Raw genomic sequence first — 288,358 nt, forward strand, 5'->3', positions numbered from 1 at the left:
TAAAGCGCTTGAACCTATGAAAAATCAGTTGATTGTGAAAGACTTTTGCGGCATGTGAGGGCAATGTGCGGGTAAAAACATTCGAACATGGTCAACGGTATAAAAATGCCTAGTATATAATATTATAATATGGATAATATGGAGGAACCATACGGAATGGTTTATTCTACATGCTTTTTGATGCGTTATACTTCATTGAGGCCTTAAGTGTCCGTAATATGAATCAAAACGGTAATTGAAAAAGAGTTTTTTTTTAATGGTTACACTTCCAAAAAGGCGTTACCCCATTTATTTTGATCTCCTCATTCAAAACTCCTCCCAGAAGTTACAAATAACTATTTAAAGCAACTTAAATTCAAATTTCAATATTATATTTATTCTGATAATCACGGCTAATGAAAACTCGTTGAAATATCTTAGATTGCCAAATACAAAAGGGCGTAACTTCAAAACGGGCCCGACGATTTTTTTGACGTTGGATAACGTCTTACGGCAACATACTGGGGTACAATTTCGAAAAACGAAAAATCGCTCGCGTCACGAAAAGTGGTTAGATTTTGACTGTTAATAACTTACTAACGACTGCATAGATTTTCAAGATTCTTGCACCAATCGATTGAAAATCTTTCTACGAATCTACTCCAATAATGAAAACTATTGATTTTCATGACTAAACTATTGAAAAATTGGTAAATATCGAGGCATGTCTTATTTTTCAGAGAAAAGCACATTTTAATGCTGTTACAAGGTTTTGAAGTTTTCATGTACCGTAATTTCGGGTCAAATTGATCATTTTTCATGGTTTTCCTTCTCTGCTTTCAATAATGTTGAAAATGCCAAACAACTGAATGCAGGAACACAAGTATGACGGTCAGCCTCTTTGACTCATATGTCAAAATTTTCTAACAAATGTGTTTTTAGTGCTAAAAATCATCAGGTGATTATAGAACGAAGCCACACCTCAAATTTTCAAGAGCACAAGACTTGAGAACCAAACAGCGCTCCGCGTTTGAAATTTATCCCATTGGTCACCACCAGCAAGCAAGTTATTTGATTGATTTTCAACGCGAACTGTTGTCAGATTCTCCAGTCTTGTGAACTTGAAAATTCAAAGTTTGGCTTCGTTTTATAATTATAATTTTATAAATCTGGGAATCCCATTCGGGGTGAAATTGATCACTTGCCAATGCGTTTATTGTTATTTTTTTAAACGACTCTACATAATGAATATGAGCTCCCTGAATTCGAATATGCTTTCTAAATTATTAATGCTATATTTAAAGAAATAATGAATAGTGAATTTCAAGAATTGCGATGAAAACGTCTAAATGTAGGTAATTTCCTAATGAAATCCTTGATAACTAACAGAAACTTAATTATTTTAAACGAACGAGCTAATTGGCACGAGTTTAGAAGATAAAATCGGGCTCGAGGATATATTTTAAGCATCCTTACAAACTTTACTTACTTTGAACAATGCCGTTGTCGTCATCGCTACCTACATGTAAATGCATGCTACACGGAAAAAAATCCGTTGCCGGATTCATGAACAAAAATTCATGATATCATAAAATTTTATGTTTCATGATATCATGACTAAAAGTCATGAAATCGTGACTGTTATGCGAGAATTCGTATGCTCATGGCGTTACACAAATCTAACTATCACATTCTTCACCTTAGTTAACGTGTCTCATGGCAATCGGTGATCTTTTCTTGTGAAATTATAAAAAAAAGTTTTGTTTTTGAAAAAGTTTCAATTCTTCGGAACCTTGTCATCATATCGATGACATTCTTGGTGAAATTATCGTGATTTCCCACATTGTTTCACGACACAATCAATGTACTTACTTAATCCTGACTTTGCAGAACCGGGCAATGTTTGACTTTGAGCGAAGATTTTACTTGACAATCTCATCGACGATTTTAACTGTTCGGAAGCGATGCATTCCCGACGTCCTGTAACAGAGCAGGTCACAAAAAGCCTTCGGCAGCCGGATGTTCCAGTTCCACTTTCCACATCCGCAGAGTTGTTTAGGAGTGTTCCATGACTCATGCAATCCACCAGCCCAGGGATCATTTACCAATTCAATTGATGCTCGAAACAACATTTTGCGTACAAACCTAGCCACCGAATGTTCGCGTTTATTACGAAACTATCGCGGTTTATTACGAAACTATCAGCACAAAAGCAGTAACAATTTTAATCTTTATTTGATTTGTTTACCAATGGCAAATATAAACTGGGATATTAATTGACGTATAATGTTTCGTTTTCTTGAACTGAGTTCATGATTTCATGACTCAACTTGCCACTTTTCAGCACCAAAATTGGAATCATAAATGACAGGCATCTGAAAACATGAAAAGTGCTTATGTTTTCATGACCTGTGTTCATGATATCAGATTCTGCTCATGATTTCATGACCGAAATTGCCACTTTTCGTATCAAAAATAGGAATCATAAATGACAGATGACTAAATCCATGAATAGTGCTTATGCTTCCATGAATTTTATTCATGGTTCCAGCATACATGCTTCATGATTTGAGGATTTTAATTGCCATTTTTCTTCGCTAAAAATTGAAAACGCAACGTACATCCGGCGTTACGGTAAAATGCTTCATGATTTCATGACTTTTGGTCATGGTGTATTTTCATAACATGAAAACACACTTTCCTCCCGAAATCATAACTCTTTCTGCTGTTTTAGAAAGCCGCATTTTTACCCGTGTAGAGCGATCAGAGTATCAACTTGTCAAACAAAGAGCTAAAACTAATCAGCAACAGCTTTGTTGATGTTTTGATTTGGTAAGAAATTGTAATACGCACTCAGAGAAGACTGCAAAAATGCTACCGTCGCCCGACCCGAGCGACGGGAACCTAGGTAAAACTTTATGGCATTTATCTCCGTTGAAAACTAATCAACCATAATTATAATTGATAAATAAATAAATTAATTAATCAATTAATAGTAATAGATGAAATGTCTCTGGTTGTAAAGTGTAACTGTAAAGTGGCCCCTTGCTTGAAATTGTGCTGTAATTCAATTTAAGTTAAGCGCGTTCTCCACGGATACGACGAGTCAGTTGGATGTTCTTCGGCATGATGCCGACACGCTTGGCGTGGATCGCGCACAGGTTGCACACTAAACACACTACGGTGAATTTCACCGTAATCTCAACAGCTGAACAGTTCGGTGAAATAAAACATTGTATTTTGTCGGAATTTAACGGATTACGGTGATTTTTTACCGAAAACTGTAAAAAATTACCGTACTCCGTTAATTTATTTCACCGAACTGTTCAGCTGTTGAGATTTCACAGGAATCCGTAAAATAATTTAAGTGTGTGGTATCCTCAAACAAACCGATCGCTTCCTGCAGGACCATGACGGCCGATCTCTGGAATCGCAGATTTGCCTCTACATTTCCCCGGATACCACGACGAAGCAGAAGAAGTTCTTCATGGCTCGGAACTTCTTCGAGTATCAAAAAGAGATCATGCCAATCATCGTGACTGGCAACTTTAACATCGATTTGAGCAAAACGGAGAACATGGAGCTCGCAGACTTTATGGAGCAGTACCTCAACCTCAAAATGGCGTCGAAACCCACTAAAGCAACTCATTTAGTGGATCATGCGTGGACCTAACGTTCGACCGAAATTTTTGATTGGGGAGCAAGAGTTACCGCTCATGCTTCTTCTTCCATCGACCGATTCTATCCGCGTTGAAGTGTTAACCGAACCAACCAAATAATAACACACAATGTCCATAATAGGTCAGAATGGACATGCAACAAATAGTATAAAAATTGATTGGATTTTTATCAGTAGAAATCTTTTCGTTAAGGTCACAAGCCAGGGAATAGATGAAGCTAACGTTATCCAACGTCAACTTGGCGGTTGAATCTCGGAAACAACCTCTTACTTTTTTTTAATTTTACCCAGACATGCAGCTTAGTTATAAAAAACGACTAGTGAGCACATATTTGATGGAGACTTTTTTCTGATAAAAACTGTCAGGGGAGCGCCATGCTATATTTATTAGGATAACGTGGTATTAACCTTCGGGCTGTCGCGCTGTTGTAGGGGGACTGGGGGTAGTTTGCCCACGTTAAGGAAAACAGCGATTTTATATATAAAAACATTATATTATGATCTTTTTTCAATGATGGTCGGATAAACTAACATTTTTCTATCAAATAGTAGAAACAGCTATCCATTTTAGCTTTTCTGGGTTTAATAAATAAATAAAAAAAAAATGCTTTCTTTACTAACTGCATATGTATTGTTTTGCGGGGCAAAACAATAGAAATATAAGTAGTAGAACGCTAGTGGCGCTGTTATCAAAATATAGAATTTTTTTTATTGTTACTTACTGTTGAAGTTTTTGATTGCTTGTTAGGTGCCATGTTGTAGAGAATGTTTTATTTTGGCCGAAAAAAATGATTTGACACTTATAGACCCGGTACTCAAGCTGTCAGAGCGTGCAAATTAGATGTTGGTCACACGAACAGTCGCGACATTAGCGTTCTACGGCTAATGCTTCTACTGGTAAAACGCCCCGCTTCAGTTCGGCGTTAGCCATGCTGTAAACGTACGCACACTAACATACTTGTTTATAGGTTGCATACATCCGGGCGTTTGTTCAGATGTTATTGTTCAATAATGCTGATGCGAATAATGTACATTTTTAAGGTTCCAAATTGCCCGTAACTTCAATATGGCATTACGCTTGGTTGAATTTGAATTCAAATGGCTGTTTTGGTGTTATGAAATAGGGGTGGGCGTTTGTAACGACCATAGAGTTAATTTATGTTTAGTTCAATGTTTTTCATATGCTTCAAAACATTTGTCTATTTAAATAGTTAAATATATTGAACCAGTCTAAGGTTAACCAATTCACTCTCTGCATGAACATTCTTTCGAGTTCACGAGTAGCATCCTCCAAACCACATGGTAAATGAGTTCCGTCTGAAGCCAATTCGCACATATTATGTGCCGCCCAAAAGGCAACAGTGATAGCACTCTAGCCAGATTTACGCGCGTGCTTCTGAGCATTGACCCCCTAAGAAATGCATTCAAGGGATATTGAACTTACCCGAATGGTTCGCCTCTCTTTAGATCGGAGATAAAGACGAGCCGTTTTGACGAAAGCCTTTCGGTGAAGAACAACCCCCTCCCCCTGACCTTGAATATTTCGCGAACATGGGAACGAATAAATCTCGGGTATTTCTTTCGGGAAATATTTCAGATTTGATAGCGAAGAGGATATGCATCTCGCGACCTATCTGAGGATAACCTGACCTTGATCGATCACTTCGTTCTGGCTAGTGGAAGAGGCAGGAGTGATTAGAATTAACATTTCGCGCCGTGATGTGTTTATTGAGGTATAGTTAATTAACATGTGGTGTCTTTATGTAAAATTTATCAAGTCTTTCCCAAGTAGATCAGTTTAGTAGCTAGGATTGCAACTTTGATTTGTGTGCATTTATTGGAGCCGAAATTACGTGCGAGTTTCTAGGATATCAGGTAACAGTGTGCTTAATTTATGTGCGAATTATGTTGTGTGTTAATCGTGTCGTTGAACGACACCACGTGCTCCTAATTAGGTTTGTGGCTTCCTGCGGAACCGGACACATCACACCTTTCTCAAGATCGCTTCTGACCCCACCGTCAGCTACGAGGTTTATCCCGGGGGTACGGAAACCGGAAGGGGGCTTGCATACGTTATTCGCACCCCAGGCGAAGGTAGCAGGCACCCAGCATTCACCGACGAATAGCGCCAAGTGGAGAAGAGTTCACCGCCGGCGTCGCGTCGGCCGTCCCCGCCGCATAAGCCCACAACCAGCACCCATCGACGCTAGTTTCGCCCAGCGGCGCGTTCACTGACGAATGAACGGCCGTCTGCGGTACCCGTAAGACCCTCCAAGAGTTTGATCAAACCGTGAGTAGAAATCATGCATGATTAGAAGTAAGTCCATGCGCATGGCTCAATTTTGACCCGCTACCGTAGCCTATGAGTCGGTAGTGTGGCTGTACGATTAATTCACCCTTAGCTCCCGCGCTTGCGCTGGTAGTCACTACGAGCACGCACACACGCACACCCCTGAATGAACAACTGCACATGAACGCACCATCCATGACGACAAGAGAAAAGTAGATAGAAGGGAAAGCAAAGGTTAGGCCTAGGATAGAGTAAAATGAAGATGTGAAGAGAGAGAATAAATTGAGAAGATGAATGTTAATGTTATGTTGTGTATATGTTGATGAGTAAAGAGGGGAGAATAAATGCAGGCGGAATTTAAAGAAAGTTTATATTGTTGAGAGTCGAATAGTGAAGAGTCCCCAATAAATGTCTACGTAAAGATTTTGCATGTTCATTCGGTCGTAGTTTTTTTTATTTAATTTATTTTACTTTACTGGGGCGGTTCCCCGAAACAACCATTGATCACATAACATAAGTGGAACTCGAGCTCAAGAAGTGATACCCACTTCAATATTTGCATGCTGGTATAAAGACATCGAAATGTCAAAGAGTTATACTAGCAATACATCAATCGACATTCACGCTAAGCCAGCTCTGTTCGCATGTGTTCAAACTACACAGAATGAGGCAACCAATGCAGAACTAGCTGACTGAGTGAAAATTCTGTGTAGGTCGCACTCATTCTGTTAGTAGCTTTCCTATACAAAATTAAATGAGAAAGCATCTGCTGATCAACTGTGGACATGAGCAAAGCAGGTAATCCGTTGGCCGTTGGTAACATGGGGAGTTTTTTTTTAGCGAAAAGCCGGAAGATGATCGCAAATGCGAAAGTTTTTCCCCATTTGCTTCAGCTTCAGCTATTCAAATGAAAAATCCCTGAAAAACTTTAAAATTTGTTTTTATGTTTTCAGAAGCAAAACAAAAATGGAAGCGAATTCTGCAAGCGTTCCTCTTCTGTGCGTAATTCACTAATTCAGTTTTGTCACCACCGTTTGCACAAAACTGTGTCAGCCCCCTTCGCACTGAATATGTGCTGCAGGCCGATTTTGTGCGCTCGGTATTTATTTTTGAGCGAAACAAGTTAAGAGTGTTGTATTGAAATTAATCAAAGATAACATATATTCAGAGTGGCTACAAAGAGAATGGAAATAATTATTTTTGGTACAGCTTTAGAATTAGATTTCGGCCTCTCATATCCGAGATAATTGAGTCAATGTAAAAGCTATATAGCTTATAGATATCTATGTTGTTTCTAACATAAAGCATTTTAAGATGAATGAACGGAAGGATTTTGAAAAACAAAAGCTTTTTCACGTTAGTAAACAGGAATTATTTTGACAGGAAATAATATTTTCGATGAGATCACATTCTGTGGTTATGAAACCTGAATATTGAATATTTTGAAAGAAAACGTTAACAAATTATGAAAAAAAAAAGTTTTATCGTCAGACATTGCTTTTCACCGTTCCCCGATCATAATGCCTGCAATCTTTGCAGCAACTGGTCTATTGCTCGAATCATATGGTTTTTGTTTACCGTTGGCAATGACAGTTCGATGTCTTCTATACTAGATATACCACTTGCCAGCAGCTGAAAGTGGGTACAACTTTTCAACTTGCTGTGGCTTCCGAGTTCCACATATGTTATGTGCATTGATGCTCCCTATTTTTCCTCGTGCTAGTTCGATGATTGGTCCGGTCGGCCAGTGATGAGAATTTAGCGAGTTTAGTTTGCGGTATCGAATCGTTTGTATGTTTCACGAAACCCCAAATCCCTTCCTTCCTTTAATTGTTTTTCCCAAAGTTGGACGTCAGCCGACTCGTAGCTATCTTTGATCGGGAGTAATTAGACCCATTCCCTGGGGGTCTCTACGGCCGGGCAAGCCCTAAACTGGTAGGTGGTCTCCGAAAGGAGTGGCGCGTAAGCCACCTTACTTTAAACCCCGAAACGCGCAGGCTGGCGTGTTACACGTTTTGCCCCCAGAGTTGATTAAAGTTTAGGTCCTTCAATAAGCTTTTTAAGGACAAATTCAACATATTTTTTGCATGGTATACAAACTATGACAGTGCACAAGTTGGCTCTCGGCGATAGTTTCATAAATTTGGTTATTTATCGACCTAAAATTTGACCTTGAAGATCGCACAAAATTGCAACGAAAATAGCAAAAAACGTATTTATACGTTTTTTTACGATTTTCTTGAGAAAAACACATAAAAATATATTAAGAGAAGCATTTTTATCCATTTTCTATAACCTAGGATGAAAAAAAATATTCTAAACCACACCGTTCGTCCAAATCGAGGGTGGCGCGTTTTGCCCCCTATGGGCATATTACCCCCAGTTCCCCTACCTTGTAGAACAGTTGTGATTTATATGCTATCATTTTGCAACAAAGATATCTATCGACACCAAACCAAAATGTATTCCTCAAAAATCTTCTTAAGAACAATACTCGACAGTTTCTATTTACAGTATGGCCCTTTATAATACGGTAAAATCAACAAAAATACATGGAAGTCGCATAATAATGAACGCACTATGTACGGTTCGAGGAAACCACAGTTTGAAATAGTCGTATCTTAAAATGCAGATAATATAGAAACTTGGAGTCTTTTCTAAAGTTGTTCTGGAGGTGAAGCGCTATCTGATGGTACCTCATTTAATTCGGAAATTGGGGATTTGGGATGGAAGTTTTACTTTTGTTCTGCAGATATTTCAGGATCCTGACTATTTAGAAGGATATCGTCTTCGGCAAAGTTGCTTAGTAAGTTAAGGACTATCATTTTTCGGGCTAGTTGATTCAAAATTTTGCCACAAAGCGACGCTAGTTAGCATTATATCTCAGGAGCCTGACCACTTAGAAAGATAGTGTCTTCGGCAAAGTAGTTCAGTAGCTCAAGGGCTATCATTATTTGAGCCAAGAAATAGGGTATTTTGCCACCAAGCGGCGCTAGCGAGCATGAAATTTTTGTTTTGCGGATACTGCAGAATCTCGACTTTTTAGACAGGCACTTTCGGCAAAGTTGTTCAGAAGCTCAGGGACTATCATTATTTTGCATAATCTCGAACTTCAAAGATTAAACAAAGAAAGTCATCTTTCTAAGTGGTCAGGATCATGAGATCTGAGAAACAAAAGTTTCATGCTCACTAGCGCCGCCTAGTGGCAAAATCCCGAATTTCTTGGATATAATAATAATAGCCCTTAAGCTACTGAACAATTTTACCAAAGACGTCATCTTTCTAAGTGGTCTGACTCCTGGGCTATTCGCAAAACCAAGGATGTTGTACAAAGTACAACGCGCGACTGCTCGCGTTACAAAAATTCGCGCGACGACCGAATGGTTAAACTTATTCTTCTTTCATTTCGTCTAACTTTCGTGTAACCGAGCCTGCTTATCAGCTTAGCGCATGGACGTACCCAGAGGAAAGGGACAGGGAAGCGAATTTTAATAGATGGTCTTAGCATTTCCGTTCTTGAAAAATTGTGCCATAATAAATATTTTTAATTATTCTTTTGGAGTCCCACCAAAAATCAGACGGTTATAGAACATTTCCCAGAAACTCAACATCCAGAACGACATTCCCCAGAATAGGACATTCTCCAGAATAGTTTTTATTGATTTTCATGGTACGAAAAATTAGAATGAATTCGGTTTTATTCAGTTTTTCTTTTTATTAGTTCGTCAATTCATTAACATGGAACCCAAGCAAAAAAAATGTACCGAACACTTAAGTCCAACAGTGACTTCAAATGCATCTAGCAGGTATAAAGTAGCTGACATTTAAAAAAAAAATATTTTTTCCAAAAAGTCTAACTGTAAGCTGTTGAGTGGGTGGCTAAAAATGTTAATTTGAACTTGTTTATTATTGTTTTTACATGGAGGTACGGAACAACATTTTGATTCAAATGCCGAACACTGTGTTCATTCTTTTTCATATTCCAAACACTTTGATTCAAATTCAGAACAGCGCAAATAAATCGTATTCAAATGAATAATTTCGCAAACAAATGTACCGTAATCCGGGGTAACATTGATCAGCGGGGTAACATTGATCGGGATGACTCATCTTGTTAAACGTTCAAATAAAGATTTGTTGATGAAACATTTTCGAACCATGAACGGTGCCTCTCTTTCGTATATTCATAAGCTAATGATAATTAAGGTTTTTGCCAAAATTGCGTTTAGTTCATGCGCAAATTTGTCAACTTTTTGAAACAATGATTTCTATCATTTTCACTGACACTACCGAAAATTCATGTCTCACATGAGTTCTGCAGACGATGTGATCAAGGAAAATGCGGGTGTTACTAAAAATGGCATCGCCGAAAACGATTCCGTTGTCAAATCTTTCATAAGTTTATTCAATTAGGCAACATTAACTAATTACTATTACGAATGTAGAATTTCCTGAGGAAATTGCCTACTTTTAGGCGAATTACGCGGTTCAAGGTGTAATTTTAATTTTGAAATAACTCAAAAAGTAAATGACTTGTAAGAGTTTGGTCTTCATATTCGGCTTCAGGGGCCCTGATTTTAGTAAGTAACGACATTTCCGAAATTAGCGAACGTTGTTTACTTGGGTGATCAATGTTACCCCATATCAGCTGAATCAAAAAATCACTTAAAACATTTATTTAAAAATAATTAAATCTTTCGAAAAACAAAATAAAGTACATAGCTAGAAGCGGTGGGTGCCAGTACTTGTTTTAAAAATATGAAACTTGTAACATTTGTATTGTGAAATGAAAAATTTAAGAAAAACTAAAAAATATGATCAATGTTACCCCGGATTACGGTATCTGAGCTAGTTTAACTGACATCAAACTGACAGAATCAACACAACTCCCGAGGTTTTCTGATAATTTAATGACATGTTTCAACGAACATTTCAGCCAAATCGCCATACAAAAATCAAGTGTTCGGAATTTGAGACAAAACAGTAGTTGAGTCCAAAACTACCTTTTAAAAGTTGAGTGTTTGCATCCTTTGTCATTTTTAGTCCAGGTTTATGCGATTCCGTGAATGTTTTCTAGTAATCCTTTGTCAACTTTGCGTTAAATGTTAGATAGTTCGTTTCAGTTTTATTTTGAATACTTGTGATACACTGGGTACTATGATACAATTATCTTGAAATGAGTTTCATACTTATGATTGTCTTCCAACCAAGTCAACCTTGGAACAATTTTCTTGACAACTTGTACCATGGTATATGTACTAGATATCTTTCCAATGTATTACGCAACATTTAGCTCACAAATATCTTATAAGGCTGTTTCTCTTTTTGAAATGCTTTGAGAATCGCATTTATATTATATCTGTCTATGAAGAACAAGTAGAATTTATTGTGGAACCTTATATGGCATTTATAGAACGAGATAAATCATCTAAGAGGTTGTCCGTAAGCCACTTGGTCATCTATGGAGGGACGCAGGGAGGTCTAGCCAAAGACCACGGCTCATTCAAATTTCAAGATACTTGTATGGACAAAAAAATTCACATCGACAGTCCTGAATGTACTCTGACGCACTAACCATAATCTTAGGCGGAAAAAGCTATTCTTACATAGGTTTTTATAGATTATTCTGCCTCTGCCTTCTTTTAAAAAAATGGAAATTCTTTCTGATTGTATTTTCAAAAAAAGTTATTTGTTCTAGTCCTAGGTATATTTTCAATATTCACAAAATAAATTGATATAATTGGTTTTGTTACTTTCATATCATATTCTCCCTTCTTTTGAACATTAACTGTTCTCCCTAGGTTCATTGTCTTCATCTTATAAATATGTAATGATTAAACCGAATTTCACAAGAGAAGTCCACTGGAGGGAACTACGAGAGGCTGAACGAGTTTGAGTTGACGGATTCCCCTTTTATTTTCTGGAGTAGCTTCTGGAGATCTAAATGAACCATTTTGGGGTGTAATATGATTCAAAAAAATGTTCCAGTGATCGTTACTATGAGTAACTTAATTTTCTAAACGCAGTCCTCAGCGGTATCTGAAGATATTGTTTCTGTCCCTCATTTTTCCCAGAAAGTTACACGTGATTTTCGACACCCTGAATTGGAAAATTTTGACACCCTCTCCCCTCCGTAACGCTTTTTGTATGAAAAATTTCAAATTTTTGTATGAACCGTAACGCTTGAGCCTACTTCCCCGTCCCCCTAGAGCGTTACGTAATTTGTGGATGCCACGTAACGAGCCACCAACGAAAAAATAAACAGACACACACCACCCACTGTTTGGCGCCGATCTCTGTGTGGGCCACTTGTATCATTCGCTGACCCACTCTCATTGAGAATAGAGTAACATGTTTCTCAGGAGCACATAAATGTACTGACGAGCCTCCAACCAAACCGTCTCTCAGCGCATAGGAATCCTAGTGTGCTGCGCTAGACGGAGGCTCACGAAAATTCTAAAAGCGCGCGCTAGGTAATATGCTCTCGGGGAGACTCGTCTCATGCGCTGCTCGGCGCTATGGCTCGCTAACGGTATCCAAGGTATGAAACAACTACCGTCAAACGGGATATCTTGCAACAGGGGTGAAACTTGCAACACTTCGACATGTAACCGAATAGTCGTTTCGTTCAGCATTGAGTTGAATTATTATGATTTATTCCGCCGTTTATTGACCTTAGGTATACAACAGAAGGTTTTGACAAGGGTTTGGGTATCGTTTCTTTTTTGGTGAGTTTGCTGGAGGTGAAAATCATATTAAAATTTGGATTGAATAAACTAATATTGAAAAACGTTCTTCGTGCCACACAAACGGTAGAAATATGTCATTCATGGCATTTGCTATCAGTTACAGTACTTAGTAGTGTACAAATTGACAACATAAAAGTTTTGACAATTTTTCGCTTAACCTTAGTTAGATACTGGGGTCATAATGACCCAAAATCGAATTTCAACCTGCAATATCTCTGTTGTTATCAAACGGATCTTCCTGAAATTCCCTGACTTTTAATATTTTGTGGAAACGAAGCGCAAGACCAAAAAATTTTTTTCTTAAGGTGATTCTAAGATGGCGCCACAAAAAAACAACTTAATAAGATACTGGGGTCATTATGACCCAGAAATGTATACCCCTATAAATCAGCGAAATATCAACCGAATAATGAAATTTATGCCGCATTCGAAAGATATACTCCTCAAGATTCTGATCACTACCTGGAATACCGGTTCCGGATCCAGTGGCCACCGGGAATCGGCTACGAAGGGGACCATGTTGGCCACGTGGAATTTCAGTACACTCAGTCCAGAAATCTGCAGTCATCACCAAATTGTATAAGATGCAGGCCATATAGGAATGTACTGTCTTCAGCAAACTTGCTTCGGGGACCAAGAACTTCCACATGGGATACAATTTAGTTCAGAACTTGACCACCGCGTGGCGCTAGCGTCGATATAAACTTCCGGAAGGGGCTAATTATGCGATAACTCGAGATTGCTAGCACATAGAAGGATGCAGTCTTCGGCAAAGTTGCTCAGGAGGATAAAGACTTCCACATAAGATACAATTTAGTTCAGAACTCGACCACCGCGTGGCGCTAGCGTCGATACGAACTTCCGGTAGAGGCTTATTATGCGATAACTCGAGATTGCGAACACATAGAAGGATGCTGTCTTCGGCAAAGCTGCTCAGGAGGATAAGAACTTCTACATGAAATACAATTTAGTTCAGAACTCGACCGCTGCGTGGCGCTAGCGTCGATATGAACTTCCGGTAGGGGCTAATTATGCGATAACTCGAGATTGCTAGCACATAAAAGGATGCTGTCTTCGGCAAAGTTGCTCAGAAGGATAAGCACTTCCTCATGAAGTACAATTTAGTTTAGAACTCGACCACCGCGTGGCGCTAGCGTCGATAAGAGCTTCCGGTAGGAGCTAATTATGCGATAACTCGAGATTGCGAGCACATAGAAGAATGCTGTCTTCGGCAAAGTTGCTCAGGAGGATAAGGACTTCCACATGGTATACAATTTAGTTCAGAACTCGACCGCTGCGTGGCGCTAGCGTCGGTATGAACTTCCGGTAGGGGCTAATTATGCGATAACTCGAGATTGCTAGCACATAAAAGGATGCTGTCTTCGGCAAAGTTGCTCAGAAGGATAAGCACTTCCTCATGAAGTACAATTTAGTTTAGAACTCGACCACCGCGTGGCGCTAGCGTCGATAAGAGCTTCCGGTAGAGGCTTATTATGCGATAACTCGAGATTGCGAGCACATAGAAGGATGCTGTCTTCGGCAAAGTTGCTCAGGAGGATAAGGACTTCCACATAAGATACAATTTAGTTCAGAACTCGACCACCGCGTGGCGCTAGCGTCGATACGAACTTCCGGTAGAGGCTAATTATGCGATAGCTCGAGATTGCGAACACATAGAAGGATGCTGTCTTCGGCAAAGCTGCTCAGGAGGATAAGAACTTCTACATGAAATACAATTTAGTTCAGAACTCGACCGCTGCGTGGAGCTAGCGTCGATATGAACTTCCGGTAGAGGCTAATTATGCGATAATACAAGAATGCGAACAATAGAAAGATGCAGTCTTCGGCAAAGTTGCTCAGGAGGATAAGGACTTCCACATGAGATACAATTTAGTTCAGAACTCGACCACCGCGTGGCGCTAGCGTCGATACGAACTTCCGGTAGCGGCTAATTATGCGATAACTCGAGATTGCGAGCACATAGAAGGATGCTGTCTTCAGCAAAGTTGCTCAGGAGGATAAGAACTTCCACATGAAATACAATTTAGTTCAGAACTCGACCACTGCGTGACGCTAACGTTGATGTGGCCTTCCGGTAGGGGCTAATTGTGCGATAATACAAGAATGCGAACACATAGAAAGATGCAGTCTTCGGCAAAGTTACTCAGGAGGATAAGGACTTCCACATAAGATACAATTTAGTTCAGAACTCGACCACTGCGTGGCGCTAGCGTCGATATGGACTTTCGGTAAGGGCTAATTATGCGATAACATGAGATTGCGAGCACATAGAAGGATGCTGTCGTCGGCAAAGTTGCTCAGAAGGATGAGGACTTCCACATAAGAAACAATTTGGTTTAGAACTCGACCACCACGTGGCTTATTTTAAATGAAAACAAATAAACAAATTGTTTAAAGAAATTCGTTGGAAATTCCAAAAAGACCTGAACAGTAATTATAGGAGAAATTTTTAAAATCATTGGATAAATAAATAAATTGATAAACTTACGCCTTGAGGTGTACTAGGGGTGCCTCTCCTAGGAGATAATTTATAAGGATGTCCCTGAAAAAAATTCTGGGCGTATCCCTAGAAGAAATAAGAAATAGAATTCCGAAAGAAACTCTTGAGCACATTTCATAAGAAACTTCCTACATTTTTTTACCCCTACATTTTTCTACCCCTAAAAAGTGCACGTCATAAACTTTAATTTGAACGTAATCCTCTGCTTGAGTTGTGATTATCACCTACACTATTCTTCGCAAGTTAGAGTAAGTAGATTTGCGAGTATGACTTGAAGTATAAAGATGTGAATGTGTTCGGATAGTGATAATTATCAATATTATTATTGAGATAAATAAAAGTTTATAGTACAGTGAAACCTCCATGAGTTGATATTGAAGGAACCATCGACTCATGGAAATATCGAGTTATGGAACAGCATTCCTTTGGATAGCTGCTTCTAGGGACCATCATAGTAACCATGCAAGTTTGTTTTTACCCTGTAAGTCATGGAACATCGACTCATGAAGGTATCACTGTAAAATCAATAGAGTGTGTGAATTTGATTTAACGTAAAATTTAGTGCTGAAGTAGTTGATTTGATTCAGAATCAATTAGTTTTGCGTAAGTAAAAATAATTAACAGTATAGTAACGACAACATAAAACATTCTTATCCGTTAACTTCTGGACATTTCTTTAGAATCAGCTTCTGCAGAAATTTCAACAAATCTTGCGTACAAGAATTTGCATAAAGGTTTTGTATTAAAACAATATTGCCAGGAAGAACTCAGAAAAACTTCGTCAGATTATCTTGAAAGAAGATTTGTAAAAAAAAAAGCGATTTCGCAAACACCAATGAAAAAATCCCAAAAATCCAAATTTCTCGTAGAATTCCATAATAAAGTATTAGAAGAATCAAATTAGACTCATGTAGAACTTCGAGGAGACCTTCAGTAGATTTCTGGAACAATTGAATAAATGACCGTGGAGGAATGCATACATTAACTCGAACGAATGTTGGAAATATCTTATGGACTAAAACTAGAAAGAACAGCTGGAGGAATTCCAGAAAAAGCTTCATTGGGACGCATTATCAAAAAGTACTCTGAAGTGTTTTAAAAAAATCCTCTTGAGAAAATTCAAAATCATCCTTTAGAAAAAAAAAATCAGACTATTATTCCGTCAAATCCAGAAATAATAACTTGAGAAATACCGAAAACAATTTTTAAATCAGATCGTAGAAGAATTCAATAAAAAAAGACCTGTGAGGGAATTGCAAAAACTCTGAAGAATTCACTCCTGATAGATTTCTCCGGGAATTAACCCATCCTCAGGGAACTTTTCCAGGAATTATTGCATAGATTACTTCAAGCACTTCTCCAGCGATTCTTCCAAAGATTCTTCAAGCGATTTCTCCTGACATTCCTCTAATAAAAAATAAGAGATTCCCCTAAGGATTCCTCCAAGAAGATCTCTACAGAGATTTTTGCAGAATGTCAGAGGTTTCTCTAAGGATTACTTAAAATATTTCCACAGTGAATTCTCCAGACATTCCGCTGGTAGTCCTCTCAAGATTCCTCTAGGATTTATTCCTAAGATTTCCTCCAGGGATCGCTCCAGGAATTCTTTAACGAATTATTCCAGAGGTTCTACCATTCAATTGGGGACTTTACAAAAAATTATTTAATGAGTTCTTATAGGGATCGCTGGAGAAATTTTTGCAAGAGCCCATGAAGAGATTCTCGAGAAAAGCTCTGGAGGAATTCCTTACAAAAATCCCCGAAAAATCATATATGCTTTTCAGTTACGCAGTCTTTATTTTTTTCAACGTTCTATTTATAATGAAGACTGCGTAGACGAAACTCACATTTCATTTATATATACAGTCAAATCTCTACCAGTTCATTCCTGAAACGATATCTACAGCAAACCATGTAGAGATTTTTCTTGGATCCTTGGAGAAATTCCTGAAGAAAAAGCTGGAGAAATCTCTGCTGAAGAAAAGCTGGAGAAAAATTCCATGTCAACTCCCTGGAGGAAGATATTCCATGCATGGCGAACAAAAGTTCTTCTTGAAAGAATCTCTGGCAAAAGTCCTAGGGAACCCCAGAGGAAATCATTGTAGACCTTAAGGTAAAGAATAGCTTGGATTATTTTCTGGTAAAATCCTTGGAGGAATCTTCCAAAGATTTCCTGGAAAAATCTCTGAGGGAGTCTCTGGAGATATTTCGAGAGGATGAGGACAGAAGGGCATGGGTTTGTATTCCATCGGATGAGCTCTCGGTAAATAACTGTTGAATCCATCATACAAATCATTTAAGGTTACTAGACTTTATCCTTTGAATACCTCCGATGTGAACTACGACTTGAGATCCAGATAACTTTTTGGAGGAAATCCAGAAGGAAATACTGGTATAAAGTCATAAGATTTCTCCGGATCCAATTAAAAACTAAAGTGCACATATACTGCAACAACTTCTAAAAAAAAACTAGAAGTATTTTTTTTTTTTTGCAACTTCATGACGTTATCTGTATCTGAACTCTTGTTGGAATTTTAGAAGTGACTACAATATAGTTCATATCATATCATAGAGCTCATTTTATATTATATACAATCGACTCTCCACAACTCGATATTCTATAACCCGATATACTCTATAACTAGACGGATTTTCCAGTTCCTTCAAATTTCCATACATTGTGCTCTCCATAAGTCGATACTTCTGTAACTCGATATCTCCACAAGTTGATGTTACGTGAGATGTGAATTTCTCTCCATAACTCGATATCTATTTTATTTTTTTATTTTTTGGGGAAACGTGATCTAAGTTTTGTTTGAAGGTGAATAAATACTTACAAATTGTAATGACATGAAAATGATAAAAACTACTGTCAGTAAAAATAACGTGATTTTTCGAGCACTTCGAAAAATGTTTTCAAATAATAGTTTGTAAAGAAATATCAACAAAATAATATTGCTTTCTTACAAAAATGATAATAAAAATATTGGAAATACAGAAATTTGTTCCTTCGATTTTGTGTCGGTATATTCTATTATTCGATAATTCTATAAGTCGATGGTCCCTTGAATATCGAGTTATGGAGAGTCAACTGTAGTTTATATCGTAACATATATTTCATGTCGGATCGTGTAGTTCATATCATATAAGAGCAATATAAAGACGCGCAGAATTTAAAAAAAACTGAACAACTTTGCCGAAGATAAAACCTTCAAAAAAGAGTTCCTTCTGGAAATACAAAGAGACGCCAGCACCAAATGCTGGTTAAATTTTGAACGTATGTTCTTGACTAATTCCTTATTCTCTCGAACAATTTTACCGCAGACAGCATCCTTCTATAAGTCGGGTCTCGGGTTTCCAAACCCAAACTCGAATGGTTCGGGTCGGATTTGAAGGCTAGAAATTTTTTTTCGAGTACGTCGGAATCGGGCTTGTAAAAATTCGGATTAAGGTGGACTTTGGTAAGAGTTATGATAAGAGTAACAATCGGAAAGCTTCCTTATGTATCAGAAACGATGATTTTATCTATTTTTAAAACTCGGTCTTTTCTTACAAAAAATGTTTAGGTTTCGAGTCAGATTCGGATTTGAACAGTGGATTTTTTTTTCAGGTTCGGATCAGGTCTGAGAACGGGTCGGGTCCGGGTTTAAAAAAATTAAGTAAGTTGGGTACGGGTCGTGTTTGAGCTCAAAAAATGTGGAACCGCCCTTCAATAATTAACCTCTATCGGAAATACAAATCGACGTCAAATCCACCGGGTGGTCGAATTCTAAACTGAAATACCTTATTCTTTTGTGAGACGGACCCTAATATTGTGGTTGGTTCACAAACCTCTCACGTTGAAGACCAGGGATCACATACCCTTGATGGTCACTTTTGATCTCAAATCCGTTGGTCTTGAGATAAACTTGCAATGGGTTAAAAATCTCATTATAAGAGACAAAAAAATAACCTCTTGGGCAACTTTGCCAAAGACAGCATCCTTCTATATGCACGCAATCTCCAGTAATCGCATAACTAGCCCTTACCGGAAGTTCATACTGACGCCAGCGCTACGCGGTAGTCAAGTTCTTAACTAAATTATAACCAATGTGGAAGCCTTATCCTCCTGAGCAACTTTGTGGAAGACAGCATCCTTCTAAATGACCCATAACGCGGGTACGTCACATTTTCGTGGTGCGTTATGGAGAAAAGATATACACTGAGAGGCAAAATAAAGTGCCCACCTCACCAGTTTTCGAATTTCTCTCATTGATTTGGTTCACATTAAAGTTAACACACTCAAATCTTTTTTTATATTTTATTTTTGATATTCTTTTAAAGTTGCATTTACGAAATTTTGATAAAAAAAAAAAGAATTTTACTCAAAGAAAAAGAAAATCGATTTGTATTGAAAAAAAATAGTCACAAAATAAAGTGCCCACTTCCTTCTTGGCCCCAGAAAAGATGATTTAAGTAAAATAAAAAGCAATTTAATAGTTAATGTGTCCTCCTTTGGCCTTAAGGACTTGCTGGAGGCGCTTCGGCATGCTTTTCACCAGGTTTTGTAGGTGTTGTGGTTCTAGTTCTTCCCAGGCGCGCTCCAAGGCTTCAAAATAATTATTTTTGTTGTTAACACCAGTTTTGTCAACCCTGGCATCGAGAATCGCCCACAAATTCTCGATGGGGTTGAGGTCTGGGCTTTGTGGAGGCCATTCCAGCGGTTTAATCCGACAAGATCGTAAGAAAGACTTGGTCTTCTTGGCAGTATGCTTCAGGTCGTTGTTCTAAAGAAATATGAATTTCTCTTCAAGGCCCGTCTGGATCAACGAAATCTCCAGATTTTCCCGCAAGATGTTGATGTCGGAATCTGCCGTCATTATTCCGTCGATTTTCACGAGGCTTCCTACTCCACTCCACGGAAAACACTCCCAGACCATCACATTTCATCTCATCACACCTCCATGCGTCACCGTTCCTTGGATGTAGCGCTCCTGAAGCTCGAGCTGTTTAACCGAAAGCGGCGGGCTCGTGTGTGGTGCAGAGCGCCACATCCAAGGAACGGTGAAGCATGGAGGAGGAAATGTAATGATCTGGGGGTGTTTTTCATGGAGTGGAGTAGGAAGCCTCGTGAAAATCGACGTAATAATGACGGCAGATTCCGACATCAACATCTTACGGGAAAATCTGGAGATTTCGTTGATCCAGACGGGCCTTGAAGAGAAATTCATATTTCTTTAGAACAACGAACTGAAGCATACTGCCAAGAAGACCAAGTCTTTCTTACGATCTTGTCGGATTAAACCGCTGGAATGGCCTCCACAAAGCCCAGACCTCAACCCCATCGAGAATTTGTGGGCGATTCTCGATGCCAGGGTTGACAAAACTGGTGTTAACAACAAAAATAATTATTTTGAAGCCTTGGAACGCGCCTGGGAAGAACTAGAACCACAACACCTACAAAACCTGGTGAAAAGCATGCCGAAACGCCTCCAGCAAGTCCTTAAGGCCAAAGGAGGACACATTAACTATTAAATTGCTTTTTATTTTACTTAAATCATCTTTTCTGGGGCCAAGAAGGAAGTGGGCACTTTATTTTGTGACTATTTTTTTTTTCAATACAAATTGATTTTCTTTTTCTTTGAGTAAAATTCTTTTTTTCTATCAAAATTTCGTAAGTGCAACTTTAAAAGAATATCAAAAATAAAATATCAAAAAATATTTAAGTGTGTTAACTTTAATGTGAACCAAATCAATGAGAGAAATTCGAAAACTGGTGAGGTGGGCACTTTATTTTGCCTCTCAGTGTACCAGTGAACCCTAGTCCTGACTGCTTCAACCGAAGAGAACAGGATGTTCGAGTAATGAAAGGAACACTTATTAGTCCTAATTACTTTTTAAACCTTGTTGAAAGTGACAAGTCTCGGTTTTCCCAGTTGCCGACAATGATCTGACAATGATCGAGACAAGGAAAAAAATGGAGTCGAGTTGAAAAATTTGTTTCATAATCCTTCATTCATTTGATTCTCTACTTTGAAGAAGTAGGGACTATAATTCTGATGCACGGACAATATCTGTGTAATTTCTACCGGAAGTTCATATCGACGCTAGCGCCACGCGGTGGTCGAGTTCTGAACTAAATTGTATCTCATGTGGAAGTGCTTATCCTCCAGAGCAACTTTGCTGAAGACTGCATCCTTCTATGTGCTCTCAATCTCAAGTTATCGCATAATTGGCTCCTACTGGAAGTTCATATCGACGCTAGCGCCACGCGGTGGTCGAGTTCTGAACTAAATTGTATCTCATGTGGAAGTCCTTATCCTCCTGAGCAACTTTGCTGAAGACTGCATCCTTCTATGTGCTCGCAATCTCGAGTTATAGCATAATTAGCTCCTACCGGAAGTTCATATCGACGCTAGCGCCACGCAGCGGTCGAGTTCTGAACTAAATTGTATCTCATGTGGAAGTCCTTATCCTCCTGAGCAACCTTGCCGAAGACAGCATCCTTCTATGTGTTCGCAATATCGAGTTATCGCATAATTAGCCCCTACCGGAAGTTCATATCGACGCTAGCGCCACGCAGCGGTCGAGTTCTGAACTAAATTGTATCTCATGTGGAAGTTCTTATCCTCCTGAGCAACTTTGCTGAAGACTGCATCCTTCTATGTGCTCGCAATCTCGAGTTATCGCATAATTAGCTCCAACCGGAAGCTCATATCGACGCTAGCGCCACGCAGCGGTCGAGTTCTGAACTAAATTGTATCTCATGTGGAAGTTCTTATCCTCCTGAGCAACCTTGCCGAAGACAGCATCCTTCTATGTGTTCGCAATATCGAGTTATCGCATAATTAGTCCCTACCGGAAGTTCATATCGACGCTAGCGCCACGCAGCGGTCGAGTTCTGAACTAAATTGTATCTCATGTGGAAGTTCTTATCCTCCTGAACAACTTTGCTGAAGACTGCATCCTTCTATGTGCTCGCAATCTCGAGTTATCGCATAATTAGCTCCTACCGGAAGCTCATATCGACGCTAGCGCCACGCAGCGGTCGAGTTCTGAACTAAATTGTATCTCATGAGGAAGTCCTTATCCTCCTGAGCAACCTTGCCGAAGACAGCATCCTTCTATGTGTTCGCAATATCGAGTTATCGCATAATTAGTCCCTACCGGAAGTTCATATCGACGCTAGCGCCGCGCAGCGGTCGAGTTCTGAACTAAATTGTATCTCATGTGGAAGTTCTTATCCTCCTGAACAACTTTGCTGAAGACTGCATCCTTCTATGTGCTCGCAATCTCGAGTTATCGCATAATTAGCTCCTACCGGAAGCTCATATCGACGCTAGCGCCACGCAGCGGTCGAGTTCTGAACTAAATTGTATCTCATGAGGAAGTCCTTATCCTCCTGAGCAACCTTGCCGAAGACAGCATCCTTCTATGTGTTCGCAATCTCGAGTTATCGCATAATTAGCCTCTACCGAAAGTCCATATCGACGCTAGCGCCACGCGGTGGTCGAGTTCTGAACTAAATTGTATCTCATGTGGAAGTGTTTATCCTCCAGAGCAACTTTGCTGAAGACTGCATCCTTCTATGTGCTCTCAATCTCGAGTTATCGCATAATTAGCCCCTACCGGAAGTTTATATCGACGCTAGCGCCACGCGGTGGTCAAGTTCTGAACTAAATTGTATCCCATGTGGAAGTTCTTGGTCCCCGAAGCAAGTTTGCTGAAGACAGTACATTCCTATATGGCCTGCATCTTATACAATTTGGTGATGACTGCAGATTTCTGGACTGAGTGTACTGAAATTCCACGTGGCCAACATGGTCCCCTTCGTAGCCGATTCCCGGTGGCCACTGGATCCGGAACCGGTATTCCAGGTAGTGATCAGAATCTTGAGGAGTATATCTTTCGAATGCGGCATAAATTTCATTATTCGGTTGATATTTCGCTGATTTATAGGGGTATACATTTCTGGGTCATAATGACCCCAGTATCTTATTAAGTTGTTTTTCTTAACATCCGCGGAAGGTTAAACACTATAAAAATTCAAAAACGTTTTTGATTACCCTTGTGGGGTAACTTGCAACAGCAATTTTGATCTCAATTGTTTGATATTTCCTGCCGTTTGTCATCGAAAACACATGAAAAGGCAAAATTGAACATATATTTGTACAGTAACATTAAAATGTTTGTACCTCAATCAATTCAATACACTGTTTGTATTAATTTTTGAAAAATTTAAATAAATCGTATTATTAGATTTAGTCTTATTTTTTTCATGAAAATAAAGAATAATTTAGAAAATCTGCAAAAAAAATAACACAGATCAGTCATTGGGAACTTTCTGCATGAAATATGATGAAAGTTATGTCAAACCAATTTTACATATCAATATGTTATACGTTGCTTTGATTTAAATATGTCTAAAAAATAAGTTATGTGAAGTAAAGCCTAAAATACAATTGTATTTGTAAAAAAGTTGCATTAAAACGTTTTGATGGCTTTCCAATAACTGTCAAGACTTATAATATGCTAGAATTTTCCAGTGTGCACACCCTATGCAATGCCAATGAAGCTTTCAATCAAATTGATTCAATACTCATAATACAATCGATAATGATTAGTTTTCTAAGAGAAAAGCAGCCTGTTTCTGATAATTGTCATGCTTTTACTGTAGACAATTATTAAATGACCATAATAACACAATATAGGATAAATTTTTAATAGTGTACTTCAGGTACCATTGTGTGTTGCATGTTACCCCACATCAGGGGTAGCATTAAAAATGCATATTTTTTGTCTCTCCTGATTCCAGAAAACTAAATACTGATAAAATTAATACCGCGTGGTATTCTTTACGTAGCGATTAGGGCACCAGATGGTTTTTGTCTCATCTGAATCCTCAATTTTTTCGTCCATATAGCTTTGAAGTTGAAAATTGTTGCAAGTTACCCCGTTTGACGGTACTTAGTAACGAAGAGCCTCTAGGGCACGGTGTACTAAATTAAGAAGGTTATTTTTATTCTGAAAACTGACAGCTACTTGACGACGTCATTCCTATCCACCTCGAACAAATTTTCGAAAAAAAAAATGATCTAGTGGTCCGGATGGTATATGGTACGATAGGAGTGACGTCATATGTTTACAACCAAACTTGATGTTTATATCAGTGAAGAGCCTGCCTTGTTATTTTTTTATGCCGTGCTCTAGGGGAAGATGGGGTAAGACTGCTTGCCTAAGCAATTTAATTCATATGTCAAAATCAAGAATCAATAAATCATTTTTCGACGCAGCATGTCGTTTTTTGAAGCCTTAGGTATGATCAAAAAATATCACAGGTGTTGTATTTGTAAAAAATATTGTTTTTCTTCACCAGTGCGCATCGTACCTTCGTGCTGTGCGTACACGAATTCTCTCTGCTCTTGGAAGTTTTCTTAAAAACTACCTAAAGCAATAAAACAGTACTTTTCAGTGCTACAAAAACAGTACTTTTCAGTGCTAAAATTAAAAACGGTACTTTTCAGTGCTACTAAAACAGTACTTTTCAGTACTATTTTTCTACTATTGATCCCTTTACGATCCTTGTTTGGACCCGTGCCTTCGATTTTTCGTTGGACCCGTTGGCGAAAGCTAGCGGTGGTAATCCTTCTTGGACACCGTCTTGGGAAAAAACCTTTCGAAGGTCACGTCTTCTTTCGTTTATTAATTAAACATGGTATCAACAACAAACAAAAGGAAGGGTGAATCTCTGAATTCACTACTTCCTTCCAAAAAAGTGGGTTTTAAAACTGTCACTACACGTGGCAAGAATGGAAGAAAGGACGTTTCTCCGGAATGCGAACTTTCTTCCAAGGGTGAAATGAATAATTGTATCGAAATGAGCAATCAGTTCGATGCTCTAGACAAATTTTCCGAACACCAAATCGAAGCAGCCTCTAGCCCAGGCTCTTTGATTCAAATGAGGAAGCAAAGAGTGCCGCCTATCGTGGTCAGTTGTTCCGAATTTGGGGGATTTAGGCAGGAGATCTTGAACTCCATTAGGGGAATCAAGGTTTCCTTCCAAATCGCAAAGAAAGGAGACTGTCGCGTTTTGCCGGAAACTCTTAAAGATCGTGAGCTTCTTCTCAAACATCTTGAAGAGAAGAAGCACAAATTTTTTACTTATGACGACAAAACTGAACGTTTGTTCAAAGTTGTCTTGAAATGTCTCTCAAGTGACTATAAATCACCTGAAGAGATCAAAAATGGAATAAATGATTTACTTGGATTTTCCCCAGTCCAAGTAATCATTATGAAAAAGAGAACCCAATCTGGCATTGTTCGGAAAGGGCTTTCTCAAGAATTTTATTTAGTTCACTTTAACAAAAAAGAACTAAATAATATTAAAGCTTTAGAAAAAGCAAAACTTTTGTTTGATGTCCGTGTGACATGGGAACATTTCCAGAAACCTGGAGGAAATTACCAGAACCCCACTCAGTGCCGTCGGTGCCAAAAGTGGGGTCATGGTACAAAAAATTGTCGCATGGATGCTAAATGCATGATTTGCGGAGGTTCTTCTCACGCCAAAGACGTCTGTCCAGTGAAGGAAGATACCACCAAATTCATATGTTGTAATTGCGGGGCTAACCATAAGTCCAATTTTTGGAATTGTCCTTCACGTAAAAAGGCCATTGAGGCTCGTGCCAGGCAGATGAAAGATAATATCCGTTACGATAACGGTCGTTTCCGGAATTTGCCTGGTAGAGTATCGAACAATGCTCATTTTCAGTTAACGATCGCTTGATCATGAATCATACCCATCAGGAAGATCATAATCATGCTCATTCACAAACTAATTTTAATCCGTCGGGTAGCCGTTCGAATCTTTCAATTTCGAATGTATCTACCCACGGAAAATCCTTTGCCGATATCGTAGCAGGAAATTTGAACTCCTCCCCTGTTCGATCCATGGGTACCCATTCTACTTGTTTCGAATCAAATGGAAAAAACCCTACCGCCACAGGTAACTCCGCTTCTTCGTCTACCGGAAATTCCAATGGGAAATCACATGACATGTCTGCCTCTGATTTTAATTTTCTAACTGAACAATTGAATCTAATGATTGATGCAATGTTCAAAGCCACCACTATGACTGAATCGGTTCAAGTAGGTGTAAAATTTACAAATCAAATTGTTATTGGATTACGTTTTTCTAATGGATCCAAATAATAATTTAAATATTTTAAATTGGAATGCTCGTTCTCTGAATGGTAAAGAGGACGAGCTGTTTAATTTTCTTACGGTTAATAACGTGCATATAGCAGTTATTACCGAAACGTATTTAAAACCTGGATCTAAACTCAAAAGAGATCCTAACTTTTTTGTTTATCGTAATGATCGACTTGATGGGGCATGTGGGGGAGTTGCAATCATCATTCATAGGCGTATAAAACATCAACTGTTTTCATCATTTGAAACTAAAGTTTTTGAAACTTTAGGTGTTTCTGTTGAAACACAGTTTGGTAAATATACTTTCATAGCTGCCTATTTGCCTTTTCAATGCTCTGGGCAGCAAGTTAATTTGCTCCAAACTGACTTGCGTAAATTGACTCGCAATAAGTCAAAATTTTTTGTCATTGGTGACTTTAATGCCAAACATCGGTCATGGAATAATTCTCAAAGTAATTCCAACGGCAGAATTTTATTTGATGAGTGCTCTTCAGGATATTTCTCAATTCAATACCCTGATAGCCCCACATGTTTTTCCTCTTCTAGAAATCCATCTACGATTGATTTGGTCTTAACCGACTCTAGTCATCTTTGTAGCCAACTGATTACTCATGCTGATTTTGATTCTGATCATGTCCCTGTTACATTTCAAATATCCCAAGAAGCGATTCTCAATCCTATCAGCTCCACTTTCAATTATTTACGAGCCGACTGGAATATATATAAAACGTATGTTGACTCCAATCTTGATGTTAACATTTCTTTAGAAACTAAACTTGATATTGACAATGCTCTTGAAACTTTAACAAATTCCATTGTTGAAGCCCGGAGCATTGCAATTCCAAAATGTGAAGTAAAATTTGAATCCGTGATTATAGACGATGATCTTAAACTCTTGATCCGTCTTAAAAACGTGAGGAGAAGGCAATTTCAACGCACTCGCGATCCTGCTATGAAAATTATATGGCAGGATTTGCAGAAAGAAATCAAGAAACGTTTTGCTCAATTAAAAAACAAAAATTTTGAAAATAAAATTTCTCAATTGGACCCTGGCTCTAAGCCCTTTTGGAAATTATCTAAAATCTTGAAAAAACCTCAGAAGCCAATACCGGCATTGAAAGAGGAAAACAAATTATTACTAACTAATTGCGAAAAAGCTCAAAAACTTGCTATGCAGTTTGAAAGTGCGCACTATTTTAATTTAGGACTTACTAGTCCAATTGAAAATCAAGTTACTCAGGAGTTCGAAAATATTCTCAATCAAGAGAACGTTTTCGAAAATGCCTGGGAGACTAATTTGGAAGAAGTGAGAACTATTATTAAAAAATTCAAAAACATGAAAGCTCCTGGCGATGATGGAATTTTCTACATCCTCATCAAGAAACTTCCAGAAAGTAGCTTATCATTTTTAGTTGATATATTTAACAAATGTTTTCAATTAGCATATTTCCCTGACAAATGGAAAAATGCTAAGGTTGTTCCAATTTTAAAACCAGACAAAAATCCTGCAGAAGCTTCTAGCTATCGTCCAATCAGTTTGCTTTCCTCCATCAGTAAACTTTTTGAAAAGGTTATTTTGAACAGAATGATGGCCCACATCAACGAAAATTCAATTTTTGCCAATGAACAGTTCGGATTCCGCCATGGACATTCGACCACTCATCAACTTTTACGTGTAACAAATTTGATCCGTTCCAACAAATCTGAAGGCTATTCTACTGGTCTTGCTCTTCTAGACATAGAAAAAGCATTCGACAGTGTTTGGCATGAAGGTTTGATTGTAAAATTAAAAAACTTTAATTTTCCAACATACATTGTTAGAATAATTCAAAGTTATCTGTCAAATCGTACACTTCAGGTTAATTATCATAACTCCAGATCTGAAAGACTTCCTGTAAGAGCTGGTGTTCCTCAAGGCAGCATTTTGGGACCAATATTATACAATATTTTCACATCTGACTTACCTGAGTTACCTCAGGGATGTCAAAAATCTTTGTTTGCGGATGACACAGGCCTCTCCGCCAAAGGACGAAGCCTGCGTGTCATCTGTAGTCGATTGCAAAAAAGTTTGGATATTTTTTCTTCATACTTGCAAAAATGGAAGATTTCTCCTAATGCTTCCAAAACTCAACTAATAATATTCCCACATAAACCAAAAGCTCTTTATTTGAAACCTTCAAGTAGACATGTTGTCACGATGAGAGGGGTTCCAATAAATTGGTCAGATGAAGTTAAGTATCTAGGGCTCATGCTAGATAAGAATTTAACTTTCAAAAATCACATTGAGGGCATTCAAGCCAAATGTAATAAATATGTAAAATGTCTCTATCCCCTTATTAATAGAAAATCAAAACTTTGTCTTAAGAACAAGCTTTTGATATTCAAACAAATTTTCAGGCCAGCCATGTTGTATGCTGTACCAATATGGACTAGCTGTTGTAATACCAGGAAGAAAGCTCTGCAGAGAATTCAAAATAAAATTTTGAAAATGATTCTGAGGCTTCCTCCCTGGTATAGTACCAATGAGTTACATAGAATATCCAATGTTGAAACATTGGAACAAATGTCAAATACAATCATTAATAATTTCAGGCAAAAATCGTTACAATCTTCTATTGCCACGATTAATGCGTTATATGTTTAGGTTAAGTTAGGTTAAGTATATTAAAAACATTTTTTTTTCTCTTATAAGCAGGTGAAATCAACTCACCTGTAAAAAAACTGAACTGCTACGGCAAATGAAATGTAATATGTTGTTAACAAAATGTTAATTAAATCTTAAATTTGTTTTACCAAATTAGGATGATAGTGTTGTCAAATAACACAGAACACCTAGATATAAGAAATGAATGTAATGTTTGGAATGATACTAATAAAGAAATTAAAAAAAAAAAAAAAATTGTTTTTCTTGGTGCTTGAAAAAGTGATTATCACGATTATTTTTGACAAAAATCCAATTTCAAGTTATTTTATTCGGCGATAATAAGTGTTTAAACGTGTATATATGAGATTTATAAAGCACTAAAACGACTACAACAAGCGTCGAAAGTGACAGTTGTCGGAGTAGCAGAAAAACTTAATTTTGTTGCATGTTTTCAACATTACTTTCAACTAGTACGGAGGGTGTTGAAACCAATCCATTCAAACAAAATTTGAAAGAGAACCTGTTTGAAGGTTGGTAAAGTAAATTTGATGGGATAAGCACCCCAATTTTAACTATGAATATGATAAACCGGCACGATGAGTTGGTTATGAAATCCAACTTATGAAATACTAACATGTAACTATTAGAGTGGTTCAAAAAATCGTTTTTGCTCCACACCGCTCATTTGATTCTAGATCAAATTCTGAGTGTCCTCTCAAAATTTGAGCTCATTTGGATGAAAACTGAGACTGCACAAGCCCTTTAAAGTTTATATGGGAATTACTATGAGAAATGCAAGCAATTCATTCAATCGGTCATAGTGTTTGCCCATGTGCTCTTGGGGATTAGAGCTACGTTGATACTGTTAGATGCATTCATCAGCTACAACTTTGCCGAAGATCGTTTTCAAATCAGACGCCTCAGTAATTAGTTATTTGGTATAAATTAAGGGTGACGGTCTTACCCCATCGACAGTGGTCGGTTTTACCCCGCTTACGCAATCTCCACAACTATGGGCTTATTTCAAAGCTAAATATTTACATTTCATATTTCACTTTACTGAAGCATATTTCACATTTCTGTTAAAGCATGGACGGATAGTTTGTTATGTTTTTACAACAAAATCCCTTCCGAAATCCTTAAGTGAGCATCTGTTAAATTTAGATCCAATTCAATATCGACGAGCAGAAACTTTTTTTTTTATATTTGTTACAAATTTGTACAAATTCCTCGTTTTTCTATCAGAAACAAGATGATATCCTTAAGGTGTTCATTTTACCACCCCTTCCCCTACATTTATGTGCTCCTGAGAAATATGTAACACTACATGTGTCGGAGCAAAAGGAGCGCAGTGAGACACAAGAAAAATGGGGCGCACCAAAAAGGTCTCAAAATGTACAGAGCGTATGTGCGCTAACAAGCAATGAGGCTCTTGCACCTAAGGCTACAGCACGTGAACAGTACCAGTAATTTGTGATCAAGAAACAGAGGGGAATATATTTTATTTTCTGTGCTATGTTTGCAACCAAAAGGGGGTTTTCTATGGTCCAATATATTATAATAAGGTTGTTAAGAGCTGCATTACCAGAAAATATGGAAGTTATTACCAATTTTATGCAAAACATAAATTACCCGAATGGCTCGATACTGCTGCAATCTGTGAAGGTTGCTGCTGTTGTACGCACTCGTGGCACGTACAAAACGAGTCAGTGAATGTTTACATTCATAGAGCTCTCCGAATGCGATGTGCCACGAACTGTTACGGTTCGCGAACTGTTACACTATTCGAATATGGTTCGATCGGCTTATTCGGATCAAAATCCAAACACTGAGTTAATATGAACTTCATACACAAAAATCACAACGATATTCTCTTAAGACGCCTCCAAAAATTAAGGTATGGAAACCAAACAAACTTTTTTTAATACAATGAATTGCATTACGAATTGTTTCAGTTATTCTAGGAAGTTTGTAGGGTTTCCTCCGAGTATTAGTTTAAGATGCCACCTTCGCTAATTCTTCCACATATTTTTTGTAGAAAAATTTCTTCATGGTGCCCTCCTTGAACCTAATAATAAATTTCACCGCTTTAGGAGTTCTTTCGCCTTAAGAATGTTTTGCTTGTGTTCCTCGAAAAATTCGTCTAGATTTTTTTCTTCTTTTATTATTTAATTATTATTTTAAGAAACTGTTCCTGATAACTCTTTTGAGATTTTGATGACCCTATAAGGGCATTCAAAGAACAATTTACTTAAAATATTCCTCGGAAATCCTTGATTAAACGCAACCTGTGTTCAGTGACTTAGCTAGAGTTTTGGAGGCCCAGTGCGGAGGTAGATTTCGGGGCCCCTCATATAGAGGTTCGCAAAATATGCCTCAAACGAGCCTTTAAAAAAATTCGAAACTGTTCAACATTCAAAAGAAAGATGCGTGATTGAAAGGTAAAAAAATATTTATTCTGCTGATAAAAATTCACCCATACGAGGGCGTAGGCAGGATTTCCGCCAGGAAGTAGTTTTGATGGTATGTCATATGAAATCAAAAAATATATACGAAGCAATTGCTTCACAAGTTTCTATCTGTTTCTGTTTAGAAAGATCTTTAAAGGTATTCTTGGATAACTTTCGTTATGTTGTACGGTATTTAGCAGTATGCTATCTAGTGTAATCGCTGAAGAAATTCCAGAAACTCTAGTATTGCGCTAATTCGGATTTTGTTGTGGTTTTTGATGTAGATCTAGCAGGCAATCAAGGTAAAATTATTTTAGTACAGTTTTTAACAAATGAAAAATTCCCATCGAAACTCATTGAGGTCCCAGACAACCAGAAAATCGCATTAAAATTAACGCAATAACCCGTATATTCATACAAATGACATCAAACCATCACTACACGATGAATAAAATCATTTGATTGATGAATTTCCTCGCACAAAACGCTCATTTGTACTTTTCATTTCTTCCCGTATACTCGCTCAAAGTAAGTCGAATCGATCAGTAGCAGCTGTCAAATCAACCTTTGTTATCACAAATTAAGTCGCATAAGATTACCGACTAGTTCACAATAAAATCTATACCCTCGCATTGTATGCCAATTGTTATCATGTCAAATATGCACGTATATCGCCTACACTTTTGCACGCATAAGTCTTTTTGACGACATCTTATAAGTGAAACTTTACACATAAAAGCAAAAGGTAATTTCGTCATGCGTACATTTTGGTTGTCTGGGGTAGCCTTAGCGAAAATTTAGGAACATACCTTCAATGACAAAAAACTTGCAGAGATTCTTCTGAAGTAAAAATACTTTCTTGGAACTCTGTCAAAATTCCTTAATTTCTTGGACAAACTTCTTATTAGAGAAGTCTCAAAGAAATCTTGCAAGAATATTTAAAATAATTCTGGATAAAATAGTAGAATCGCTAAGCAGATTCTGTTGAAATCACTGCTTTTATCATTTGATAAACTCTATGCAGTAATTGACGAATCTAAGAAGGGCTCCCTGGAAAATATGAAGAACGAATCGAAAAGTATTTCCTTTTATCTGACGAATTGAAACTTTTAAGACGAATGCCCAAAAATCCACAGATAAATCTCAAGGGTTATATTAGAAATAAAATAATTCGTGGAAGAATGCCTAAAGTTATTGGTAAAAGAATACTTTAGAAAACCACGATATTTTGACCAAGGGTAATTTGAAAAGTCCCGTCAGTGGTTTTCAGAGGACAATGCTCATTGGTCTTTTCAGTGGAATTCTTGGTCGGAACCTTGATAAATTCCTAGAATGATTCCTATAGAAATTCTTGAAGAATCCTTGAAAACAGCCCCTCAATACATTGACGTCTATAGAGGAACATCAGATAGATTATTACTAGCAATATTAAAGTGGTCTTACGCAGAAAGCATGTTTTTTTATTACAAGAAAAATCCCTGGTATTATTGCTTAGAATATTCTGAAAAGTTTCTACAAAAAAGCGAATTTCTGCAAAAAATCATGAAACACTTCCAAAACAAATTCTTGAAAACATTTTCTTGTTTTTTCAACGAAATCTTATTTTATTGGTAAAATTCATGGCACAATTTCATATATATTACCAGGAGAAATTTTTTAAAGAAATATCCTGATGAATTATTTAAGATAACCCGAGAATGAATGAGTATGATTTAGGTATTTTTGGATGATTAAAAAATAATACCTAAAGAAAGAAACTTGGATTCACAGTCATTTAAAAATATATATTAAAATGGTAAAATTAACTTTTTTTGTTTTTTTTTTTTGTTTGTGCCCAAGTTCGTATCCTAAATATTTTCATAAAATAATATTTGCATCAACCTTAAAGGGAAATAAAAATCGAAATATTTTGCTTACTTTTTCTATAAAATTTATGATTTTGAAAATATGTACCTCAAACGTCGAAATTTTAAAAAAATGTCATTTTTAGCCTTTAACTCAAATTTACTATTGAGAAGATCTCTGAATCATTTCTAAAATAAATCACAATGAGATGGTTCAGATAGGATGGAAATATGTTCAAGTTAAAAGCTCACCAATACTCCAGATTTTTTGAGCCCTACAAAACTGGGTTAGATTAGAAATCAGAATTCATGAAGTATTATATAGATGTAAATATTTATGAATTCAAATCCGTAATTAGACTAAGTAGGTTCAGATACCAAATCTGTATCTATAATAGGGCCGCGTTTAGATATTAGAAGACTCAGTTCTCTCATGCGTTGATTGATCGATTGAACAACAAGGAAAATAACTTACAAAACAAGACCCCTGAAATATGGGGCCCAGAGCCACGGTCTCCCCGGGCCCTTGGCTCGCTTTAAACCTAGCTTCAAAATATTAAAAATAAGGGATAATCAAGGGGCCCCTGTACATCGTTGATCCAAATTTCCCCCAATCCTTACTCATTTTGGATCTTACAAATTGTCAGTTTCCTACGATCTATGTCGAAGTTCTAATGGATTGGTTATGGAAATCTTCACTGCGATTTTGGGGCCCCTAGAAGTTGGGGGCCCGGTGCAGACCGCACCCACCGCACCCCTCTAGCTACGCTACTGCCTGTGACAAAGAAATCTCTGAAAACTCTTCCACGAATTCTATTAAAGAATCTTCCAGAAATTCCATTTCCCTTCTGGAATTACATAATACCGCATTGACACCAAACCAGAAAATTCACTGAGGACTAAGGCAAGGATTCTGGAATTACTCCAATGATTTTTCCAGTGATTTGCCCCAAGTAGGTTTACGATATTATCCTGGCAAAAATGCTTATTTGGCTTCTTCAAGGAAGTTTGCTGAATTTTTCAGATAATTGGATTTCTTAGGTAATTTTCCATGCACACTACTTTTCAAAACATTTCTTCTCAGATTGTTCTAGAAATTGCTCCAAGTATCACATAAAATAGAACTTATAACTATTCCTGCAAGATCTCCAGGTATTTCTCGGATATGTCACAAGTAATATTTTGAAGTATTTTTATCTAGAAATTCTTTCTGTTATTACGTCAAAAAATTCTCAAGAAGCTCCGCAAAAATTCATGTAGGGATGTTCTAAATTTGTAAATTTAAAACAATTCCAAGAATTTAATCAGAAGTACCTGATATTTTCCGTTTTGATTTCCTCCAGCTGTTATAACATCCCGCACTGATTTTTCAAATAACTTATCCATATTAAAATTGACGCTTATATTAAGCTGTTCGGTAATACAATCCGCATGGTTATTAAATTAACTAACTTATTACGAGTGGTAAAGATGGACAAATTATGGGTGAAATTATGAAAAAATCCACGTGCTCGGCTGGGATTTGAACCCAGGACTCTTGTATGCTAGAGTCCTGGGTTCAAATCCCAGCCGAGCACGTGGATTTTTTTTCATAATTTCACCCATAATTTGTCCATCTTTACTACGCGTAATGAGTTAATTAATTTATCCATATTCTTTAGGATTTTTTTTTCTTGAATTGATTTTGGGAATTTTTGGGAAAATATATTTGTAATTCTTGCGTTCACGCATTTCAACATTTGAAAGGTGTAACGTGTTCGCTATTTGAAATGAAAGCCCTTTGTAAGTCATGGTTCATTTCAACTGAGTGAATTGAGTGCAATATTGAGATCTCGAGTAATAAAATCGGATCAGATTGATCTGTGACTCCAAAGTGAAATGCTAAGTTTTAGAAGTTATTGAAGATTCCGAAACAGTGAATTTGAAATTTATAGTTTAGTAATAACAACTGAATTTAACAGTAATCTCTGGTCTAAATTCTGAAGGAATCTTTTAAATTATAATTCCTAACTATATACTGTGGGTTTATACAGATCCACAGGGAATTTCTTATATGAGTCTCTGAAGTAATGTTGGTGATCAGAAAGTGATACTTGGTTCTTAGAGTAGTTGTTGCTGTTTGGGGTAAGTGATCCATTAGTCGTGGGTCTTCCTATAGTTGCGTTAGTGCCATTTTCACTTATTTTTTTACATTAGCCACAGAACCGACACTGCTAATCGACGTATTGGCTTGTTGATACACGGAATAGTTGAAAAGAGCGTACAAATTGATTTAAAACTGTTGACACATCACTAAAATTGCGGAATTTACGGCTAAGCAGTTTTGGAATGATTAAAACGAGTTTTGTTTCAACCCAACGTTTCGACACGGGGATTGTGTCTTCCTCAGGGGAGATTAATTTATCGTTTTTTGTCTAGTGTTTGGTCTAACTTTAACTGTCCTATGTTTAAATCGTCGTTGGTACATGACTGTTCGGAACCACTTTCAATTTACGTTTCTTGTTTGGCAAATGGCGCAATTTTTCCCTTTTGCTCAACCCTCCTCATGTGGCTCGTTTCATTTGCTTGATGAAGTGCCCTATCGGATAATCTAACTCTAAAGTTAGACCAAACACTAGACAAAAAACGACAAATTAATCTCCCCTGAGGAAGACACAATCCCCGTGTCTAAACGTGGAGGATCCCATAAGGAAACCACAGTGGCCAAAAGAACTCGGAAATATTCCTGTGGCTAGAATTATTCCGGTGGGACAACGGGTCAAGTCGGGAAAAAAGGACATTGTCACCTTAATTGGGTTATGGAATTAAAAAAAAAAGCGTAATTTGAGGTGGAAACTAATGGCGTTTATTGAAAATCAATTGCAAATGGGGTGTGGGTTGAATTTATTGCAAAGGTTGGTGTAGAGTGGGTGATTTATTAGGGTTTTGGGACACGTACCGGTGCTGGTGGTGATGCTGATGTCTCGATGCCGATGGACGAGCGCTCGCCGACGATGTCTCTGCCGGCCAGCTGGATGGGCCTCCGGCGGATTTCCCAGCAGGATAATGGTGGTCGGAAAATTGACTTGGTGGATCGGTGAGTAGATCGACTTTACGAAATGGTGCTATCTACTTGGCTCCCTGACGTCTTCTCTCTTTGTCAAGCATTGACAGAGCCCAGGACAAGGTCGGATTGGCTCTGCCAAGAGAGGTGCTCCTTTGCGATTAGAGCACCTTAGGGCCCGAGGAATCTCTCCTTGATGGTTATGGCCTCGCAAGACCAGAGCACTGTTGATCTTTTACGGTTAGGCGTAATGGCCAACTAAGGACCACTATGCCGAATCGTGTGCTTCGCCAACTTGCGTTGGAGTTCAAAATGGCGGAGTACCTTAAGGTACCACAAAAGGTCCTGTGAGGGCAACGGGGATGGGTTTTAGAAAAATGCTTTACTAGTCGTATTTTAATCATTAGCGTAAGTTGTGTTAGTAAAGTTTATACAGGCATTAAGAAGCACAGTCCCACCTGATTGAACACTTATTATCACCCGTATTTCTTCACCTCTCACTTGACTTGTAACGTAAGGACACTTAAATTTCACGATCCAAAGCACACAAACGCCAGAACTTAAATGAGAGATGGCGAATTATTTTTGCATTTTAATCCTTACAATCGCTACTATTATGAGACGTGCATTGTTACCACCCTTTTTGTATGTTGTTGTACTCACTCAGTTATGCAATATGTCTCCCACTTGTACTCACTCTACTTTGTAATGTTTTAACAATTTTTGAATTTGAACCGACTAACTACTAATCAACATGCAATTTTTTTCAATTTATATTTAATTAATCCTACTAACCCAACACCTACTAATTTGAAAAAAAAACTTAACAGTATCAAAACATTTAAAAACACACATTAAAAATCTAAAAATCCTGTAACCTTGGTCACACTCTGAAGAACCGGCTGTAGGTTTGTTGGATACTAAACCGTCTCAATTCTCGAAAAATAAAGATCAAACATAATAGTTCTCTGAAATGCGTTCCCTTAAGCTTGACACATATGTTTTGAAACAAATTGGCCACCTTATCGTAAATTGGAGGCGTCCCGGGATAATTGAAGGGTCAATCAAATGCAGGACACATGGTTATCGAATTCAATCGATTATCAAAAGGTTTACGCTGCTGTATTTTTCTTTAAATTCAATTATATAATGGCCACATTATAGCCGATTCCGGAAATTATCTGTGACTTGAAATGTGCCTACCTACAGGGGCACAAAAGCACGGTACCCTCTCCTCCCGATCTGACCCAGTGACCCACCGGAATAACTCCGACCACATGAACATACCTGAGTTCCTTTAACCACTTTTAGAAACTAGATATGTGTACGAGTATACTGACAAAGAATAGTTGAAATCCGTTAAATATTCGTTGAGCGGTGAGATTTTAATTATTTTTTTCTTTCACTCTACGGTTAAAAACATACAAAAGTGTTTTGCCCATATCTCTGTTATTACACGTCCAAGTGAAATCTTCGAAAGGGAATGAGTTTTTATCGACGCAATTATCGATGGCAATAAGAATATCGACGAAAATTATTAAAAAAGCTACTAAAATTGGACTTTTTTGCCAAATTCAGGGGTGCCAAAAATGGAGCATACCAAAAACGGAACACCACTTTTGCTTTCTACTTTCATGGGGATATTTTTCTGCTCACAGTTTTAATTTTTTGACCGTTTAAATGATCAATATGACAACAAACTGGAAAACAAAATCTGTAACGTAACAGCACCAAAATAAGTTTTCAATAGGATTCCAAGCCGATTTTCTACTCCAATATGATTTATTATTAATCAATGAAGAAGTCATAAGGCAAACTCCTACAAACAATTTCAGTTACAATATGCATTTCACACACGCGCCACAACATAAAGCTTCGTCATCACTCTTACGTATACATTCATCCTTATCGTTCGTGTTCACCAGCCGTGGATATAATAAATGACTCCAAAGATAGCGTAGGATCGACTTTATCGTAGATCGAAGAAAGTACAAAAAAAACTAACATCAGCAGGACAGCAACCACGCAAGAGTGAGTGAGCTGTATGGTAGGTATGATGAAAATAAAATAAGAGCAAGCCATACACTGAGGCAAAACACATAACGATTTCTTAAGAATAAATTTTAATTTGGCAACACAAATATTATTGTTGATATTTGTTACTTTTCCTTATGATTACAGCTACTACTAGCTGGGCCCCTTCGATAACTTCACGCATGATTAATGAAAAAAAAAGTACTTTTGGCTCAGTGTAAGTTGCATCGTGTGTTGTTGTTTTTGTCTCAGTAAGGATAACAGCGCAGACAATGAATAAAAAAGGCGAAAACATTCATCAGTTCAACCGGTCGACACACTCCAGAACACCCAAAGGAGCACGAGTCGCGTCGAGTCGACCGGCTGGCTGCCTTGGAACGTGTCTTCAATGAATTCCACTGAACATCTGTCCACGCTTAAGGCCACGGTGTAAGTTATTTCACGCCACGTATTTCTTCCTTCCCACACACAAACATACACCTATATCTACTTATGGTGAAAAGGGCAAAAAGGGAGCTTCAACACGGCACGCGTCCCTCGCGAGCAGTGACTTTCCCCGATGTATTTCAACCTGAAAGGAAGAAGACACACGACTGAGACATGCGACTTTATGTGCTGTAAGCTACCGCCTTCATTATGCTTCGTTCAATGCCAGCTGGTGGTCAGAATTATCCTGAGAATTGTGACCTGGGGATAAACGATGAATATAAGTTGGCGGGATTTTCCCGGAAAGACATTTTAGGTTTCCCAGGTTGGTGACTTATGACATGTGTTATTGGAACATAATTATGAAAGCAATTAGTCTATGATAAATATATCAATATAAATGCTAATAATACTTAAGAAATAAATCTTTGAGGGAAGTGATAAAAGGTCAAAATTTTCATATGGACAAGTATGGAATAAAAATAAACGATTTACCTGAAAACATGAAAGCCCTACACAAAACTGTTCTCAGTAAACTTACTCACTTGGGTCTTTCAAATAACAAAAAGTTTTATAATTCCATCTCTCATATCTTCCTTATAATCTTTTTCCAATGGCTTCATAAATTGTGTCAGAATTTTAGCCTCTCTGTTCAAAGCCCTTGTCATGTTCGAACACTTAGATTTTGTGTGCCAAATCCACCGTTACGTAGAGCTTGTTCAATAGAAAGAATCGCATTCCAACATAAATGCGTAGACATACCGAACAGTTTATGAATAGGGGCTAGCAGTCAAGCTTCAGATTAGGCAATTGGTGACAACACAGTTGTACAATTATGTAAAAACTGTATTCATGTTAGTTTTGTAAATAAAAGCAAAGTAGGGCTAGTTAGAAAGCACCGTCCTAAACATTCTCAAATTACTTAAGAAACACTACATTAGTTAGAAATAATGTCTAATTGATTATAACTGAATTCTCAATTGACTAAGCACATTTATAGGCTAACGAGCATTAGAAAAATGGACTCGTTTGTAGGAAGGCTGTCAATTATTTACCGCCATCCCCTATTACTCGTTCGTGGAAATCCAATCACTGTGACCCAAAATTGGAAAGCAATCAAACTTGCTAGTTTATTTCAAGGAATGCAGCATGTGGTATGCAATAAGGACTGTTCGGAGGAATTCAGTCTGACATTATTTGCCGATGTCATGGGTGTTGGATGTGTTGGTGCTGAATTTCATGTACAAGGTGTCCGCATATTATCCGTACAAACTTTGTAGGCAAGCTTCCTAATAATCAAGATAAACGAATAAAGCATTTATACAATATTTAATATATTGACCTATTTTATTTATAAGAGGGTCCCAGATAGCCGTAGCGGTCAACGCGCAGCTATTCAGCATAACCAAGCTAAGGGTAGTGGGTTCGAATCCTACCGGTCGAGGATCTTTTCGGGTTGGAAATTTTCTCGATTTCTCTGGGAATAGAGTATCTTCGTACTAATACTATCGTATTATGAAGGAAGAAAATGTCATTTGAGCTCTCTAGATTTGAATCGACAAATTTTCAACATCCAGCATATCTCGAAGCCAAGATCCTGTAGATATATATATAGAAAATCAAAAAGGCATCAAGAAAAGATCTCAAAAATGGCTAGCGGCCCTCGAGAACAACATTTCCTGTAAATTTAATTTTGATTACCTCAGTAGTATTCATTTTGAAATTATAAAAATTATACATTTTGTTAACATATAGATTCACTCAAAAAGGTACAGTGACATTGATTGTTTTTTTTATTTGAATGAGAGATAATCTCTCCCATAAAATTTGTTGTTCGGATAATTTGCGAACAACCAGCATGGTTCTAATCAGCTCAATTCAATGTGCATTTCGTTAGAGAACTAGGTTTAATTTAGCATATATGACATATTTTTGTAACTATGGACCTGTGCACGAGTTCACTAATTTGACATTACAACGGTGCCGTATTCACTCGTTGCCATGGTCACATAAATAACACGGCACCGCTCAAAAGTCAACTGGTGAACTCATGCACTGGTCCATTGCTAACTAAACAGAACAAACCTTAACTGCTCGTGTTTGCAACGTTGACGTTAGTGCCGTTAAACTTTTCGGCAAACAACAAATAACGAACACCCTAATATTTTTTCCACGCAGGTATCTAGATTAGATTAGAACAAGCGCCTCAAAGATATCAAATCATATTATCTGCAATCATATTGCTGCTCGCATTTGAGATGCAAATTTTGACTAAACGTCCTTCAAATGCGGAAACACAAGTCAATCAAAGGACACCTAGCAACAATTGTATAAATCAAGGCCGACCTAGCATGAAAAATCTATCTTTGACATCGCATTTCTTGAGAGAAATCTTACCGCATTTGGTGTTCCCGCATTTGATACCGTGGTGAATCAAAATCCGGACGGTGCCAATATCCGGACACTCTCGTAATTTTCATCGATTGATGGTAAAATTTAATGAATATACGTTCAGTTTAGTTTATATTCTCTTCTATGAACATAACTGATCATTGTACATTCATTTGTAATCTAGTTATCATTGCAAAATAGGGAATAATAACGAAAACAAAAAATTGCTTCAGTCAAATGTCTTTTCTTTGCTGTGCAAGTGATTTTGAAGGTAGCGTCGACGAACGAACCACAACATGTAGTGAACGATAATATTCGAGAATTTTATTGAAAATGTTAAGTTTTCTAACATGTTTTGTTCACGAAGTGATAGTTATCATATGTGGTATCATATTCCTGAAATATGCAGTAAATAACTGCTAAAATTGGAGAAAAGTGTCTGTCCGGTTTTGGAGCCAAGTGGATTTAAATCCGGACATTGAATATAAACCGTATATTTTAATGGTGTAATAACATTATCTACAATAAAAACGAAAAGAAAACATAAAACACTATCAATATTTATGGAATGAGTGTTCAGACCATTGCGATGCACTGTTTTGTGTAGAAAAGTTGTAGAAATCAGTGATGGTTGCAACTCGAATCACAGGCGTTTCAGTTCAGGTAACCAAATCATATATTAATGCTACATTTCAATAGCTTCAACTAGTACAGGATAAATGCATTTCATAAATTTAATGCACAATTAATCTTCAAGAAAATCACGTGATCAATTTTAATAATTTCATGTTAATATGCAGCTGTCCGGATTCTGATTCAAAAGTGTCCGGATTTATAGACATGATTTGCTACGGGTGTCCGGATTTAAGGACAAGACAACCCTAATTGTTTTAACTATTTTCAAGATATAATCTCAACTTTTATAGGAAATGTTATCAATTATACTTAGATCTGGCATAAAACTGTTCGCTAGATGCGAAGATTTTAATTTAAAATGAAAAACACTTAGCAAAAATGAAGATTTGTGCCTTCTTAAGCGTCCGGATATTGATGCACCACGGTATTTGCATTTCAAACGCACACACTTTTTTTCTATTTATAGTAGGGTACGAAAAAGCTTCAAAAGCCTGGCCTGTTGTGTGTTGGCACGGTGCGTGCTTAACCACTAAAAAACTTTCCCTACTGCTCCTGTGCCTCGATCACCCCCCGCCCCCCCGGAACTACATCAGGCAACTTCATCGAGGGAAGACACATCAATACTTAGCTTGGCTTATACTGACTACACATATCAATGGTTGCTGTTCCGTGATTGACCGAAGTCAGTGAAGATGCACAAAGAATTAGCTAGAAGTTGGCCTGAAATTGGCCATAATCTTCTTCAGTGTGCATAATTCAGTACCTCTATACCTGTACACTGTCTACAGGGCCAATAACGGCGCCGGCCACGACCTTGCAGTCAGGTGGGATTGAGGGCAGGAATGTTAGTGTGTAACTTTTGCTATATGGAGACCGTGTTGACCCAGTGACTTCTGCATCTCCACAAAGGTTACTGGGAGGAATGGGTCACAGGATTCACTTTGATAAGCGATAAGGCCATGATAAACAATTATTTGTGAGATATAAGCATGCTTATAAATATAATATTTTTGATTGATATGAACAATTTCCAAGTAGAAGATCATTATGTCGACACTTGAAGTGTAGAACCATTCAAAGTTTGATTAACAAATAGCTAAACGCAATATTTCTACAGCTGTCAGGACGAAAGCATGTGCGTCTAACACTCATATGCCGACACTTGTAGCGGCGAACCATTCAAAGTTTGTTGAATAAAATGAACCTTTTGCTAATCTACACTTATAGTGTCGAACCATTCAAAGTTTTTTCAAATTACAAAACTAAAGGTAAAAGGAAAGGGGAGTTTTGCAAAAAGTGGTATGTTAAAACATAAATAATTATTGAATAAGAGTTTATGCCGACACTCACAGTAACGAACCATTCATAGTTTGTTGAAGAATCTTATTTACGTCCCACCGTTGTAACGATTAAATGTGCAGTCATACATATTTTACAGATTTGAAATAATAGCATGAAACGTGCTCTACAATTAATCCTTCATCCTTGACTGAGCAGCCACAACTACAATCCACTTTCAGCTTCACTTAACGCATACAGACTAACTGAGAAATAGATCATTCTGGAAACGGGAGAAAAATAACACTTTTGCTTTTCATGCAAAAAAAAAACGCTCTGATGACACAAAACAAAAACACGAATGTTTGGGCTTCCAGCACTGCCAAGTAAAACGAACGCCAAGTAGTTGTACACTAAAAATACACAGCTAATTCAGATTACCGACCCCAGTAAAATTTTACTGGGTTTTGGAACTACGGTTTTTTCGGTAATTTTTACGATTACCGAAAAAACCCAGTAAACCAAAATATGTTTTGATTGATAGAAATTACTGACTTAGTCAGTAAAATTGTAGAGCGTTTTTACTGGCTTTCCAGTTTTCCATGCTTCATGCTTTGCTTCTCCGGATATTTTTTGTCAGAAATCAATACAAATTAAACCCCAATCGACATGAACATGGACATCGACATGTATTTTTCGTGCGAATAAACATCTACGGTATGCTCATATCTCAGTGGAAGTAATCGAAAAATGTGTGACAAAATCATTATTTGGTTGGTTGGCATACAAGAGCCAAACTCAATAATGCAGATTAATTTATCTCTTGTATGGAAACCAACCGAAATTACCAACGTAAGCAGTTAAATCGTCCTGAGCCTTTTTGGTTGCTTAAAATGATTAAGTTTCTCACTAAATTTCGACTACTTACCACGAGAAAACGCAAAATAGGTGCAGGAAAAGTTTGGTTGCCATAGCCGTGTCTCCCGGCGCCGGACGATTTTACAGCATCAGGAGTTTCTCACTTGACACTTTCCCGCATGCACATCAGTTTGTTTTGATTTGATTTTAACGACAAGTCAGTAAAAAACATCAACTAATTAATAGTCGGTAATTGTTTTTACTGACTTTTCGGGCTGTTCGGTAATGTTGCAAAATTGGGTCTGACAGCTACCGTAGTTCAATAATAAGTAAAAATTATTACTGGACATCAGAAGTTTTCAATCAAAAAGCTGAAAGTTCGGTATTTTTTATGATTTCACATATTGGCTGGTAATGGTGAAAATATTAAAAATAAGACATCGTTGGCAGCTGGAAGGGAGAAACCAATTTATGTACGTCAAGGTGAGCCGAGATTCTGCTGTCACGAACTGTCGCTGTGAGCCCAGATCTAAAACAATGGACAAACAAGATAAAAGCGCGTAATTGATCAAACATATTATTGCATTTTATCAAATGTAACAAAAAATCGATTGAAAAGCTATTCATGCTTATTCAAAAGTAATGTCACAATAGCACCTTTATCCTGATTGAATATAAAGTATTCAAATACGCATCATTTTACTTTTTCCAATAAAAACGAAAATTAAATGCATAGAAAACTTTGGCCCTTTTTCCATATTTGTCCAGAATGATCGAAGGAACATAACAAAAGAAAACTAATGATTTTCATCAAGTCTGCCTTGATTGTCGTTGACCAGCTGGAGTTTTCTTGCAATTCGAAATAACTTTGTGTCATATTTCGTGTGCAATATCGGTGCCTCCCTCCCAGGTTTGCAGCTGAGAGAGACTCGCGAAGAGAAAAAATTTCAACGTCATTTGCAGCCCAGATTCTGCTGTCTCGAAACGTCAAATGCAGCCCGTCGTTTTTATGGATGAATAGGTGAAAAGTATTGTATTCAAAATAAACATTTAATAAAACCTCAGTAAGTGGAGCAGTTTTTCCAAGGATGCTGATAAATCCATACACAAGATTAGTTACTCATAATGTCTGCTACGTTTGCTGGCATGAATTTTCACTCAAAAGGTTATTTATGCTTCGGTGTGACGCAAACGCAATATTTTTTTGCTGGGATGTTCATGTGAGAGTTTGAACGGCTTGAGCATAAATGATATAAACATAGAGTGGAATAGGAAAAAAAAAATCAGCACCGCCTCCGCGAGTCTCGTCGCAGGTTGGCAGTATTCGTAGCATCAATTTGAGTCTTCCTTGCACCAGTTGAAATTTAATTGGTTGATATCATACGCACGGCATAAAAATTAACAAGGGAGGCTCTTTACTGATGTAAATATAAAGTTTGATTGTAAACATGTAACGTCACTCCTATCGTACCATATATCTTCCGGACCACTAGATCATTTTTTTCGCAAATTTGTTCGAGGTAGATAGGAATGACGTCGTCAAGTAGCTGTCAGTTTTCGGAATATATCACCTTCTTAATTTTGTCCACCGTGGTCAAACGTAACCTTCAACATTCCTCACAGCACTACAAACAAGCAGCTGTCCCGAAATTAAAAAAAAAAGAAAAACGCAAACTGGTGATCGGGTGATTGTTTTAAGCACGGTTTTGTCAAGCTTTAAGTTGTTACCAGCAGAAATCAACTAGAATATGTTTTTCAATGAACAAGTAGTGAAAGTAAACTGTGTTGAATGTTCTACACACCAAATTTTTATTGCTGGTAACCAGCAAAATGTTGCTGATTTTTTTTGTGCTGTAAATTCAGCAATCCATTCAGCAAAATAAAATTTGCTGATCGTTCAGCAATCTGGATTGCCAGAAAAATGACAGCTCTTATGCTGAACGTTCAGCAATGCGTAAACGCATTTGCTGATCAACCAGTAATTAAAATATTTTCAGTCATTCGTGAATTCGATTAAATAAATCAAATGTTTTATGATTCCACGCTAAGGTAATACTTTATAGTGTCACATGTTTTAATTGTACAATAAATGTAATTTTATCACTCTATTTGCCACCAAGCGTTGCTCTATGAAAGACTTCGTGATCATTTGTTTCCAATAGGTTCTACGAGTTGGCGAAGACTCCAGCATATTTCGGTGTTATTCTGTAGCAATCTGATTCTTCCTCCGGTTTAACGAATGGATTTTATAACAATATCTGAAAACAGAAACAAACGTAAAATGATTCTATATTTTGAAAAGATTTTTAATACTTACAAACGCCTGTTATAGAATAGAAGAACCATCTTTTTGGTGACAAGAAAAAACTACAAGTTTTTGACAGATGTCTTGCTGATTGTTTCAGTAAACTCCAAGTTTACTGGATATGCAGCAATCAAAGTTTACTTTACTGAATTATCAGCAAAATATGCATTGCTGAATCCATTCCAGCATTTCATTTTGCTGAAAGGCAAACTTAAAATTTGGTGTGTACGTGTAGCGAAAATGATGTACTTGGACGAAAAGTGTCCTTCGTTCGTGAGTGAATACGTGTAAACAACTATACGCATGTTTGTCGTTCATTTTGAAAATTAGCACGATTTGTGAAATTTCGACTAGCTACTAGTTACCAAACTATGAAAATGTTAAGTTAACAGTGTTCTGATGTCCTGTTAGCAATTTGGGAGTGATTACTTGTACGTAAGGTTAAAAAGCAACGAAGCCGCTGGGGTGGACCAACTACCGAACGAGTTGCTAAAATACGGTGGTGATGCACTGGCAAGAGCGCTGCACTGGGTTATTCCCAAGATTTGGGAGGAGGAAGTATTGCCGGAAGAGATGATGGATGGTGTCGTGTGTCCCATCTACAAAAAGGGCGACAAGTTGGATTGCGCCAATTATCGTGCGATCACTTTGAGACGATGGCGCATACGTACATCCGACTAAGGGCTGAAGCTAGGCGAATAGGACTGAACATCAATGTGTCGAAGACGAAGTACATGATAATGAGGGGCTCAAGAGAAGATACGGCACGCCCCGCACCTCAAGTTCTTATTGACGGTGATGAAATGCATAAATCTCAAAATAAAAAAAAAATAAGTCATGTTGTATTAGAAAAAATCGCCCTTCTTATTGGTGGGATAATGAATGTTCCATTGCTTTGAAAGCTAAATCTGATGCTTTTAAATTATTTCGTCGATCAGGCTCCAGAAATCATTTTTTCTATATCGTAAAACTGAGGCAGGCTAACTAAATCCAAAAAGAGAAATTATTGGAAAAAATTTGTTCAAAATTTAGATAGAGAATTGAAACAAATTCCAAACCATCTATACTCTCATTTTGCCAATATTCTATTTATGCGTAAATTTGATGGAATCACTTCTACACAATTTTTTTTCACAGATGGATCCTTAGTTCAAGGCATCGCGGGATTTGGAGTATACAATGAATTTGTGGCTCATTTTTGCAAATTAAAATCTCCATGTTCCATATTCATTGCAGAATTAATTGCTTTATATTTTGCTTGTAACTTTATAAAGGGGACTGCCCACCAAATATTTATATACTAGTGGTCCCGGCAAACTTCGTTTTGCCATCAAGTAGGCTGTTGGAAAACGTCAAGAAATCCCCCATACAAATTACACCTTAGTCTTCTCCCGTTGGACTGTTCTCAAGCCATTTCGTGACATACAAATACCACTCCATTTTTATTTAGATAGATATTGCCTTCGTGCTTTGAGTATATATCTTTAAATTTAAAAACTCATCAAGTTTTATTCATGTTGAAAAAGTTATTATTTGATTTACATTGTCAAGGATTTATTATTGAATTTTTGTGGATCCCTGCTCATTGTAGAATATATGGTAATGAGCAGGCTGATTCATTGGCTATATTTGGTGTTGTTCGGGGTATAATTTACGATCGTGATATTTTTCCTTCTGAATATTATCCTAAATTGAAAACACATTCCCTTGATAATTAGCAAACTTGTTCGAATTCCAGTAATAAAGGAAGATGGTGTTATTCAATTTGTCCAAAAGTCAGTCATTTTCCTTGGTTTAGGAATATACCAGCTACTAGAAATTTTATTTGTTCATTTTCACGATTCATTTCAAATCAGTCATTTATATCGTATCAAAATTGTGGATTCGAATTTATGTGAATGTGGTGAGTCTTATGAAGACATTGATCATATTGTCCTTAAATGTTCAAGGTTTATTTTGCCAAGGAATACATTATTTAACACTTTAATTAATTACGAACATTCAATACCAGTATCTATTTGGGATATATTGGGTACGAAATGTTATCAAATACTTAAACTTTTATATAGTGTTTTGAATGAGTTTTCATATATTTTTTTATATATCTGCTTGTGTGTGTGTTTTTTTCTTGTTTTTATTTGCAGATATGAAGATGGACTCTTTTCTGCTAGACCCCCTCCCTCATCCCGTATTGAAAGCCACCCCATACCCCATTACTTCACTTGGATCCATGTTGCAGTTTATGGCTCTGCTATGATTAATTTTTACCGTGAGCCTTTAGATTTAATTTTTCTGTTATAACGTTATATGAAAAGATAAAGAGGTTTTGTGCCTCTTTGAGAAAGATTTCGAAAGGAAATCACTCAAAGGGGTTTTTCTCTCTTTCAAAATTTTGGTTAACTAAGTAAATAAATAAATAATAAATATATCTTAAATTTGAAATGCATTACATACTCCAAACCAATAAACTACAATCACAGTTTGAAATTTAGTACGGAGAAAACAGTGAGGACAAATATAACCTAAAATTAGTGAAGAACACCAAACGTAAATAAAAGTTTATCAACTATGAATTTGTCTTAAACTAAAATGCAAAATAAAAATTCTAGCTTGAAGCTGTTTCTAACGGATTCGCCATCAGGATTGTTTATTCCCGACCGAACAGAAAGTTTTCCCAACAGTATCGAGTTAGAGAACCCTAATAAAAGTTGGTTTTCGTGGCTAACTTGGATCGCAGTTGTACTGGTTTTGTGTTCTGTAAGTCTATTTCTCCCTAACTCGATGATCTCTTAAATATCAATTTATGGAGAGTTGACTGTATATATTATTAAGTTTTATGATAATAACTTTTGGCTTTTAGCTGTATGATTCACATTTTAAGTTCACCCAAAACTGTGTACGCTAAGATATGCTCAAGTTTATACTTCCTCCAATTTCCCTTCATCCCCTCATTCAACCGAAGCCACTCGTTTGCCACACTTTCAACGCATGGCTGCGCATTTGCTCTGCCTAACGGGGGGGGTTAGTTTTTACACATCACGCCTGTGGAACGCCACGCGACACTGACCACTGGAGCATCCAACAAGTCAAACAAGAATGTGACGAGGGATGGGAAGTCCCCTTTGCATTTGCTGCTCGGTTGGAAGGAGATGTCATACATGACCAGCCACATATAAGATATATGGTTTTTGGAATGAGCACCAGGATATGGTTGGATGTGCTGTGGTCTTTACCGAAAATAGCCGAATGTTTGTCGTGTAATTCGATACGGCTGATTTATGACAATGTTGACTGGTTTGATCAGACAAAGTAGTCAAACGTCATTGGATTTACTTTGTGTGATAACGGAATTCTTGTCCTAATGTATATTCAACTAAGATAATTATGTGGGTTGTGAACTATTTAAAACATGTTTCTAGATTGAAAATACAGTCGAATCTCACTATAGCGACAACTTTTATTGCAACAAATCTCTTTTTAACGACGTTTTCAACGGTCCCTTCGAATTTTCATACTAATTTCAGTTTTTTATTGCGAAATTTCCCTGTTTTCACCTTTCTATATTACGACATTTCATCTGTTCTTCGTTTCACTCTTTACAACTACATTTTTAATAACAGACAGTGTGTAAGACACGCTCGCCTACAAAACGACTTGATAATAAATCTGAGCTGTTCGGTGAAATACCCATAAATAAAAGAAAAAAAAACAAATTTAGAACTAAACCATTTAAATCCACTAGAGTTTGTATTCATTGACAGATACGCGTATTTAAACCTCAACTATAAGAAAGGGCGATTCAAAATTTAAAATGTTTGAAAATCCAATATTCCATATCTTTCTTACCATCCTCATTTTTAAAACAGTGTTCTGTGAAATTTTCAGCTTTTTCGATGATTATTTAAAGGTGGCCCAAGACAATGTAGGTTTATATGGAAATTACGATGGAGAAATTTTGAAAAATATTAGTACTGTAATGTTATCTCCATATAACTAATGTTCCATGCAATATCGCTATAATGAACTGTCACTATAATTGTTTGAATATTAAAATTCGCAAAGCTATCCTCCCTTGAAGTAGTAAAAAAGCCATGCCGATTCAAAGTAACAAAAACGTAATTCTATTTCAAGGGGCTTTCCGTATGTTTTATTGATATCGAAATGACCTGTTTTCCATACGTCATCGATAATTTATGAAGACTGTAAGCCGCACTCAACATATTAGTTTGGATCCGATCAACACGTGGACGATGAAGCCTATTTTTGGTCTTTCCAAACATGTAACACTAATCGACACTAACGCTGATAAATGAAAGCTAATAAACTGATAACGCTCGGCTTTGCTTTTCTGTTCAGTTGGATCTGCCGGAAGCGTTTGAGAAAACGTGCAGAAATTCCCACACGACTCCGGTTATTACCCTAAGCCGTTGCGCATTTTGGTCTGGATGAAATTGACATGGACAAAAATAGACTCAGTCGTAATGAAAATAGCATTGATCGAGGGCAGATAGTTGAATTGGATTTATGCTACGGGAAATGGCGAAGATGGCCGTAGCAGTAACACAGTATCTATGTGCATATCAGAAAGGTTTCGAAACAGATCTCGCAGTAAAAGCGAGAAGGCAACCAGTATCATCAACCATTCATAAGTTTGGCATTGATTTTTTCAACTTTTCAATGCCATGAGCTATTTTAAGGTTCCTCCATTACCTTCACTATTTTAACACCTTATCATGCCTATTTTCGTTTTAGAGAAAGGTAAGGCAAAAGTAGCTTGTTGAGATTGTTCACATCATAATAAATGTCCCCAATTTCATGGTAATTCAAGTGATATAACATTGCTTGATTTACTTTAGTCGGTGTCTTGGAGACGAACCAGCCTCCGGCTGAAAGTCTCGATAATAAAGATAATAATAATAGTCGGTGTCTAAAACGTTAATGCTTCCAATGGACTATTTGCACTTTGAAGGAAGTACCACACTAGACAACGAACTAGCAAAAGTTTTCTGAACATAAGCGGGAATCATTTTTTTTCGTCTATGAATATTGTTATGAAATTGAGAAGCACGCAATGCGGCTCAGAAAACATCGGGGGGATGTAGAGTAGTGGTCTACGCTTCTGACTGAGGATCAGAAGGTCTTGGGTTCAATTCCCACTCCCTCCAGGGGTGGAGGGGTAGAATACAGTCTACTGACTATAAAAGAAATGAATAAGTCTACGGACGTTAAAATGATTGTAAAGTCTACGGACTGAAAAACAAACACACCGCAGTGTCGATAAAGAAGAACACGAATTGTAAACTCTACGGAGTATAAAAATAGATCAGGTTGAACATATGGCCTAAGATGCCGGTCCATCAGGAGGTAGCACACAAAAGAAAGTGCTACCGAACAGAAAGAAGAAGAAGAAGAAGAAGAAAACATCAAGCCACCGTATACAGGTAATGCAATAAAAGATTAAAACCCAATATCGTTTTCACAAATTCTTGTGGATGATGTCACGAATACCTGCGCAAATGTGCCGTTGGAAAATCTGTCCCTCAGTTACAACTCAGAATGTATTTATAGATATTATGACCACATGAGCTAGATTCATGTTGAAATGCTCATAATTGAAAATTAACGTTATCAATCTAAACGACAACCAACATCAAATCTCATCCACTTGATGCAAAAATCAATACATAATCCTGTCAATCAATCTCCTTCAGGATGATTGACACTTGTTTATGGATTACGTCGTTACAATGTGGGTATCTTCCGTGGTTGGCCATATTAATTCGAGAGTGTGTGGCGACTGACCGACTGTCGTGGCGACTGACCGACTGTCGTCATCGCGCTGCAGCCCAATGGAAGGCAAGCTGAAAGTGAACTGTTTCGTCAAAACATTCCCCTTTTGTTGTGGGATATGGTGATCCGAACATCGCCGCCAATCCACGGGACAAATTCTATTCATATGCCAAAAAAATGGTCAACAAAAAAGGTCAGGGATCAATGCGGAAAATTTACGCACATAGCCTGTCGATAAGGCGACTGATGAAAGAGCACAGCCACACGACATGAAAACATCGTCTTCATGACCAACTTGTGAGCTTAAAGATATTCATTGGATGTTTATTAGGAAGGAGACGAAGCGACTAGGTACACCGAAACCTCCATTTACGTGAGGGGTCGGGAATACGTAAAAATGAGGCGAGAAATAATGTTTGACTTTAAAAAACAGTTTTCCCAGGATTTTTTGGAAAAATCATTCAGTTCTTCAATCAAAAGCATTTTATTAGTTCTTAAATTTACAAAGCATCGTAGAATAGTAGTTTGATGATGTACAGAAAATCGATTACGATTTCATTAGTTTTAAAATATGTAGCACAACCAAGGTGTCCACTTTAAAAAATGAACAGTCCTCAATATCGCTAAAACGGAATTAACATAAATGCAAGCTTTAGTGTAACAACTAATCACACGTCACGCTAGGAATTTCTTACCGACAAGAGAAGACGGTCAATCCGTCCACATCACCATCCCACTACAGGAGTTGGCACTATTCATCTTCATTAGGCCGATAATCGGCGAGACTATCAGCCGAAAATAAGCCGGACGCCATCTCTTTGATCCTCTGCCGCCTTCGCCACCACCAGCAGCGCCGCGGTGAACTATTTGATCGGGATGGCGGCACCGGACAGAGTCTGTCGATTCGTATCATCATCGCACGTCATATCTCACGACGATATTTCCCACCGAAAAACCGGACGCTGATTGGAGCACAGTGCGACATGAGCATCAAAATTCAGTGTTGTAAAGCATTGGGTAATACATTTGAAACTTTTTAGATTTTCTATACATACAATATTCTGCCATAATCTGACAAACAGACGTAAGCGCCATTCCAGTTTTTAGAACTTTTTTAACTATCAAACAAAAACTATTCCTCCGTATCCTCAAGAACGATTGAAGAGCATTAGTTCTTGTACACCCAAGTTATTCATATAAGGTATGACGGGGGAATAGAAACAGAAAAATCAAGATATACCTTAATTTTGCTGTTTAGCTCAAATGAATGATGTAAATTGAACTTTTTTCTATGTGTGACAAATAAGGTACTTGTAATCGTAAAAATAACACGAATCTTTTGACGAAGTCTCATCCATTTTACACATAAGCTTAACCAAAGAATACCTATAAGTAAATGAAACCCAAATTTACTTCTATACCATTTAATTCCACCAGTATCATTTGACAGATACGCGTATTTCAACGTCAACTGTAAGGCCATCTTCAATGTCGTGTACTAAACACGACTTGAAGTAATCCATTGTATTCACACATTATATACTTAAACTTTAAAGCCATAATTCCCTTCCCTCTTTGGTAGAAACTTGAAATTTAAGAGCTGTTAGTTGATCATTTTGTATGGTAAATCGTAAACGTTTGAAATGAGTTGTAAAAAGGTGTTTGTGCGCCTATCTTCAAAGACAGACATATATGGAGCTCGTTTATCCCACTGTGCGTAGTGATTTATGAAATATGTTCAATCAAGAATTGCTTATCTTCCAATCGCAGAAGCAGTTTATCGTGATCTGAAGGTGTGAGTAATGCAAACAATAGAGTGTTATAATAGGTGATATTCAAATTTGAACGATTGAGCTGTATCCGAAGACAGACAGTGAGTCGAACCGGTACGAGGAAGTTGCCCTTTGAACATTATGATTTCTTCGTACAGTATGAATCGACGTTTATTCCCACACCTACCGCGAAAGGCGAGCGGGTGGTCGCTGTGGGTGGTTGTAGGAGCGAAGGAGAAAGTCGGAATTCTGTAGCTCTGTTTCCAACAAAAACAAATCTCTTGCTTGAACAACGAAACCCATCCAGATAGGAATCTGTTCTTCTGTGGAAATGCGATAGAAATGCCAATGATGGTGGTGGCGGTGTCGGCATTGTACTGTTCTAGCAAAGGAACCGTTCGTACCCATGACGAACGCCGGCACGCTTGAATGATGAAGAGTCATCTTTCACGGGCCATCCAGAGCACACGAACACTGCTGGTTGTAGGTATTGTGTTTTTTTTTTTTGTTCGAAGAAGAAACTGGGAAACATTTTTCAAAAGTTTAGTACCATCGAAATTTGAAAGAATAACTGCAGTAAGCAACACTTTGACTATTTGAAATGGGTTCAACAGACTTTGGTCCACTGAGTTGAAATCTATTTTTAGAATAATCATACCATGTGCAATTTCGAGAAGAATGAGTGACACGTTGCAGTTGACTGTCTGACAATGTAGAAACATTGACATCGGTTGATCCTCAAATCAATATCTCTTCAAAATATAATTTTATATTTTTTAAATTCCTTATTAGTGTCATTCCAAACATTACATTCATTTGTTAAATCTAGATGTTCTGTATTAGTAAACACTATCATCCTGATTTGGCAAATCAAAATTAAGCATTTTTTTAACAACATAATAAATTTTATTTGCCGTAGCAGTTCTGAATTTTTACAGGTGATTTCACCTGCTTATCTATCTATCTATATATAAATAAAAATGGATTGGTGTTTGTATGTCACGAAATGGCTTACGAACGGGTCAACGCATTTGAATGATTCTTTCTCCGCTTTGTTCATCAAGGGTTCCGACGTGTTTGTGTGTCTAAAAATCTCAGGATATTCACCGGGAAAGTTGGAAAAACGAGAGTGCACGGAACTGTTATTTTGTATGAGGCAATTCATAGCGTTTTTCAGCAGCCTACTTGATGGCAAGACGAAATTTGCCGGGACCACTAGTTAAAGAATAAAAACACTTTCAATATATTTTTTTTTTTTAATTTATTAAATCTACATAAACAGGGGACTGTCAAAATGATTGAGATAGGCAAAATGTTGCCTAAACTTAAATGTTTATAACTTTATGATTTTTTTTTTCTATCTTTATTAACGAGATTTTTAGCCGTGGCCTAGTTCATCTCGGGACCAACGGCTTTACTTCCCTTCCGAAGGAAGTCGTCACTAAATTTTTAGTGACTATCTCGGGGATGGGATTCGATCCCAGGTCCTCGGCGTGAGAGGCGTGTGTTCTAACCACTACACCAGGTCCGTCCCATTTATGAAAAATTGATTGAATTGGATGCAACCGGAAGCAGTCGATGGCAAATTTGGTCTAGATACCCAGACAATCAGAAATCGCATAAAAGTTCACGTAATAACTCGTGTATTCATACAAATTACATCAAACCCGCTAAACACTGTGGCTGAAATCGTCAGCTTGATGAGTTTTCTCGCATGAAACGCATTTGTTCTGAGTTCATTAGTACATTTCGTTTCGTCCCGTACACTCGTACAAAGTAAATCGAGTCAATCCGTAGCAACTGTCAAATCAACATTTGTTATCATAAGTTTAGTCGCATAATACTGTAGGTTAGTTCGGTATAATATTTACACACTCTCATTGTATGCTATTATTCATCACATAATACAGTGCCTAACCGATTTTGGCAACAAGGCGTGATTTTTATGTTGCCAAATTGGGGATGTTGCCAAAATCGGGAATTTTGAAATGCTTATGTTTTTTATCATTTCAATCTCAGAAAATGCATGAAAACAATTACAAATGATGTGAACAATGTCTGGGAGCCTTTTTCAGTTCAGTTTTTGACCTAAAACCATAGACATCATGCACTGATTATATGTACCATCATAAAATTTACTTGAGGGGTCCCACGTGTTTCGCAGACGAAGTTCTACACGTTCTGCTTTAAACCAACTAAATTTTTCACTTTTAGAAGGTTTAAAATCTGGATTTACAAAACGGCGTAAGTGAGATTTTAATATTTCGCAACCTAACCTAACCTAACCTGCTACTTTCAGTGCTCCGTTATATGGAGGGACAAAGTGACTTAACCACGAATCAAAACAAAACATTACTTGAGTCGATTTTATACTGGTACAAAAACATCGTAAGTAACTAAATAAAACGGCGTATCATTTTGTCATTTTTTTGTGGGAAATAACAGAAACTACAGTCTACTCTCACTAACTCGATATTGAAGGAACCATCGAGTTAGCGAGGTATCGAGTTACAGAACACAAAACCAGTGCAACTGCGATCCAAGGGACCATCGATGAAAATCAACTATTACTAGGGTTCTCTAACTCGATATCGAGATAACAAATATTGAGTAAGGGAGAGTTATCTGTACATAGTTTTTTTTTTAACGCGAGCTGATGGTATGCAAAATATAAACGATGTACACGGCGAAATAATGTTAAAAAGTTGATTAATTTTAAAACAGTTTTAGAAGACAGGGTTTGATTCTTCTTAATTATTTTCTCCAGACCGTATGAGAGTTACTGACAGTGCATGCGTAGTATTACTTTCAGTGGTCATTTTCGATTGTTCTAGAGTAAAAATCTGTATCTTTCAAGCAATACTATATTAAAAGTAGCAGAATTTGAATGCAGGGTCTTTTCGAGTGGGTTCAGTTCTGGGATTTCCTGAACAAAGAGTGCAATTTTGGTTACCACACGTCTTATGTAATAAACAAGGTTCTAAATTGTAAAAAAATGAAGTTCTTATGAATTACTTTGCTGAAATCAATGATATCACAGTTAAAATGTAATATCAAGAATTAATAGAAAAAGAGAAGATGAAAGATATCCATCAAATATTTACAGTAAGGCCCATAAAAAAACTACTTACCATGGCACTTTTTCAATGTATTTGTTGAGACCGCCATGCACCCAGAAATCGAGTTGATGACGAATTGTCATTCTCATCAAGCATTGTGTTTGTTTGCTGAGATTCGGGAAATATTTTGCTGAGAGTAGCAGAATGAATGATCAGAGGGTTGCAAGGAAGTTCTTGAAGGAAAAAAAATCATGGAAAGGAAGATATTTGGACTGGAATTGTTGAAGCAACTTGAATCGTAATTTTCGAATTAATGATACATCGAAGCCGAACTTCGAATTTTCAAGAGCATACATCAAAAATAATCAGACAACCGTTAAGCTGATAATTTGACTCACTGGTTACACGCGGGTGGTGATGTCCAGATTTGTGCTCTTGAAAATTTGAATTTTGGTTTCTTTGCATCTTCACCTAGAATATTAGTGAAAATTTTTTGTTTCACAAGAATACCGATAGATTTTTAAACAACATTTTTAAGAAATTGCTTGCAAAATCTCTTCGGCAACTGTGAAATTTCTCATGGATTCCATAAATTGATACTTTTGATGAAAATACAATCCATAAACAGAGATACAATTTCAGATTTTATTTCTGCGGGATATTCTGTACTATCCGTAAGAATGAATGCGGATAATAGAAAAAAATTAGCATAGATTTTGCGGAACCAGTGGGAAAAATTGTAATAATCATTACTTCTTGCTTCTTCTTGCAGAAAAATATGTGAAATTCAACATTTTCTTTCGATAAAAGTCAAAGTTTTTGATGATTTTTTTTTAAATTTCACAGTCGCTTGCAAATATATATACAGTAATGACACGATTTTGTCAGCCCCCGATTTAGCACCCTTTTTGACCCGATTTTGTCAGCCTAAAATTTATATATATTTCAATTAGACTAAACACATCTATACTGGCAATATTGGATGCATAAAGTCAATTATGACCTTGGTCACGTCTATACAATCATCTAAAAATAAAATTTTTGAAATTTGAAATTCCTCATAATTATCCAAGAAACTTATCATTGTTACCTTGCATTACGGTACCGTCAAACGGGGCTTCTTTTGACATTATTTCCACATTCTTCAACTTTGAGGATTTGTTACTCTTAAAATTATGAATAGATATTGATAATTCTTGCGTATATTTAAGTTGTATATGTACGTAACAAATGTGCAAAATATGAGGCAAATCCATCAAGAAATAACAAAAATGCTTGAATAGCGAAAAAAGTGTGCCATTCTAGACAAAAAAAGGGGCTACTTATGACATTTTTACAATTTGATAATGAAATTATTTTTCCTTATAACTTTCAAACTGATTCTATAGATTATCGTCCTCTGTGATGTTATTGAACGTTTTTCATTGATAAACATAATTTAGAAAATTGCAAAGCTAGAAACAATCACACATATATAACAAATTTCAACGAAACATGCCATTCGCTATTCTCAGTTTGCAGTATGAAACTTAAACTTCCAACTTCCTCTTAAATGGAACTATTTGTTACGAATGATTGATTTTTAAGTTGACATACACGAACGATGTAACTACAAGGCACTGCGATGATTAATAAGTTATGTACATGTAAGTTTTTTTTTTCTATTCTTACTGTTATATGAACGATATGTAGAAGGATCACATTAATACCAGTAACTAATTTAATACCAGTAAGTAATTTTCATTAAAAACGCAACCTACGAAGTAAAGTTTTGCAAGATCGTAAAGAAATAAGTTTGCTTTTGTAATATGCTTTTAGCTTCTTAGCAGTTTAGAGCTGGCTTAAGAGTAGTTTATTTTAAGCATTTGAAGGATTCAATTGTTTTGTACCACAAATTAATGTAAAATATGACGGAAAATGGGGCCCAGATAGCCGTAGCGGTAAACGCGCAGCTATTCAGCATGATCATGCTGAGGGTCGTGGGTTCGAATCCCGCTGGTCGAGGATCTTTTCGTAATGGAAATTTTCTCGATTCCCAGGACATAGAGTATCTTCGTACCTGCCACACGATATACACATGCAAAAACGGTCATTGGCAAAGTAAACTCTCAGTTAATAACTATGGAAGTGCTCATAAGAACACTAATCTGAGAAGCAGGCTTTGTCCCAGTTGGGACGTAACTCCAGAAAGAAGAAGAATGACGGATTTTTTTTTTGCAGATTGTGTTGTGAACTCGTCATTGGTACGTATGAGAGTGTCCATTTCCCGGCCATTTTGCTCGTCCCGGGATTCAGGACAAAAATCTATGCTTGTCCCGGGAAATCCCGGGATCCCGGGATTTATCAAATCTTCAATAAAACTAGCATTTCGGTTGAAATGAAATGGAAGTACAAATTGACCAAAACTTTTTTTTTTCAATTAAATAAACAGATAATGTAACTTTTCAAAATAATGTTAATTAAAGCAAATCACATTTCAGATAAGACTTTCTTATTCTGATGAAGTAGCCTAACAAAACTCAAAATTTAGCTGGACTAATTATGGGGCCCAGATAGCCGTAGCGGTAAACGCGCAGCTATTCAGCAAGACCAAGCTGAGGGTCGTGGGTTCGAATCCCACCGGTCGAGGATCTTTTCGGGTTGGAAACTTTCTCGACTTCCCTGGGCATAGAGTATCTTCGTACCTGCCACACAATATACACATGCAAAAATGGTCATTGGCATAGTAAGCTCTCAGTTAATAACTGTGGAAGTGCTCATTAGAACACTAAGCTGAAAAACAGGCTTTGTTCCAGTGGGGACGTAACGCCAGAAAGAAGAAGAATTACGGGTTTGCTATGGATTTTTTCAAATTCTCTATAACACTTATGAACGAAAGTATGCGAAAAACTTAAGTAATAATTTTAAAAAAATTTGCTTCAAACATTTGAAAAGCCATAAAAACTTAAGACCAAAGAAACGATTAAAGATCATTGAAGGTATTGTAAATCATGTAGATCAAAAACCAATTCTCGATTACTTTTTCAAATCGATGTAAGTAACTTCTAAACGGTTTTGAGAAAATAAATTCAGAAGAATCACAACCTGTCTTCTAAAACTGTTTTAAAAAGAATTACCTTTTTAGCATTATTTCGACGTGTACATTGCTTAAATTTTGCATACAATGAGCTCGCATAGCATAGCATAGACTGACTGTACATGTCAATGGTTGCTACTCCGTGATTGATCTGAACTGGTAAGAATTGCACTAGGATCCAAATGAATAAGGGATGGGAGTTTCCGCTTACTCTCGAAGTGCAATTTTAGCAGATCTAATATTATTGATCAATAACGGCGCCGACCAAGTCCTTACAGTCAGTTGGGATGGGGAAGGAATGTTAGGATGTAATGATTGTTGCTTCTAGAGACCGAGAATACATCTCCACAATCACCACGGGAAGGATGTTTATTAGTGAGGGAGGAAAAGATCTGGGAGTCACCTCTGGTCGATGATGCGATCCATGGACAAGGGGGAAATATACGACTTATATTTAAAGCTAGTTTTGTATTTTTGTCTCGAGAAGTTTTTGGTAGAAGCTTTAAAAAATACGTCAACATCTATAATGTCGAACAATTTAAAAGATGTTATTAATGATTAAATTATATGAAACAGGAATAATGCCGACACTTGTAGTGACGAACTATATACATAGTTTGTTTGAAAATTACATATGAGTATTACTGTACATTTTGTCTCGATATGGTAGAAGTTTTAAAAAAATACGTCAACATTCACAATGTCGAACAATTCAAAAGATAATTTTTAATGATGTCAAAAAGAGAAAAATATATGTATATTGAAATTGTATAAGAAAAAAGCATAATACCGACACTTATAGTGACGAACCATACAAAGTTTGTTTTAATATTACTAAAAAGTTACGCTTTCAAGAAAAAATGTGATATCACAAGCATGAAACGAACTCACCAGTTGGTAATCCATCCTAGACTGAACACAAAACTGACACTGACAGCAAAACTTTTTGGCGTCCCGAAAACAAACCGTCTTGCTTGTGCCTTCCCAAATACCTACCCAGCAAGACGCTCCAAAACAGAAAAAAAAATTCTTCAGCGACGAAACCACGCGCGAAATCGTGAGCAAAATCTATCCGACGACGCAAAACCGAACCGTCCTGCTTGGGCTTCACGAAGCACTAGGGTAACGTATATAACTTGGACATGCATATAATTTGGACAGGCTGGTCGTTCTATGCTCATTTCCAATGAGATGGTGAGAGATATATGTACGGGAAATCATGTATTTCACTATTAATACACTATGCTACTTATTAATGGTGACCATTTTCAAAACAATTACAAATTGGCTTCAGAAATATCAAAATTGTAAATTGTATCAATAGAATATGTGTGAAACCTACGAATGCAAGAGGATGTACATTTCCAGAAGATACATTAAATGCAATTATGACGCTCAAAATTGGCATTCCTGAAAAGTTTAAAAGTGGCAATATGATAAAATATGTTTAAAATTGATGCTAAGTTGATCTAAAATTTAAACATGAGTGTATAAGGCATAAATCAGATGATGTCCAAAATAGATTATGGTTTTTGTTCAGTTGATATAATTTGGCCATCTGAAGAAACACACTGGATTGTCGCATGTATGCATACTTGCAGGCGTATTCCGTAGATCTGATGATATTTGCTTGCATTAAATTAAATTATTGATTATCACTAAAATACACATCCAATAGGCGAAAAAATGAAGAAGTCACATGTGAACTCTTAAAATTATATGATATGACAGTCTTTTTAAGAAACCATTGTATGGATAACGCCCCTGTCCAAATTATATTCACATGAGGGTGTCCAAAAGTATATTTGGTGTCCGAAATGTATAACAGACAGGCCGCCAAAAAACGCTGTTTTGGAAGCTAATGCTGCAGTTTGTAAGCTTTTGCTCCCCAGAAACTCAAAGTACAATGAGACATTATGCATATAAGTAACATTACGTAATAAAATATTAGTATTTAATGCAGTTAATCGATCGCCGTTTCCAGACATATACTTAGCCTGTCCAAAATACATAATTTACCCTACTCAGCAAGACGCTCCGAAACAGGAAAAAAAATCTCCGGCGACGAAAACACGCGCGAAACCGTGAGCAAAATCTATCGGACGACGCAAAACCGAACTGTCCTGCTTAGGCTTCACGAAGCACTATCCAGCAAGACGCTCCGAAACAGGAAAAAAAAGTTCCGGCGACGAAAACACGCGCGAAACCGTCTAAATTTTGCATACAATGAGCTCGCGTTCAAAAACTATGGAGTTCCTATTATTTCACACAAGAATTTTATGACAAAATGATAAGCCGTTTTATTCAGTTACTTGTGACGTTTTTCTACCAGTGTAAAATCGACTCAAGTAGTGTTTTGTTTTGATTCGTGGTAAGGTCACTTTATCTCTCCATACAGCGGGGCGGCGAAAGTAGTGGTTAGGTTGCGAAAGTTGAAAATCTTACTTTCGTCGTTTTAAAAATCCGAAAATTAAACGTTCTAAAAGTGAAAAATCGAGTTGGTTCATAGCGAAACGTGTAGAATTTCGTCTGCGAGACAGGATCGATAAAGTAAGTTTGTATACTTTTTTGACTTGAGTCTACATGAATAAGTTTTCGAGAATTACTGAAAATTATTAACTGAAGTATCGTGAATCGCAAGTCAGTCCCATCTGCATTTTGGTCAAAATTGAGTTGATATTATTTCTTATTATATCTCCCAAAGATCTTTCAGCTGTACTAACGAGAAATCACTTTTTGTTCAATGAAATTAGGGAAAACACCAAGTCGAATTGTCCCATAATGGAAAGTAAACGCATGTCAGTCCCACTGTAGATTTTCGCATCGTTTAACACAAAAATGAATTGTTATTTAGTATTTTTTTTTTTCTTGGAGAGATAACGGAGTGAAAAGCAAATTATGAAAATTTCATTGAAATCGAAATATGTTCCAAACTTCTGGAATTTTTTGAAAATTTGTATGGAAAACGAGATTGAAAACTTCTCAGTCAATTTTCTAAATGCCTACTTTTTACAGATGGTACTGACTTGCGATTTGCTGCAGTATACTTTTAAATTTGTTATCTCAGCATAGGCTTATAAAACGGCTAATGTTGAAGAGAAAAGCATTAAAACTTTGCAACTAGACAAAAAAAATGCATATCTTACTTGATAAATTGATCTTTTGATGAAAATAATTACTCGTTTATTCTCTTTTTCATTATGCTTCTCTACTTTATCAAATAAGGTTGATAGTGAGGAAAAATGTAATTGTTTTTCATTGAAATTTAGTGGATTTCATCAAATTCTACGTACATTTCGGAAATCCCGGGATTCCCGGGATGTCAGAAATGAAATCCCGGTAAACGGGAAATCCCGAAATTTGTCGAATCCCGGGATTTTTTGTCCCGGGATGTCCTGGGATGGACACTCTAGTACGTATTGAAATATGTGTGTTTTATATCTATTCACTTTTACAAACATTTATTTTATTTTTTTATGTTGTACAATATACAAACCAAAACATTATAATAAAATAAAAGTGATAAAAATGACACCTTTGATCAATTACTTTAATAAAACAACAATTTTAAGCAAAACAAATTACAAGATTTGCATGGAACATGACGATTTGATAGTTTTGGGATGCTCCCAATAAGTTTCCACGACATGGGTAAAATTCTAACAATGTTTGCATAGTCAATGTTTCATACCTTGTAAATATTTATTCGGACGTTTTTGAAATGTTTTCTTGTTCATCCTGTTATTGTTGATGTTGTTCCAAAAAAAAATCATGCCTAGTGGTAGAGCATACATTGGTTAATAAAAGTGCTGAAGACATGAAATTGCTCAGATTAATATTAGCACTGCTAATATATAGAAAATGTGAGTGTCCACAGTAGCCCCTGGAATCAAAAGTAGCTCCGTCCGACGGTACATAGAAAATGGAAATAAAAAAAATAATGTCTAAGTATATTAATAATATCATAAAAGTAAGTCCTTAAGATAAAATAACACATAAAACCAGTCGAAAAAATTTGTCCCGATTTAAGCTCTTTCGCGATTTTGTCAACCCTAAATGCAGCATGCGGCTGACAAAATCGGGAAATTACTGTATCTAGAAGAAGCAAGAGCAGTAGAATAGCCTTCAGATTTGTTATAACGAATTAAATTTGTTACACGTAAAAATTGATGAGTGGTCGAATGTCCATGGCGGAGTCCGAACAATTCAATGGCAAAAATTGAACGGCTACCTGACGGATTAAAATTAGTTTGTGAATGAGCATGGTTGTGATCTTCCTGATGGGTATGATTCTTGATCAAGCGATCATTACCTGAAAAATGAGCATTGTTAGGTACTCTACCAGGCAAAATCTGGAAACGACCGTTATCGTAACGGATATTATCTTTCATCTGCCTGGCACGAGCCTCGACGACTCTCCTACGCGAAGGGCAAGCTCAAAAATTGGACTTTTGATTGTCCCCGTAAAGGGCGCATATGAACTTATCGGTATATTCCTTCACTGCACAGACGTCCTTAGCGCGAGAAGAACCTCCGCAAATCATATATTTAGCATCCATGAGGCAATTTTTTGTACCATGACCCCACTTTTGGCACCGAGTGGGGTTCTGGTAATTTCTGGTAATTGATCTCTTTAGGTGACATATAGTCACTTGAGAGACCTTTCAAGACGACTTTGAACAAACGTTCAGTTTTGTCGTCATCAGTAAAAAAAGTGCTTTTACTCTTCAAGATGTTTGAGAAGAAGTTCGCGATCTTTAAGAGTTTCCGGCAAAACGCGACAGTCTCCTCTTTTTGCGATTTGGAAGGAAACCTTGATTCCCCTAATGGAGTTCAAGATCTCCTGCCTAAATCCCCCAAATTCGGAACAACTGATCACGATAGGCGGCACTCTTTGCTTCCTCATTTGAATCAAAGAGCCTGGGCTCGAGGCTGCTTCGATTTGGTGTTCGGGAAATATGTCTAAAGCATTGAACTGATTGCTCATTGTGATACAATTATCAACATTATTCATTTCACCCTTGGAAGAAAGTTCGCATTCCGGAGAAACGTCCTTTCTTCCATTCTTGCCACGTTTAGTGACAGTTTTAAATCCCACTTTTTTGGAAGAAAGTTGTGAATTCAGAGATTCACCCTTCCTTTTGTTTGTAGTTGCAACCATGTTAAGTGAATAAACGAAAGAAGACGAGACCTTCGAGAGGTTTTTTTTTCAAGACGGCGTCCAAGAAGGCCCAACTAACAATTTTAACGCTATGAGCCAAGATTATTTGATTTGGGCTGTATAACAGTTGAATTGAATCAGCGAATGCAGCAAAAAATGAAAGCTGTCAAAAATAGAACGATTAGCGTTAATACAGCTGTAACGCAAACGTTTTGCAGCTACCAATCTTATCTGATTAAATTTCGTCAGTTATCGCTTTTGCTGCTTTCAATTAGCTGTAACTCAACACCGTAAAAGATAGCAACCTAATGATGTGGAATAAAACTCGCCATCATCAATCCGGCTGCTTCTATACAATATGATTTGTTATGCTGCTCAATATATATTTAAGAAGCGCTTTGTCGTCAGTTATACAGCGAACATACAGCAGTAAGCTGTAGAACAACAACTTGTGGCGCATCTACTCAGCTTGTTGGATGTAAACATTGCGCTTGACGTTTCGCACCCTTTTACAGCCCGATGAAGTGGTGTAAGCGTGGATATGACATCTTTTACGATCATTATAAAATATTGTATGAACCGTTTGCGATGTAGAACAAAACGGTGTGTTTTCTTTGCCTTTCGATATAGACTGTGCTGGCAACAAGGACAGCGTCGAGACTTGTGGATGCAGAGATCGTGAGTTCAATTCCAAGCGGTGACAGGTAACGTTGGGAACATTAAATTCAGATATTTATTATATGAATTCTGGAAGCTGTGAAACAGCTTGAAAATATTATTTAATCGATAGTACATGCGAAGCTGTATAATAATTATTCAACAGTTGCGAAATGGTTGAGAAAGCGCCTTCCGAAGATGTGACACAGCTACTTGTCGTATAACTGTGGAGATAGAGCAATGATCGGTATGAATAAGAGCTGCCAACACAGCTTAAACGTAGCTGAGAAGATTCGCCAGATTTGTTGGTAAAAGGATCGCATAGAAGCTTTCGTTCGTATGTACAGCGCCTTTACTCAGCATAGAGCCGTATAAAGAGAGTCTAGAGAATGTTAACATTTGCACTAAATGTTTGTTGGGGGGATTACCACCGCTAGCTTTCGCCAACGGGTCCAACGAAAAATCGAAGGCACCGGTCCAAACAAGGATCGTAAAGGGATTAATAGTAGAAAAAATAGCACTGAAAAGTACTGTTTTAGTAGCACTGGAAAGAACCGTTTTTAATTTTAGCACTGAAAGTACTGTTTTATTGCTTTAGGTAGTTAAAACAATCCCCAAGTGCAGAGAGAATTCGTTACGCACAGCACGCGCACTGTTCTGTTGCTATAATTGGTAAATAACAAGGAGTATCGATCAATTTTAAAGATACAAGCTAGAAAATCTGGTGAGCATTGTTGCATTGCTGAGCATTTTTGTGATTTACTGAAGCCAGCGTTCTCTGCTTTGCAAATAGTTGTGCTCAGTATGAGCTAGTTGCCAAAACTATGGGTGATACTAGCGCATCTTAGATTCGATGGAATCGGTCAAATATATTAAATTTCTTCATAAAATCTAAGAGCAGCATAATTAAGTCAAGTTTATTGAACATTTAATGTTTTAGCTCTAAATAATACAGTACCGAGGTATGTAGATTAGGGGACCAGATAGTCGTAATGGCAAACGCACAGCTATTCAGCAAAACCAAGTTGATGGTCATGGGTTCGAATCCGAACCAATAATTATAATCAATGTAACTTTTAATAGACTAACGTGCTCAGGTATGATTTGAACCAACGACTTTTGTATGCAAATCGAGTGCTTGACAAACTAGGCTATTTTACAAATTAGCGATTTAATAGCTCAAAATGTAATTTGTGATTAGTTACACATTTTTATAGAATGTTTCGCATTTCACTCTCTTCTGCAAAATATTAGGGCACATTGTAAACTACGCAAGTTACCACGGAGTATTAATTCATCGCCTATGGAATGCGGCAACCTACCAATAAACTAGTTTTAAAGTGGAAAAGGGCCCTTGCCTGTGGTAACTTTGGTATAATGTCGCGTTATTATAACAAGAGTACAAATAACCTTATAATATTTTTATCATGTGGAATATAATCAAATGTCTCCTTCAATGATAAACTCTTGATGGAATCCATTGCGGTTTTTTTAGTACTATGATTTAGTTGAATTCATTAGAATTCACAATTTTCCTCCTGAAATAAACAGAATTTCTATACCTTGTCTAAAAGTGTTTCATGCACGAGTATAAAAAAGCCTCATCATTATGTGGGCTACTTTCGGTCCTGCAGTATGTGGACAAACGACGTTCCGGTTGACGTACGCTCTATTCTCCAACCGACCCCTGGATGTTGCCGACTGACTCGAATAATGCACCGCGCCAACACCGCACACGTTCCTAATTATTTTACATTAAATTCAGATCCTACTTAAAATTCACAACAGTTGTTCAGTATGTGAAATGAGAGTCAGGCTTTTTTTTTGACATATTCCAGTAGGGGTTGTTGTGTCGGTTGGCGGTGGCATCCATTGCGAGTGAGTGGCTATAATTAAGGATGAATCCAGATCGCAGTAAGGCACAAACATTCCAAAACAGTGTGCGAGGGTGAATCGAATCGAACGTTACAGAGCGTCCGTGGCTCGTGCAGACACGTTCTACGGACAACATCAGATGTGGCTAATTTTCGAACTGTTTAGGTTATGATTCCACGGATGCATCTTAGGGTGGATCAAATTTCGAAAAACTTTTAAATGTTCAACCTATAGGAGGTCTATATTTATAAACGATATCCAAATGAGACCTCTGTAAAATGTACAGGTTCGGGGGTTATTTAAAGATGGCGGCTTATAGACATTGTAGGATTTTATGCAAATTATTATGGAAAAAAATATGAAATTTTTTAACCATTGCATTGAAGTAAACACAAACTAATCAACTCTAAGTGAAAGCTAATCATTCAAACCACAATAACAAATGCGGCTAAAAAAAAGTACCGTAAACAGGAAATTGATTTTTTTTTTAGTTTGTCTTAAAAATTTTACTTGAAAATGCAAATGCAATATTTTCAAAACACGTACTTGTACCCATCGCTCATGACTATGAACTATATTTTGTTTTTTGAAAGTTTTGAGCATGAAAAAATATTTCGGGCGACTTTTGGATGATTTTGACTATAAATCATAACAAAAATTATTTATAATCAAACATTGATGGACAGCTGGAAACAAACTAGGGAGTATCAATATTTTTAAAAGTACATACATCAAGAACTTCAAAATTTCTAATTTGAATCCAAAAAATTTAAAAATATTTTAGGTGATTCGACACTAGAGCATAAATTTACACAAAACAAGCTAAAAGCAAATAGATTTTAAACAAAAATTTTCAGGAATTTAAGGACTTATTCATACGGGATTATAGTCCAGCAAACCTCTGCAAAAATGCCAAAAAAATAGCTCAAACGATTCAACGATCTACAATAGTTTCATCAAGGACATGTTACTTCTAACGATGTTAATAATATTATACAAAATTCTTCATACATATTTTCATAATAACCTTCAATAGATTTGGAAAACTTTTAAGTTCTCATCAAATTGGCGATAAATTAGACAGAATTCTATTTTTATTGCAAAGATTGTACAACAGGTTGAACGTTCAGCTTTCTAACTCTTTTGCAATTTGAACTGCCCTAATGTACCTACCTATCCATCCAAAAGTTCCATACAAATGAACTTGATTGCAACGTTCAGCAGCAGCAGTTGGGGAAGCATGCTTTTTAACATGATTGATGTTGTCAATTGTTGAGCACGAAGGGTCGCAAATGAAACGTAGGTTTCGAAAAACAGTTTGCTACATCATGGACCTGAGGCGAAACGATTGGTTTTGTTTATTCATATATCAAATTGATTCGATTCCGGATATATGCTGGTAATGACGATATCGTTTCACAGAAGCCAGACTAATGAATGTCAACAGATCAGAGTGGTTGAAATATTGATGAGCCACTTAAGTTTTTACAATGTACGCCAACACAATGTACGAAATTCAGTTGAACCTGGAATAATGAGGAATTTGGGGTTCTGATTGCATACATACATACAGTTGTACTTTTAAGTAATAATTTCGAAGTAAACTGTATGCGTACAAGAGTCTTATCAAAAATTCTTCACGAAATCTAATCAAAGAGCTATTATAAGTTTATCTTCTCCTTTCTGCCGTAATGGCAATTAATTGTCGCACAAATTAACGCACTTCCACAAACACCAATCTAAATTCAATCCAATCCTAATCCCACAGACTCTCAGACGATTTGACCAGCATTGACTCCACCCCCAAGTTAGTCAAACTGATTTATGTTGCTGCAACCGTTTGACCGACGGTCAAAGTTCGTTGCAGCAACACTATATTTCTTCACATGTTTAGAATGATCTCGGTAAGTCTATGGAATATGTAATTGTTATTTTTATTAGAATTGTGTGGATGTGGTTGAGCATATCTCTACGATTTTTGAGCAATAATCGTAGTGAGGAAGAGCAAAAATTTTCAAAATTTAAGGAGAAATGGATTTTAATGATTATGTTAGATATTAGAATTCCAATTTCTATGAAATTTGAAAATTATGACGGGTTCTGCCGGGGGTTATTCTTAACAATTAACGATATGAAAATGGCTAAGTTGATTTCTTCAAATATTCTATCCAGAATCTTCAGTGTTTTTCTCTATTTATTCTACTTTGAAGTTTTTCCAGGAATCCATGGTTTATACTACGGATTTCAACAGACATTCTTCCTTAGATTCTACCAGGATTTTTACCAATAATTCCTGTATAAATTTATCCACAGTTTCAAGCAGAAATTTCTCTGGGGAAATTTTTTCAGGCATACCTTCAGGTGGCATTCTTCCGAAGATTCTTTCAAATGTTCCTCTACTAATTATTCAGGACTTCCTTCACTGGTTTCTTCGAAGATCAATTCAAAAAATACCTTAAGTGATTTCAGCTGTAATTCTTCAGAGGTTACTCCAAGCCTGCCTCGAAGAATTCCTCCAGAGATTGTTAAAACAATTTCTTCAAAGATTCCTTCAGGAATTCTTCTAGAAGTTAGTTTCGAGCATTCCATCGTGCGTTATTCAAGAATCACATCACGAACTCTTTCAGATACCTCTAAAGAAATTCATTACCAGAATATCTCCCAAGGATTTCACCAGCACTTTTTTTCAGGGCTAGTGGGACTCCTCCTTCTATTCCACTATAAGTTGCTTCAGAAATTCCAAAAGAAATTTCTTCAGCAATTAATTATTGCATTTTTTCTACAAAGTCCTCCAGGGATTTATCCAAAAACTTCCCATTTTGTAATGCTTTCATATAATCCACCGAAAAATCATCCAAATATTTATTTGAAAAACCCTCCAGAGAAACTTCGGGAATTCCCAAACTGATTCAATAAGGATTCAATGAATGCCCAATGAAATCCCTCCCAAGAAATAAATACAGGAATTCCAACAAAAATTACACCAATAATTGCTCGAATCAAATCTTCCAGTGATTCTTCTAGTGATTTTCCTTAGGAATACCCAAAAAAAAATCTTCAGTGGTCAATCCAAACATTTTCGCAGAGATTCCTTCAAAGAGTCCTACATGATTTTGCTAGAAATTCCTTCAATAATATCTACAGAAATACACGCCGAGAATTTCTCCAAGGATTCATCACGGAGTTACACCAGGGATCCCACCAAAAAATACAGGGATTCCACAAGAAATACTGCAAAGAATACAAAAAACTCCTATACGAGGATCCCAGAGGAGTTCCTTTAGATATTACGCTTGCAATTTTTGAGAGGTTTCCCCAGGTTATTCTCAGAGGATGCTTCTAGGGAATCTTTAATAAATTATTTGATAAATTCTTTCAGTGTTTCCAATTCCATGAAAAACCGATCTAGTGGGTCTCCGAATTCCCGTGAAAAATTTGCTATTTTGTTCCTTATCCAAAATAAGGATACACGAATTTTTGGATATTTTGATTGGGGTGACCATTTCCAAAATAGGGTGACCAGAAAAATCGCGATTTTGCAAAATTTTTATTTTTAAATAATTATAACTTTTGAACCGTTTGACCGATTTTCAATCTTTTTGGACGAAATGAAGGCTAGAGATTTTGACTTTTCAGGAAAAATATAAAATTTCACAAAAATTGTGTTTTTTACATGAAAAAACTCAATAGTTTCCGTTTTTTCGTGTTTTAAAAGGCTCGGGACCAAAGGGGCTATTGCTGTTCTCATTTTTCTTGAAAGTTTTAGAAAATTTTAACGTTTACTGTCAAATTTTCAGCGATGTATGTTTTTAGTTTTTGAGATATATTTTTTTTGAAAATAAAAAATCACTCATTTTTCATCGGCACACACTGTAGATCTCAGCGCATTAAATTTTAACTGTTTAAAAAAAATCATAACTTTTGAACAGCTCAACGGATTCCCAATCTTTTTTATAGAATGAAAGCTTAAGATTTCAACTTTTCAGAAAAAATAGAAAAATAGAAAACATTGAAAAGTTATTTTTTTCCATTAAAATACAGGTTGGACTCGATTATCCGGAGTATCGATTTTTTTTCACTCCGGATAATCGAATCCTCCGGATAATCGAATCACTCAGAAATTAATAGAAATATTCGATAAAGAACTTAAATGTTATCTTTTTTATTGTTTTATTTATATAATGCGGTGGTGTAGCCAAAAATTATTTCTAGGAACAGTAGGGGTCTTTACAAGAAAAATAAAATTTTGACCAGCATACACAAAAAATTACTTTTTCAAACCCCCTTATCTTAAATACGTTCAAAACTGCAAAACCATCCATATTGTATATTGCAATACCAAATTATATCAGATTTATGCATAAAATTGAAAAACAAGAACATCAAAAAACAAATTCCGGATAATCGAGTCTAAAATTTCCGGATAATCGAATCCCGGATAATCGAGTCCCCGGATAATCGAGTCTCCGGATAATCGAGTCCGACCTGTATATGAAATTTTCATATTTTTCACGTGAAATTTTTATATTTTTTCACGTTTAAACATATTTTTATCAGATTTTTCAATTTTGTCTGAAAAGTTGAAATTTTAAGCTCTCATTCCATAAAAAAAGATTGTAAATCGGTTAAGCTGTTCAAAAGTTATGATTTTTTTTAAAATAAAAAATCTAATACGCTGAGACCTACAGTGTGTGCCGATGAAAATGACTGATTTTTATTTTCAAAAAAATATATCTCAAAAACTAAAAAACATACATCGCTGAAATTTGACAGTAGACGTAAATTTTCTGAACGTTCTGAAAACTGAAAAAAATGAGAACAGCAATAACCCCTTTGGTCCCGAGGCCTTCAAAACACAAAAAAGCGGAAACTATTGAGTTTTTTTTATGTAAAAAACACACTTTTTGTGAAATTTTATAATTTACCTGAAAAGTCAAATCTTAAGCCTTCATTTCGTCCAAAAAGATTGAAAATCGGTCAAACGGTTCAAAGTTATAATTATTTTAAAAATAAAAATTTTGCATAATCGCGATTTTTCTGGTCACCCTTTTTCGGAAATGGTCACCCTAATCAAAAAATCCAAAAATACGTGTATCCTTATTTCGGATAAGGAACAAAATAGCAAATTTTCACGGATTTCGGTGACCCACTAGATCGGTTTTTCATGGAATGGCTGTACTTTTATCCATCAATTTCTTCCAGTATTTCTCGCAGGAATTACTTTAAAAGTTCTTCCAGAGATATATTAATGAATTTCTCTAGGGAATTCTCTGAGAATTACTCCTGTAATTTCTTTGGTGATTCCTCCAAGGATTTCAGAATAAACTGTTCCATGAATGTTTTAAGAAATTTTCCAAAAATCCTTCTAGGGATTCAACATGAAGACATTCATAGAAACGCTTTGTTTAATCCTCTTCGTAATGGGATCCTTGGGAATCATCTTGGCGGAATCATTGGAGGATTTTTCCAGAATGTTCTAGAAGAACCTCCAGAAGATTTTTTTGAATGCACAGTAAAGTTAATAAAGTTTCTGAAAGAATTTCTAATGGAATTACTATGAGAATTTCAGGTGAAATTCTTGAAGGTTTTCCTGATGTAAATCCTGGATAATTATCTGGGTGAATTTCAAATGCAATCCCTAGAGGAACCTCTGCTGGAATCCTTAGAGAAATTCCTGGATGATTTTTAGTTGGAATTTTGAGGGGATCTTTACTTGGAACCCTTTGAGGAAATCCTAGCGGTATTTTCGAAGGAATTCCTGGTGGAACTACTGAAGGAATTCTCAGAGAATTCATTTTTTTGAATCCCAAGAGGAACTCGTCATAGAGTCACTGGGGGATATACTGGTGGATTTCCAAATTACTTGTGATTCCTTATAAGAAATATTAGGTAAAATTGCTGGAAAAAATCCTGAAAACCCTATAAAATCCCTGGTCTGTGAGAAATTCCTGAAGAAATCTCTTGAGTAATTCCACTAATCAATTTCTTTCGCGAAATTTCTGTTAAAACCTAGGAGGAATCCCTGATAACCCTTGGAGATATTAATTTCTTAACGAATTTCTGGAGGCATCCCTGATCAATTCCGAGAGGAATCCTTTGAAGAATTTCTGAAGAAATCAATTTAAGAATTTCCTAAAAACAACCCCTTGAAGAAAATTTTGGTAGAATCCCTTAATAAATACCGAGAGGAATCCGTAGTCCAATAGCCTGATGGAACCACGAAAACCCCTAGAGGAATTCCTGAGGAACCATTAGAAGAATCCCTGATAAAACTTCTGATGGAACCTCAGAAGGTGTTCATGATGGAGCCCCATAAGGATTTTATAATTAAATCTTAGAAGTAATTCAAAAAGAATCCACGGAAGAACTTCTGATGAAATTCCTGTAAAAACTCCTAATGAAATCTATTGAAAGACTCCTAATGAAATCCCTAGAGAAACTTCTGATGGAAGCCTTGGAAGAACCTCTGATGTAATCTCTGGAAGAGTTCCTGATGGAATTCCTAGGGAATCTTTTGATAGAATTCCTGTGGGAATTCCTGGTAGAGTATCTGAAGGAACTCTTAAAGAAATTCTTACAGAAACTTCTGATGTTCTTAAAGGAACTCCTGATGAAATCCTTAGAAGGACTCCTAATGGAAACCCTAGATGAACTCCTGCGGTATGCCCTAGAAGATGTAAGCCTGGAGGAACTTCTAATGGAATCTCTGAAGACACTCCTGACGGGATTCTTCTGATGAAATCCCTAAAGGGATTCCTGATTGTATGCCTGGCGAAGCTCCTTATAAAATCCCAAGAAGAATTCCTGATTGAATTTCCTTGAGGAATCCCTGTTACAATCTCTAAATAAATTTCAGGTGCGTTCTCCGAAGGAACTCCTGATAAAATCCCTAGCGAAACTTCTAAAACAAAAAACTGTAAGAATTCCAGGTGAAATTTTTGAAGGAACTTCTGATTAAATCCCTTAAAGAATTCCTGATGTAATCTCTAGAGGAATTTGTGATGTAATCCCTGGAGGAGCTCCAGGTGGAATATCTAAAGAAACTTCTGATGGAACTCTTTATGCAATCCCTAAAAGAAGTTCTGATGTATTTCATGAGGAAATCCTGATATAATCTCTAGAAGAGTTTCAGGTGGTATCTCTGAAGAAACTTCTGATGAAATCTCTAGAAAAACTGATGGAATCTCTATAGGACCTCCTACTGAAATCTCTGGAGGAATTCCTGATAGAACTCCTGAATAGAATCCCTAGAAGAACTCCTTATGATATCCTTGGAAGAGATCCTGATGAAATTTCTAGAGGAACTCCTGATATAAATCTCTGGACAAACTCCTCATAGAATCTCTGGAAGAATTCCAGGTGAAATCTATGAAGGAACTATTGAAAGAATCCTTGGAGGAACTCCTGATGAAATCCACCGATGAAACCCAGAAATCCTCAGGAGAACTCTGATGTAAGCTCTAAGGGTACTCTTGATAGAAATCATTATGGGATCTCCTGATGGAATCCCCGGAGGAGCTCCTGATGGGATACTGTTGAAGGAATTCTCAAATATATTTTAGAAGGAACTCCTGATGAAATCATTGGGAACTTTCTGAAGAATTCCCTAGAAGAGTTCATGATGAAATCCCTTGAGAAATTCCTGATAAAATTCCTGATAGAATCGCTAGAGCTCCGAAGCTGAAAATTCAAGAGCCTGATGGAATCCCTAGAAGAACATCAGATGAAATGCCCATGATGGAATCCCGGAACTTCCGATGCAATCCCTAGAGAAACTCCATTGGAACCCTGATGTTAATCCTTCGTCGAACTCATGATTGAAACTTTAGCAGTACTCTTGGTGAGGGGACGAATGACCTTCGCGTTAAGCGTCCCTTCTCAAACAACAACAACAACTCTTGGTGAAATTCCTGGTGGAATATACAGTATTGGACAAAACATTTGCAACTTTTTTCGATTTTCCATACAAAATGGTCAACAGGCTAGATCTCCGTCTTTTGTAGACCGATTTGAATTAAATTTTCACAGCACGTTATATATAACTTGAGTTTTAACATTTATTTTCGAGCGATTTTTTCAATCACCAGTTCAAAAGCAATAATGGTTTGACTAAAGTGAATTTTTTGATGGAAATTTATAATCAAATTATCTGAATACAGAGAAGCCTCACACAAAAACTATCTTCGGCAAACTTGTTCATATTATCTAAATAAACAGCTTAGCTATAGATACCATAAAGCTATTCCTTCAAATTTTTGAATTACGTAAATTATTAAAATTAAAAAAAAATCACTTCAATCAAACCGATAGAGTAAGGTGGGGCAAAATTTCGACCTTAGTGGTATAATCAAAGTTTCCAGGAAAACAATAGCAGTTGGAACAAAAACAAATACCATACAGTGAACCTTCAACATATCGGCTATAAATTTTGCTGAACAAACTTGTGTCAAAATATTTACCCATTTTTAGTTATAACAGTTTCAAAATTGATTGTCTTTAACGAACTTTTGCCCCCACCGGTGGGGCAAGAGTTCGAATCTAGTCTGGGGGCAAAAGTTCGCTGGCTAAAACACAAAATATTGATACTTTTATGACAGGCATACTTTATACCAGTCGTAAACTTAAGTATGCCGAAAAAATACACACTAAATTTTCATCAAAAAATTGCCCAAAACAGGATTAATTGTAATGTACTCAGAAATAGCAGTTTTTTCTCAAAATTAAGTGGAAATGTAAAATTTTAGTGGCTTTTTCCGCACGATCAGGAAAAATTAGCTAAATTTGTAGATAATGTGTGGGTTTTAGGCAATTTGCATTTTTTTTCCGTGAGTTTATACGTAGGTCGAACTTTTTCCCCACTATGGGCCAAAAATTGTTTCCAAGCATTCATGCAAAAACTAATACACCTCAAAGCATCCTTATGATAGGACTAGAAACGCCCTTACATAAAATATTGAAAAAGATTTTATCTTTATTTGATTCCATGCAACGAAAGTTTGATCAAAAATTACAATATTCACGTCAAAAAACAACAAATAGCCATAACATTTCCAAATCTCAATCGATTTTTATGATATTTGGAGTGAAAGTCTCTTACTTGAAAAGCATTTGAGCCAAAATAACATTTATAAGTTTTGTTTTTAATTGAGCCTAGAAATCTCAAAAAGAAACTCTTGCCCCACTCGAACTTTTACCCCACTTTACTCTACTGCTGTTGAACTCGTGATTGGAAAAATCGCTCAAAAATATATTGTTAAAATTCAAGTTATATCTGACGTGCTGTGAAAATTAAATTCAAATCGGTCTACCGTACACCCCCGTTAATTTGAACGATACCTCATGCAAACCATCGGGGTTCATTTTTAATTTGAACATCTAGTCAGCCTAGAATCGTGTTTCTGGTCACCTCTTTCACTGTTTTGTTTTGATTTTGCGTTCCGTTTTACAGCGTTCCATTTCACTTTACTCCGTTCCAGAAGGTAAATGACGTTTGAACCATTTTTAATCTGAACGATGTGCAAATTAGCGGGGTACAAATTAAAAAGTGTTCAGTTTAAATGTGGTCAAACCAACGGGGGTACTCGGTATAAACAACTGAGATCTAGCCTACCATAGTTGACCATTTTGTATGGAAAATCGAAAAAGTTTCAAATTTGTTCTACAATACTGTATAGATTCAACTCAAGAGCGCACATTTACTAGATCACTATGTTGTCGACGCTTTGTAAAATCATTCATTTTGACTTGCCACTCATCTGCATCAGCAGTTCATGAGACCAACCGTTCGCCAACCGTCAAATCGGTTTCACAAACTGGTTCGTCAAGCAGCATCACACACTGCTATTCATAGCACCAACATGAGCATCAACCTGGGAGCGGAGTCAATGTTGGTCAAACCGTCTGAGCGTTTGTGGGATGCATAACCAAATCCAAAAAAAAATGTAGAAGGATGCTTCTAAACATCACACGCTTGGTTTTTCTTTAAAGTCCTATCAACTGTTAGCATTTCTACTATCACCATACACGAGCTGTTATATTCATTTTACCCCAGAACACATCAAATACCCAATCAAAAGTTTGCATGGCGTGTAAAATTGGTTATCAATCGTGACGAGTAGCTTATTATTATTCTCATCAGTTGATTTCACGGCTCCCTTTCCGAGGATACCCTACAGGAATGGGTCTACGTTCTTTTGAACTCCTTCCTATCGTTGCGTTGTCTGACTGCACGCATCATTGACTGACAACTCGCATAGCGCCGCACAGAGGTCCAGTTGTGTAGACAAAAAGGGCAAAACTCAATTTCTAAATGTGTTCCAAATTGAAAAACAAAGTCAATTGTTCATCTACAACATCGAATGGTAAAATGGAATGGAAATAAAAAATGTTTTTCTTCGTCTTTTGACCCGATGCACATGACCAAAAAACCTTAATTTTAGCTTATCTTGAACTTAATATTTTGTATGGAATATAGTTTTATGCGAATTGCACGAATTTTGAAAAATAGAGTTCTGTTTGATCCTTCGACCTTGATGCTTGCTCCTGCGGAGCCAACGAGGGCAGAATCAAAAATGTCGCGCGTCAGTCCAGTAGTGAAATGAAAATGCGCCGCGGATCTTTAGTAGTGTTTGATGTATTGGTAGCGTCACTTGCTCGTGTGTGGGCGAGTGATGAACACTTGTTCGGCGTACAATGCGATTATCGAATTATATCGTGAATCCGATTAGGCGTGATTATATCATGGATCGCATCACCAACCATTGGTAACTTCCAGATCTTTACCTTATCCCACTAACCCAATATCCATTCCATTACAACTGTGGAGATGCAAAGGTATACTCGGTCTCTAGTAACAACGGTTGTCTAACTAACATTCCTTCCCTTCCCCGATGACCGTAAAGACGTAGCCAGCGCCTTGTAGTGTCCGGAGGGAGGAACCGGCATATACAAAGTTAGTGGCTCAATCAGCCGAATTGCAACAGGAGCAATTCTAGCGCAACTTCATCGCTCGAAACACTTTACAAGACTGACGTGTCATTCGTCTCTTCACGTTTGCTTAGGTTTTCCTTGTTACTCAAACTATATGCCCTTCTGCTTAGTTTTTATCTTCTCTAGTACCCCTCTCAATCCCTACATTACTTACTTCCTTCCTCATTCGTTATTACTTACTCCTCACTCCTCACTCCTCATTCCTCATTCCTTATAACATACTCCTTACTCCTCATCTCTCACTCGTCATTTTTCACTCCCCATTCCTAACTCCTCAATCTACAGACTCATTCTATTCCTCATTCCTTATGCTTCACTCGTCATTCCTCACCTCTCACTCTTCTCACTCCTCGTTCTTCACTCTTCATTCATCATTCTTCTTCAATCATTCCTTATTTCTTACTCCTCTTTCCTCGTTCTTCACTCCTCACTACTCGTTATTCACTCCTCACTCTTCGTTGCTCATTTATCACTCCTCATTGCTAACTCTTCACTCCTCATTCCTCACTTTTCATTCATCATTTCTCATTTCTCATTCCTCATTCTTCACTCCTCTTCCCTCAATTCTTACTCCTCACTTCCCATTTCTTCTTTCTCACTTCTCACTCCTCATTTTTCATTCGTCATTCCTTACTCTTCATTCCTCATTCCTCACTTATCACTCTTCATATCTCACTCCTCATTCCTCATTCTTCATTCTTCATTCCTCACTTCTCACTCCTCATTTCTCACCTCTCACTCTTCATACCTCATTCCTCTTTCTTCACTTCCTTCCTCATTCGTTATTACTTACTCCTCACTCCTCATTCCTTATAACATACTCCTTACTGCTCATACCTCACTCCTCATTTTTCACTCCCCATTCCTAACTCCTCAATCTACAGAGTCATTCTATTCCTCATTCCTCATGCATTACTCCTCATTCCTCACATCTCACTGTTCATCCCTCACTCCTCGTTCTTCACTCTTCACTCCTCATTCTTCTTTAATCATTCCTTATTTCTTACTCCTCTTTCCTCGTTCTACACTTCTCACTCCTCGTTGCTCATTTCTTACTCCTCATTGCTAACTCTTCACTACTCATTCCTTAGTTTTCATTCATCATCTCTCATTTCTCATTCCTCATTCTTCAATCCTCTTTCCTCATTCTTACTCCTCACATCCCATTTCTCCTTCCTCACTTCTCACTCCTCATTTCTCATTCGTTATTCCTTACTCATCATTCCTCACTTATCACTCTTCATACCTCACTCCTCATTCCCCATTAGTAGTAAGTAATGAGAGAATGAAAAATGTTTCATTCCTCATTTCCCATTCATTCCTACTTCTTCACTACTCTTTCCACATACCTTACTTCTCAATTCTCACTCCCCACTTCTCACTCCTCATTTCTCATTCTTTATTCCTTACTCATCAATCCTCATTCTTCACTTTTCATTCCTCATTCCTCCCTTCTCACTCTTCAATTCTCACTTCTCACTTATCACTCCTCATGTCTCATTCCTCACTCATCATTCCGCATTCCTTATTCCTCCCTTCTCACTCTTCAATCCTCACTCCTCATTCCTCATACCTAACTCCTCATTTCTCATTACTTACACCTCAGTCCTCACTCCTCATTCCTCACTCTTCATTCCTTATTCCTCACTCCTAATTCCTTATTTCTCATTTCTCAGTCCTCATTCTTCACTAGTTTTTACTCACTTCTCACATCTTATTCCTCTCTTATCATTCCTCACTCTTCATTTCTCATTTCTTGCTCCTCATTCCATATTCGTCACTCTTAATAGATTTACCCTCTCGGGGGAATTACTTTACCCTCTCGGGGGTGTTACTTTACCCTCTCGGGGGAATTACTTTACCCTCTCGGGGGAATTGCTTTACCCTCTCGGGGGAATTACTTTACCCTCTCGGGGGAATTACTTTACCCTCTCGGGGAAATTACTTTACCCTCTCGGGGGAATTACTTTACCCTCTCGGGGGAATTGCTTTACCCTCTCGGGGGAATTACTTTACCCTCTCGGGGGTGTTACTTTACCCTCTCGGGGGAATTGATTTACCCTCTCAGGAGAATTCATGCATTGCCTTGACGTATTTCACTGTCGCTGTCACAATACTGTTTTATGATTATGTTCCAAGTTAGTTATTTACATTACGCTGTATCGTTCATAAACATAAAATGAAGTAAAATCTTATCGAACATTTAAATTCACTCAAGCAACAAAACATATTTTAAGATACTTTTATCGTAACTCCATCACAGGAATCTAGCATAAAATCAACAATTAACACATGTCTTCCGTTTAGTGCCGAAAATATGACGACTCACCCTGAACGAAAATAAACAGCAATCAGCATCGACTCAAGTCGTTCTGTCTTCCGTTCCAGGCCGAGGCTTCAAATGTTTGGGAGCGCACAATACACTTACCAACTGTGCCATTGTAGTGTCCGGAGGGAGGAACCGGCATATACAAAGTTAGTGGCTCAATCAGCCGAATTGCAACAGGAGCAATTCTAGCGCAACTTCATCGCTCGAAACACTTTACAAGACTGACGTGTCATTCGTCTCTTCACGTTTGCTTAGGTTTTCCTTGTTACTCAAACTATATGCCCTTCTGCTTAGTTTTTATCTTCTCTAGTACCCCTCTCAATCCCTACACGCCTATATTGACTATTAAATTTTGAGCTCTCGATTTTAGCACATTGTAGAATGGTAAGCTAATCCCAAGCCCCATTCATCAAATCTATGTGTAACTTCGATTGTTCTGGTCAATCACGGAGTAGCAACTACGAATTGTACGGTTATCTATGGTCATGCTCAATTGCACGAATTTTGAAATATACTTGCATCCAACTATACAATCCAATACAAAATTCATCGCTTCTTTTATATTTCCAGATACAATACTTTTCATGAAAAAACTTGTCAAATATTGTAAATGCGTTATTTTCACCATGTTTTTAAGGGGACACGGGAGACCGTGTTATTTTCCCTATCTTTCGTCTCACTCTAACAATAATCATCCAAACTTTGTGGAAGCAAATCTCGAGTTTTAATGAACCGATGAAGCTGAAAATTTATCGGGTTGTGCACTACATATACAGAATCATAGTGATACATTTTCGCATCGATATATGGAGTGGTTCTTGGGATTTGCTTCTTGAAATGGATAGGGTGATTATGATGACGTCCCGTGCGGCCTTAAATCGGCACCCCTATTGAAGGGCGATCCTCTCATCCCCGGTGATCACATCGTCATCCCCGTCGATGATGTGGGTGCAAAATTGAATAAACACGAGCTCTAAATTAGCTTATTATTGATGCTTGAGTGGTTCCGTTTGGTTCGATGCTAGGCCAGCCAACTGACGGATGGAGCTTGTCGGAGGAAACGTTGCGCTCACGGGGGTTAAAAATAAACACAGTCGTGCCGTATCGATGGACTTTGACTGGAATGGCGAAAGACTCTTAGTTAACAAGGCATGGCAATGAGGAATACCTTTGCCGAAGGGAACAAGGATCATAAACTTTCAATTAGCCAATACGAATTCAATTAGATTGCATACAGGAAACCAGTATCGGTATTTACAACATTACAAAATAAAGGTGTAGGTTGAGGTGAAACAAATACGATGAAATATCAATCAGCACGTGCGATTGCATGAATTAACCGGCTGACTCAATTAAAAACACGAATTACCGATATTCGAAAAGTTCTTACATTAGATTAGCTCTACTGGCTTTAACAACAATTTTTTAATTTAAAATTCCTTGATTTTTAACAACAAGTCTCGTGTGTAAAAACAAGCATTGAAAGCTTGTTATTGAACATATTGACATTGATTCAACATAGATGTGAGTTGGTGTCGAGGTAAGATGCAAGACTTGCACTCCGATGATGAAGGTCAAAATCTATGTCGGACGGAAAAGTTTATGTCGAGGTTTTTAATCGCAAACCATACCATGCAACGATAAATTCAGGAACTGTTCCTTTGATATTGGCATGATTAAACAGTAGTGCAAATCCAAAAGCAAAACTATTGATACCAATATGTTTTTTTTTTTCAACCGTGAAGACAGTGTTGCGATGGATCTTCTTCGTGAACGATAACCTACGCATCTTCGCGATCCAATATTCGCCAAAATTCATTTTTCATTTTTGCGCCTCGAAGAGCATCGCAAAAAGCGAACAGATGCAACGCCGAAGAAGCAAAATGAACACACCGACGAGTTGGTCGCGAAGCCCTTCCACTCGTAGGATTCATTTATCCACGCGCTGTTCATTCCTGCGATTCATAGGCCAGGGGAAGTGGTTCTCCTAGAGTGAATTTATGTCAGAGAAAAAGTAGATTTTGTATAGGCCAGGGGAAGTGGTTCACCTAGAGTGAATTTATGTCAGAGAAAAAGTAGATTTTGTTTGAGAATTGACAGAAAAATGAATGACAAGTTCATCCACTTCTCCTGGCCTATTGCAAGGTTGCTTCTTCTCGCAAAGTCAAGCAAACACTCTGCTGGTCGCATCGTGTACAGAGTCCACGCAGCCCAACAAAAGCACACTTGAAGTACACAGCACTAGCGTGGCTAGGTGCCGCTGGTTATGGCTTGGAGCGCGACGGCTCTTGAGCTAATTGTGCAACATTTTTTTGGAAATGCTTAAGAACAATCAGGGATGGGAAAAGTACTGTAGCAAACATTTACCACCTCTTCATTTACATGTTTCTACACGACCATCTAAATCCAAAGCAAACCATGACCGTTCAAAACAAAAAAAATGTCACGGCTCTTCAAAACTGTAAACTTCTTCTTCCCAACGTTTTTTCAAACCCGAATGCGAAATGACTCCAACACAGTGGTGAGACGATTTTTCCGGTTTTCGGAGTTTTGCCTTTTTGCTCGATAAGGCAGCATGAAATTAAACCTGTTTATATGTATCGCATCGGAATGATTGTGCTCTTGCTATTAGCGCTAATAGATTTCAATTAGTTGAAAACACAAGCAAAATATTAGCGAATTATTTAACATTTTTTTCAATCATATAGCTCGAGATGGCTGCTCGAAGTCGATCACAGTGGCGGGACAAAAACAGTCAAGCAGTGTCTGAACCGTTGGCAACGCAACGCATGATGGTATTGATACTGCTGCTGCTTTGTGTTTTGGTTGACTGGCAGAATCTATGAACTGTAGTAAATAGTGGTCACAGTTCCCAAGCCTGGGTACAATTGCAACATAATATCGACGGCATGTATACGAATCGCAAAATGTACCGATTTCAGCACTCATTGTTAAAAAAGATCAGAGAGATTTGAAAGTATAGCATGGCACACAAAAATGGCTTTTGTTGTAATGTTGTTGAATTAAATTGAATTTACCTAAACGTTGTTAGAAAACATGAGAAGTCTGGGAGATTACAGGTTTTCTACCATTTAAATAAACTACAGTAGGTACATGCAAATAAATTATCTTTTTCAGATTAATAAATCAATCAATAACCCGCATAACAATCCCGTCTTCGATGGCGCACCTGTGTGTTGCGAGCCCGCATGAAGATGATCGAAGTGAATATTTTCCTGCTCTTCACGAAGAGCCAGGCAGCGTGGATCGTACCCAGTGTTGCCACATTTATATCTGTACCGTAGGCTCAAAAATCTTTATTATCTGTACCACAGATTATGAAAATCTGTACCACACACAACATTAATTGTTGAAAGAAACTCTAATCCTAAATAATTTGGAAATTTAACAACTTTTTTTTTATATAATTTTACTTATGAATAATAAATATTAATTTCTGTGGAAGAGGTATCTGTCGATAATAGTTTCGTGACAATTGGTTCCGAATTTCAAGCATCTTTTGGATTTTGTGTTACAAAAATCGCCAATGAATTACATGCATGGCCTGATTCGCTACTCGCTACATTTTAACGCACATGCGCTATTGTCTATGCACGAAAAATCGCTAAAAGGTAACGCGAATAATATTTGTATAACAATGAGCACCTAACGTATTATTTCTCAAAATTAGGAACTATTTTCAAAAAAATATTTGGTAACGGCTGTACGTGACGATAATGACTATCACTCCTACCAAATATTAATGCTTTCATTTACGATAAATTTGAAGCTAAAAGTCTTCCTCCATAAAAATGAAACGAGAAAACTTCTGCTGATCAACTGTAAACAAGAGCAAAGCAGGTGATCCATTCCAAAAATCTGTACCATTCTGTACTTTTCGGTGAAAATCTGTAATCTGTACCGTACAGAATCTGTACCAAAAACTATTCGAAAATCTGTACCCTTCCAGATAAATCTGTACTAGTGGCAACACTGATCGTACCGCTCACATTACCAAGCGATGAAAAATCACCCGCGTCGGGAGGAATAGGCCAGGAGAAGTGGATGAACTTGTCATTCATTTTTCTGTCAATTCTCATACAAAATCTACTTTTTCTCTGACAGAAATTCACTCTAGGTGAACCACTTCCCCTGGCCTATAGCGATCCGAAAATAAAACACGAACGAATGAAGCACCCGAATGGTTGTTCGAGTTCATTCGCAGATTCTGTGTCAATGGCTAGGAAAATTCATCGTGCTTCGTGTTTTCGATCGCTGCTCAGGGGATTTTTTTTTATTTCCGTACGGGTTTGGGCCGAAAGGTCTAAGATTTTCATGAAACTTTTTTCCACAGGCAGGGCTCATCAATATATGAATAAAAAAAATGAGAAAAATTCAGGGTCGCCTATTTTCCCGGAAAACTGTTTCCAGTTAATATTTTTTTTTATCCTGAGAAAATTTGCTTTAATTTTCATAAAAAACTTTGTTTCTACGATGCTTCTTTCTTGAGTTATGATTTTTCAAAGAAAATGCTCAAAATGGCACATTTGCACATTTTTTACAAAATTGACCATAACTCAAAAACGAAAAAAAAGTACATTTCAAAAATTAAGGCGATTGAAGCTTATGAAATTATCTTCTCAAAAATATTTTTTTGAGAATTTTCCACGAGTTGGAGCATAGTTTTCTCAATGGTGGAAAATGTTGTAGAAAACTTTTTCCAGTTAATATTTTTTTTATTCCTGAGAAAATTTGCTTTCATTTTCATAACAAAACTTTGTTTCTATGTTGCTTCGTTCTTGAGTTATGATTTTTCAAATTAAGTAGTGTCAGGGGAAAACAAAAAAATTCCATCTGAGTTTTCCGGGAAAATAGGCGACCCTGAATTTTTCTCAATTTTTTTTATTCATATATTGATGAGCCCTGGCTGTGGAAAAAATTTCATGAAAATTTTAGACCTTTCGGCCCAAACCAGTACGGAAATAAAAAAAATCCACCAATGTGTTTTTTTTTTCAATCGTGAAGGCATGAAGTTTTCGCGAGCAGGATTCCATTGGCGTAGCTAGGATTTTTTAGTGGGGGGGGGGGGGGTGCTAGTAAATACTTGTTTTACAGAAGTAATGTCGGTCTTAATAATCACGATTTTCACAAATCTCTTAGTTTTAACAGATTTGTATTGATTTTATTTTGTCTCATTTTGCGGCACACCAGTAATATTTGTAAATTTTAATTTTCTGCTACGGAAAAATCATTCTTTTTATAATACAGTCAAAAATCCTTCAAGAATTCTAGCAGAAAAAACTCACAAATTTTGCAGGCATTCAATCATATGCTTTGAAGAGATTGCGCTGAAAATTCCTATGGGAATTTCTTCATGAACTATTTACGTACAGTGCTTTCCGCAAGAACTACCAGTTTTCACTGAGTCTTGGGATTTCCTTGGAAAATCATCCCCAGACTTTCCGATATCACCAAAATATATTTCGAAAAATCTCCATCCAATTGAATTCCACCAAAAAATGCATAAGATTTTTTTATTCATTTCTCCTGGAAAGTCATTAACGTAATTATTAAATACAAATTCCAATTGTTTGCTTAAAGTATTTTTTCAGTCGTGTATTAATAATTTGTTTAGGATTTTCAGCAAATATTGAAGATTTCTCCAAATAATATGTACAAAAAAATATAGGAGTTTTCAAGATCACCTAGCAAGGATTCATTTCACAATTTTTTCAGAGAGTTTGCCAATTGTTGTTCCAACTTTTTTATTGAAGTTTTCCCTGAAGTTTCTCTATAGGATTGTTTTTTTTTAATCGCAGCAAAAATTATCCAGACTTCCTTAAAAAAGGAACGATTTTTCCGTATTATTCCACAAGAATTTCATGAGCAATTATAAAAAAAAAAACAATTGGCAAAATGTCATTCATAATTTTTCATTAAAGTTCTTCACAGATATATCTGCATTTTTTTTTTTCAGAGATAATTATTCTTTTGATTTCTCCAAAATCAAGGAACAACATTCCGCATTCCTTCAAAACTCTCACAAAAATATTTCTTTAATATTTTTTAATACCTTACTATGAAATGTTTAAATAATTCTAACATTCCCATGAAGTTCGGCGCGAAAATCGTTCTTCCATAAACTCTCCCTCAAAAATACTCAAAGATTTCCCGAGTAATTTGTTCATGGATTTCTTAGATAATTCTCTATGGGTCCCTTATGGTTCTACCAAGAAAAAAGTATATAATCAGATGTTCATTCAAGTATCTTAAGTAAGAGATTTTTTTCTTCGACCACACGATTCTTTTGTGATTTTTTTGAAGAAAATTTTCAAAGATTTAAAATGATAATCTCAGAATTCTTCCATATATAACATTTAAAAATTTCACGCTTCATTTTTGGATTCAAAAACTGCTCCAAGAATATCTCAATATTTGTTTAGCAATTTCTTTGTAAATTCCTCTACGAATCACTCCATACCAGATTTCTAGAAAAACACAAACAAGAAAGTTTTTAAAGAAATTTGTTGGTATTTTTTGAATAACTGCAGCTTAAATATAATTCTGAAAAATTTCTGTCGTAAAATTCAAGAATTATACCGTAGAATTTCTGAAACTTGTTGTCAACGTACCTCAAACAAAAACCTTAAGTGGCCGTTGTTGGATTTATTACAAAAGTTATTGTTATTTTTTCATAGTCTTTAATAAAAGAAAATGATTGGTGGTAAAACGGATGGAATTTTCACTAAAAGTATTTTAAACTAAAATATAAGATAATATTTTATATGTACTCCAAAGTTTCATATACTATGGTTAACAAATTGATGTGGAATATTTTTTTTCCTACCTTGATAAATTTCTAACAAACTTTTTTGAAGGGTCTTTTATCGATTATTTTGTAGTAATATAAGAGTTTAACGCCAGAATATTGCCAATATTTTTTGAGAACATTACCGAAGATGTATTATGATAAAATTTGACATGTAAAATTTTCATCAATTTATATCTTAGTTTGAGTCTTAGTTAGAATTTGTTGAAGAATTCCTGATGGACTTTCAGTAATCAAGAGTCATACGTATAAAAATTCTGAAATTTCCCAAAACTTCTATAATTTAACTATTATATTAGATTCTTTAAAATGTTGCTCTTTGGAGTACGGAAGGATTGTTGTACGAAGTTCCTCGAACCATCATGCGAAGAAAGGACAAACAACAAAATGTTGAAGAAGGTAGAACAATAGATGGGCAATGGTACAATATAAGCTAACAAGGGAAGGTCACGATGGTGTTACACGGGGTTTTCAACCAGACTATTTTTGTTAGATTCTACATGTCGAAATATGAAAAACCCCACAGCCTTTCGGGTGATAGACCAGTGATGTAGCCAGGAGGGGCTCTAAAAGGGGCAATTTTGTACGTATATTATATAATTAGTCTAATTGGAAATTTGACAAAAATATTTTTTAGTATTTATTGTGATGGTAGAGAACAGAATTGGCATTGATGTATGTTTAAAATGTATTTTTTTCCATACCAAAGGCGCAATCGGGATGGGTTTCTTGTTGGTATACTATTTCAATTAAACCAAATTTGTTTTGCTGTCCTTATTCCGTGTTAGTTACGCCAATGGCATAAAAATACATTACAAACATACATTAATATCAATTCTGTTCATTACTATCGTGATTAATACTGAGAAAAATATTTTTGGTAAATTTTCAATTGACTCAATAAAATTATATTCGTACAAAATCGACCCTTTCTGAGCCCCTCCTGGCTACACCACTGGTCCATCACCCGAAAGGCTTTGGGGTTTTTCATATTTCGACATGTAGAATCTAACAAAAATAGTCCGGTTGAAAACCCCGTGTAACACCATCGTGACCTTCCCTTGTAAGTGATTATTTATAATCTTCTTTTAGGGGTAAATTACAGGATAGTTAAAACCTCTCTAAGGAATTTACAAATAAAACAAATTTCTCAGTAAGATCCATCAGAATTTCCGTTAGATACTATCCTTCCTCGACTAATGGTTTTTTAGAATTTTGCCACAAAGCCTCTAGAAATTTCGTCATTTTATCGCACAAAAATTGAAGCAAAATTTCTAGAAAAAGAAATCATACAAGTATTTTTGTGATGTATTTTGGAAATATTTCTTAAGGACTTTTGATTAACTTCGCAGAAGAATTTGTTATATTTTTTGTGAAATCTATTTAAAAGAATTAACCCTCTAATACCCAAATTTTTATTTTCGATCTAAATATCATTTTTAGTTATCTAAAATCGTTCTAAACACGTTTTAGGCAATGATTTATTTTTATTAGCAAATCTATGGATTTCGGTTTTTGATTTTTATAATTTTTATTTTTGAACATCCCTACCTTTTTTATTTTTTCTTGAAGCCTCTTCTAGTAACAGATTTTTGGCAATAATAAGAATTCAAATTTTTACCGTATTTTAAAAATATTAAATTTTTAATATTTTTCTGGAAATATTTTTATTTTCCGTGTATTTAACGGAACAACAGGTTTAAAATTACTTGAATACCAACAAGCTCTTCTTTTGTGATAGGTCGATCGTAGAAAAATATAAAAGGTACGAATTTTTATATTACACGTTAAATGAACCCCGGGTATTTGTAGGTTATATAAGAATACAATTTTACAAACAATTTTCAAAAATACACAAAAGTTTCAAAAGTCATGAAAAACTTTTCTTATATGCGTGTTATGAGTCAAGGTTTTAGCCAAAAACAAAATCATTTTGATTTCATCATTTTGAATTCCAAAGTGTACCCCGTCTAAAGGCGGGGTTGGGTATTAGAGGGTTATCAGAACAATTTCTAGTAGAACTTTCAGCGAAATATCTCAGCATCAGATTAGACAGAATCATTGATTTTTCTGATTTCACGAGGTAAAACTGCATTTTTGAAATATGAAATAATATTTTTTAGGTAAGTCCGAGCACATATTCCGGAATTAATTTGCTAGAAGGAATAGATGTCCACCAAAAGGAATTCATTTTGATAGTATGAACAAGTCCCACAATATTATTTAACTAATTTCCAAGAGATTTGCAATAGCTCTGTAGCCACCTTCAATATTCCTTAAGGAATTTGATTTTATTAAAATTCTATAAAAATATCGAAAAGTATTTCAAAAAATTTTTTGTTAGAAATTAAAAAAATAATTTATGAAACAATAAGTTCAAAGTTTGAGCAATACACAGCTACTTGGGCATGAATCATCTGAAATTTTAAAATAAGAAGCTCTTCAATTCAACGTATATTGTGGCCAAATATGAGCTTTGAGCTCAGTAGTTTTCAAAAAACCCCACTGCCGAAGTGAATCAAAAGTGCAAAGAAGTAATTTTGTCTATTTTTCACAATTTTTTTTCGGACATTATACGAGTTTGAACTAATATATGGATTTCTTAAGCGAATTCTTATAAGGAAAACCATTATTACCGGACACGTCGTGCAGGGTATACCCCAAAAACATGAGAAATCAGAATGCAGTGAATATGCAGCTTCATGCTGAAACAGCAGTATTTGGATTATTCAGAACAAAACTAATTTTGGCAATCAAATTTCCCGGATATTGACGCTGTATCACTGTATGTTTTGCAACGGAGACGTAAAAAAAATCTAACAGTAACTTTTGCTGATAATAACATTTCGTCTGAATGTTGCATTGAGGAATTCCCGATAGTTCACGAGACAGGGAGCAGGTTGTTGTGCAATTATGCCAAAATTGTCTTTGACCAAATGAACATTACGGTGAGAAATACAAACTACAGTTTCGAATCACCTTTATCAGTGATTTTTCCTTATCGTAAACAAAAGCTGTACTTTCTTGTCGCATTTCATAGCGAATATGGTGGGCTTTAACCCAACCCCGCCTTTAGACGGGGTACACTTTGGAATTTTGTGTATTTTTTCGTAGCTCGGAAATCAAAATGATTTTATTTTTGGCTTAAACCTTGACTCATAACACGCATATAAGAAAAGTTTTTTATGACTTTTGAAACTTTTTTGTATTTTTGAAAATTGTTTGTAAAATTGTATTCTTATATAACCTTCAAATGGCTGGGGTTTATTTAACGTGTAATATAAAAAATCGGGCCTTTTATATTTTTCTACTATCAACCTATAGCAGAAGAAGAGTTTGATGGTATTAAAATAATTCCAAACCTGTTTTTCCGTTAATTACACGGAAAACAAAAATATTTCCAGAAAAATATTTAAAATTTATTATTTTTAAAAATACCGTAAAAACTTTAATTTTTATTATTGCCAAAAATTAGTAACTAGAAGAGGCTTCAAGAAAAAATGAAAAAGAATAGGGATGTTCAAAAATAAAAATTATAAAAAATTAAAAACCAAAACTCATAGATATGCGAAGCAAAATAAAGCATTGCCCAAAACGTGTTTAGAACGATTTAAGATAACGAAAAATGATATTTAGATCGAAAATAAAAATTTGGGTATTAGAGGGTTAAGGTAATGTAGATTTCCTTGCCCTAACACCTAACAAACCTTTCGGCCTTACGATTCATTAGAACTTTTTCAGCCTAATAGCCCGGCTTAGTGACCATATCGGCCCAACAACCTTTTCGGCCTAATGATTTTCGGTCGAACAGGATAGAACAACAAAAGATGCGCCTTTTGGTATGAAGAACATTTAGTCGAAAAGTTGCATTAAGAAATTCCTAATAGTTCATGAGATATGGCTGTACTTAGGAAAAATCAACCTGGAAAATTGGGAAGGTCGTAACTTCAAATTTTGAACCAACCACTTCCACGATTCACTTTGGCATGGGGTTTTTTTCTCGGCAGAATTGTCTGAAACTTTGCTATAAGAAACGTTTCAGTACGGCGCATATTGTGGCCATATATGAGCTCTGTCCCTTTCAAAAAAAAACCCCACTGCCGAAGTGAATCAAAAGTGCCAAGAATAGGATCCGGCTCCCTACTTGCAAGAATTGCGGTCAGAGTTTTGTTCAAATTTTGACAGGTTTGTTTTCAAAAAGTTTGTTTGATTTGTTAACTAATTGTTTCTGTAGTTTAATTTCTCGTTATTATAAAATTTCACTATGAAACCTTACTACTTCAACTTACCCCAGCTGTTCGAAATTGCACCGGCGTACCTTAGTTATAAACTCTCAATTTTACATTTTCACTAGCGCCACTAAGCGGACACAATTTAATCCAATCTGTTTCTCTTTCGGATGTCCTTGACCTTGCGAACAACTTTGCTCAAGATTGCATATTTTCACATTTTCAGGATCTCGAAACCATGATTATTCCTGTATTTAAGTCAGTCGATTGTGGTGGAAATATACAAGGGAAATGTCTCGAGAGTTATTTGAAAAAGGATGTCATCATAAATTGCATAAGCGTTGCGAAAAATTTTAAACTGTGAGACCACACCAAGCATCGTTCCGGAAAATGAAAACCAGACGCGAACCACTTGCTGCTAGTTTTGGTTTTTACTTATTTAACTTTATTAATTATTCCATTTACGCTCCATGCGGCTCCTCACCGATCTTAACCTTGTCACATCCTTCTGCCTCGCTTTCATTCATTCGTTCGTTATGTTCACTTTGTTTTCTCCTTCCTTTTGTGTGTGTGTTCTGTTGCAGGATGTTTTAGTTGTTGGTTTCTTTTTTTAAAAGTAATTACTTGTTCTTTACACTTTATACACATTTACAAAAGGGCAGCCGTTATTCAGGAATGATAAAACTAAAAGCGCAGATTGTTGGAAAAAATCACACAAATTTCCACCGGAAGTCTGACAAAGCGTTGGCTGGTGGTGGCGGATTTACGCAAAGCATTAGCTTGCCACGAGAAATAAAATTGCCGACGACACAATCGTGGGAAGGCTGACTGAATGGAAAATGGGTGAATTGCCGTTGGCGACGAAACAACTCCGACAGATTACTACCACTAGATTTATCCACTCGACGAAATGTGATGAAGACCGATGCGAGGGTGTTCGATTTGCGATCCCTGCGGGAATTTCTGTCCGTCTATGATTTAGGTATGATGACGCGAAAAGTAAAGCAAAAAACATGATTTATGACTGTGATATTATGCTGCGCTGTGGAAAACCAACCAACGTCACACTAGTGGAATTTGCTTTTTCGCCTTTCCGGACTTTGTCGCGCCGAGAGATTACGCTTATGAACTTGCACTTTTGGGACTGATAAGGAACGGATTCCATGTTTCCATCTGGACACATATATTGTTCATTTTTCGAGATTTAACTTTGATCCGTTTTGTCACTTCGCAGCATAGGCGAAATTATCGTATTCTATTGAAGAATTTTCCGAAATTTGAAGGTATATAAGGAATTTAAATATTTGGAGCTACTAATTGTGATTCAAATGGACGTCAAATTTGTAGCCAAATCTTTAGGTTCTAGTTTAGTTTAGTTTAGAAATAACATAAAAATTCTTACAATATTTAGTAGCATAAAAAGAATATTATCGAGAAATCTGTCGTTGATTACTTGTGGGTTGTCTGATCAAGTTTCGTTTCTCCAAAAAAAAAACTTCAAGAAAGACACTCAAAGGATTTATCAGAGCATTTTCTGTAAAACTGGAGGAATTTCAAAAAAAAAACTAACTCAAAACTCTTCCAGAAATCCTTCAGAAATTTTTCTAGAGGCATTTCTAAAAATTCTTCATTATTGTCTCATTTGATGAAAAATATCAGAAGAATAATATTTAATAAAATCCTCTAGGAAACAAAACTAGTAACGTAATGACAGTTTTTTACGAGGAATGTAGAGTAATTTTACATTTTGAGCTTTTGGAGACAATATACAACGAAATATTCGAGCAATTGTAAAAATAATACTGTTTGTCGAAAATGATAATACAAAATTTTGACACATTAGCAAGGAGTCTAAGAAAAGTTTGTCATAAAGTTCAAAGTTTAACGAATGGTACCCTCGCAAGAGAAATGTGAATGATTCAATGTAACTATCATGACAAAAGTTTATTTAGATAGAAAATTACGCATAAAACATCAAGATTACCCGTCATTTAAAACCAAACCTTTTTAAACATTAAGTTTACTTGTTGAGGCATAGTTTGGTGAATTTACCTCCACAACTGCAAAATAAGTGGTGGTAAGTCTGAATGTTTGTCATCGGAGATTTTAATGTCACACATTGCTCGTGGTGCGAGTACCAAAACAATTCGAATGGCAGAATTGTATTTGACTAATGCTGTTCGATGACTACCGATTTTGCACTAATGTGCGCACCCGCGAATACACCTGTTCGGCCGTATTTAGCATTCGAAACCCGGTGATACGATCACTAAAAAACTTTGTTTAATTGAAACTAAACCCTCGAAGTGGACTGTATATTATAAACCGATACCGGCGGCGAATGGTAAGCAACTGAGCTTTCTCCTATCTCTGCCTTATCAGGGATGCTGCGAGAGCCTATCTCTTCGCACACGGTCACTCATTGAGAGTTTATCCACCACATAAATTCCATATTCTGTTCTACAGTAAAGGCCAAAAATATAGTTAATTTAAAATAATCTCCCTAACATACCGGCCGCCTTGAGTTCACTCAAAACAATTAATTCAAATATTCTAAAGGTAAAGAAACAATTCAAAATGTGGTACTAGATAATTCACGGTTCCTTCAATTCTCGTCGAACTCTACCCGAGCTGATGCATCCACTCGCTTTGCGATTGGGCCATTCAGCCGGTCTGAAAGTCAGCGATAACTTCGACCTGATCTGTTGATTTCCTGATGATGACCTTTGGTGGCTTCACTACCCACAAACTTCCGCTGCCTGGAACAATCTTGAGGACCTTGACCACTAGAGTTGATCCCCGTATCCTTGTTTCCTGTTGGAGAATAAGATGTGACGCTAATGTTGAAAGATGAGGGACGTAACTTAGGAGTCGCCCCCTGGCGATACCAGATGAAACTATCTGATTTGCCGAAGTGTGCCCCAAATGGGGGCGTGAAACGATTGAGCGGAAGTTGTAGTGGTAGAACGAGCTTGAAGGCATCTCCGATTATCGTTGACTGCCAGAGATTGATGATGATCCGTGGAAGAGTACTTGTCCGGCGAGTTTGCGTACCGTGGGTTGATGCTGATGGAAGGAAATTCGATTGGCTTCCGAAATAATACTTAACGCTAATAAACATAACTTGTGCTGCGGCCCCTGGCATATACGACGTTAACCGTCGTGAATCGCCAATTGTTGCCCCAAATGGGGCCATACTTAGCTGTGTTGATCTCCAGTGATCTCAGCGATGACCGCAAACGAATTGGTAGAGTTGATCCGTATCTGCCAAAGAATAACAGCGATTGGGATCCGGAATTCAAGATTGGATGAATGAAACATAACTTAGGTGTCGCCCCCTCGGCGGATGTGGCTAGGATGCCACGGATTGCCAATGGATGCCCCTAATGGGGGCGTACTTAGCTTCGATGAGATTTACAGGATAGAGCGACGATATAAGCCAGAACAGATGATGGCTCCACGCAGGATTCGTAATGTAGATGAACACTGTCGAGGGAGAACGCATCAGAATGGACCCGGACACACAAATGATAGACTACATAACTGTAGGGTTGCCCCCAGGCAGTAGCGATATTCTATACCGCAGGATGCCTAAAGATGCCCCATAAGGGGGCGTAAATACTTAGTCCTGGTCTTCCTCGGTCTGGTTGTCGCGTATCGGGAGAATACAGATTTTCGATATTGCCCGTTGAAAGCGACCGTCCTGTGTGCGAACGGCGACAACCCTCACGTTCCCGTCTTGGCCAGGGTAGATCTCCATCACTCGTCCCAGCTTCCACTTGAGCGGTGGAATGTTGTCCTCTTTCAAAAGAACCATAGTCCCGACGTTAAGGTTGTTTCGCTGCCTTGTCCATTTGTTGCGTTGTTGGAGGTTTGACAAATAGTCAGTAGACCAGTGTTTCCAGATCATCTGACTGTAGCGCTGCACTTTCTGCCATCTGGAGAGTCTACCTTCTGATAGGTCCAGAAGATTTGGCTCGGGTATCGCAGTAAGTGGACGTTGGATCAGGAAGTGTCCTGGGGTTAGCACCTGCAAGTCGGCTGGATCGTTGCTCAGCGGAGTCAGAGGCCTCGAATTGAGGCATGCCTCTATCTGTATCACAACTGTCTGCATCTCGTCTTGACTTAGCCTTCTAGTGCCGATGACCTTCCGCATATGTCCCTTTAGCGACTTGACTGCGGCTTCCCATAAGCCACCGAAATTGGGTGACTTGGCCGGAATGAAGTTGAAGGTGATGGAGTTTCGCGCTGCTTCTGTAGACAGTCGTTCTTGGAACTGCTGCTGTCTAAACATGCGATTGAGTTCACTTAGCTGCCTACGCGCTCCCACGAAGTTTGTCGCATTGTCGCAGAATATTTGTTCCGGCCTTCCACGTCTGGCAACAAACCTCCGTAGAGCAGCAAGAAATGCATCAGCTGTAAGGTCCATAACCACTTCAATGTGGACGGCCTTGCTGACCATACAGACGAACAGGCAGATATAGCATTTTAACGGAGCGCCCTTTCGTCTCGCATTCTGCAGCTCGAACGGTCCGCAGTAATCAATTCCCACACGTTGAAATGCAGGGGCTGGCGATACTCTCTCGAACGGTAAATCACCCATCAACTGCTCGTGAGCTCGTGGTTTTGCTCTGAAACACTTTATGCACTCGTGAGTCACCTGCCTAGCCAGGTTTCGAACGTTCAGTGGCCAAAATCTTTCGCGAACACAAGATATCATCAACTGCGGTCCTCCGTGCAGCAGTCGATGGTGATAATCGATCATTATCAACTTCGTCAGTGGATGCCGGTTCTCCAGTATGATCGGGTGTCTACGCCCGCGGGAGACTGGAGCATTACCGAGCCGGCCGCCGACGCAAAGTACTCCATCGATCATCTTCGGGTTCAGGGTACGAAGTTTCGATGCTGGCCTAACAGCACTCGTTGCTGCAAGATCCGATAACTCCAATGGGAAGCATTCCGACTGAGCTAGTTTTACTAGAACTAGTAAGGCTTCTTCGTGTTCCGCGACTGTGATGATTCCCGATCTCCGTTGCTGCCTGTTCTGGGGTTTACAGTTGAAGGAAAACCGGCGTAACCAAGCAGTCAGACGAACGAGGTTCGAAAGGCTCGAACGTAACTTGAATATCTCACTTGGAGGCAGAATCTGCAGAACTGCTGACACTAGCGGTCTCTCCTCCAGAGTAACTGAATCGAACTGCTGTTCATGAACCTGTGCGTTTTTCGGCCAATGGTGAGTTTCCTTTCTCAGCCATTCCGGACCATTCCACCATAGCGAATTATTCGCTATCTCAGCCGGAGTGGTGCCTCGCGAAATTATATCCGCGGGATTCTCGATTCCTGGAACGTGGTTCCATATTCCCTCCGTCGTGGCATGCTGTATCTCCGATACACGATTGGCAACAAATGGCTGCCATCTAGACGGATGCGAAGATATCCAGCATTTTACAATTGTCGAGTCCGTCCAAAAGAAAGACTTCGCAGCTATCATCATGCTGGAAGAGACAGATTCAAAGAGATGCGCCAACAATAGCGCTGCTGATAGCTCCAGCCGTGGGATATTCTGCTTCTTCTTTCTTTTGCTGAGGTCTTCCAACGGCGCAATCCTTGACTTGGCCATTAGAAGATTGATTGTGACTTGACCGTCTTGATTCACGCAACGCAAATATATCGCAGCTCCGTACGCCTTGTCACTTGCATCGCTGAATCCATGGAACTCACACGAGACTACGTCTTTTCTGAAGTTGATCCATCGAGGAACAGATATGGCATCCAACTCACGCAGATTCGTTCGGAACTCCAGCCATTTCAGCTGGAGCTCACCGCTTAGTGGTTCATCCCAGGAGTATTTTCCTCTCCAAAGATCTTGAAGAAAAAGTTTTCCGAGGACTATCACTGGACCAACTAGGCCGTAGGGATCGAAAAGGCGTGCTATCTCCGACAGCACAATACGATGCGTAATTGGCCCACCTGGCCTCCAATCTGGAACCTTCATCCACAGCGTATCCGTAGCTGGCTCCCACGTGAGCCCTAGTGTCTTCACAGTTGCCTTCTCATCCAAATCCAGCTTCACTCGATCGTCTCGAAGACGCAAAGGGATTTCCTTCAGAACATCCGGATTGTTAGAGTTCCATTTCCGCAGATTGAACCCAGAACCCTTCAGAAGTTCCAGAACTTCCTTACAGAGCTGTTGACTTTCCTCAACTGTGTCCGCACCTGCAAGCATGTCGTCAACATAGAAGCTCTTCTTGACCACCACTGATCCCAATGGATATCGCTCTGCTCCATCTTCAGCACACTTGTTCAAGCACCGCGTGGCGAGGTAAGGCGCTGATGCTGTTCCGTATGTTACGGTGGTGAGCTTGTACGCTCGCAATGGTTCATCGATCGAGTCTCTCCAAAATATTTTGTGTAACTGCTGATCGGATTTGTGCTGCCATACCATCCGGTACATTTTTTCCGCGTCTCCTACTACTGCATACTTGAACAACCGGAACCGCAACAATATGCTTCGGAGGTCGTCCTGAACAACAGGTCCCACCATCAGAACGTCGTTCAGAGACACACCTGTGTCCGTTGAACAGGATGCGTCGAAAACTACTCTTAATTTTGTAGTAGTGCTGTCTGGTTTGATCACTGCGTGGTGTGGAACATAGTATTCTGGACCCGGCTCTTCATCATCGCTGGCTACCTCTTCCATATGACCCATGGAAAGGTACTCGTGCATGAATGCCGTATACAACGCCTTCATTTCCGGGTTTCCATTTAACCGCCTTTCCATAGCTAGGAAACGTTTCTTCGCAATTGCCTTCGACTCTCCAAGTTTTTCCAGCATGTTCTTCTTCTTCGGTAGCGTTACTCTGAACTTTCCATCTGAATCCCTGGTAGTCGTCTTCTGGAAGATCGCTTCGCATGTGGATTCCTCAATCGACAGGCAACTTTTCGTGCGACATGATTCCAACTCCCAGAATTTGGCTAGCTCCTCGTATAGCTCTTCAGTAGTCACTGGCGAGGAAGCAACAGTACTGTAACTGACCACAGACGTTTCAGGAAGACCGCCGGCGACAATCCATCCCAGCCTTGTATTACGTAGAATCAATCCTGAATCAGAAATCCTCCGCTGTGCGTTCAGCAGAAGGTCGTAGAAGATGATGTTTCCAAGAATGACATCGACGGCTCCGGATTTGTTGAAGGATGGATCCGCTAGGGTGATTCTTTCTGGCATATTCCAGGAAGACACATCAATGTTTTGCTGTGGCAAATTTGACGTCACCTTCGGAAGCACGTAGAATTTCAGCTCACACGACATGTACGATGAGCTGCACGATGAAACTGATGCTAACACTGCTTGTTTGCTGACAGATGAACAACCACCCACTCCGTCGACCGGCAAATTTTCTCGTAAACGTTGAAAATTCAACCTTTGTGACAGCGATTCAGACATAACACAGATCTGAGATCCGTTATCCAACAAAGCGCGTGCAAGAACGGTGTTTCCGTAACGATCACCGAGCTTCACGATAGCGGTAGATAGAAGCGCAATGTTTGACTGACGGAGTGTTTCGAATGGTGTAGCAGTGGTGTGTACAGTTGGAGTATTGGTGGGAGGTGCATTTTGCGAAGATGTACTTTGTGTTTGTGTAGACTGTGGAGTGTTATGAGACGTGTTCCGGTTTTGGGCCTGATTCGGATGCTGGGGTGGTGGATTCGCGCTTTGAGGTCTTTTCGGTGGGCCTTGGGAGGAGGGCTGACTCGAAGTTTGCTCTTGTTGAACTGAAGCCACGAACGGATGAAGCAAGTGATGATGGTTTTGACCACACTTGCCACACGAAGATCTCGAACAATCCATGACGTAGTGCCCTGGCCGTAGACAGTTCAAGCACAATCCAAGCCGTCGAACGGTTGCCTTCCTATCGATGACCTTCATTTTCCCGAAACGCCTACACTGTTCGATCGAATGTGCTCCACCGTTACAGATTTGACAGTTTCCACTGGGCGATACAGCAGCGTGAACCACTGGAGGCTTGACCGGGCGCTTGAAGTCACTGCTTTTTCGTGCAGACGTGGACTGCAGTATGGAACAGTGATTCTCCAGAAATTCCACCATGCGCTGATAAGTAGGAATGTCCTTTGAACTATGGTGAGTTTCCCAGTGACGAATCGTATCGTCATCCAGCCTTTGGGAAAGCATGAACGCTAACAGAGTACTCCAATCGTTAGGCCTCTCTCCTAACTTCTCCAATTGTTGAAGGTTCACCCTGAACGTCGTCAGAAGATGATTGAGTCCCTGAAAGCTTTCAGTCTTCATTGGCGCGACAGCGAAGAGAGCTCTCAAATGCTCCTGAGCAATCAGTTTATGATTCTCGTACTTCGCTTCTAGAGTCTCCCACGCAAGTGTGTAGTTCGCAGCAGTGACTTGGATCTGATTGATTTGTAGCAGCGCTTCGTCCTTCAATGAACTTCGTAGGTAGTTGAACTTATCAATCATATTTAGTTGGTTGTTGGTGTGTATCAACGACCTGAAGTTGTCCCGGAAATTGATCCAATCCGAGTGTTTTCCAGTAAAGGTTGGGAGTCTTAATTCCGGATACTTCATCCTCGACGGCTGACAAACCTCGGCTCCTGCTTGTCGTTCAACTATCACCCCTTGGTTTCCGATCATATTTGTATGGAGTTGCTGCTTCAAGCGAAAATACTTGTTCTCGAATTCCTTGAAGATCTCTTCGTTCTCCCTCTGTCGAGCCTCGGCCATGGCTGCTTGATCGACTGGAGCATCATCTACACCTTCAGCACCAACAGCACCTTCCACTTCAACAGTATCCAAGTCATCAGTAATAACTTCGATTTTCACTCGCACTTCACAATATTTATTGTACACTTCGTCTAATCTCTGCATTCGAAACTGTAGTTCATTCTTGTCGCGTTGGTCATCGTACGTTCTCAAAAACTCCTGTATGTTGTCCAACGTAACCCAGGCATGACGTTCCTGCTTCACAAGTGCTCTAAGATCCGCAGCAGGCATGATGACTGGAAGCACTACACAATCACTGTTAGCAAAACTCACTCCCGAGACCTCAAACGATCGCGCGAATTGACAGAAGACAGGCCAAAATTATCAAAGTGAATTAATCACTTTCCAGCAATCTCAAATTGTGCCTTCAAAGGCAATAAATCGGAAAACCAGAGAATCTCAAACACGATCTCCACAATATCTACTTAAATTGTACAATCTTGCATGCGATTTATATGCTCATCAGGAGCGTTTTGTATTTGTCTACCCTAGGTAGAGCAAGCACACCACTGGCAGGCGCACAATGCAATCCAAGCCAGGTACCTCAACCACTCAACCTCTAGCACACACTGTACTTATCTGACGTCCTTTGGCGATCTCCAGATGTCCACTTTGGGCCTTGGGCACAGCAATGATGGTCAGCAGGAACAGCGAGCGATGTCTCCGATCCTCTAAATCGTCTCCAGCAACCACACGTGCAAATCCAACGGCCACAGAAGCGACGGCAAAGAATCCTCAGCAAAGGCGACGTTTTGAATTTTCTTCTATTATCACCACACTGCCCGGGCAATCACATTCACTTTTCAAGCGACGTCCCCACACCGGCACCACAAAGCGAATAAACACAATGCACTTGTCTATTGTCCGGCAGTTCGATGACCGGTATCGAACCCAAGCGACGCGAAAGGCTATTAACGGGTTTGGCGTAAATCCGGGTCGTCAGGACCAAATGTTCGATGACTACCGATTTTGCACTAATGTGCGCACCCGCGAATACACCTGTTCGGCCGTATTTAGCATTCGAAACCCGGTGATACGATCACTAAAAAACTTTGTTTAATTGAAACTAAACCCTCGAAGTGGACTGTATATTATAAACCGATACCGGCGGCGAATGGTAAGCAACTGAGCTTTCTCCTATCTCTGCCTTATCAGGGATGCTGCGAGAGCCTATCTCTTCGCACACGGTCACTCATTGAGAGTCAGTGATGGAAAGTGGCGAACGCTTCATCTGAACTGGAACAAAAACAAAACCAAACGCTCCCGAGCGTCAGAGCGCTGGCTTACTCGCATCTGTCGACTCCCGAGTAACTGAAGCTAAAAGTGATTCGCGAACGTGTTCGGAGCTGCTCAGAGTCATATTGTGCTTTTGGGAAAAAAAGGTTCCTAACCCTCCGAGATTTATGGTTTTCAAGGGCTTTTGACTACAAACTAGTAGTTTACTATCGATACGATGGTTATACAATTAATTTGTCTGTCAAAACCATAATAAATCACACCTTGCTCGGTTACTCGCGAGTAAACGCTCGCGAGCTTGTTGCTACTTCTTTTGACATATTCTCCCGAGCAGACGGGTGCGGGCTTACTCACACCTAGCCAGATCCCGAGTCTGTGATGTTTGTTATGCGTTGGTATACACTCGTGAGCTGCTTCGTGATGCGAACATTTCCAGCACTGTTGAGAGTTTATCCACCACATAAATTCCATATTCTGTTCTACAGTAAAGGCCAAAAATATAGTTAATTTAAAATAATCTCCCTAACAAATGCTTTTTAGAATATTTTTCAATTATTTTTCCTCCTCTAGAAATCAACGACTTGGTTCTAACAGACTTTTTAACCAACTGATAAAACAACTGACTTTGATGTTGTTAATTTCCACGTGACATTTCATATTTGTCATAAAGCGATTCTCAACCACTTTTCAATTATCAAAGAGCTGATTGGAATTCATATCAATCATACCTTGAAAACATCCTTGAAGTTTCTTCATAAACAAAATTTGATACTGAAAATGCTCTCCAAAAATTAACAAATTTCTGAATGCATTCCAATATAATTTCTGATACCCTCAAGTGGTATTTTACGAAACTGCAAAACATGTTGTACGTAACTCGTTTCAGAACTTGATTTTTACAGCACTTTTCGTAATCTTTTGTCGAGTTACGTACAACATTTCTTGCAATTTCGTAGAACACCACTTGATGGTATCAGAAATCACATCTGGATATATGCACCATCATTTTGTAATTTCTGAAAATTGTTAGGTAAGGATTCATTACGCAACGCAATTCATAATGAAAAAGCGTTGCGTAATAGTAATGACTATTACGATGCTGCAAAATTCAGTGCAGGAAAGTAGGCTGTTTCATGAAAGATTAGCGTAATGAAAAACAGCCTATAACGATGAGAAATTGCAAAACCGTATTTCACGAGAACTCAAATGGATGGACATTCATGTGTAGTAACAACTCATTCTATTTCAATCAAGTAGGCTGTGATACAGTTGAATGGCTGTCACAAATTTTCACACTTTCATAGTTCCATAGCTGATTCAGTATTCGAAGACAGATCAGGTAAGACACCGCGTAAAATTTTCCACACACATTATGTAGGGAAAGTGTACCAGTTATCGCCATAGTGGTTCCCTATTTGGCCATTTGCAAAATTTGGATAACTTTTACATTTTTAATCTTTTTGAATGTTTTAACATCAAGATTTATCCTTTGGTTTTACTGCTAAAACACAAAAGATTTTTCAAAATGTGAAGGCATTCAAGATATCACGTATGGCGAAATAGGGAACCACTATGGGCATAACTGGTACACCTACCCTAGTCATATTGCATATGTTGAACTGCTTACATTAACCGCGCGAAGATCCTGTCTTTTAATGGAAATTAAATAATGAACTACTACTGACTCTACTTCCCCTAATAGCTACTGACTACTGCTTCCCCTAATAGGTTCGCATGACGAGCCGGATTCAGATAGTCCAACAAATTTGTGAATCAGAAGTCATCTGAGCAGTTCATTTAATGGCCTATTGAGTGGAGGCCCTCAGATATAAATTTGACAATATCCAAAACAGAACTGGAAACTGCTTCTTTCCAGCACTGATTATTTCGGTAGAAAAAGTAGGCGTTTAATTCACTATACACCGACGCACACAGGCTGTGATCGAGGTTATGCAAGATCCAGTTCATGGTTGAATCGCTGGCATCTTGCGTCATGGCGCTCCATGTGGTTGGATTAGCTGTCAGAGATGATATACCGCATAAAGTAGTTCAACTGGATACCGACTTGGAAGCCTGCGCGGATACCATTCAATTTCCGACCGAACTTACCATGGTTAGCATTTACATGGCACCAAGGAATAAGGCTGGCAATGAAAGCCACGTCATCGTCAAACTGAAAGACCTAGTCGCGCAGTTGCCTGCTCCTTATGTGATACTGGGCGACATGAACGCTCATCGCTCCTCCTAGGGATCGCATAAGGTCGACGTTTGAGGAGAGCGCTTGTATCAGTTACTCGACACGCTAGGGGGTTCGGTACTGAATGATGGAAGACCGACTAGGATCGAACCTACCACTAAGGTTGAATCAGTGGTCGACCACTCCATAGCCTCGTGGAATGCCGCCAACCAGTTTATCTGGAAGGTAGATGATGATCGTAGACCCCGTGACTACTGTGACGAGGCTTAGTTGGAGTATTGTGAAGGCAGACTGGGACGGGTTCTGCAAAGATATCTGTCGCCAACTTCCTGACAGTCACAAGTTGCTAACCCCCACCTAATAGTGTACACTGATACGTGAGGCCGCACATCGTAACATCCCAAAGGCAGGCGGTAGAGGCGGTCGCAAGACAGTTCTATGGAGGAGTTCCGATGTCTACAATGCTATCAAAAGCCGACACAATTCATGGCATTGGACGATCCCTCGATTTGTAGTAAGCTGACAAATTTTCAGCGTGCTCGTGCCAAGTCCAGAGAGGTGATCAACGATACCAAAAAGGACACATGGACCGAATTTACGGGTGATATATCGAAATCAAAATACTTGCTCTAGCGACCTTTGGAGGAAGCTGAAAGCCGTCATTCGTAAGAGTAGGCATGTGCAAAAAGTGATCAGGGTAGAGGGAAGCTTCACTAACGATGCGAGTAAGGTTGCTGAGTCCTTTGCTGATTAATTCTTCAAGATGTCGGTGAACAGCGATTTCAGTGATACCTTCATGGGTCAAATCGATAACCGAAGCGGAGTTAGACGAAAGTCGCAGTAGTCTTGAATAAGACTATAAAAGATATCTCGACTTGAACGAGATCAAATGGGACCTCAGTCGCGGCACTGGAAAGGCTGCGGGTCCTGACGGTATATGTTATCCTATCCTATGGAAGCTGAACATAACCTCAGCAGACAGAATCGCAAATCGACCATGTTTTGATCGATGGACGGCACTTCTCCGATATAATCGACGTCAGAACCTATCGTGGCGATAACATTGACTCCGACAACTACCTGGTGATAATGAAACTGCGCCCAAAACTATCCATTATCAACGATGTACGGTACCGACGCCCGCCTCGGTACAATCTAGCGCGACTGAAACAACCGGATGTCGTAAATGCGTACGCGCAGCATCTTGAGGCAGCGTTGCCGGATGAGAGTTATCTCGATACAGCCCCTCTTGAGGACTGCTGGAGGACAGTCAATGCAGCTATTAACGACGCTGCCGAAAGCATTGTGGAATGTGGAACGGAGATCAAGAAACGATTGGTTCGACAGGGAGTGCCCGGAGGTTTTGGAGGCGGTAATGCAGCGCGGGCTTTAATGCTACAGCATGGTATGCGGCAAAACGTGGAACGATATATACTGAAGCGAAAACAGCAGACACGTCCATTCCGGAACAAAAAGCGCCGCTTGGAAGAGGTGGAATGCCAAGACATGGAGTTGCTGTACCGCTCTCAAGAAACGTGGAAGTTCTAACAGAAGCTCAACACCCGCAAAGGCTTCGTGCCGCGAGCTTAAACGTGCTGGGTTAAGGATAGGAGCATCTGGTTATTGAAAGATAGAAGCAGCGCTACGATGAACACCTGAATGGCGCATAGAATACAGGCACATAAGGTCAGGACAGCCAAGGTGATGGCTACGTCAGCACAGCGGAAAGTGAAAAACAACCAGCTCCCACGCTGGAGGGATGCCATACAACAGCTCAAAAACAACAAAGCCGCTGACAAGGATGGTATCGGAGCCGAACTCATCAAGATCAACTCCAGTATGTTCAAGTCTCGGCGGGGACTACGACAAGGTGATGGACTTTCGTGCCTGTTGCTTAAGGTGTGATGCACAGAGCCAGACTTAACAGTCGAGGCATGATTTTCATGAGATCCGGACACTTTGTTTGCTTCGCGGATGCAGATTTTTTTTGGGAGAAAATTTGAAATGGTGGCAGATTTGTTAACGCTGACAGAGGGATATATACCGATCACGTTGCTTAGTTGCATTGGTAAGGCACTCGAACGTATGGTTAATCAACGCTTGTCAACTGAATTAGAGAGGCAAACCCGGATCTCCTCGCAGCTACACCCATTTTGGTGCGGCTACGAGTCAGAGACATTCTTCTCAGAACTCGATTGTTTATAGGACAAGGCCTCGTCGGACGATTTGCATGTAGATGTAGTCTCCCTCGAAATCACCCTACGGTATGACTTGGAGGCTTCCGATCTTAGATACACTTAAGAAATGGATCTTCCAGGGGCGCATGTTTAACTACGTGGAAAACTTTCGTGCAGGTGCGACTTCATCCAAGAAAACGCTAGAGAATAGTATCCCGCAAGGGTCTGTCATCTAAGTGACTCTGTTTCTCATTGCGATGAATAGCGTTTTTGAACGCAAGCCGAAACGAGTGCACATTATTGTGTACACCGATGATTTTACCCTGGTCGTGTTTGGTAAATACGCTAAGTGAGTTAGGTATAAAATGAAAGAATCGGTGGCCCGATGGGCAGATAGAGTATGCTTCACGATTCTCCCAGAGAAGTTTAAGCTTATTCACGTTCACTACAATCATCACCACCGACCGAGTCTTCCCATCATTAGCATCGGCGAGCAGGCAGTCAAGGCAGTGCGCGAGATGAAACTGCTGTGCGTGACTATGGATAACAAACTCACGTTTGTTAAGCACGCTAAGGCAGATAAGGTGTCTGTCAACGCCTAGTTGAACATTCTCCGGATCCTTAGTGGTCGTTCATCCGAGACCTCCCGTTGCACTCTGACTAAGGTTGCCAGGGCATTGATAGTCCCAAGCATACTATATGGTTCGGAACTCTGGAGCAGAGGGGATTTGTCAGTCTTCAAAATGCGTGCGGAGTGCGGAAAGTTCCCATTGCTCCACGTGGCGATAAAGGCCTTACGGGCCCTCGAGAAGGGTAACCCTTCTGGTTTAAAGGGTCACTTCCTGGTGGCACATGCTAACGAATACCGACTTATCCACTTTGTGCACAAGTCCTAGATTGTGACAAAGGGCCTGGAAAGAGTCAGCTCCAAAGGTCGACTGGAGCGTAAAGAAGCGGTGCGGTGCCAAAGCCAATCCTAATGTAGCCATGGCTGCGTATGGAGAAGTTGCGGCCAGTATAGCGGAAGACCCTTCCGCTTCACTGATGGCTCGTTGGTTCTTGACGAGGTCGGTTATTGAGTGTCTGGAAATGCCGTTAACCATTGCGGCTGGCTACCCAGTCAAAGTGGTACCTTCTCAGCTGAGGCCTACGCCCTGTTGCAGACTTGTAAGCTCGCTAACGGGGTCAACGGTTCAAGAACACAATCTTCGTCTGGGTACCAGGCCATACGGATATCCCAGGCAATGAGACTGCTGATAAACTAGCACACCAGGCTCGTCGTGCTCAACAGGAGGTACCTACCGTCCCATACTGTGACACTACCCGCTGGGTGAAGCAAATGTCTCGAAGCGCATGGAACGCCGAGTGGTTTAACAACCTAGAGGCCTTGCTGCGCAGAATCAAGAACACAACAGAAGAGTGGCGAGACTCACTTATGGGCCAAGGTTCAGGGGCGATACTGCGTATTGCCAGTCGTACGATCAGATTATATGTTAATCTTCTATTGGTGGAGTGCCCGGGCCGGGCTCAATAAATGGCGGAGTGCAGTGTGTTTCGATCAGTACGGGCAGTGCTTTTCAATTATTGCAGCAGAGAAGCGTCGGTGCTCAAGCACATCGGAGCTTCGGTTTACTACGACGCTATTTGAGGGCGGTTCGTTATAGAGGGTCAAGGCTACGGCACGCGAGATGCTATACTTGGAGGTGGTGCTCCAAGTTAGGGGTACGTAGAGTGATCGATGGCACAGCTAGTCGAGCTGCTGTGCACGATGGCAATGCCTAGCTAGGAGATTGACTCTCCTAGAACTTGAAAGAAAATGACAATTGGGTTGTGTCATAAGTTCAGAGCTCGACGGGACATTGTACTGATAGAAGACCACTGACTTGCTTGTCCTGTCGGTCCTTCAGAAATGGAAACCTAGCTTATCAGTCCAGCATTGGCGTAAATAGGGAGGGGCCAGGGGGGGGCTGGCCCCCCCGAATCATGGGCTTGGCCCCCCCCGAAAAAAATAGAGAAGAAATGACAATATAGTTAAAACTAGTTTTTAGCATCAAACATTATGATGCGTTAAATGCATTTCGAATATAAATTTCTGGATGATCATTGGTCGATAGGCAATAGCAATATGTAATTTTAAACCGTCACATACTGTCATACTGTTACCTTTTTGACTTTTCTCGATATTGAAGTTTATTGAAGCATGTTTTAGAATTAGTAGAACTGGTTTGATCCATTTTTAGTGGTATTGTTAATTAGAAAACCATCATATTTTGAATCAAGCTGCGATATTTTGTGATCAATTATCTAGAACGAATCGTTGTTACTGGGAAATGTTTGTGTATGAGAGTTATGGTAAAGATCTACAAAAAAAAATCTCAAAAATAAACAATGGTGCGGCAAGTATACTTTAGTGTGTAGGTATACATTTTCGCGAACTTTTAAATGTTTCATATTCAAATTTGTGAGTCATTAGATAAATTTGTCTCCGAGACGTCGAAAATAGATCTTAACTGCTGGTAAGTAGACGACAGTGAAGCAGTTTTATTCAAATGTGGCAGCAAAACTGTGAACATTGAAATCCCTTTACGTATAGTAAGATAGTGGTGGATTCGTACAAAACAACAACATTGAACCGTGTAAAGTCGTAGATGTCGCAACATTTTTTTTTTCAATGTTATATTGACACCAATTTTCTGAAGTTTTTAGATTGAAAAGATAATAAAACCATGTTACTATTTGTTTCTGTAGAACAAACGTTAAACTTTGTTCATACTAAAGATTATTTTTAGACACGCTTTTAATTCTGCTATAAGTGTTTATAATATGACGTTTTATTATTTATTTTTATTTATTTTTCCTACGCAACATTTTTTGGCGTCTTACGTAGGTTATATGGACATTACAGCAATTATTTTTTTGTCTTTGTTAACGAGATTTTTAGCCCTGGGCTAGTTCATCTCGAGACCAACAGATTTGCTACCAAGTCCAATGAAACAGCCGTTTGTTAGGTGACCTTTACTTACATCTTTGTCAATCTACTGTATAAAAACTTATTGTTTTCAAGCATGAGCTCATCTATTTTTCAGTAAATATGTATTTCGCAGTCAAACATTTATGTTTTAAGGCCGAACGGATTTATTTTTTGATTTTTAGTAGCTCGAAATTGAACATTACTGAAGAGAGTGGAGCAAAAGTTCGAGTGGACCAGATTTTCTTTTTAAGATTTCTAGCTCAATTCAAATCAATGCTTATAAATGCCACAGTGGTCAAGTAAGAGACTTTCATTACAAATATCATAAGAATCGATTGAGATTTGAAAAAAAAAATATGTTTTTGATCAAACTTTCATTGCATGGAAATTAATAATGATCAAATCTACTTTGATTTTTTATTAAAGGGCGTTTTTAGGCATCATAAGGATACTGTGAGGTGTATTAGTTACTACATAATTGCTTGGAATCATTTATTGGCCCATAGTGTGGCAAAAGTTCTAATCAGCGGGGCAAAAGTTCGACCCATGTAAGCACGCAAAGAAATTTACAAATTACCCCAAATTTATATAGGGGGAGATCCCCCAGTGCCGGACAGCACCCAATACCGGACAAAGTCGAAACATTGAGAAATCATGGTCCAATCAAGATGGTGTATTAGTAGAAAAGAAAGCTATTATGTAGACTAATGTTTGCGTAGAATAACACATCCTTGAAATATGCATACTTTTTAAAACAGTAGAAAAGTTTGAAAATCTTTAAAAAAATGACGTATCCTCTTAATTTTGAGCCTATTCAGTAATTATTTTGAATATGAAAAAATACTTTGAATCCCGCAAGCATGATCGAACATTATCCTAATTTGATAGTATGAATGTATTTTATACCATAATTGAACTAAATAGGGCCAAATTACAATTTTGGTTAAGCACCTCCTGTCCCTCAGTTTCGGACAGCTTGATTTGTTATATAATATCTATGTAATTATTGCATCAGTGTCTCAAAATACTTTCATTTTTCATGGGTTCCGTCGATCATGGTATCAAATATGCAATAAAATTAAGAAGAATGAACATTCAGAACAACATCGTAAAATGTGCTATTTTTCATCATATATGAAAGAGGTTTTTGATAGGCATCTAAGAAAAACTCAAATTATTCTTGTAAATGTTGCAAATGCATTTAATTGATAATTATAAATTATTCCTATAGTGTACACATTGAATGATGTTCAAATTTATATAATTCGAGGCATTTCCAGATCGTGTCCGGTATTGGGTGCTACCTATCAAGATCGATCAATTTACTACTAAAATACATCATCAAAAAGCAATGTCAAAATTTATATTTATATTTTCAAATTAATTTTTGTACACTATGAAAATGATAATATTTATCATAAATAGGTAACACGAGCCAATAAAATCAATATTTTTCGAGTTATGAATTTAGTGGCTTAAGTGTCCGGTACTGGGGGATCTCCCCCTATTATCTTCAAAATTAGCGAAATTGGTCCGATCGTGCGATAAAAGTCACCAACATTTCACATTTTCACTTAGTTTTGTAAAAAACTCATATTTTTGAGCTTTGGTCAATTTTATGATGAAAAATTAGTAAGTTAACTGTAAACATAAGTTTATGGCTGGTATAAAGTATGTCTGTCGAAAAGTGTCGGTATTTTGTGTTTCGGCCAGCGAACTTTAGCTCCACAGGTGAAGCAAAAGTTCATTCAAGACAATCAGCGAAATTATAGCAAATATTTTGAAGGCTTACTGTATAGTAATTTCTTTTCAACTGCTATTGTTTTTATGAAAATTTTGATTATACCACTAATGTCGAACTATTGCCCTACCTTTGTCTGATTGGATATTCATAGATTCATCAGAAGTTCCTTCAAGACTATCAAAAATTTTATGTAGGAATTCCTTTAGAAATTCCTTCAGAGATTCTACCTAGAATTCCTACAGGAATTCTATTGAGAGCTTCTCTAGGGATTCCATCCGGAATTCCTCTAGGGATTACATCAGAAGTTCTTCCAAGGATTCCATTAGAAGTTTCTCTAGAGATTTAATCAGGGATCCTCCCGGAACTTCATCATGAACACATTCTGAGATTTCATCAGAAGTTCTGTCAGGGATTCTATCAGGAATTCTACTAAATGTTTCCTTCTGGATTTCCTCTAGGGTTATTCTGGGTTCCATCAGGCTTTTTTACGGATTAATTTCGGAATTTATTAAGGATTCTACTAGAATTTTCTTCCAGAGGTTTTTCCAAGGAATTCTTCAAGGGTTTCCTTCAGGAATTCTTCAAGGGAGTCCTCCCGGCATTAATCAAGGGAATCCTCCCGAAATTTTTCAAGCAATTGTAATATCTTCAAGGACCTACAAGGATTATCAGGAATTCCTCCTGGGATTTTATCATAAATTCCCTAAAAGGATTTTATCACCGGAATTACTCAAGAGATTTCTTCCGTAATTTCTCAAGGAATTTCTTGCGGAATATTTCCAGGAAATCTTGGGACTTTCAGGAATTCCTCCAACAATTTAACCAAAAATTTCTCATAAGGATTTAACAAGTAATTTGGGAATTCACCAGTATATCCTACTGGGATTCAAAAAAAGAATTCCTTCAGGGATTCCTCTGAGAATTCCTTCAGTATTTCCACCAGGAACTAATTCGAATATTCCACTAGAATTTCCACTAAGGATTCCAACCAAAAATACCCCTAAAAATAAACCAAGGATTCCTACTAAAAACCCACCAAGGATTCCTCTAAGGATTCCACCAGAGGTTCCACTGTGGGTTGCATCTGAAATTCACCCAGGTAATTCTCTAGGATTTCCATCAGGAAAACCTTCAACACATATAAAAATATTTAAATTCCAACGTAGTGTAAACTGGTGCATAGAGTAAAAATAAACCAAATTCATCTATTTTTACGGCATTTCGTTTAGTTTTCAACCAAAGATGCTTGAACGTTACAAGATCGTGTAAATTTAAAGTGCATTTGATGGAAAAATAAGCGATTTTTCGTTGACATTTCAGTTTATTTTGATGCTCCAAAATATGTGCATGAAAATAAACTTAAATTTACAACATATTTTTAGCTGTGAAGGATTTCAACTGAAATTCTCATTGGTATTTCACTAGAAATTCTTTCGGAAACTCCACAAATATTTATCCGCTGTTTTCAGCGGGAATTCAAAATATCCTCTAGCGGTTCTTCCAAAATATTCTGAAAAAATCCTCCAAGAGTTCCGATGATCCCCAAGGATTCCATAACCAATTTATTATGGGATTTGACCATAATTTCCTGTAAATATTCCACCAGTAATTCCTTCAAAGATTTCACCACTATTTTCTCTAATTATTTCACCAGTTATTTTTCAAGAGAGGAGTTTTTGAGGAATTTCAGGGTTAAAACTGTGAATATCACCAGAGTGCGATTCGAGAAGAAATATTTCGTGGAATTTCTCTAGAATTCCCCATAGAAGAATACTTCAAGGTGTTCTCTAAAATAAATAAATTCCAGTGCAGTTCGAACCCAATTTTGTCAGCCTGTTTTCAATCATATTTTTAGCCTTACTTCATAGTTTGAAAAGTGTATCAAACCTTGGCCATGTCTTCAAAATAGACGAGGGATATTAGCTTCAAGTTTGGTTTAAAATCATCGTAAAAAGGGACTGAAATGATCAGATTTATTCTGTAGCAACACCTGAAGGAATCTTATTAATCCTAATGTACTTCAAAAAGAGTTCTTAGTTCCTTGAAGAAATACTGAAACAATACTAAAAAGATGCACTTTCCTTTAGCTGCAAAAATTGAATGCAACAAATTTTGAACAATCCCAATTATAGCTTTCGAATAAAAACAAAACTTAATACTCGAAACAATACTTGGAGAGAAATTTTTGATTAAGATTTAGTTGGAGAGCTCTTGTTATTCAGGGGTCTATAAGATAACTTCAGTAGGATGATATGCTAGTATCTATCGTAATAAGCTTTGATCAGTGAGAACCTGCAATTTTCCCAGTATTGCAGTGAATGATGCTGATACAATCCGATGCCAAACAATTCTTCAAACGGTTTCTGCATTGTACAATAAGATTTTGATGAATCTTGATCGTTGATTAGAAATAATACAATGAAATTATCAATTGCCATTTTCTCTATTCGCCGTATCGTTTCCATTTCTGCCGCAATCAGTTTTCAGATTCGTCTCACAACTTACGGCTCACTGTGATTTAGTGAGTGGTCAAAATACAACACATTAACGCTATTATAAATGTTTTAGTAGAATAAATAGATCTACGAGCATCTCCCTTCATTCCTTCAGCATGATGAAATATAATTATTTCCTTGAAAACTCGTTGATCGCCGGCAAAATTCAGCCCAAACACACATCCTTTTGACCGAACAATCATGACAGCTGCTCACAGTGCAGCGAACACAACACAATCAAAGGAATCTTGATGCGCACAACCTTTTTTTCAGTACGACGGATTGCATTTTGTTTACAGTCATAATTAGGACGCGGTCGTTGAGGAAATTTCATAAAATTTCGTGAATTGTAGAAGTTTTACGGCGTGTGATTGGAATGAAATCCTTCAGTGAAGAAGTATGAAGGTTTTACATAGTGAAAATAAGTTCCCGGCGAAGTAAGTTACACAGGAGGGCGGGAAGATACTTGTATCGTAAAGTGCTGTGGCTCAGTCGATCGCTAAGCATTTTGCTCGGATCATGTTCGTCTATGAGATGTCGGTGGAAAAGCGCAAAGTTGATAATTGAACTGATGTTATTTATCGAAATACAATAATTTTATGGCATTTTGGTGTACAAATGTACGCACCTTAACAGCTTTTACAAAATTACACCTGGAAAATGAATCTATGTTGCAGGTAAGTTTGAATTATCGCCGTAGAGGAACAATTTAAGTTTGATACGACGAATAATAGCGCTTAGACAAAGTAGAACGAAACCCTAAGTATCCAGTCATATTTTTTATGATTTTTGGTAAAAACTCTCAAAATTTCTAAGAGACTTCCGAAGTATTCCTTGTTTTGCAGTTAATGTAAATCACGTGTAATAATCGAGTGAACATGCGAGGAATGGAAATGATGATCTATGTATTATAAGAAGCATCTACGCTGCCGTAAAGTCTTTGAATAAAAATTATCGAAGATAAAACAAGGTGTTTGCTTTGGAAATTTATATTGTATCAGAAAAAATTTTGCTCATGGCAATTCACGCGATTCTTCGTAAATATATCTAGGAAAAAAGACAACAACACTGTTTTCACTGTTTTTACTGTAACTTAACACTGTACAATCGGCAAGCATGCCACAGTGGCACAGCGGAGAGAAAAGTCCTGTTGAAAAGTTTCAATGGCTGAAACGAAATTCAAACTCACATCCCATGACACGATGCGTTTCACTTGCTAACGACACTAATCGTGTGACCACGAAGTAAGCTCTGGAGGAATGCCTGAAAAAGTTTCAGGATGTATCCCTCCAGACATTCCTTCATGAGTTCTACGAAGAACTCTTGGATGAATTTACTAAAAAAAATATATTTTCTATTAGCAAGAACCTTCAAATGATTTCTAGTATGATTTTTGGCAGAAGCCTGATTTCCAGGTCTTTAAGAAACTTATCATGACGCTGTTATTTTATTAGTGTGAATTCCGTCGACAATGTTTGAAAAATTCAATCATTAGAAGAAATTGTAGGTAGTTTATTTTGTTTTATTTTTCCTTAAAACCATAAGAGTTATTAAACATCCCTGTCTACTTTAACTTCTCTCATGCTTAGCATAGCTCTAGAAAGCTACTAGGAAGCTTCAGTTATTTTTAGCTCTAGCGCATTTTGTGATATGTTCGAGGTCAACCACTCTTCTCAAGATGAACGAAAAAAGTGGCTACGAACATTCCCGCACATATAAACGTCAATCAAGCTTATAGTCTTGCGCTTATCAACCCAAAGGTCAAACAACAGTCCCCAGTAAACATATTCGAAAAAGTCAAAGTTTCTGCCGGCTTCCATAATGTGTTCAATAAACATCGGTCACAGTTGAAGCATGAAACATGCAGCTTCGGCGTTGGATTGTGGAAAACTCTAGTGTGAAAACTCTGTCGGAGTCGAAGCAGAAACGAATCAACAGACCGCAATCGATGTCGGTTAGAGGCTAATCTGCCGGAATGGCAATATATCGATTCTGCTCATGGCTGGATGCTGCAGGTGGAGGATTTGAAAGCTCTTCGGGTGAATTTGTGCATTTTGCGGTTTATGGATTTTTCTAAAAGCATGGGTGGCATGGAGTTGAGGGGTAACAGTGAATTATTGGATCGAAGAATAGGAGATAAATCGTCACTACACATGTACGGTTGGTATATAAAGAACATCGGAGAGGAAGTCTGATAAATGTGCTCAAAGCTTATCGCACGTTTCCGTTAGTATTACTTTTTATTCAAATAGTTATGCGTACAACAAGTGGGAAAATGCATGCGGAATACTTTCCTCCATTGGTGCTCTGCAATACTCGTTCGTTTTAAAAGGCTGGGAAACGTTTGAGCTGCCGGACGATGGTCTGCCCCGAAGACCAAGGAGAACTGTGCTCCGGACACTTTCCAGCTTGCAATGATTACTCCTAATTAATTAGTTTCTCTTACAGCTTCCTTCTGAGATGTTTCATCATCTTCTACGCTGCTGCTGCTACTATCGTCATATTTCTTCTTTGTATATATTAGTGGTTGATTATCCATCTGTCTCCATTACACAAACAGCGAATAAATTAGTCGTATCAAAATCCACTGGACATCAGAGAATACATTCAACACGATTTCACAAAGTCGAAGTCATCCTGGGCTTCAAATGTGTATCTGTGTATGTTTGTGGAAAACAACTTTAAAGCGTCGAATAATTGATAATAAGTTGCCTCGTTATAATTCTTTGTTGTTTCTTTAGCTGCTCTAGATGAATTTTAAGGTAATCTATGTCGCATCGACTTTCACTCAACTTATGGCCCTAAAACATTAAAGAATGATCTGAATAACCTAGACAATATTCTCTCTCTGTTTTATGTAATAATAGTTATTATCATTTATCATTATCATTATTATCATTATCATTAAATAGTGTATTCCTTGTCATTCAGGTGTAAAACATACCTCATTTCTCAGTTTCAACTAAAGCTTTGACCGTCAGACTAGAATTTCACCACAAACATAACCGTAAAATCACTCATCCCTAAAAACCTAAAAAGTCAGAATATTTCTACAAATGTCTCCTCCGTCGTTGAGCTCAGCTTTAACCCGCTCAGAAAATAGCGCATGAACCAGATTTCTCCATAAAATACAGTATTTTACCAAACTCGGTTTTTTTTTGTAGCATTTGTGTCCGGGTTTGCCATAAGTGTCCTGTTGCCGTAGGTCCTCGAAGTTATTTGCTCGCAGAAGAAAATTCAATCCGTGTTCCGTGAATCAGCAGCCAGAAGACGAGTGCGTTGTCAGTCCGATAACCAAGAACAGTAGTGACCCGAATACGGGACCCAAGGGTGATGGATGCTTTCCGTGTTTATGTTCCGCCCTCAACGCCAAAAGCCACCATCCCCAGCGGGGGTCCAAGTCCGAGAAGTCACAACCGGTGCAGCTGTACGAAAGTCGACGGTAGGTCATTCATCCCCACTTCTGGAATAGACCCATCCGTTGACACCGACAGTTGGAGCCCCAGAGATTACACCGGCAGGAACTGTTGTAGCAGCAGTCGTTCGTTCGGTGTTCACAGGTTCCACCTCGCCGGATGCAGGACCTCCGGTAGACGTGGATCAGTGAGCCGGCGCGTCTGAGGAAAAAAAGCAGAAGAAAAGAAATGTGGAATTGAGGAATAATGCTTGAACAATTCTAATATTGCAGAGAATTTAAAATAAAATTTTGAAAATGATTCTGAAGCTTCCTCTCTGGTATAGTACCAATGAGTTACATAAAATATCCAATGTTGAAACATTGGAACAAATGTCAAATAAAATAATTAAAAATTTCAGACAAAAATCGTTACAATCTTCTATTGCCACGATTAATGCGTTATATATTTAGATTAAGTAAATTGAAAACGTGTTTTTTTTTTCTCTTATAAGCAGGTGAAATGAACTCACCTGTAAAAAATCTGAACTGCTACGGCAAATGAAATGTAATATTTTGTTAACAAAATGTCAATAAAATCTTAAATTTGTTTTTGCCAAATTAGGATGATAGTGTTGTCTAATAACACAGAACACCTAGATATAGGAAATAAATGTAATGTTTAGAATGATACTAGGGTGCCGGTGCCATTAGTGGACTACCTAAGCTATAAAAAATCATAACAAAATAACGAAAAGCCTTAACAGAGATCTTTTGGCGTCAACAGAAAGATTTCAACCTCTACTATATGGGAAAAATATAAATAGAGTGATAAAACTAATATTTTTACATAAAATCGCTTGAGCCACTATTGGTACACGTGTTCCAGTAGTTGCGCTAGTGCTCCAGTAGTAGACGTTCGGAAATGATACACGGAATTTTAAACAAAATGGTAAATTTTTACATAGGTTTAACATTTTTCCCTCGGAACAGCAATTAATATCTTTCGAATGAAGCATAAAGATCATCTCTAGCGCTTTTCTTCATTTTTATACATCTATTTTAAAAACTGCTTCCATCCGTTGATCCACTACTGGAACACGACGGCTACTACTGGTGCAAGGGAGCAAATTTTTTGCATAAACTTAATTATTTATAGGACATTTTGATAAAATAAAAAGCTGAAAATTGGCAAATCGACTAAACTAGAGACGATCTATCCACCAAAATTAGCACATATCGTTTTTATCGAAAAATGTTCGTTTTATTCCATAGTCCAATCTACTGGTACATTACAACCATTGGTACCGGCACCCTAATGCAAAAATGAAAAAAATATTTTTTATTACAATTGATAGAGATAGTCAGAAACAATCAACTGCTGAAGAAACGTTTTAATTGGTCTTATCGATGCGTAATATTTTCAGTAGTTTTATGGTCAGAAATAGTAGTCTACGCAACAAGTTGCAGAATTACGATTTTTACAGCATAAGTTGTACATTCATGGATAATTACGACGAGTGCAGTAAAAATCAAATTCGACGAGTGCAGTAAAAATCAAATCTGGATGCATGCACCATCATTTTGCAATTTCAGAAAATAGTTGGGTAATGATTCATAACGCAACTCAAATCAGTTGCGAAATGAACAAGCGTTGCGTAATAGTCATAACGCAACTGGTTTTAGTTAGGTAATGATTTTTCCATTAATATCTAAGAAATCAAAACAAAACCTGTACGCAAATTGATACTTCGTTACCTATCAACATTGGAAATGGAGTAATGCGTCATGCACTATACACTAAGAGTACAGGTATTGCTACAATTGATAAAAATAATTGTCGCAGTGGCTCATACAAATAGAAAAAGAAAGAATATATCTAATATGGTTTGTAAATTGTCGGTTCAATCTCTAGGACAATGAGATAGCAAACATTGTAAGGACACTATCATTGATTTGATTTGTGGAAAATTCCCGTTTCTGTCTCTTCCATCCCAGCCGTTGCGACACCGATCCTGATGTAAATCCTCCCCTTATGGTTCAGATGACATTCAGGCAAACAATTGAAATTATTCGTTGGAATCCAACACCACGTGGCCTGCTCGTTGACGCACCCACGCTTAAATTGCTAAGTAGTATTGAAAATTTCCTCGTAAAAGTCGAATCAAAGTGCAAACGAACCAAATCCTACGTATAGCCTAAAATCCTGTCGAGCACGGAGCGTGGCGCCAAACAAAACTCAATAAATCCAATCTTGTAACTACGCAGGGGGGGGGGCAATGAGAGTAGGGGGGATGGAAACATCCAGCCATCAGCGCCAAATCATTCGCTTCAACGAAGACACATTGACATCATCGGTGTCGTTGTGCTGAATCGGTATGTAACGCATCACCGCGTTCGAAAGCGGGAACGACGACGATTCTGCTGATATCACTGTAAGCTTCTTAGAATGTGGTTCCATAAGTAGATTTATGCGGATTGAATTTTCGAATCGCCTGTGTTATGAAAACTGTTTATCTCCGGATAAATGTGTTTTCTTGCTGTTTGATTACGATTTGGAGTAGCAATCATGCGGTTTGAAATGTATCGTTCCTACGCTCACCAACCGTCTTGTGAACACTGGGAGATTTTTCTGGCATGCAATATGGGGAATCCAGCTGCCAATCCTATTACTATCTCACCGGACGTTGTCGGATCTGAAAACTATTTCTGACGGGGATTTTACTGTGCATCCTCTCGTCACATGGTGGTACTAACAGGCAAAATGGTTGATGCCGTATGGGTTGTACCGCCCGTTTTACTTTTGCATTCGAAATTTGTCAAAGCGGTCGTTGAATTATTTGATTATCTCGGGAAATTGAATAGCCGTCCATTTTCCATGATGGGTGGTGCAATGGTAGTAACAGAACTTCCTGTCTGCAAATAGTGCCATTATCAACGCATGTGTTCAGTTTTTTTACGTACCAGTAATGGATTTTGGCAGTCCAATTGGTGAAAATGCGTTTCAATTAGATTAATGGAGTCGCACAGCTAATTTTAAGCTTCAGAGCAGTGATTCCCAAGTGGGCGAACTCTAGAAAGGGGGCGAAAGTGATAATATGCAGTGCCTTATTGTGCAATTGTCCACGTTGTCCCCCGCCAATAATAGTACCAGACTTCAAGGGGCGCCAATATAAGTGACAGACTTCGCAGATGTCTCCCACTCATATTACTCCCTTAGGGGAAGGGGTGGTAAAATGAACACTTTAAGGAAATCATCTTATTTCTGGTAGAAAAACAAGGAATTTGTATAGTTCTATCCCACAACATGAAAAAAGGGATGTTATCTATAGCAGCAACACGAATTCAGACTAAAATAGATGATTTTTCACAGATTTGTGTCGCTAGCAAAAAACTATGTAAATGTTCATTTTACCTGCACTATGTGGGTAAAATGAACAACTATTGGTGGTAAAATGAACATCATGCAAAAACGTGAGCAATACAAATATTTCTGAAAATTTGGATTACCTTACCGAAAATATATCCATTAAAACATTCGAAAAAAATTCTAAAGTTATCAGATTTGACATTATATCATAACGATTTTCAACACACTGGAAAACCTCAGAATCTCCGAGCTAAAAGTTACGTCATCATTTCAGTTTTCGTTGATATTTCAATTGACCTCCGTATCTACTCGAACACTCCGATTTTTGCTATAAATCGTACGTGTATGATGAAAATTTACTTTACCATCATTTTACCGCCACTTCCCCTACTCGATATTTTATAACTGGATACCGAGCTAGAGAACCAATAGTAAAATATGAATACCAATAGTAAAATATAAAATTTTGAAAAAAAAAATAATTGAATATTTTCTAGCGTGTGTCTACCTTAGTGGTAGGATAATAAGTTTCAGGCATCTGTGGTACACTTTAAACCCCTCTGAACGCAATAAAAAACACTGCAAAAAAATAACTTCAATGGCGTTCCAGGCAGATCAAAGATGTTTTTTTTCATTAGCGCTTCATTGAATGTACTACTTACAACAAATATGAAAAAAAAATATTATTTCCATTCTTATATCAGTTTTGTTTGATCAAATCATTTTAGAAACAATTTTGTGCAGCCGTCTTTGAGTAATGGGTATTTGTGTTTGTGATTCCACGCTGTCCAAATAAAGATCTGAAAAAACTAAAAAAATATTATATCGTAATGTTCAGATATCTCTTAAATACTTAACCGATTTGTATGATTTTTCCAGAGTAGCTCCTTATTACATAAGTTTGTATAGTCCACATTTTATTTTTTTGATAAACTGACGTAAAAAAAAATGGTCGCCAAATACATTTTGTATGGAGAATGTCGGTCCCCCACGGAACATCGGAAAATTTTTAGAATTAGATCATCAATGGCAGATATCGACATGGATTCGCAAACGAGAAGAGTTTTTTGTATGGATGGAAATCTAGCGATCATGACAAAATCTATGATGCCTCGCGTTGTTCTTTATCCTGCGATCATAACAACAACGATTAACTTTTTGTCGTCAAGTTATCACAACAAACTACGCTCCGCGAATAATACATCGTGTTGCACGAGTGCTATTCGCGAAAACAAGTTTGATTATTTTGAAGATTTTTCCACTTTTACTTAATGATCTACCTGAATATATGCTGTTTGTGATTCTCAAACCATTCGGACATTGGTTGAGCGATAAATAATACCGCGAATGCGGCATGATTCAAGTTGATCGCTACTTGTAACAACATCCAATAAACTCTTGGTCCCACGACAAACAGTGCATCGGATGCTTCATTTATCCGCTCTACGCGCGCGTCATGAGGTGTTGAAATCAAGCTGTTGCGAGAGTAACGGCCCTCTTAGATAATTCCAATACCGTGATGCATCAATACCCGGACACTTAAGGTAATACAAAACATCAAACTCTGGTTTGAATGTGTTTCATTAACATTTAATCAAAGTTTTGTCACGGAACACGTCATTTCATACAATAGCTTCATTGTAGTCTTGAACATTACTGGAAAAAGTTACGTTTAAACTTGAAATTCGTTAAATTTAAGTAGCATATCTTGTCTTTAAATCCGGACACTTTAAGCAGATGTTGTCTTCAAATCCGGACACTCTTGGTTCAAAATCCGGACAACTGTATTTCTTGGTCAATACATATTAAAAATGAATACGAATTGCATTAAAACTTAATTATATGCCACTTTGAAATCAATTCGAAACATGTTTGTGCCATACAGTGTTCTCAAGAGTATCACGTACGTAATAATTGTCACTTATTTACCTGAACTGGAGCGCCTTTTGCTCGAACAGCATATTAGACAGTTTTCAGGCATTTATCAATATTCTGATCATTTATAATGTTCCTGATACCAATGATTAGAGTTCTTTGTATACACATTTACACGACTTGTAGGTTTAACTTTCCAAATATTAACACAAATACGTAAAACATAGGGCTTTTCTGTTATGTCCAGATTTGAAATCACTTGTCTTGTCTGTAAATCCGGACAGTCACTTTAAACACAATTAAAGCCTGTCCACGTTAAATTTCGGACACCCAAATAATGGCAGCAAAAAAAGTTACTCATAATTCAACAAAAACAATTGTTTATTTCAGAATAAAAGAGTTATATCTACAAAATAAACAGTTGACAAGGATGTTAATCCTTCTTTCGGTAAAATTCTCGAACTTTCTGTGGTACACCCGCCATCCGTGTCCGAAATTTATCGTGGACAGGCTTTAAGTATATATTCTCTGCATACTACATTGCAACTGTATCGTCAAACTGATTAAATATTATGCCGTTCACAATGTTGTTCCAAACACATCATGAAATATATATTTCAAGCACATTATCGTAAATCAAACTTTGTTCGTGTGTGCGTTGGCTTTTTGACTGAAATCACTTGTACAACAAAGACGTGACATCTAACTGAAACATCGTACTTGTCTCTATTTTTAATATTTTTTTGGCAATGGTAACTAGATTACAAATGATACTTATTTGATGAGCAATGTTGAAGTTAAACTTAAAGAATAAAAACAAAAGTTATAAGCTATAATTATAATCTTTAAATAATGGATTTCATTGAAGTGTCCGGATATTGGTACTGTCCGGATTTTGATTCACCATGGTACTGTGTTGTTGATCGCTAGAGACGATTTTTTGCCATCCTTGGTTTTTTGAGAACTTGTGATTAAAGCTAAGTATGCTGTTTCGCGCAAGAAAAGTAAAGAAATTCCTTGATTGAAAGGGTCAAGAAATTTCCTACAGAGAGCCCCCTTTGAAGTGACATATCTTCTCAACTGCGTAATGCGATCAGAAAAATGTGATTTTCTTGACAATTTCTTGGGAGAAATTTTCCAAGCATCGAGATAGGCGATTCCTTTTCTTGTCAGTAGCAAACCGGCCTTAAAGGTGCAAAAATATCTATAAACAAAAAAGTTATCAAGGTTTGAATATGTTTATTGCGGTAAAAAATGAAGCTACCGGTAAATTTGTTAATATTGATACTGCTTACCAATAACATGGTGTAACTGTAATGTCAGAAGAATTAAGGGCATGATGGACACTAGAGTGATGCAAATTTTGAAATGTTTGCTCCTGTATGCTTAAACGATTTTTATTATGGTAATTAGCATTTGAAGTGATTCGGAAGAAATTTGACTGCGCACACGCCGTTTGAAGTTTATATGGAGATTACTATGGAAAACGCCAATCTTTTGTGTTCAGCCCTCTATCTTTTCATCAAAATAATTTATGGAAAAGTGAACAAATTCTTCTAATGTGAAGCCTTCCCAGCTACAACTTTTCCGAAGACCACTTTTTGATTGGATCTCAGGATAAATTGTTATTCATCATAATAAAGTTGGTTTACATGTAGCATGCTTCACCAACTGTTCGGCAGGCAACAGTGGTGCTTCTGGCAGGAAGAACAGATCAAAGTAATCCAAGCTACTATGTTCTACAGCAAAAAAGCAATGTTGCTCTGAAAGTACAGTGATACCTCCATGAGTCGATGTTCCATGACTCGATATCGATTCATGGAACCATACTAAAAACCAAATTTCATGGTTACTATGATGGTCCCTAGAAGCAGCTTTCCAAAGGATTGCTGTTCCATGACTCGATATTTCCATGAGTCGATGGTCCCTTTAATATCGACTCATGGAGGTTTCACTGTAATTGAATGATCATCTCAGCATGATTTAGACTTTGTTATCAAAAATAATAAATTATCCTTACGGAGTTCTGTTTGATCTTTCGACCTTGACGCTTGCTTTTGCCGGAGCGAGCGACGAGGGCAGGATCAAACATGTAAGGGTATGCGAAATACCGAATGATTCCGTCAAATACGCTTCGAAACGAAATTCCGCGGAATTCCACGGAACTCGCACAGGCGAAATTTGTATTTTGCTATTTCGTTTCGTTTCGCCAAATTGTTAAAATATTTCCACGGAAAATTGAAAACAAACGGAATAAAACGGAATTTCACGAAATTCGAGTTCAATTTCGAACAAAAAAAGCAAAGCGTTCGCTTCTACTCCTAGCAACTACAGTCAAAAATGGGTCCGTATCATGGATCAAATCGACTATCATAGATCAGAACACTATAACAGCAAATTATCTGCGAGGCAAACGAATGGTGTGCTAGTGAAAGCATACGTTTTGGCGTTTCTTTAGGAATCGTCTTATCATAGGTAGATTCATAACTGTGGTATGGGTTTTAATCGTTTTAATGCCCCACAAATATGAATCAACGCTTCTAGGCATATGTATGACATTTTATTTCCTACGAATGGAACAAATGTGTTTAAGCATGTTATTGTTGATTGCAATGCTGTATAGATTTATGGTTCGCGTAGGTAAAATGGGTTCTGCGCAGTGAATCAATTGTCACCCAACACGCGGCAACAAATACATTGCCATCTCCTATTCCTGTTGCAAAATTCCGCAACATCAGTTTATCATCACTTGAACAGAATATGACAAAGATCGATCACCACGTGCGCAGCGATTTTGTGGGCTTCGCATTGCAATTTCGAGCACTTTCTTCATGTTGGTAAACATTGACACACTATGGAACAGCATCCATAAAAGAAATTTGTTTTTGTGTTTAAAATAACTGATTAATCGCGAGTTGAAAAGGTTGCAACAATGTTGCGCCCTGTGATTGTCATGACAATTTTGCTTTGGATTGTGTCCTTATCCGCAACAGTTGCAACAAACGGTTGTGAGCGAGCTTGCTTTGTTGTTTATTTTTCGTCTATTTTGATGACAATTAGATTCACTGGTTCTGCGTGATTCCTACTCTATTTGATGAGATATTCTCCATTTAATCCAACTTCGATCCATATCTGTGTGCTACCCATAACTGTGGGATGACTGTAGTCATGGGCGTAAATAGCCATCAAACTTGAGGGGGGCCACGGCCCCTTCTCATGAGAGATAAAAGTCGTAAAGGAGTTAGATAGCTTAACAATGCTTGTTTCGATAATATTTGTGAACCGATTATAGTGGCGCACTTTCATACAGAGGTAGATCAAAACCTAAAAATCGTCTAAAACCGACTGATCAACTTTCTTATATACCAAATGTCACTTTTATGGAAAAATAGTAAACATTTATTTAAAAATCTATGTTTTCGTTTTATATTGCTAAAATGACGTATTCAACCCAATCTTATAGATCTCGAATAGAATACAAGGATTTATAAGCAGATTATTATCAGGATTTACCTTTCCAATTCGATTTGAACTAGATGTTTGCAAAGTTATAAAACAAGATAAAGATTTAAATGTCTTACCCAAGCCTTTGAAGAAAAAAATGCTTGCTGGTTTGAAAATATGGATTATTGTTGCTCAGCATTTCTGTAGCGAACGATTCATTTCTCTTAACATCTCGAAACCAAAATTTGTACATAGGAATGAATAATACCTTTTTTGTTAGAAACTTTAAATCCTTAAGCTGTTTCGCTACCATCATATTGAAGGATTGAAGTTTTTTTTTATTCAAATAAAGCTGTCGTCAGCAAATTCGTACGATAACAGTTGTTTGAGATGGAAGGTATTTTACTCATGGATTTATTTATATCCAATCATAGTAAGGCAGAGCAAAAGTTCGACCTTAGTGGTATAATCAAAAATTTTATAAAAACAATAGCAGTTGAAAATAAATACCATACAGTGAACCTTCAACATATTTGCTATAATTTCGCTGATTATCTTAAACTTTTGCCCCATCGGTGGGGCTCGACACTTTTACGACAGACATACTTTATATAAACTTATGTTCACAGATAAATACACTCTAATTTTTCATCAAAAAGTTGCCCAAAGAACGTTTTTCGCAAAACTAGGTGAAAATGTAAAATGTTGGTGACTTTTTTCGCACGTTCAGGCAAATTTCGCTAAACTTGAAGATAATATGTGAATTTGGGGTAATTTGTAAATTTCTCTGCTAGATTATATGGGTCGAACTTTTGGGCCGCTGATTTGAACTTTTGCCACACTATGGGCCAAAAACTTATTCCAAGCAATTATGTAGTAACTAATACACCTCAAAGCATCCTTATGATGCTTAAAAACACTCTTAGATAAAAAAAAATTAAAGAAGATTTTATCCTTATTTATTTCCATGTAATGAAAGTTTGATCAAAAACTATAATGTTTACGTCAAAAAACAACAAATAACCATTATTTTTCCAAATCTCAATCGATTCTTATGATATTTGAAGTGAAAGCAGGCATTACAATCTCATCTGATCGTAGAGATCATCTTCATATGGTGGAAAGATAGCATCTTCAATCCAAGAGCGCATTGGAAGGATTCCATCTTTCAATCTTATACATCCAGAGATTATCTTGACAACTCTTTGCTATGCAAATCAATTTGCTGACGAAAATTATCCAATAAAGTAATTTGTTGGGGATTTTTTTTTATTATCGGACAATTTGGGCCGGAGGTTCTCCGATTTGCATGAAATTTTCACCAGAGGTAGAGCTCGTGGATACATGACCAAAAGTGAAATTCAAAAAAAATGTAGTGGCCTATTTTCCCGGAAAAAAATAGGCGGAAATTCATATCTCCTGAATTATACATCGTAGAACAAAAAGTTTTTAGTGAAATCGTAAGGAAATTTTCTCAGCAATCTATTAAAATATAAAAAGAAAAACATTTCTCGGAAAATTTTCCACCATGGAGAAAATTGTCGGAAAAATAGCGAAAAAATTATCGTCTATATCATGAAAAAATTTCAAAAAAATATTTTTTGTTCCATCAATTCGTACTCTAACTTTCGTCCATAGACGGCAAAGTGGTATCTTTTACCGTTTAGGCGACAGAACTGAAAAACCGATGACCACCCGCACGCTTTCCATAGAAAAATGTGTTCTATTGTGGGCCTCATAACCATGCGCCAACGGCGGCAGTAATTTACACACATTGTAAGTGTAACGCAGTAAACCATCCTTTCCTTTCCAGTTTCGTCAATCGGAGCACTCTCTTTTGGTCTGTTCGGTGAATAGAAATATTAGTAATAGAACGCTAATGGCGCTGTTCTCACAAAACTGAATTAGTTTATTTTCACCTTTAACTGTATCTTTTTATTGTTTGTTCGGTGCCATGTTGTAGTGGAAGATTTTAAAATTTATTTGACACTTTGAGGACCGGTACTCAAGCTGTTAGCGCGTGGCAAACTAGATGTTGGAAACACGAACAACAGCGACATTAGCATTCTTAGGTTAATGCTTCTACTGTTCGGTGTTTTGTATGTCCTTTATTCGTAACCTTTACTATTGAGACCAACAGTCTTTAATTGAAAACGATCCTAACATTTAATAATATAGCTAACAGGAACTGACCCTCAGCAAGCATGGGAAAATTCACGAACTCACCCGAACGCCACCGATGAAAAATAGCAAAAATATCTGCTGCTATCGAACATTCAGTGATAGCTGAACCGTCCTAGGTGGAGTGTAGCATGAAAGCGTCGAAACCTATTGTGTAAAAGCGACAATCGGAGTAACGCGAAAAAAAGTGAATACCAATACACTTATATCTGCGAGGCACGAGTTAATGCACTTAGCATCCATTCGCCGAATGCATTGAACTGACTGAGAGGATTCCTACTCACTGAATCATTCCGTGGTGTGGACTGCCAGTCAGTGAACGCTCATTAGGGATCGTTCAAATATTACGTAACGCAACAGGGGAGGGAGGGTCTTATATAGTTTTACGGTCCATACAAAATTTTAAAATTTACCATACAAAAGCTGTTACGTGGGGGAGGTAGGGGGTCAAAAACTGACAAATTTTGCGTTACGTAATATTTGAATGAACCCTTTGCACTCAAACTCGAATGCCATTCGAACGGAATCAGAATGTAAACAATCATTCCTGGACAAACATTTCAAAAGGGCACATCGACATTGGTAAACATTGGCTTTGCAAGCCGCTGTTGAACCCAATTAAACTCGATCACACTACCAATAACACTATAAGGAAGAGCTAACACCAATCTTTCTGATAGTGGGGTTAGTTTGCGTGGGCGGGCTAAAAAGGGCTCAACAGCAACGTTTCTCAAAAAAAAAGACTCAAGACCTCTTGGGCCCTTTTCAAATGTTTGTCGTTTATCCGAATTTGTAAGGCGCACCCATTGAATTTGTAAGAATGTAGCTTCTTTCGTTTCTCCACCGAGTAGGCATGCTGCCTCTCAGTGGTAATAAATCTGTTAAAGTGAAGCCGTTCGCTTGATTTGCCGTCCGTTGTATCGTAAAAGACATAACGTAGGAAAGATGTCCTGGCCGAAACACCATATTAACAATATATTCATAAGTTTTCAAAGAAAGTGGATCTTGAGATTTGATCCTTGAAACGTTACTATAATGATTGATTGTAACAAGAACTTCCCGTGCGGCTTTCATAGAGACTGTTAGCTTTAATACTAAATAACGTTGCTGATGAAGGGCACACAAAACACCCAACTGACCAATGGAGAGTGGTCCGATTGACGAAAAGCTTCTTCTGACTGCAAAGGAAAGGATGGTTCACTGTGTTACACTTACAATGCGTGTAAATAACTGCCGCCGTTAGCGCACGGTTATGAGGCCCACAATAGAACACATTTTCCTATGGGAAGCGTGCGGGTGGTCATCGGTTTTTCAGTTCTGTTGCCTAAACGGTAAAAGATACCACTTTGGCGTCTATGGACGAAAGTTAGAGTATGGATTGATGAAACAAAAAATATTTTTTTGAAAATTTTTCATGATACAGACGATAGATTTTTCGCTATTTTTCCGACAATTTTCTCCATGGTGAAAAATTTTCCGAGAAATGTTTTTCTTTTCATATTTTTAATAGATTGCTGAGAAAATTTCCTTTCGATTTCACTAAAACCTTTTGTTCTACGATGCATAGTTCAGGAAACATGAATTTTCAAAGTTTGAGGTATATAGAGAAATCGTGAAAATTCATCTATAGTTTTCCGGGAAAATAGGCCACTATAATTTTTTTGAATTTCACTTTTGGTCATGTATCCACGAGCCCTACCTCTGGTAAAAATTTCATGCAAATCGGAGAACCTCCGGCCCAAACCTGTCCGATAATAAAAAAAAATGCCCATCAGTAAAAATTTACTGGAATCTGTGAAACAAACTTAGAGAGTTCATTTGCCAAACAATGCTTAAAATATTCCTTCATTCCGTTGCTGTCAATTCCAAAGCATTTCAAGTTTATTGGCATGTATGCAGGAGATATAAGCAAATATGTCATTGCAGCATTGGTTTTTGAAGGATATTTTATTAGAATTTAGCTTCAATCCATCTCAACTGAACGAATCACAAAGGAACAAATTTTTAAAATACATATATTTAAAATGTCCAGCTGAGGGGCCCTAGGACTGGCTTCCATTTTTTCCAGCATTTATATTCAATTTCAAGTAGAACGCGCAACTTTGGATGGGACTTTGGATCATGTGTTCACTGCTGTCTCATGCTGGAAAACCTATAAGAATATTAAATGAAAAAACTGCTTTTTTTTAAAATGTATTTCTTTCACTAACCTTCGTTTGCCGTTTGCCTTCCAAACCCATTGTCATACGGTGTCATTGTCAAAACTGTTTTCCATAACCGCATTGATTACTGTGTTTTGAAGATTTCATCGAGCATCAAATGAGTCAAAGATATTGATCAAAGATCGATCAAAGAGCTCCAAGATTATATTGGGTTATTCGATCCATATCTTTCTCAGATGATCAAATGATGAGATGAAATGCAATGCCTGAGTGAAAGTCTCTTACTTGAACACTATGTCATTTATAAGCTTTGATTTGATTTGAGAAGAAATCCTAAACATTTAATATCTTATCATTAATCTAGAAACAAGTTTTATCTATTTTTCTTACAAATAACGCAACGTCTTCTAATTACAGAAATTTTACATGAATGGATATATGTTTATAACGAAAAAAAAAAAACATCTCTGAACGGACCTGGTGTAGGACACACGTCGAGAACCTGGGATCGCATCCCATTCTGGAGGTAGTCACTTATGACTCAAAAAGTAATAGTGGCGACTTCATTTGGAAGGGAAGTGAAGCTGTTGGTCTCGTTAACAAAGACAAACAAAAAGAATTGATGTAATGCCCATTTAAACTATGTAAGACGCCTAAAATTGGCACAAGAAAAAAATTTAAAAAATAAAAAAAAAGGTCATATTTCAAACACTTATAGAAGAATTGAATGCGTGTCTTAAAACAATCTTCAGTATGAATAAGGTTTTACGTTTATTCTACAGAAACAAATAGTAACATGGTCTTATTATCTTTTCAATCTAAAACTTCAGAAAATTGGTGTCAACATAACACTGAAAAAAATTGTTGCGACATCTACGATTTTACACGGTTTGGTGTGGTTTTTTGTACGAATCCGCCACTATCTTACTATATGTAAAGGAATTTGAATATTCACAGCTGTCACATTTGAATGCAACTGCTTCACTGTCGTCTACTTTCTAGCAGTTTATATCTGTTCCCGACGTCGCGGAGTCAAATTTATCGAATAGCTCATAAATTTGAATATGAAACATTTAAAAGTTCGCGAAAAATGTATACAAACAAACGTTCGTTTAGTGCACCATTGTTTATTTACGAGATATATTTTTTTTTGTAAAACTTTACCATAACTCTCATACACAAACATTTCCCAGTAACAACGACTCGTTCTAGATAACTGATAACAAAATATCGCAGCTTGTTTTAAAATATGAATAGACTTTGATTTATAATTAATAATACCACTACAAATGGATCAAGCCAGTTCTTCTAATTCTAAAACATGCTTCAATGAATTTCAATATCGGGAAAGGCAGAAAAGAAACAGTAGGTGACGTTTTAAAATTACATATTGCTATTGTTTGTCAAACAATAATCATCCATAAATTTATATTCAAAATGCATTTAATGCGTCTAGTATCATAAGTGTTTGGTACTAAAAACTAGTTTTAAGGTTCTGTATTGTCATTTCTTCTCAATTTTTTGGGGGGGTCCAAGCCCATGGTTCGGGGGGGCCAGGCCCCCCCTGGCCCCTCCCTATTTACGCCAATGACTGTAGTATTGACTGGTCCGCAGGATATGATAAACTGCACTGCCGTTGTAAAGTTTCCAAAAACGCCCATTTGCCCTAAATTCCTCGCGGCGAATAGCCCAGGAAAGGAACAACTGCGTTTGATGAACTACCGCAATGTTATCTTCCATAAGAATGAGGAGAGCAAAACCACGGTTTCCTCCGGGGAACATCGCGTGTCCTTTTGAGCAAATCCGTTAATATATCGCAAAAATTGTTTGTACACAAATGTCCAAAAAGCTGTGGAGCGTGAGTCCCTGATGTTCTGAATTTGCTCAGGGGGGCAGATTATTGATGCGCGCATTAGTTTCTCTCTTGCTTTCCCGCTATGACGTCACTTTCAACTCTGCATAAGAACAGCAGGAGAATAGAAGATAAAACTAATTGACTGTTTAACGATAAACTTGCGACGACCGACGCGCCACCGTATTTCATATAACGGAGGTTATTAGAACTAACTTGGAGGTGATGATTTGGAGGTTATTTGGCAATTTAGAGGTTAAAATCACCTCCAAACACTAGCGATTTAGCGGTGGGATGTTGACGTTTGATCACGAATAGCACGCATCAATGAGTAAAGGCTCTCCGCGATTTCGTTGTTGTGTTATAAAACTCTACATGTAGCAGTAAAATCGCAGCGATTGTTTGTTGATATCGCCGTAAAAATCGCGTTGATTTGGGTGATCCAAATCCACACCTCAAATCTTCAAGAGCACACATCTAAAGAACCAGACTCCATTTAAGCTGAAAACTCTATCGATTGGTTACTCGATGGCCAGCTTGAACCGCTGTCGGGTTTGCTAGATTTGTGCTCTTGAAATTCTGAGGTATGCCTTCGATTTATATCCACCTTAAACAAGGAAGATGCATACATTATTTAATATCAAAAAATGAATCTAGGTTTATTCACGCTGTATACCACACCACCAACTCCTCTCTACTCTTATAACGAGACATAATTTCCTCACGACCCCCAATTAAAAAAAAAGGGAATATTGATAATATATTATTACAAGTATTGGAATTTGGCCGCAAGGCAAAGATCTTAACCTTTTCAATACCGACATCAAGTTTCAAAATTCTCTAGTTTCGCCATCGTTCAATCGATTTTGATGATTTGTTTAAGTAAAAGTCACAAATCAGTTATAAATTTGATTCATGCATTGCATGCACCATCAAAATTGGTTCCGGATTTAGATTCAAGTTTGGTGGGGGTACCTAGGGTATTTCACAATAGAAAAGCGCAAAAAAAAATTTTTTTTTGATTGTCGCACATCTTAATCTAAAGAGAAAATAAAATAAGCCAAAAATTAAATTTAGCTCATTGAAAGACGGATTGTCTGAACGAACATTGGTGAACTTTTCAATCTTATTTGCGGTTCTCTATGCTATGGCGCGGTAAATGGCTGGGCATGGCGTACCATTGGTACCTCGCGTACCTGCAGGAATAAAATAGACCCCTTTGTGCGGTCCTTAGCCTCTTGCCCAGCAACTCCTATCCCTACCTCCTCGTGGTACTGGCCGGGGTACGAGTAACCTTGGGGAAGATCGGGTAACCAACCCCCGGTGGGAACTTTGGTCGTATGCTGACAGGGAAGGGGGGGTTTGCTTTTGCAAACCTGGAGCGTCTGTACTCCACGTTAGGAGCGGCTCACAACAGCGTCTGTTCCCCATGTCAGGGGCGGCTGATCATCGTCCGAGTGCCAGAGAAGGACTCTAAGCTAAACTGCGCACTATGGCCCTCCGAACATTTAGGGGGAATGGTCCTCCGGAAATCCGGGGTTGGTGTTAGGCCCTGCGAGCCAGCCGTAAAAACACATCAGCACAGGAACGTCAACGAGAGAATACGGACCGGAACAATCGGCAAAGACCACAGCGACGAAAATGGACTAGCGATTGGAAACTCGGTACGTGGAACTGCAAATCTCTCAACTTCATTGGAAGTACTCGCATACTCTCCGATGTACTGAAGACCCGCGGTTTCGACATCGTAGCGCTGCAGGAGGTGTGCTGGACAGGAGCATTGGTGCGAACGTTTAGAGGTAATCATACCATCTACCAGAGCTGCGGCAACACACGCGAGCTGGGAACAGCTTTTATAGTGATGGGTGATATGCAAAGGCGCGTGATCGGGTGGTGGCCGATCAATGAACGAATGTGCAAGTTAAGAATCAAAGGCCGATTCTTTAACTTCAGCATAATCAACGTACATAGCCCACACTCCGGAAGCACTGATGATGACAAGGACGCATTTACGACCGCGAGTACGACCGCTGCCCAAGCCACGACGTCAAGATCATCATAGGAGATTTTAATGCTCAGGTTGGCCAGGAGGAGGAGTTCAGACCGACGATTGGAAAGTTCAGCGCCCACCGGCTGACGAACGAGAACGGCCTACGACTGATAGATTTTGCCGCCTCCAAGAACATGGCCATTCGTAGCACCTATTTCCAGCACAGCCTCCCGTATCGGTACACCTGGAGATCACCTCAGCAGACAGAATCGCAAATCGACCACGTTTTGATCGATGGACGGCACTTCTCCGACATAACCGACGTCAGAACCTATCGTGGCGCCAACATTGACTCCGACCACTACCTGGTGATGGTGAAACTGCGCCCAAAACTATCCGTCATCAACAATGTACGGTACCGACGCCCGCCCCGGTACAATCTCGAGCGGCTGAAACAACCGGATGTCGCCAATGCGTACGCGCAGCATCTCGAGGCAGCGTTGCCGGACGAGGGCGAGCTCGATAGGGCCCCTCTTGAGGACTGCTGGAGGACAGTCAAAGCAGCCATTAACGACGCTGCCGAAAGCGTTGTCGGATATGTGGAACGGAGCTCAAGAAACGATTGGTTCGACGAGGAGTGCCAGGAGGTTTTAGAGGAGAAGAATGCAGCGCGGGCTGCAATGCTGCAGCATGGTACGCGGCAAAACGTGGAACGATACAGACTGAAGCGGAAACAGCAAACCCGCCTATTCCGGGACAAAAAGCGCCGCCTGGAAGAGGTGGAATGCCAAGAGATGGAGTTGCTGTACCGTTCTCAAGAAACGCGGAAGTTCTATCAGAAGCTCAACACATCCCGCAAAGGCTTCGTGCCGCGAGCTGAGATGTGCCGGGATAAGGATGGGAGCATCTTGACGGACGGACGCGAGGTGATCGAAAGGTGGAAGCAGCACTACGATGAACACCTGAATGGCGCAGAGAACACAGGCACAGAAGGTCAGGACAGCGAAGGCGATGGCTACGTCAGCACAGCGGATAGCGGAAATCAACCAGCTCCCACGATGGGGGAAGTTAAGGATGCCATTCAACAGCTCAAGAACAACAAAGCCGCTGGCAAGGATGGTATCGGAGCCGAACTCATCAAGATGGGCCCGGACAGGTTGGCCGCTTGTCTGCATCGGCTGATAGTCAGAATCTGGGAAACGGAACAGCTACCGGAGGAGTGGAAGCAAGGCGTTATATGCCCTATCTACAAAAAGGGCGACAAACTGGAGTGTGAAAATTATCGTGCAATCACCATCCTAAACGCCGCCTATAAAGTGCTATCCCAGATTCTCTTCCGTCGTCTATCACCTATAGCAAACGAGTTCGTGGGAAGTTATCAAGCAGGTTTCATCGACGGCCGCTCGACAACGGACCAGATCTTTTCCGTGCGGCAAATCCTCCAGAAATGCCGTGAGTACCAGGTCCCTACGCACCATTTGTTCATCGATTTCAAGGCGGCATACGATAGTATCGACCGCATAGAGCTATGGAAAATCATGGACGAGAACAGCTTTCCCGGGAAGCTCACAAGATTGATCAGAGCAACGATGGACGGTGTGCAAAACTGCGTGAAGATCTCGGGCGAACACTCCAGTTCGTTCGAGTCTCGGCGGGGACTACGACAGGGCGATGGACTTTCGTGCCTGTTGTTCAATATTGCGCTTGAAGGTGTCATGCGGAGAGCCGGACTTAACAGTCGAGGCACGATTTTCACGAGATCCGGACAATTTGTTTGCTTCGCGGACGACATGGATATTATTGGGAGAAAATTTGAAACGGTGGCAGATTTGTTCACCCGCCTGAAACGCGAAGCAACAAGAGTCGGGCTAATGGTGAATGCGTCGAAAACAAAGTACATGCTGGTTGGCGGAACTGAGCGCGACAGGACCCGCCTAGGAAGCAGTGTTACGATAGACGGGGATACCTTCGAGGTGGTGGACGAGTTCGTCTACCTCGGATCCTTGTTGACGGCTGACAACAATGTTAGTCGGGAAATACGAAGGCGCATCATCAGCGGAAGTCGTGCCTACTATGGGCTCCAGAAGAAACTGCGGTCAAGAAAGATTCACCCCCGCACCAAATGCACGATGTACAAAACGCTCATAAGACCGGTAGTCCTCTATGGGCATGAGGCGTGGACTATGCTCGAGGAGGACTTGCAAGCTCTTGGGGTTTTAGAACGCCGAGTGCTAAGGACGATCTTCGGCGGCGTGCAGGAGAACGGCGTGTGGCGGCGAAGGATGAACCACGAGCTCGCTCAACTCTACGGCGAACCCAGTATCGTGAAGGTAGCTAAAGCTGGAAGGATACGCTGGGCAGGGCATGTTGCAAGAATGCCGGACAACAACCCTGTAAAGATGGTGTTCGCCACGAATCCGGTCGCAACAAGAAGGCGTGGGGCGCAGCGAGCTAGGTGGATTGATCAGGTACACCAGGACCTGGAGAGCGTGGGTCACAGTCGAGGATGGAGAGAAGCGGCCATGAACCGAGGGAATTGGCGAAATATTGTTGGCGAGGCTTTATCAAGATAATTGATGTAAAGCCATATAAGTAAGTAAGTATGCTATGTAGTCCAGGTTCAAAACTTTTTTTTTTCGAAATTTTCAAATATTTTTAATGATACTCTCGAGGCTCAAAATTTAGTGAAAATGTGTCAGTTTTAAACAAAGAATCTGAAAATGAGATAATATCAACAATCCTTAATTCTTCCAGAAATCGTCCAGAAATTCCTGCACATATTTTGGAATAGGATCATTTCTTCAGTATTTGCTCTACAAAATAATAGAAATACCTTCAGTATTTTCTACAAGGTTTACTCTAAAAGTTTGCATTCATCCAGATTTGATCCCTCCAAGAATTAATTCACAGTTTATGCAAGGCTTTTCCAGAAAATTTATTAGGAACTTCTAAATTAACCCCAACAGGCAATCCTGGTTAAGTTGCTGTCGCAATATCGCTTGGAGTTTATTACTTTTGCAGTTCTTTTAAATTTATCTTGATTGATTTCTTAGGTATGTGTCGATGGATTTTTTTAAATTTAATTTAATTCAATACTCCAGCAAACACTAAAGCAAATATTTCAGTGATTCCTCTGTTCTACTTATTTTTCTTCTTCTTTCTGGCGTTATGTTCCATCTGGGACATAGTCTGCTTCTTAGTTTAGTGTTTTCATGATCACTTATCGACTTGTGTCCCCAATCACATTCATTCAAGCCACAAAGCATAAAGTACAGCAAAAAAATATGAATATCATTATTCCATGTTTTATGGTATATATTAGCATAACATCACATCCAAATGATTAAAAAAAATTGTAAGGCATTTCTAAAAATGAAATTAATTTCAATATTTTTTCGAAATTTTTTTAAATGTTTAAAACTGCTTTTCGACCCACTTCTTAGGTTTAACATTTAAATTAAACGCACTCATTGCATTATGTGAGTGTCAGATATGTTGAAATGAAACCTTATAAAGTTACTAAGAAGATTTCAAACAAACAGAAAAGGGTCTTACCAAAACATGTAAGGATTCCACTGAGCAACGCTAAGGTTTACATATGGTAAAGGATTTAAAAAGACGTTTTTTATGCCTATTGTCAAATTTCCAGCTTTTGACTAGAAAAAAAAAACAACTTAAACGTGTATTCCGCGAAACAAATTCAAAAATTTCGTTTCGTTTCGAAAAATTCCGTGAGATATTTGATTTCGTATCGAGTTACACGAAACATTTTTTAATTTCGTTTCGTTTCGTCATTATCAGCGCAAGATATTCCGCGTATCGTTTCGTTTCGTATCGACATGGAAAAAATCCATATCGCATACCCTTACAAACATGTCGCGCGTCGGTCTAGTAAGTGAAAAAGTGGCGTGATCGGGGAGTTCGGTTGGAGTAAGTTAAAAAGTGCCGCGATCGGTTCGTTCTTTTTGATCTTTCGACGACCTTGACGCTTGCTCCTGGGCAGTGCGTCAAGAAAGCCCGAGCTGTCGTCCGTGTTTTTTTTTCGGGTCGCGCGCCTATTTTTTTTTTCTGAGTGCTAGCCGAGCAAACGAGTGAAGCTGAAAGTGGATTGTGGCTGCTCAGTCAAGGATAACGGAACAATTGGTGAGCTCGTTTCATGCTACTATTTCTAATCTATAAAATATGTATGACTGCACATTTAATCGTTACAATGGTGGGATGTAAATATGATGTTTCAACAAACTATGGATGGTTCGTCACTGTGAGTGTCGACACAAACTCTGATTCATGATTTATTTATGTTTAACATTTTTTTCAGAACACCCCTTACATACCTTTATTTTTGTAATTAAAAAAACTTTGAATGGTTCGACACTACAAGTGTAGACTTGCGAAAGGTTCACTTTATTCAACAAACTTTGGATGGTTCGCCACTGTAAGTGTCGTCATAAGAATAAGAGTGTTCTATGATGTCCCAACCAATTGAGTCTTTTGTTTCTTTTCAAATGAGTAAAATATAATAACACATGCTTTCATACTGACAGCTGTAGGAATGTTACATTTAGGTATTTGTTCAACAAACTTTGAATGGTTCGTCACTTCAAGTGTCGGCATAATTTTCCTCTACATAGAAATTATATGAACAATTATATTTACGTATAAGCATGTATATATCTCACAAATCATTGTTTATCATGGTCTAATCGCTTATCAAAGTGAATCCTTTGACCCAACGATCCTCCCCATTAACAAACATCCCTCCCAGTAACCTTTGTGGAGATGCAGAGGCAAACACGGTCTCCAAATAGCAAAGGTTACACACTAACATTCCTTCCCTCAATCCCACCTGACTGCAAGGACGTGGCCGGCGCCGTTATTGACCTTGTATAAATAGAGGCACTGAATTATGCACACTGAAGAAGATTATGGCCAATCCCAGCTGAACTTCTAGTTGATTCTTTGTGCATTTTCACTGACTTCGGTCAATCACGGAATAGCAACCATTGATATGTGTAGTCAGTCTAAGCTAAGCTAAGCTAAAAATAATAAATTATCCTTACGTCCCATCGAAAAGTGGTCTTCGGCAAAGTTGTAGCTGGGAAGTTTTCACATGAGATGAGTGTGTTCATTTTCCCATAGATTATTATGACGAGCAGTTAGAGGACTGAACACAAAAGGTTTGCCTTTTCCATAGTAATTTCCATATAAACTTCAAACAGCGTGTGCACAACCAAATTTCTTCCGAATCACTTCAAATTTTGGGAGGATCGTTTTCATCGTAATTGACATCGTTTAAGCATAAGGTAGCAAAAAACTCCAAAATTTGCATCAGTCTAATGGACACATTAAGCAGATACTTATTTTAGACCGTGAAATGGCAAATGTTTTAGTTTCGCTCGGCTAGTTTTGAAGTTTAAATGAGACGACATGCTGCATTCTATCATGATGATAATTTATTTCAATTGTACGAAAACGAGATATATAATTGGGTCGAAAACAAGGCTGGTAAGAAGATATCGGACAGAATGAACATTAGTGTGGGACAAAATTAAGATTCTCCCTCCAGTCCACTTTTTGGATTGCATTTAGGTCTCATAACAACTGTGCAAAATTTCAGCTCGATCGGAGAAACTATATTTTAGCGCCAGCCGTTCAAAGTTTGTATGGGATTTACTATGGTAAAACTTACTTTTGCAAAGAAAAATCGTCAGAGATCGCCCATTGACCTCTATAAAAATTCTGAACACAAACTTCGATAGGTATTTTTACGATGAAGAATATTGCCGAAGACTGCAAAACAATCGGACACTTATGAAAAAAGTTATTCAATGAAAACCTATTGGCAATGCAAAGTTGATTAATACGTAAAGGAATAACAATAATAACAAAATCGGGCAAAATTTCCGAATAGTCTATGCTTAATTACTTTTCTCACAAGCATCGGATTGCTTTGCAGTCTTTGGCAATGTTGTTCATCGTAGAAATACCTATCGAGGTCTGTGTTCAGAATTTTTATAGAGGTCAATGGGCGACCTCCGGCGATTTTTCTTTGCAGAAGTATGTTTTCCCATAGTAAATCCCATACAAACTTTGAACGGCTGGCGCTAAAATATAGTTTCTCCGATCGAGCTGAAATTTTGCACAGTTGTTATGTGACCTAAATGCAATCCAAAAAGTGGACTGGAGCGAGAATCTAAATTTTTCATATAAGCGTGTCCCAGGCTAATGAACATATTCGTGAAATTTAGTGAACACAATATTATTAATGAGTCTCAACCGTTCTGACATATAAAAGGGTTCATACTCAATCACATTAGCAAGACATCTCTGGTTAGATTTTTTCATCGCCTTGCTTTTGAATCAATTCTGTGCTCAGAAAAAGTTATTCAATTTGCTAAGAACAATTGACGTAAAAACTAATCCTTTATACCGTTAAACAGATCATATACAATACAGACTTCACACAATATACCGTGATGAATCAAAATCCGGACGGTATTAATATCCGTACACTTCAATATCATTTACTGATTTCCATGTAAATTTGAATAATGATGTGGTTTCAATTATTTACACCTGATTTTTGTAACATTGCTTGTCATTTTACTACGATTTCTAATCTAGTAATCATTGACAGAAAATTAATAATAATAAAACATAATTGTGACCCCAGTTTGAAAAAGTATTTTAATAGTGCAATTTTTTGTGATTCTAGCTTGCCAGCAAAAGAAGAGAAACGATGTGTGAACGATAATCAATTGAAAGTGGATTGTTTGTGAATTGTTCGTTACAAAAGTGTGTACAAAACAGTCAATGAACAATTTAAACATGTCAAAGTGGCGAAAAGTAGTGTAAAAGGACATTTTTCGAGCGAATAATGAGTGTCCGGGTCACTAAACCATGGTTTTAAAATCCGGACGCTACGCTTTCTAGTTATATTTTGCATGATTAAATAACTATTCGGGAAGAAAAATACGAACAAAACCTAAATGAAAGCTAGAAAAAGTGTGTGTTCGAATACAAATTATAAATTGAAAAGATAATTGTGGGAAAATTGCTTCAATGATAATGATAATTGAAGGTAATCTGATTCTTTATACAACCAAAGAGAGTAAGCAACACAAATATTAAATATTTTATACAGTTTATTTCTAAGAGCCTTATTTTGTGTCTCCATGTAATTAGTTTGATTACATGTAGTCTTGTTCTTTGAAATTTATTTGAATTTATCTAGCTAGAGTTCGAGTGTCCGGAATTCGATTCAAAAGTGTCCGACTTTTTGATTCATATGTCCGGATTTAGACAAGACAAGTTAGATAAGTCTTACTAATGTAGATATTTTAGTATTTAATTCTTTATTTCAACAAGAATACTTGTCTTTTCATGAAGAATAATGTTCAAACGATATGCGACATGGTGGCCCATTCATAAAATCAAACGAAAATGGATTGAAATTAGTACCGTAAGGACGCCATTCACCGCTCATTTAACAGCATTTCAACACAATAAATTCTGTCAAAAATCGGTTTTTCGATATTTTTTGCAACTTTTTGCACTAGACGCAAGATAAAACATTTGTTGTTGTAGGAAAGAAGTTGAAATGTGAACAACGTATAACGGCACCGAATAACATGTATGCCAATGATACATGTGTAGGGTGCCATTCACCGCTAATCCTGTGAGGCTCTATATACACAACAAGTTGGAATTAATTTACTTTCATTAGCTGGTTGTTATCTTTGTACTATAGTACATCACCATATTAAAGCGTGGCAGTTAAGAATTATTTTTCGATCTGCCATAATAAAATCATTGTTCAACTCATGTTTACCGCCTTAAACAGCCTAAAATTATTTTTGATAAATAGTATATACAATTTAATCATATGAATTTTATTCTGATACAATCCATTCTGGTATACTAATACATGTTGATGACTTTTATTGCGAAAATTTGTTCAGATTTTTCAAAATAATTCAATGAGCGGTGAATGGCGTCCTTACGGTATCAGATCATTTGGCACTACTAAAGCGTCCGGGTATTGATTCATCAAAATAATATGCATATTCTTATAGAATAATTTTCCCCTATTTCCCCTTATATGGCCTATCAAACAGCTTTTTGAAGCCTTCTGTTTCATGTTGTACAAAGTACAGGTTCTGATACAACTCTTCAGGTTGAGGACTAATGTCGCCAATGTGGATTTCGATCAATCAGAGTAAAACGTCTCAGAATCTCTGCAATTGTTCACAGGCTCTTTTTGGCACTCGTGAAACCTTTTAGTAAATTTACAAAAACGTTAAAACCTTATGAAATCATTGAAAACCACCTCTGATAACTCATCAGGAAGTTTTTTAACCCCGATTGAACATTTTGGAACACATTGTAATTCATTGCTTCGTTTTACACTTTGAAGAAATTCCTATCATTATCCTATCTGAAGCCAATTGGCAATTTCAAATAAAACTGTTGCACATAAAATTGAATAGGAACACTCTCATACTGTGATCTAAATTTTCAAAATTCTTATTTAGGTTCATAAATGGTGATTCCAACGTTTTGATTACGTTGAACAGATGCTACCTAATAATTAGGGACAATGGGAATTCGCGACTTCGCGGAAGCCGCGAATTCCGCGAAATTTAAGAGTCCCACGAAATTAGTAAAATTTGTTAAATTTCAAGAATTTATATGAGAATCACAATGAATTCTAGTTTTTTTGCTTCTGAAAATGATTTATTTATCTTGGAGTCAAAGTTCCATCGAAAAAATTATAACCGTTAAGTTTTAACTTGAACGTCTTTCTGGCTTGCAAATTTCGTTTAAAGTTTTGCATTACATCTCTGATTTAAGCTTACAATCTTAATGTGTAAAGTAAAAACCATATGGAATGAAATTCCGTGAAATTTACACAAATAAAGGCTAATTTACACTGAAAATGTGTATTTTTATGTAAAATATAGCCAAAAGTATGGAACCGAGACAAAGCCGCGAAATTTTGAATTTATTTCAAGAATTTTGCCGCGAATTTCCATTGTCCCTACTAAAAATGCTAAATTTTGCCACAGCAGAAATTCACAATTGACATTCGCCATACATCAACTTACTTGTCGGCACCTTGTCGAAATATATTGTCCATTAAGCTGTCGTCTGCAAAAGATTTGTCTGCTTCTTCCGTTGAATCTGAAATGAAATAAACAAAATTGAGATTGATTAAACTTTTCAACGTGCCGGACAAATAACGCGCAAAAACAAAACATTTCAAATTGTGGGACAAAATCCGTTCATTGAAATTCAACCAGTGCGCCTTTGCTCAAACTTTGATTGGTCTACGGCGAAACAGAACACCATTTCCGAGTTTATAGAAAAGCCACCAACGAGTTTGCTCCTCAACTTGAAACTACCCACAAACGAGCACGGAAAACTGAAACGTACCGACATTGAAGTTGATTACGAACGATTGTGGATACTCTTGAAGTGAGCTTCAACTTTGTTCTGTAGCGGAGCTCAAAAGAATTGTTCAACAATCTAGTGGTGCAACGTACCAACTTACAGTGGCTCAAATTCATACACATACAGGGCACTATCTTCAAATCTATCAAATGGTATGTCGAATTTAAAAAAAAACTTGATTAACATTGAAGGAAGTAGAAGGCTATCTATTCCCTGGTAATAAACTGTTTCCATCAATATTCATCTTTGAGATAATGGAAATCTATAGCATTTGTGTCTAAAATTTACTCAAAATTCAAACATACATCATATTAAATTATTTTTAATTTCTAAAATTGCTCAATTTTTTTTAGTTCCGCCTTCCAATATTGGATATTGTATGTAACTCATTATTGCAAAACCATTGTATGTAACTCATTATTACAAAGGAAAGAGCATCAGAATCATTTTCAAAATTTTATTTTGAATTCTCTGCAGAGTTTTCGTTCTAGTATTACAACAGCTAGTCCATATTGGTACAGCATACAACATGGCTGACCTGAAAATTTGTTTCAAGAGCAAAACCTTGTTCTTAAGACAAAGTTTCGAATTTCTGTTAATAAGTGGATACAAACATTTTATATATTTATTTCATTTAGGTTGAATGCCCTCAATGTGAGTTATGAATGTTACCGTTCATCTGCCTGGTACGAGCATCAACGATTCGTTTGCGCATAGAGCAATCCCAGAAGTTAGACTTATGGATACCCCTGAAATTCCCGCATACATTTTTTGTATCATCCTTCACAGGACAGACGTCCTTAGCGTGCGAATAACCTCCGTAAATCAAGCATTTAGCATCTATTCCTTAGTGTTTAGTACCTGTATTTTAAATTCAATGTTTTATATGATAGTTTATTTTCAACTTGATGTGCCCTGAACGAATATTACTTTAAGTCACTGTACAAGTGTCTGTAACCAGAAGCCCCAGCTCGATAAGAAAAGTTTCTCCTTTGCTTGGGCAGCCTGGCAAACGAAAGATCACGTGCTGTTTTGCCACCTGTTGCCTCTCGTTTACGCTGGGGGATAGGATTTCCTTCAATTTATTCCATCGCCGGTTGGTCGGTGCGGTGTGCTGTGCTGGACTCTCTACGAAGGGCAACAGTTGGCCACACTAAGTCCCCAATAATTAAACTATGATACTCAAACACACCCACTCTTGCCATGGCTCGTTCAGACGGAAGTGGCGCTTTGGCCTCAGGAGAGGGGGCTCAAGAGCAATGATATAAATAAATAAAGACAAGTATCCAGGTAACTTATTTCTCTTCGGGCCTGTTTTCTGCCTACAGTATTGTACAATAAATTTGCATTCCACACAAAATGATCAAGCTTAAAGGATTAGATATAAGTTTTTATGGACAAATTTTATTTTTTTTAAGTTTTCTTGAATTTTTAAGTTTTAAATTTTTATAATTGATTCAATCAACTTTCCATAACTCACCATTGAAGGGACCATCGAGTTAGGGAGGTATCGAGTTATAGAACACTAAACCAGTGCAAATATAATCCAAGGGACGTTCGCTAACGTAAATAAGGGAGGGTGGACTGTATTACTTAAAAAATTGAAAGAATAGTTTTGCTCATAGGTACCAGCAAAGTTTTGGATGTAGACATAATGAGAAATTTTATATTTGTGATAAATCGTTTGTAATTTTTCTCAGAACCAATCACTTAAGTCAAATTATTGTTACTTTTGAACTTGTGATTGAAAATATAAGTTAGGTCTGAAATGTTACAAAAATTTCATTCAAATTAGCCAATCAATAACAGAGATCTAGCATACAAACTTGATTATTTTGTATGGAAATTCGAAAAAGTTACAAAAGTACCATCCAATACTGTATCTGCTAGAAACCGTATCCGGTCCGGTGATGGTGTATCCTGTTGGTAACGGTCGGGACATCATTGGACGTTCTCCACGCTGCCTAGGGATACCAAATGAGAAAAGTAAACACCATCATTGAGCTGAACGAGCCAGACCGCAGATTTGAGTCTTGTGGTTCGAGGATAGGGTGACCTAATGAAGACGGCAAGAAGCAAACTTGCGTTTGTTACAGTACTTTGCTATTATCTGCTGTCATGTACAACATGATTGGAGTTTTACCCGAGAGCTTTTGAGGATAAAATAGTGTCCTCCATTATGGAAAATAGCTGGGGAATGGTACAGCGATGCCTCTATGTAGATTGGTATTTCGTACCACTTGAATAGAAATCGCGTGCCATGCCTACACAGTTACGAATTACACACAGTTTAAGAGCAATTTGATGTTCAACACCGAATAACTAGCACAAATCATACATGATGCCGTAGAAAATATTTTACATAAGTCATATTATTTGTTTCTTATCATTTGTAATGCTAAGTGTCGTCAGCATTCATAAGCTTCTACAGTCCACAGATGATAATATTCTAATACCGTTTTGATTCATATTACGGACAGCTTCAAATTTCGGACACTTTACCTTATATGGGATGAGCATGTTTTATAGATAGGCTTGTCGATTTCAATTGATGATTACTTACTTTTACTTTTGCTGGCTCTACGTCCTTCAAGACATGACCTGCGCTACAATGTTACGCCATCTAACTCGATCTATGGCTGCTATCCTCCAGTTTCTCGATCGCCCCACACTTCCAAGATCCTGCTCCACTTGGTCAAACCACCTAGCTCGTTGCACTCACCTTCGTCTTGTACCGGCCGGATTTGAGGTGAACACCATTTTTGCGGGATTGTTGTCCGGCATTCTCACAACGTGTCCCGCCCATCGTACTCTTCCAGCTTTGGCGACTTTCGTGATACTGGGTTCACCGTAGAGTTGGTTCATTCTTCTGCTCCATACGCCGTTCTCACATACTCCGCCGAAGATCGTCCTAAGCACACGTCGTTCAAAAACTCCTAGCGCTTGCAGGTCCTCTTTGAGCATTGTCCACGTCTCATGCCCGTAGAGGACTACTAGTCTTATTAGCGTCTTGCACATGGTGCACTTAGTACGGAAGTGAAGTTTACCAGACCGCAAGGTCTTGTGGAGTCCGTAGTAAGCACGACTTCCGGCGATGATACGTCTTCGAATTTCTCTGCTTCAGTTGTTATCCGACGTTATCAATGATCCGAGGTAGACAAATTCGTTCACCACCTCGAACTCATCCCCGTTGATCATCACGCGTCTGCCAATGCGAGCTCTATCGCGCTCGGTTTCTCCAGCCAGCAGATATTTCGTCTTCGACGTATTTACCTTCAATCCAACCCGATCTGCTTCACGTTTCAGCCTGGTATACTGTTCAGAAACCACGTGGAACGTTCTTCCGACAATGTCCACGTCGTCAGCAAAGCAGATGAACTGGCTGGATTTATTGAAGATCGTGCCCCGCATGTTGAAGCCCGCCCGTTTCATAACACCTTCTAGCGCAATATTGAACAGGAGGCAGGAAAGACCATCGCCTTGTCGAAGTCCTTTGCGTGTTTCAATCGGGTCCGATAATGCAACCGTTATCTTCACACAGCACTGTGCACTATCCATCGTTGCTTTGATCATTCTTGTCAGTTTCTCGGGAAAACCATTCTCGTCCAATTGATGATAAGCTGTCCGGAATTCGAATCAAAGTGTCCAGAATTTGGGACAAAAGTGAATAAGCGTCCCGTATAAGAATCAAGAAAAGTTCACACATTTCTTTTTATTTAAAATTATTCCCGTTGGGGAATCAGAATCTTCTCCCACCATTCGAAAGTTAAGTGTTTTCAAGGCTCGATAACGTGGGGGAATCATACCGAATAATTTATTTGAAATGCGCTCTCGGGCTAGGCATTGGATATATATAGAAAGCGTTGTGTTTGGATGGGCATCTAATTCTTCCGAAAGAGGTGCACTTTGCGAAAGAGGACCACGTGATTATTGAGCTGAAATCGAATTCAGGTTAACTTCTGCGTTCATGAGTCCTCTCATGGCGTAGTAGTTAACGCGCCCCAACTAGAGATCGGGGAGTCGTGAGTTCGATTCTCACTGAGAAGACGTGTAACTTTTTCGCAAATCTTCACATCAATTTGTCCATCTAATCCAATTGCAAATTATATGTAATGTTTAGCTTTTCGGTAGTTGTTAAACTTCCACTCGGCTGGTTGGCCGTAAACCACGATTCATAATTAAAACAAGTATTTATCGAGCAACGGACTCATGTTCCGTAACCGGTCGTTTGAGAACGTCGCGACCCATTGGAAGCCCACACAATAGAAACCTCAGCCAGCGCAGTTGCTGGCTAGTGTAGTGTGCTATTCCTATATCTAAAAAACAATGCGCTCTCGGGCTAGGCATTGGATATATATAGAAAGCGTTGTGTTTGGATGGGCATCTAATTCTTCCGAAAGAGGTGCACTTTGCGAAAGAGGACCACGTGATTATTGAGCTGAAATCGAATTCAGGTTAACTTCTGCGTTCATGAGTCCTCTCATGGCGTAGTAGTTAACGCGCCCCAACTAGAGATCGGGGAGTCGTGAGTTCGATTCTCACTGAGAAGACGTGTAACTTTTTCGCAAATCTTCACATCAATTTGTCCATCTAATCCAATTGCAAATTATATGTAATGTTTAGCTTTTCGGTAGTTGTTAAACTTCCACTCGGCTGGTTGGCCGTAAACCACGATTCATAATTAAAACAAGTAAATTATTTGAAATGTTTTTTGATGTGTTATACTTCACTGAGGGCTTAAATACCGTTTTGATTCATATTACGGTCACTTAAGGCCTCAGTTAAGTATAATTCATCAGAAAGCATATGAAATAAAAAATTATGTATGATTTGTCCTCGTTATTGAGCCTCCAAAACATTTAATTTTCGAATGGTGGGTGAAGATTTACAACGTGAATAATTTTAAATAAATTGAAATGTGTGGCCTTTTCATGATTCTTATTCCGGACGCTTCCTTACTTATTCTATCCGGTAGATGGACATCAGTGCCATCCAGCGCTTTTGGGAAACACTCACTCGATTGTTGCGTTCCACTCGCTCACTTCCACACGCAATCAAGAGCGAGGTTGCCGTTTCTCCTACCAAGCTGTGTGTTTCAATTTCCAATGCGCTTTCTACTTCTTCGTCGAGCGACACGTTAGACAAGAACGGCAACAAAACGATTCACTACCGACTCCGTGTGCCAAAGACATCCGATTGCAGTAGCGAATGATTATTTACATTCCGATTCCATTGGAGTGGCATTCATATTTGAGTGCTGATGAGCGCTCACTGATTGGAAATACACCCGGCGGAATGATTCAGTGAACGCGAAATCCGTACATTCAGTTGCATGCATTCAGTGATTGAATGGTGGACGAGTTCTGACGGATCTCCAAGTTAAGGTGAAGATGCATCGAAGCCAAACCTCAAATTTTCACGAGCACAAATCTGGAGAACCGAACATCCGCTTGAACTGAAAACTTAATCGATTGCTCACATGCTGGTGGTGACCAATCGGTTAAGTTTTCAGCTCAAACGGTTGATCGGTTCTCCAGATTTGAGCTCTTGAAAATTTGAGGTTTGGCTTCGTTTCATCTTCACCTCAAGAGCGGATTGGCTCTCTCTCCGCTCCGTGAGTCTTTTGATTTTCGGGTTATCTCAATCGTTTGCGATTCGTCAGGATTGCGCTCACCGTACTATAGTTCGGCTGTCACTGAACTTCGGTGGCAGCAGATACTTTGCTATTTTTTATCGGTTGTGTTCGGCTGAGTGAGTGAATTTGAGAGCATCGCGACTAAGTTGCGTCGAACGGTTGATAACGATTTGTTTTAGTTTTTGAAGAATAACACTGTGGAACACGATTTTGTCTCAAGCATTAAAATACCGTTACTTACTTAATTAAGGGTTGCTGAATCCATTGCAGTTTTCAAAAATATCATAGCACGTCGGGTGACTGTGACTGTGACTTTTCTTTCCTACCGATGTTAAAGTTTAGACCTAGTAGGTTATGTTTTTGGATTGTTTATTGAAATGTCAGAAAATTTTACTGGATTTGTTTTGCAGCTATGGTTTTTCTGTATTCCAATATTTAATTCATTTTTTATTGAAATTATATTTTTATTTCTGACATACAATCGAGAGAAGTGCTGTTAAATTAGCTTATTTATACCATAGGTCAATCATTTGTAGAAATAGGCTACGTATTGGATCCAGAAAACATGACCCAAGTTAGAAGTGCAGTAAAACATGTTTTACTTCGTCCATACCTTGGATCCGTACCCACTTAACAAGCAACAGTTGGAAATGGAAATGAACTGGGTTCGCTCTGGTTGCAGTTCAGGTTGTTCATTATGCAAAAATATATCCCTGAACTCTACGAATTTGTTCAATGATCGTCCACGGACTGGCTTGCAGAAATAGTTCAAACCAAATTATGGTTGATTTCTTATACTATGTCATTATATAGAATTAACAGGAAACAGTGATAATTGCATATCATTAGCATAAAATGACATAAAAAATATTAAAACAGAAATTCAGGAATACCTTTATTTTGGATGATTTTTTTTTCATGTAATATAGAATTTATTTTCTGTCGTTCCTCTGCATCAACATGAAAAACAATCAACATCGCATAGTTTGCTTCGATTAAACTATAAAAATATTTTAGTGTAGGCATGAAATGTCAGAATGGGATGATTCAAAGTTTATAGCAAAAAAAAATCCAAAATAATTAAAGCAGACTTATTTAGACATCAAATGAAGGGGTTAGAACCCGACCAGTGGATTATAACAGCATTGTTACAGAATTTGTTACTGAGAAAGCACATATTTTCTAACAAAAAATGTTATGATTTTTGCTGGTTAGTAGTTGAAATAACAAACAAAGTAAAAAAATTCTCTACATTAAAAAAAGTTAAAAATATATATTTTATAAACAAAACAAAATACAGTCATACCTCGATATAACGTAACCTATTTATAACGTAACTCTATATAAGATATCTTTTACCTCGATATAACGTTAATTTTTTTAATTTCCATTTATTTGTATAATGTTTATTAGTCAAAAATCGATATCGAGTGAGCTACAAGCTCAATGTTAAAACCAACATTTTGCAATTGCTGTACAAATGGACATCATTTCTTTTTATTCAGGTTGCAGTTATGCTCCCTCTGGAGCCAAACGTGCAGCCACCCGGGCCACGCTGCCAGCGCCGATTCATTTAACGTATATTTGATATATATTTTTTTAAATGCTAACGGTAATGTTTAGCTATTGCTCTAAGAATTTCTACAGATATTCTTCAAATGACTTTGAAAAGAATTTGACGTTTCTCCTGAAATTTCTCTATGGATTTCAACTAACATTTCCCGGGAATTAAGATTTCCCGGGATTCCCGTTTCCCGGGAAATGATTTTCTGTTTCCCGGGATTCCCGTATTTCCGGGGAGCTTTATAAAAAATGAAATTACTATCTATTTTCAAACAAAAACCATCGCACCATTTACTAATCCTATAATTCTTACCAATGAACTCACTAGATCACTAGTTATGTTTCGATGCTGATTTTTTGTTTTTTTTTTTTTGCAATGAAAAAGTTGTTCATGAAATAGATATCGTTTTTCACGAATTTTGCTATATAAAATAAAGGAATTTTCAAGGGATCTTTTCTATGAATTTAGTAGGCTTATAAAGTTTTCATGGATGTAACAGTCACAATTTTGAAGATAAAGACTCTAGTTGGTTCAAGAATAAACTCCACGCCAGTGGCATTGTTTTTACGTCTGAGATCTTTTTACCACGGTTTTGTGAAAAAAAAAACACAAAAAATACGAAAACAATTTTTTTTTTTTGTATTTATTGTCGCTTGTGCTTCTACAGCCTATAATACAAAGCAAAATACAAATCAAAACCGTATTTTTACATAACTTTTACATTTTCGCTTAAAAAAATGGAACAAAAGCTTTTGATTGATATAAAAAACTTCTAATTTAATTAATTATTTTGTTTTATGAAAAATAGTTTTTCTTAGTAGTGCTACTATAGGAAAAATAGGTTTCCTATAGATGCAAGGGAGCTTAAATTACGAGCGAAACTAGATTTCGATCATATTTTTTTTTTGTAACAAAATCTTGTTATGTATCAATGGTACTTGGGTAAATGGTTCCTGAGCTTCATGTTAAAAATATTCTGCAACGATTTGTAGAAAACCTGCCGTAAAAAGCTACTAGTGCGACAGTAGGGGACTATCTACTAATAGAACAGCGACCCTACACGAAAAACAAATAATTTAAAAAATAAAATTCCACCAAATTTGCTTTATTTACACGTTTTTCAGAATTTCCCGGGATCCCGGGATTTCCCGGGAAATGGTAATTTTATTTCCCGTTTCCCGGGAAATCAAATCCCGAGAAATTTGAAAACTCTAAATAGAACTCTGAAAAAAAGTGTTTTTACATGAAAATATATACAAAAGTTCTAGTTTTTTACGATTTTTTTTTTATTTTTTCATGTATTTTTTTTCAGAGTTCTTTTTTTTTTGAAAAGTTCAAATCTTAAGCTTTCATTCCATAAAAAAGATCGGTTGGGTTTTTAAAAAGTTATGATTTTTTTTAAATAAAAGAAAATCTAATGTGCTGAGACCTACAGTGTGTGCCGATGAGAATTGACTGATTTTTTATTTTCAAAATAATATATCTCAAAACCACATACATCAAAATCACATAAAAACATACATCGCTCAAAATTTGACAGTAACAAGAAATTTTCTGAACTTTCAAGAAAAAATTGAGAACAGCAATAGCCCCTTTTGTCCCGAGGCTTTCAAAACACGAAAAAACTAAAATTATAATTTATTTTTTCAATGCAAAAAAATAATTTTACGTAAATTTTATATTTTTCTTGAAAAGTCAAAATCTTTAGCTTTCATGTCGTCTAAGAAAATTTAGAATCGGTCAAGCGGTTCAAAACTTATGATTTAAAATAAAATAAAAATTTAGCAAAATCGCGATTTTTCTGGTCACACTATTTCGGAAATGGTCACCCTAATCAAAAAAATCTAAAAACACGTGTATCCTAATTTCGGATACGGAACAAAATAGCAAATTTTCACGGCATTCGGTGACCTACTCGATCGGTTTTTCATGGAATGGCTTACATTATATTGTTTGAAAGTAAAACAAATATGTGTAGAAAAATTGAACCAAAATTCTAACAAGTTAAAAAAATACAAAGCGTTAGACTACGCCCGCCTATTAGGATGCGAAATTGCAAACACTACTATTAATCAACTCAAAACGGAATGCGAAAGTGTTGCGTAATAGTTTTGTGACCTTTATGGCACTGCATAAATCAGTGTAAGAAAGTAGGCTGTTTCGTGACACATTGGCGTGATAGATAGCCTATTACGATGAGAAATTTCATAAAAAATATTACCATTTTATGATAAAAATTGGACTCGGAAGAAATGCGACATTTTGTTTTGGGTGTAACTTTTTATCTCATGGGTAAAAATTAATGAAATTTTGGGTAATACTAGCTTAATGTGTGTTGTTTATGTGTGTAAAATTTTATCGCGATCTGTCAAGTAATTTTTAAGATACGTTCGAAACAAGAAGAGCTACGCCAGTAAATCTGATCGATAATCCTGGTCAGTCGCACAGATGGATCGGCAAAAGGCTTGGAATCCATCATTCTACCGTGTCCCGCCTTGTGAAGATATTTCAGGAGACAAAGACCATTGAGCGGCGCGCTGAAAGCGGACGAAAACCGAAAATGGAATAGGGGAACTGGGGGAAATATGCCCATAGGGGGCAAAACGCGCCCCCATCGATTTGGACGAACGATGTGTTTTAGAATGCTTTTTTTCACCCTAGATCATAGAGAATGGATAAAAATGCTTTTCCTAATATGTTTTTATGTGTTTTTCTCAACCAAATCGATAAAATCGTATAAAAACGTTCTACGCTATTTTCGTTGCAATTTTGTGCGATTTCCAATGTCATATTTTAGGTCGATAAATAACCAAATTTCTGAAACTATTGCCGAGAGCCAACTTGTGCACTGTCATAGTTCGTATTACGTGCAAAACATGTGGTCAATTTACTCTCAAAAAGCTTATTGAAGGACCTAAACTTTAATCAATTCTGGGGGCAAAACGCCCACCCCTATTTCATAACACCAAAACAGCCGTTTGAATTCAAATTCTACCAAACGTAATGCCACGTTGAAGTTACACAAAAATTAGAACCTTACAAATGCACATTTTTCGCATCAGCATGTATACTATTATTGAACAATAACATCTGATCAAACTCCCGGATGTATGCAATACATATACAAGCATGATTGTGTGCGTTCGTTTACAGCATGGCTAACGCCGAACTCAAGCGGGGCGTTTTACCCCGCAAAACAATACATATGTATGCAGTTAAGCAAGCATTTTTTTAAATTAATTAATAAACCCCAGAAAAGTTAAAATGGATAGCTGTTTCTAATATTTGGTAGAAAACATGTTTGTATATCCGACCATAATTAAAAAAAAGAGCATAAATTATTGTTTTTCACATCTAAAATCGCAGTTCTCCTTAACGTGGGCAAACTACCCCCAGTCCCCCTAGCCAGAGAAGGCGCGGAAGATAAGGCAGTACTTTAAGAAGGAAAATTTTCCACCCGAGACGTGCCCAAAATTGTCGAATCGTCGAAGTGGTTCGTCCAGCAGACCATGAAGCGGGCTTGACTACGTATTTCTAATGTCAGGAAGGCGGGGAAGCCGCCAAACCGAAATGACAAGCCCACTGTGGCCAAATTGCGTACCGTAATCCGGGGTAAAATTGATCAGTTTTTAGGATATTTCTTAAATATTTAATTCGACAATGCAAATGTTCTGAGTTTAATATTTTTAAAACAAGTACTGCCATACATAGCTCGTGACTATATACTGTATTTTTGTTTTTGAAAGATTTAAGCATGTTTACAAAAATGTTTTATATGATTTTTTCATTTAGCTGATATGGGGTAACATTGATTCGGTAATATTGAAAATGTCGTAACTTACTTAAATCATGACCCCTGAAGCCGAATATGATGTCCAAACGCTTACATTTCATTTACTTTTTGAGTTATTTTAAAATTTAAAACACCTCGAACAGCGGAATACGCCTAAAGGTAGGCAATTTCTTAAGGGAATTCTTCATTATTAACAGTAATTCGTTAATGTTGCCTAATTGAACATACTTATAAAAGTTTTGACAGCGGAATCGTTTTTAGCAGTCCCATTTTTAGTTAGAACCGCATTTTCCTTGCTCATATCGCTTGTGGATTTTATGTAAGACATGAATCTTCGGTAGTGTCATCTTTAACCATTGAAATCATTGTTTCGCAAACTTGACAAATTTACGCATAAAGTTAACGCAATTTGTGCAAAAATCTTCATTTTTAATAGCTCATACATATAAGAAAGAGAAGCAACATTCATGCTTTGGAAATGTTTCATCAATAAATGATGATACCAACTTATTACGAGATGAGTCATTTCGATCAATGTTACCCCGCTGATCAATGATACCCCGGATTACGGTACGCGGAAGCTGTAACGTGAGTGGCTGGTCAAAAGGATACGGCTTATTTTTTAAAAGTTCTCAGAACCAAAAATTCGTATGCTCTACTGAATTCAAATCACATACAAAGATAAACCTCAAAATCTGAGCCAAATATATTGACATTTAGAGGTGGCGCAAGCGTCTTGAAGGTGGATTTTCAAGTTATAAAAAATGACCTTCAGTGAAGTAATTATAACTTTGTTATTTTTCAACCAATTTTGAAACTTTTAGCATCATTATCTTCAAAATCAAATTTATGAAAACTTTGTAGAACTTGAAACTTGTCTAAAATCAAAACCAGTCTTAGTTAAAAATACTTTTATCCTAATTTTTCGTTTAAAAACCATGTTTTTGTGCAGTTTTTGCTGAATAGCTTGGTCAAGATATTTTTTGTGAAATGTGATGTATGAAAGGTTTGAAAAGAATTGAATTTGCTTCAAAAGTATGTAAAAAGATTTAAAATTGGTTGATTTGATCATGTAGTTATGCTCAAACAAAGTTGAAATTTTTAGTAAAATTAGTAAAAATTTGGAATAAATTACTTTTAACTAACACTTGTAATGGAAATTTCCTTGACTTCCCTAGGCATAGAGTATCATCGTACTTGCCACACGATATACGAATGCGAAAATGGCTACTTTGGCAAAGAAAGCTCTCAGTTAGTAAATGTGGAAGTGCTTATTAAAATACTACACTGAGCAGCCGCACAGTTCGAACGAAACGTGTAAATTTCTGAGACATATAATGCACATAATTGGAGCGTGGAATATCATGGATATTTACATTATTTTTTGCTGGAGATATTTCGAGAAGATTGTTTTTCAGATTTCTAGAGAATTCCAAGAATAATTATTGGGTTGTTTTTTACAAGGGCCGCTACAAGAATTGATGAAAAATTGCTGGAATAATTTATGAACCTCTAGACTCAGATAAGTCCACTTTATATCTTGGAGAAATTACTTGGTGAAAAAACACTAGATTTTGAAGATATATTGAAAAAAAAAACTATTGGACAAATTCGTAATCTTTAGAAAAAGTTATTGGATATATTCTGGAGAAATTCCTGGAGGAATAATTGAACCATTTATTGATGGAATTCAATGAGATCTCTGTCGGAAATATTAAAAAAAAAATGTTTAAGTTTGATTCATGACTATCAGAAGGGTTTAAGATGAGTGAGTGCATGGAGAAATCCGTGACGAAATTCCAGGAAAAAGATCAATTTTTTTGAGAAACCTTTCAAAGAACATCTGATAGGAACTCCTAAAGCACTAGCCAAATATTTCCTTATGCATTATAAGGAAAAAATATTATCAGATATACGTTAGGGTAGAAGCACCGGTTTTGGCCATACGCCCGTTGTAGCCATAGTGATATATACACCGTTTTATATATCCAATCAGCATGAAACCTTTTGTGTTCAGTAGATACCATTCACACGATAAACCTACAATCATTTACCCGTCCGAATTGATTCAAAACATAAGAAAAACAAACCATTTTCCTTATAATTTTAACTTCCATACACCTAATTTGGCCAGAGCACTCCTAATTTGGCCACTCTCATGAGAAATCAATGTGATTGGCCAATTTAGGAAGCGAAGTTAAGTCGCTGGCCGAAACTGGTTCTGGTGGCCTATATTGACCAACGATATTTTCGAAGCGAAACGATGGTTTTAGCTCAATTCCGATATTTTACACACATAATATGAATTGAAAGCTTGCATTTCACATATTTGTAGTATAAATACGGCTTGCTCTTAGGCTGGCCAAAACCGGTGCTTTTACCCTACATGGATTGGCAATGGCAGCGTGGCCCGTCAACACACAAGTCCAATCCGAGTTTGATCTAGTCTTTTTTGAATGCAAAGTCTAAATCAATAATTATCAATGCTTTCATAGAAAATTGCAATGAGTAGCAGGCTTGGCTTTAGAAGGAGCGTAAATGCAACAAAAATAAAAAAAGAATGATTTATACAAATGTACAGCAATGACAAAATGTTGTTTTTTTTTTTTTTTTAATTGAGCTTATATCTCACTCGTTATCGATATATGACTGTATTCAGTGATAGTATACGCTTGCATTACTCTGATTAAGTATTGGTTGGTGTTTGAATCTTGAAGAATGTTTATTGTAGTTTATAATTCATGTTTATAATAAAAAAAAATAAAAATAAAAAGGATTAAAAAAAAGTTACGTTATATCGAGGTAAAAGTTACGTTATATCGAGTTACGTTATAAAGAGGTTACGTTATATCGAGGTATTACTGTATTGCTTAATCAATAAGCGTTTTTATTGAGGTTTAAGGCCACTTATGGTTGAACTTGTTTTTTCTGGTATGTTGGTTACGTAATGTTCAATAAACTATATCAGGGTACTCTACGGATTGTTCCATTTGTCAATAAACTTTTTGGTGCTTGAATTATTCATCATATTAAAATTTTATTAATGCTATTTTATCTTTTCGTACGCGTTTTAGTTTAAACCCGTGTACCTTACAATTATCCAAGTAGATATGCCTGTGTTCGTCATGCCAACAATTTAAAAGCATGGAGATAACATTTGACACAACACCGTGAAAAAGTTGCATAATCATGAGAGTAGATTTTGAGAGATATGGTAAAATTTGAGAGTGATTGGTATCACCTATACTATACCTAATGGAACACGATTGATTTTCGTTTCAAATTAACTATAATAAATGCCCGTTGACTTCAACTGCAGATAGGTGAAATATTGATGAATGAAATCTAAGACAGCGATGTTTTTGTCTATTATAATTCAACTTTACCTTCGAAAACAGGTTCGGGTATTGTGAAACTGCTCTATAAGACTAAACATAGCTTCAAATCGCGCTCTGGACGATCTATAGTCGTTTTGGAAGCATTTGGTTTTTGTCCCGGGATCCCGTGAAATCCCGGGATTTTTAAAAATAAAATCCCGAATCCCGGGATTTTTTCGAGTCCGGGAAACAAGACCCTCTAGAATATACCTTAGGCTTTGTTTTGAAGATATTTCGAACAATTATTGACATGTTTACCATTTGAGAATGTCAAGAAGTGTACAATATGGAGTTCCTCCAAAAATAAGGCATTTTTTAAAGGTAGTGCAAGATATCTGAGAAACGCTCTAAAATGAACATTCACCCCTCAATGTGTTGCAAATATTCCATATTATTTGATGTACTATTGCTTCACTTGCGCTAAAATAAGAAAACATATTTTTTAGTTACACTGCGAATCAGCCCATTAGACCATCATACATGTTATAAATATCGCATTATTTACCAAAATAAGCTCCCGAATAGATTCAAAAATCTCCTCGAGCTTGCCGTTTCATTCGATTTTGATCTGGATACGGATATCATTTTTTTAAGGCACTCTGTGCTTGTGGTCACTACTGTGCCGGAATCAGTTGATCTGTATCTTCTTTACCGATACAGATCTATTTTTAGCTTATCTATATTTACATCTTCTTTCATTCTCTCCTACTCTTTTACTCTCACACCGAGCAGGTAGGAGAGAGCTATGATGTTAGTGAGGCTAGCTACCTGCGAAGAGGGTCAGTTTGTCTCAGTCACCATCTGATACTGACGGAGGATGGATGTGCTCCCCAAAGCACAGTCCTCCGTGAAGCGTATTCTGGTGGCTGGACGGGTTTTTTGTGGAGGGGCTGGGAATCGAATCCATGACCTTCCGCTTATGAAGCGAAAGCGTAACCTCAAGGCTACAGACCCCCCTTACGGATATCATTGGTTGAATTTAAAAAATGTGCTATTTTAAACTATAACTACCCGATTCTGTTTTTGCACGGGGAATGCGTACCGTTCAAAAAAAGTTTTCAGTTCAAAACTTCAAAAAACGTGCAAAAAAGTAATACCATTTCTTGACGTTTTATGCAAAAGTAAGATTTTGGCCAAAAAAAACATGTAATCAAACTTTTTTTGCACGTGCAAAAACAGAATCGGGTGTAATTCTGTTAAATGTACCGGAAATATCGATTTTTTGTTCAGTACAATTTCTATCAAATTACCTCTAAAAATCATGTTTTGTCAAATAATTAGCATTTTTGAACTTTTTGAGTGATACCTGTACTTTTGACCAGCATTTGTATGGGATGCAGCCACTGTGCGTTTGTTACAACCGGCACCATAAACGAGCAGATTTATTAAAACATTCAAAACCGATGAAGCTTTGAGCATGAGCATGAGCATGAGCATTGATGACCGTACAATTCGTAGTTGCTACTCCGTGATTGACGAGAATCATCAAAATTGTACAGGGAGCCAACAGATGTAGCTTGGGAGTAGCATACTATCTTCAATGTACATTTTCGAGGACTCTGAAATTAATAATGTCAATAACGGCGCCGGCCACGTCCTTACGGTCATCGGGGAAGGGAAGGAATGTTAGTGTGACATCCATTGTTACATTCAAAACCGATGAAGCTTTGAAGAAAAACTGGAAGAAATTGTGTAAGAAAGATGAGCAAAGCTTCGCTCAAGATCTCATGAACAGTGTTAAGAAAAATGTACGAGCATTCAGCTAGGGGGAGGAAATAAATAAATTAGGCCAAAACAAAGCTAATACATAGTTATTTAATCCCTGAAAATTTGAGAAGTATCCGATTCAAAATGAATTTTTGGTGATCATTTTTGTGTGTCTCTTTTTTTTTCGAGTTCAGTATTTACCATAATAAGTATTTACTGAATGTGTCCATTATGCTCTTAATCCCCCTATATATTTATAAAATTTTAAAGAAAAAATGGTAATTTTTGCACACATATTTGCGACAAAATATAACAACATTTGTTTTGTTTTCGTCGAATACGTTTTCCTCTAATGTTGGGAAAAGTTCCTTTCTTGCATAGTTTGCTCCCAAAACAAGGAGAGAAGGAAATAGATGTAATTACACCACATTAAACTACAAACAGCACTATAAAAATATCGTTACAATCCAACAAAAAAATAATTTGCATTCCCCAGTTAATAGCAGAAATCAACGGAAATTTTCCATTTCCATTATATCACTACTGGCGCCAACACCGGATGTCATCGAGGGAGCTCTGCGTGCCTGATTGAACATTTTCTGGATTTCGATTTGGGCAACTTTTCAGCTCGTCAACCTTGCAAAAAAATAAATCAACAAGCCATTTGTTCCATCATCCCCATTTACCATAATGAACCGATGAAAGCCGAGAGGAAATGAAAGCAAAATCATGTTATTTCCATTACCATTTCAACGCGCGAAAAAGCTCAACGGCAAACAATCAATGAATCTCAACAAGATTATGTTCACTCAATTTCGACGACCAAATTTATCGACTACTGATCGCTGTAAACGTTTCGATACGCTTTCAAATCTTGTCACTCCATTAGTGCTATTAATGATTTGGATGATGCTGAATTTGTGTAAAAGCTTTTAAAAGTCGATCAAATTCATATTTCTGTCTCAGACGAGCATCCGGTCCACGCCATTTTTGGATTTCCTTTTACAGTACGGTGCTTATCAGTAGGTTGTGTTCTGATAAGAGAAAATATCGCCGCTAAGGTGTACGAACCTTCTTCGGCTTAGCGGCTACAAAACATAATCATGGTTAAGATGATTACGTACAAATATCAAACCACAATATGCGAATACCTGAACATAATGGTATTGACAGAATTTTTGTTTAAAAGTTTGAAAGTAAAAAATAAAAGTGGAAAAGGATGTGTTCTAGATGGCACGAAATGCCAGGAATCAAAAAAACAATTGTGCTGAAAACAGTTGTGGCGTTTCCCATAATATCCTTCCGGCTGGTCGCTGGTTGCTTCGGTGAATCGCGTAATCCTTCTCGGGACAAAGCGATCAAACCAAAGCCAGACCACCGATGACAAAACGATTAAAGTTGGGGTATCCTTTGAATGCGAAATCAATTCGAAGCCTGCCTCTCTCTCGTTTCATCCCCACATGGACTGCTAAAACATCATATTCAAGCTTCAAGAGCGGCAGAGCTCAAGCCGGTCAATGGAAAAATTTAAGAATTCAGGCAGAAAATCTTGAACTCCATTAGACGAATCAATGTTTTGAAATGCAAATCGCTAAGAAAGGAGATGTTTCCGAAACCCTTAATAATCACGAGCTACTTCTCAAACCTGTTAAATTGAATGAAACCATTTTTTTCACTAATAACACCAAAACTAAATGTTTGTTCAAAATTGTCTTAAAAGTATGGCTCGAGAAAAAAATCAGGGCTATAAATATGTTTTTGAAAAATACAATGTCTAGATGTGAAAATACTGGTTCGAGATATTTGGCAAACTTGAAGCATTGATTGAGAACCTTCCAAAAAGGCCAATTAGGTTTTCATATTCTGGCTAAAGATGGTAACACTGCTCGATTTATATCAAAAGAGCCAATTATATGTGGGCAATATATGCAGATACCATTGAATTGTAAAGATAACGATTCTGAATGGTTACTAAAATTAAAGTAAGTGATGCATGCCATACAGTCTGCCAACGCACAAATGTTCAAGTGGCTGGCAACACTGGCTAAGAAGAATTAAGAAAAGTTTAGAATCCCAAAATTTAAGCGGAAAAGAAAAATATAATGCTTAGAAATATAAGATAGCTCTTCAATTGTAATCCAGTTTTTCATTAAGAGTTCAAAATTATATGATAGCTAGCAATACTGGCATAATCTGGCAGATTGACGAAAGCAACATTTAAATTTTAAGCATTGTTTTTTGTTACACTACTCAAGTAAAATCGATAATGCTTAATATACCTATATATCAAATTTTCAGCCAGTTATTTACGTCGAATCTTGAGCAAAGTTAAACATGTATTTTGTGCAACACTGATATAATGGTACGAATAAACTGAATACAGACAGGTCTTCTATAAAACACATGGTTGGGAGGCGTTATACTTAGGAGCACCAGGACTCATAGGGTTTCATCAATTTGGGGGTTGTTGAATGATATTTTTCATGTATGTGTTTAGAGATAGTACAGTACTGTTTTCGAAGAAAATTCAGTACTTAGTGGCGGAATTTTGTATTTGAATGTTCATCACATGTCAGCCTTTGAGCTACTGAACAAATCTTCCCAAAACACCTACCTTCCAAATCACCAGGATCTAGAGATACCATCTAGGGGATCTAGAGTAGACCTATTGTACCTATAATAGCACTACTAAGAGAAGCATTTTTTTAACGGAATTAAGCAAGAATTAAAATCTGTTTTACGTCATTTGAATGCTTTTCATCCATTCTTTGAAGTAAAAATATAAAAGTTTTGACAAAATTCGAATTTGGTTTGTGTTCTGCTTACGCCTACATTATGCAGCAGTTTCATGTTTAATCTTAGTAAAATGAGCACCTGCGGCAAAGCATATCGATAAAACCGAACACTTTTAAATCAAAATCGGGTCAGCTATATTTTACAATTAAGCTATGTTAAACTACACTAGATTTATCACGATTTTAAGAGAGTTGTAAAGAGCATATGTTTTATAATGGTTTAAACCAGTGCTGGGAATGGTAATAGTAGTAGGCTTGAATTTCGCGAAAATCACGTGGCTCTCTCACTACAGTAGTTTAAAATCGTGAATCTCATCAAGTAGCCTATATTGGGTATATGGTTTTCTCTAAATCAGTAGTGTCATTGAAAGCTCTAAATGCGGGATATGCAGCGGGAAATAGAACATTTTTCTACAGTAATTTTGGGTTGCCCTTAGCAACGGGTGTTTTGCAATTTTCAAGGCTTTTTGCCTACAGCAGCGATGGGCGTGAGTTTCACTGGCTTCGCTGACTGTGATTGGCTTAGTTTGAATACTGTAGAGTGAATTTCAGATTTTTTCCCAACCCTGGTTTAAACATTAAAAATACTAACTGCTTAAATTTTTCTGCATAAAAAATGTACCTCATTGTTCTGATATCTTATTTTACATGTTTCGACCATGCTTAAAGCTTAAAATAATAGTAGTTTTAATCATTTAAATATCTGCTGTATTTTGAGTTTTTGAATTTTTCTTTATTCATCGTTTCAACCATTTCCACCCGTATAAATGTATAAAAAAAGCCAATTATTTACAAAATTGTTGCTGAACAAAAATTTACAAAAGAAAAACTGCTGTTATTTCGAAATAAAAAATCGCTACCTGGTGCTTAGCTTTTTAGCCAGTAGTGTGAAAAGTTCCAAATCTTGTGATAATGAAATTAGCTGACAAACTTTCTATTCGAATTTTCCGTTCTTTCATATTGTTTCGCATTATTACACAAAGACGCCTTTTTGGCCAAACGTCTTTATGCCATATGTCCACCGGGTTAAAAGTAATTTCATTATACTTAGTGACAATAGCTATACAGTGAGTCTATTGATCCTTATAATCTATTTTGTCTTGCACTACATAATTAAACGTCGAGTCTTCTTTCTAGAGGCTTTTTAAAGACAACATGCTTCTTTATTGATTTTCTGACAATGCATATCAATTTTCCTGATATTTTTTTTTTATATCTTGGATAGAAACAATTTTGCCGAACGTCATTCGTTTCCGCAAGTTCAGTTAAAACAAAGAATTTAGATTAGATCAGTCATACTGTAATGGACCCGTTACTTGATCTCATGCAATTTTTATGCATTCAGCCACTCAGTACTGTTACCGCCAAAACCTAGAATTATGTACAACAAACTTCTAGTAATAGATGATTGACCGGTCTATTATTGCCTAAAGAATACTTCAGAACAATCAGTATACACATCAAGATCGTATAAAATTTTGACCAAATTTGAGTACACTGCAGTTAATAACCGATCGACAGTTTATGTAGTTAGTCAGAACGCGTCTAGTTTGTAATCGTCCAGAAATACAGTGATAGTTTAAAGTTAAGTGAACAGTTTACAGTACAGAACAGAAGTTTAATAAAAATTCAGTAAAGATCAGTAGATGAAGATAAGTTGCAATAAAATGAACCAATAATGCAGAAGATTATGTGTAACAGTTCTCCGTCAAATTAACGTTAGTTTATCGCTCAGTAATTTTGTGTAGACAATATTGCCACAGTTCCTATTTTCACCGCGACAATTATAAAAGGTGTCCGACAGATTCCGACTACCACCTAAACGCTCTTATGTGCGCAAACATCATTTTTTTCCGAAATTTTCCTGAATAGGTCATCTACTTTAGAACGGTAAATACAGTGAGCATGTTAGTAATGAATACTGAAAATAAGAAGTAAATCGAAAGCATTGAAAATGTTGGATCAAAATATTAGAATCTGTAGTATTCGTTCTTACAATTACATTTAAAGTAATAGCATATCATTACCAGAAAAAAAATCAGTTCGAAGTTCCAGTAGCTCTGTTAGTTTTTGTAGACATATTTATCTATAAAGAACGGTATTCTAATAAAAGAATTGAAAATTTTTGATGAAATCAGTAGCAGTTGCAAGCAGAAGAATATTAACACAGCAAAGCATCGAAGAACTGTTTACGATGATAACAAGGCTAGAGTAGCTTTAAAATTATCAACTATTTTGATGCCAATTATAAGACCAGTTTAGCCGAACGCCATTTGGGCGAATTTTAAAACAATAGCAAACTACAGTTAGCACTCATTTGTAATGAATTTCAAAGCTGAATTTGAAAGAATAGTTTAGACTTAAAGAAGGATAAATTATCATTGATATTAAATAACATCCGCAATTATTCACTTCTCTGCTAGCGGTAAAAGCTGCCAGCAGAGGATTTCGCAATGCGTTTGTAGTCAGCTTTTGACAGTAACTAAAACGGTTTATGACTCATTCGAACTTCTGTAGCATCGGTTTTCTTCAATGTTTCGAATCGTACTTAAGCAAATTATGCGAATAATTATTATGTTCTTCGACTTTTTGTCCTTTCGACCTTTTGTCTTTCGACCTTTTGTCATAGATTCGTTGATGGTAGCTGGCTTCGGGCAGTACGTCGCGATGATCTTGATTGGGCCGATGGAGGTTTCCACCAGAACACCAACGGCCTCAATGACTTGTAGTTGGAAGCTCGGCAGCAGGGTGCAGTTTGTGTTCCTTCGCAGAGCAATCGCAACGCCTCCTCCTTCAGTGCCGCACCGGTCTAGCCGCACAAGCCGGAAGTCAGGGATGAAGACGTTAACTTCCGGCTTGGGGTGCGTCTCCGTGATCACGGCTATATCGATGCCTTCCTGGTCCAGGAAGGCGGACAGCTCTCGGGTTTGGCTCCTTAGGGAGCAAGCGTTCCAATTTGCGATCCTTGTGATGGCCTCACGGGTCATATTTTGCAAGGAAGGCAAATACCACCGAGTTGGCGGCGTTGATTTGTTGCGACTTTGAGCGGCAGGCGCGCAGCCGTTGGAACAAGTCCCTGGTGTACCCCAACATTTGCTCCGGTGTATACAGGGAGCCGTCGTCTGAGGGAGGAGTGCCGGGGGCACTGGGTCCAGGATTCCCCCATCCAGGAGGGGGCGCATTCTGCCCCGGTGGAGCAGCGGCGGCGGCCGCAAGGCGATGCTGAACGGAGGAGGCCGGCTGGCGGGATGCCTGCCGGTGGGTTGGAGGAAGCGGTGGCAGATTGGGCACCTGGTAGCGGAGAGTCGGAAAGTGCTCCTCAGTCAGCGGAGGGGTGGTTGCCGTCCCTGCCTCTTAGCAAATGCTTGCTGGCGGATTGACAGGAACTCCGCCCGTTTGGGACAATTACGGCTGCTGCCCTCGTGGTTGGAACCGCAGTTGGCACACTTCGGTTCGGTGCCCTCCGTCGGCTGGCATGTCGTGTTCTAGATTCGATAGAAGTCAAGTCTTGTACACGACGCTGGAGACGGCTTCACATATGAGGTCAAAATACGCATATCTCTCAAAGGATACAAATTCAAGAGAAATTAAATGGTAAGGTACTGAATTTGGTTTTCACTTATTTATAGGTATTCCCCTAGACAGCTCGATAATTTATTATCACTTTAGTAATTCTTAAAGAAAATTTAAAGAATTATTCATATTGCGAAAAAATTCCTTCTATTGAAGTGCACATCTTCCATCATTCATCAATTCAATGCATTTAACTTGTATGCACATTTGCCAAGTCTTAACACATTTCATCATCACTACAGATAAGACATTACTCAAAAGCTCCACCCACTCAGTCAGCTCGACACACACTTTGTGCATGTAATCCCCACCAACGTAAAAACAAGCCCGTTGTAACTTCTCAATTGATAAATTTATGCAGTTCACAACTCTGTGTGCGAGGAAAACTACCACCAGATACCAACTTGAATATGCAATGCTTTCAACAGGAGCAGTGAAAAACTTTTCCACCGGATCAACCGTTCTTTATTACTCGGCTAAATTGTTTAACTTTTCCTACTCGACTAACTTTTGCACCGAACAAATCTCGACAGCTATTGCCAATGATACCAACTTTTAGGACGGCGCTAGATAATTGGTGCAAATTTAGTTCAATCCATAATGATGGAGATCATTCTACTTTAAGAGCACATAAACGCATCATCTTGAAATGGTGCTGCTTTTATAAATCACGCAAGTTGATAAACAATTGGCATTTTGAATTGAATTAAGTTAGAAGAAGTCAGAACTATTTCGATATCGGCATATCCCGAATGGTGACGAGAGGCGTGACTGTCTTCAAACACTTACCTAAGCAAATTGATTGGTGATTGCTAAACGATGAGTTACGCAAACCCATCACCTCAATCAAGAGTAAAGTTATAAGAAGAAAATGCTAAGACTGTATAACACACTTGTAATAGAATAAATGTTCAATTGTTACAACTTTTGCTTATGTATGTTTCGTGAAATGCATTTTGTTATGGCATAAGCATCTGCGTACAGTGGCAGGGTTTTCTAAGGACTTTCTGAGACTCGTGGTATCGTCCGCTTCAACAAACACAGTTCAGATGGTTTTTAACTTTTTTTTTACCTTTTATGTATTTTATTCTAGTGGGCCGCGCCATTTCCATAAAATTGTTAAGGGCGCCACTATCTTAAAAAAAAACTTTGGGAACCTCTTTTCTATCTATTTCGCTCATTAGTTATGCCAACTTGTAGAACACCCGAAACTGGAGAAATCTTTTTTTTTCCTGTCGCAGCTTCTATTCATTCCATTAGCCCATCCCGATGCGAAGCAAATTTTCTAGACACTTCCGTCCCGTACCGGTGCTGTTTGTCGTGAAATGGAGCTGTCATTGTTAAGAGCTAAATTTGTTTCAATTCTTCGAAATTTGATGAGGAAAGTGGTTTGCTAATAGGTAGGTACATCTATGTGTATACATGCAAGATGGAATGGGTCGATAGGTTTACGTCATTCCATTACTGTGACATTTGAGTGGATGGGAAAGGGTAACATCCGTATATCTACGAAAGAAAAAGACTTCCACCAAATTGGAAAATGTAACTCTCTGTGCTGGAAGTTTGTATTGGTTCGTGGAAATGAAAGGATTTGCTAGTAAAGTATGGGTAAATTTGCGTGGGCATTTGAGGAATGAACCGTCCAGAGTAAGTAAACACTACAGATTGATGATTTTTGGTGAGAAAACTGTCCTAGTCAAACACGTGCCACGTGTTTATTTTTTAGAAGGGCTGCAATACATTTTTTGTTAACAGCGCTAACATTAGCTGACAGACACAAGAATATTTAATTTGCATTTATGCAAAGAAATTCAAGGTAATAAGTTGCTAATGAGTTTATAATCAGATGTTTTACTTAAAATATATTCTGGTTCATCGAAGAGCGTTTTAGAAAATAGCTTCTAAAATCGTTATGAGAAATATTTTTTTATAGATTATCAATGCAGAACATGTGCACAGCAACTGACGGACGAATATTCCAAAAAATTAAGATATAATTTGATAGAAAAATGTTCATAGAAAATATTAGTCATCAAATTACTTCCTAGAATAAAGATCTGGATATCGACGAGAACAGTTGTTTTTTAATAAACAATCACGACTTATTTCATGTTTTTTTACGAAAGGGAAATCTACAAACAGAAGGTAACTGAGTGAGTGCGGGGATGCCGCACCAACGACGACTTACTAAAACCAGCCCATGCACTGTACATGAACAATATGGTCCTAAAGCCCATATTGGAAGTCGAGTCTAGTACACGACACTGAAGACGGCCTTGTGGGCTCCGTAGTCGTGCGGTTAGCGGCGTCAGTCGTTTAGCCGTGTTGTGCTACTGAGTATGGGTTCGATTCCCGCCCAAAACTTTTCGTCAAACGAAAAATTCTTCACTGGTTCACTGGTCGTTCCGTGTGTCCGTTGTCTATTGTTAGTTATGTTCAGTCTGTGCAGCCTATGACTGAAGAAGGTGTAAATTGTCTTACAGTTGAGGTCGAAATACGTTTTTCTGTCAAAGGATACAAACCCTAGTGGAATTGAATGGTATAGTACTAAATTAGGTTTTTCATACACTTATTTCCACTTTTATTCCACTAAACAGCTCAAGGTTTTATTATCATTTTTTTATAGTTTTTGAAATTTTGTGACACCCTTTGGTTTGAATTAAAATTTTGGGTATATTTTGTTTTCCATCTCCCTTCCGAAATGTCAGATCCCACTGGATAAACTTAAACCACTGTGTTATTTATGTCGACAAATTGAACGCCAAATTTGAGCAAAAGAACCAAGGTTCATATAAGGAATTATTGTAAAAATGAAAGTTTAAATATGTTAAAGTCGTTATTACGTATTAATGAATAAAAACAAGAATTCATTAAACATTTTAGGACCCGAATTTCGCTGAATTATTTGACTTAAGCAATGTTACAAGGGACCATCCTCGAAGGGCTAGTCCTGTGCAGCCAACTCTTGGTCGGCGCTGAAATTCTAGCATAATATGAGTGACAGCCGTAGTAAGTGCATTCCAGCACTCGACATCCGCACACATTCTCTAGATTGTATTGTAGACTGACGTGTCCCTCCTGCATGTAGCGAACATGCGTACTCTCACAAATGTACTGCACACTACAGAACAGCCTTAAAATCATTTAGGTTTGAAACCAAAAAAATATCCTCAAATTTAAAATTAGAATCCTTTAGTTAACTAATCTTTCTATGTCATGCAAAAATATGGCACCATGTTACCGGTTTCTATAATAATTCTCAAATATTTAATAATGCTTAATTAAGAAGTATTTTGTGGACCCCCCGTAAATACGGCCCTGGTACGATGCTATATTAATAAATCTTACTTACAATAAATGTTGAAATCGGTACATCTTGCGATTCGTATACATGCCATCTATATTATTTTGCAATTGTACCTAAGAATTGCCAGAAAATTGTTGCGCAATTAGCTCAAGAGCGCAATTAGCCATTGCCAGCAGCATCCAGCCACGCTCTTGCTGTGTACTTCAAGCGTGCTTTTGTTGGACTGCGTGTACCCAGCACACGATGCGACCAACAGAGTGTTTGCTTGACTTTTCGAGAAGAAGCAACCTTGCAATGATTCGTAGGAATGAACAGCGAGTGGATAAATGAATCCTACGAGTGGAAGAGCTTCGCGAACAACTTATCGGTGTGTTCATTTTGCTTCTTCGGTGTTGCATCCGTTCGCTTTTTGCGATGCTCTTCGTGACGCATAAAAGGAAAAATTAATTTTGGTGAATGTTGGATCGCGAAGATGCGTAGATTACACAGTTCGACAAAAAAGTCGATCTGAATGCACAGAGACCGGACACCCCGGACTTGAAAGTATAAAAATAAACAAAAATAATGGCGTTTTCAAAATTTTCGTGTCTGCCCAGGTCATTTTTAAAATATACCTGAACATTTTGCATTTTTTATTAAAAAATCTAATCTAATCAATAATTTGACACAGTGTTTTATTTTCAAGACAGCAGAATTCATGTGCCATATTATGCTTTATACTTGAAATTCAATATGAAGAGTTGTATTGAGATTTGTATGGACTGCCCCATCCCCCTTTTTGTACCCTCCCCATTTTTAAAGTATTGCAAATGATGGAATATTTGATATAAATGGTTGAAATAAGCGATTTTAGTGATTGTACCATCCACCAGCTATCTCTCCAGAAATATCGTGGTTTATGAACAACCCCTTTACTACACTATTGTACCGTCCATAAATTGCGTATTCCTGTTTTGAAGAGGGGGTGGGTTATGTTCAAAGGTTACGGTTCATGTAAATAAAAATAAACATTTGAATGACCACAAGGGGAAGGAGGATAAAAACTATTAAAAATACAAACACTTGGTTCACGGAGGACCCCTTGCAGATTATTTTGTGTCTTGTTTACTATAATGACTGATAATACTTCATTTGATCACAAAAAATGACTTTTAATTGTTATTGGACTTTTAAGCAATTTCACAAATATCAAAAATATACATTTTCATTTTATTTTTTGTTCACGAAGGTCTACGATTCCTTGAGATAACAGTAGAGTTTATTTGCAGCTACATTATCTTCTGCATTATTTTTTGTACATCACGTTTTTATACTTCTGCTACAATGAAATTTAGAATTTCGGATTGAGAAAAATAAAATGGAATATATGTTTCATGATACTTTTTATTAACCTTTTTTCTATATGTATTGAACAACGAAATATTTAGTTTTGATTGGTGATTGTCTTTTATGTTCTTTTGGATATTTTTGTCGAACTAATCCCCAGCAATGGGCGGTATGAATGAAAATGTAGTAAAGTGAGTTTACTACATGATCGGTAGTAAACGCTAGATGTGGAACACGAGTGGAACATGTTTGTGTCATTTCTCTTTCTACACCTTTCGAACATACTACAAACAACGCGTTGCTATGAATAAAGGTAGCATTTACTACAAAGCTACTGGTAGTTAGCTTCAGAGGTTGCTACTCATGCTTTGAGATTGTTGAAATGAAAGAAATAATTGAAATTTGAGTAATTATCATGGGAAAACGTTGTCAGCTTTGATATTTTGGAAGGGATTGTGCTACTTTTCCCCGAATGTCGTTTCCCCGAATGTCGGTTCCCCGAAAGCCAGTTCCCCGAATAACCCGTTTCCCCGAATGCCATTTCCCCGAATGACCCGTTTCCCCGAAAAATATAGCGGTTCGAAAAGGTGCTATAATAGTTTTCATTAGCAGGATGGTGAATTAGAAAGAACGATAAGCAATCAAAAGAAGGAGGTATTTAGTCATTCTCGACTATACACATGTTGCTAAAAATGCTGAGGACGGTAAAACTCGTAAGAACCGCCAATCAAATAAAGAAGGGTTCATATCAGATGACCAGTACGTTCACCCCCTTGGAATCTATAAAGTTATGACAAATATGAGTGCCAAAAACTTTTCGGGGAAGTGGACTATTCGGGGAAACGGGGTATTCGGGAAACTGGCATTCGGGTAACTGGCGTTCGGGGAAACGACATTCGGGGAACCGACATTCGGGGAAAAGTAGCACAACCTTTGGAAGGTATTATGAGATTTCCGTAGAAATTTTGATATTTCGAAAAGAATTTTGAGATTCCGGTATGGAATTTAGAATTTATTTGAGAGATCTGGTATTCTTTCTGACGATGTCCCAACTGGGACAGAGCCTAATTCTTAGCTTAGTGTTTTTATGAGTACTTACACAGTTTCTAACTGAGAGCTTTCAATGTAAATTGACCATTTTGCATGTGAATATTGTGTGGCAGATACGAAGATACTCATTACGAATATTATGTTCAATCTGGCATTACGATAATTATGTCGGATGGGTTTCAGCTAATTATAATGTAATTCTTAACTTTATGTAAGAATTCTGACATCCCAGATTATCTGATGTCCTTTGAAATTCTGGAATGCTTATAGTAATTCTGGGTTTCCGATAGGCATTCTAGATTTGTTATAACAATTCTGGGATTATGTAAGCCATTCTGGGATTCTTTTGGGCATATTGTAAATCCGGTATTTGATCGGGCCATTAATCTTTTGAAATTATTCGGGTATCTTTAAGACGGCATTTCTGTAAGAACCTCTGAAATTTCTGTGAGATTCCTGCAAACTCTGGTCCGAATCTTTGGAATTCTTGTAAACTTTAGATCCCTTTGATTTCCAGTTCCGTTGCGATTTCGGAGCAAATCTTCAATTATAGTATAAACCGTTGAATGTAAAAAAGTAAAAGAAAATCCTTAATTCAACCACTATTGTGAGAATTTATTTTTATTTCTAAGAATGCCAGAGATACTACCAGGAAACCTACCGAAATAACGAGAATACCACAGAAATACTAAAAATCCCATATCCATCATCGAAGTTCAACATGCTGTTTTTATTAATTCACAGAGGAAGCTCAAAATTCTACCGGTATTTCATCAAATTCTCAATACTGGAATCTTGAAAATGTTAGGAACTTTATAATGTCACAATTGCTGTAATCTCAAGATTCCTCCATAGGATACAGATTTCTAGCTAGCCCTTCCCCTTGTGATCAACTTCAAATTTTTATTTTTATTTACATGAACTGTAACCTTTGAACAGACCCCCCCCCCTTAAAATGAACACGCAATTTATGGACGGTTCTATAGTATAGTAAAGAGGCTGTTCATAAACCACGAAATTTCTGGAGAGATAGCTGGTGGATGGTAGAATCACTAAAATCGCTTATTTCCAGTGAATCAAATTATCATCAAAATTGACGAAAAACAAACAACAAAGCAAGCTCGCTCACAACCGTTTGTTGCAATTGTTGCGGATAAGGACACAATTAAAAGCAAAGTTGTCATGACAATCACAGAGCGCAACATTGTTGCAACCTTTTCAACTCGCGATTAATCAGTTATTTTAAACACAAAACCAAATTTGTTTTATGTATGCTGTTTGATAATGTGTCAATGTTTACCAACACGGAGAAAGTTCTCGAAAATTGCAATGTGAAGCCCAGAAAATCGCTGCGCACGTGGTGATCGATCTTTGTCATATTTTGTTCAAGTGATGATAAACTCATGTTGCGGAATAAAATTGTTGCAACAAGAATAGTAGGTGACAATGTTGGCTGACAATTGATTCACTGCTTATTTCAACCAATTATATCAAATATTCCACCATTTGCAATACTTTAAAAATGTGGAGGGTACAAAAAAGGTGTGGGGTGGAGTCCATATAAATCTCAATACAACTCTTCATATTTAATTTCAAGTTCAAAACATAATATGGCACATGAATTCTGCTGGCCTGAAAATAAAACACTGTGTCGGGTTATTGATTAGATTAGATTTTTTAATAAAAAATGCAAAATGTTCAAGTATATTTTAAAAATGACCTGGGCAGACACGAAAATTCTGAAAACGCCATTATTTTTGTTTATTTTTATACTTTCAAGACCGGGGTGTCCGGTCTCTGTGCATTCAGATCGACTTTTTTTTATAAAAATAAAAAAATCGAGTCAAATTGGTGACAGTCAGAACATTGTAAATTATAAAGTTTTGGGATATTTCATCGTATATTTCCTTCCTAGTGATGCTTCATTTTTAAGAGTGTAGAAAATATTCAACTGATGAAGACACAAATTTTTTAGTTCAGAATCATGAGTCTACTAGAATATGATCAATTTTACATGCACATTAGCGCCACGTAGCGACAAAACTGCTAATCGAAAAATGCTGCCACAAATTGCTTACCAGCTTGAATGCGCATTTAAAAATTTCAGCTTATGAACGCCATAAAGCTGATGAACAACTTTGCTGAAGACCGCAACTTTGCAGAAAGTAAGGATTTCGAGATACTGCATCATAAATATTATAGTTTTTTTGTGATGCTAAACTTTTCGGGGTGCTGCAATATTCTACTGGGGTGTTGCAAAACTGCGCTCCTGCTTGTAGATCCTAAGGCCTATATTCTAGACTCAAACCGGTTCGGGTTTGAAAATTTGAAATTTTTCGGGTTCAGGTTCAAAAGACTTAAAACCTATTGGGTACAGGTCGGGTTCGGACTTGAAGTATGTCGGGTTTCAATCTGATTTGTGTCCGTTTTTGTTTAAGGTTTGGCGATTATTACGAACAAGCACCAACCTGAAAACTTCCTCATTCATCAGAAACGATGAATTTTCCATTTCTACACATTAGAATTTTGTTCGGGTTTTTCTTTTTTTTATGGTTTGGTCGGGTTCGGGTTTGAAAAATATGAAACTCAACCATCTCTATTACATTCCATGAAGTACTTTGAGAACCAAAACATGGGTGCAAAACAATATCATATTTCGTGACTCATTTGTGTGTGATAGTTGTGAATCCGATTATGGAAATTTTGTATCTCCTGGAGTGGATCCGAAAGCTTTATGGATATGCCATTAATGACATCAATGTTTCATAATATAATGGTACAGAATTTACGCTTTAAATTGCTAATGTTCACAGTTGTGCATTATTATGCTAATACAAGTTGCTTCAACGGACGTTATATCTATTGATACTAAATTGGAATCCCAAAATAGTTAGTTCAAGTTTCCAGCTCGATTGGGCATCAACTTGTCACTTACACTTCATTACAGTGTATACGTCCGAGGAAGTACCATCTGCAGCCGCATAAAATAGAAAACGTTGTCAGCCAGCAGAAAGAGGTATTCCGCTCCTGAGCCACGGCAGCCTTTTCACAGCTTTTCACTTCAGCTGCCTCGTGTGACCATATTTTTTCCATTTTACGGTAATCTCTCAAGAGAAAGGACCAGTTTCGCCGAGTGCACAATGTGTCTTACTTTTGCTAGATGTACTCACTGTGTGCACTGAACGCAAAGATAGGAGTTGAGAGAAGATATATCACTTCGTAAGTACATTGAACAAAAACTCCTACTTCAAGCATTTTTCATAGTAACCTTACATAAACTGATAAGCCTAGAAAACTGAAGTCTACTCATGTTAAACCAGTGAAGTTGTGTGAGCCCATAATCTTCGATGTAGTCCCCCGCATATCGAAGGGATGGAACTTTTCTCGCTAAAAGACACTTCTGATCAAGATCCATAAACTGGCCATCCAGCATTTCTCCTGGGAAGCTATTACGAGTGATAAAAGCATGTACATTAGAGCGGTTCATATAACTCAAAAGTTTAAAGACTAAAAACACCATTGTATAAGTTTTCACGATTCAGAAGTATCCGCAAAACAAAGGTTTTATGTTTTATGCAAAGGATCCTAGATAAATTCCAGGAGTATAACTTGCAGACTCACCATCTGTTCATTGTTTTCAAGGCGGCGTTCGATTCAGTGAAATGAAATGAACTGTGGCAGATAATTCCCGAACATGGTTTTCCGGCGAAACTAATAAGGCTGATACGTCTTACTGAAGAGAACAATCCAGTCAGACGGATATGAGAAGAATTACCCGTCAATTCGTAGGCTATTATTCTTGTGATTATAGTTTATTAAACATCTGCAAAAAATGCAAATTAAATTAGCTTAGAAGGGATTTGTTTCTTAAGCAATTTCTTCTTTCAAGCTTGAGCAATAAAATGAGTTCACACTAGCATCACCAGCAATTTTCCAATTTTTCTTTCAATTAGAACCGCCCTAATGTCCATATGTGGATGATGGTTTTATATTTTTACATCCCTTTTTACCCTTCCATGAGAAAATAATGTCATATCATCTCAACACCCTGCCATACCATAACGCTGGATAGCAAAACAACCACCAATCGACCGCCGTCTGCACTTTGGAATCATCCAATAAAATTATAGGGCTTAGTTTTCACCACATTATTGATTGTTTGTGGGTGGATGGGATGATGATCCGGAACAATCGAAACAATATGCTTCAGCGCGTGCCAGAGAGGGTTTGGTGACAAAACGTCGAAAGACAAAACGTCGAATGCCAAAACGCCATAAGGGCAAAACGTCGAAAGAAGAGAATTAGAAGGCAGGCGTTGCAGAATTCGCTCTCATTTGAGAATGAAGCACGATCAAAGCAAGCAAAGAAAACCATCCCATCTGTTGCGATCCACGATCGTCATTGTATCGCAAGGTGTAACAAGTCTGATAAATGGAAGCAGCGAGCGAGAGCCCCAACGAGAGAGCGATGATAAAATCCATTTTTCTCGCTTGTTTACCGTTGGGGATAGGTGTTTTTCTTTACTGGCACGATAAACAATCCACGAACTTCCAATAACAACAGTGTCCCCCAGGTTTGGAGCATGTTTAGAGGGGTTTTATCATGCACTACTATCCCCCCAATCTGATCAAACTTGTAGCAGTATACGATAAACAGTCTCTCATAATGTGCAGCATGTTATGATAGTTACAGAGAGCGATACGTGAGAGATTCTCTCAATTTTCTCAGGATTCAATCCCTGTTAGAAGGGTATCTATGATTTTTTTTTTTGAATGCGCGTTTCTCTTGCAAAAGACTAAATTATTAGACGATTATTCCTTTCGAAGTTTTGTCTTTCGACGTTTTGTCTTTTTACATTTTGTCTCTAAGCCGCCAGAGATGACTGCTTCGGTACCCTGTCAATATTGTGTCATGTGATTGGATCGGTTTACTGGTTGTCCTTTCGGATAGAGCTCATACAACTGTGAATTGGTTTGAGTCCTTTCATGTGCACGGGCGCTTATTGGAAAAGGGTATCGGCATCAGCCCTCAGTCACGTTCGGTTTATTGATGCAGTTTACTGGCTAATGGATAGTTTTACGAGGCGATTACGACAGGCGATAATAATTCATCGTGGGATAATTTTAGGGTTTTGTTTTGCACTATGGCAATGGGTGCGACATTCAAACGTATAAAAGTATGTTCGTTCACACATCGCTGATTATCTGGATTTTGAAACTGCAAACCAAACAAAAACATGCTTTGGAGCCGTCTATTAACAACGTGATCACCAAAGGAGAGGAAAAGGTGTCGGCCAAATGATCACAAAAAGCCCTTTAAATTGAAAAACTTTTCATAAAATTCCAATTTTGTCAAAATATTCTTCCAGAAGTCTTAAGCATTCTGCGAATAAAATTTCTTCTATAGGGAAATATAGGAGGAAATAATTGAGTGGAGTCTCCTCGAGGACCTCAAGAATTCATCAAAAAATTTCTAGAAAAATCTTTTGATAAGACCATTTTAAACCAGAGGGTCCCGTAGCCTCGAGGTTACGCTTTCGCTTCGTAAGTGGAAGGTAATGGGTTCGATTCCCAATTCCCCAACACAAAAAACTTCGTCCAGCCACCAGAATACGCCGCACAAAGTACCATGTATTCGGGAATACATCCATCCTTCGTCAGTATCGGATGGTGACTGAGACACACTGACCCTCTTTGTAGGCTGTTGCCTCACACGACACATAACATGGCAAAATGAACTACCGCACACCAATGGACTTCGATATGGATATGGATATGGAAATGGATTGGACCAACGGCAGCACTCTCCTCTACCTGCTCGGTATGAGAGAAATAGAAATAAGAAAAAGGATATAAATAGATTCTGTACCATATGATAATCGGCATAGTAGAGGCCAAGTGCACGGAGTGCCGAACAAATAAAAGTAAGGAAAAAAATTTTAAACTTTTTATAGATCTGCAGAAAGAAACCAAAAAGGGTGTGAAGCTATATTTTCCTTCCATCAAATCTCTGGAACTATCAGAGTTCAGCGTAAATTCCCAGAAAATACAGAAATATCTTTACGAAAATCGTAATGCATTTATAAAGAATTCGCAGATCCTTTGCTACACTACTCAAAAACGATGGATTCGTTTTTAGAATTTCCATATTAACAAACAATTCTCGCGGAACATTACTAAAGGACCTATCTAACATTGAGAGGCTCTCTTTGTTTACTTTCTCTTTCATTAATAACTGAGTCACATCAACCTCCTCTGTTGCGTTTTTTGTATGAAACGCTAGTCAAGGAAATTGACTTTCGATCTATAGTGAAAAGCTTCCCAAAATCTTTAGTATTCCACTGTTATAATCGAAAGAGAACGAGAAAGGAGAGAATCTCTCATTTGTACATAGGTCCTTTAGTAATGTTCCGCGAGAATTCCAATTTATCAAAACATTCTTGTAGAAAATGAAAACATTCACTAATAATTCAGAAATAATGTCGGAATTTCCTCAAACTCTTAATATTCATAACTGTAATTCTTTTAACATAATATTCCGGAAGGCCTTTCCCGCGTTGTATAAACCAATTGGGTAAACCTTGAATGTTTTCTATTAAAATTACTTAAAAGATTTTATGATGAATTTCTAGAACAATCTAGCTTCAAAGGATATACAAGAAATGGTTAGTGAAATTCCTTAAGAAATATAGATGGAATTCCAAGTAAGTGGTTCCATTACAGAACAGCACGCCTGCTATCTCATGAAGGCTGGAGATATGTGAGTAGCGAAGTGAGATTTTTTTTGGCAGATGTACGTCTGGTAGGAGATGAATCGTCATGATGTTAGAAAAGCAAAACATAAAATTTGAGATGAATAAACATCGAGAAGAAGTGAAGAAATTTAGAAACGAATAATTAAAATAGTTCGCAGTCATTTCGATTCACTTAATAGATCCGTCCTTTTCTCATTTTTGTAATACACTTCCTAATAGTTATCTTTCTCTATCACTCGGCATCATTCTTGGCAGTAATATCATCAATTACATATATCGCTAGAATTGAATAAATCGACTTAACCTCTTACCACAGGGGTATCGTCAGGGTCGAATACCCCATCCATCACTAACCAACCTACTTCTAAGGTAAATAGCCATCTACTATCGATTTTCTAGTAACAAAGGCTCTCTAATTAACATTCCTTTCTCTCTCTCCGATGGACATAAGGACGTGGCCGGCGCCGTGATCAATCTAGAAATTTTAGGGTAATGTAATGTATGAGGGTAAACTTAAACCCAAGCTCCATCTGAGTGGATTTCTATGCAATACCATTATTCTGATTGATCACTGAGTAGCAACTACGAAGTGTATATTCCATCAATTGATCGATTTGATATGCTCAAATACTAGTGCTTCTAATGCAGAGTGGGTATGATGATCACAAGGTTGTTTAAAAATGTAAGTGCATTATAATGTAGAGTAAGAGATCAGTACTACAATAATTTACTACATTAAAAGCATGACAATAATCGGAAGCAAGGTACCCTTCTCTTTGAAAACTAATCATTATTGATTAAATTACAAGTATTTAACCTATTCGACTGAACAATCAAATGTTATTGTATTGGGTGTTAGACGACAAAATTCATAGCATAGCATAGCATAGACTGACTGTACATGTCAATGGTTGCTACTCCGTGATTGATCAGAACTGGTAATAATTGCACTGCGATCCAAATGAATAAGGGATGGGAGTTTCCGCTTACTCTCGGAGTGCAATTTCAGCAGATCTAATATTATTGATCAATAACGGCGCCGGCCAAGTCCTTACAGTCAGTTGGGATAGGGCAGGAATGTTAGGGTGTAATGATTGTTGCTTCTAGAGACCGAGAATGCCTCTGCATCTCCACAATCACCACGGGAAGGGTGTTTATTAGTGGAGAAGGAAAAGATCTGGGAGTCACCTTTGGTCGGTGATGCGATCCATGGATAAGGAGGAAAAATACGATTTATACTTTAAGCTAGTTTTGTCTCAAAAAGTTTTTGGTAGAAGATTTAAAATAAACGTCAATATCTATAATGTCGAACCATTCAAAAGAAGTTTTTATTAATGGCGAAAAGAGAAAAATATATGCTTTTATTTTAAATTATATGAAACAGGAATAATGCCGACACTTGTAGTGACGAACCATACAGTTTGTTTGAAAATTACATAAAAGTATTATTGAACATTTATGCCTCAAGAAGAAAAGTCTTTGGTAGAAGTTTTAAATTAAACGTCGACATTCATAATGTCGAATATTTCAAAATATATTTTTAGTAATATCAAAAATTATATTTGTTTATAAGCATTGTATAAAACAGGCATAGTGCCGACACTTGTAGTGACGAATCATACAAAGTTTGATTGAATATTACAAAAAAGTAACGCTTTCCTGAAAAAATGTGTTATCATAAGCATGAAACGAGCTCACCAGTTGGTAATCCATCCTCGACTGAACACGAATATCTTTTCGCACTCACACAGCGCGAACAGCAAAACTTCTCGGCGCCCCGAAAACGAACCGTCTTGCTTGGGCTTTCCAAAACACTGCCCAGCACAACACGCGAAACAAAAAACCAAACTCCCGGCGTCCCGAAAACGAAGCGTCTTGTTTGGGCTTTCCAAAACACTGCCCAGCACAACACGTGAACTGGGTGTTAGACGACAAAATTCAGGAGAATAACTAGTCATGATGGCTAGTGGAAAGCCATTCAAATGATTTGTTGTAACTTTCTCCACAAATCAATTATTTTTACAGTAATGTTATACATAAATTATTTGTATACATACATACTGATACACTATATGGCATCTGTTGGTCTTTTGACCTCGCTATCATCATATTCCGCGCAGGAAGTCTACAAAGGCAGTACAGCAAATTACTTCTGATGCACATTTAATTAGCAGACATTAATCACAATTTTCACGAAGCCGCTATAAAATTTTGAATCACCCCCGCTTGATGTTGCTTGCCTACACTATAAAATTTATGGATAGATCTCAGTAGTTTACATAAAGTTGTCAATCTCTTCTGAATCTTGCTTTAATAATTTATTATAGTTTCAGATTGTCGAAAAAAAAAATGGTGGCTACACCCAAATAGGGTCATGAACATTTTCTAGGTTTCTTATTAAATGCCGAGGAATTCTCCTATTGGCGAACGAATGTCTTGAATTTTCAAATTGATTTGGCTACCTCCTTTCAGAGTGAACATATCCAGATACTAAACCAGAGCTCCGTTCCCTAGTTCCAGGATATCCAAGTGTACTATTGATACTGACATAGACTAAGCCCAATAAACAAGTATTCAAAAATCTCTATGGTCTAAGACTTTTTTTTTGTTTTCAAGGATAGCGCAAATAATTAAATAAAAAATAAAGAAAGACGGAAACTAATTTTCCTGATTCAATTGAGCATATGAACATGTATGCAACTAGGAAAATGGATAGAGAATATGTGCGTTCATTTGAAGTAATTCCAGATGTTGCAGAATTGAATTTCTTGAAGGATTGCAGAACTGTAAACCACACCGGTGTATAGAATATGAATGGACGGTCACAACAATCAGAAACTTTATGTATACTGAAACGATGGTATTGATGAATTCATAATAATCTGGTACATTCTTCATTCAATCACACATTTATCTATAGTATCGAATTTCAAATTGCGGTGTCTATAAACTACTGAAAGAAAAAAAATGTTAAGATGAGAAATAATACGTAGGTATCTAAGGGGTGCGAACTCGAACTTTTTGGTCGTTCAATTCGAGCACAACTTTTTCCACCAGTGCTAACCGTTGCTTGCTTGCTTGTCTCGCAGGAAACCATTTCCAAGGTGCACACTCAACATACTTCAAACAAAACTACTGCAGATTGATGATGGTAATAAGTCCAATAAATCGACGGAATCAGAAAGTTTCTGACCGTACTCTAGGTAGAAGTATATTTTACCAGACTTTTGATAAACTTATGCATAAATAAGACCAACTATAACGTTTTTTCAAAAGTAGGAAGTTCTTGTGTCACTTAAAATGTATAACATTTTTTAGCGTGACTGAGTAGTGACCGCACACTCCTAGGTTTACTCGGATCATTTTTATGAAAAATTTAGCTTGACAGCAGCCTGGCTGCTAGTTGATATCCAGAGAGATATGAGATACGAAGTGATCCTAAACAAATATCGGTGAACATTTTTGACAATTCTATCAACAAACTAGGATTATTGCCTACTATGATATTGCCATAAAATCTGTAGACAAGAAATGACAAAATTAAATTACCTCTGGTTGTTTTATGGCTATGCATATAAATTTTCCATTATTTTGTACCAATCGTGTGATTAATTTGTTGAAGTGCAGCTATTTTAACTAACTTGTACAAACATATGTCCACTATAGCTTTTTTATGTGTTTTTGATGATAAGATGCAGGAAATATAGAGCAACTCAGATTAAATCTGCTGTTGCAATTTACCACACAGGAGTAGTCAAAAACGTTTTAAATTTTTTAGTCTTTTAGCGTGGATTTATTAGAACGATTTTCAGTCTTGTTTTTACACGAATGAAGGTGTGAAATGATTTTCAACCAACCAACCAAAAAAGACATAATACAGAAATCCTCGCCAAAATCTTCATACCTAAGGTCAATAGGCGATGTAATAAATTAAAATATTTCTAATTCATGCTACAGAAAACGCCAATTTGGTTACATGTCAGGTTCCACCTCTGTTGCAAGTTTCCCCGTTTGACGGTACAGTCGACTCTGCACATCTTGATATCGAAGGGACCATCGATCTCTCCCTATGATCGAGACATAGAACAATTTTTTAATGAATACTAGATTAAAAATTAAACAAACAGACGTCATTTCGTATTCACGAACTGTTTTGAATCCCTTAAGGTGAAGATGAATCGAAGCCAAACCTCAAAGAGCACGAACCTGGAGAACCAAACACCCGTTTGTGCTGAAAATTTTATCGATTGCACACCATTAGGTTTTCAGCTTAAACGGAAGTATGGATTCGTTCTCTTGAAAATTTGAGGTTTGTCTTCGATTCATCTTCACCTTAAGTCTTGTCTAGTAACCTTTGATTATGGGCATATCGACATGATGAAATCTTTTTTTAGTTTTCCCTGTTGAACTTGTCCTAGGAGTTATAACCGGTAATTAGTTTAATAATCACAATACATTTTATATGACTCTTAGTGGTTATATATTGCAATACATGCATTTTTCTTTAGATTCTGCCATGAACAACTCAATGAATTAACAGCTTATCAATTATGTCTGCCTACACCAAATTCTCTAAAATATTATGATGAATGGAACCTGTGATTCTCCAGTAAAAAAAAGTTTAAAAAACCTTGAAAAATCATCAAAAAAGTCTCCTAGCGAATTTTTCAGAAATTATATTTATTTTGCATCAGAATTTTTCAAGAGTTTTCTTGACAATTTCACTAAACATATGTGCAAGGCATCTTGAAAACCCTTCTTTTATAAACTAACGACAGACAACTCGAATTTAAGGAAGTTAATAGTAATCTTCAAGTACTTCATCTGTGGATAACTAATCAGTTTTTTAAAGCATTTTGCAATAAATCCAAAAGAAATTCTGAAAATAGTTTTAAAAATTCTATTGGCAATCCATAAAAAATGGGTGGAATATTTTCTAGGAATCTTTGAAGAACTTTACTAAGGATACTTCCAAGCATTTCTCTAGGTAATAATTTCTCAAGAAATAGCATCAAAGAATTTAAAAATTTCATTTATCATTACTTTCAAAACTATTAAAGCTAATCTTCAAGGAACCTTTTTCGAAAATTATATGGTAATACTTTATAGACGCCAGTATTTCTTTTTGGCTTCCCTTCATGATTTTTTCTGAACGGTTGTAGTTGTATCTTTTCAGGAGATTTCAGGAGAAACATATCAAAAGTTCTACAGCTGTTATTGTAGTGTTGTGCCTCAAGAAACTATTAATGTAATTTTAGGAATGTAATTTACTCTATATTATTCATGATTTGATTAAGAGATTTTTTTGGAAACTGATCCAGTAGTTTGTTCAGAAATTTCTTTTCTGGTATTATTCGAAGAATTTTTTCTTGATTTACTCCAGAATTTATATCTAAATTTTGCCATAATTTGCTGCATAAACAAATTAAAGAATTAATGCAACGATTTTCCTAGGAATTCATGTCATACATGTTTGATGATCTCATAAAGAATTCATCTACAAATTCCACTTTACACATTTGGAACAGACTGAGATCAGATTGAACTACTGATCGACTTACTAAAAGTATGCAAATTTCCATTAGTATTTTAGAAGAAGTCTGAATATATGTTTGGATGAATTTAAGAGACCTGGAAAATGTATCACTGGTGCTCATTCTGAAAGAATTCAAGAAAAAAAAACAAAACTGATCATTCAAAGATGTTCTCATGAGTATCTTCAGAATAACGTGTGAATTAATTCTATGGAACATTTCGGAAGAATATCCAAAGAAAAATTCATCATGAAAAAGAACCTATGAGACATCCTTCCTACCTTGATACCTTGATGGCTGCAGCGTAGCGTCACACCATTGCCGGGCGTATTGTAGAGCCCCATCTTCGTCGGTCTTGGGCGAAACTTCTCCAGTTGCCCCGAACGTTTAGGGTCGCCAGGTCCTCTTCCACTGCGTACAGCCAGCGTATTCGTGGTCTTCCCCGAAGCCGTCGACCTCTCCCTGGTTCCCTGCTGAATATTATTTTCGCAATTCTTTCTTCCGACATTCGCACTAAGTGGCCAGCCCACTGAAGTCTGCCGTATTTTATACGATTGATAATATTCACATCTTTGTACACTTGATACAACTCGTGACTCATGCGTCTGCGCCGCACACCATTTTCGAGTTTCCCACCGAGTGTTGTCCGCAGCACTTTACGCTCAAAAACACCGAGAACTTTCCAGTCTGACTCTTTCAACGTCCACGCTTCGTGCCCGTAGAGAGCCACCGGAAGAATCAATGTTTTCTACATGGCGAATTTTGTTTCCGTTTGTAAGCTGCGGGACCTAAGCTGGTTACGTAGTCCGTAAAAGGCCCTATTCGCAGCCGCAACACGTCTTTTCACTTCGCGGGAAACGCCGTTGTCGCATGTCACAAGTGTTCCAAGATAAACAAATTCTTCAACAACTTCATACACATCTCCATCAAACACTACCTTAGCACCTACACCACCATGCTTGACTCTATCTCTACCTGCAACCATGTACTTCGTTTTGGTAGAATTAATAGTCAGGCCTATTATCGCTGTCTCCCTCTTCAGAGGCACGAAGGCCTCTTCCACTGACCTGCGATCAATTCCAATTAGGTCTATATCGTCCGCAAAGCCAAGGAGCATGTGCGACCTTGTGATAATAGTGCCATTTCTCTGCACGCCAGATCTCCTAATAGCACCCTCCAGTGCAATGTTGAACAGTAAATTCGAAAGTGCGTCTCCCTGCTTCAATCCGTCTAACGTCACGAACGAGGTTGACACCTTGTCTGCAATCCGAACACTTGATTTCGAACCACCCAGCGTAGCACGTATCAACGTAATTAGTTTCGCCGGAAAACCATTTTCAGACATTATCTGCCAAAGCTCATTTTTTTCACTGAGTCGTACGCCGCCTTGAAATCAATAAACAGATGGTGAGTCTGCAAGTTATACTCCCGGAATTTGTCTAGGATCATTCGCAAGCTAAACATCTGGTCCGTTGTCGAACGGCCCTCACGAAAACCAGCTTGGTATTCGCCGACGAAGGACTCCTCGAGCGGTCGCAGTCTGTTAAACAGGATGCGCGACAGAATTTTATACGCCGAATTCAGCAGGGTAATTCCTCTTTAATTGGCACACTCCAGTCTGTGCCATTTTTTGTAGATAGGGCAGATGAGGCCATCCAACCAGCCGACGAGCAATTCTTCGTCCTGTCCTACCTTCAGAAGTACTCGGTGGATCGACTGGTAATGCTGCTCGCATCCGTGCTTGAGAAGCTCGACCGGGATCTCGTCCTTCCCAGCAGCCTTACAGTTCTTCAGCTCGCTGATAGCCTTTTTAACCTCTCCTACTTATGGTCGGTGGGTCCACAGCTTGATCGTCATCATCTATGTTCATCCTGTTCCTCGCTACATTTCCATTCTCACCGTTCAACAATTGCTGAAAGTGCTCCTTCCAACTGGCAGCCACCGCCGTTTTATCGGTCAGCAAATTCCTTTCTCGATCATTGCACATGGCGGGCACTGGTACGGTATTGTGCCGTGCACCATTGACCGTTGCATAGAATCTCCGCATATCATTCCGATTCATGCTTTCTTGAGCGTCAACTACCACACTTTCTTCGTGCTGCCTTTTCTTTCGTTTTTCTTCGGCTCTCGCTGCCCTGTACCGCTCTCTGTTCTGTCGGGTACCGGCCACAAGCATACGGCTTCTGGCGACATTCTTTATGTCTGTCACTCTCTGACACTCTTCATCGAACCAGTGGTTTCGTCTTCGTCGTTGACCAGTGCCGATCACTTCCCGCGCCGTTGTTGTCACAGCTTCGTGGATAGGGTCCCACAGGCTGTCGACGTCTCCAGCAACGTTGATTCTTGCCAACTGCTCGTCTAGTTGCTGACGGTATTGCGCAGCTACCTCATCAGTCGACAAGCGTTGTATATAGAAGCGCAGCGTTCTGTTTGTCGTGGGATTCGTGAATAACCGCGCCCGAATTTTAGCTACAACGAGATAATGATCCGAGTCGATATTAGAGCCTCGGATGGTCCTGACATCCATGACATCTGAGAAATGTTGCCCATCAACCAGCACATGGTCTATTTGGGAGCAGGCATCGCCACTCGGGTGTCGCCAGGTGTGTTTGCGGATATTCTTTCGTGCGAAGTAGGTACTGCTGATGGCCATCCCTCTAGCAGCAGCGAAGGTTACTAGCCGCAGGCCATTATCATTGGTAACGGAATGAAGGCTTTCCGTTCCAATGACGGGTCGGAAGAAATCTTCTTTCCCGATCTGCGCATTTGCGTCGCCGATGACTATCTTGACGTCCTGTTTTGGGCACTCTTCGTAGGCCTTATCCAGGCTCTCATAGAACTCATCCTTCATGTCATCGGGCTTATCGTTCGTTGGCGCATATATGCTGATCAGGCTGTAGTTGAAGAACTTGCCCTGCATTCTCAACACACAGATTCGATCGCTTACCGGTTTCCATCGAATAATTCGCTTCATCTGCTTCCCAATCACTATGAAGCCAACTCCACGTTCTGCTCTGTCGCCACCGCTGCACTGTGTTTTAATTTCTCGATTTCATGCGCTTTTTGAATAGCGCCCAAACCGTTGATTTTAGCGATATAGTTTGTTCGGAGAAGTTTCTTGGTATATTAAAGCACAACTTTTGACGAAAAAAGTTTTGTGATCAATCCACCTAGCAGTGAGATAGAAAAACTATTTTTTCAAAACATTTAGATAGACATATGGTGTCTTCGGCAAATTTGTAGAATTGGCAATTTGAAACAACTTTGTCGAAGACACGGTTTTTCTATCTCTTATACTTTTTGAGATATATGCCGTTGTATGTGAATGGCCCCAAAAAATCATATTTTTTATCATAACTTTTTTCCAAGATTTTTAACATTTTTTGTGTTTTCAACAAAGTTTTTTGTCATAAAAAAATCCGTGTTTTTGCTGAACATACCCTATCTTTTGAAGTAACAAAGTTATTCATGAATTACTCTTTTTCCAAGGGGTAGTTACGGCCTCTATTACTGGCTTCGGCGCAAAATGGCGCAGACAACTGTTACAAATCATGAAAGTACCATATCTCCCCTTTTGGCAGTTGATAAAAACATTTGTCTATAAGCGTCTTTGCATAGGTTTCTACTATCAAACAAATTAACCTTATTAAAACGAATTTGATCGATAATTCCTTTACCTTTAGAGATAGAGAGGTATGATGTTCAGCAAAAACACGCGTTTTAAGATGTTTAACAACTATGTAGAAGTCATGAAAAATGTTAAAAAATTAAATAAAAAGTTATGAACAAAAATGATTTTGAACGAGTTTTTTTCATACAAATTTGTGTACTTTATGTTAAAAAAAATCGTAACTCTTTTACAAGTTAATTCATGAATAACTTTGTTACTTCAAAAGATAGGGCTATGATATGTTCAGCAAAAACACGGGGTTTTCATGACAAACAACTTTGTAGAAAACATGAAAAATGTTAAAAATCTTGCAAAAAAGTTATGATAAAAAATATGATTTTTAGGGGCCATTCACATACAACGGCATATATCTCAAAAAGTATAAGAGATAGAAAAATCGTGTCTTCGACAAAGTTGTTTCAAATTGCCAATTCTACAACTTTGCTGAAGACACCATATGCCTATCTAAATGTTTTGAAAAAATAGTTTTTCTATCTCACTGCTAGGTGGATTGATCACAAAACTTTTTTCGTCAAAAGTTGCGCTTTAATATACCAAGAAACTTCTCCGAACAAACTATATCGCTAAAATCAACGGTTTGGGCGCTATTCAAAAAGCGCATGAAATCGAGAAATTAAAACACAGTGCGCTGGTACTTGAATGAAGTGTTGGCGATGGGGTCCACCGCTCGGAATTCGCGTTCTCCGGTTCTCGGCCAGCGTATTTCTTAGATAGCTGTCACGTTCACGCCGACATTCCGCAGTTCACGAGCTAGGAGCCCAACACGCGCGGGTTCATTCAAAGTTCTCACGTTCCAAGATCCAACTTTCCAATCGTTGTCCTTTATTCGTTGCCGGGTCTGTTGCCGTAAAATCAATCCGTATGCCCTACTTTTGCCATTCTTGGTTGGTGAAGAGTCTTCGATAGGCCACCTAACCAGGGTTGCGCTACCTACATTGTGCTAGAGGGGCTGCCTCCTCGGTACAAAATTTGCAACTGTTAAGCATATGAAAACCGTGAGTTGGTTTGAATGTACTTAATTCCATTCTAAAGGCTGAGCTACAATGATGTGAGCGGCAAGATTTGACAGTTAACCCATACATTTTCTGTCAGAACCTGCCGCGCGTGTTGCCGCTCACACCATTGTAGTCAGGAATTTGTTGGGGTACCCAAGAAATTAAAATTATGGGAAAATGCAAAATACCTTATAAATTTGGTTAATCATTTTAAGCTGATTTCTTTGACACGTTTCACCTATTTTAATATGAAGACTATTGCATACAAATGCAAATAATGGTTATTTCTTAAAGAAAGTTACTGGTCAATAATGTGAAACTGCTCGTAAAATAGTAGGTAAGCAGAAAACAAGCTCTAATCTGGTGGAACGTAACGCCAGAAATAAGAGAAAGTATACACGATAATGTTATTTCACTTTAATGTGAAAAGCAATGATATTTAAGCTATCATACAGCAGAAGAGATTCTAGAATCAACCATTTGGAGCTCTATTGAAACCTGATATCAAGTGTTCGAAAATGGGTTCTAACTATTCATAGTTAGGACACGATATTTAAACATGAATTTGGGCCGTCGTTAATACATATATTTGAAATTGTTCATCGGCATATCGGTCTATTTTGCTCGAAGTAAGAGGGAGCATGGAGAAGAAAGCAATGAATACTAGATGGATAGGTACCGTAAGGGAACGGCGAGAGAAATTGGATTAGATGTTGAAGAGGGCATACCATATGAAACAATATTACTTGAAACGTCACTTCCTTGTGGCTAACGTCCCCTATGGGAACGGCTTGGGTGTGTTATGAGAATGACACTACCAAGACAGCTGCTTTCTGCATTCTTTCAAAGTTGCAGCTTTCTAACCGCACATTGGTGCAGAGTTCTGAACTGACTTACAGCAATCCCTTCCACACTAGGTCATATCCTACGACCAACCTATTCCGATAAAGTAATCCAATTGTCCCGTTTACCTATTGAACAGATTGACATTTTTAGTAGGAAGGACGAGAACAACTTCCAGGAAGTCTGCCACAATCTCCTCCATTCAATCAGAGGTGTGTGGGGTGTGTAACACGGTGCCGGTGGCCATTCATTGCGTCGTTTTCCTTTGGTAGAAATATTGTCATGTCATAAGAAAAGGATGACCATTACTAGTTTAGCCAAACTAGCCAATAAAATAAGTCGCAACAAGTAATAATTGGGTATAGATTAGCTATTGTAAATTGTAAAACAGTATTTAATAAAATATTCTCTATCGAAAATATCGCAAAAATAGCAATAAACAATAAAAAAAACAATGTAAAACAATGTAAAAATTATCAAAAAATAAAAACGCTCAAAACAAGCACTACAATATTAAAAAAATTGCAAAAGGAAATCAAAAATTGAACTTAAAGTCTAAAGGTATCAAGAACCAATATTATCAACATTTTTTTTTCTATAGTAGTGTTTGATCTTTTGCTCGCGTCACTTGCTCCTGCGGGGGCGGGTGATGTGAGCAGGATCAATCATGCTGCGCGTCACTCGCGTGGCTTGATATAATAGAGTCGCGGATCGCGAATCGGGTTAGTAGTGTTTGATCTTTTGATCGTATGGCTTGCTCCTGCGAGGGCGAGTGATGAACACTTGTTCGGCGTACAATGCGATTATCGAATAATATCGCGAATCCGGTTAGGCGTGATTATATTATGGATCGCATCACCAAACATTGGTGACTCCCAGATCTCTACCTTATCCCATTAACCCAATATCCTTCCCATGACAACTGTGGAGATGCAGAAGATTCTTCGGTCTCTAGTAACAATGGTTGTCTAACTAATATTCCTTCCCTTCCTCAATGACCGTAAGGACGTGGCCGGCGTCGTTATTGACTTTGAATATTTGAGCTCTCAATTTGTGCACATTGAGGAATGGTAAGCTAATCCCAAGCCCCATTCATCAAATCTCTGTGCAACCTTGATTGCTCTGGTCAATCACGGAGTAGTAACTACGAATTGTACGGTCATTTATGCTCATGCTCTCAATATTATCAACAATTTTTTCTATTGTTTGTTTTACTTTTCCTTTAGCATTTATCGCATTTTAGTGCTTAGTAGCAATTTTTTTCAATTGTACATTGCCAATTATTGATTTTTATTGGAATATTTTTAATTTTCTAGTGATATTTTTATTATCGATTGATTTTTAATTGCTCGTTTCCAGTTAATCATTGCTTATTTCTATCGATTTACCAGTACAAGATATGTATATTTTTGGTGTTTTTTATCCTTTCTGATTGCTAAACAGGTTCGAAGCGAGAAGTGTCCCCCTTCTTTAAATGCTCGTTAATTTGGCTGCCGTTGTCCATTGCCGGTCGATACGTAGGTGGACGACATCCATTCAACCGGACTTTTTTTTCGCCATAATCGAGCGGACCAGATCCGGTTGAAGTTTTATCGTTATCAATGATACTGACCGAGCCCCATCTGTTGTCCACAATCAGGAACCAGTGCGTGGGAAGGGGCGAGTTTGAGATTACTTGGAATTATTAGAATATGGGAAGTTTCCATGGAGCGGTTGGTGAGGAAAATTTCGCAGGTGTGGATCCTGTGGAAATTTGTACCGCCGGTGTCGTATCTGTTGTCTGCAGTTAAAGTACCGTCGTTCGATTTAATCTAATCTACAACTTTGATCGAAAAGTCTACCTGTTATATGTGTGTGTACTTGTCGGTGCGTAGGAGAAAAATGAGTTTTCAAATTGCCTTACCGTTCGATAATGCGATTTTGAGAGGAATTTGCTGTGTCACCATGGGGCAATGAAAAACTTTTCTAATTCAAGTTCCAATATGAAATGAAGAATCCATTCGTAGATATGTAAGGTAGTTATGAGATGAATGAAACTGTAGGCTAACTAACGCTTTACTGATAAAATTTCTACTTTTCATATGCTGAGGGTTTCTGGGGCCGAATTGGATGAAATTTGGTTGACGAACTACAAATAACCTAAATTTTGTGTATAATGAGTTTAATGAATTTCAATCATTTTCTAACGAGTTTCAGAGGGTTGTTCAAAGAAAAAGTAAGAAATCGAGTGATTTTTCGATTTAATTAAAACAAAACAATTAGTTTTAAGTGCTTGGTGAGTTCCGCAAGTTTGAGTAACTTTCGAAAATGAACAACTATGCCGAAGAAACTAACTCAGGGGACTTTTTTCTTGCTTACCCTCTCAGGGGACTTTTCTTGTTTTGCTTACCCTCTCAGGGGGCTTTTTCCTTGCTTACCCTCTCAAGGGTCGTTTTTGTGTTTTGCTTACCCTCTCAGGGGATTCTGCTTACCCTCTCAGGGGACTTATTTTTTTAGATATACCCTCTCAGGGGACTTTTTTCGTGGCTTACCCTCTCAGGGGACTCTTGTTTTTTGACTACCCTCTCAGGGGACTATTTTTTGACTACCCTCTCAGGGGACTTTTTCCTTGCTTGCCCTCTCAGGAGACTCTTTTTTTATATTTTGCTTACCCTCTCAAAGGACTTTCCTTGTTTTGCTTACCCTCTCAGGGGATTTTTTTTTGCTTGCCCTCACAGGGGACTTTTCTTGTTTTGCTTACCCTCTCAGGGGGCTCTTCCCTTGCTTACCCTCTCAAGGTTTTTTTGTGTTTTGCTTACTCTTTCAGGGGACTCTATTTTTTGCTCACCCTATCAGGGGACTTTTACTTTTTGCTATGCACTTCAACAGAAAAGTAATCGCCTTTTTTTGCTTATTCTCTCAGGAGCCTTTTTTTTTGCTTACCCTCTCAGGGGACTCTTTATCTTTGCTTACTCTCTCAGGGGACTCTATTTTTTTTTTTTTTTTGCTTACCCTCTCAGGGGACTATTTATTTTCTGTTTACCCGCTCAGGGAATTTTTTATTTTTTTATTTTTGCTTACACTCAGGGGATTTTTTTTTTTGCTTACCCTCTCGGGGGACTCTTTTTTTTCGCTGACCCACTCAGGGGACACTCTTTTATTTAATTTTGCTAACCCTCACAGGGGACTTTTCCTTTTTGCTTACCCTCTCAGGGGACACTCTTTTTTTTTTTGCTAACCCTCTCAGGGCACTGTTTTGTGCTCACGGAGAACAAAATATAGTATTCGTAATCATTTGTCCGGGAATTAACTATATTTTTAGGTTGTTCTAGAAATAACCACAAATATTGTTGATTTAACAATATATTGTTCATAATAACTATACCGTATAGTTGTTAACAACTATATTTTGTATTGAAATTACAAACGTCAAACGTCAAAATCTATATAAATAAAAATGGAGTGGTGTTTGTATGTCACGAAATGGCTTCCGAACGGGTCAACCGATTTGAATGACTATTTTTCCGTTTTGTTCGTCAAGTGTTCCGACGTGTTTGTGTGTATAAAAATCCCAGGATATTCACCGGGCAAGTCAGAAGAACGAGCGTGAACCGAACTGTCATTTTGTATGGGACGATCCATAGCGTTTTTCAACAGCCTACTTGATGGCAAGACGAAGTTTGCCGGGCTCACTTGTTTAACTATAATTTAGTTGACTTAAAGCAAATATAGTTGAGTATACAATATTGAGCATTTTGCACCTTATTAGACTACTGTGCAAACAATTTTTGCACAGTGAACATTTTCACACCTCACACGCCTCACACATACACGTGCATTAAAGTTTGACAACTGCTTCGATACCAACGTTTTTCGTCTTTGTTTTGATTTATCTTTGCGCGAACGATTTGTATATTCCACTAATTAGTCATAAGTTTTGCAAAAGCTAGTGTGATAAATTAGGATTTCTTTGAAAAATAAAGTGATTTGTTAGCAAATTATGCCTGGTGAGTGTTTCGTTTGCAATTCGTATGTTTGAGTAATCAAATTTATTTCTGACTCTAACAACTCCTATGGTTTTAGTCATCGTTATCAAATTTCTGAATGCAAACCAATTGCCAGATACACCGCCGGAAGAAATGTCCAGTGAGTAGCACACAAAATACCCTTTCAGAAGACCGTGGTCATCCTACAGTTCAGTTCGTTCTTCAACGGAGTATTTGGGAGATGAACGATGAAGACTGAAGTAACTGAAAATTCTTCCACTAGTAGGAATGCCGAGCCGCTCATAATCTACGAACTGAATCTGCCAACGGGAAACGAAACTGATTCCTGGCACTCGGACGATTATCAGCTATCTCTGACATGGAGTACAGACACTCAAGATATGCAGATGCTAACTCCCTCCCTTCCCTGTCAGCATTCCCCCAAAGTCACAATGGGATGGTAAGCCGATATTCTCTAAGGTTGTTCGTAACCCCGGCCAGTACCGGGAGAAGGTAGGGGTAGAAGTTGATGCGCAGGAGGTTAAGGGTCACACAAAAGGTTCTAGTTTATTCCTGCAGGTACGCGAGGTACAACATGCCCAGTTTGAAAAATTTTGAAACGTCATAACTTTTCAAAGCATACGCCTACTGTATAGGTGAGTGTGCAAAATGTATCTGGCAAATGAACAATTGCATTAGAATCTAAAGATTCGTGCAATGGTCAATATTGTTTACTGCTACAATGTTTACGCAGCAGTATGCTCTGCTTCATCAACATATCCAAAAAGATTCATAGCTGCTCTATCGACTTAAAAAAACGATTGGAAAAATCAAAACAAAGTGCAAATCTAGACTTGATACGTGGTCTCCTGCGTGAGTACCGATTATCTTGTCACCTACACTATTCCTCTCATGTTAGAAGTGAGTAGATTTGTGCGCATGACTTGAAGTCAAGAGATGTAAATGTTTTCGGATATTGGTAGTTAGTAAGATTATGATTGAAATAAGCACAAGTGGAAAGCTGAATTAATGAAGTGTGTCAATTTAGTTTGACGGTAAACGTGGTGTTGGAGTAAATAGTTTTTCTTTCGAAACAACTATTTGTGCGTAAGTAAAAGTAATCAATGGGATATTAATCTCAACATACAAAAATTTCTCCGTGCTTGTCCTCTTAGGGGAATTTTTTTTTGCTCGCCCTCGCAGGAGATTCTTTTTTTTTTTGCTTACCTTCTCTCTTTCACTTATTTTAATTTATCCTCTCAGGGAACTATTTTATTCTATCCTCTCGGGGAACTCTGTCTACTCCAACTTACTCTCAGGGACTTCTTGTTTTTACTAGCTCTCTCAGGGGACCTTTTTATTATTTTTTTTTTGCGTTTCTTAATTCTTAATTCTTAATTCTTATTTAATTTTATCCTCTCGGGGAACTAATTTTAGTCTAGCTTACCCTCTCAGGGACATCACTCTGGGTAATTGCATAATCTATGCTCTCAGGTTATCCGTTCAAATGTTTTAGCCTTTTGACTTACCCTCGCAGGGGATTTTTTGTGTCTTTTTTACATTGATTTCATACCAGCTTTGTATAATATCAATTGAAAAATATCGAACCATTTAACAACAAAATTTAAATATACCTTACTCATGGTCATTTCTTTCAATTATTTTTTAGCCACATAACCCTCTGTTGAAATAAAAACTAAAATGTTTTTTTTTTGACAAATAAGCTCCATTCTCTCTTTTTTGAATACTGTATTTATTTATTGTTTCTGTGAATGTGTTAAATGGATATTTAATTTATTTTTGAAAAAAATATCAACGCTTTTTTACATTTGCGTATTGCGTAATTACATCATTCAGTAAGACTAATTTCTTTAAACAAAAATTTGTTGTTCTTAGTAATCGCTCGCCTCGTATACATGCATTGCACAATCAACAGGCTCTATATCATATTACTATACTAGTTATGGTTTTATCACAGAATGCGCAACACTCGAATTATACTGCGGAATAGCACTCATTTCTAATGTTTGGAAGTTGGCTAACGGCCCATCCGTGGCGCTTCATTTTTTTTACGAAGCATTGCATCATCATTTAATTCAGAGTGGCAGTGATCTGTAAAAAAATCAAAAATTTGTTTTTCGAACTACCATAGTAATCCATGACCTTTGCTGCATTATCTATAAAATAAAAAAAGGAAAATCATTACCATAGTGACGAATTCCATCTAAAATGAGTCGAAAAAAATAAAAATCGTGCTCGATAGTCTTCGATTTGGATTAAATTTTGCACATGATTTTGGAATGATAGAATAAGTGTTTTCCATAGAAAAATTTATCATTTTGACTCAAGCATAACTTTTGAAAATGGCCTATAATTTTTTGCATGCAACTTATTTGAAAAATTCTATTTACGAAACTGTTGATTTTAGAGAAAAATGTTCTATGAAAGAGTTGTAGTGAACCGTTTGGACTATAAGAAAAAAAATAAACACTGAAAAAATATTTTATTTATTTTCATAAAAAAATCACAAATAAAACTTTAATTTTAAATTACACAAAAACCCCATTTTTATTTTTTATTTTTTATTTTTACCATAGAATCTTGATTGTTAACAGATATTTGGAACAAAGTTTCATGATGGAGAAATGTTTAATAAAAAAGTTCTTCTAAGAACAACTTTTGGCCGATTTTCAAAATTTTGATTCTTTGTCAAAATTAATACGTTCTGATGATACAATAATAATCTTGAAATTATTCTGAACCATAATGATTATATGGACGATTTCCCTAGAAGTAGCCATTTTCGGATTATATCGAGTTTAATGCTAAAAATATTATTTAAATATTAATATAGGCCATTTTCATTCGTTATTCGCGATTCTCCATCAAGAAAAATAAGTAAGTGTAAAGATATAAGGTCTTTACTCTCGAAAACGAATTATGATTGATGGAGAATCGCGAATAACTAATGAAAATTACCTATTTTAATATTTGAATAATATTTTTTGCATTAAACTCGATATAATCCGAAAATGGCTACTTCTAGAGAAATTATCCATATAATCATTATGGTTCAGAATCAATTCAAGATTCCCATTGTATCATCAAAACATATTAATTTTGACAAAAAATCAAAATTTTGAAAATTGACCAAAAGTTGTTCTTAGAAAAACTTGTTTATTAACAATTTCTCCATCATGAAACTTTGTCCCAAATATCTGTTTACTATCAAGATTCCATGGTGAAAATTTAAAAAATATTAAAAATGGGGTTTTTGTGTAATTTAAAATTTAAGTTTAATTTTTGATTTTTTTATCAAAATAAATAAAATATTTTTTCAGTGTATATTTTTTTCCTATAGTCCAAACGGTTCACTACAACTCTTTCATAGAACATTTTTCTCTAAAATCAACAGTTTCGTAGTTAGAATCTTTCAAATAAGTTGCATGCAAAAATTTATAGGCCATTTTCGAAAGTTATGCTTGAGTCAAAATGATCAATTTTTCTATGGAAAACACTTATTCTATCATTCAAAACACATGTGCAAAATTTAGTGCTAATCGAAGATGGTCGAGTTCTGTGGCTAGCCGATTTGACATGGAATTCGTCTAGTATTGGTTATTTCTCGCACAAATGAAAAATAACGACACCTTTCTTATTTATTTGTTCAATAACATCATTTATCTTTTTTATTTGTGGTGTTTGTTGTAAGACAACTAAGACCGTTCACGGTCCATTTTGCCTAAACGTCACCTACCTTTGACAAATTGTGCATTGAAAACGAACCATCATGCATTTGCTAATAACACGAGTTACCTTCTTTGTTGGATACATCCTTTTTTAACATGTCAAACAAAAGCTTGAAACAAAAACTGGCTTTCGTAACTGATACTTTCCACAGACACTTATTTCGAAAGCCCCACACAAATCGAGGACGGAACGTTAGGTCTACTCTTGGGTCCATCTGGACGTCACTTATCAGTTTTTTTTGTTTTCGTTTGGGAGCTGATGCACAACCGTACCAGCTGCGACATGTAGTGACCAGCCTTCTTATAGAGCCGTTCTTCCTTCCAAATCAAAGCACACTCTCCCGATCACGATTTTCTATAAATTTCAAATGAATTTTAATAAATAACTAACGCACTTATTCGATCATTATCAAAACACATTTATTCTTCCCAAAATACATCAACAAACTGAATCCTTTTTTTTTGAAAATATCTACCTACTATGATTTGAATTGCATTACTGGCTTCACAGTTCGTTTGCCTTCGCGCATATTTTGATTCTAGCATATTTAGCTTCTAGCCTCTCATGATCCCTACAGTTACATTTAGCTTGATTGTCTGTTCTTAAAATTTTTATTTAGCAAAAGTCTTGGAATAAATGGGTGACTTTTATCCAGCATGAGTCCTATATAAGATAATTTAGTCATCAGAACGAAATATTGGAACCCCCCTCGTGCCAACATGTCTACTTGGAGGTTTCAAATAAAGAACTTTTGGTTTGTGTAGGAGTATCAACCCAAAATCAGTCGCATGCGTGTACTGAGTACACGCACCCTGAGGAAAGGTCTCTTTTCATACCCAAAACGAGGAGCTGGAGATGGCTGAATGCGCGACCGCTCTTGAGTTGAAAATTTGAATTTTTGTGGACAGTGTTTGGTGATGAAACGATTGAAACCTTCATAAAAAGAAGTGACGGATGTCAATAACGACTTCCCAGCAGGGATGGCGAAGGTTGCGTCATTCCTGAATGTTCGTCACATAGCCCCAATTCAAAACCAGCGAAAACGTCATCGAGTCACCAAAAAAAAGGACGAACATTGATGTCTCAATCACGGTTAATACCCCTGAAGAAATTTCCCTGCCATCGGCATCACGTAGAATGTGATTGATCCTGATCCAACATCGCAACCCACGTCAAAAAAAAAATGGAAATTGCTTGGACCTGTCGTAGCCTGGCACGAAAGCACCCGGCAGCAGGTGACCAGCTTTTGATTAAGCCAATATTGACGATAAAATTAATCTTTTCTACCCTCTGCCACCCAGCTCCTTGGCAGATTTGCATCTTCGCCCGACAATGTTCGCCATATGCGGGAAATGGAAATGATTCAATTTAAATCATTCGCATCACCAGCCCAGGACGACAAGAACGTGGGATCAAGTGTACTGGTGAAGTATAATGGTCTTTATAAAATTCGTTGAACTTTAAATACAGTCAGGGCTGCTACAGCGATACTAAAATGATAAAAATTGAATGAAGACGCAAAGTGGTTGTCCATCCGTGAAAAAAATCTTTCTTCTTTCTCTGAAAAAAATAGAATAGAGTAAGTTATAACGTGAAAACATAACAACTTTTCCATTGAACATTTTGTAACAATTCCCTTACAGTATATGCTCCGCGAAGTTTTCCATTCCATACCATCATCATCATCATCAATAACACTTGTTTCACACGAAAGAAAAACTGATGATATATGCCCAGCAAAGGGACTCTTCCTCACAACTTGTTGAATAAACGAGCTAAGACGAAAAGTCTCTATTTCATATGCGTTAAGCACATGAAAAACGTCATTCCCATTGGGATTCTTTCGGAACGTGCTGTTTGACTCGTTTTTGGCATACTTCACGTAGGCTTTTTTTTTCTTGTGAACTTGGTGTCGTGACATTTCGTTACGTTATGTACATAAGATGTTTGCAAAAACGTAAATATGCGCTGCCCATCTCCAGTACAAAATAATCGAACTACTCTATTATCATATGTTCGTCATTGGAAACCAGCAAGTTTGAAAGTAACAGACAATTTTATGAAGTAATACTCAAATACTACATTTTTATGAAAAATGATATTATTACATCAGTGTAGAGGGACGAATGACCTTTAGGTTTAAGAATAAAATCATTTCCAACTATTCATATATCTTAACAAGCTAAACAGACCAAGCATTTATAGCGACCACTTCAGATGATCAGATTTGAGGAAGTCACAACATTATTTGAACAACTTGAAAAAAATAATTTGAAAGAAGCGAGTAATTAATGTATTAAATTGTATAGCTTGGACATTCGACCACTCATCAACTTTTACGTGTAAAGAGTTTGATTTGCTCCAACAAATCTGAAGGGAATTAATTTTTTATTATTTTTTTTATAAAACAAACTTTTTTTATTGAACATACGTAACAAACATAAACTATATTTATAATGGTCCAAACTTAAAAATTATTCATTTGTTTCAAATACATATTACACATAATTTGAGATTTGTTTCATTTGGAGTCTCCATTTCCCGGCCATTTTGCTTGTCCCGGGATTCGGAACAAAAATCTATGCTTGTCCCGGGAAATCCCGGGATCCCGGGATTTATCAAATTTTCAATAAAACTAGTATTTCGGTTGAAAGTGAAGTACAGATTTAACAAAACATTTTTTTTTTTTTTTTTTTTCAATGGAACATTTGCAATTTGCATTTTGGTCAAAATTGAGTTGATATGAGTTTTCATCATATCTTCTAATGATCTTTCAGCTGCACTAACGAGAAATCAGTAAAATTAGGAAAAAAAAACACCAAGTCGAATTGTCCCATAATGAAAAGTAAACACATGTCAGTCCCACTGCAGATTGTCGCATCGTGTAACACAAAAATGAATCGTTATTTGGTCATCTATATATTTTTCTGTGAAAGGTAACGGAGTGAAAAGCAAATTATGAAAGTTTCATTAAAAATAAACAATGTTCCAATCTCCTTGATTTTTTTGAATTTTTGTATGGAAAAGAGATTGAATATTCTCAGTCAATACCTACTTTTTACAGATGATACTGACATGCGTTTTGCGGCAGTTAAGGTGTACTTTCAGATTTGTTATCTCAGCATATGTTTATAAAAACGGCTAATGTTGAAAAGAAAAGCCAACTATACAAATGAAAATATGTGTTTCTTACTTGGTAAATTGATTTTTTCATGAAAATAAGTACTCGTTCATTCTTTTTTTCATTATGCTTTTCAACTTTATCAAATAAAGTTGATAGTGAGGAAAAATTTCATTGTTTTTCATTGAAATTTAGTGGTTTTCATCAAATTCTACGTACATTTCAGGAATCCCGGGATTCCCGGGATATCAGAAATATAATCCCGGGAAACGGTAAATCCCGAAATTTGTCAAATCCCGGGGTTTCTAGTCCCGGGATGTCCCGGGATGGACACTCTAGTTTCATTGCTTTTATTATCTCTGCTCTATTGAGAAAAACTAATGAAAAATAACAACATATTAAATGGTTTTTGTTTCGAATTTGTGTCTTTTGATTCTTCGCAATTTTGCTAACGTGTACTTCCATAATGGCCTGATTTTAGAACATTCAACCAATTTGTGTATTAAAGTCTCATTACAACATTATAAGCTTAACAATACGGAGATGAGACTCTTTTTTGCCGATAAAGTTATTCTCTCGTAGTAATCTTTTCATGGACAAAAAGATAACAGACTGACTTTTGGCCAGAGCTTAGGTTTTTGTCATTGATATTCTTGATAATATTTAACCGACATTGATTTGGATGCTCTCGAATTACCTTAGCTATTGGAAGAAATTCTTATAATATATTTTCTTATAAATTTCGATCGTCAGAACTTATTCTCCGTAGTCAAAAAATGGAATTATTAAGATATGAAGAGATAGAAGCAATATTATTCAATGGAGTGTCGTTGTTGAAACTATTCAATTCTGTTAAATTGATGTCCCTGGTAAAATGTATTTTATTAATGAAAAGAGATCTGCATTTCAGCTCAGGATGATGAATTTTAAACCACCGTTCATCTTTGTTAGCGTTATTTCATTAAAAACAACAATTATTGGATGTCCCTGCCATATATACTGACGAGTCAATTGTATTATTCTTTTGCAGGCATTTGCCTGCATTGGGATAGTTGATCCAATATACCAGATTTTAGAAAAAGCAAAAATATTTCGGAATAATGTTTACTGGAATAAATTCAATTGTCTAGTTTGGTTCAGTCACAGAAATCGGGAAAATTTGGTTAAGACTTTTTTCCAATTTTTTCGATTATCATTTTAATTGAGTCATAGAAGAGCACTCCAAGAATTTTTAATTCTTCGGAAATATTTAACCATGTTGGAGCATTGTAGCTTCATTGGTGTTTTCACCTATTTTAATTGCTTTCGTTTTTGCTGAATTCAGCTCGGCACACGACGTTAAAGAAAACTTCTCAAATGCGTCTTTTATTAAACTAATTTTGTTGTAATCTTCTACTATCAGGGATAGATCGTCAGCATAAGCAGTTACGAGGTTATAATTCGTTGCAAATTTTGCAACAATGGTTCCAAATATAAAACAAACAGATGTATACTTATTAGATCATCCAGTTTTACAGAGGAGCAATTTTCGCTGAAATCAGGCCGCCATCGGCACCCATCGTAAGAAATCCCATTTTATGTCACTGATCGCTAGTTTTCAATAAAACTTAAGGGTAATTGCGTAAGATAGGCTACAAAAACTAGGTGAGCAATGGTATTTACCCTATGAAATGAACGAATTTGTAAATCATGTTCTACGATTTTGACGTATATGGCGAGTGCAATCAATGCAAACATCATTTTTTGTACAACAAAGAAACAAGTTTTCAATCGTTGGTGTTTTATTCGAATCGAATGAAGAATAAGATTATTGTTTTGAGTGATAAAATCTGGCGGCTATCTTGGATTTTGACGCCATCTTGATTTTAAGTAGTAGAATGATTTTTTCACATTGATAGCACTCAGCATGTCGAATTTAGAGGCTACCAATATAAACAAGATTACGTATACTTTTCTTTTTATAAATCTTAATTTTTCTGACGTGCCGTCCCTACCGGAAACGAGCCTGATTCTCAGCTTTATTATACAGGTTAATAAATAGGAATTTTCTTTAAAAATGCGATTTTTCATAACAGAATGATTATTCGATATTTCTTTGAGTTCGGTAATAATTAATAAATAAATTTATTGAATAAAAACCAGGCTGAAATAAATACTTTTTTTACCATATGCATTTTTGTCGTTGAATAAAGTTTATAAATTGGGAGAATAGTAAGTTTTGTGATAATATCGGTAGTTTTAGCGTAAAACATTGCCTAAAGTGCATTAATTAAGAATGGAAATCTCAAATTTTTAAGCAAAAAAAATCTTTTTTTTCTGAACCATGTGAAAAATAGCGAAATAGAAAGGTGAGAAGCAGGCTTTGTTCTAATATGGACGTAATGCCGAATCGCAGGTGTATCATTTTGAGGTTGGAAAATCTAGTGGCCTTCTTGGATTTCGACGCCATCTTAGTTTTGAGCAGTTGAATAATTTTTTACCACCTTAGAGCTCATCATGTTGAATTATAAGGCCTCCGTTTAAAAAACAATCAGATTCCATATTTCTTATCTTATCTCAGCTGATCAACATATTGTTCATTTCTATCAATGGTTTTGGTCTAAAACCTAAATGAAAGAATTAATGTTATTTTTTAACTTGAAGATATACAGAAGAATCATTCAGTTAGCAAATAAGCAATTCTCGCTGAAACCAGGCCGCCATCGGCACTCATCCTTAGAATTCCAATTTTATGTCACTGATCGCGAGTTTTCGATAAAACTTAAGGGTGGTCCTTTCGGTTTTTTTTTTCAAATTGGTGGACCCCTCGTACGCCAGCTAGCTAAACAGTTTGCGAAAAAGCCCATTTTTTATAAATCTTGGGTATTTCTTCACGTGATATGTCTCATATTTCGCTTGGAACACATAGCAAACTTAGTGGCATCGTATGGAGAAAGGATATAGCTCTCAGCCATCTTGAAATTTATTAGAAAAATCGTTTTTTCACCATTAGCGCACCGCTAGTTTTGAATTCTGAGAACACCATCAGAAAGCTGAGGAAAAATTGCGTAAGATAGGTTACAAAAACAAGACCCAGATAGCCGTAGCGGTAAACGCGCAGCTATTCAGCAAGATCAAGCTGAGGGTCGTGGGTTCGAATCCCACCGGTCGAGGATCTTTTCGGGTTGGAAATTTTCTCGACCTCCCAGGGCATAGAGTATCATCGTACCTGCCACACGATATACGCATGCAACAATGGTCATTGGCACAGTAAGCTCTCAGTTAATAACTGTGGAAGTGCTCATAAGCACACTAAGCTGAGAAGCAGGGTCTGTCCCAGTGGGGACGTAATGCCAGAAAGAAGAAGAAGGTTACAAAAACTAGGTGAGCAATGGTATTTACCCTATGAAATGAACGATTTTCTAAATCATGTTCTACGGTTATGACGTATATGGCGAGTGCAATCAATGCAACATTATTTTTTGTACAACAAAGAAACAAGTTTTCAATCGTCGGTGTTTTATTCGAGTCGAGTGAAGAATGGGAGTATTATTTTGAGTAAAAAGTACTCAGCATGTCGAATATAGAGGCTACCAATAAAAACAAGGTTACGTATACTCTTATTCTTAATATTCTTCATTTTCCTGACGTAACGTCCCTACCGGAACCGAGCCTGATACTCAGCTTTCTTCTTCTTCTTCTTCTGGCGTTACGTCCCAACTAGGACAAAGCCTGCTTCTCAGGTTAGTGTTCTTATAAGCACTTCCACAGTTATTAACTGAGAGCTTTCTTTACCAAAGTTGCCATTTTTGCATTCGTATATCGTGAGGCAGGTACGATGATACTCTATGCCCAGGGAAGTCAAGGAAATTTCTGTCCCAGTGAGGACGTAATGCCAAAAAGAAGAAGAAGAAGAATGAATAGGAATTTTCTTTCATAATGAGATTTTTAATAACAGAATAATTCTTCGACATTTCTTTGAATTCAGTAATAATGAATAAATAAATTTAATGGATAAAAACCGTCCGAAAACATTGATTGAAATAAACAAACACTTTTTTAGCAATGAAATTTATAAATTGCGCGTTGGGACATTAGTAAGTTTTGTGGTAATATCTGTAGTTTTGACGTAAAGCATTGCCGAAAGTGTATTGATTAAGAATGGAAATGGAAATAAAAAGGTTCAGTGATATTGCCGAGCGATATTGCTATTGAATTGGAACATTTTTTTTTTTCAAAATTCACCCTTTGTTCAACTCTTAAACCAAAAATTCTCTCACAATTTATTCGAATGGGTTCTGGAATTTAAATGATTTGCAGTTCGTCACATAAAATGAAATTTATCGGTTGAGAAACGACAAAATCTCATATGCTCGAACTCACCATAAATCTAGGTATAGTGCTACACGGTGACTGAGTAGCATTTTAGTTGAATTGAGTTTTATGCATACCTCGTCGTATGGCCAGATTCACAATAGAATATGTAACAATAGTTAATGAGAGGTGACGTCAAATAAAGGGAACTTTTGCCTGTGCAAACTTAGTTGCTCTATGTTTTATGAGTGCCATTTCGGTGTCCCGTCCCCGAGCATCGTCCGGTGCACAGATGGCGCCAACTTCCGGTGCCAGGCTTTGCCGGTGTAAAATTATTTATAATGCCAGCCGTAATTCAGCATCTCCATTTCCGACTAATAAAATTAAAATCGCAATCTGCATACTGGTAATTGAATATCCAACGCCCGTTACAATATCCTATCTGCTATCTGGTTAAGAAACTACAGTGCTGTTCATTATAGTGTGCCAGCTTGTCGGCAACAATGTCACTCGCAAGGATTCAGCTCTCTTCTTATTCCATTGCTAGCAAGATGTAAAACGGATTGTTATTGTCTTCTTGGGTAGATGTGTTAGATGGCGACACCATGTAGGGAACGACCCACGCCACGTCGAGACGGTGGTAATTTATACCACTTTCATTCACGTCGCATAGCTGATGTAGCTGTTAAAACCAGGCGAGCGGAGCATGCTATTCTGGAAATGTAATTGTAATCCTGTCATCGGGCAATGCAATGTGGTTTATATGTACACTGGAGTTTTTATTTACTCATGTTGAATTTGGAATCGAACATAATAAGATTTAGGAATTTCTTGAAATCATTTGATTCAATTTAATTTCCTGTTTTTTCATAACATGGAAAACATGTTGACAATTGAATCAATTTACTCATTCAAATTTCATGATAAAATAGAAACCACAAACAACAATGAAAATCATACATCACATTAAGGCAAAGTAGGCCATCATTGTAATTTGTACGCGTCGTTGATGATTGTTGCTAATTCATCTCACAATTTCGAATCAAAGAAAATCAGTTGGTTTTGCATTGACACAGCTGAAACAGTATCAGCATACTTCATGCATGTTAGCGCGTACAGTGATAGTTTTTCAAGTCAATATAAACTATCAAGACTGAGTTTTATCACTTTGGAATGCAAGCTGAAAAGTCATCATTGTTGCCAAAACGAATGACGGGCTATTCAGCCTTAACACAAAAAGTAAGATACAGTACATAGGTCATTCCACAGTGTCTACAAAAAAGTAGAAACATAAAATTGACCATTGGTGATGGAGGGATCCACCAAAGTTAGGTCAAATGTTCATTCACTTGCTATGTGTAAAAAGCCATTTTTCATTGATATCGGTCCACCCCTCGACTCCCCGTGATTGTAAATTTGTCAAAAATCGAAACCGTGATTTGCTTACATTCTTCAAATTTTACGTTAGAAACTATTTGACATAGATACAAATGAGAAATGATTTACTCATTACATCTACAAAAATTGAAAATAGGTACACTAGACCCGAAAAAATTTTGCCTAATGAACTACGGATTTATTGGTTATACTAGTTTTGGTAGGAGCTATTTTTCTACTACAATATTTATCTATGGGTTCCATGGTTAAATCGTCACTTCCTTAGTCCATTTCCATTGCTATTTCTTTTTTTTTTGCTGCATAGTGAAGATTTGAGCCACCCAAAGCAAATAGGAAGGTATTGTATTTAGAATTTTAACTGAAAGATCCAATTTTTTTTTTCGAACAATTTTTGCGCGTTCCAGTCTTTATGGTGTTATTTTTTTCCAAATTATTCTATGGCTTTGCCGCAAAGTGTAAAGAGTAAATTTGTCTCTTTACACTTTGCGGCAAAGCCATAGAATAATTTAGGAAAAAATAACACCATAAAGACTGGAACAACATTGTTCGAAAGAAATCGTATCTTTTAGTTAAAATTCAAAATACAATACCTTCCTATTTGCTTTAGGTAGCTTATTTGATATATTTAAAGAAAAAAAAACACTGCGTAACAAAAATGACATTTTTGCGTGTCTCAAGGATCAAATTATGTGTCTCTAGTAGATTTGCGGTTGCTGAATCTGATGCCATTCTTAGAAATGTTCCAGTTCTCCATACAAAATTCTTCGTTTCTCTTATATGGGAAAATACAATACTTTTTTAAACCACCAAAAAATAAATTCTCCGCGTAGAAAGTATTATAAACTTTGTTGATAAGTATTGTTATACACATAAATTTTGCATTCTTTGATAAATTAAGCGAATAAATTGCCATACAAGCTGTCAAACTTGCATGCAAGTTGGCTAAAACTGTCAATTTATGCATTTTCAACAGCCTATAGCTCAAAAACTAGACGTGCTATGATTTTTTTTGAAAACTGAAATGGATTCAGCAACCCTTAATTGAGTGGTATTTTGGTGCTTGAGACAAAAAGGTGTTCTACAGTGAAATCATTCATTACTTTGGTTTGTCAAATCCGAACTGCCGTTAACCCCTTCCTTAAAGTTTTTCACAGTGACCTTATCGACCTCATTCGCCGCCGAACGCGAGTTTGATTGCTATTCGTTGTCCATGGTTTTATAAGGTTTTTGTTTAAAATTCCCCCTGACTAAGGCCCAGTACAGTTCGATAAGACGGAGTTCTGGGCTGTTGGGAGGGTTGTGGTCCTTGGATACCAAAAACACGTTGTTCGCATCGTACCATTGCCTTTTACCAATACTGGCAGCTCGCCAAGTTTGGCCAGAACAGCACAGGTCTATTATGTTAGTAGAAGCATTAACCTAAGAATGGTAATGTCGCTGCTGTTCGTGTTACCAACATCTAGTTTGCCACGAACTGACAGCGTGAGTACCGGGTCTCAAAGTGTCAGATTAATTTTAACAACCAAAACATCGACATGGTATTGAACAAACAATGAAAAACTATGATTTAAGGTAATAATAATTAAAATCAGTTTTGTGACAACAACGCCACCAGCGTTCTACTACTAATATTTCTATTATTATGTTACTTCAGAAATGATAGCAGCCGAGGCACTCCTAGACGTAGATCTCTTGATTGCTGATTCCCGTAGTGATTCAAATGTCGCTTTTTAAACCACACGTGCATATGGCATGTCAGACGAGGTTTCAGGTATTTCGATAGTTTGATGGTTTTGAAAATTTCAGCCACCTTCCCTATTCCTGATGCGGTATAAGACTAAGTAGTAGTAGTACTGTCCCAGAAGCTGCATCACGGTGCTCCCCTGACCGTTATTATCAGGAAAAAATCTCCATCAAATCTATGCTCACCAGTCGTTTTCTATAGCTAAGCTGCATGTCTGGGCAAGATTTTAAAAAAATCGTAGGGCCCGTTTTGAAGTTACGCCCTTTTGATTGTTTACGTCCACAATTTCAAAGGAAATCTGAAATATTTAAATGGGGTTTCATTCATCGTGATTATCAGAATAAATATATTGCTTTGGTTTGTATCAAAGTTGGTTTATATAGTTATTTGTAACTTATGGACGAAGTTTGGAATGAGAAAACCAACAAAATTTGGAGTTACGCCCTTCTGGAGGTGTAATCATTACACTGAGAGGCAAAATAAAGTGCCCACCTTACCAGTTTTCAAATTTCTGTCGTTGATTTGGTTCAAATTAAAGTTAACACACTTAAATCTTTTTTGATATTTTATTTTTGATATTCTTTTAAAGTTGCACTTACGAAATTTTGATAAAAATTAAGAATTTTACTCAAAGAAAAAGAAAATCTATTTGTATTGAAAAAAAATAGTGACAAAATAAAGTGCCCACTTCCTTCTTGGTCCCAGAAAAGATTATTTAAGAAAAATAAAGAGCAATTTAATAGTTAATGTGTCCTCCTTTGGCCTTAAGGACTTGCTGGAGGCGCTTCGGCATGTTTTTCACCAGGTTTTGTCAACCCTGGCATCGAGAATCGCCCACAAATTCTCGATGGGGTTGAGGTCTGGGCTTTGTGGAGGCCATTCCAGCGGTTTAATCCGACAAGATCGGAAGAAAGACTTGGTCTTCTTGGCAGTATGCTTCGGGTCGTTGTTCTAGAGAAATATGAATTTCTCTTCAAGGCCCGTCTGGATCAGCGAAATCTCCAGATTTTCCCGCAAGATGTTGATGTAGGAATCTGCCGTCATTACTCCGTCGATTTTCACGAGGCTTCCTACTCCACTCCACGAAAAACACCCCCAGACCAAAAGAATATCAAAAATAAAATATCAAAAAAGATTTAAGTGTGTTAACTTTAATGTGAACCAAATCAATGAGAGAAATTCGAAAACTATTGAGGTGGGCACTTTATTTTGCCTCTCAGTGTAAGAACACTAATGTGAAATAGAATTATCAGGCATTCTAATATCGTTAATCATGTTCAAATGTTTTCAATGACACATTGTGCTAATATGCCGCCAAGGTGTTTCACAATTAACTGATTTTACTTAGGCTCAAGTGCTATAAGGCATTACTGAGCCAATTTCACGATGTAAACAAATTAGTTTTTGTAGCCCAATATTCTGGCTAGTTTGGTGAACCCATGTAGGTACTTACGATTTAGGTTAGTTTTCATGCAAATCATTGGTACATAAGTAGATTAAAAATCCGAATTCAGTACTATACCATTCAATTCCACTAGAGTTTGTATCCTTTGACAGATACGCGTATTTAGACCTCAACTGTAAGGCCGTCTTCATTGTCGTGTACTAGTACACTTAGTACTAGTTACAGTTGAGGTCGAAATACGCGTAGACGTTACGTAGACAAACATACGTAACATTCTATTTTTTAAAATAACACAGCAGAATAGCGCCCAATTCAAATATTTTGTAGTTGGCCGACGTGCCAATCGTGGCGTTCGCATCACTTTTGTTCGAGTTTGACGTTTGCTCACTACCGCCACCTAGTTCGCGGTTGGCCAAATGAAGTATTTTTAGCATTGGGCGTAAATGTTCACGTGACTATGATTTAAATTGATAATTGTTCTAGTTGTTACGTCTGTTTGTATGTGGTACATAATTGGCTCCGTAATGCCTTATAGCACTTGAGCCTATGAAAAATCAGTTAATGGTGAAACACTTTTGCTGCATGTAAATGCAATGTGCCATTGAAAACATTTGAACATGCTTAATGGCATTGGAACGCCTAATTAATCTATTTTAAATTAGTGTTTTTAATTATTACACCTCCAAAAGGGCGTAACTCCAAATTTTGTTGATTTTCTCATTCAAAACTCCACCCATGAGTTAGAAATAATTAAATAAACCAACTAATTACCAAATTTTGATGGTATATTGCTTCTGGTAGTCACGGCTACTGAAAACCCGTTCAAATATTTCAGATTTCCTTTGAATTTGTGGACTTAAGCAATCAAAAGGGCGTAACTTAAAAACGGGCCCTACGATTTTTTTAAAATTTCGCCCAGACATGGAGCTTAGCTATAGAAAACGACTGGTGAGCACAGATTTGATGGAGATTTTTTTCTGATAATAACGGTCAGGGGAGCACCGTGATGCTTGAAATTCACCTTCGCATAGAACTCGTGCAAGAACGTCGGATAATCTTGCTGCGCAAGCAAAATTTTGGCACTGGAGAGCAAACAGTGAAAACTTATCATAGCAACCATTGTCTATACACTCAACTTGCAAATGCAGCACAAGGAATAAGTTTGATACCATTCAGGGCATTATCTATCCTAAGTATACTAAAACCTCTATATACGGAGGCTTTCATTACGTAAATTCAATTAACGTCATTTTTTTTACGAAGTTCGTAAATTGAGTTGAAACGATGAAATGAGATATTATGGGATTGATAAATTTTTAGCAAATAATCTGATTTGTTTTCCACTATTAACCTAATAAGTTGTTTTAAAATATTTACCCTATGAAATATTATGACATATTGTGGGTCATACCTGACATACTTTTAAGAACACTCTGGAATATGGCCTCTAGATCTACAAGCGTAATCTATGAACATTTGAAATCTTTGCATATGAAAAGAAGTTCAGAGGAATATGGTTTTAATTTTGTTATTATATTGAAGCGTTCTGAGTTATCCCAGAACTTCCTGGAATATAGGTCTTAAGATCTTTGGAGGATCAAGAACATCAGAATAAATCAAACCAATACTCCGTTTACTTATGTAAATAGCTAAGGGTCGGTGTCAAAATAAAATAAACATCAAACATCCAAGAATTTTCGGAAAGGCTTAAGGCAAATCGACCACCTTCTGATTGATGGACGGTACTTCTCCGACATTATCGACGTCAGGACCTATCGTGGCGTTAACATCGACTCTGACCACTATCTGGAGATAGTAAAACTGCGCCCAAAACTCTCCGTCGTTAACAACGTACAGTACCGATGGTCGCCCCGGTATGATCTAGAGCGTCTCAAGAAACCGGATGCCGCAGATGCATACGCGCAGCATCTCGAGGCTGCATTACCAAAAGAGGGTAAGCTGGATGAAGCCCTTCTTGAGTACTGCTGGAGAACAGTGAAAGCAGCCATTAACAATGCAGCTGAGAGCAACGTCGGGTACGTGGGACGGATTCGACGGAACGATTTGGTTCGACGAGGAATGTAGGCAGATTCTGGAGGTGAAGAATGCAGCGCGTTCGGTCATGCTGCAGCAAGGGACCCGGCAGAACGTGGAACGTTATAGACGTAAACGGTAACAGCAGACCAGCCTCTTTCGGGAGAAAAAAAAACGCCGCCTGGAGAAGACGAAGTGCAAGGAGATAGAACAGTTGTGCCGGTGTCAAGAAACACGTAAGTTCTATCAGAAGCTCAACGCATCGAGCAACGGCTTCGTGCCGCGATCCGAGATGTGCAGGGATAAGGATGGGAGCATCTTGATGGACGAGCGTGAGATGATTGAAAGGTGGAAGCAGCACTTCAACGAATACCTGAATGGCGCTGAGAGCACAGGCAATGAAGGACGGGACAACGGAGGTTCTTCTTCTTCTTTCTAGCATTACGTCCCAACTGGGACAAAGCCTGCTTCTCAGCTTAAGTGTTGTTATGTTTGTGTTCTTATGAGCACTTCCACAGTTATTAACTGAGAGCTTTCTTTGCCGATTGACCATTTTTTGAATGCGTATATCGTGTGGCAGGTACGAAGATACTCTATGCCCTGGGAATCGAGAAAATTTCTTTCACGAAAAGATCCTCAACCAGCGGGATTCGAACCCACGACCCTCAGCATGGTCATGCTGAATAGCTGCGCGTTTACCGCTACGGCTATCTGGGCCGCGGAGGTTATGGATGCCATTCACCAGCTCAAGAACAATAAAGCTGCTGGTAAGGATGGTATCGGAGCTCAACTTATAGAGATGGTCCCGGAGAGGCTGGCCATTTGTCTGCACCGGCTGATAGGCACAATTTGGGAACAGAACAGCTCCGGAGGAGTAGAAGGAAGGGGTAATATTCCCCATCTACAAGAAAGGCGACAAGTTAGATTGTGAGAACTTTCGAGCGATCACCATTCTAAATGCGGCCTACAAAGTATTATCCCAGATCATCTTCCGTCGTATGTCACCTGTAGTAAACGAGTTCGTGGGAAGCTATCAAGCCGGCTTCGTTGACGGCCGATCGACAACGGACTAGATCTTTACCAGGGTTGTTAACGTCAATCAACGACTAACGCCGTTAACGTTAAATTTTCTCGAAATCAACGTTAACGGCGTTTCGTTGATTTTCATGTTTGTTAACGTTAGCGTCAACGGATTGCGTTGATTCAACGTCAACGAACAGCGGTAATCTTATCGTTGATTACACAGCGCAACAAAAATGACATTTTTGCGTGTCTCAAGGATCAAATTATGTGTCTCTAGTAGATTTGGGGTTGCTGAATCTGATGCCGTTCTCAGAAATTTCCCAGCACGTCACAATTTTTAGCTACAGTTCGCCAAAGTTGTATAAAACATTGGTTTTATTGATGTCAACCTAAAATTTGAAGTATATTTTATCAAACTTTTTTATGATCTTATCCACCAAGCATGCAAAAAAGGACTTAAAATTTCGTTTTAGATATATTTTGGTTGAAATTTTACGATTAAATTTAGATTAAACCGATCTTTTTCAACATGCTTGCAGTCTCCATACAAAATTCTTCGTTTCTCTTATATGGCAAAATACAATACTTTTCTAAACCATCAAAAAATAACTTTTCCGCATCAGAAATATTATAAACCTTGTTGATAAGTATTGTTATACACATAAGGTTTAAATTCTGTGGCAAATTAAGCAAATAAATTGCCTTACAAGCTGGCAAACTTGCATGCAAGTTGGCTGAAATAGTCAATTTTTGCATTTTCAACAACCAATATCTCAAAAACTAGACGTGCTATGATATTTCTGTAAACGGCATTGGCTTCAGCAACCCTTAATTAAGTAAATAGAGGTATTTTGAAGCAGGAGACAAAAACGTGTTCCGCAGTGTTACTGGATGATCTATGCAGGTACAATGAAAATTTTCTCTTCGTGAATAAACAAATTGTTTCGATGCAAATGCCGTAATCAAGGGAATAAAAAAAACCTTGCTTACGAGTATAAAAGGTTGCAAGCTCAGACGGTCAAGATCAATTTTGTACGAGTGGTAAAGGAATCCGGACATTATCCGATTGAAATAGTTCGGAAATATCGCAAATCGAAGTGATCCCAGCGAGCCAACGTCACATCGTTACTGAACTTTGAATCTAGGAAACAAGGGTGTCAAGGGCGATAGAAGAAGAAAAATGAAGATCCACAGATCCATGTCCAAGCTAACACCGTATTCGCCAAACGGCCTCTTCGCCGAGCAAATTCTGTCTCGTCTGTACACTGGTCCCGGAAACAAACGGCGTTATTTCGAAATCACAAAACATCAGATCGATTTACTGAATGAATCTGGATAATGAGACATTAAAATTATTGACCCTTCACACCAAAGAACCAAGCGATTGAAAATGGTGTTGCATTGGCTTGATCTCCTGAACACGCACATCATGAAACTACTTCCTGGAAGATTAATTCACCTACAGTCGGTGACAAAAGTAAGTAAACAAATACTATTTTCCCGTGCAAAATGTCCAATTTTGGGGATCTGCGCCTCAGCTCATTTTAGTTTGAATTAGCTGAAACTTGAATCACCTATCACAATTAACCTGAAGTTTTGTCAGTAGTGAATTCATTATATTGCAGCCATTTACCAAAGAATTTTAGAGGGCTTTCCAAGACAAAAGTTAACAAGATATACTTTTAACTGAATGAAAAAAAAAACAAAAAGCTGTGAGGGTTGATTTCTTCAGCACAGTTATTTACTTTCAGAAGTCACGCAAATTTGCAGAATACACCAACCACTTCAACCAATTAGAACTACCAAAAGCTGAGATACAGAGCTCCAAACATTGACCATTTGTGTGGAAGAACAGCATTTAATTATTAAATTTGTCACTGACTGTGTATAAAAAACTAACTGTAGTTTACAAAAATCGTTCACATTTTGTGAAAAAGTAGATGACATAAAATAAACAAAAGTCATAATTGAAAAAGCAGTTTTCTCCATGTAAATCAACAAATTGAAAAAAAAAAACACACAGCTGTTTTGTTTGGCAAATAAAAAAGCTGTGTTTTTATTTTTTCGATTTGCCTATTTAAAAAGAGAAAACTGTTTTTTTTTCAGTTTTGACTTTTGTACCATTTTTACTTGGGCTATAAACTCGATCTGGGATCTGCTAAAAATTACAAGCACATTAACGTAAAAATTAACGTTGAGTCGTTGACGTTAAATTAACGTCAAGCGTTAACGTTAACGTTGATCAACGGCCCCAAAAAATCAACGGAAAATTTGTTGATCGTTACATTTAACGTTAACGAATCAACGAAACGACGTTAGTCGTTGATTAACGTTAACAACATTGATCTTTACTGTACGGCAAATCCTCCAAAAATGTCGTGAATATCATGTCCCAACGCATCACCTTTTCATCGATTTCACGACGATAGTATCGACCGCGTAGAGCTATGGAAAATTATGAACGAGATCAGCTTTCCCAGGAAGCTCACGAGACTGTTAAGAGCAACGATGGAAGGTGCGCAAATTTGTGTGAAGGTTTCAGGCGAACATTCCAGTTCGTTTGGATCTTGCCGGGGACTACGACAAGGCAATGGACTATCGTGCCTGTTGTTCAATATTGCGCTAGAAGCTGTTATGCGGAGAGCCGGGCTTAACAAACGCTGGACGATTTTTACGAGATCCAATCAATTTGTTTGCTTCTTGGATGATATGGACATTGTCGGCCGAACATTTGAAAAGGTACACCCGCCTGAAACGCGAAGAAGCAAAAATGGGACGTGGTGAATGTGTCCAAGACAAAGTACATGCTAGTTGGTGGAGCCGATCCCGACAAGGCTCGTCTAGGTAGCAATGTTACGATAGACGGGGATACGTTCGAGGTGGTCGACGAGTTCGTCTACGATCCTTGCTGACGGCAATAAAGTTAGCCGTGTAATACGGAGGCGCATCATCAGTGGAAGTCGGGCCTACTATGGCCTCCACAAGAAGCAGCGGTCAAAAAAGATTCACACCCGCACCAAATGTATCATGTACAAAACGCTCATAAGGCCGGTAGTCCTCTCGGTCATGACACGTGGAGGAGTACTTGCAAGCACTTGCAGTCTTCGATCGTCGGGTGCTTAGGACGATCTTTGGCGGTGTGCAGGAAAACGGTGTGTGGTGACGAAGGATGAACCACGAACTCGCCCAACTCTACGGCGAACCCAGTATCCAGAAGGTGGCCAAAACTGGAAGGATACGATGGGCAGGGCATGTTGCAAGAATGCCGGACAGCAACCCTGCAAATATGGTGTTCGCGTCAAATCCGGTTGGTACAAGAAGGCATGGAGCGCAGCGAGCTAGGTGGGCGGATCAAGTGCGTACCGATTTGGCGAGCGTAGGGCAGAACCGAGGATGGAGAGATGCGGCCACGAATCGAGTATTGTGGCGTGAAATTGTTAATTCAGTGTTATCTGTTCAGATGTTAACTAAATAAATGAATGAATGACCCTGGGCTAGTTCATCTCGGGATAACGCCTTTACTTCCATTTCTAAGGTAGTCGTCAGTCTAACCAACATGCTCTGTACTGTACTAATAAATGGTTGGTCATCTGGTGCAATAGATACTTTTTTTATTTATTGAAAGACCAACAAATAGTTATAACCCACGTAAATATTTCAAGCTTATTCTGTATTCTTGATATTCAATTATTCACTTCTCAAAACAATGACTTGATGAGTGTCTATTATAAAGAAATGAAACAAATTTGGGCAACTATTTTTGAGCCTATTCCTATTTTTGGCACTTTTGATTCACTTCGGCAGTGGGGTTTTTTGAAAGCTACTGAGCTAATATTTGGCCAAAATATGTATCTTACTGAAGTATTTCTGACTGCAAAGTTTAAGACAATTCGGCCGAGAAAAATCTCTCATGCCAAAGTGAATCATGAAAGTACCCAAATAGCTCTGCCCCATTACAGGCGTTTAAGTTTCATTTTGAAAATTTTCAAACTTTCTGTCTCCAAGAATTGCGTTATTTTTTTAGTGAATCTCATCAATATCTGACATTGTGTAGCACATAATGAATCACGATATAGATCATTTTTAAATAATGCTTGGTGATGATATGGTGAAATGATAATTTATGATTGGGTATTGGGCTAATTCACGTCCTATAATCCTCTACCGTAAATTAGCACACCACGCAATTGCAAATTTACATTTCCCAAAATCCTAACAAAGCTACAACAGGTTGGACGCATCTGCATTGGAATCTCCCCACCCTCCATGCACCTGACCGCGACACTAATGAGGACATAACTGCCCATAACTGCAAAACAGTCACATTCGACATTTTTGACAAAATGGAGTTAATACCATGGAGAGTCATCAAATGATAAATACTTTCGATCAACTTACTGAAATCTGTGAGATTGTTCTAGAAAATTCGAAAAAAATACCAAGTTATTTTGTCACATTGGTGGTTATAACCGCATAACAGTCACATTGAGATTATAAATGGGACTCGTAATGTGATAGCCATAAAATTTCTATCAGAATTATTTTCTGACAATTCACCTAGTATGCGATATGAGTTGTGCAAAATATCAGCCTCAAATAGGCACTTTTGAGTTCCTGGTAATTTTTAGAAATTTAAGTTTCTTCCCATACTGCCATAAAATGCAAACTTGGTATTCCATTTACTCAATGCCTACTTTTGTCGAATGTTACAAATATGCAGTTATGGGCAGATAATGTGATCGATTTTCCGGTTCACTTACCGTTACCGTCAACGCACTCGTCCCCAACTGGTATCGACATTTAATTAGTACTTGTATAGGGCGTAATTAATTGTGCCGATATCGTAATCGATTGACGAAAGAAGAAACATCCCTCTCGTGAGGCTACGTGACATTTGATCATCCACGTGAAATGGTTTGGGTTCGTTTCCGGCGGCGTTCGACAGGTTGCATGTTCCACGGCTACCCGAGTAGAAGAATGTGACAAACGAATACCCTATCATAATATTCAAATGAAATATGTACTATAAGTTGAGTTTTTGAAGCACCATTTTTGCAAGTATAAAGAAAAAATATCCAATTTTGTTTTGCAATCTACTACAAATGACACGCAGGCTTCGTCCTTTGGCGGAGAGGCTTGTATCATCCGCAAACAAAGATTATTGACTTTCCTGAGGTAATTCAGGTAAGTCAGATGAGAAAATATTGGATAATATTGGACCCAAAATGCTGATTTGAGGAATACCATATCTTACAGGAAGTAATTCAGACTTGGGGATCTTAAAAGCACAGCTTATGATTAGTTAATTATGTTATGATAGTATAATAGGCTCTTCATAGTTATCCATATAAAAACAAGTCAAAAATAACTCGAGGTTTCATAACTAATTCTGGTGTGTATTAGTTATAGGTTGCTATTTCATTCTGATCGGGTAGGATTATACGTAAGGACTGGAGATTCCACGGATAAACAGTGAACGATCAAAATGAGCTCATCGCACGCCACTAACATATGTTTACCCTTACTTATGGGTGTTTCCGTCGGCAACATGTGGTTGAACTCGGCAACAGGAAAATTTGGGAGGGGATAGGCCCAGGCAGGTAGGTGATTGCTCTCGACGCCTCCATCAATTGATTAGGCAACTTTACTGTGGTTGGCAGATACACAGAAACTCGTTACGTTTTCGTTGGAATTGGTTTTCTCTGATAAGAGGGTATCGTGTTAACATTGTTTCAACACCCCAAAACTCGGGACTATAATTGGAATTTTCCAGGTCCAGGAAATCAACTGAAAACATTTCGAGGTTGATTTTCTTGTTATCAAGCTCTAAGTCTTCATTTCTTTATTATATGATTAAACAAATCTTGCATCTTCCTACATTTAGATCATTTCAACGGTATTTTATACCCAAGAACTTGTTCTTTTTATTTCTGGAAAAAAATATCTTTAAAAGTGTTAAAGTTACAAGTGTTAAAGTATCGAAGACACCAAATCGACAAAGTTGTTCGAAATAGCATTTTCTACTTATTTTGTGTAGACACCATCTTTTTATATTGGAAAGTTCAAAACAAATGAATTTTCTATCTCACTTTTAAATGAAAAAAATATTCTCCCGATTCTCCCAAAAATTCGTCAGAATGTACCATTCCCGCAGAAAAATACAAGTTTATCTATTAGGGTGCTTTTCCCATATAAATTTCCCAACAAACTTTTAACTTATGCAGTCTCAGTTTTCATCCAAATGAGCTAAAAATTTTGGGAGATCGTCAAGAATTTTTTTTTATAAAAGTGGTATAAAGCAAAACCGAATTTTTGAACTACCTTACTATTCGTGTATCTTTTGCATATACATATATAATGATACACCTATCTTTTACTATATTATATAACTATTTAACATTTTGCATGTATTGTAGCTCTTTTTTGTGCAGAATAGTTGTGATTTATAAGAAAACAAATTTTTGAAATAGGTATATAATTTTCTGGGGAACGGTTTTCAAAGGAATGGTTTTCTGGGGAATGTTATAGAATTGCTGAATACATAAAAAGAAGCGCATTTACTTACTGAAAAACTTTCTAGTAGACACCGAAACGCTAGGAAGCATAATTAAGGCGCTATTAATTAAGAGCGCTTAAACGACAAAAGCTCCCGTAGCTCCCTGCACAATTATTCAATTTAAGTCATGCTCCTTCAGCTTAACTGGTCTCAAGGGCTGTGACAGAGACAATAATCGTTGACCCATATATTCTTCTTCTTCTTGGCATTAACGTCCTCACAGGGACAGGGCCTGCTTCTCAGCTTAGCGTTCTTATGAGTACTTCCCCATTTATTAACTGGGAGATTTCTTTGCCAAAGTTGCCATTCATATATCGTGAGGCAGGTACGATTATACTCTATGCCAAGGGAAGTCAAGGAAATTTCCATTACGAAAAGATTATTTTTTTTTGTCTTTATTAGAGTGTTTTTTAACTGACGATAGTTCAACACTTTGTCGGATTTGAGAACACCAGAACGGTGCCTCTCGAGCCCAACCAAAGGGGTTTCGCCGAACCACAGCTTCCAAGGTTTGCCAGTATGTCAAGTCCTACGTCAAAACATTTTGTAATTTGTTATTCTAAGAATGCTACCAGTATAAATACTGTACACTGTCAATTTGTTATTTTAAAAAAAAATCCTTAAACCAAGGGCGGTTTGTGTAGCTGGTGGATTACGAAAAGATCCTGGACTGACCTGAAATAGAACCCATCCACCTTCAGCATGGCTTTCCTTTGTAGCCGCGGACTCTAACCTCTCGGCTAAGAAGGCCCCATAACACAATTCTGTAATTGTAAAAAATATTTCCCAGATTTGAAGCTTTTTGTAAGTTTTTATGAAAATTTTCACCAGTTGCATATATTTCTAGTACTGGAAGATTTAAAAAAATATAATTGTTAGACCATTGGCGGATATTTTTCATGGTACACTTTACATCCATACTACTCTTTACAAAAATATCTCAAAGCAGCTCAAATCGCCGTAACCTCCAATCATCCGATTTGAATTCATCATCACAACACAATTTCCGCTGCTCGTTTGCACAAACCATGTGCGCATCAAATGTGAAACATCTAGAAAGCCAAGATGTTCGGTCTTGAATGCTATACGAAAAGGATGGTTGATTCAATCTGGTCGGATATTATATTTACTCCTCGAATACGTACGTGCACAGCATGGGATGACACCACTAATCATGCTTTTAACACCATGTCAAACCGTAGACGAGAATTGAAAATACCAAGACGGCAATGGCGCGCTCCATATGTTAGCGTTTGGAACGATTAATCAGGGATTGGGCCACCACCAGGTTCAAAGGGAAATTCCACAAACATGTATTCACTTTCCGGACTCGTCCAACATGTTACCCCCATAAGGTTCCTCTATGTCGTAGAAGTAGCTGCTAGCACCTGGACCCGTATAGGCCTGAGTAAAAGCAAAAATACTAAAACCCTCACCTGAATGGTAAAGAGGACGAGCTGTTTAATTTTCTTACGGTTAATAACGTGCATATAGCAGTTATTACCGAAACGTATTTAAAACCTGGATCTAAACTCAAAAGAGATCCTAACTTTTTTGTTTATCGTAATGATCGACTTGATGGGGCATGTGGGGGAGTTGCAATCATCATTCATAGGCGTATAAAACATCAACTGTTCTCATCATTTGAAACTAAAGTTTTTGAAACTTTAGGTGTTTCTGTTGAAACACAGTATGGTAAGTATACTTTCATAGCTGCCTATTTGCCTTTTCAATGCTCTGGACAGCAAGTTGATTTGCTTCAAACTGACTTGCGTAAATTGACTCGCAATAAGTCAAAAAATTTTGTCATTGGTGACTTTAATGCCAAACATCGGTCATGGAATAATTCTCAAAGTAATTCCAACGGCAGAATTTTATTTGATGAGTGCTCTTCAGGATATTTCCCAATTCAATACCCTGATAGCCCTACATGTTTTTCCTCTTCTAGAAATCCATCTACGATTGATTTGGTCTTAACCGACTCTAGTCATCTTTGTAGCCAACTGATTACTCATGCTGATTTTGATTCTGATCATGTCCCTGTTACATTTCAAATATCCCAAGAAGCGATTCTCAATCTTATCAGCTCCACTTTCAATTATTTACGAGCCGACTGGAATATATATAAAACGTATGTTGACTCAAATCTTGATGTTAACATTTCTTTAGAAACTAAACTTGATATTGACAATGCTCTTGAAACTTTAACAAATTCCATTGTTGAAGCCCGGAGCATTGCAATTCCAAAATGTGAAGTAAAATTTGAATCCGTGATTATAGACGATGATCTTAAACTCTTGATCCGTCCTTAAAACGTGAGGAGAAGACAATTTCAACGCACTCGCGATCCTGCTATGAAAATTATATGGCAGGATTTGCAGAAAGAAATCAAGAAACGTTTTGCTCAATTAAGAAACAAAAATTTTGAAAATAAAATTTCTCAATTGGACCCTGGCTCTAAGCCCTTTTGGAAATTATCTAAAATCTTGAAAAAACCTCAGAAGCCAATACCGGCATTGAAAGAGGAAAACAAATTATTACTAACTAATTGCGAAAAAGCTCAAAAACTTGCTATGCAGTTTGAAAGTGCGCACAATTTTAATTTAGGACTTACTAGTCCAATTGAAAATGAAGTTACTCAGGAGTTCGAAAATATTCTCAATCAAGAGAACGTTTTCGAAAATGCCTGGAAGAAGTGAGAACTATTATTAAAAAATTCAAAAATATGAAAGCTCCTGGCGATGATGGAATTTTCTACATCCTCATCAAGAAACTTCCAGAAAGTAGCTTATCATTTTTAGTTGATATATTTAACAAATGTTTTCAATTAGCATATTTTCCTGACGAATGGAAAAATGCTAAGGTTGTTCCAATTTTAAAACCAGACGAAAATCCTGCAGAAGCTTCTAGCTATCGTCCAATCAGTTTGCTTTCCTCCATCAGTAAACTTTTTGAAAAGGTTATTTTGAACAGAATGATGGCCCACATCAACGAAAATTCAATTTTTGCCAATGAACAGTTCGGATTCCGCCATGGACATTCGACCACTCATCAACTCTTACGTGTAACAAATTTGATCCGTTCCAACAAATCTGAAGGCTATTCTACTGGTCTTGCTCTTCTAGACATAGAAAAAGCATTCGACAGTGTTTGGCATGAAGGTTTGATTGTAAAATTAAAAAACTTTAATTTTCCAACATACATTGTTAGAATAATTCAAAGTTATCTGTCAAATCGTACACTTCAGGTTAATTATCAGAACTCCAGATCTGAAAGACTTCCTGTAAGAGCTGGTGTTCCCCAAGGCAGCATTTTGGGACCAATATTATACAATATTTTCACATCTGACTTACCTGAGTTACCTCAGGGATGTCAAAAATCTTTGTTTGCGGATGACACAGGCCTCTCCGCCAAAGGACGAAGCCTGCGTGTCATCTGTAGTCGATTGCAAAAAAGTTTGGATATTTTTTCTTCATACTTGCAAAAATGGAAGATTTCTCCTAATGCTTCCAAAACTCAACTAATAATATTCCCACATAAACCAAAAGCTCTTTATTTGAAACCTTCAAGTAGACATGTTGTCACGATGAGAGGGATTCCAATAAATTGGTCAGATGAAGTTAAGTATCTAGGGCTCATGCTAGATAAGAATTTAACTTTCAAAAATCACATTGAGGGCATTCAAGCCAAATGTAATAAATATGTAAAATGTCTCTATCCCCTTATTAATAGAAAATCAAAACTTTGTCTTAAGAATAAGCTTTTGATATTCAAACAAATTTTCAGGCCAGCCATGTTGTATGCTGTACCAATATGGACTAGCTGTTGTAATACCAGGAAGAAAGCTCTGCAGAGAATTCAAAATAAAATTTTGAAAATGATTATGAGGCTTCCTCCCTGGTATAGTACCAATGAGTTACATAGAATATCCAATGTTGAAACATTGGAACAAATGTCAAATAAAATAATAAATAATTTCAGGCAAAAATCGTTACAATCTTCTATTGCCATAAATTCTAAATTCTAGAAATGTAGAGATCAAACCAATAGTTCACAAAAATGCGTTTCCATATGCTTGGCACAGATATTTATATACAAATTAGCCCAGGGACCCGAAAATGATCATTTATAGGATCAATCCAATGCAGGAAACATGGTTATCCAATTTAATCGTAATCCTAAAATTCTTTGATATAGTGGCCACATTATACCCGATTCCAGAAACTATCTGTGACTTGAAATTTGACTACCTACAGGAGCACAAAAGCACAGCACCCTTCTTACCCGACCTTACCCAGTGACCTACCAGAATAATCTGGCCACAGGAAAATACCCGAGATCCCTTAGCCGCTTTTAGAAACTAGATATGTGTACGAGTTTACTGACAAAACATAATTCAAATCCGTTAAGTATTCGCTGAGTGATGAGAGTTTCAGTATTTTTTTCACTTGGGCCTATAAATAGAATTATAAGTAGTAGACTGGCCCAGCTCAGTATGGGAGAAAAATGAGCTGGCGCAATTGAATTGAAGTTAATATGGGATTTTCAGCTCAAACATATGAGCAACAGCACATCATCTACTGTTTGATTCAGGATGAATGATGATCGCGTTCAATTGGACCCAGAATGTTAAAAACACTACTTGATGTAATAGCGATGAATATTGTAGAAGATTGTACCATGATCAAAATTAATAAAGTTGGTGTTTTAACCATCTGAAGTATATCATGCAATACTGCTTGTATTTCTTCAATATAGCTTGGAGGTAGCCACTAAGCGCATCATAGCCACCTATGACGCTGGGCGAGCTGAGGCACATGTCGCATGCATATAAGTGACTGTACGGGAGTGCTGATCCAATCCTAACTTTCAACAACTGAAAGAGTGATGAAAATGAGACTAAATCCAGATACAACCTTCTGTAATTATGTTCATTAGGGTATCAACTAGTGTATTTGTCATTCTGGGCTTATTTGAACGCGAACAATTAGTATACGGAACGAAACAGTGACATAGGATCAATTTTCAATATATTTGAGACGAATATCCCATACAAACTTCAAATCGAATGCGCCAGCTGGTGAAGCAACCAATTGAGTTGAAATTTTGAGAGAGTGTTTTTCTTACTCTAAGGCTCATATCTAGGGAGTGCCCCGTTGAGTTTTACAAGTTTTTTGTTTAAGGGCCAGTCTAATAAGTAGCTAATGCTTCTACTGGCCTATACGGGTTACGCACTAGCCACGAACATAACCAACAGGCTGACTAACAGTCTTCCCATAAGATGATGATGATTCACCCTCTAACCGGAACCACGAACAACACTTCCACTTGCCATAGGTTTCATTTAGGCTGAAAGGTGCATCAAACTGGTTTTGTATTTTTGGACGTATCCCAAGCATGTTAAAAATCATAACTAAGCATAAAATTTAAATTGCAATTCCATGGTTACTATTATGGTCTCTTCAAAGTGCTTCCAATAGTTGTTTAATATTTCCATAATTCGATGGTCCCATGGATGTTGACTCAAGGGTCTCTTGAATGTTTTGCTCTTTGTCAATGTTGGAGGAATTGAGAATAAAAATGTGACATCCATTAAAATTAGTCTTTTGGCGTCATACAAAAAATCTTACCATTAGAGAAAACAAGGAGGCTGTCTAAAAACTCCCAAAATTGTTTTACGTATTGATTGGATGGCCTCTTTGTATGTGGGAAAATTATGGAAAACAAAGCTAAGCTTTCTTGTTTTTTTTTTTATTTTGCTTCAATTCTTAAAATGTTCCCAGTAAACACAAAATGTTCCTAAATTGAAGGCGATATACGTCCATGTGCCACACGGTGCGCTGGAACACACATATTATCGAACTTGCATGAACCTCCGATTTTTCTTCATTATAAGTTAGCCTTGACAGTCAAAAAAAGCTTGCGACGTATTAAAAAATGTTTCATCGGCAAAAAATTGAAAAATGTCGATTTTTGTATTTTTGCCCTTTCCCCATATATGGGTTCATAGGAGAATATAAGAGTTACACTAATATTGATGAATTTCAACGGTTTGATGACCAATTTAACAAATCTTGATCACGAATGAATTATCAGATGTTTAAAATTGAACATAATTTTCTACGTACACTCACACAATATGACCAGCCCATGGCAGTACACCACATTTTATACAAACAAAATTTACTTTTCATTTCTGAATAGCTAGCTACTTATACTTTCTGGTAAAACTTTCCAACTTGGACAAAAACACTGACTTCCAACTGAGTATTCCATAAGCACTTTCAAAATCATTCAGCATAAATAATATTAAAGATTTATTTTCTAAAATAATGACCTATAATTTGGTTGATTTAGGAGAGCTTTAATTTGCTATGTTTTACGCGAAAAAAAGAATGGTTCTAAAGAAGAAGCTTGACAGGAGCAACAAGATGATTTAATCATTAATTGCGCTGAGAATCAAAAGTTACGGCGAACACGACGTTCTCTGCAGTGGTTACAAATTATGATAGTTTTTTTTCTATTAGGTGTCTACATTGTTTTTATATCAATTAACAATTGTTCATAACAGCTGAATCGAATCAACATTTGTATATTGAGGTATGCGGCAGAGTTTTCCAATTAGGATTAGGAATCTCTAAAATGGATACACATAGACTACACACGGCAGTTGCTAATACGCAAAAGTCTTGAAAGATGGTTCACTTTAACATAATTAACAGTGGACGGCCTAATCTGAATATGGTTTCAAGCTCGTCATGATACAAGTTTTGCGCATTTAATAATCTATTCATATATTTCGCATTACACACATTTTATGTTTGGTTTGGAGTGCCCACTTTTTGATGGTGTATTCACCGCAATCATTTGTCCAAAAATGAAGAAAAAATGAAGCGATGATAGCAAATCGCTCCGACATAATCCCGAACTTTTGTTTACGACTTCACACTTATGGATGGCACAGTTTGTAAAACAGACACAACAACTTCAATAACTACAGTCAACTCTCCCTGACTCTATATTTCTTATCTCGATATTGTTTGAAAACCGTAGTGGAAGATGGAATTTATGGCTACCTCGATGGTCCCTTGTACTGCACTGGTTTTACGTTCTGTAACTCGATATACTTTTCAATATAGAATTATGAAGAGTTGACTGTAACATAAAAATATAAATTTAAGTATTTGGGTTTAGGTAAGTGAATAACGCTACACAAATAATATGAGTTTCTATAAAATGCTCTTAACCAACGGCTGCAAAATTTCAATAGCAATTTCCAAATATTGTATTATACAGTAATATGTAATAAGAAAGCTAAACACCAAAATATTGTTCACTGAAAACAACAAATTAGCTGAAATTTACCTAGCTGATATTTTTAGTAAACCAAATTGCTGGTTTTCAGTGCAGAACGCTGAAAAACCAGCATTTTTCTACTGAAACTCAGCAATTTGATTTGCTGGAAATATTAGCTCATCAAATTTCAGCAAAATATTGCTGATTCCAGCGAAACTATCTACTATTTTAAGAATGCCTCAAGTTCAATTACGTTTTCCAACAATACCATTTATTAAGTAGAATTAGGAACATTGATTACATTGATGAGTTATGTTATGTTAATAAAAGAAGTTGTTATAAAACGGCATATCACTATGGGCTGGTCATATTGTGTGATTGCAGGTAGAAATTCGATATGTCTGATAAAAGTACTCTCCTAAGAACCCGTATATGAGGAAAGGGCAAAAAATACAAAAACATACTTTTTTCAAATTTTTGCCGATGAAAGATTTTTTAATATGTCGCAAGCTTTTTTTGACTACCAAGGCCAACTTATAGTGAAAAAAGATCGGAGGTTCATGCATGTTCGATAATATGTATGTTCCAGCACACCGTGTGCCATAAAACTGCACACAAAATGTACGTATATCACTCATACGTATACTCATATACAATCGCTTGTTTTTGGGTTGGTGTAAAAGAACAAAACATTTGTGAAACCCTGGTAAATATGATTCTGCTAGTGAAATTCCATTTTGAATTGTAAATGATGGTGTGACAGAGCAAAATATTGAACAAATATATCACTTCGTTGAAAAATTACAAGTGCTGTTCAAAAAGCTAAAAGAAATGCAAAGTTAACGAAGCCGATAACTCAAAATTTTTAAACAAAAAAAATCATGTTTGCAATCCCACAAAAACTGCAGTTTTATTCGATCCATGCAAAACAATAATTGCAATTTTGCAAATGAGTTTCGAGCACACCCCTTGTAGTAGTTTATCTTCTTGATACGTATAAGTTTTGGTAAGAAGATCCACCACCAGAAGCTCCAAGATGATGAGGAGATCGATTTGGAAAAATAACTTAATCGGCATCTGAAGCTGGCTTATATTCATGAAATGAGGTCTTCCCGAGATTAATTTCATATTTTAGATAGTTAAATAATAAGCGATTAAAAATAGGTGGAGTAGCGAAACCCTATCTTCTAGAAAAGCATCTAATTCTTGTAACCAAAATGTTTGACGCAATGAAACCTTGTCCGGTATTGGGTGCTGTCGGGTACTGGGGGATCTCCCCCTACCGTCGTTGGGATTAAGAATGGGTGCATAATGCATATCAAGCGTGTGCTAGAATAAGGGCGTCTTCATCGATCCACTCTTCTGTTAATGAAGGAAAAAGGACACAAGTTTGTCAGCATTTTTGCACCTCAGGAAGCAAGATTGCATCGCTGCCTAACTTCCTGAAGTGAAAAAATGCTAACAAACCCGCATCTTGTTACCTTTATTGACAAAAGAGATAATCTATTAAGAGAAATCGATCATGCGACTTACGCTCTTATTCTAGCACACGCTTGATATGCCCAATGGTCTAATTCACCGGTGTACTAAATTCACTCAGTCTGAAAATTGTGACACTTGAGCGGGGCACGCTCCCGTATGATCCCCACGTGATCTGGACCCGCTCTAGTGTCAAAATTCTTCGACCAAGTCAGTTTAGTACACCAGTGGATAAGACCATGGGCATTGCCCATAGACCAATCCAATTGCCTGCGTAGTAATGCATTGTAGACAAAATTTTCTTTGTTTGCTGCGAGAACTGTCACAACACGCCTTTTGTTTGCTGTGAGAATGCGAACATAAACATAATTGCTGCTGAGCATTCACTTCCTTGTTGGACTGAAGTTGACTGAAAGCTCAAATGACGTCAATCAAACATAGATACGTTTTCATTCTGAGGAAATCGACTTGTGTGAGATTGATCGTGCGTTGGTTTTCGTGGCAGTTAGCTTGTTGACCTCTATATCGATAGAAAAGTTGTCTTGAAATAATTGTTTTGCAATTCGATTGCATATCGGCCTACTTTTTATCAAGGGAATGACTAACATTACGACCTACTTTTCCTTCCGATGCAAACAGTGCTGAAAAATGTTACTTTTCAGCACTGATAACAGTATCGAAAAGTAGCACTTTTTAGTACTAATTTAGGAGTTACCGAATCATCGTCGGATCACCTCCACACGTCATTTATTGAATTGCTTTGATTTTCTCAATGATTTAAGTTCTGATTCTACATCCATTTGACTAACAGACTAATTAAATCGGATTCGGATCCTAGAATCAGAAGCTGATTAGCCGTGAGGGATTCTGAGTCTTGCAGATGTAGAGTAGGCCGTATAATGTGTGAGTTCACTATAAAAAACGTAAGCGTTATGGTACGGCTCGTGTATACTTTTGTGTAGGCAATTTAGCACATAAATAGCTTGCAATATGGTAGAAAATTGTAAGCGGGGCGTCTTACCTGGTCTATTTTTGAAAGTAGAATCAGTATCTCGATATCGAGTTAGAGAACCCCAGTAAAATATAGTTCTCATGGCTACCTCGATGGTCCCTTGGATCAAAGTTGCATTGGATTTGTGTTCTATAACTCAATACTTACCTAACTCGATGGTCCGTTTAATATCAAATTATGGAGGATTGACCGTAATTATGGGAATATGTTCTCGGGTAATGTATATTATCTAACTACTGGAGTTATGTCGCAACTGGAACAGAACCTGCTTCTCAGCTTAATGAGCACTTCCACAGTTAATAACTGAGAGCTTGCTTTGATTTGATTGACCATTTTTGAAAGTATATGTCATTTAGCAGGTACGAAGATACTCTAAGACACCGTGCATTTTTATGTAACATAATAACAAAAAAAAACAGCATTTCTCTAAGGACCGATGATTACCAAGACCTTCCTTTTTCATATGCTGCCAAAAATAAAATAATCCATTGTGAGTAAAGTGCATTTTTTTATTTGTTGTTCATAATATAATTTTATGTGCCCGTAAATTAATAAATTTAGTTGAGGTGAACTGTTGCCCTTTTTTTTTGCTTTCATCCTGTGTTGAAATTTGTATTGCTTTCACAACTACTTATGTATGTCAAAATACACTTCTCTCTCTTGAATTTAGGCTTTTGGCACCTCCATTAGTCGATGTTCCATGACTCGATATCGACTCATGGAACCATACTTAAAACAAAATTTCATGGTTACTATGAAGGTCCCCTCAAACGGCTTTCCAAGGCATTTGTTTACACGACATTATATGTCCATGAGTGATAACAGACTGAATGACGCCAAGCAAAATTCAAGATACAAAGGGTTGCTTTGTGAAAATTTAAGAAATACACATGCAAACGAATGTGTATTACACGAAAACATCTCCTCATCTCTTTTATAGCACGTTGATCAATGTTTACCTTCACACAAGAGACCTGCTGTTCAAAATCAACAACTTTTCATTGCACAGCCTAGTACTCGAGACAGTAGAGCTAATCCAAAGTAAGATCTCTTCAGATAATGGTAATTGGTGTATTAAATGAAGTCAAGAGTTCAATCCCTTTAATCGAATAAGCTGATTTTATATCGTATATCTTTATGGATTGGTTTAGGGACAAAAGATCGTACGGACAAAAAGTCGAAAGACAAGAGGCCTAAAGAACAAAACGTTTGCAATCTCGGAAGTTTTTCCATTATTTTAAGAAGATTTTCGACCTTTTGTTGCTTCTATATTCTTCTTCGACCTTAAGTTCTCTCGACATTTCGTCATTTAACTTATGTCCTTTCGACCTTCTGTCATTCTTCTTTCTAACGTTATTAACTGCACCAATGCTCTATGTCCATGGAAGCCGAAAAAAATCCTTCAGCGGAAAAATACTCGAACGGCGGGATTCGAACCCATGACCCTTAGCTTGGACTTGTGGAATCGCCTATTTGTACCCCATTCCCCATAAATTCCGGAATAATTACGGAACATTTCTTTGGTTTGATATGGAAAAAAGCACAAACAGAATTGCTGACGAATGTACACTTCCTTGTTGAATTGGCGTTAGAAAAAGAGCAAATGAATTAAAAAAAACATCTATGAAGGGTGTCCCAGTTAAGGCACGACTTTGATAACGAGGATCATTTTTTTTTCAAACAAATGTACATATATTATATATTATATACTATATTTTTGTATTTCTTCTTGGCCTGTGTTGATTTTGTTTTCATTGATTTTTTCATTTTAGAATATCAATTTTATTAATTAATTATTTTAATTTTATCAAATAATTATTTTGATTTAATCAATCAAGCCAGACCATACTTTTCAATTTAAGATTATCCATAATTTTTTTGTTGCATTTGGCTTTGCTAGGAAACATTTGACAAAATGGTAAAATTAAGAAAAATCACTAGTTTCCTTTCCACATTATATAATGTAAGGTATTAAGGTATTTTCAATAATAATAAAAATAATTCATTTTAGATTTATTATATCTATTTTTTTGGATATGCAACAAAACTTTTATAAATCAACCACAGCTGAAACCAGATTGTAAGTATGTTTTTAAATTTAATATAAAGTTTATAATTTCCATAAAAATAAGTGATAATCTAATTATTTATCGTATCGGCAATGATGATTTTTTTTTCAAAATTTTATTTTACTACTTATCATTTACGAGATTTATAAAAAATTTCTTTAAAAATGCTGAACAGATGTTTCAAAAACTTATGGAGAAATAAATGGATCAGCTATGTCCACAATAACCCTTTCAGCAGTATCCGGGAATTTAAACAGTTCACTTTAAAAAAGCTTTAAATCATTTGGTATGCCTTCTTGCCTATGCAATGTAGAGTAATAATACTAATATAGTAATATTAGCATATGTTTAAATATTACTTGAGTTTTATCAAGAAACTCAAGAAAATGTTTTACGTAAACCTGCACAACATGAGCGTTTTCCTTTGAAAAAATGCTATATACCCCCCGAATAATTATTTTTGTTTTGCTTGCAAGTGAAACGGGGAAGAGTCATAGCTTTCTTGGGTCAAAATTTAGGACATGTCGATTTTTTTTATTCTGAAACTGTTCTACGCAACACACCGTGTATGCCCTAGGAAGAAGGAAAAAAAATCAACCCGGGAGAACCTCGACAGGTGGAATTCGAAACCACGACCTTCAGTTTGATTCCGCTGAACAGCTGCGCGTCTACCACCAGAGACGGGAGACTCACTCATGAATCGTTCAAAAGATTTAACTCTCAAAAATGAGTGAACGAGTCACGATTCTTTTCATAGGAGTTACGATTCACTAACACTGCGAATTTTCGGAACGGAGTTCAAAAAATTGCCAGGGATAAGATTTTTGAGCTGGATATATAATAATCAAGTGCACTATACATGTATATATAATTAAAGTTGCATCGTATATAAAAATTATATTAATCAGAAATATGTATTTTGTTTGTTTTTTGCAATGAGTCAGTGAATTGTTCAGAAGAGTCGATTGAGTTTTGTGAGTAAGCCGCCTACGATTTGCTCCCAAAATAGGACCAATTTGCCCATCTCTAATGTAAATCTCTAATAATTGAAATCCATTTCAGAGTTTAATTTGACTCATTCTCAACTTCAAACCGATTGTCAACCCAACGACGGTATATGGAACAAAAGACAAAATATTTAGATGAAACGGATCCTATTTCAAAGTATCTAGGGGAAATCAGGGTAAAACCGACACTGTGGGTAAGATCGACACCCTTTGATTTTCCATGTTTCGAGCAGATTTTCATACAGTTTCCACCACGCTCTATCTTAACTTGTGAAATGTTGTGTTTCGAATGACATTACAACTTACGCTACCAATAAACTGCCAAAATAAACAACAAAATCATATTGGATAACATAGAAGCAACAGCAGTTGCAATATTTGGCTGTTATTCTTTAACTATTTCGCATGTGAAATTTTTTAAATGTCATTATTTGTTCTGCGTCTACATCATAATTTACTATTATTACGTTGATACAACTTGAAGGAGAAATTATTTTTTGGTTTTACGACAGCTGAAAACGCTATTGAAAAATAAATGTCCACTCGGGGTAAGATCGACACTTTCATTTGAGGTAAAATCGACACCTTTCTTTGCTTCATAATCTAATTTCAGGGAATCTTTCTAATCGGAGGACTATCTCTGTAGTTTATGTGAGTCTTTATTTTTGAATTCCAGTGAAGTTCACGGACGGCGAACTTGTTAACATGTAAAATATGACACTATGTAAATTGTTACAAGCTATCATTAAGCATTAAAAAAATATTTTCATGTTATCACGTTTCAACTTATTTGATGAAGCATGAAGAAAAATTTCTCATTTAAAATTGAAGAATTAACAGAATTTTAAATATTTTCACATAAATTAATCTTATTATTTATTTACAAACAATGAGGTTCGGCAGTTTTTATTATCTAAAAATAATTACACTTTTCTGTTTTGTAAAAATAAAACAGTATTTATTTTCACAACCAATTATTCGCTACAACTTTATCTACGTAAACATTACATAAACATACATTGATTATATCCATGTGTATTCACCCCAACTTTATAATCTTAGCATGGAACATTTGAAATTTTCACATTTATTTAGTGGATCTTTGGCTTCTCCTCAATAATTTACGTAATATGTGTATGATCCTTCAGAGGAAGGGGTCATAAATGTCGAAAGTAATGTTTAAAGCATTGTTTCGAATATGAAATGTAATGGTGATGTTTACAACGCATAAATTTTACTCAAAGTGCATGTGTCGGTTTTACCCCAACAGGGTGTCGATCTTACCCGCACTCTCAATTGCCTCACCTAAAAATGATGCAATATCAATTTGATTTAAATCACTATAAAACCTTAATATATTATCCAGCAATTGCAAGGATTGATAGATTTTTAATCAATATGTGATTCTACAACAATTTTGGGTTCGTTTAACAAGCTAAAGTACATAAATTTTATCAATAAGCTTAGGGTGTCGGTTTTACCCCGAATTCCCCTACGTCAATTTTTCAATTGAAATAAATCTTTGTTATATTGTTCACAAGAATTCTGCTCAACTGCTCGCAAGTGGCTATGACAGAATCAATAATTAAAGTGAAGTGCGAGAAGACTGTAAAAGTTTATCCTGAAAATAACATCTGATTTCCTTTTCGTAATGGAAATTTCTTTAACTTCCCTGGGCATAGAGTATCATCGTACCTGCCACACGAATGCGAAAATGGCAACTTTGGCAAAGAAAGCTTTCAGTTAATAACTGTGGAAGTGCTCATAAGAACACTAAGCTGATAAGCAGGCTCTGTCCCAGTGGGAACATAATTCCAAGAACACAGTTTTGCGTAAATAACTTATCAAAATTTAAACCTATTCCGAGTTGTGAAATTCTTCTGAAAAATTCCACCAGTTTTATTAATTTATAACTTAAGCTCATTTTATTTAATATAAATCCGTTGGACTATCCATTAGCTGACGTTATTTAACGGTATTCAATACTATTCTTTGAAAATATATCTCAAAGCAACGCCAATCATCGCAACCTCCAATCATCCGATTTGAATCCATCATCACAACACAATTTTCTTCTGCTCGTTTGCACAAACCATGTGCACATCAAATATGAAAGATCTAGAAAATCAACACGTTCGGGCGTGGATGTAATGCGAAAGGATGCTTCGTTCAATCTGGTCAGATATTATATTTACTCCTCGAATACGTACGTGCACAGCATGGGATGACACCACTAATCATGCTTCTAACACCATGTCACACCGTAGACGAAAATTGAAAAGACCAAAGACGGAAATGGCGCGCTCCATATGTTAGCGCTCGGAACGATTAAACAGGGATGTGGCTCCAGGTGATAAAATTCCATAAACATGTATCCACTTACCGGCCCCGTCCAGCATGTTGCCACCATAAGGTTCCTCAGAGTCGTAGAAGTAACTGCTAGCACTTTGAGCACTAGCCACGAACATAACCAAAAGGCAGATTAACAGTCTTCCCATGAGATACTTATTCATTTTGATGCATTCACTTTCCAACCGGAACCACGAACAGCACTTCCACTTGCCGCAGGTTTTGTTAGCACACTTCCCAATTCCTTTTGACACTATTCACTACACCACTGTTTGCACTCCCAACTATATGTTTTCGGAACAAAAGCGGCGCCTCGCCGTTCGGGAAGTCTCTGCCAAAGATACAGTTGTTTGCTCGCCTTTTTAACCTTTTCACATGAGCGAGCGCAAAACCAATAAGTCCTTTCTCGGTGCACAAGACTCCACGTCCTGAGGTTGTCGACAAACGGAACCAGCAGCAAACGGATGCGGAAGTGTGCTCCTCGTCTCTCACGCGGTGTGAATGTTATCGCACACCACCCTCTCAACAGCTGGGAGTGCTACCCTCCAGTCCTCCCCGACTCGCTCCGCTATCGTCGTCACTGGACTGTAGATTCCTATCCGTCCTATCCCACTTATTGGTGTGGCAACCGCGAGCAACAATAACCGATAGTAAAATGATGAACTGATACCAGCCGCCATGCATTCTTATATGGGTTTTCCCTCCCGGCAACGCGATGCGATCTGGTGGACCAGATACTGGCGGCATGCTTCCAACTAGCGCCGTCGCGACGCCTCGCCGCCAGACGACGAATCGGATTTGGTCGGGTTTTGTTACACGGGGCCGACATCCATCCGACGAGGACGACAACGACGACGGCGTCACGCGGTGGAAAATCGTTCTCCACACACCGGATCGGAGTTTTTCTCGTCGTCTTCGGTTTTCTCATCCCCCGCATGGACCAACTGACCGACATTGGCGTAAATAAAGGGGAGGGGAGGGGCAGATGAACCTGGTTATCTCATAACTTCAATGTTGAATTCCACCGAAACAAGATGTGGCAGAATTCGTTTGATTCATATGTGTCTTATTGTTAATTAATAAATCAAAGCCTCTCTAAGTATTGAGTAAGTTTACAAATTTTAAAACAAGCATCAAGATTTTGAGATCAGTTACGTACCAGTAAAAGAGGCGGTAGTAACAGGTTGTGGAATTAAAAAAAATCACCAAAAATAACGGAAGCGTTTTTTATATCTGAATACTTCATTCGAAAGTTTTTCTATTCTGTTTCACGTAAAAATGTCCCTATAATAATAGATTACATTGATTACCCATAAGAATCACTTTTATAGGAACGTACCACTATTAGGCGGCATCCACAAATTACGTAATGCTCTAGGGGGAACGGGGAGTCGGCTCAAGCGTTACGGCTCATACAAAAATTAGAAATTTTCATACAGAAAGTGTTACGGAGGGGAGGGGAGAGTCTGTAAAAAAAATTCCAATTTTAGCGTTACGTAATAAATGGACGCTGCCTTACTGGTGAACAAGAGGCAAAAAAAATTAAGTTTTAAAATTATTTTCTATTCACTATTCCCTTACTAAAGGGTGTACGAAATCAAATTGCACCACTTTTAAATGGCTGTAACTTTTTACCCGTTGGGTATTTGCTACAGAAATTTTGGGTGTAATTTGTTCAATGGGTATTTGTTTACACCGTGTAAGTTTCACTAGCAGGTGTACAAGCGTTGTGAAGATGGAGTCGACATTTTGCGCACGTACCCCGAAAATTATCTGATCGATCCATCAGCAGAAAGCTGGGAATGATACAATCTAAGATGTATCGTGTTCTAAATAGATAAATAGACCTGTGCGCTGCCGCGCCACGCCGTCGGTCCATTTTACATCACACCTTTTCACATTCACGCCGATGAATAGCTCGGCTCGTAAAATTTGACAGATTTATAAAAAAATCTACAAAATAATTCTATATTGCTTAAAGAATTTCTAAAGGAATTCTTACAGAATTCCATAAAGAAATTTGATAAAGAATTTCCCTAGTACTTCTCTATGGACTTCAGGAATGTCTTTATCAACTTCATCAAACCTTTAAGAGATTCCTTCAGATATTATTTCATAATGCCTAATATAATAAATTACTCTAATAACACTGCGGAACACGTTTTTGTCTCAAGCACCAAAATACCACTATTTACTCAATTAAGGGTTGCTGAGTCCATTGCCGTTTTCATAAATATCATGGCACGTCTAGTTTTCGAGATATTGACTGCTGAAATTGCAAAATTTGAATGTTTCAGCCAACTTGTATGCAAGTTTACCAGCTTGTACCCCAATTTATTTGCTTAATTTGTCACAGAACTCAAACTTCATGTATAAAACAATTATTATCAACAAAGTTCATAATATTTTCGATGGTAAAATGTTATTTATTGGTGGCTGAGAAATATATTCTATTTTGCCATATAAGAGAAACGAAGAATTTTATATGAAGACTGCAAGCATGTTGAAAAAAATCGATTTAAACTAAATTCAATCGAGAAATTTCAACAAAATTGTATCTTAATTGAAAGTTCAAGTCCTATTTAGCATGTTTGGAAGATTATATCAAAAAAAGTTTGATAAATCGTACTTAAAATTTTATGTAAACATCAACAAAACCAGTGTTTTATGCAATTTTGGCGACCTGTAGCTAAAAATTTTGACGTGCTGGAACATTTCTGAGAACGGTATCAGATTCAGCAAACCAAAGTCCACTAGAGACAGTTAATTTGTTCCTTGAGACACGCAAAAATGTCATTTTTGTTACGCAGTGTAATGCTTAAAGAGATTCCTTTAGTAATAACTCTACGGGCCTCAAAGGTTCTACGATAAAAATCAATTGAATTTTTTTCAGGAGTTCCTCCAGGACACTACCCAGAAATCTTTATAGGATTTTATAAAAATTCCATTAGTAATTACTCCGAACTTCCTTCTAGAGTTCTGTCAGTGGTTTCCCTGGAATTTTTCAAAGGATTACATGGATTTCTTCAACAATCGTATGAGTAGGTAATCCGCTATTACTTTTGAAATTACTAGGAAAATTGTCAATCTAATCTAATAAATTCTCTACAGAAATTTTAACATCGACTTCTCCCGGAATACCACCAAAGATCGTCGACTTCCGTCAACTATTCATCCAAATTTTTTTCCAAGGAAAATCACTACTAGTTTTTGAATGGTGCTTATGGAAATTTCTATGATATTTCAATGATAATTTTTACTGGATGAATAAACTCAATCTTTGCTAGTAGGCCATTCACCAAACTCAGGCTTGTTTTTTCATCTGAAAATGTAACAATTTTTAGTTGTTTGACAATTCAAAAGTATCACATGTTAACCCAAAAATTAGTGTACTCAATTTTTTATGCTCACTGCGTTTCATCAGGGATTCGTTCAAAAACTATTGGAATTCCGTAACGATTTTCTTTAAGATATGCTTTTAGGATTCATCCCAGAACTCCTTCAGTAACTGGGGACGGATCTAGTGTAGTTGTTAGAACTCTCGCCTCTCATACCGAGGACCTGGGATCGAATCCCATTCCCGAGACAGTCACTTATGACGAATTCCTTCAAAGGTAAGTAAAGCCGTTCGTCCCGAGATGAACTAGCCCAGGGCTAAAAATCTCCTTCAGTAATAATCCCAAGATTTTTGTCTTGTATTTCTGAAGGAAATCCTCTAAAGTTTTCTACAGAAAATCTTCTAAGCAAGTCTTTATATATCGGTTCTATTTTTTTTAATTCTTTATTTTTTCATGATTACTTCGAGAATTTCTTCAAACATTCGTACAAAGATTTTTTGAAGAGTTGTCCCAAAAATCCAGCCAACATTTCAATAAATTCTTGTTACACGTTTTTTCGATGAATTATACACATATTTACGAGGTAATTTCTCCAAATATTTCTGCGAGTTCCTTTCTGGTGTTTTGGCATTTTTCCTGGCTCTTCATTATTTTGTCATTATTAGAACTGTGTTTGGTTTCTTCCATAGATTATAAAAATGGATATTTTTTCAAATATATTCTGTTAGTACCCCATCAGGGGATACTTCAGGAATTTACTAACAAGAATATTTCCATGAGTTTTCTTGCAAGGATTTCACAATAAATTTCTTCAAGGTTTGTTGCAAATATTTATTTTGAGGTCATTCGAAGATTATTTCTGATAAGCGAATACGGAACAACAATTTCAATCACTGATGATGGTGCATTAGCTGTTTCGTCGCTTTTATTTTAGTTTGTATTTATGTGCCCAAGCTTCCGTAGCGCTAAATGTGAAAATATTCAGCATGATCTTGGGTGTTGTATGGTGAGTTCAAATCCCACCGTTAGAGGGGTTTTTTCGTAATTTTCACACATTTCCTAAAACAAACCATGTCGAAGGTGTCTGGGTTCAACTACCGGCCAGCTCAGGATCTTTTCGTGTAATATGATAATTCCATGCCTTTCTTGACCATAATGCATCACCGTACCAGCTACACAAGACTCGTATCCAAAAATGGAAACTCTAGCAAAATCTCAAAGATCTCAATTATTAACTGTGGAAGTCCTTGTACAAAACTAAGGTACCGTAAAACGGGGTAACTTTGATAATGCGGGTAACTTTGATAGTGCGAGACCCATAACATACTTAACGAAATAACGATGTTTCCGTTAATCAGTTAAGAAAAACGAATGCAAAAGTAAAGAGTATTAGTATGACACTTTATGTCAAAGCTATTTTCGTTGGAATAAAGTGCATTTGAGGATTTATATGCAAATATTAAAAATTTACAAGATTTTAGCATTTTTGCAACGCTTACAAACAATCTGTTCTACGATCACTATTTGATGAAGTCATACTCAGTTTGTCACTTATCCTTGACAGCCTAGTTATAGTAGAACATGAATTCGGCCTCAAATCTCTTAGCGAAACCCATTTTTACAAACTGGGACCATTTTTGTAATCTAAGTCAAAAATTTTCATATAACGTTAAACGCCTAGAGGTATGCAACGCCCTATAAATGTTCTGTACTTCATTCAATTTTGTTCGATTTATACAGTCACCCCACAGTTATGGATCAGCTAAGGGTCATTTTTCAGAACAAAATATAATTAAAAAACATGGTGACACTGTACAAAACAAAATTACCTTCCTGACATTGCAGAATATAGTTGTTTTTAATAATACATCTCAAAATTCCCGATTATTTACGAAAAAGTGTCGAATTCAATAGAAATTCCAAACGATGTTCACCCCACAGATGTGGATCAGTAGGAAAGGAGGATCCCTATTATGGATCAAAGCACTATAACAGCAAATTACCTGCGGGGTAAACGAATGGTGTGCTAGTGAAAGCATACGTTTTGGCGTTTGTTTCGGAATCGTCTTATCTTTGATTCATTACTGTGGTATCCCGAGGAGGAAAGAATAACTCGCCAATAACTTATGCATACCATATTTTGGTATCATACCACAATTAGGTATTATTCAGTTATCAATACCTCATTTTGATATTATAATGGTATTAGAAAAACTGTTTAAAACAATTAAAAATACTTCATTTTGGTATTCGACAGCTATTGAGGCCTGCTGGAGGTATTGAACTAGTATTGAAAAATTTCACTTTTATATGAAAAACCATCAAGTATTATTTAGGTATTACAATACCTGATCTAATTATCAGCTTGGTATTTGTAGAATATGCAGAAGGTATTATTTGAGGTATTTTACCTCTTATGCAGGGCTCATTCATACCTCATTGAGGTTGTAAGTATTGGAAATGATCTGGTATGGAATACCTCAATTTGGTATTCAGTAGTTATTTTCTTCTGCTCGGGATGGGTTTCAATGCCCCTCAGTTATGAATCAACGCTTCTGGGAATACGGTTGACATTTTATTTCCTACGGACGGAAAAAAATGCCAGAGCATGTTATAATTGATTGCGATGATGTACAGATTTATAGTTCACGTAGGTAAAATGTGTTCTGTGTAATTGCAACTCTATTTGACGAGATATTCCAGTTTTAATCCAACTCTGATCCATATCTGTGTGCTATCCATAACTGTGGGGTGACTGTACTGCATTATCAAAGTTACCCCAAAACAGAAAACCGACTTTCGATTACATGAAAAATAATATATACATTCAGAATAAATCTTTTGGCAATCTATCAAGCGCAATCGATAGCTGGGATGTCAGTACTTGTTTTAAAAATATAAATTGTAATTCTTTGAAACAGAATGCATATATATTTAAATTTTCTTCGATAAAACTATCAAAGTTACCCCGTTTTACGATAACTAGGGTGCCGGTACCAATGGTTGTAATGTACCAGTAGATTGGACTAAGGAATAAAATGTACATTTTTCGATAAAAACGACATGTGTTATTTTTGGTGGATAGATCGCCTCTAGTTTAGTCGATTTGCCAAATTTCAGCTTTTTATTCTATTAAAAAGTCATATAAATAATTAAGTTAACGCAAAAAATTTGCTCCCTTGCACCAATAGTCGCCGTCGTGTTCCAGTAGTGGATCAACGGATGGAAGCAGTTTTTAAAATGGATGTATAAAAATGAAGAAAAGTCCCAGAGATGATCTTTATGCTTCATTCGAAAGATATTAATTGCTGTTTCGAGGGAAAAATGTAAAACCCATGTAAAAATTTACCATTTTGTTCAAAATTCCTTGTATCATTCCCGAACGTCTACTACTGGAGCACTAGCGCAACAACTGGAACACGTGTACCAATAGTGGCTCAAGCGATTTTAAGTTAAAAAATTAGTTTTATCACTTTTTTTATATTTTTCCCATATAGTAGAGATTTAAATCTTTCTGTTGACGCCAAAAGATCTCTGTTAAGACTTTTCGTTATTTTGTTATGATTTTTTAAAGCTTAGGTAGTCCACTAATGGCACCGGTACCCAAAGCAACGCCGGATTAACCCTCTAATACCCAACCCCGCCTTTAGACGGGGTACACTTTGGAATTTTGTGTATTTTTTCGTAGCTCGGAAATCAATTTTTTTTTATTTTTGGCCTAAACCTTGACTCATAACACGCATGTAAGAAAAGTTTTTTATGACTTTAGAAACTTTTTTTGTATTTTTGAAAATTGTTTGAAAAATTGTATTCTTATATAACCTATAAATGCCCGAGGTTAATTTAACGTGTAATATAAAAAATCATACCTTTTATATTTTTCTACGATCGACCTATCACAAAAGAAGAGCCTGGTGGTATCAAAATTATTTCAAACCTGTTTTTCCGTAAGTTACACGGAAAATAAAATACACTCCGAAAAAAAATTGAAAATCTAATATTTTTAAAAGTACCGCAAAAATTTAAATTTTTATTATTGCCAAAAATCAACAACCAGAAAAGGCTTCAAGAAAAAATGAAAAAAGTTAGGAATGTTCAAAAATAAAAATTATAAAAATCAAAAACCAAAATTCAAAAATTCACGAATAAAAAAAAATAATTGCCCAGAACGTGTTTAGAACGATTTTAGATAACGAAAAATAATATTTAAATCGAAAATAAAAATTTGGGTATTAGAGGGTTAAAGAAAAAAATTGAAAATTTTGATGTCCGATTGTCTCCACGCCTATGTACGCCGCCGCCGCCGCCGGAACTTATTAACGTCGTGTAGGGACGTTCCGATATTGCGAAGTATCGATATTTGATTCGATATGATTATCGAATCAAAGTATCGATACCACCGATATATTGATTCAAAATATCGATATATCGGAATATCATATGATATATTTTAATGAAGCAAAATTCCTTTATCCTAAAATTCGACAAACATGATCTTGGAATACTCAAGAATATTGCTGTTTTGACCGACATTAACATAACATCTTCTGTTAAGGTGACAACTCGACAAACAAATTTGCTGAGATCCCTGGAAATAAAAGCCGAGTATCACCCTACAAATATTTTTCACTAAGAGCATGCAGAGGTCTCTGAATCCCTCATACAGCCAATGAGAGAATATCAGATCGTTAGCAAATTTAATGTTATCAGATTTTGCGTAACAATCAGGTGAGTTTTCTGCTGGGTGTAAATATGTATCCAGCCAATTATCTTTTCTTATCCCTCAGCTTTGACAAGAACATCGCCAACACAATTCCCGACTGCTAAAGAATGCGTCAAATTCGTCTAAGAGGCAGATTTGTCTCAAATCTTTGTAACTGACGAGGGAACTTTGATACAGCGGTCTAGGAATGTACCAGCTACGAATGTTTAATGCTTATGCTAGTGTTAATGCTAAGACTCTACAATTGTTTTCCATATATAGGTTATCGATATATCGGAAGGAAATATCGATATCACCGATATATTGAATAGGAAATATCGATACCAAAATATCGAATATCGAAAGCAAAATATCGATATTCCGATATATCGGAAGTATCGGAACGTCGTGACGCCGATAACGCCGCCGCCGCGGTACAAAATACCCTAACGCCGTCGCCGATTAAAATTATCTCGGCGCACAGGTCTAGTTCTATATCGGTACCACGAACGTGTGACCTTCGATCGGAAAGAAAAAAGTTGCAAAAATGTATATAAAATTAAGGACCACAAACGGGTAGTTTAATCTTTCAAGTGGAATCCCAACAGTACAGTTCGAGATGTGGCTAGGAAACTGAATCTATCCAAAATTTTCGTGAAAGCTGCGAAAACACGTGAAGGACTACATACCTACACTGCTCGTATGGACGTTGAGACGTACCGTAAAACGGGGTAACTTTGATAGTTTTTTCGAAGAAAACTTGAGTATCTATGCATGCTTTTTTAAAGAATTACAATTTATATTTTTAAAACAAGTACTGACATATATTATTTTTCATGTAATCGAAAGTCGGTTTTCTGTATTGGGGTAACTTTGATAATGCAGTATGAATCGAACAAAATTGAATGAATTACGGAAAATTTATAGGGCGTTGCATACCTCTAGGCGTTTAACGCTATATGGAAATTTCCGATTTAGATTATAAAAATGGTCCTAGTTTGTAAAAATGGTTTTCGTTTAGAGATTTGCGACCAAATTCATGTTCTACTATAACTAGACTGTCATGGATAAGTGACGAACTCATTATGACTTTATCAGATAGTGATCGTAGAACAGATTGTTTGTAAGCGTTGCAAAAATGCTAAAATCTTGTAAATTTTTAATATTTCCATATAAATGCTCAAATGCACTTGATTCCAACGAAAAAAGCTTTGACGTGAAGTGTCATACTAATACTCTTTACTTTTACATTCGTTTTCCTTAACTGATTGACACAAACATCGTTATTTCGTTTCACATGTTGTGGATCTCGCACTATCAAAGTTACCGGCATTATCAAAGCTATTCCGTTTTACGGTAAGTAAAAGCGGACTTCCGGCAGCTTCCGGGGCTCCACTTTTTCACTGCTCATCATAAATTCGACGATCACAACTAGAACGGTCAATGTGCAGGTTAACGAAATCGTCCAAAAGCGTATACTTCCTCTTCTGAGGTCACACTACGATTTTCTGGCCGGATTTGGCCTGGTGCCATTTTGGTACAAGGCTTTAGAGGTCAATTTCGTGCCGAAGCATCTCAACCCTCTGAACGCACCGGAACTGCAGCCAATTGAAAAGTACTGGGCCATCATGAAGCACTTTGGAAGCATCATAAAGAAGTGAAATCGGAGAAAGAAATGAAAAAATGGACTGCCACACAAAAAAAAAGTTGGTTCACGTGATGTACAGGACCTTATGAGTAGTGTGAACAGAAAAGTTCGTGCATTGGGATATGGAATTGAAATTGAATAAAACAAACATAGGAAAATATTCATAACATGTTTTATTTTACTCCCTGAAAGTTTTAAGGGTATTAGTTTTATATTTTTTCTTTGGGAATAAGTAATTTCGAGTAATAAATTCTCAATATAAATGGTGTTATGTTACACACTTAATTCAGAATGCCGAATCTCGGCTAATTTTAACCGAGATCTGCACAGCCGAGTTGTCGGCAAACAAATTTCCTGGGATCTCAGCAAATAAAAGCCGAGTATCTGTAAATCGTGCTTCGTTGCTAAGTAACCGGACAATTTGTTAGCTGAGTCTCGGTTAAAATCGGGAAACCGAGATTCGCACATCCGAGCTCGTGAAATAAATCTAAGTGTGTAATGGGGTGAGTAATACATTCTAAATGCTAATGGTGTCATCGCTTCTTAAAAGCAAAATATCGTTTTAATAAGTATAAAAAAAATATCAGAGTAGAAATCGATTGATTTAAAAACAGCTATAATGACAACAAGGTGTATTATATCAATCTTTTATCATAGAGACAACAAAAAAAAGTGTCATTAAGCAAGTACAAGCAGTTTATAAAGAAAATCCAGGAGTAATGATTGTGTGAGTTCTAAGTATGCCTTGATGAATTCCTACGGTGATCTCTGAAAGGACTACAGAATTCTTGATGACTTTTTTTTAGGATTGTCCTAACAAATTTCTAAGGAAATGGAAACCACTGAATAATGTCCTTTGAAGAAATTCGGACAAATTCATGAAGAAATTTATGTATGAATAATCAGAACAAGCACTGTAATTGCTGTAGTATTAGTTGGTGTAGTACCTTAAATGAAGTTGTTTAAAACAATGATCAAAATGAAGTTGTTTAAAACATTGAGTAATGTTTGTACCGCTGCTATAATATTCTGATGAAATGCTGGAAAACGCCGAGGGAGAAACTCAATAAGGAATACCAGGTAAAATTAACTGAGCATTTCTTGGAAAAGTTTATAACATAATTCGTCTAATAAAGCCTAAAGGAATTTTGGAGCAATTCCTTAGAGTTATCGTATATATGGAATATTTGGAAAAATAGGAAGCTATGATATTTTTGAAAACAACAATTGAGGATTGAGCAACCCTCAATTAAGTAAATGGCGGTATTTAGGTGCTTGGCTTGGTGCTTGAGACAAAAACGTCATTCGCAGTGTTACCTATCACATCCAATGCAAAAGAACCATGCCCCTCATAAGTCTTATGGCTATTTACGCCTATGTTGACCGAACAGACCGACCCGATTCATGCGACTAGGATAGGCAACGAGACCAGAATGACTAAACTCAATGTTGTTTGGCGCTTCTAGTCGGACTCCAGTGGCCAAAATGTGGAGGATGGCGAAGGATGATGAAAAGGTTTACAATCTTTTGCCATAGACAACCATTCCGACCCGGAGTGCGTCAAGGAGCTTTCGCTTGTGTAAATGCGTAACAGGTTAAAGTTGATACTGTAAAGGTGTTGGGAACTTAAGTTTCACTGTTTGCGAAATAGCGCTGAATGGCAACAAAGCGAAACATAAATTGTTATACGGCCTTTTTACGACAATTTGTAGAGGAGTAGTATTATTTTAAGACTTTATGGCCTGCATGTCACTATACATATCTAAAATATTCGCCCAACTTGAAACATGACTTGAGAACTCTCCATAACGACTACCTATCGGAAATCTAGAAATAAAATAGTTTAACACAATGCTTATTCAGTTTTCTTTCTAATAATTTAAAGTTTTTATGACATATCTTCCATCTATTCTTATCAATCTAACAATTTAAAAAATAAAATCATAAATAAGGCTAGAAAAAAAAGACAAACTCGTATTTGAGCCTGAAAAAATAGTAACTAAAGACTGTCACGAACTTAATTTGTAAAATTCAAACAATCATAACTTTAAAGCCAATGCACCTATACACTTGAGGTTTGTTCCATTTAATATATTATAGTCCAAAAAATATGTCAAGCGTGTGAACAAAGCTCTTTTTAGCTTTGTTTATGAGTGACAAAAAAACAAAAAGAGCATTAAAAAGATGTTCCATAAAAATTGACTCCCACAGCCAAAGAGAGCATCCAAGGAAAATGAAAAAATGTACCAACTAACCTGCTCAGAATATGTATATTTCGCTACTGTTACCAGTAACAAACTTTTTTATCTGGATGATTCTGGATCATTTATATTAATTATTCCTTAGTTTTGTGCAAAACTAAAATAACTTCGCGTATGCTGCTTAAATTCTCATAACACTTTCTCACAACACAAACTATTTCCTGTTGTAACTACTGATTCACATCGGCAGAGGGGTTTTTTGAAAGCTAGTGAGCTCATATTTGGCCACAATATGCGGCGCAATGAAGTGCTTCTTATTGCAAAGTTTCAGACAATTCGGCCAAAAAAAAAACCCCATGCCAAAGTGAATCATGGAAGTGCCCAAGTAGCTTTGCACCCTACGCGTAAAAACAGGGTGTCTACGCGTTTACCCAAATGAAATTCCCTGATGTTTCCAGATTTTTTTCCAGGTTTCACCAAATAATTCCAAATTCAACAAATACTCCAGTTTTATATGGCTAAAACAAAATAATGACATGTTTTGAAGTGTTTTTGATTTAATAGTAACACTTCTAGACATTTTTTAAAGCATGCTGAAGCTTTTCCAATATAAAGGCACTAACAATACCAATGTTTTGAATTTTATTTCCTAATGATGAAGTCTTTGAATTCGTTAGTTAAGAGCTTTTTTCATCATTGTGGACTTAACAAACCTTTCAAGTGTATCAGTATGCTAGTTACTTTTCATTCGAACATGTTCAAGAGTTCTAAATTAACTTTCTCTTTCCCATGGTAGCTCATAGCACAGTTCTGGTAGCGACTGGGTGTCTTGAAAATAAGAAATTTAAAAAACTCTTTCCTGAATAATGAAACTTAACAGGAATCAGAAAGAGACCGAAAAGAGACTAAACGATTGTACCCCGTTTGGCATAAAGTCGTTTGGCATAAGGTCGTTTGGCATAAGGTCGTTTGGCATAAAGTCGTTTGGCATAATAATGGTCGATTGGCATAATGGCCGTTTGACATAATGGTCATTTGGCATAATGGCCGTTTGGCATAATCATTGACTTAGAATGAATATCGGCATTTTCGAAGCTTTTACCGAGATCAACACCACCGAGCCCATAGCAAACATTTTTGGTAGGTTCTCAACAAGCGTGGTGTTCGTTCGGAGATTTTCCAAGCAATGCCTGGCAAAATATGTTGTGAAATTGGATAGCACTTAATAAAACTCATGACGGGTCTTGTGGAAGATCTTTTTGGAATATTTTTTTTCTACATCCCAGAACATAGATTATCTTTGAACTTGTTGCGATATACATATTTGAATATAGTAAATTGGCAAAGAAAGTTCGCAGTAATTCATAAAGGGACCCAAGTAACATTAATAGCTGAATAACAGTTTATTCTACTGAACTACGCTTGAGGGCGATTTGTTCAACTGTTAAACAGCTAAAATGTTTGTTGGGGAACGCTCATAGAATATTTCGCTGCAGATCAAGCTCTGTCCCAGTTTGGGCGTAACACTTAATGAAAATTTCTTGATAAAAGAAGGGAAAATTTATTTGCAAAATATAAAAAGCCTCAAAGATCTACTACTGCAGCATAATGAAAAAATATATATGAGAGCAGACTATTTTTCGTTTAACATGTTTAAGGCTCTAACGCAAAAAAAAATCTTCTCACAGCGTAACTCCAATGAACAACGCATTTTTAAAAGAAAACATTTGTGGCAAAACTTTTCAACCATTCAATATAAATTTATTAATTTTTGAAGTGTACACCAAAAACGCCGTCTTTTATCGAAAGAAGGGGAAATTTGTGATTGAGATAATATTTTTCCAGCATACACCCGATTCTGTTTTTGCACGGGGGATGCGTACCGTGCAAAAAAAGTTTTCAGTTCAAAATTTCAAAAACCGTGCAAAAAAAGTAACACCAATTTTGAACGTTTCATGCAAAAATAAGGTTTTGGTGAAAAATTTTGTATGTAAACTTTTTTTGCACGGCCGTGTAAAAAAAAACCGTGCAAAAACAGAATCGGGTGTATTTCGGAAGGATGATCTCTTTTGCAAAAAAAAATCTCGTTTGCAAACAGCACGTCTTGCAAAAATTGATAGACCAGTAAAATATAAAAATGGTTAACATTTAGCTTTAATCTTATATCTTATATATAAATAAAAATGGAGTGGTGTTTGTATGTCACGAAATGGCTCGAGAACGGCTCGATGGATTAGAATGTTTCTTCCATAGTTATGTTCCTGAAGTGTTCCGACGTGTTTGTGTATATAAAAAGCAAGGGATATTTAACGGGAAAGTTGAAAAAACAGGAGTGAACGGAACTTCTATTTTGCACGGAGCGTTCCATGGCGTTTTTCAACAGCCTACTTGATGGCAAGACGAAGTTTGCCGGGACCACTAGTAAAAAATAAAATTTAAAACAGTATAAATATAAAGATCAACCTATTTTCAAAAGAAGGCAAAATTTATGATTAGATCAATAGAAGATCGGACGACAAAAATTATTGCGGCATAATAAAACGAAAATACATCAACAATTGCGTTCAGAATCATGGAAGTGTTTGTGGAACTTTTCCCCGAATGTGGTTTCTCCAAATGCCGATTCCAGGAATGCCTGTTCATCAAGGTACCCTATTACCTGAATGCCATTTTCCCGAATGAGCGGTTTCCCCGAAAAGTGGTGCTTTTTAAATAGGTGCTATAATTTTTTTCAGTGGCTGGATAGTGAACGAGAAATAACGATAAGCAATCAAAAGAAGGAGGTATTCTGTCATTCTCGGTTATACACATGTTGGAAAAAATGCTGAAGACGGTAAAACTCGAAAAAATCATCCATTAAATAAAGAATTGTGCATATTAGATGGCCAGTTCGTTCACCACCCTGAAATGTATAAAGTTACGACAATTATGAGTGCCAAAAACTTTTAGGGAAACGGGATATTCGGGGAACTGGCGTTCAGGGAAACGACATTCTAGAAACAGACATTCGGGGAAAAGTAGCACAACCCATCGAAGAAACTGCAGTAAACGATGTCTCCATTCGCTGATAACTTGGTTGCATCAATGTTATCGAATGCCACCCTTTTGTTACTTGGAAACAATAAAATATTTAAAAAAGAACAACCTACGTATAAAAAAAGGTGAAATTTATTTAAATTTTAAATCAACGGTTTTCAAACCTATAATTGAAGTTTCATCACATTTAGAAAAAAAAACCAAGAACGTTTGAAAGAAGAGTGAATTTGTGCTATCAAAACCTTTAGTGCAAAAATTTACTCCAATAACGAAACTTAAAAGAAGAATTAATATTTGAAAGAAGGGTAATTTTTGGGTATATAATAAAATATTATTGACAATAACTTTCCTAATATGCTTTAGTTTATTCAAGAGCATATGATTGTTGAATAAAGTATCATTTTGTATCATGACTCCAAAAACAAGCGTGATATCATCAGAAAGTTTCTAAAGAAACTTAAAAACGAATATCATCTTAAGAAATTCTTGATTTCAGACTTATTATGCGAAACGCTTATTATGCCAAACGACCATTATGCCAAACGACTTCATGCCAAACGACCATTATGCCAAACGACTTTATGCCAAACGACTTTATGCCAAACGGCTTTATGCCAAACGACCTTATGCCAAATGACCTACCACCAGACTAAACGACAGTCAAAAAACGAAACCTAACAGTAACCATGAGAAAAGAGTTTGATACGATATGACCAGACATTTATCAGAGAATATTTCTTAAACTTATTTTGAGAATTTCTCGTGATATTACGACAAATAGTTTCTTCAGGTTAGAATTGAATTTATTTTCTATGAAATCTCTTCAAGAATTTTCCTAAGGAATTTCTAAAAAAAAAAATAATTTGGGTGTATCGAAATAAAACCTGATTTTTTTTTTCATAAATAACCACTAACAATACCTCAGGGATTCCAACAAGAATTCCTTCATATATTATTTCTGATATTTTTTTTCAAGAAAATTTTGAAATCCCTGCAGGATTTTATCCGGAGATTCTTTCGTCAGTTTTTCTAATACAACCTTCAAGGCTCTCGATTAAAACATGTTGGAATATTTAACCAGAAACTACTCTAGATATCTCCAAGCATTTTTCTAGATTTTCTACAAAAAAATCTTTAACATTTTAACTTGAAATTTCTCTAAGGATACTTTCAAAAACTACTCAAGAGATTACTCTTAAGATTAGCATACTTCGGGGAGTTTTCTATGTATTTCTTCAAGGAAATGTGAATGGAATTTTCCATGAAGCTGAGAAACTGATAAAAAAAATAAAATCGTGACGTTGTCCTAAAGCAATGTGGTTGTCTTGAACAAAAAAATCCTGTAGTCTTAACTGGTGTGGAACCCCAAACGAACTTTTGAATATGCCATGGAGATTTTTTGAGTAATTCATTAAAAAATGTTCGGAGGAACTCTAGTAATGCTTGGATAATATGCTGGAGAAATTCCTAGAAAAAATGTAGGGAAACTCAATCATGAAACACAGGTAAATTTTAAGGAATTATTTGAAATGTTCTTAATAGATTCGCTCGAATAACCCCTCGAGGATTTTTTGGATAAATTCTTTGGAATAACCTTAGATGAAATGGCGTAGAAATTTTTGTCGGGATTCTTGAAAAAAAAATCATTGCGAAGAATTGTACCAAAAGCTCTGCAATGAACCTTTGCGGATTTTCTTGAAAAAGAAAAAAATCTGTGGAAATCATTGGAAGATCTCTTAGGGTAACGACTGAAGGATTCGGTTGAAAAGTTAGTGGAAAATATCTGGAGGAAGTCCTAGGATAGTCTTTGGAAAATTGTTCAAGGTGATCCATGAGAAAATTATTGGAGGTAGTAACATTGAAGTGCTCGAGGATTTCCTGAAGCAAATTCTGGAGAAATTCATTTAAGCATCATTTGAAAAATTGTTGAAAGAATTGGTAGAGGAATTTCATGAAGAATTTACAAAGAGCCCTGTATTAGTTCCTTATAATATTTCATATCCTGGAGAAACCACTAGGATAATTTCTGAAACTGTTCTTGAGAAATATGAGAAGAAATTTAGCATCATCATTATCTGCAAGCAAGATAAGGAAAAAATATATTTCAGAGACCTTTTTGTCAAAAATAGATACTGTTTAGAGACTTGCATAAAATAAAGAATGCTCTAAAAGGAACCTGTGACCAGCCCTAGATATGTTAATTCATGACTGATTATATATTTCATTCATTTATTTAGTTCACATCTACACAGATAACACTGAATCAACAATTTCACGCCACAATACTCGGTTCGTGGCCGCATCTCTCCATCCTCGGTTCTGCCCCACGCTCGCCAAATCGATACGCACTTGATCCGCCCACCTAGCTCGCTGCGCTCCACGCCTTCTTGTACCAACCGGATCCGAAGCGAACACCATCTTTGCAGGGTTGCTGTCCGGCATTCTTGCAACATGCCCTGCCCATCGTATCCTTCCAGCTTTGGCCACCTTCTGGATACTGGGTTCGCCGTAGAGTTGGGCGAGCTCGTGGTTCATCCTTCGCCGCCACTGATTATATATGGAGATATTAAAAACGTCAATCATGTTTTAGTAGGTCGATAAGAATACTCGAAAGGATAATTACTGAACAGCTCAAATAATGTTGGGATAGCGGCGCAGCCGAATTTTTTTCGATTGAAGAGAATTTTCTAGCAAATAATGGTTTCTCTGTGTTGATGCAAAACTCCTTTGTCGTGAACATATTCTACCATGAATGATTGCATCAAAATAATTTCCCTGATTGTGATCGAAATTCCCTGAGAATTCCAGGTTTTTTCCAGGTTGAATAAATTTCTCTGATAATTCCAGGTTTTCCAGGTTTTTTCAGGTAGTAGACACCCTGAAAAAGTTCTCACGGAATTAAAAGTATTACTCTGGTTTGTTTGTTTTGCAGTTGTCATTCGGCTGTTGCTATTTATTTGAACAACGTTCTAAGATCTTAAATTCAAATGTATCAACATGTCACTACTACTTTCAGCACTATTTGATTCATCTCAGAAATACTAGGAAATACCTTTCAGCGGACGCAGTGAACTTTCACCTTAAACCGATAATTTCAAGTGATTTTAATTAACAGCAAACGATTTGATCTTTTTACATTTTGGAGTCCTAGTAGGCGTGGAGAAAAAAGTTTCATTAGCAATTGTTAAGCTTTTAGAATTTCCTATGCAAATTGTGGAAAAAATCATACCGAACCACAAGAGCGATAATTCAAAAACCCGAAACAAGAAAAATAAGAAAGACTTTAAGTAACAGAGAACACCATTTATTCAAAGGTACACCGAAGGATTGTTATTTTTGAACAGATATCAGGACTTGACTTCTAGTTGAAAAAACTTTGATAATTTTGATATGTTAATAAATACAGTTTGTGCTAATAGCACAATTCCACATTTTTTGGCGCATTAACATGGATTACTTAAAGGGAAAGCATCGTAAAGCAGGTGAAAGTTCGGCAGTTTTCTTTTTTTGTAGTTGCAAATTAAATTGTAATCATGTTCAGAATCTTATGGCAAAGGTTGGTATGATGTTTAGTAAAAAATGTAAGTAAATGTATGTAAAATAGTAAGTGCAAATAACTCTCTTTCATTGTACAATAATTTTGAAGCTATACTTCAACTTCAATAACATGGACAACTTGGACAATTCAAAGTCCTGTTTTTTCTTAGCTTAATTTCCACCCTTCAAGGAAATTAAGCTAAGAAAAAACAGGACTTTGAATTGTCTAAGTTTAGTTTTTCACAGTCCTCATAAAATAAGGCCACTAAGTCCAAAGCTATATCATATAATAATTTTATAAGGCTTCGATACTATTTATCATAGTTTTGGAACGCACATGAAGCTTTCAACATGATTTAATTACCCAAACACTTGTTCCGCCTATCTTCCATAATGGAAAACTAGTCGCATAACTAAACAATTTGTACAACCCATGAAACATCTTGAAATGCACATCATAATTCTCCCCCCTCGCGACATGGCGCAACATCACCATAAACAATTCATCCTAAGCTATTCGGTGCTAATAGTCTGAGCTCGGCAGGGTGTCGCACTTGTGTTCACAACATCACCACCATGCCATCACGGGACGACGAAGGACCCAACTCAAAGAAATATCTAGAGAAAAAAAAAACACGCTGAACGATGAAATCTCACGCTGCGCTCCCATAGATATTGCTACTCTTCCAGGGATCGAAAAGAGGAATTCATCCCCTCCTGGGGAAAGGCCAATGCTGTTGACTGCGGCTGACAGAAAATTTCCTATCCGATGCACTGCCGAATCTACACATACGTGTCCTTTGTGTCATTTTAGCTGATGATCTAAATAATGATTTAATGTTTCATATTCCTAATGGTGCTTCTCAGCTTAGTGTTCTGAGTACATTCAGATTGTCAAAATCCAAATAGTTGCTGCCTTCTGTACGTTTCTAGATGAAAATGCAAAAATAAACATCATCGCCAGGGACTTTCATGTTTTAAATTTATTTAAATATAGTTATCGGTTCTTCCAAACTAGTCCTTCAAGAAATTACGAAAACGTTTTTTTTTTCATTGTCAATTCCTTCGAAGCCTTAAGTAACTTAATTTTAAACATTGTAATTTCTAAGTTAAAAATCAAAATCAGAAGGAGACATGTTACATTTGCTGTTGTTTTTCTTTTAGGATTTGCCGTCTATGAAGCGAAGGAATCAAAAATATCCGCGGTGGCATATGGATGGGTATTTTTATTTGAATTGAAGCATAGAAAGAAATTTTAAAGAGGAGGAATTGAAATTACCTGCGACAATATTGGTATAGGATTTTTTGTTTTGAATATTTATTTCCATTCGAATTGGAAACGTTGAAAAAAATTGAGCTTGTGAATGAGCATGATTAAAAAGTACCTGATTGGTAAAATTATAGGCCAGGGGAAGTGGTTCACCCATAGTGAATTTATAGCAGAGAAAAAGTAGATTTTATATGAATTTTGACAGAAAAATGAATGACAAGTTCATCCACTTCTCCTGGCCTATTAACACCAGGCCCGGGATCAAATATCAGTTGTACCTTAAATTTCAGCAATGGCCCAACCGATTTTCAAAATTCTTTCACGTATCTCATGTCCATATTCTGTTCTTTAGAACGGTAAGAAAAAAATGTTCCTAAGGGTGTTCAAATTTTCCCTAGAGCAATGAAACCAATTTATTTATTGTTTTCGCATATTGAGGTGACATTAGAATCGTGTAAATTTTACCGCACATATTATAAATTCAGGTTTTTTAAACCCGAATGGCTCTAGCTACCTATGGAAATTATGCATGTGACGAAAAAATAAATATTTTGAGCATCTCTAACTCTAATCTCAAAGTATTTTAGGCTAACTTGCACTACATTTTGATCCCCTTAGATTTGACCTAAATAACTTAGAACTGATCTAGATCAGTTTTATCTCTTGGTAGGAATATCCTAAATGTAAACTTATTCAAACTGTCTGAAAGCTTATTCAAATATCAATCTTAGAAAAATAAAATGCAATAAAAATTCGTACCTTAGGTCGGAAAAATGCGGGGAGTACACTGAAAAAAATATATTTGATTTTTTATCGAAACTTTGCACATCCCATACTTTTTTGTCCCATGTTTTCCCAGGCTAAAATATTTTTCCAAGGGTACTTTGAGATGTAAATTGAAGGATCGTGAAGAGTTTAGCTGCACAAATTTGCACTTTTTTAATTTAGGGCTTTTTGATTTTTTTCCATATATTTTCAACCATTTTCTATTAAAAACAGCTAAAAGATAATTCAGAGGATGACTGAATATCGCTAAATCATTCATATCATCATTTCTTTGTTAGTTATAATATTTTATATGGTTTGCACAACGTTAATCGCATAGATGACTTATATACATCATTAGTAACAAAACTTATTATTTCGCTATAGGCCCTATTCAAAAGTTAGTCTCGAAAACTTGTTTTTGAAAATAAAACATCAAATTTGTATAACAAAACTCATAACTACGACATGAAATGGAAAAACATATTGTATGGAAACCGCCCATAGTGGGGCATGGCGTACCATTAGTGCCTCGCGTACCTAAAGGAATAAAATAGACCCCTCTGTGCGGTCCTTAGCCTCCTGCCCAGCAACTCCTATCCCTATACCTCCTTACGGTACTGGCCGGGGTACGAGTGACCTTAGGAAAGATCGGGTAACCAACCCCTGTGGGAACACTGGTCGTATGCTGACAGGCAAGGGAGGTTCTGCAAACCTGGAGCGTCTTTACTCCATGTTAGGAGCGGCTCACAACAGCGTCTGTTCCCCATGTCAGGGGCGGCTGATCATCGTCCGAGTGCCAGAGAAGGGCTCTAAGCTAAACTGCGCACTATGGCCCTCCGAACATTTAGGGGGAATGGTCCTCCGGAAATTTAGGGAGTTGATGTCAGGCCCTGCAAGCCAGCCGTAAAAACATCAAGCAATGAATAATCAACGAGAGAATACACGGTAAAAAATATGCACCATGCTATCAACAGTTCTGCACTTGGATTTGCACTACCGTAAAACGGGGTAACTTTGATAATGCGGGTAACTTTGATAGTGATAGACCTACAACATGTTAAACGAAATAACGAAGTTTCTGTTAATCAGTTAAGCAAAACGAATGCAAAAGTAAAGAGTATTAGTATGACACCTAATGTCAAAGCTGTTTTCGTTGGAATTTAGTGCATTTGAGAATTTATATGCAAATATTAAAAATTTACAAAATTTTAACATGTTTGCAACGCTTGCAAACAATCTGTTCTACGATCAATATTTGATGAAGTCATAATGAGTTTGTCACTTATCCTTCACAGCCGAGTTATTGAAGAACATGAATTCGGTCTCAAATCTCTTAGCGAAACCCATTTTTATAAACTGGGACCATTTTTGTAACCTAAGTCAGAAATTCCCATATAGCGTTAAACGCCTAGAGGTATGCAACGCCCTATAAATGTTCCGTAATGCATTCAATTTTGTTCTATTTATACTCCATTATCAAAGTTACCCCAAAACAGAAAACTGAGTTTCGATTATATGAAAAATAATATATCCATTTAGAATAAATCTTTTGGCAATCTATCAAGTGCAATCGATAGCTAGGATGTCAGTACTTGTTTTAAAAATATAAATTGTAATTCTTCGAAACAGCATGGGTAAATATTGAAGTTTTCTTCGAAAAAACTATCAAAGTTACCCCGTTTTACGGTACTGTTAAATCTTGACAAAATCGAGGTAACAAGCACTTGAATTCAACGTTGCATGTTTTGATTTGGATAAAAAAAAGATAAAAATAAACATTTCCACCTGATCCAGATTTGAACCACCAATCTTCGAAGTGCAAGTCTAGTGTCATACCTCGACACCAACTCGCATCTGTTGAAAGGGGTTGAATTGATCTCAATCAGTTTCTACAACGAGCTGTCAATGATTGCTTTCATACAAAAGACATGATGTTTAAAATCAACGATTTTTCACTTTAGAGTCTAGTGCAAGGGACAGTAGAGCAAATCCAAAGTTAGAACTCTTCAAATCATGGTGATTGGTGTTTTGAATTGAGTCAAGTGATCAATCCATTCAATCGAACGGGCTGATTTTTTACCGTGTACGAACTGGGACAATCGGCGAAGAACACAGCGACGAAAAGGGACTAGCGATTGGAGGCTAAGTACGTGGAACTGTAAATCTCTCAACTTCATCGGGAGCACACGCATACTCGCCGACGTGCTGAAGGACCGTGGATTCGGCATCGTAGCGCTGCAGGAAATGTGTTGGAAGGGATCAATGGTGCCAACGTTTAGAGGTAACCATACCATCTACCAGAGCTGCAGCAACACACACGAGCTGGGAACAGCTTTTATAGTGATGTGTGATATGCAGAGGCGCGTGATCGGGTGGTGGCCGATCAATGAGAGAATGTGCAAGTTGAGGCTCAGAGGCCGGTTCTTCAACTTCAGTATAATAAACGTGCACAGCCCTTACTCCGGAAGCACTGATGATGATAAAGACGCTTTTGAAGCGCAGCTCGAACGCGAGTACGACAGCTGCCCAAGCCACGATGTCAAAATCATCATAGGAGATCTAAACGCTCAGGTTGTCCAGGAGGAGGAGTTCAGACCGAAGATTGGAAAGTTCAGCGCCCACCAGCTGACAAACGAAAACGGCTTACAACTAATTGATTTCGGCGCTTCCAAGGATATGGCCATTCGTAGCACCTACTTCCAGCACTGCCTTCCATACCGATACACCTGGAGATCACAACAGCAGACAGAATCACAAATCGACCAGGTTCTGATTGATGGACGGCACTTCTCCGACATTATCGACGTCAGGACCTATCGTAGCGCAAACATAGACTCCGACCACTATCTGGTGATGGTCAAACTGCGCCCGTACGGTAAAAACGTACGGTACCGACGACCGCCCCGGTATGACCTAGAGCGGCTTGAGCAATCGAATGACGCAGCTGCATACACGCAGTATCTCGAGGCTGCATTATCGGAAGAGGGTGAGCTGGATAAAGCCCCTCTTGAGGACTGCTGGAGAACAGTGAAGCAGCCATCAACGATACAGCTGAGAGCAACGTCGGGTACGTAAGTCGAAGTCGACGGAACGATTAGTTCGACGAGGAATGTAGGCTGATTTTGGAGGAGAAGAATGCAGCGCGGGCGGTCATGCTGCAGCAAGGAACCCGGCAGAACGTGGAGCGTTATAGACGGAAACAGCAACAGCAGACCTGCCTCTTTCGGGAGAAAAAACGCGCCTGGAGGAGACGGAGTGCGAGGAGATGGAACAGCTGTGCCGGTCTCAAGAAAAACGCAAGTTGTATCAGAAGCTCAACGCATCCCGCAACGGCTTCGTGCCGCGAGCCAAGATGGGCAGGGATAAGGATGGGAGCATTTTGACGGACGAGCGTGAGGTGATCCAAAGGGGGAAGCACGAACATCTGAATGGCGCTGAGAGCATAGGCAATGAAGGTCGGGATAACGGAGGAAATGCCTTCGTCAGTACTGCGGAGGATGGAAACCAACCAGCCCCCACTTTGAGGGAGGTTAAGGATGCCATTCACCAGCTCAAGAACAACAAAGCTGCTGGTAAGGATGGTATCGGAGCTGAACTCATACAGATGGGCCAGGAGAGGATGGCCATTTATCTGCTCCGGCTGATAGGCACAATCTGGTAAACAGAACAGCTACCGAAGGAGAGGAAGGAAGGGATAATATGTCCAATCTACAAGAAAGGCGACAAGTTAGATTGTAAGAACTTTCAAGCGATCACCATTCTAAATGCGGCCTACAAAGTATTATCCCAGATCATTTTCCGTCGTCTATCACCTATAGTAAGCGAGTTCGTGGGAAGTTATCAAGCCAGCTTCGTTGACGGCCGATCGACAACGGACCAGATCTTTACTGTACGGCAAATCCTCCAAAAATGTTGTGAATACCAGGTCCCAAAGCATCACCTTTTCATCGATTACAAGGCGGCACATGACAGTATAGACCGCGTAGAGCTATGGAAAATCATGGACGAGAACAGTTTTCCCGGGAAACTTACGAGACTGATAAGAGCGACAATGGAAGGTGTGCAAAATTGTGTGGAGGTTTCAGGTGAACATTCCAGTTCGTTTGGATCACGCCGGGGACTACGACAAGGTGATGAACTTTCGTGCCTGTTGTTCAATATTGCGATAGAAGGTGTTATGCGGAGAGCCGGGCTCAACAGCCGGGGTACGATTTTTACGAGATCCGGAAGATTTGTTAGCTTTGCGGATGATATGGATATTGTCGGCCGAACATTTGAAAAGGTGACAGACCTGTACACCCGCCTGAAACGCGAGACAGCGAAAGTTGGACTGGTGGTGAATGCGTCCAAGACAAAGTACATGCTAGCTGGTGGGGCCGATCGCGACAGGGCTCGCCTAGGTAGCAGTGTTACGATAGACGGGGATACGTTCGAGGTGGTCGACGAGTTCGTCTACCTTGGATCCTTGCTGACGGCGGACAATAACGTTAGCCGTGAAATACGGAGGCGCATCATAAGTGAAAGTCGGGCCTACTATGGCCTCCACAAGAATCTGCGGTCAAAAAAGATTCACACCCGCACCAAATGTACCACGTACAAAACGCTCATAAGGCCGGTAGTCCTCTACGGGCATGAAACGTGGACGATGCTCGAGGAGGACCTGCTGGCACTTGCAGTCTTCGAAAGTCGAGTGCTTAGGACGATCTTCGGCGGTGTGCAGGAGAACGGTGTGTGGCGGCGAAGGATGAACCACGTGCTCACCCAACTCAACGGCGAACCCAGTATCCAGAAGGTGGCCAAAGCTGGAAGGATACGATGGGCAGGGTATGTTGCAAGAATTCCGGACAGCAACCCTGCAAAAATGGTGTTCGCGTCGGATCCGGTGGGTACAAGTAGGCGTAGAGCGCAGCGAGCTAGGTGGGCGGATCAAGTGCGTATCGATTTGGCGAGCGTGGGGCAGAACCGAGGATGAAGAGTTACGGCCACGAACCGAGTATTGTGGCGTGAAATTGTTGATTCAGTGTTATCTGTTTAGATGTTAACTAAATAAATGAATGAATCAATACCACTATCAGGAAGAGCTAACACCAATCTTTCTGATGGTGATGTTAGTTTGCTTGGGCGGGCTAAAATAGGCTCAACAACAACGTTTCTGAAAAAAAAACGGCTAAAGACCTCTTGGGCCCTTTTCAAATGTTTGTCCTGAACGAAACATCTTTGATTACCCTCAAAATTAAAATTACTAAAAACAATCAAGGAATACCTTTTATTCTTAACTGTTTGACAATGAACCAAAATTCAAAGCACAAGTATGTAGTTTTTTCGACATTAAATTGATAACAGTAGTTTAGAGAACATTGTTGAGTAGAAAAAGAAATTTTAGATTACACTCAAAACTTATTTTGACTAAAAACCTAAAGAAATCCAGTTTCTAACCTGTTTAACTAAAACTCAAATTTTTAAGCGATGACATATAGTTTTTTTCGGCATAGACTGGATTTTACGCGTCCAGTGAACATGTTTAAACAAAAATATATATTTTGGATTACACTCAATATTTCTTTTGCTAAAACCTACGAAAATTCTAAATTTTCAGCCCATTTTCCTGTAAAACAATGGTCAAAGCAATGACATGTAGTTTTTATGGCATGGATTCTTTTGAAGAAATTTAGTGAACATGTTTGATTTGGATTTACTCAAAATTTATTTAACTGAAAAACTACGAAAATACATATTTTATTATAACTATTTGCCTACAAATCGAGTTTCAAAACGATGACATGTAGTTTCTCCACATAAATTTGATTGTGGAGAAACAGTGTGTATATATGAGTAGAATGATAAATTTTGGATATAGGTCTAATGAGTAAGGTACAGTGGGGGAAGTGTATCAGTGGGGTAAGTGGATCATTCGTCAATATTAAGCATAAATACTTGAATATGTTAAATGTTTTCGCACCGTTGCTTCGTTTTAGGTTATATTCTTACGCCCACACTGATACTATTGCTAAACTAGTACTGCACGTACACTAACACAAGCAAACTTGTTAGCTTCAAAAATTAATTATTTTGAAAATTGTTTTCCATCAATCAAAAATCCACTGTATCTCTGTCTAAAGTCGAATACTATTAGTTTTTTTGAATCACAATGAAAATTATGTGATTTTTATAAATAAATACAGATATATTCTACATGGTACACTTACCCCTACTTTTTAATGGGGTGGGGTAAGTGGATCAAGTATTATTATTATTTATTGGCAGACTGCTTACGATATTTTTAAAAAGTTTTAGTATCCGCAAATGTTGTTTTCCCTTAACTTTATTCATTCCCAGCTTGAATTTGTCAAATTGTCCAAAGAAAATTTGAATTATTCCACCTAAAAGTTTTTTAACCTTTCTGGTATATAAAAATAATAATTTTAAAATTTACACGAAACTTTCCGTGGTTTATCTAAGCTGAGTTGTAGAAGAGCGAAATATACAAATTTTCTAATTGAAAGCATATAATCGAACCTTATTTGACCATATAAATTGTTCTAGATGATACAAATTTATTCATAAATAGAATAAAAGGATTTCAGTTTGTTATTCAAAAGTAAATGTAACTAATATTTTTAAACTACGAGTGCTTTTATAAAACATTATTAGGAATAATCCTACAATACTTCTATATAACTTATGTCTATAAATGGATGAATTTTCTTCAAATTATTCTAGCTACAATATATTTTTTGTTCGAATTAGTGTGAATCAATATATAAAATATGTATATACATATATCTTGATTAAAAAAGATACTTTTTAATTTCAAAGTATTAAAATGTGACACTACTAGCACTAATTACAAGATCAATAGTAATATCATTCGTACTATACATAATTACACCACATTTGTTTTGAGAACAGAAGTTTGTTATTGGTGAACCACTTACCCCACCATGGTGGGGCAAGTGGATCATTTGGCGCAAATTTTCAAGTCCCTCGTACTCAATACATAACAATCAGAAAAATCGAAATAAATGACGATTTGAAGAATATTAGTCCCTAATTTGTTATCCACAGAAAAAAAGTTTGAATTGCATTATTCACGTTAGCTGTACATAACAATGAAGTTGACTTTTGATTTTTGTGTATCCACTTACCCCACGGTACCTTATATATAATAATTTTAAATCACACTCAAAATTTCTTGTGCCTAAAATCTGAGAAACATTCTTTTTTCAAGTCTGTTTGCCAGTAAATCAAAACTCAAAGCAATGACATGTGTTTTTTTCGGATTATTTTTTTGATTCATCGCATTCAATTTGGATTTGCATAAAATGGACAGTTGCTGAAAGTAAGGTTTTCGTAATTTTTAGTGGAAAAAATTGAGTATTACCAAAAAGTAAAAAAATCAATATAAATTTTTATTTAAATTGGGGATTTTCATAGTTCATAGGGCTCAAGAATCCATCATTATATCATCTGCAATCATTAAGAATGAAAAACCAGTCTTTTCGTTCAATTACAATTAAATCCTCATGAAAATCTATCATCGCATTACAAGTAGCAAGTACAGTGCAATGATAGATTGTCTTGAACATTACTTCAATTTTCAGCGAAAATACTGGTTTTGAAAATCTATAAAACGATGATGGTTATTTTCCTCTTAAGTACAGTCGACTCCTCCTAACTCTATATTTCGTATCTCGATACTGAGTTAGAGAGCCATAATAAAAGTTGGTTTTCATGGCTACCTCAATGGTTTCAATTTAATTTAGTTTTGTGTTCAGCTCGATACATCCCTAACTTTATGGTCCCTTCAATGTCAAGTTATGGAAAGCTGAATGTAAAATAAATTTTAGATGTAATCCAAAATTTAAGCTTCTGCTCAAACATATTCACAAGTCTATTATATTCATTTTTTTATTTCTTTATTAGTATCATTCCAAACATTACATTCATTTCTTTTATCTAGGTGGTCTGTGTTATTGGACAACACTATCATTCTAATTTGGTAAAACAAATTCAAGATTTTATTAACATTTTGTTAACAACATATTACATTTCATTTGCCGTAGCAGTTCAGATTTTTTATAGGTGAGTTGATTTCACTAGCTTATAAGAAAAAAAAACACTTTTTCAATTTACCCGACCTACCTTAACCTAAATATATAAGGCATTAATCGTGGCAATAGAAGATTGTAACGATTTTTGCCTGAAATTATTAATTATTTTATTTGACATTTGTTCCAATGTTTCAACATTGGATATTCTATGTAACTCATTGGTACTATACCAGGGAGGAACTAACTTGCTGTCCAGAGCATTGAAAAGGCAAATAGGATCAAGTCGATCAAGTTATCGTAATAAACAAAAAAGTTAGGATCTCTTTTGAGTTGAGATCCAGGATTTAAATACGTTTCGGTAATAACTGCTATATGCACGTTATTAGCTGTAAGAAAATTAAACAGCTCGTCCTCTTTACCATTCAAAGAACGAGCATTCCAATTAAAAATATTTAAATTATCATTTAAATCCATTAGAAAAACGTGATCCAATAACAATTTGATTAGTAAATTTTACACCTACTTGGACTGCTTCAGTCATAGTGGTGGCTTTGAACATAGCATCAATCATTAGATTCAATTGTTCAGTTAGAAAATGAAAATCAGAGGCTGACATATCAGTTGAAGTGGTACACTTGATGATTTTCCGTTAGAATTTTCGGTAGACGAAGAGGCGGAGTAGATGTTACCTGTGGCGGTAGGGTTTTTTCCATTTGATTTGAAACAAGTAGAATGGGTACTCATAGTACGAACAGGGGAGAAGTTCAAATTACCTGCTACGATTTTGGCAAAGGATTTTCCGTGGGTAGATACATTCGAAATTAAAAGAATCGACTACCCGACGGATTAAAATTAAGATTCGGCTACCCGACGGATTAAAATTAATTTGTGATTGAGCATGATTATGGTCTACCTGATGGGTATGATTCATGATCAAGCGATCGTTAACTGAAAAATGAGCATTGTTCGATACTCTACCAGGCAAATTACAGAAACGACCGTCATCGTAACCGATATTATCTTTCATCTGCCTGGCACGAGCCTCAATGACTCTCTTGCGCGAAGGGCAAGACCAAAAATTTGACTTATGATTGCCCTTGCAATTAGCGCATAAGAACTTATCGATATCTTCCTTCACTGGACAGACGTCCTTGGCGTGAGAAGAACCATGCATTTAGCATCCATGCGACAATTTTTTGTACCATGACCCCACTTTTGGCACCAACGGCACTGAGTGGTGTTCTGGTAATTTCCTCCAGGTTTCTGGAGATGTTCCCATGTCACACGGACATCGAACATAATTCTTGCTCTTTCTAAAGCTATAATATTATTTAGTTCTTTTTTGTTAAAGTGAAATAAATAAATAATATTCTTGAGAAAGCCCTTTCCGAACAATGCCAGATTGGGTTCTCTTTTTCATAATGATTACTTGGACTGGGGAAAATCCATGTAAATCATTAATTCCATTTTTGATGTCTTCAGGTGACTTATAGTCACTTGAGAGACCTTTGAATACGACTTTGAACAAACGTTCAGTTTTGTCGTCATAAGCAAAAATGTATGCTTCTTCTCTTCAAGATGTTTGAGAAGAATTTCGCGATCTTTAAGAGTTTCCGACAAAACGCGACAGTCTCCTTTCTTTGCTATTTGGAAGGAAACCTTGATTCCCCTAATGGAGTTCAAGATCTCCTGCCTAAATCCCCCAAATTCGGAACAATTGACCACGATAGGCGGCACTGTTGTTTCCTCACTTGAATCAAAGAGGCTGTTTCGATTTAATTTTCAACAAACAAAATCTAAAGTAACGAACTGATTGCTCATTTCGATGCAATTATTAACATAAACCATTTCACACTTGGAAGAAAGCGCGCACTCCGGAGAAAAGTTCTATCCTCCATTTTTGCCACGTTTAGTGACAGTTTTAAATCCCACTTTTTTGGAAGGAAGTTGTGAATTCAGAGATTCACCCTTCCTTTTGTTCGTGGTTGCAACCATGTTTAGTGAATAAATGAAAGAAGAAGAGACCTTCTAAGAGGTTTTTCCCCAAAACGGTGTCCATGAAGGATTACCACCGCTAGCTTTCACTAACGGGTCCAACGAAAATTCTACGACACGAGTCCTAACAAGGTTCGTAAAGGGTTCAATAGTAAAAAATAACACGGAAATAGTAGTTTACGGAACAAGTTGCAGAATGATGATTTTTACAGCACAAGTCGGATAATCACAACGAGTGCTGTAAAAATCGAGTTCTGCAACGAGTTACGTACAACATTTTTTGCAATTTCGTAGAAGACCGCTTGAGGGTATCAAGATTTATGTCGGAATGCATTCACCATTAATTACCAATTTCTGAAAAATTGTTGTGTTATGATTCATTACACAACTCATAACAGTTGCGTTATGAGAAAGCGTTGCGTAATGGGTCATTACAGCAGTGGTTTAAGTTGCGTAATGACTATTCTCGCACTGCATACATCAGTGCAGGAAAGTAGGCCGTTTCATGACAGATTGACGTGAAGAAAAACAGCCTACTACGATGAGAAATTGCAAAGAGTACTTTTTAGTAGCGCTTTTAGCACTGTTTAAAAATGCACTAAAAAGTACTGTTTTATTGCTTAGGTAGATTTAAAACTTCTGAGAGCAGAAACATTTTGTACAAAGCTAAGCCATGCTAAAGATGGCTGGGTTCGATTCCCGGACGGTTCAGCATTTTTTCGTAATGGAAATTTACTTCCATGGGCATAGAGTATCATCATGTCTGCCACATTATAGACGAGAGTTAAATGGCAACTTTAGCAAAGAAAAATCTCAGCTTACAACTGTGGATATCTTAGAACCTTAGTCGATCAGCATGCCTTGTCCCAGGGGGGACGTAATTCCAAGAAGAAGAAGAATAATTTCTAATTTATTGCTTTAGGCAAGTTTTGAATAGCAACTTCTATCAACAACGAGAGTACGATGCGCACTGTAACATAGGACAATTAAGCTTATAAAGCCATGACAGTAATCGTAGTGTTTCCAACCCAACCACCCACACAGGACGAGTCAAACATCACACAGCAGTCGGGATCTGTTAGCTTTCCACAGGCATTCAGTTTAAGACTGACGGTGATGGCGCGCCATGGCAGTATCACGATGAGTGTGGAATGTAGCACTTCGACAGTCCAAAAAAAAAGATGAGCTGCGCTACAGCCAATCTTTGGGTTTTCAGGCCACTGAAAATCACGATGGCGGAACGGAGTTCATGTTTCAATTGTTCCTAAACTTAAACAATGCAAATGCAACAAAAAGCTTCCGGTAACATTGCGGTCGCAAATTTCGATATCAGTGTTTTGCTGTAGGTCTGGATGAACCCATGGATGATTTTCCCATTGTCTTGTATTTAAAAGTTAATTAGGTTGTATCCTTTTTCCATGCTCTTGAAAATTTGAGTAGGGTAGCCAACGTCGGCATCATTTTCAAAGTAGAGGAACGTGTTGAAATATCTTAATTAAAACATTTTTTTTGAATACTCAAGCATCAACATGATTCACTATTCCTTTTATTGGTAAATGTTACAACCTTGTCTTTACAGCTAACAATATGAGATATGAATGAAGGTTTTAGTACAAAGGAATGACATGTCTGGTTATTAAATTTTTATTACAAGTATTCTATTCGACTGGCCGAGAAGACACAACAATTCTGAATGCAATAATTCAAGTTAGCAAAGGTTTGAAGCATTCAAAAGAAAGTGAATCGAAAAAATGTGCATCCCTTGTTTAAAAACTATCCTTAGGTACATCCCACAATTCCGGGCGGCATCTTCTGCAGCATGCAGGATCTTACTTAGTGTGTGGGTTGTATAGTGTGAAAAAACGGAAAGAAGGAAAATACGGAATGCCGACAGCTGATACCGGAACATGATACGCCGTTATTTTCCTTATATAAATAAAAAAAAAACAACAATGCCCGAAGAATGTTGAATGGTGGCAATGATGACTACGATAACGATGGTGACGACACTGGATGCTGCCATTATGAACTCACTACTGTACCCAACTATGTACGTGCACTACACAAATCCTGGCCAAGTGAACTAATGAGCTAGAAGCTAGAAACTGGGGAGTAAAAGGATGTAAGTGGTTTAGGGTTAAGCATTCGTATGAATGCAACATTTTGAAATTACTTATGCTAGCGCATAAATAGCAATTAGAACAGAGCAAATGCATGCGATAGCTCATATACACGAATTTGTCATCAAAATTATCTTCAAAATAAAGTCTTATTTCAGAGTAATGAAGTTTATTGCAAGGCAAAATTAATTCATCGTTAAAGTAATGATCGTTAGTTTAAAAACCAATCAATATGTTATATTTGAGACCTTAAATACTAATATGTTTGCTATTTTTTGCCATTTCGATTTTTGAGGAAAAATTTTCAAATTGTATTTTAAGAAGACTACGATAAACAAGTACAGTCGCCTCTCCACATCTCGATATCGAAGGGAGCATCGAGATAGGGAGAGATCGAGACAAAGAACATTTTTTATTGAATACTAGATTGAAAAACATTCCGTTATCGAGAAAATGATAAACAATCAGACGTCATTGCGCGTTCCTAATTTGTTTTGAACCCCAAAAATTTGGTCTAGTAACCTTCGATTTTGGTCATATCGACATACAGTCACTCTTCACATCTCGATATCGAAGGAACCATCGAGATATAGAGAGATCGAGACAAAGAACATTAATTTTATGAACACTAGATTGAAAATCACTCCGTTACTAGGAAAATAATAAACATAACAAACAAACTTCATTTCGAGTTTCCAATTTTTTCTGAATCGCTTAAGGCGAAGTAGGCCGTCATTGAAATTTGTACGCGTACGCGTCGTTGATGATTGTTGCTTATTCATCTCACGATTTCGAATCACAGAAAATCAGTTAGTTTTTCACTGACACAGCTGAAAAAGTATCAGCATACTTTATGCATGTGAGCGCGTACAGTCATATTTTTTCAAGTCAATATAAACTATCAAGACTGAGTTTTATCACTTTGAAATGCAAGCTGAAAAGTCATCATTGCTGCCAAAACGAATGACGGGCTACTTAGCCTTAATTCTGGTCTAGTAACATTTGATGATGTTCATATCGACATACGGAGAGAAAATTAGGAACAAAAAATCAACAGGAACGCATCGAGATATGGAGATATCGAGATACGGAGGATATCGAGATATGGAGAGGAAAATGATATGCAGAATGAAAGGACCGAAGCAATCATCGACATAGGGAGAGATGTGGAACATCGAGATGTGGAGAGCCGACTATGTTCCATTTAATTTCACTAGAGTTTGTGTCCTTTGACAGATACGTGTATTTCGACATCAACTATAAGACCGTCTTCAGTGCCGTGTACTAGGCAACCCCCTGAAGAAAGCTCTAGTTCTTGAAGCCTGCCACCTTTGTTGTGGCGCTAGTGATTTTTAAGCTCTGTTCATGTCACGCTGCTTGCGGAAGCGTCAAATTTCGCCTGACAAATTTAATGAAATCAATGTTTTGGTTAACAAAAAATGCAATGCAAGGGACAACTATACAAATTAATCTATATATTGCGCAATACTATATATACTGGCTCAGATGCTTTGATGCATAATGGAGCTAAATAAGTAATAACAATGCTCATATATTTGAAAATAGAGACTGTCAATACTAGCCAAGGTGTTTTTTTTTCTATAAATGGACCAATTAACCGATGCACGAGTTCACTATGGACCGATGCACGATTTCACAATTTGACGTTTGAGCGGTGCCGTGTTATTTACGTGACCATGGCAACTAGTGAATTCGGCACCGCTCAAACGTCAAATTAGTAAACTCGTGCATCGGTCCATTGGACGTTTGAGCGGTGCCGCGTTATTTACGTGACCATGGCAACTAGTGAATACGGCACCGCTCAAAACACAGAAAAATTTCTTTATGTTGAGATTACTATCTCGTTAATTACTTTTACATACGCAAAGTTAGTTGTTTCAAAGTAAAATTAACTTACGCCAACACTAAATTAACGTCAAATCAAATACACACACTTCATTGATTCAGCTATCCACTTGTACCTATATTAATTATAACTTGCATAATTACCACTATCCGAAAACATTCACATCCCTAGACTTCAAGTCATGCTCACAAATCTACTTACTTTTAACTTGTAAGGATTGATGTAGTTGATAAGATGACCACTTCTCATTCAGGGGACCACGTATAAAGTTTGCTGACGCGCACTATATTTTGATTGTTGCAATGTTTTTTTTAGATCGATAAAGCAGCAGCGAATCTTTTCAGATATGTTGATAAAGCAGAACAAACTGCTAAGTATACATTGTAACATATTATAAACTCAATTCAATTTACATTGAGTCAACTAAATTAAAGTTAAATTTTGACGTTTGACGTATGTAAATTCAATAAAAAATATAGTTGTTAACAACTATACGGTATAGATGTTTTTAACAATATACTGTCTAATCAACTATATTTATAATTATCTCTAGATTATCCTTAGAATATAAGTAGATGAAAAAACCGAACTTAGTACTATACCATTTAATTCCACTAGAGTTTGTATCCTTTGACAGATACGCGTATTTCGACCTCAACTGTAAGGCCGTCTTCAGTGTCGTGTACTAGACTCGACTTAGAATATAGTTAACTTGACCGGAAAAATGATTAGGAACACTATATTTTGTTCTCCGTGAAACGTCAAATTAGTGAATTCGTGCATCGGTCCATGCACGAGTTCATTAATTTGACGTTTGAGCGGTGCCGAATTCACTCGTTGCCATGGTCACGTAAATAACACGGCACCGCTCAAACGTCAGGTAGTTAGCTCGTGCATCGGTCCATTATGTTTCTTATTTTTTGGGAAGGATCACGGAGTATGTAACAATTCATACACGGAGTAATCAGACTACCTAAAAAATAAATTCTTTTTACTCAAATTTGGGTAAACTGCATTTAGTATTTACCCACGGTTGGGTTGTTTTGTCTCTCTCGCAACAGCAATGTTGTCAAAAACAGAGAGAGACGCACCGACCCAGCTTCGAAGCTCAATGGAATAAGCCAAATTTGGGTTCTTTCGAGTTTACCTAGTGTTAAGTTGTTTTAACCCATTCGAAAGCTAACGCTGCGTAGACTTTTTTGCACTGAGTTGTTTGTTTTGCCGCTGTTAAATGGAAACAACCTAATGATAGGTATATATCAGTTTACCCAAATTTGGGTTATCACACGGAAGAGCCGAATAAGGTCCGTCCCACTCGGGCTCAGATTGGGTACCACTTCTAGTACTGTATTTGGTCCCTCGGTAGTGCAAAAGGTACCCAAGTTTGACAGATCGCAGTACATACACTTTTCACGGCATTCTAGATTACAAACAAAAAATCCCATTTGATCTTGGTGCTGGAAAGTGAAGGGTGCGATAGCTTTATAAAATCCGTACAAATCGTATGACAAAGTTGAAGGTTGAAAATTACTGATTTTAGCGCGACGTAATTAATGAACGTACCCAAACTTCCAAACAATTGCTAACAATAGAAAACTGTAAGAGGCCCAATAACCATAGTGGTGGACACGCAGCTAGACCATGTTGATGGTTGTAGGCACATGTTTAAAATTTTCTCGTCTTAATAAGGTAAATAATATCTTGTACTTGCCGCACGATAACGAATGAAAACTTTGATTGAAAATAAACTCATTTGACAAAAAATAGCTTTCAGTTAATAACTGCGGAAGTGCTTATTATAACACTTAAATGAGAAGATGACGCTGCTACAGATGAGATGTAAAGTTAGAAGAAAACTTGTTGATCCTCACACGATCAACCAATATGTAGTATTAAATACGTTGAATATCCCAACGAATGGACATGTAAACTTAGGTATGGAAGAAGAAAAACAGTGCGAGATAAATATGCTAGTAAAAATTATTACATGATAACATTGATCATAAGTTCCGTAATCAGAATCTGACGATCGTTACCTTTCAGATGTTTATTAACTGTGCTGGTAGGAGTGATATTAGATAACCAAATTGGCAACACCTCTTAATAGAAAGCTCAATATTACAACAATAGCAGGGATTGAATCCTGAGAAAATTGAGAGAATCTCTCACGTATCGCTCTCTGTTACTATCATAACATGCTGCACATTATGAGAGACTGTTTATCGTATACTGCTACAACTTTGGTCCGGTTTTGGGGATAGTAGTGCATGATAAAACCCCTCTAAACATGATCCAAGCCTGGGGGACACTATTGCGATCGGAAGTTCGTGGATTGTTTATCGTACCAGTAAAAAAAAACACCTACCCCAAACGGTAAACAAGCGAGAAAAATGGATTTTATCATCGCTCTCTCTCTCTTTGGGGCTCTCGCTCGCTGCTTCCAATTATCAGACTTGTTACAACTTGCGATACAATGACGATCGTGGACCGCAACAGATGGGATGTTTTTCTTTGCTTGCTTTGGTCGTGCTTCATACTCAAATGAGAGCGAATTCTGCAATGCCTGAACAATAGTAATACATTCTACTTCCTCTTCCTTTTGCATTACCATATACACTGCAGCGAATCAAAAAGAAAACCGATCTCATAACATTCACAACTTCTTCGACCCTTCTAATATGTACTTAGACGCGTACGCTTCCGCAACGGATTTTGGTTTGTTTGCAGCTTAAAGTACCAGCTGTCAAATCAGCACCTTCTCCAGCACCAAATTTTTGGCTTCACTCCTGTTGTTCGTGGATGACAGCCGTTTCAGTCCTGTGGTACTAGGCTCGCCTTAAAGTTGATATATATTATTATCCTTTGTGGGGCCCAGATAGCCGTAGCGGTAAACGCGCAGCTATTCAGCATGGCCATGCTGAGGGTCGTGGGTTCGAATCTCGCTGGTCGAGGATCTTTTCGTAAAAGGAAATTTTCTCGATTCCCAGGGCATAGGGTATCCTCGTACCTGCCCCACGATATACACATGCAAAAATGGTCATTTGGTAATGAAAACTCTCAGTTAATAACTATGGAAGTGCTGCTCATAAGAACAATAATCTGAGAAGCAGGCTTTGTCCCAGTTGGGACGTAACGCCAAAAAGAAGAAGAATATATTATAATCCCTTCAATTTAAACTCAAACTGTTGATAACGTTATGCAATCACTTCCTTATTCAATTAATTTTCTTATAGAAACAAATAAAGTACCGTCGGTGGTGACAATGGATCTAGGGTGAGATTGGGTCAAAACGGATTTTTTTTTTATTTCTTTATTAGTATCATTCCAAACATTACATTCATTATTTCTTATATCTAGGTGTTCTGTGTTATTAGACAACACTATCATCCTAATTTGGTAAAACAAATCTAAGATTTTATTAACATTTTGTTAATAACATATTACGTTTCATTTGCCGTAGCAGTTCAGATTTTTTACAGGTGAGTTGATTTCACCTGCTTATAAGAGAAAAAAAAACGCTTTGAATATACTTAACCTAACTTAACCTAAACATATAACGCATTAATCGTGGCAATAGAAGATTGTAACGATTTTTGCCTGAAATTAATTATTATTTTATTTGACATTTGTTCCAATGTTTCAACATTGGATATTCTATGTAACTCATTGGTACTATACCAGGGAGGAAGCCTCAGAATCATTTTCAAAATTTTATTTTGAATTCTCTGCAGAGCTTTCTTCCTGGTATTACAACAGCTAGTCCATATTGGTACAGCATACAACATGGCTGGCCTGAAAATTTGTTTGAATATCAAAAGCTTGTTCTTAAGACAAAGTATTGATTTTCTATTAATAAGGGGATAGAGACATTTTACATATTTGTTACATTTGGCTTGAATGCCCTCAAAGGGATTTTTGAAAGTTAAATTCTTATCTAGCATGCGCCCTAGATACTTAACTTCATCTGACCAATTTATTGGAACCCCTCTCATCGTGACAACATGTCTACTTGAAGGTTTCAAATAAAGAGCTTTTGGTTTGTGTGGGAATATTATTAGTTGAGTTTTGGAAGCATTAGGAGAAATCTTCCATTTCTGCAAGTATGAAGAAAAAATATCCAAACTTTTTTGCAATCGACTACAGATGACACGCAGGCTTCGTCCTTTGGCGGAGAGGCCTGTGTCATCCGCAAACAAAGATTTTTGACATCCCTGAGGTAACTCAGGTAAGTCTGATGTGAAAATATTGTATAATATTGGTCCCAAAATGCTGCCTTGGGGAATACCAGCTCTTACAGGAAGCCTTTCAGATCTGGAGTTCTGATAATTAACCTGAAGTGTACGATTTGACAGATAACTGAATTATTCTAAAAATGTATGTTGGAAAATTAAAGTTTTTCAATTTTACGATCAAACCTTCATGCCAAACACTGTGGAATGCTTTTTCTATGTCTAGAAGAGCAAGACCAGTAGAGTAGCCTTCAGATTCGTTGGAACGGATCAAATTTGTTACACGTAAAAGTTGATGAGTGGTCGAATGTCCATGGCGGAATCCGAACTGTTCATTGGCAAAAATTGAATTTTCGTTGATGTGGGCCATCATTCTGTTCAAAATAACCTTTTCAAAAAGTTTACTGATGGACGCAAGCAAACTGATTGGACGATAGCTAGAAGCTTCTGCAGGATTTTTGTCTGGTTTTAAAATTGGAACAACCTTAGCATTTTTCCATTTGTCAGGAAAATATGCTAATCGAAAACATTTGTTAAATAAATCAACTAAAAATGATAAGCTACTTTCTGGAAGTTTCTTGATGAGGATGTAGAAAATTCCATCATCGCCAGGAGCTTTCATATTTTTGATTTTTTTAATAATAGTTCTCACTTCTTCCAAATCAGTCTCCCAGGCATTTTCGAAAACGTTCTCTTGATTGAGAATATTTTCGAACTCCTGAGTAACTTGATTTTCAATTGGACTAGTAAGTCCTAAATTAAAATTGTGCGCACTTTCAAACTGCATAGCAAGTTTTTGAGCTTTTTCGCAATTAGTTAGTAATAATTTGTTTTCCTCTTTCAATGCCGGTATTGGCTTCTGAGGTTTTTTCAAGATTTTAGATAATTTCCAAAAGGGCTTAGAGCCAGGGTCCAATTGAGAAATTTTATTTTCAAAATTTTTGTTTCTTAAATCTGCAAAACGTTTCTTGTTTTCTTTCTGCAAATCCTGCCATATAATTTTCATAGCAAGATCACGAGTGCGCTGAAATTGCCTTCTCCTCACGTTTTTAAGACGGATCAAGAGTTTAAGATCATCGTCTATAATCACGGATTCAAATTTTACTTCACATTTTGGAATTGCAATGTTCCTGGCTTCAACAATGGAATTTGTTAAAGTTTCAAGAGCATTGTCAATATCAATTTTAGTTTCTAAAGAAATGTTAACATCAAGATTAGAGTCAACAAACGTTTCATATATATTCCAGTCGGCTCGTAAATAATTGAAAGTGGAGCTGATAGGATTGAGAATCGCTTCATGCGATATTTGAAATGTAACAGGGACATGATCAGAATCAAAATCAGCATGAGTAACTAATTGGCTACAAAGATGACTAGAGTCGGTTAAGACCAAGTCAATCGTAGATGGATTTCTGGAAGAGGAAAAACATGTAGGGCTATCAGGGTATTGAATTGAGAAATATCCTGAAGAGCACTCATCAAATAAAATTCTGCCGTTGGAATTACTTTGAGAATTATTCCATGACCGATGTTTGGCATTAAAGTCACCAATGACAAAAAATTTTGACTTATTGCGAGTCAATTTTCGCAAGTCAGTTTGAAGCAAATTAACTTGCTGTCCAGAGCATTGAAAAGGCAAATAGGCAGTTATGAAAGTATATTTACCAAACTGTGTTTCAACAGAAACACCTAAAGTTTCAAAAACTTTAGTTTCAAATGACGAAAACAGTTGATGTTTTATACGCCTATGAATGATGATTGCAACTCCCCCACATGCACCATCAAGTCGATCATTACGATAAACAAAAAAGTTAGGATCTTTTTTTAGTTTGGATCCAGGTTTTAAACAAGTTTCGGTAAAAACTGCTATATGCACGTTATTAGCTGTAAGAAAATTAAACAGCTCGTCCTCTTTACCATTCAGAGAACGAGCATTCCAATTTAAAATATTTAAATTATTATTTGGATCCATTAGAAAAACGTAATCCAATAACAATTTGGTTTGTAAATTTTACACCTACTTGGACTGCTTCAGTCATAGTGGTGACTTTCAACATTGCATCAATCATTAGATTCAATTGTTCAGTTAGGGTCGATTTCTTCACCATGGCTTAAGCCGTAAACCACGCTTACCCATATAGTTAAACTAGGTTTAAGGCCTAAGCGAGGGTGAAGAAATCGACCCTTAGAAAATTAAAATCGAAGGCAGACATATCATCTGATGATTTCCCATTGGAATTTTCGGTAGACGAAGAAGCGGGGTAGGAGTTACCTGTGGCGGTAGGGTTTTTTCCATTTGATTTGAAACAAGTAGAATGGGTACTCATGGAACGAATAGGGGAAGAGTTTAAATTACCTGCTACGATATCGGCAAAGAATTTACCGTGGGTAGATACATTCGAAATTGAAAGATTCGAACGGCTACTCGACGGATTAAAATTTGTTTGTGAATAAGCATGATTATGATCTTCCTGGTGGGTATGATTCCTAATCAAGCGATCGTTAACTGAAAAATGAGCATTGTTCGATACTCTACCAGGCAAATTCCGGAAACGACCGTTATCGTAACGGATATTATCCTTCATCTGCCTGGCACGAGCCTCAACGACTCTTTTGCGTGAAGGGCATTCCCAAAAGTTAGCTTTGGCGCATTCAAACTTTCTGGTATCTTCTTTCACAGGACAGTCGTCCTTAGCGTGAGAAGAACCTCCGCAAATCATGCATTTAGCATCCATGCGACAATTTTTTGTACCATGACCCCACTTTTGGCACCGACGGCACTGAGTGGGGTTCTGGTAATTTCCTCCAGGTTTCTGGAAATGTTCCCACGTCACACGGACATCGAACATAAGTTTAGCTTTTTCTAAAGCTTTAATATTATATACTTCTTTTTTGTTGAAGTGAACTAAATAATATTCTTGAGAAAGCCCTTTCCGAACAATGCCAGATTGGGTTCTCTTTTTCATAATGATTACTTGGACTGGGGAAAATCCAAGTAAATCATTTATTCCATTTTTGATCTCTTCAGGTGACTTATAGTCACTTGAGAGACCTTTCAAGACAACTTTGAACAAACGTTCAGTTTTGTCGTCATAAGTAAAAAATTTGTGCTTCTTCTCTTCAAGATGTCTGAGAAGAAGTTCACGATCTTTAATAGTTTCCGGCAAAACGCTACAGTCTCCTTTCTTTGCGATTTGGAAGGAAACCTTGATTCCCCTAATGGAGTTCAAGATGTCCTGCCTAAATCCCCCAAATTCGGAACAACTGACCACGATAGGCGGCACTCTTTGCTTCTTCACTTGAATCAAAGAGCCTGGGCTAGAGGCTGCTTCGATTTGGTGTTCGGAAAATTTGTCTAGAGCATCGAACTGATTGCTCATTTCGATACAATTATTCATTTCACCCTTGGAAGAAACTTCGCATTCCGGGGAAGCGTCCTATCTTCCATTCTTGCCACGTGTAGTGACAGTTTTAAAACCCACTTTTTTGGAAGGAAGTAGTGAATTCAAAGATTCACCCTTCCTTTTGTTAGTTGTTGATACCATGTTTAGTTAATAAACGAGAAAGACGTGACCTTCGAGAGGTTTTTTCCCAAGACGGTGTCCAAGAAGGATTACCACCGCTAGCTTTCGCCAACGGGTCCAACGAAAAATCGAAGGCACGGGTCCAAACAAGGATCGTAAAGGGATCAATAGTAGAAAAAATAGTACTGAAAAGTACCGTTTTTAATTTTAGCACTGAAAAGTACTGATTATGTAGCACTGAAAAGTACTGTTTTATTGCTTTAGGTAGTTTTTAAGAAAACTTCCAAGAGCAGAGAGAATTCGTGTACGCACAGCACGAAGGTACGATGCGCACTGAAACGGAAAATTATGATTTATGAAACATTTCAGCTAATAACGCTGATATCACTAGAATTAATAATTCATATGGCAACATATTATTACACATAATTCATCACAATATACATATTAAGAATTAGTAATTTTTGTTTACTATATCAATAAACTGGTATGTTGAAACTAGATAAAATTTACAACATTAAATTTCTCCTGTGCAACATGTGTGCACATGTGTTATACATGTACTTTAACCTCTATCGTCGTATTAGTAGATGGTTGAAAGTCTTTTCACTGCACTTGACACGTATTTTCCGGAATCTAATTGATTTTTTCCACAATTTTTTTTTTATTTTCGGTGCGGTGTCTAAAACATTGAAAATGGGGGTGAGATTGGGTCAAGCAAGAACGATAGTAAATGAAATTCCAAGACCACTTTTTTGACATTTTACGGTGCCGGGTGTTCTCATTCCTCATTAAGATGTGTTTATACTTTCTAAATACAGCATCTCTGAAACATCAAACAAGTCTACTTGAGGATTCCGTGCATCGAATAACAATGCAACGCATTTTGACAACTTCTCAAACCAGCAACTGTGTTTCGTGAGCAGCAACATCGTAAAATTTTATCAAAATTTAATTATTTATTAGTTTTTTTCATATTATAGAAACATCTTACGAAAGTACAAATGAGTTGGATCGTTGAAATACCGAGATTATGACGTCAACATCTTTCTGAAATGTATTGATCGAGGAATGTCGCACCGAAATATAACTATTTGCGAAGGTTTAAAATTACCATTGTTTCAGTACACCTTTGGGAAAACTGAATAGGCTTTATGGCACTGGGGATGAGACTTTGAAGATAATTTGAGGGGAAAAAACAAGAAAATTTATGTGAACTTGACGGTAAATGTTGGGTTTCATATTTTTTCTCACAGCTCTTCAGGTCGAATATATCAAATCTTTCAAGGCATTATATTTTGCAGCCAAATCATGAAGATTAAACAAATAAAAAATATATATCTTAGATGTCAATTCAAACTTTTAATCTTTTGAATCTCATTTACAAAATAATGCATAAAAGATTTTTTTTTTCAATTTCAGGGAATCCTAGGTCAAACTAATGCACCCCACACACGCTCAGACCATTTGACCAACATTGACTCCGCCCCCAAGTTATTCAAACCAATTTACGTTCACACAACCGCTTCACAAACTGTTAAATCTTGTTGCACCAAAGTTAATGTGACTGGCATGAAGAATATTTTGACGTATGAAAAAAAAACAATAAATAATTATGATTATACGATGCCACGTTTCAAAGGCACGAAAATGTTAATGAAGAATCAAGAATGTGAATAGTGCGGAACTTTATTTGTTCATTAGCAACATATGTACCAGGATTTAACCCGGCAAAGAATCGAATTGAAATTGAAAAGCAAAGATTAAAACTAATTCTGAATTCTCCCGGTTTTCGTCCAGGAATTCCTTCAATTATTACTCCAAAACTCATGGTGAATTATCAAGGTTTTTTTGTTCGTTTAAATTCTTTAAGGAATATTTTCAGAATTTCTTCAGTATCTCCAAGCATTTCTCCAGAAATTTCTTCAGGAATTGAACTAGGCATTGCTTCAAATTTTCAATTTTTCCTAGATTCCATCATGAACTTCTTCGTCAATTTGGAATAGTCCACCAACGATATATCTGCAATTCCTTTCCGAATTTTTGCAACGATATTTCTACAAGAATATCTCAAGGTTTCCTCTAGGAATTTCTCGAGGGATACTTTCAAAGGCTCATCCGGGAATCCCTACAATAATTTGAACAAGGAATTCTACACGAACTCCTATCTATAGTGATTCTTTGGTTATCAGAAATTCCCAAAAAAAATCTTCAGGGGCTCCACAAAATATTTTTCGAATAGTCCTCTAGGAATCACTTCACAGATTGGACAGGATTTTTTTCTTGAGATTCACAAATTATTCCAGGTATTCGTTCAGAAATTTCATTATACTTTACTAAATGATATTTTTCAGAAATTCTTCCAAGTGTTCACCCTGGTATTTCCAATAGAATTACTCCGGATACTTCACCGCGTATTCCTACCATATTTCCATTAAAGTTACTCCAGAGATTCTTATAAAGGCTTATTCAGGAAATCTTCCAGGGATGCTTCCAATGATTCATTCGGGAATTCATGCAGATATATCTGTAAGAAATCACCCAAGTATTTTACTTGGACTTCCCAAAGATTCCTGCAGAAATTTATCCAGAGATTAAAACAAGAAATTTATGTTAGATTTTTTTTCGGAAACCCTTCAGGGATTTTACCAGGAATGTCTTCACTAAGGACCCATCAGCTAATTACTCCACCATTTTGTAAAAAGCATTACTAGAGAGTAAACGAAAACCGAATTTAGAAATTCGGTTTTTATTTACATATAGGTATTCCACTAAACAGCTCGAAGATTTATTGTTTACCAGAGATTTCTATAGATTTTATTTCTATTTCTATTTCTGTCAGAATCCTTCCAAAGTATTTTTAGGGTTTTTTTCCAGGAATGTTCCCAAGGTTTCATCCAGGAATTCTTCCAGAGATTCCTCCAGAGGAGTTCTACCATCAATTATCCAGGGATTCTTTCAAAAACTCCTCTCGGAATTCCTTCCTAAAATCCTCCAGGCAGGCTTGATAATACTCCTCAACATCATCAGAATTCAGTGACATACTCTAGAGCAGTGTGCTGCCGTTGCCTCTTTGCGAGGGAGCGAAAAAATGCTAAGCAGAGAAGCAACGAAAAATGAGCGAGGAAGATGCAGCACAAAACACAACAGAGTAAAATTCCATTCAAAAAAAGAGTGATATCACAACTTCCCGAGGCCTGTGTCGATCGGGAGGGTCATCCAAGAGTTTTTTTTTTTTTTTTTTTTTTTTGAAACGTGAGTAAAGGTGAGCATAGCAATAAAAGAGAGAGTAGCAGAAAAAATCCTTGCATTGTTTTGTACTCTCACGCGAGTAACTTCCCGACCAGTGCACAGTGGACTTTTCTGCAAAAAAATGTCTTTAAATTCAATATCTCTAGATGCAGCTGGAAAAAAAAATCGATCTTTTTACCGCAAAAGAAAGATTTTTTCATGGGCAAAACGATAGTGTTTGATGCACTTCATTTTTCCGTATGGTTTTGGCCTACACAGCTAAAACTATGTTGTAAATTTAAGTTTATTTTCATGCACATATTTGGAGCATCAAAATAAACCTACATTTCAACGACCAAACCATTATTTTTCAATCGAATTCACTTTAAATTTACACGATCATGTAATATTCAACCATTTTTAGTTGAAAATTGAATGTATATTCATTTAAATTTGTACGATGCTGTAACAACACGCGAATTTGATTTATTTTTACAGCACACTGAAGTTTACATCACATTGAAAATTAAATATTTTTTTCTGTGTATTGAAGGTCATTTTAGCCTATTTTCAATGGAAGTGATACATTCATAAATCAATATCTCTGGATTCCGCTGAAATAAAAATGATCTTTTTACGGCAAAAGAAGGGATTTTTCATGAGCAAAACAATAGTGAAGTAAGTGTTCACTGCACGTTATTTTTTCATCCAAGTTTGACCTAATAATGGGCTTTTTATCCTATTTTCAATTAAAATAATATATTCATAAATCAATATCTCTGGATTCCGCTGCAATAAAATCAATCTTTTTAACCGCAAAAGAAAGATTTTTCATGGGAAAAACGATAATGGGGTAAGTTTTCACAGTATGGTACTGTTTCGTAAGGTTTTGATCTATTAGAAGTCATTTTACCCTTTATTATATGGAATAATATGGAATGAAATAATATGGAATGGAATAATATATTCGTATATTAATATCTTTGGTTTCCGCTGGAATAAAATCAAAAAATTTAGCGCAAAAGAAAGATTTTTTTCATGGGCAAAACGATAGTGACGTAAGTGTTCACAACACGTTATTTTTTCGTACGATTTTGACCTATTAAAAGTCATATATCTATTTTTAATGGAAACGATTTAAACATAACTCAATATCTCTGGTTTCCAGTGGGATAGAATCAAATTTTTTACTATTATTGCATAGGCAATACGGTAGTGAGGTGAGTATTCACAGTACGTTTTTTTTTGTACGGTTCTAACCAATGGCAAAACGTTTTACCCTGTTATTGATGGGAAATAGGGGAATTAGGGGCATAATGGACACGTTAAGCAAATGTTCGTTTTAAGACCATAAAATTGCAATGTTTTCAATTTACTACCGGCTAGTTTTCATGTTTGATGTTAGTACGACGTGCTACATTCATTCATGATGATAAAAATCATATCATATGTCAGAAAAGCGAGATAGAAAATTGGGTCGGATACGAGGCTGGTAAAAAGGTATCGGGGCGAAATGAACACTCGCCTGAAATTTAGTGATTCCAATATATTTAATGACTGTCAATCGTTCCGATATGTAAGAAACACTCTCTCTCAATCATAATAGCTAGAAAGAACCTTTCTGGGTTTGTTACTTTCCTCAAAAATTAGATTCTTCTACGGCCTTTCTTATATGCCAATTTGAAACTGAAAAAAACTTTAAGTCAAATTTTGAAAGACAATTGAAGCAAAAAAATAAACTCTTTTACCGTCAAACATTTCAAATGCAATAAAGATTTCATGCAGTGAATGAACTTTTGATGAAATATACATATTCTCAGATATTGAGGGTGTGTCCATATGTTCATTGTGCCCCTAATCCCCCTAGATGTTTTTAAATCAATTCTCTTGACTTCGCTGAGATTATTTCATAATCAAATTAATGGTTTGTTGAATAATCTCGACACACGATATATTTGCATGAGTTTGTTCGACTGATGGTCATATTATTCTGTTTTGTTAGAATTGATTTTCATTTTTCATAGAAATGAGATTTTTATAAATATTATATTTGGTTCCGCTGAGATACAAACGAACTTTTTACCTCAAAAGTAACTAAGTTTCACGAGTAAATTGGTAATTGGGTGAGTAATTAGGGCGCGCGATTTTTCTTACCGATTTAGTTATTTGATGGTCATTATACCCATTCTCGACAATATTTTTAAGCGCAATTACTAGATTCTGGTGTATAATCGATTTTCGACTGAAAATGAATGAAAAAGTCCTTCTTATGAGTAGGTTGAGGTCGAATTTCAAGGTGCTAGATTATTTTTATTATGACCGAGTTAGACACTTGCTCTCAGTATTTACTAATTGCAACGAAAAGGAACAAAACAAGTTGATATGATTATTGTACCTTTTAATTGATTACCAGTTGTCTTTTTCAGCGTCAGCTACTCGCATCCAATGAACAAATCATTACACCTTTCTACTTTAAGTATTGACAACGACAAAGTGCCGAATAGATAAGGCTTTCTAGAATGTTTTAACATAACAAAAACTCAGATCATAAGCCATATTAATAACTACTTTATATATATTTATCGGTGGTAAGGTTTACATTGAGGTATCTCTTTTCTAACAAATACAGGGTAAAATAACCTTTGAGAGGATAAACCTATGCGAAAAAAATAACGTACCGTAAGTACTCACTCTACCATTAATTTACTCATGAAATTTTTGATACTTTCGAGGTACAAAGATCGTTAGTATCTCAGCGGAATCAAAAGAATCGATTAATCAATATTTCATTCCTATAAAAAAATAGGATATAAAAAAATAACCATCAATTGGCAAAAATCGTGCACAAAAATCACGTTCCCCACCTTCTCACCTCAATATTGTTTTACTATTGTGAATGTCTTTCTTTTGAGACAAAAATATCGGTACTATCTCTATAAACTTCAGAGATATTGATTAAGAAGTAAATAATTTCTAACAAAAACAGTAATATGACAATCGGTCGGACAAACTCGTGCAAAAATTCGTTTGCCGTGAATACTCATCTCACCATACCACCATAGATATATATTTATGAACAATTCCCTTAAAAATAGGGTAGAATGACCTTTAATAGGTCAAAACCGTGCGAAAAAATAACGTACAGTGAACATTTACCTCACTATCGTTTTGCCCATATAAAAAATCTTTCTTTGGCGGTAAAAAACATCGATTTTATTCCAGCGGAATCCAGAGATATTGCATTATGAATGTATCACTTCCATTGAAAATAGAGTAAAATGACCTTTAATAGGCCAAAACCGTACGAAAAAATAACGTGCAGTGAACAACCACCTCACTATCGTTGAACCCATGACAAAATCTTTCTTTTGCGGTAGAAAGATTGATTTTATTCCAGCGGAATCCAGAGATATTGAATTTAAAGACACATTTTTGCAAAAAAAAAGTCCACTGTGCAGTGGATTACAACAGAGTTGTAACAGATTTTGTTACACAGTTAGCACATTCAGAGTAATCTCTGAAAAAAAACAAGTGGAATACTTTTTGGTACTCCTGGGTGAAATCTCTAATGAAATCCATGGAATAAATCTAGGGGCTATACCTAGAGAAAATTCTTGTTGGCTTTCTAGCAGAAAAATCTTGAGAAATTCCTGGTTGCCCTGTAGGAAATACTGGTGGAATCCCTTGAGGAATTACTCGTGGATTTCATGAAGGATACCCTGGAAGAATTCTTGCTTGAATCTCTAAACGAAGTCCTGGTATAATCCGTAGAGAAAATACAGGTAGAATTCCTGGAAGACTTCCTTGTGAAAATTTCGCTGGAGGAGTCGATAGAAGAATTTTTGGTCCTGATTTTCGATAAAAATTCTTAAAGGAAACCCTGAAACTAGTTTTGATGTAACATCTGTTAATATGTTTGTGTATTCTTTTAAAATCCCTGGAGAACTGTTTTTCTATCAAATATATGAATGAAATGCTGTTCGAAAAGTTGAACTATTTCCTGGTGGAAATCATCGGGGTTTTCCTGGTGCAATATCTGGAAAGATTTATGGTTGAATCCCTAGAAAAATCTCTAGTGAAATTCCTTGTGAAATCTTAGGAAGAATTCATTTCAAACTTAAAAAAAAATCCTGATGGAATTCATATCGAAGTTCCTGATTAAAATCTCTGGATTTTAATGGAGGAACTCCTGGTAGATTTTCATAGGAAATCGTTATATTCGGAAGAAATTGTTGATGAAATATTCGGAATTAACTCAAAAGCGCGCATTCTCTACATTTCCACGGCGACATGCTACGGCATCTTTTACAGTTGTTAGACAAAGGAAGGAATGTTAGTGTGATAGAGTCCTAGTATATCTTTACGTTTCCATGCTTGTCATTGGGAAAGAGTTCTCTTAGTTAAGAGTTACATCATATAAATTCAGTTCTATTAGTGATTCGATTCATGGAACCCTAATTAAAATTGTTCTCTATCAGTCTCTGAAGAAAACGTCGTCACTTCTAGTGTCGAACCATTCAAAAAAATGTTATAACGCATAACAAAAGTTAAAGTACACTATGGTAAGAGTGGTACAAAAAAGTGTTCAGCGCAATAAACTAGTTCAGCAGACCAAGTTCAGGACGATTTGGCGAGTATGTGGCGAAACCGAAGATAGGGAAATGCAGCCACGAACCAAGCATTAAATCGTAAAATAGTTTATTTAGTGATATTTGTATTCATGTTAACTAAACAATTGAAATTAGTTTTTTTATTTCCATTTCATTTTCAACGTTCAGTACAAATTTTAATAAATTTGTTAAGAAAAAATGGTTATTCCATTTTCCTTATCATCATGATTCACATAAATTTATTTCAGTTGCAATAAAAGGGTAACATTGCATCTGCTCTACCACCACTGAACCCTTTATAAGTACTGCGATCGTAAAGAAAAAAAACGAGTGGGAGGAAATTGGAACCTTTATTAAGTCCCTCTCGGCGTGCGCTAAGATACGCAATCATCATTGAACGTCACGCCATTTGTTGGTGTCGAGTCGAGACGCAATTCCTCTGCTCCTCCGAGCAAATAGATTTGTCCATTCATGGGACCGTAATGTACATTGTAAATCATCGTTGTTCATTCAAGAGGCTTCCCCTCCGATAGGAAATGCTTCGCAACGGTCGGTCTTGCTATAAATATTTGCATACAACTATTTGCACTGCACTCGATGGAAAAGCATACTTTTGAGCTGTTATTTTCCACTGAATCGCGCGCCATTACAATATCGCTTGCTGCACTATTGTATGTAATGGAACTAGTTGCTACCGTTTCGCCAGCTAATAGTTGCAGCTGGATGGAAAACTAAGGTTTAGTAAAAGGAAATTCATCTCAATATTTGCAATCAAAAATAAAATTGGTATTCATGGTATGCTTGTAGAGCAGGGAGTCATAGGAGAAAAGAAATCTTTACTTACTGTTAAGGAATGTTTCCAAATTTATCTTTAGAAATTGTTCCACATTTTTGTCTACAAATTATTCTAGGGCTTACTATAAAAATGTCGAATGATAATTTTATTTATTTTAAAAGATTTTCGATATTTATAAGATTTACATGAAGGGTATCCGTAACAATTTCTCTAGTTGTAGCAAATGTTGTAGATGTTGGACATGTTGCCTATATCAAACGGACACCGTACATAAAAAAAAAAAAAAAAAAAAACAGAAAGTTGCTTATAAAATATCGATGGACAATGATGCATGTGAAACTTCCAACTGATAGACCAATACGAAAGGAAAAGTTTTAGGATGGGATGGAGAAACGTGCAGATTTTTTTTTTCAACTTTTAGTTACGGTAATCTAGAAGTAGTTACCATATTCCACATCTGATGCCATATGCACGTGCGATGCAACTGCATTATCAGCCAGCTACAGCTCACACGGCAGCAATAAAGCATCATAAAAAGTATGGTTATAGATCATAATCCACAAGGTGGCAACTACTATAGCCTTATACTGTCCATATTTGCATAAGAGGCACAGGTTCTATAGGATTTCCTATATACATGGGACTGTTATGCGAATATGGGCAGTATCCAGCCTTTTACGAGCGCTAATGGCTGCCGCAAACAGGCTCACTTTCTGGTAGGGATTAAACGATTTGACGTTTAGCTTGGATCCGTTTAATATAAAACGACCCAAGCCAAACGTCAAATCGACATGTCCCTACCAGAAAGCGAGTCTGTTTGCGGCAGCCATTAGCGCTTTTAAAAACCTGGATAGGAGAAGAGTACTCAAAATTCATCATCTGATGCGAACGTAATGTGTCCGTAATGTTTGTATAATGTTTTTTTAAGCATAGAAAATGGAAAAAGTAGTTTGAACTTTTTTAGTGATTTACTTTATCATAATAACTTTGAATGGACTATCAAACATTTAAAAAGATGAATACAAATTGCCTCATTATATGTGACCGATGTGCATATGCTTCGATATGCATCAGTTAGTAACGTTAGTGATTGATCAGGAAGCGTTTCGTATCAATAATGACTCGCGTAATACCTAATTGCATGGCAGATTTCTGATCAGTGCACTTCTAAGTGTGTTGGGTTAGGTAAGTAGAGTAAGATGGGGCAAAAGTTCGACCTTAGTGGTAAAATCAAAATTTTCAGAAAAACAATAGCAAATGAAAAGAAACAAAAAGAAATACAACACAGTGAAGGTTCAATATATTGGCTATAATTTTACAGAACAAACTTGTGTCCAAATATTAATCCATTTTTAGCTATAACAGTTGCAAAATTGATTGTCTTAAACGAAATTTTGCCCCACCGATGGGGCAAGAATTCGGATCTAGTGTGTGGCAAAAGTTCACTGGCTGAAACACAAAATCATCACACAATTTTATGACAGCCATACTTTATACCAGCCGTAAGCTTAAATTTGCAGATAAATACACACCAAATTTTCATCAAAAATTGTCTAAAGCAGTAATATTGTAATATACCCAAAATAACAGTCTTTCGCAAAACTAAGTAAAAAATGTGAAATAACGGTGACTTGTTTCGCACGAACAGACATATTTCGCGAAAGTGAAGGTATTATATAGATTTTAGTCAGTTTGCATTTTTTCCGCGGTTTTATATATGGGTCGAACTTTTGCGCCACTATGGGCTAAAGATTGAATCCAAGCATTTATGTAAAACTAGTACACCTCAAAGCACCCTTATAATAGGCCTAGAAACGTACTTTAATAAAAAATAAAATAAAATAGTAGTCTATCTTTATTTGGTTTCATATATGAATATCAAATCGGATGAGCACATGTGGAACATTTCTGAGCTACAATAATCGCTTTGCCATTTGACATGTTCAGAAGAAGAAGAATATTTCAGAAAGGACATTTTGCTTCCCTGGTTTTCAGAAACGAAGATATATCAAAATTATGTCAAACCAGAACAAAACCGAATTTTTGAAAAAAAAAAACAACAAAACAAAAAGAGGGACTGTTTTTTGAAAACAAAACTGATGATTGAATTTTGTTCTATAAACAACATAAATTAATCAAAAAAGTTTCAAAGCAAAAAAAAACGTTTTCCTGCTTAGCTTAGCTTAGCTTAGACTGACTACACATATCAATGGTTGCTATTCCGTGATTGACCGAAGTCAGTGAAAATGCACAAAGAATCAACTAGAAGTTCGGCTGGGATTGGCCATAATCTTCTTCAGTGTGCATAATTCAGTGCCTCTATTTATACAGGGTCAATAACGGCGCCGGCCACGTCCTTGCAGTCAGGTGGGATTGGGGGAAGGAATGTTAGTATGTAACCTTTGCTTTTTGGAGACCGTGTTTGCCTCTGCATCTCCACAAAGGTTACTGGGAGGGATGTTTGTTAATGGGAAGGATCGTTGGGTCACAGGATTCACTTTGATAAGCGATTAGACCATAATAAATAATTTTTTGTGAGATATAAACATGCTTATATGTAAATATAATATTTTCATTTGATATGAACAATATCTATGTAGAGAAAAATTATGCCGACACTTGAGGTGACGAACCTTTCAAAGTTTGTTGAATAAAGTGAACCTTTCGAAAGTCTACACTTGAAGTGTCGAACCAGTTTTATTTTTGATTACAAAAATAAAGGTAAAAAGAAGAAGGTGTATTGAATAAAAAAAATTTAGACATAAATAATTTATGAATCAGAGTTTATGTCGACACTCACAGTGACGAACCATTCATATTTTTTTGAAACATCATATTTACATCTCACCGTTGTAACGATTAACGGTTCAGTCATACATATTTTATAGAATAGGAACAGTAGCATGAAATGAGCTCACCAATTGATCCGTCATCATTGAGCAGCAACAATCCACTTTCAGCTTCAGTCGTTTGCTCGGCTATATAAAAGCACTCAGAGAAAATAGGCGCGCGACCCGTGATGGAAAACAACTGACGACTACTCGGGCTTTCTTGAAGCACTGCCCAGGATCAAGCGTCAATGTTGGAAGATCATAAAGAACTAATCGAAAGCGGCACTTTTTCGCTTTACTCGATCGACGCGCGACATGTTTGATCCTGCCCTCATCGCCGGCCCGCGCAGGAGCAAGCGTCAAGGTCGGAAGATCAAACACAACTCGCAAAAAAAAAAAAAACGTTTTCCTGCACTGAAAAATTCGTAGTAGACTCATGTATTGCATGCAAAAAGCCACTTCCAACAATACAACAATGATAGAAACCACACAAACTTTAGTTTTCTATCTTATTTGATACGAAGCTTGGGTTAAGGTCAGCCAAAATATTATATATTTTTGTAGTTTTAGAAGTGCAATGAATTTTGCACAGGCTTTAAAAGATATTTTTTGTAATAAATAATATTTTTGGATAATGATTTCTATTTATGTTATATACATGGACATGTTTTTCATTCGAGCTTTAACATTTATTTGTTACATTATAACGTTTTTGAAGAGATGAATATAAATTTGTGCCTCTGAAGA

At 37.2% G+C, this 288,358-nt stretch overlaps 1 protein-coding gene and 1 long non-coding RNA gene across 2 annotated transcripts; both read right to left on the minus strand.

Annotated features, from left to right (window-relative positions):
- Positions 1 to 115,881: 115,881 nt before the first annotated feature.
- LOC110676679 lies at positions 115,882 to 234,522 on the minus strand. Its single transcript, XM_021845501.1, has 3 exons — positions 233,892 to 234,522; positions 143,067 to 143,142; positions 115,882 to 117,308 (listed from the first exon to the last, which is right to left on the minus strand). The coding sequence occupies exons 1-3, from the start codon at positions 234,019 to 234,021 to the stop codon at positions 117,143 to 117,145; spliced, it is 372 nt and encodes a 123-aa protein (XP_021701193.1). The 5' UTR covers positions 234,022 to 234,522; the 3' UTR covers positions 115,882 to 117,142.
- Positions 129,884 to 130,389, minus strand: LOC110676680. Its single transcript, XR_002500621.1, has 2 exons — positions 130,166 to 130,389; positions 129,884 to 130,107 (listed from the first exon to the last, which is right to left on the minus strand). It is a non-coding gene; the product is annotated as an uncharacterized LOC110676680 (long non-coding RNA).
- Positions 234,523 to 288,358: the final 53,836 nt, after the last annotated feature.

The sequence above is a fragment of the Aedes aegypti genome, chromosome 2, assembly GCF_002204515.2.
Source record: "Aedes aegypti strain LVP_AGWG chromosome 2, AaegL5.0 Primary Assembly, whole genome shotgun sequence".
Classification (NCBI taxonomy): domain Eukaryota; kingdom Metazoa; phylum Arthropoda; class Insecta; order Diptera; family Culicidae; genus Aedes; species Aedes aegypti.

Bases quoted from the DNA above. Each gene is read 5' to 3' on its own strand.
- LOC110676679 (XM_021845501.1), bottom strand. From the start codon at position 234,021: ATGAATAAGTATCTCATGGGAAGACTGTTAATCTGCCTTTTGGTTATG. The intron at 143,143-233,891 runs GTAAGTGGATAC...ATTTCATTTCAG, and splicing joins CAACATGCTGGACGGGGCCG to ATTCAACGGAAGAAGCAGAC. The intron at 117,309-143,066 runs GTAAGTTGATGT...TTTTTTCCTCAG, and splicing joins TTTCGACAAGGTGCCGACAA to ACGCGCCGGCTCACTGATCC.